Source organism: Plectropomus leopardus, chromosome 11 (assembly GCF_008729295.1).
Source record: "Plectropomus leopardus isolate mb chromosome 11, YSFRI_Pleo_2.0, whole genome shotgun sequence".
In the NCBI taxonomy this organism is placed as follows: domain Eukaryota; kingdom Metazoa; phylum Chordata; class Actinopteri; order Perciformes; family Serranidae; genus Plectropomus; species Plectropomus leopardus.
The window spans coordinates 1,858,118-2,072,147 of NC_056473.1; the positions used below are offsets into that span (position 1 = coordinate 1,858,118).

The 214,030-nt window shown below is 40.3% G+C and overlaps 6 protein-coding genes and 2 long non-coding RNA genes across 10 annotated transcripts; 6 read left to right on the forward strand and 2 right to left on the reverse strand.

Annotated features, from left to right (window-relative positions):
• The first annotated feature begins 1,859 nt into the window (after nt 1-1,859).
• On the forward strand, nt 1,860-8,458 carry cfap161 (cilia and flagella associated protein 161). Its single transcript, XM_042496599.1, has 8 exons — nt 1,860-2,013; nt 2,880-2,969; nt 3,065-3,282; nt 3,379-3,460; nt 4,756-4,791; nt 4,992-5,114; nt 5,291-5,364; nt 8,213-8,458. Exons 1-8 carry the CDS (start codon nt 1,942-1,944, stop codon nt 8,397-8,399), a joined length of 882 nt encoding a protein of 293 aa, XP_042352533.1. The 5' UTR covers nt 1,860-1,941; the 3' UTR covers nt 8,400-8,458.
• Nucleotides 8,459-10,724: 2,266 nt separating this feature from the next.
• LOC121950385 (high affinity choline transporter 1-like) lies at nt 10,725-22,803 on the forward strand. The gene is made up of 9 exons (XM_042496368.1): nt 10,725-11,036; nt 14,881-15,070; nt 15,187-15,300; nt 18,548-18,703; nt 18,806-18,954; nt 19,134-19,280; nt 20,442-20,595; nt 21,324-21,541; nt 21,642-22,803. Exons 2-9 carry the CDS (start codon nt 14,887-14,889, stop codon nt 22,155-22,157), a joined length of 1,638 nt encoding a protein of 545 aa, XP_042352302.1. The 5' UTR covers nt 10,725-11,036; nt 14,881-14,886; the 3' UTR covers nt 22,158-22,803.
• Nucleotides 22,804-29,339: 6,536 nt separating this feature from the next.
• igf1ra (insulin-like growth factor 1a receptor) lies at nt 29,340-133,502 on the forward strand. Of its 2 annotated transcripts, none has more exons than XM_042495402.1 (21): nt 29,340-30,445; nt 41,817-42,380; nt 99,878-100,178; nt 101,171-101,307; nt 102,967-103,111; nt 103,856-104,064; nt 105,192-105,318; nt 107,011-107,246; nt 107,392-107,559; nt 108,662-108,869; nt 113,217-113,503; nt 113,616-113,758; nt 115,429-115,594; nt 115,713-115,815; nt 116,029-116,099; nt 116,181-116,410; nt 119,427-119,531; nt 119,733-119,892; nt 120,136-120,265; nt 123,229-123,363; nt 130,474-133,502. In XM_042495402.1, exons 1-21 carry the CDS (start codon nt 30,340-30,342, stop codon nt 131,000-131,002), a joined length of 4,260 nt encoding a protein of 1,419 aa, XP_042351336.1. In that variant the 5' UTR covers nt 29,340-30,339; the 3' UTR covers nt 131,003-133,502. The 2 variants fall into 2 exon arrangements, with proteins under 2 accessions (XP_042351336.1, XP_042351337.1); XM_042495403.1 differs by lacking the exon at nt 130,474-133,502 and adding an exon at nt 123,998-124,155.
• A 4,571-nt stretch (nt 133,503-138,073) lies between these two features.
• Nucleotides 138,074-146,513, reverse strand: pgpep1l (pyroglutamyl-peptidase I like). The gene is given in 6 exon segments (XM_042495987.1): nt 138,074-138,326; nt 138,904-139,130; nt 146,137-146,253; nt 146,336-146,370; nt 146,373-146,387; nt 146,483-146,513. Coding segments are annotated over 6 exon segments (678 nt in total).
• A 2,699-nt stretch (nt 146,514-149,212) lies between these two features.
• On the forward strand, nt 149,213-159,086 carry LOC121950792 (synemin-like). Its single transcript, XM_042496901.1, is given in 6 exon segments — nt 149,213-149,746; nt 149,749-150,051; nt 150,054-150,097; nt 151,505-151,629; nt 153,776-153,855; nt 154,762-159,086. Coding segments are annotated over 6 exon segments (2,985 nt in total). The 5' UTR covers nt 149,213-149,301; the 3' UTR covers nt 156,750-159,086.
• Nucleotides 158,665-182,254, reverse strand: ttc23 (tetratricopeptide repeat domain 23). 2 transcript variants are annotated; one of them, XM_042496910.1, is made up of 11 exons: nt 181,955-182,254; nt 181,585-181,741; nt 179,757-179,880; nt 178,640-178,796; nt 178,421-178,546; nt 165,572-165,743; nt 165,295-165,403; nt 163,251-163,378; nt 162,850-162,999; nt 159,586-159,668; nt 158,665-159,451 (listed from the first exon to the last, which is right to left on the reverse strand). In XM_042496910.1, the coding sequence occupies exons 1-11, from the start codon at nt 182,011-182,013 to the stop codon at nt 159,340-159,342; spliced, it is 1,377 nt and encodes a 458-aa protein (XP_042352844.1). In that variant the 5' UTR covers nt 182,014-182,254; the 3' UTR covers nt 158,665-159,339. The 2 variants fall into 2 exon arrangements, with proteins under 2 accessions (XP_042352844.1, XP_042352845.1); XM_042496911.1 differs by having other exon boundaries at nt 181,951-182,033.
• On the forward strand, nt 181,678-195,146 carry LOC121950795. Its single transcript, XR_006106342.1, has 3 exons — nt 181,678-181,762; nt 189,223-189,299; nt 194,992-195,146. It is a non-coding gene; the product is annotated as an uncharacterized LOC121950795 (long non-coding RNA).
• A 13,329-nt stretch (nt 195,147-208,475) lies between these two features.
• LOC121950796 lies at nt 208,476-209,766 on the forward strand. Its single transcript, XR_006106343.1, has 2 exons — nt 208,476-208,510; nt 208,895-209,766. It is a non-coding gene; the product is annotated as an uncharacterized LOC121950796 (long non-coding RNA).
• Nucleotides 209,767-214,030: the final 4,264 nt, after the last annotated feature.

Genomic DNA, 214,030 nt, shown 5'->3' on the forward strand with positions numbered 1-214,030 from the left:
AACCAGTGAAGGTTCCTATACTTAGCTATACCAGATCCTCTCCAGCTTCCTCCGACACCCCTCCTTGCCCTGCTTCAGGCAGAGTTTCAATTCTGTCTGCACCCGCCTCATCTCCTCCTGGTCGTTGTTCTTAAAGGCCCTCCTCTTAGTGTTCAGGATGGCCTTCACCTCACTGGCCACCCAGGGTTTGTTATTGGCGAAGCAGCACACAGTCCTGACAGGGACCACAATGCCAGTGCAGATGTTCAAATACGCCACCGGGCAGTGTGTCGCTACCTCGATGTCCTCACCTTGTGAACCCACAACCCAGCAGTACACTCCAGTCAGTGGTGTCAAAGCAGTCTGTAATGAAGTCTTCTGTTCCAGAAGACCACCTCCTGAAGGATCGTGTGGTAGTGGGCTGTCTCCTCTCAAGTTGAGGGTATTGAGGTCGCAGGTGCACCAGGCTGTGGTCGGACTTGCCCAGGGGAGGGAGGGGAATGGCCAAATATGCATCCCTCACACTGGCATACAGCAGATCTATAGTTCTGTTATTTCTGTACAGGCAGTCCACATACTGATGCAGAACAGCAAGAATGGAGTCCCCTGAGATGCCAATAAACGCCTCAGGATGCTGGGTTTGTAGCCCTGCCGTGGCGGTGTGGATCGTCTCACACGCTGTCTCTGCAGCAGCCTTTGGGGGAATGTAAACACAGATGGCGATGAGGTGTGTAAACTCCTTCGGAAGGTAGTAGGGTCGGATGCTAACAGCTAGCAGCTCAACATCACGGCAGCATGTCATTGCTTTCACAGTCACATGCTTTTGGTTACACCATCTGTTGTTAATGTCAACAATAAGACTCCCACCTTTGCTTTTACCGCAAGCTTTAGTGTCCCTGTCGGGCCTCACAGTGGTGAAACCCGGTAGGTCCACGTTAGCATCCGGTGTGTAGCTGGTTAGCCATGTCTCCGTGAGGGTGGGAGTATATACTTCCTTATAATACATCCATGGGGTGAGCAAGCTGCTCTCCCGGTAGCTCCGCTTGATTTTGATCAACGCCATCAGCTCGTCCACCTTGTTCGTTCACATTCCCCATCAGAACAGAGGGACTGGACGGCTTGTAGCCACAATTTTTCACACACATGCATATCCATTGTAGACAATATGGGACAGAGGAAACAGGCAACAAAAGAACAGGGTAAGCATGGCAGAAAAGTTCGATAATCTTTTTAATTAATAGTCACAGGTTAAATTATTATTTATTGAAATAATGAACCATTAAATAGATTTAATCATTCTATAAAACAACAAACATGACTGGCCAATTTTACTCTCCTAGCTGTTTCACATTCTCTGAACATTTCGTCAGAATGAGGTTGGGATTTTCCATGTTTGAAGGTCCAAAGTTTCAAAATTATTTTACTTAACATATTTTCTTCATTAAAACATACCAGAGAACCATAGCAGGTTATAAGAGTAATACTTAAGGTAGTATGCAAGTGGTTTTGTTGATAATCTACAAAAAATGTCCCATATTACCTGACTTCACCTTTAACACGTAAATCCCACATGTCAGAGTATGTGCGTCTTTGTGGCACATCAGTGCAAAGCCAAAGCACTACAAGAGAGGTTTTTAAGACTGTGACTTACTGCATGTGTGTTTTATACTTTCAAAATTTTGTATTCTTTATGGGCTCGTTCTGCTGCTGTGCGAAGGAGAAACCTACACCTTCATAATAAGGAAACGGAGAACTGACTAGCTGTGGACTTTATTGGCTGTCCCAGCACGCCCTCTCGCGGCACTCAACGAGAACTGACACTTGGTCAGGCACCATGAGTTACTATAGAAACCACCACCACCACACTTAAGCAAGGTTTAACAGGTCAAACACCAAAATTAGGTCGACGTATTGTAGTTTTAGTTAGTTAGTTCACAAATAGTTGTCGGCATTGTTTTAAGAATGGCTTATGTGACCAAATATCGTGCAAATGTGAAAGTCGGAAACTGGATTGAAGACTTGCGTTTACAAGAGGTTTGTTTTAAAGTAAAGCTCTCAACTTTCAGCTAGCTTAGCCGCTAAGCTAGCTAAATTAATGCAATTCGGACACATAAACAGCTAACGTCGACTCATTCGTCTTTGCTAATATAACATTTTGGGTCTTCATCAAGTTATCAACACGAGTTTACACGTTAGATTATCACGTTGCCAGTCTGTGGTAAGCACGCCAGCCTGAACAGAAAATACTCTTACTGTTAAAAAAGTAGGCTAACTACTGGCCATTAAGGTTATCTTTCTTTAGCTATCAGGCTTTCAATACAAATAATTGAAGGAGAGATAGTAATGAACTGAAAATTGTTTTTACTTTGTTTGGCAGCTGCATTGTGATGGAGTTTGTGAGGAATAAAAGGGATGACAATATAAAGGCTAACTAGAGAAAAATACTGATTTGGTCTAGGGCCAGATATAGTCTGGTCTGTGTTTATAAATTGCAAAATCCTGTTTAGCCAGACAATAAACAGATAAACAATTAAAGAGCACTGCCTTAGGGGCCATACATTTAAAAAGGACAAAATAAAACAGGAAGGCAGAATGCAAAAGATAGCTTTACAGCCAATATATCAAGTATCAAGATCAATTGAGAGTTGATCTAATGATCTTAAAATAATACTGTTAATTTCCCTTAAAAGATCAGTTTTAATCTTATATGTCTTAAGGTTGAAAGCATAACTACATTCGTTGCCTGAGAGTCCCATATATCTCTTCTGCATCAGTTTGTTCTAACTCTTTATTTTGAGATAAATTATGTTCTTTTTTTACACTATATAGGCTAAACAGCAGTAGTGGGGTCATGGGAAGATGCTTAAGAATAAACATTGTTTCTGTTTATGTTTTCCCAGGATCTAAAGAAGGTATATCTGGAGAAAACAGAGAGGGGTGAGCTCACTGCCCAGAGAGTAGACTTCCTCAAGCAGAACATTTTGAGACCGGTAAAAAAAAAATTTAAGCCAACTAAAAAAAACATAAATAATGTATATCAGTGTAGATGACGATGGTGATGATAATGATGATGGTTTTTGTTCAGGTGAATCTCACTGTGACAAATGATGGACGTTTGCACTTTGGGGATGTTGTGATGTTGGTGAACATGGGAGGAGAAAAGAGGCAGTGCAGCTCAGTTGGCATTAACGCAGACATTAACAGTTTGACCAAGACTCCTTTACCTGGCATTCAAGCCCCGTGTGGAGTCAGCGCAGGAAGAGGTATTGAGGCTTGCACGCGCACTGCCTTCATCATAACCAGGTACACACACATACGCACGTTAAGCTACGTCAGCATACATCTTAACATGGTAACACTCTTAGATGGAAACCTGTGTTGCTTCTTGTGTGACTACAGTGTAGATGGCAGTCCTGAAGGATCCATTCTGCACTATGGGCAAAGTTTTGCTCTGAGAACAACAAGTGGCTTTGCGGGGGGAGTAAGTAAACTAACACACATACACACACACACACACACACACACTTCAACACACCGGCCACTTTATTAGGTACACTTTGCTAGCCTTAATTCTTTGTGGCATCCAACATGAACTTGAAACATTTCACTAAGATTTTGCACATCCATGAAGTGAATCTCCTATTCCACCACATCCCAAAGCTGCTCTATTTGATTGAGAGCTGGTGACTGTGGAGGTCATTTGAGTAAAGTGAACTCAAACCAGTTTAAGATGATTTGAGCTCTGTGACGTGGCACATTGTCCTGCTGGAGGTAGCCATCAGAAGATGAATACACTGTGGTTTTAAAGGGATGGACATGGTCAGCAACAATAGGCTGTGGTGCTTAAATAATGCTCAGTTGGTACTAAGGGGCCCAAAGTGTGCCAAAAAATATCCCCCACACCATTATACCACGAGCAGCAGTCTGAACCGTTGATACAATGCAGGATGGATCCATGCTGTCATGTCGTTGATGCCAAATTCTGACCCTACCATCCAAATGTTGCAGCAGAAATCGAGACATATCAGACCAGGAAACATCTTTCCAATCTTCTGTTTGAATTGTAGCCTCAGTTTCCTGTTCTCAGCTGACAGCAGTGGTGGTTCTTCTCTGACCTCTGGCATCAAGAAGGCATTTTTTCTCCCGGAGAACTGCTACTCACCGGATAGTTTATCTTTTTCAGACCATTCTCTGTAAACTCTCGAGATGGTTGTGTGTGAGAATCCCTGTAGATCAGCAGCCGTCTGTCACCAACAACCATGCCATGCTCAAAGTAATTTAAATCACCTTTCTTGAGTTGCTGCCATGTGATTAGCTGGTTAGATATTTGTTTTGACTAGCAGTTGAACAGGTGGACAGAATAAAGTGGCCGGGGAGTGTATATGTGTGTGAAAGGGGCACCCCACTGATTTTACAGTGGTGTTTCACATGGAGTTCAGTTTGTACGTACATCACAAGAAGTACCACGCAGCCAGTGTCAACAGTTGTGCAACATCCTGTGGCCCTGAGGGGAGCTTATCAAAGTTTAAGAAAATAACCCTGGTCATGAACCTTGTTTTTACAGATCAAGGTTATCTCAGTGTGCCTTGTAAGCCGTGTTTTAATGATTTATTTGACTGTACACATGCTCTCTTTTTTTGATATAGTGGCATTTTGCATTTAGCTAAATACAACAAGGTGTCAGGATTTTGTTACTTCTGAAAAACATACAGAAATCCCATCTTTTGAGTGTCACTTTGTGTGTTCATGTATTTTCTCTTCCTTTTTTTCCCTCAGCTTTACTTGACGAGTGACCTGCGAAGTTTTCAAAAGGTATGTTCATTTTTAACATAAAGTGAAGACCATCAAGGAGAATACATTTACTAAACAACCAACAACAGTGATGAGATGTTTAACAAAGAGTTGCAGGAATCTCGTGCATATTGAAATAAAATGCCATCTATAGTTGTGTTTGTCCTCTTCACTGGATTCCTTGTACTGTCAGTCTCGTATTATTGTGACTTCATTTAAAGTGTGCAAAAAAGTCCCGGCTACAAGAGGTCAATTTGGATCACGGCGGTTCTTTTTTGTCATGGTGGAAAACAGTCCACTTTGCCCCCCAGGAGAGGCTCGAATATGAGGGTCAGCCAGTTCCTGTGAGTCTTAACTGTATCTTTATTGTTAACTATTACACCTTCCACCTCTGCATTTGCTGTTCTGTTAAATCTGTTACAAAAGTGTAACTTTCCCTCACCTTTGTTGCACTGGGAAGATTTCCTTGCAATCATCATTAGGCCTCTTTTTTTTCTTTCTTTTCCTTTTTTTTTAACAGGCTAATGCGCGTGTGCTGATCATGCACTGCAAGACAAACCAGGCTCTCGCTGTTCTGGGTGATCACATCCTTTGGTATTTTCCATTTTCTTTTCAAAAATAACCATATGTTTGGGTGTTAAATGCAATACAAAGGCTTCTGATTGTGTTGCTCTCTTGTCTGATGTCAACTTGGAGGTCCATTTAAGGATTGCTACAAATAATAGCCAAATATGTGTTTTATACAAAAAGAGAGATTTCAGAAGAAGAAAACTTAAGTAGGTCAGTTCACCTATGAATGAACTGAACAGGCCTACTGGGCATAGGACTAGGGGCCCAAAGTGTCAAGGGCCTCCGGCCTTCCCCTGCAAAATGTCACTCAGAGACATGTACCAACCTGGAAGAGACTTAAAATGAATGACATTGAAGAGACAAAAACAACTACAAAGAGATACAAGCTGCAAAGAGACTTACAAACAAATTGAAAAGGAGCAAAACAACCCCAAAGAGGCACAGAATAACTACAAAGAGACATAAACAACTACAAAGACATTCAAAATGACTACAACAAGACATAAACAACTACATAGAGATTCAAAATAACTACAAAAAGAGAAAACAACTGCAAAGACAGGCAAAGCAACTGCAGAGACTCAAAATGATCAGAAAGAGAGGCAAAGTAACTACTAAGAAACACAAAACAACAACAAAAAAGACACAAACAGCTATTAAGTCTGCGTGTCTTTGTCCTATGAAGGAAAGGTGGTGCAGCCCTCTACATGTCTGTGCTCAGACACAATGGGCCTCAAGCAGCAACATTCTCTTCAATTTCTCTGATATTTTCTCATAATTTTCTGATAATAGAAAAAACATACAAGAAGTCAACTCCAGATGCTCCAAATGTTCTTAATCACCCAAATCTTCTCTGACCAGGTGTGCTCAATGATGAATCCCACTGATCATAAATCACTTGTTAGCACAGGTAACGCCCCCTAAACACTATATAAGAGCAGGTTGCTCTGTGCAAAGACACATGAACAAGACTAGACACATGACACAAACAAGGCTGTAAGAAGAACTTCTGCAGTAGTAAGTAAATGTGATTTTAGGGAAATGTAATGAAGTATGAAAAGTAAAAGTACACATGCAGAAAAGTTTTAGCAACTTAAATAAATCAAAATAAGTAAAAGGAAAAGTAGCAGTTCCTCATACATACAGTATATACGAGAAACTGGAACCACAAAATGTTTTTTGCATGAAAAATGACTTGCATGATTATAAAAATAGTTGCAAATGTATTTTCTAATTAATCGACTAATTGTTTCAGATGCACGTGTATGTTTTCATATGGTTTGTGCTGAAAAATCTGAATTTTTAAAGATGTTATCTAATAATAGTAATGGAGTAAAAAGCACAGTAATTTCCTCTGAAGTTTAATGAAGTAAAAGTGAAAAGTGGCATGAGATTAAAATACTCAAGTAATGTTAAAGTTCCTCAGATAGGTAGTTAAGTACAATACTTGAGTAAATGTACTTAAGTAAATTCCAGCATTGGTCAATAGATGCACAGTAACTGAAATTAAAGTCACTGGGATCCATGGGCCAAGTATAGTAGTATTTTGTTTGTGCTGAAATTTAATAACCCAGTCATAATTATTCTAAAATATTTACTAAGTTTCATCATATCATATTCATGCACTTTTTAAATGTTCCTCAAATATGAAACTTATTTTTCCATGTGCTGGGCAACAATATGTAGCCTGTGAAAACGAGAGGTTTTTCTCCTATCTTGATAAGAGTGCCTCGACCACTCGTAAAGTTTCTCTTACCTAAGAGAAGAGCAAAAATAAGAAAATGCAGGTGAATCCCAAAAATCAATCGATGCTAACAAAACAAGAACAAATCATGTATTGTTTATTGCATTATGCCTTTCGTCTCATAATCCACCAATGAGTCAGATAACACTTAAAAGCAAAAACCTGATAAGGCTTTTGTTTTTATCAGTTAGGTCACAGTGACATGAAAAACCTGTCTCTGCTCCCAGTAGACTCCAAGACAGCTATGAGTTGTAGCTTGAGATGTGTCAGCATTCTTATCCCAAACAATCTGATGTCTCTTGATAAGAAAATGAACAGTGTATTGTAAAAATGTCACAGAAATACAGCATGTAGATTAGATTCAGCTGACACGATCATGGTTTGTTTTGTTTGTTTGTTTTTTTGTTTTGTTTTTGTCATTGAAATTTTCAGAAAAGGATAATGACACTTACAGGCAGCCACACAAGCCACCCCAGCACCACGATCCCTCTTCGACATACATATACATACATGCACATACAAAATATTCACTATACAGTATACACACACATACATAAGCATCTCATTCCCTTATACTCTCCACCACCTCTTAGGTGTTACTCCTCTAATGTGAGCCACAAAGATTTGCCATGTTCGGGGCATTATTCACGCTGCCTATCATAGTTTCAAAGGCAGCTATCGCTGTCAGGTGTTTTCAGACTCTCAGTAAACTCCGACCTATGTTGACTCTTCCAGTTGTGTATAATGAGCCAAGCATCTACAATAAAACCTGTTACTGTCGATCCAAACTCTGCTTTGGTAAGACCTGGTGGTACAGCAGATCTGTCTCCTACTAGACATAGTTGTGGGAATTCTGGTAAAAGTCATTCAAGATTTTTCAGTCCCATCTTCCAAAAAGGTAATACCAAAGGACAATCCCATAGTTCGTGAAGAAAAGTACCCACTTCTTTATGACATTTCCAACATTTATTGCCCTGGGTTAAGCCCATTTTGAAGAAATGGTCATGTTGCAGTCAGGTCTTCACAGCCACTCACAAGATGAGGACCTCCAGTATGGCAGCTAAAAGTCATGTTACAGTGCCTGTACACCTGCTTTTGTTCCGTAATTCAAAGTCGTGTCCTCTGCAGGACCACATACGACAAAGAGTATGAGATAACGGCGCACACCTTCCTGGACTCCCACAAAGCCGAGCAGGACATCAACCACTGGATACTGTGCACCTCTGACCTTGCAGGAAACGGGCTCTTACCTCTCAGCCAACCACAGTCAACGGCCAACAGCAAGGAGCTCACACAGGCAGACCCTGTCATCTAAATCCAGTACACTCTCACGCTGTAACATGTAGGCTATATAGATACCATAGCATTAATAACACCACCTTTTTTTAAATAAAGGTAGTTTCTTGTTCTGTTTGGGTCACTTATCTTTTTTTCTTCTTATACAAAGAGATTCCAGGATGGACTCCAACCAGGACGTTAAAGTCATATGATACACATCAGCCAGCCAAGCCACCAGGAGGTTCTGTAGAAAGAAGCATTTGATATGTTTCTCACACAACACTTCCTTTGTTTGAGTTGGGCAATAGTGTAAGAAACCAGCTGTGATACTGGACAGTAGGATGATTTGAACCAAATTCCCATGAATTTAGAATTAAGCATTAATGAGAAAAGGGGATGAAGTATAGGCTCTGACATGAAAGGAGCAATGAATTTAAAAAAAAGAGGTATCTGAACAGTCCTCATCAGCTGACTTAATGCAGAATTTTAAAGTTTTAGTCTAAAAAGGATGAAAGATCAAAAGTTTCTCTATTTGTACTTCAGTATGTCAGATGTACACACGTTCCATTATTCAACATGTAAATGTATTTAACATTCTATAGCTTTTTTAAAGCTACTAACTTGGGCAACTAACTAACTTTTACCATGACTTACTGATAAAATAAAGGTGAAATAAAACACAATTATATGGTTTGATCGAAAAAAGTAAAACAGGAGGGAAATGTTACACATCACTACAGAACGTATTTGTGTCCTGCTTGTGGTTTGGGGACTGTTCATTATTAATGAGAGTGGAGGGGCTGTTGCAAAAAGGGGGAGGTGTGTCAAATGATATGTAGAGCACTTTTTATTTAGGCCTAGAGGAGGGGCATACTACTTTAAATGGCTGTATTTTGTATTTTACCACATTTTATTTTTTTTATATAATTTAATTTTGGAAGTTTTTTTTGCAATAAAAAAGACACAAAGACACAGGAAGACATACAGAAAGGAGGGCTGGGTACAGGTTAATTTCATGTAGTAAATCAAAGTAGGGAGACTAACTGTAATTTTGCATGGACAAGGAATGATTACTGTAGGGAAGCTGCTCTGTGGAGATAATTTGGGCAAAAAAGTTTATACCACAGACATTTAAAGAAAGTGGCAAAATAGCCAAAATAACGCCATTTATCAATGTCAGAAACTGTAAAAACTGAATTATTATTATTGTTGGATTTCAAACGGTCCTTCAACACATGTGGAGCAACCGTTTCTGTCAGACAACAAACATCAAAATCTAAGATTAAAATCGTGAAATTTAATCAAATCACTTTATTCCACGAACAAGCATGCACAACAAGAGTGAAAAAGCGAGGCCTTTTCAACTCCAGGATTTCATCTTCAACTTTCAAACATCTAAAGGTATAGCTATACAGTTGTTGTTTTTTTTTTTGTTTTGTTTTGTTTTGTTTTTAAATATCTAATGACTAATTTATGGTCAGGAGGGAGGGTTGTGTATTTTCCTCAAGTCGCTCAGGGAGGCTTTAGGAAAAATATCAGTAGCTCCAGGGAGGGGGGAAAAAAAAAGCTAAATGAAGTCACACTCCAGCTCCCCTTCTCTGATAAATAAAGAGCAGTCCCTAACTGCTGTCTTAAACATGACCTTTTTAACATTCTTGTGCTGTAAGTGTACAGCCTGCTTGGTCACAGCACTCTGTGCTGGTCATGTCACATCTCTGGCATTATGTTTCTGTATGCCGTCAAACAAAGTTAAAAAAAATATCCAAGGCATAAACGTGACACTATTTTCATGTGGTGGTGAAGACCACGTGTGGTCATTCACAGGTCAATCCTTTGAAACCTGAGCAAATTGGTTTGATTAGTGTAAAAAAAAAACATGGGGAGAAGGCAACAAGCAGCTTAGCAAGACATGACAATAAAATTAGCAAAAAAGAACACAAAATTACCTTAAAATAAGCAATTTAAAATGGGGAAAAAATACATGCATTTATTTGATATTTTCTTATATTGTTTCTGTAACATTTTAATATAAATAATTATAATTAGAAATACATTTTTTGATAATTTTCTAATTATCCTCCCCTCCTTTTCATAAGAAATCTTTTTTAGATACCTTTTGCTAATTTCTTGCAATTTGTGGGATATTTCTTGCTAAGATGAGCATTGCCTTTCCCCCCTTATTTCTGAAATCAGTCTGTACCAGAAGTTGATGTCGAACCAGGCTTTAAAGGGTTAAGATATGTCTATGAAGCTACTGTAGGCATCGTCAAGATAACGCTACGCTTTATTACGAGCTCTCATCCGGGCTGCGTTCAAGTAAAAAACGTTGCAACTACGCAAGTTTGCAACCCTTTCGAACCAGCTGTGCGCGCAACGTTGTACTACAAATCTATAGTGACCTTTATACTTTAGAGCTGGTGTCAGATGAAAATTCGGATTTATGAAGGGGATAGCGCAGCCACGAGCAGGTGTCTAAAACAGCACATCCAATACACATCCGTGTCTGATTTGAAACGTTTCTCTACGTCTCGACAGGGCTGCGCGCGACCCCCAGGTGTCACGTTTCAGAGGGAGACAACAATAGAGGAGAAGTGACCAGCCGGGGCTTTAACGGGACTGAACCTCACCGGAGGCAGCAGATGCTCGGCAGAGAGGACGGCGGCTCAACAGAAAGGTAACGACAGCAGCACATGGGAGCACCACAATAGGACAATTTCTAATCATGTTTCATTCATTGAGCTTAAAAAACACATCATGGTCATTGTATGATTAATATAGATCGGACATGTCCCGGCGGTGTTAATATTTGCCTTTTATTTCTCGTGTGCGGCTTAAAAGGGTTGCAGTTGTCAGTGACTGGTGAACTAGCTAAATGTGGACTAACAGCGGTCCAGTGTGAAGCTGCGTTCTCCTTTCAACCCGTCCGGCCTGTTCTCTAATGTCATGCAATTTCTGCGATAGCAACACGCATTTTTTAACCTGTCACGAAAAATTAAAATCCTGCCAAATACCCACGCATGATGGCCTTTATAAATGCAGATGATGGAGATATTATCAGTGGAGGCCTTTCTCGAGGCTCGCGGTTGCCTGAGGTTCGTTTTGTGGTATTTAAAACGTTCATGTGTCCGTGTTCCCAAAGAGGATATTTTAAGCTGGACACTGACTTTGCGTGTTGACGGGGAAAAACTGCTCTGACATATATATTTCACACAGAAATATTGTTCTTCATACTCCACTGCATTCATTTAACAGCCGTTGCAAATGTGACATTCAAACCAGAGATAAAATGTAGAGATAAAACAGCTCCACCTGTGTTACATTACAACAGTAATCCTCCAACATTATACTCAAGGGGACACTTCGTTTTATGCAATGATTTGATGCTCAAATTACAGTGCTATTGCAGTTCCAAAAATTCGTCAAGTTTCCAGTCATGTATTTGAAAATTTAAAAATACAAAGATATCCAAAAACAAAAGAAAGTTAACAAAAAAGACACTATTCCACACACACACACACACACACACACATATATATATATATATATATACATACATACACACAGAGAAGATGTTTTAGTAATACGAAACCTAAGAGACATCTGGAGGTCCTAACATATGTGTATAAACTCACTACATGGGAACAGTTCTGTCTGCATTATGAGTACTGTGTGTGCTTTAGTGCTTGTGCTTTGGTGAATGAATGATGATTTTGCTTCAACGGGAAATCTGTGACATCAATCTAACAAGCAATATAAGCACAGTTTACAATGGCAAACCTTTGAGGTCTAAGGCACTGTTCTTAATTTATCAGAGAAGGGGGGTGGCAAAGCTGCGACGTTTTTCTCCTAACCGTTCCCGAAGCTACAAATATTTTTCCCTGAGTGACTTGGGAGAAAGGCATGGCCCGCTGCCCCACCATAAATCAATTGTTGGATTAAAAACTATTTTTGTGAAGTTTCACTCTAATATCCGACGTTTTTTTAGGTCAATGAATGCAACTCAGACAGAGTTCTTTTTTTCTGTCCTGCAGTTGAATGTGACTCGTGAGGATAGATAATTGATCTGTTGATACGTTCACAATTGATCAGATCAATGGATGAGAGAGACGTATTTGCAGATTTTTGTAAGACGTGTAAGCGGTTTTAGGTCCAGCAGAATGAACGGTTCAGTTTCACTTTTACCGTGCCTGACGTTCTGCTGCTCCTCTCTTCCGCCACTGCGCTATAAATAACCCAACATATATATATTAATATCAGTATATATTTTAATACAGTCAAGCTCCATCACTGAGACTATGGCTGGACAAATTAGACTATGGCGGCCCGTTATAGTCTTGGTTATAAATGGGAAACACTGATATAATTTATGATCGCTATCAGCCATGACCTACTGTTGGCAACAATAAAGTATATTGTATGTATCAAACTGGCTATCATTATCAAACTTCAAAGCATAAAATACACGACTGGCTAACACTAACCTATTGAACAGTGGGGGATACAATGTGAATTAAAAAAACATTTATTTATGCCTCTCATTGTTAAATGCTCACCTGTATTTTCTGCAAGCTTTATTTAACTGGAATAGTTCTTTTAAGTAAATTCTTCAAAGAAAACTACTGGAAAACTCCGATTAAAATAACTGTATCTACATTTAGATTACATTGCGCCCTCCAGGACACGGCCAGTGAATTTACAAGCAAAGTACGTACCTTTAGTTTAAAGAAAAGCAATGTAAATGCTGTGAATGAAATGTGTCTATTTCCCAACTTGAACGCAAACATACTGATTTCCCGCAAAGACAAAAGTTCACGTGGAGAAAGACTGAATCCTGGTTGTAAAATACTTGATCAAATTCCTTGGAAAATTACAGCAGACATAGTATCAGGGTCCTCAGTGTTCCCCTGGCCCAGGCTGCACAGTTGTTATCTATATTGCTGGGCGATACCCACCTTTAATCACTTATTTATTTTTTGTGGGCTTATATGGTTCCAGGCAAAGTAGCACCTTGGACCACCCTACACCCCCCTTGTGAGCCCCCTTGAGGGTTTACAGCCTTGCTATTGCTCGTTCAGTCAGGATTACTTCCAGAGGGGAAGTGCTCATTATGGTAATGCCATGGCTCTGTATCACTTTCAAGTAGCATCCTATCAGGTGAGCTACTGCACAAGTGTTTTAAAAATTGCTCACATTGGGCTTGCATAAGTCATTCAATAACTACCCTGTAATGATGGGCTTGCTTACATACTTATGTAAGTAGTACAAAATTTGACAATACTGAAGGTTTTTTCCCACTGCACAAAAAACCCCACTAACACCCGCAAACTACTGGCTTTTTAATGTAATGGAAAAGTTCCTAATTGGCGTTCACACCCGGGTCAAATAACTCTGCAGCAGTCACAGGTATGTATCGGCTCCAGCTACGATCAGCGCTGATAGAAATGCAACACACGGGTGAACATGCTTTTTTTTTAGCCGCTTTGCCAGCGAGATGCATTGAGAAGCTGCCATAAATTACCGTCCGTCTCCACTCAGACAGCGCTCGAACATCAGTCAAAATTTTGGTTGCAGTGAATTTGAGAGAGCGACTGAGTAAGTAATACCCCTTTCCCACCAAAATTAACGTGTGAAAGCGGGTTTTTCAAAGACAGGTAAACCTGCTAAAAACAGGCGATAGACTGCATTCCCACAGAATGTAAACACACCACCGCAGCAGAGTCTGCCTTGCTGACAGCTTTTGTGTGTGTCTTTGAGATCACTGTCTTTGAAATCACAAGTCTCTGCTGATGCCTGCTTTGAAAACTTTTCAGTGTTTTCTTCTTTTTATATATCTCTTACTTATTCAGTCTCTTTCAAACTTGATGCAGAGGTTTTTGGATTGGTGTTTTAGCTGCTTAGAAGGATATGGAGGGTAATTAGTGCCGGCACATCATTTCATCTCGCTAGTTAAGGAGCTGAAATTAGTGTGTACACCTCGGTGTTGTGTTCCTATTAATACAGACTGGAGCCGGAGGTGATAAAAACCTGTGTCTACTACACAGTCATTTCACCCAGGTGTGAATGCCGATCATACTCATTCTCATTGCATTAAAAGGACAGATGTTAGCAGGTGTTAGCCGTTTTTTTGTGCAGTGGGTATATGGCTTAAGAGAAATAAAAAAGAAGTAATCACCATAACATTTTCACTGGCCACCATGCTGCTTTCTGATGTCGTTGAATGACTCACCAGAAAGAAAAACACACAGAAAGGTATACTTGTCTGCTGTAGAGTGCACAGCTCTGCTCTCCTTGCAATGGGAAAGCAGTCTATTGCCTATTTTTTCTGTGTTTAAAAAATGTGCGTTACTTTTGGAATAAAGGTGTGTTAACTGTCACTGGGGGTTGTAGCATAGCCCCAGATTTTTGCAGTTAAACTAATGATTAATGACATGCTTTGTTTGTCTGCTTTAGTGTGCTTATTGTGTTATATGAAGTGTTGTATGTCAGTGTAACTGATGGACTGTGCATTGTGTAACCAGACAATCATGGCAGTGAATGTTCCCGGACTGGTGGCCGTGGTGGTTTTTTACATTGTCATCCTGGTCATGGGGATCTGGGCCTCTCGAAAAACCAAGAAAGTGGAGAAGACATGTGCTGGCACTAAGAGCGAAGTTACCATTGTCGGTGGCCGCAACATCAGTGTCCTGGTCGGGGTTTTCACCATGACAGGTGGAACTTTGAGTTTTATGCTTTATGATTTAGTAATACTGAATGTACGTGTTACTGTGTTTGCTCTCTGCCCCTTTCACTGTGTGTTGTTGCTGCACTCTTTGCTTTGCTTTTAGCAACATGGGTTGGAGGAGGTTACATTATGGGAACTGCTGAGGCTGTTTATTCTCCTTCTCAAGGTCTCATCTGGGCTATGGGGCCTCCTGCATATCTTATCAATTTTCTTCTGGGTGAGTAACAAATAAATTGAGCTTCTGTTTGATAACACACTGCACTGGAAGAAGTTATGGCTACAAACTTAACCCTTTCAAACCTGGATGGACATAAGTTCTAAGCTATCTTGTGCTTTATTGAGATGTCTTCCATGAGTATTTAAACCTTTGAAACTTAAACAAAAAAGTTTAATTCTCTTCAAAAACGCCAGAAAAGGGGATGAGCAAATTGCGAGAAATTGGTGAAAGGTAACAAGAAAACAACCTGAAAATTAATGGAAGACAAGGAGAGAGACAGAGAGAGAGAAAGATTAATCAAAAAAGTCCTGAGACTGTATTAATGATTATTAGAATTATATATTTAAAAAATGTTGATAAATATATAATATTTTTCTTTTTTTTAAACCTATTTTGAAATAATTTTCTTGTAATTTTTTAGGAATTTGTTGCTAATTTTCGGGTCATTTCCTATTATGTTGCTCATTGCCTTCCTGCCTTCATGTTTTTTGAAAGAAATCAAGCCAATTTGCTCCACTTTCAAAGGGTTAAACAAGATTATAGCACCACTCCAAAGCTAATATTTTAATAAGGCAATGCTCTTGTTTCAGGTAAATTTTGGCATACTCAAGTATCCCAGGATGGGTTACCTCTTGTGTCATACTTTTTGCTGATACTCTTTAACAATAGTTTAGTCAAGAAGACACCAGAAGTCATGCAGATCAATTTACAGGGCATTGCTTGCTGGAAATGAATGTTGTTTAGCTGACAGTCTCAACACTGGCTGCACTGACATGTTTGAGGGCCACAGTGCCACAAACTGAATCCTGGAAATAAAGATTCCTTACAGACTGAAAGCCTGTGCAGGAATATTCAGAATCGAGTCTGGTTAGCACTGTGTACAGTCCAGTCTACACATACTTATACACAAATATATATATATATATATATATATATATATGTAACAGGCTCATTTATACAGCAGTAATATGTGTAAAGAGCCAGATGTACAGTTGTAATATTAAGTATTGTAATTACACAAAATTGTTTCTGTTGTTATTACCTGACATGCTTAGACCTCCATAGTCATTATGTGGAACGTTTAATACTCAGTTTCTGTTCCCCTACGTTCACCTTTGGGGGTACCCTCCTATAGAGCGGTGTCTCTCGCCTTACCTCTCCCCTTTTGCTGTTGTACTTCATGGGAGAGGTAAGCATCATTACTCTCACTGTAACGTTGATGTTTTAGCACTGTTAAGCTATGTTTATAAGTTCATTTTTCAGCCTAAACTTGTTGTACAATATTCTAACATATTCCTGTGTCGCTTAATTTGTGTAGGGGCTCGAGTTGTGCTAACATAATTGACAGAGGATTTTGTTTTTTACCTGTTGCTGTCAGGTATGTTTTCCGTGTTTTACTGCACTACATTGAATATGGCAGGCCCCCTTTTTGCTGTTGTACTCCATGGGAGAGGGGCTCAAGTTGTGGTAACGTAATTGACAGAGGATTTTGTTTTTTACCTCTTGCTGTCAGAAATAAATGGAGATCGCCTCCAAAGATACCCATGGTTTGGGCTTTTTTTCATCACAACATAACAAAGACAACACTAGAGTCCACCAGTTACATGTATATATATATACATATATATATATATATATATAATATATGTATTGCAGTCGTGTGTATTTGTGTATATTTCTGTATACAGTGCTAACCAGACCACAGACTCATCCGAAGACTGATGCATCACTCACAAAACAGGGTCACATTGTTTACAGTCATACAGAAACCTTCATAACTCCGCCTTCAGCAGAAGTGCATCTAAAGAGAAACACAGTATTTCATCCTTTCATTCTATTTATCTGCTCATTTTTGCTTATTGTTGTTGTGGGCTTATATGTAATCAAACATGCATTGTGTTACACTGTGGGTAGACCCAAAGATGGATGTCTGCTAAGCAAAGAAGTAATATTCCATGGCAATCCTTCCGGTGTTCAAAAAGGAAAAAAACAGATAATTTTCACCTTTCAAAGAGTCCTTTATAAAGCTTTCTCAGTGTGGGAATGTAATGTTGTTATTTCACCCTGCTGTTCTGTATAAAACATACATCGTTTTTCTGCTGATGAGCTGGCAGTGGAGGTAATAGCAGAATCTACATCTGTGTAAAATGACACTGGATGCTGCTGCTGTTGGGTTTCATGCCATATTGTTTAAAAGAGCTAAAATAAGGGAAAGGACAGGGTCAGTTGATTTTTTTTTAAACATAGTTATATTGTTTTCTTGACATAAAAAAACTGCCACACAGCATGGCAAAGGAAAACAGTCAAATAAAATGAACACATACACATATTTGTGTAAACATATGTGTACATGAACACATATACAGACACTCACGAATCTAAAGAAACTTTAAAGGAACATGCAGTTGCACACAATAAAGGCTCATCTAGGGCTTATCCCACTGTGATTGGCTACAAAAACATGCAAGAAGGTAGATAAAAGTAACTTACTTCATTTGGAGTTATATTCAGTAGTGTGGGGGGTTAGAGTTTAGCTAATGTAGCTAATGTATTCCATGAAAAGATTCCAGATGCTCACAAATTTATCAGAAGAGCAATTTAATGTAAATCTCAGTTTCTCAAGTGTGAGATGCTGCATCACCTCGCTCAGTCACTGAGTCCAGCTCGGTGGGTGCGGGTTCTTCCAGTCTCCATGCTAATAAAGAAACAAATTTCATTGTTTTGAATTTGGTTCCTGACAGACTGTTAATTTCCTCCCCTGCTAAGTCCAAAGTAGGGTCAGTTAATTATATACCTAAAAGCATTAACACATTAACCAACATGGCCAATGAGTAATCCATACATTTACTGTGCCCTTTGTATTGTCAGTGTAAGCCTTGTTAAAGAGGTAAATGTTTCTTGAGTAGTAGTAAATCAGGGGTTGGTTTTCACTTTAGCTGCTGATACTGTTTAAAAGCAGGAAACAACTATTCCTGCAAAGTATAGCTTTAAACTAGGGCTGCAGCTGACCTGATGATTACTTTTAGAATTGCTTAAACTACTGATTTTCTTGGTCAATCATTTGGACAATGAAATGGCAGCAAGTAGTGTAAAGGGTTTCCAGAAGCCATGGAGAAAACAAAAATGTCATCTTTTGTCTGGTTGATGGAAAGAAATTTGAATATTTTTAATGACAAAAAGGCATTTCAAGTTTTTTTTGTCTTCAACTGTTGTTTTGTTTTCTTTGTTTTACGTTCTGCTTCTTAAGGAGGATTGTTTTTCGCAAAACCAATGAGGTCAAAGCGCTACGTGACAATGTTGGACCCCTTTCAGCATCGCTATGGCAACATGTTCACTGCAACACTGCTGATGCCTGCTTTAATCAGTGATATTTTGTGGGTTGCCTGCATCCTCGCTGCTCTAGGTGAGTAACTTTGTGCACACTCAACGCAGTGATTCTGCCATCATCCATCACGGCACGTTTTTGTTTACCACCTCTGATTTAACACTCTTGTGTTATTTCCAGGAGGAACAATGAGCATAATTCTCGGGCTGTCGTCTGCCCTCTCCATCATTATCTCGGCAGCTGTCTCCATCATCTACACATTTTTAGGGGGTCTCTACTCTGTGGCTTATACTGATATCATCCAGCTGTCCTTCATCTTCATCAGCTTGGTGAGAAACATAGAGATTTTAATAAAGCGACAGATATGACTAATAGGAGGAGGAGGATGGAGGGACAGCAACAGAAATAATGACACTTTAATGAGATAAATACGTGTTAAGAAATGTGTGTGATGAAATGGATGACTTGTCCACAGTTTTGCTTTAACAGCTGTTTCTTTCTGTTTCAGTGGCTCTGTATTCCTTTTTTGGTGCTCAGTCCTGCAGTTACTGACATCTCACAGAACGTCCACCTCAACCAAACAATTGGAAGCTCGTGGATGGGAGAGTTGAAGCTGGCAGATGCAGGAAAATGGGCGGATGAGATGCTGCTATTGGTTAGATTTTAATTTTAATTTTGTATTGTGGAGTTTGGGGATTGAAACAATACATACTTAGCTGCATCACTGCACACCAGCAGAGATTATTCTGTATCTCTAGTAAAGGCATGTGGGCAAACTGTTCATTACTGGAGCTTTTCAGTGATGGAAAACGGACTAAATTTGCCAAAATGTCTCATTGTTGTCTGTTAGAGTTATTTATATGAACAAAATAGTCATCAGTTGACTGTTCGACCTGTCAGGATGAGTTTGTCTGATGTTATTGTATCTGCTGGCAGCTGATTATTTTCAGCTCTGGTCAGCTCCAAGGTAACGTTGAAACTGTTGACATGAAATGAATGCTTCACCCCCCAGATGACCATTTCGTAAGTCAGTGACTCACCCCGGTTAGGTTGAATTAGTTTTTTTAGTGTTGTAAAATCTCAAAGTAAAGGGTAACTTAAAAGAAATACAATAATTTTCTGAATGCGTGTCGTATAAACGTCACCAAAAAGTAATGTTTTATATTACAAAAAATATTTGAGAAGAATCCTCCCCAGCCTTAAGTAATTGATGTTTCATGTTTTTCCCTCCATTTTGGTTCATGTAATATTTGTCTTGAATTTAATTTTGAGTGCTATTAAAAAAGTCTTAAAATGACTTAAATCCCACTTGTTTTAATCTTCCAAAATATAAGAAAATTGGTTTGATTTCTTTAAAAAAAGATGCAAAAATTAGCCAACAGAAAAGAGTGGGCGATAATCAATTTTTAAAAAAATGTTAATGAGGAAGCAATGTAAAGAAATACATAATAACATATTTATAATTGTTTAAAAGTAGGCTACAGGATATTTACTTTATTGTAGTTTTAATTTTAATTTCCTGTTTTTGGTATTTTACTAATCTTTCTTTCAAATTTAAGGTTATTTTCTGATGTTTTTAAAAAAAAATATTTTCTTGCTATTTTGGGGTCATTTCTTGATTTCTAAAAAAAGATCATGCCGAATTGCTCAGGTTTCAAAGGGTTAAGCTGTAGGAACCCTGTCATAGTAGAAAAAGCAGAGAGATTAGACTTCGAGGATAGAATTGAAGTCCACAATCATCTGTCTGTGTGTCTTTGTGTGTTTTTTCTGCGTGTGTGTGTGCGTGCATGTGTTTGTGTGTGTGTGTGTGTTGTAGGCTTTAGGGGGACTGGCCTATCAAGCTCTGTACCAGAGGATCCTCTCTGCAGCGTCCTCTGCTCAGGCTCAGGTCACCTGCTTTGCTGCTGCCGGGACAGTTTTTGTTATGGGAATCCCCTCTGTTGTCATTGGAGCGGTGGCTGCCTCTGCAGGTACATATGCATGGAAACACTCAGCTGTGCACATACAATACACACACACTCCAAGTATTTGTGTATTTTTTTAAATTTGTTTTTTTATTAGCAGCCAGAGGATTTACAAAAAAGACAGTTACAAAAACTTGACCTCAAGCTTGTTTTGGCAATAATAAATCACAACAAAATCAAGTTGTTAAAAGGTAATAAATAAAAGCACAAGTCAAAAGACAAGTTAGCAGGTGAAAAAGCACACAAGGACAGATCCATTTTTTAAAAAGTACAATAATAAAATAAACAAATAAATAATAATGATAAAAGAAAAACATGGGAGAGAAAACATCATGTTTCAAGTTCATTTCCATTACATTCTGTTATGTGAAGGATATTTTAAATCAAAATCAAATTCCCACTTTGATCAATGCATTTGTGTATTTTCAATGAGACATGTTCTTACAGTTAAACGACACGATGTAAACACAGTTGCACTTGTATGTGTGTGTGGTAACATTCATTGTTATGGTCAGCATGTTGTGCTAATTATGATGAGACATTAGCCTGCTTTCAAACATTTTGCTTCCTCCCCAGTGCTTATTTTTACATTTTCTTTCCTTTCTTTTTTTTCAGTGCCATCACCATAATGTTAAAAGCTTCTTCCCCTCCCATTATTCTTTTCCTCTCGACCCTGACTATCTCTTTCTCTTCCTCTATTGCTCCTCCTCTCTCGTCCTCTCCTTTTCTCTAAGACTGGAACCAGACAGCGTATGGTCTCCCCCCTCCTTTTGAACGAGGGGAGGCAGGGAAGATCCTGCCGCTGGCCCTGCACTACCTCACACCCACCTGGTTGTCAGTGTTAGGCATTGGTTCTGTGGCGGCAGCAGTTATGTCCTCCATGGACTCTGTGCTGCTGTCCTCAGCATCCATGTTTACACAAAACATATACAAGACGACTTTCAGGAAGCAGGTGTGTGTGTGCGCGCGCGAGCGTGTGTTGTGTGTTGTTGGTTCAGCGTTAAGCAAAGCAGCTCAATTTTTATTGTCCCTCTCCCTTCCCGTTGTGGCAGGCCTCGGAGCGGGAGCTGCAGCGGGTGATCCGTGCTAGCGTGCTGCTGGTGGGCCTGGCCGGAACAGGCCTGGCCTTTGGTGATGACAGCGTGTTCAGCCTCTGGCTGATAAGCGGGGACCTCCTGTACTGCGTGGTGCTCCCGCAGCTCATCTGTGTGCTGCACTTCACCTGCGCTAATACCTACGGCGCCATCAGTGGCTACTTAGTGGGACTACTGCTGCGGGGGGTGAGCGGGGAGCCGCTGCTCGGGATCCCTGCTCTCCTTCTGTACCCTGGCTGGAGGGAAGAGGACGGAGTCATCACACAGTACTTTCCCTTCAGGACAGTGGCCATGCTCTCCTCTGTGATATGTGTCATTTCAGTGTCCTGGCTGGTGGAGTTAGGCTTCTGTCACCAGCTCATCCCTCAGTCTTGGGATTTACTGGCCGTGTTTGAAGAGAAAAAAGAGGCAGAGGGGGAGGAAGCACCTGCTCCTGAGGAGAAAAAGAACAGTATCCTTAATACAAAATTATAGGCTTAATTTAAGTACAACCTCAGCCAAAGTTTACCCAAACCTCTTTTTATGCAAATTCCTACCAACCTTCTTCTCTGCACAGAATATTTACGCACACTCTTACATGTACTGTATATTTCACATGTTTAATACTGAATTATTCGCTTTATATGCACCAAATTTTGACCAGCAGTGTGTGGAGAGTGGTTCAGGGAGGCAGCTGGGTGTCTCTTTTTAACAGAACAGGATTAAGGCCACATATAAAGACCTCAAAACTCTAAACGTCAGAAATCATTTTTTGCTGCATTGTCCTCAACCTCTTAAAATTAACCTCCTCCCCCAACTGTTAATCGCTGGTAGCACAAAAACATCAATAGTTTTTAATCTAGTCTCCTCCACTCTGACTTTTTCAACAAGTTACGCTCAACCCAGGTGGTGTTATTTTTTAATTGTGTGATCATTGTCGTATTTTCTTAGAAGTTTTTCCTCTTTGCATTTATAAAGCACTGAGGGGACAAAGCAATGCTTTTGGAGACGCAATACTTGAGACGCTGAGTTTGCCTCAAAGACAAAAAAAAAGCCTGGCAGGGTGCGCCTGCTGGTAGAAGTGTTTACCATTATTTGTGTTTAAAGGGATCATCACTGGAGTACCTTCTAGATATAAAATTATAACTGCTATTTTTTAGATGTTTTGTGATCAAGTGTTCATAAAAATGAAACCTTATCTGTTTATTATCTTTGCATCCTCAAATCTGTGAGTTTTTGTGTTTATCTTTGTGTGTGTGAATGAGTGAGAGAGAGTGAGAGAGAGAGAGAAGAAGAGAGGGAGGCAAACACAAGCTACTTGCTCAAACTATAAATTACTCTCCATAGGGTAGATTGCTACAACTTTTACTACATCACTTTTCATTGCTATTTCATCGCTATTGACACCTACATCATTGAATTACACCACCTAAAAGTATTTGCTTTCAGTGCGGGCTCTTCCTATAGGTGACATAGGCGCTCACCTTGGCCATTACTTAGAGGGGGCAAAAGGTTTTTTTGGCAATTAAAAAGAAATCAAACATAAATGAAAAACGATGGAAAACTTAAATGCCAACAGTCAGTCTGTAGTAGAAGTACCACCTCTAATCTGGCCATGCAGTACACTTTATTGTGTTCGTCATAGTCAAAATGTGCTGCAGTGAAGTGTAAGTGGAGAGCATTAAGCTGTGTTCACACTGCGAGTGACAACACAACAGCATGACCACCTGCAATACTGCCAAGTCATCGCCAAACTGCTGCTCAAGCTCTTGTCAACATAGTTATGTTGTCTTAGGCCTGCATGTGTCTGCTGCTTGCCACAAAACATCTCGACTTACTGAACAGCATCTAACGTTTGTATTCCATCATAAAAATATCTGTCCGTGCCTGTGCCCCATCTTGTGCCCCATTGTAAGTTAAATGACACAGTACCACAGCTACTCACAAAAACAAGTTGGTTGACACTTGCAGTGTGTCACTGTTGACACTGCAGCGCTGAAAAAGTTAAGACAGGTGTTGTGTCAAAATGTAAAGTGTAGTGCCCCCCGATGGTTAGGTCTGGGAGGGGCACAGGTGCACTCAGACTAGGTGAGGAAAAAAACTTCAAGTTTTCCCCTGACTTAAAAAAAATACAAAAAACTGTGTGTGTGTGTGGGGGGGGGGGTTGACTGTTTTCTTTTGTTTCCTTTACAACACTGATTTGACTTGATGTTCCAGTAGTGTGTCACATTAGCTGATTACAATATAAGTGTAAGGGCTCCTTTGCAGCAGCAGAGGGCGCTATACAAACACTGAAAGACATAAAGTACACTGAAGCTCACGACATGGTGCTTCCCCAAACAAGTCCTCCAAACTGGCGTTTGACTTCACTGTAATACGTCCATGGTTTGAAATGAGAAAAAGAAAGCCAGCTGGCTCAGTGTCGTTCATCAGTGGTGGCACGTGCTGCATAACGTCTTTCTTTCACAGTTAAGTGAGTCTCACGTTGCTTCTTGCTCTTGATTAACCACTAGCTTCATCTCAACAACATATCACAAGCACACGCTCCGATTTCGACGACTATTAACCATGAACAGATTTAAGTTTGATTTCTTTCCAGAATATTGGGGGGGGTTACAAACTTGAAAGTCGCACAAATTGCAAGAAAGAAGTTAAAGGTGACAAGAAAATTATCTAAAAATATTTTTTAAAAAAGACGTGAGGATTATTTCAAATTTATCCCAAAAAAGGGAAAATGTATATATTTATAATTCTAAATTTATATTTAAAATTATGCTACAGAAAAAAGTAAGCATATTTAGTAATTAGTAATTTTTCATGTAATTTTTAAACTTTTTTTTCTTTCTTTTTTTTTGGGGGGGGGCGCTTTTTTATGCCGTCTTGTTAAGTTGCTTGTTGCCTTCTCGTGTTTTGAAAAGAAATCAAGCTAATGTGCACAGGTTTCAACGGGTTAAGCAAATGTATTGCCTACTTTATTGTTGCCATATTAATTGGGTCTCAAAAAGCGCATATTCACTGCTTTCACGCGCCAATATCGTCTTTGCATAAAGTTTTTATGAGATTTAGTAATTAAGCTGAAGAACTTTATATGTCAATGCCTGTAAATAAAGTAGCTGTTAATGGTGTTATATAACCTATGTTCTTTTATGATAATATTTAGAACGAAAGTGATAACAAACCCCATTAAACATTTCTTTGATTGATTTAAAATGTATTAATATTAACTAATATAGAGGAAGTCGTGGTTATTCACCAAGTGATTCGTTTCATTTAAATGCTGGAGAATTAATTCTGATTATTTCATAATAGTTATAACAGCCACCTCTTAAATTCCCGTTTTAAATTTCGGTTATTAAAATCGGTTTCAAATAAAATGCTAAGCGGAAATCCACGCATTCAACAGGAATGAGACGAGATGTTGCAGTCTACCAGTCAAAAATAGTCAGCTACATGAAAATAAAGAAAATACTGAATTCCTCCTTGTGTCCAATTGCAGCTGCATGGCGGCTGATTGGTGACTGCCATCACAGACCTGCATTCAGGGTGAGACGTGCCTGAGAATGAGCGGCGGCGCGCGCTGCACACCGTGCTGTCACTGCTGCATGGACGGCATGACTGACAAGCGGACAGGCGGTGTGTGCACTCCTCTCCTGAGCGCGGGTTCCATGTCACGTTTTACTGCGGGCCTGTGACGATGCTGTGCAAGTGTAACCTATGGTACAGCTCCACTGCACGAAGCACACTTCACGGCACTGAGGCTGTGAACGTAGTCGTGTTCACTGCAGAGGCAAAAATAATAAAAAGATTAAAAAATACAAAAAAAAATCACTATAAAGACTCTTATCACTTTATTTGATAAAAGCAGTTATTCTCTATGGAATTAAAACAATACAGTGACATGAACTCACCAGGGAGGGAACAATGCATACAAATCTAGTAAGATCAATCATCAGATCAGCAATATTTCTATGAAGCACCATTATTTTAACACACTATAAAAGATCTCTGCTGAAACTCATATAGAATATTTTATATTTTGTGTCGATGCATAGTCAACTGAAAAAGTTTTAGATTATGTCAAAATTGTCTTCATAACTTTAGGTAGAGCTATTAATGATTTTTAACAAGACAGATTGCAATTTTAAGAGTTATTTACAATTAAAATTAATTATTCTAAATAAATTGTGTTTGAAGAACCAAAATAGATAGTAGCTGACCTGGCTACTGACCCTGAAAAGTACAGATGTGGTATGAGCTAAAAATTGTCTTCATCAGCTGAAATCAACTGTTTTTAGGGACATTTTTTTCAGGGTCATTTATGAGAGGGTTGGCTATAGCATTGGGGAGGGAGTTATATTGGGGTTTTTTATTTGGCTTCAGGATATTCAACTTTAAATGGTTTTATTTTGTGCATGCTTTCTTAAAAACAATCTCCAAATTCACACCATTCATCATAATCAGAAACCGTTAATTATGGTTGCTCATGGTGCAGGTAGGGTCATGTCTTTTACCACGTCACTCAGGGAGGCTCAGGAAAAAGGATTATTTGCTCTCAGAGGGTGATATTTAAAACAACAACAACAACAACAACAAACAAACCAACAGAAAACAACAAACTAAGTCACAACCCAGCCACCCCTAAACTGATAAATAAGTACAATCCTTTACAAAAGAAATTCAAAAGAAATTCCCCCTTTAACAGTAACACTATTTCACTCCCTGCTACAAAAAACATGCTGCAATTGTTTATCAGTTTGTTGCCTTTTCACTTCTAATATGATCAATGTTATCTGCATAAAGTCTCTGACGATATTTGCATAGAATGTGCCTCTTTTCAAATGTAACTCATTGCAAACTTTTTTGTTTCTTGTGGTGACTGTGCACTTTTTTTCCTACAAAAAGTTAACAAAAGTGAGCTTACTGAAAGGATGACAAATAACACTCTATGTTGACAACAAATCAAGCACAAAGTAAAACTCACGTCCTCTGTGTAATCATTTACCTCTCCCGACACAAAGTTATTCAGTCAGCAGTTAACATCCTTGGAGGAAATAAATCTCAGAAAGCATGGTAAGAATTTCCCAACGATGTGATATTTTACCTCAGTGAACTTTGGCTCTGCGGGACAGGATGTAACATATCATCATCTTTGACAGAGACAAAGACATCAGTCCTGTCAAGCAGAACATCGCAGTTTAAAATTTTGTAAAACCAGAGACAAATTAATTGGCTAGGGGGCACCACTGACCTCCCACCTTTCAGTCAACCAATCAGTTCTCCCGTGCTGGAATACTAACAATGACCAGGTTTGCTGAGTGTCAGTTAGTGGTAGATACTTCACTGAAAAACAAATCTGGTAAAGACTATGCACTGTGTAACCAAAATATTAATGATATTTGAATTAAATTTTGGACCAGTGTCTCTGTATAAGATTGTAATAATAGTTGAAAATAAATGAGCCACCTTAGCAAGTACACCCAAACACTGAAGTGCCAGTTATTGCAGCTGTCCAGTTTGTAATACACACAGCCACATCATTTCAGAATGTGCTTAACAACATTCTCTTTTGTTTTGACCCTTCACCACAAAGCAATGTCTGTCTGAAACCCCTCAGTATGGACTGCCCGTTTATGAGTTACGAAAATAACACCTAAATTTAGGAGTTATTTTCCCTTTCCAGACTGTTTAAATATGTAAAACTATCTAGTATTTCACAGAAAAATAACCCATGCTAAAAGTGTGGAAAAAAGAACATCTCTGACTGATAAATTGGGTTCTCTCTCCTATAGGGGGTTTCTATACACAGTATTTAAAGTAATTCAACTAATAAAAAAGCTAGACTAGCATCTGTTTTTTTAAAGAATGTCCTTACTGTTTTCAGTTATAACAGACATTACATATAAATAAAATAGTCTTGGCAACAAATATGGTATACCATAAAATGAAAAGGTAAAACAAAAACAAAAACCGCAACAATGAACTTGAAAATGAAAACAGAGGTGAAAAACAGATGTTGTTACAGTAATGTGTTTGAATGTACAGAAATATTGAAGATCACATGGGCTACAACACTTAATATTCATAATTCTGATTGCTGAACCCTACAGCTGTATTTGTTTTTATATTTTCAAAAACTGCCAACTTTCCTGTTGTAATATAAAGTAGTTTTTCCAAAGCAGCACATGTTAATTGTATATTGCTTTATACTTGGTTTGTTCACATCTTTCCATCCTATAGCCGTTGCTTTCTTATCTTGTCAGAGTGCTCGGTCACTCTATGGTGGGTGGATGGGTCACAAAACCATGGACTTTACTATGAAGACGCATGGTCAGAACCATGTGAACTCTGAGTCATTTTAAGGTACGTCTTCACCATATTTCTTTTCAGAAACCTAACCACAGTACCTTTATTTACCTAAACCATACCTTTATGCTTATTATGTAACTTTATGTTATTGTATGTTACGTCATTTGTGGGGCATTTATTCATAGGACATCATACGAACCGTAATGAGTATGTTGGCGAAGATTCTCCGTTATAGTAACTGTAGATGCTTTTTTCATAGACAACTGGACTTGCTTAATTCTACAATTCTAAGAGACTAGTCAGGATTCGCAGGTTTTAAATCCTGTGTGGGTGTGGACCCTCTCAGAGTTCTTAAGGTCACATGTGAGCTCTGAGTTACGGAGTTGCTAGAGTCACTTATGAATTGTTGACCCACCTGGCCATCCTGTGGGTCCACTCTGAAACTCAGAGCTCACATGACCTCAATGACTCTGTAAGGGTTCACACCGGTTTAAAGCCTGACTACAAGACTCCAGACTTGTCGGTTAGAACTGAAGAAGCCGTGGAAGCCAGTTTTATTGGAAAAAATGGTGGCTAGTGCTGTGGCTACAATAGAAATAAAGTTACTAATGTTTTGAACATCCATCTACATGCTTCTTAAATTGTTATCACCAAAGGAGAAGTTGCAGAACACCACTCAGTGGAAACGCAGCCGTCTCGCACTTGTGTTTTATCAATGAAAATATCGCTTAAGTTTTGTGCAGTTCTGTAATGGAAACCCACCCACTGTTGTTATTAACCAACCAAAGAACTGAGAGATCATTTTTATTTGGTATCTGCTGAATATTTGAAGGCAAACTACATTTAAGTTGACATATACTACTTGCTTTTATGCTCTTATTTTTTATGAATTTTAGATATGCTTTTATCGTGGTTGTTTTTATCTGTTTGTTTTTTAATGCTAACGCGTATCTTGTAGCTCTTTGAAATTTGTTCCAAAAGTAAAGTGCATTAAATATTAAATCTATGATGCTGTTGATGATGATGATGATGATGATTATTAGCATTTATTTTGTTGTAATTGTATTTTCTTAAATTAATAATGAAATATTCTCTGTTGTTTTTTTTTTTTTGTTTGTGTGTTTTTTTTCATAAAATCAAGCATATCATTACTGCAAAAATACCCTGAAATATCGTGATATTATTTTACGGCCATATCGCCCACCCCTGCTGCCCAGAGACGCCGAGTCGGGGTTGTGCGGTACCCCATTATCCCCGGCACTGTGCCTCTTGTTTTGGGTGTAGTGGGAATCTTTGGGTCCGAATCCACTCCGGTTTTTCCGGCGTGCTCCCGGCCACCTTCTCCACAGCACTATGTGTTTCTGTGTGAGAGAAGCCGACTCTTGTTTACAGCAGAGGAGCGGAGACCCACAGCCTGCGTTCACGAGGGCGAACCGTTGGATTTCAGCCTCTGGATACACACGCAACGGGAGTTTTGCTTTTCTCTCTTCTGCGAGGATAAACGGCAAAAACGCGAAACACTCGCAAAGCGCAACTCCTCGCGGACACGTTCTCCCTCCCACCCCGGCCGAGCTCGTCTAGCTGGATAGCTGGAGAGAGCCGTTCTCCTGCGTGGCACAAGTCTGGTATTTTCTTTCAGCTGCAAATCCCGACTGACGGCACGGACAAGCCGGAGTCGAGGAGCTGGAAAATCGGTTTAAAAAGCGACTTCTCACCGCGGGCCACGACTGTTTGCTGGGGATCGAGAGCCTGTGCTGGCTGAATGGCAAAATAATAAAAAAAGGGTTTTCATTCATTTTTCAACCTCGGAGCCACCACCCCTGTGGACCTGGACGTGTTTTCTGCCCCACTCCTCCTCCCCTCGTCCACAGTCATTCACACGAGCGACACCGCTGTTAATTCACCATGGAGGCAAAGGCTTCTCATTAGAACATCTCGTGTGATTTTTGTTGTGTCGCTGTTAGCAGGGCCTGATCGCACTGAACGCGCACTGCTGTTTTCAAGAGATGGAGACTGAAGATGGGGATTACCATCATTTATCCAGTCAAATCACTGGCTTGTGTGCCATACCAGCCGACGTCAACGTATCCTGTGATTGGCAAAAATAGCAGACTGTTTTAGTGTTTTTTTCACTTCTTCAAAGGAATTCACTCATTTAACGATTTTACACATTTATTTCTATTTTTTGGAGCAAATCGCGGAAGCCACGCATTCGCAGGCTACCTCAGAGTAGCCTTTTAAGGCTACAGACACATTTATTTGTCCTTTTTCATATTATTTTTTATAGGAGCTGGTTATTATTTTATTTCATTTTTCCCCCAGCCTTTTTTTTGGGTGGAGGTGGGGGTGGGGGGGATTTTGGAGGAGAATTATGTTAAGGAACATGAGATCTGACACACGGATGGGTAGCCCGACCTTGTTTTGGGGTCTGATGCTGTATGTCTCTACTCTCTGCATCTGGTCCACACATGGAGAGAGTAAGTATTTTTTTTAAATTTATATATATATATATACTTTTAAGTTTATTGGTTGGACAGTGATGGCATTAATAAATAATGTGCCTTTTTGGCGCAGTTAACTTCCTGTGGAGCATTCTGATGCCGATGGGTGGGATGAATAATGTGTAAAATATATAGAAGTTTCTATTAAAAAGAAAAAATATATATGTTTATAATATTAGGACTTAGTCATTCTACAGGACAAACCCAGTGAGCATGCAGCTCCCCGATGTGTGCGTTTTACTTAGATATTAGCTGAGGACCATGTGGTACAGCTGCCCATCTGATACGTGAACACATTGAAGCGAAATGTGCTTTTTTGTGCCCTGTATCACCTCATCTGATGAAGCGGGTCAGTTGATGGTAGAAACAAGCATAGAAACCGGCCGTAATCTGCCCGTCAGACACCCAGAGAGCAGAGGATGAACAGGGACCAGAGCTGAAGGTTACTACGACCATGTGGCCATTTTGCATTTCGGTGTGTGGCGTCACTGCGCATGAAAATCCCAAATCAGGCACAAACCTCTGCCTCCGGATAAAACACCCACCATCAAAATAATATACTTACTATTATGGTAAGTATATGGTGAATGTGACATGTAGTGTTAAAGCGCCTTGAGTGGTCAATAAGACTAGAAAAGCGCTATACAAGTACAGTCCATTTATAGTCAATTTATTATAAACAGTCATCAAAATAAAAAAAAATGTAAGTAAACATTTTAATCTCAATTATAAATGAACTATATAGCCACTGTGTATAAAGCTAGGCCTGTGCAGAGTTAATTAATGCAAGCCTGAACACAGAGGAGCACCTGAGTTCAGCTCCAGCAGCATGTCTTCACACTGATACACATGATGCTCACACATTATAGAAACATACTCAACACTGTAGCCTTTAAACAATTTACAATTCATAAACTCGGTGTAAAATACACTTAGAATGAGGTGCAGTTATAGTCTAAAGATATTTATAATTTGAAATTTCGTTTTGAGTGCTTTGTGTGTTTTATTGTCCAATAACTTTGACTTTTTCAAGTATTTCTCGTAGAATTCCCTTAAATCGATGCACTTTTCAAAAATACTTAGCCTACTTTTTAGTCAAATCAAATGTCTTGAACTTCCACTAATTTCAGGGCCATTGCTATTATTATTAATTTATTTTGTTAATTTCTAATACGCCATTAAATGCTTCAGTGAGCATATTTTGCATTCTCTCATTTACGCTAGAATACCATTATCTAATTTTCTGTGTAAAGCCGCTGGAATCAAGACTGTTTTTGCCAATGATATAATAGAACAACTGGGGATTAATGAGGGTCAATGAGGGTAGTTTCTCTTTCCATTGCTCATTATAAACTGTGAACAATATTGTGCCACTGCTTGGTGATGTTATTGTTGGGCCTTTTTGTAAAATCTTTAAATGCATGTTAGACAAAGGTAATGCCCAATCTGTCTTTAAAATCTTTAAACACAGACTAACTAGAACATAGACATGATTTAACAAATTTAGGTATTTTGTCTGTGAACTTAATATTTGTCATAGATAGTAAGAAAAGAAAGTTCTAAATTATATCAAGTTTCCAAGTTTATGTGGATACTAAAAAAAAACATTTTTCGATGTTTCTCTGGATGTATTTAACTATTTCAGACCTCTGCAACTGTAAAACTATGTGGAAGTCATGATCCTTTTGGAGTATGACCCATTTCATTTGTTCATTTCAATTTAAAGTCAAACATCAGAACTTAACCTTCTCAAGGTGCATCTTTCCACCGTGAGCACAGAGACTGTGTTTGTGCGTCTGTGCAACTTGGGTGGCATGGCATGATTTGTGCGTGTCTATGTGTGTGTTTAGCATATATGACGTCATTTGTGTACTAATTTGTCTGTTTCCTGAGAGGATACGTGGGATGTAAGAGGCAACTTGACATGGGAAGGAGACATTTAGGCTGACCTCTATTATCATTCAAATGGAGGAAAAACTTTTTTTTGAAATTCCTGTTGACCAGTGGTCCGATGAGCCGTGTGGGGGTGTGTTTCTGTGCACCCTCCTGAGCCAGAGAGACACCCATGAGCGCAGCAGGGGGCTGGGAGACAAGTGGTTTGCTCTCAGATCTTGGTGCTCTGTGGTGTATTATACATCAGGCCTTCCAGAAGAAAGCTGTAAGAGACAAAGACTGTAGAGTGAATATCAAGACAGAGATGGAGTCTCACAAATTAATCACTAGGAGATGATGTTTACTTCACTGGGCTGCAGAGGGCCAGAATTTCCAGTTTCTATCATCACTTTGTGGAAAATCCCAGATATCCAAAAGCTCCATTAGGGGTTGAACACTTTTTCTCTCTCTCTCTGTTCATTTTGATAATCTGTCCACACCAATAAAATGTAATTAAGATCCCTTTTAACTCTTACCACAGTAAACTTTCCATGGCTTTCAAGCAGCAAATAAGTCTCTGAAAAGGAGGGAGAGCGCGAGGGAGATAGACGCTTGGTGTTTGGAAATAGAACGTTCAAAAATACACTTGCAAGAGAAACAGACTTGGTTTTGTTGATTGGAAGAGTAGAGAGTTTGTGAACAGTTTTATTGGCTCTTTGCTGTTCACACGGAGCGCTCTCCTGTACAGACCGATGCACCTAACTTCATCACTTGGCACCACTGCTATTAGGGGTATAAATAGATATGTCACCAACAACATTGGTGGGTTGGTTGTGTGAGCACAGGCACCCTCTGTCCCCTTCCATGAGGGCACACCAGTGTTCTCGCTCAGTTATTTATGAACCGACATGTTGCTCCGGAAAACTTGAATGGCGGCATAAATAATCAAACGTCAGCAAGCATTGTGTTTGACAGGCACCCCTCCTACCGCTCCCTTTGGGGTATGGCATGTCGCAGTACAGCTCTCCTTGTCGTGATGGGGCAAGTGACTCAGATATGACTGCTGTCACTCGACTCCAAGGTGCCCCGCTCCATCTTGTGACCAGGGCTACACGACTACGCCCCCCCCCCATCCCCCCCCCAGGCGTTCCCCTCCCCCACTCCTGGCTTGCCTGGATGCAAGAATGCCTTGTCTCACCCCTGAGAAAGTGTAGTGAGTGTTCATAGCCCTGTAGTGTGCATACGAGTGTGCTCGTGAGTTCATTGTGCAGCACTGTGTGTGTGTACTGCAGCAGGACTCAGAGTGACAGCCTGAGTCAGTGGCGTGTCCCTGTGTAAGGATGTGAAAGTGTGTTACTGGGCTAGTTTGTGAGAGCGCAGTCAAACGCTGTCCTGCAGCTCCTCCAGGCTGCCAGCTGAGGTTTACAATGCTTAATTAAACACTTTATTTCAAGTGGCCCGTCATTGGAGTTGCTCAAACGCAGTCTATGGCCAGCCGCACATACATCATCGCAGGCCGCCGGTTTAATGGTCCGTAGAGTATTGTACAATTTGTGAGATGATTGCAAATGTTAGCTCTTCTAATGGATGGCGCTCGCAGTATCAGTTGAAAGCTGTTCATCAAGAACTGAATGTGGATCCGTCCCGAGTGGAGAATTCATCTGCCGGAGATTACTCTCAGAGGTGTTCTCAAAGTATCAGTGAGAAACCTTTTCATTGTTTCGTTTTAACTGTTCGGTCATCAATTGGTTATTTGTGATTGTCCTGATGAAGAATAAAGGCAGCTGGGTGTGTATATGTATGTGGTTTGAGAGCACAGGTGCATGAAATTTAACAGAGAACTGTCCTAAAAGACAGCATGCCTTTTAGTCTGTAGCATCAGATTAAAGCTCAAGTTCACAATCAATGTAGAACACCTGATAATATACATAATTGTTCACTTAACTTGGTTTTCTTTGATAAATTCATTAAGTGAACCAGCTTGTTTTCATGCTACCAGGAGCCATAAAAACATGAGTTATGCTATTGTGTGCCATTCTTTCTTATTACAAATAGTTTTACTATTTTTGTCACTTCAAAAATATTAAAGATTGTGCAGTGGGTTCATGTCAGCCACCACAGTCCTGATATAGCTATGAACATAACACACAAGCACACACACATGTTCATTGTAGACAATTAGACAGCAAAAAAAACAGGGAAAGCATGGCAGAAAGGTGGGACAGTCTATTTTTATGAATAGTTCGGTTACACTAATAATTAATGAATTAATGACTGAACTGATAGAAGATTTAACCATTTAATAAACAAACATACAGGTCCCATTTTACCTGTGCATGTAATCAGAATGAGGTCAAGCTTCTTGATGCATTTGAGTCTCCAAAGTTCCTCAGATATTTTACTTGGTAACACATTTTCTTTATACAATATATCAGTCAGATCCATATGTGCTGAGGCCTTTGCAGCTGCCTGGGTCTGATTCACTTGAAAAGTTATTCAGGGGACCTATCACCCCTGCCTCACTAAAGGCATCACTGCAGGATCAAAATTCTAATATATTAATCTTGATCAACCTTTTAAGTTGCAAATATAATATGATGAGTTGTGTTGACATATTAATGTTGATAATTACATCAACATAATATTGTGTGCAATTTAAACTCAAACTTATGTGTTAATTGGTTAAAAAAACGAAGTTGTAGTGAAGTAATGAAATTGGCTGTGACAGTGAAGACTGTGATAGGGACCTGCCTTTGAGTGTCTAAAAGTTGTTACAACTCAAAAAGACTGACGCAAACCATTGTGTTAATTTTTTTTGTTGAGCCAAATTATTTGTTATTTGTTTTTTTTTTGTTGTTTTGTTTTCGTCTTTAGAATCTGAGGTGGTTTTCTTGATAATCTACCAAAAAGTGTCCCAAGTGACCTGACTTCACCCCACACCAGAGAGTGAACCTGACAGAAACTTAAGTTTCTATTCACCAACAGCTGATTCTCAAGCAGTGGTAGAAAAAAATATTGGGGAGACTCCAGAAAAGGATTTTATGTTCATGTGTATGTGTGTGTATGTGTTATGTATCACCATTCAAATTTAACTACTACCAACGTCACTTAATTTTCTTTACGTTTCCCTGCAGGCTGCAGTATCTTTGCAGGCATTAACCTTTAATAAAAATCATTGTGAAGCATGTTTTACTGTAATCAAAGAGGAAGTGTGGTTGTTTATAGTGATCAGGTCATAATGTGCGTATAAACATAGAGAGTGCTACCTCCTGCCCCCTCCCCGCATTTTGGGAGAGGGGGAGTCTGTGTGTCTTTTTGTGTGTGAGTTGTTATGATCAAGAGTGTAGTGTTACTGTTTGGGGTTTTGGGGAAATCTGAGCCACAGTGTTTGAAGTAAGGTCCACTGAGGGGAAGTGGCCCACCAGACCGCTGGTCAGATGACTTCCAGTATGCCGGGGATTAGGGCCAGTTGATGTGGCAGGTGTGAGGGGATATGACCGCACAGTGACCAGCTCCCTCACTGCGGGAACTAAAACTGGATTTTAGTGGGAAAATGTTAACGCTTGATGTTGTGGCTCAGTGGAGTTAATGCTATGCTGTGTAACATTTGTTCATGCCATTGTGTGCATATACAGTATATGTTCTTCTGATAAGTAAAAACAATGCTTATATTTTCTGACACTTAAATTGTGCACATAATCACACTTTTTTAGTGTTTAGCACTAACATTGATATATTCTTTATGGAGGTACCAAACTCTAGATATGACATTTTAACACTTTCTTTTGTACAAAATGCATACTTGCAAGATTAATACAGTGTATTTAAAATATTCACTGAACCAGAAATTTTCTGGTCTCAGTTTTCGGTCAAGTGTTGTCACGATTTGTAGACAGTGGGCCATTTCCAAAACTGATAAAGGGATATTTGTTAGACATGTTTTTAATTGGATTTTTAAGAAATATAGCATATAGACTTTTAGCATATAGAAATTTTAAAACTGTCTTTTGCAAAAGATGCATACTTGCAAGATCCATATATTTAAAATATTTCACAAACCAGAAGTTCTTAATCTTGGGTCAGTTTTCATCAAGTGGACTCGCAGTATTTTCAGACAGTGAGACATCTCCAAAACTGATGAAAGGATATTTGTTAGACATGTTGTTAATGGTATTTAAAAATAGCCTGTTTTAATATATACATAAAATTAGGTGGAGCCCTCTCAGTGCTACAGCACACAATAACATACTCAAATTTATCGCTGAAAATATTGGAAATAATAGTGGTTTTTATTTTCTCCTCCAGTAGAAATGCAAAACATTTGCAGGATCCAGTGTCATAATTAATTTTTTAAAATTATATTTCAGTTATAATTGAAAATGAATATAGTTGCAGCCCTGCGTATTGTGGATTCACATAACATCTCTTGAACTCTTCAGAGGGATCTTCCTAATAGACTCCCTGGACGTCTGGGAAAGGACACAGTAATGTGCTTTTCCCACAATGCTTGTCTGTGGCCTTCTGATAAACAGCCCGACATGTGAAAGTCGTGTTTCTGTCAGCCAAAATGAAGATGACGTTAAGAAAACAACTGACCATTTTAGCCTCGATTTAATTTGACTGACTTCTGAGGGGTCCTGTGTGTGTATGTGTATGTGGCTGTGCGCAGGTGTGTGTGTGTGTGTGTGTGTGTGTGTGTGTGTGTGTGTGTGTGTGTGTGTGTGTGTGTGTGTGTGTGTGTGTGTGTGTGTGTGTGTTTGTGATGACATTTCCATGGACGGCCAGGGCAAGGTTTATCAATCATAAACATGAGCTGATGGATCCCATTACGCTGTGGAGATATGTGTGTTTACTCAGCAGTGTGAAGAGCAAAGAGAGACAGGAGGGAGACACACACACACACACACACACACACACACACACACACACACACACAGGCTTATTCATCTCTGTGGACGGTGGTGCTGACATATCCACATCACCTCGAGGTCATTATGATGTGTCCGTACTTTAATTTATTTCCCCACTTCTTCCTGTTTATGGAACAACGAATAAAGGTTTTGCTATTCAAATTTTATTTAGGCATTGTTATCTTTACAACACATGGATTGACTGGCAAGAATCAGAGAAGCCTGGAGGCTTAGTTTGAGGCAAGATCCTACTAAATCCTTTTGTAAGGAAATGATTGGAATTCCTGGTACTTAACATGCCTAATGAGTAGAACAAGAGAATATCAAAGAGGAGCCTTTTCTTTCATTCTGCATTCCTTCCTTTCTTTTTTCTTTCTAAAAGTATAATTTCAAGGTAATGATAAAAGTCGTGACACCCTGAAATACATTTAATGAATTTAGTGATTTCTGTTTTTGGTGTTTTTTATACAAGTGGGATGGCCTCAAATGTTACACATGGCAGAAACGTTATCTCTCCTATTCGTCAAAGTACACCCCCCTCCCCCTTCTGGCCAGATGCCCCCTGGTTTTATTAATGCCCTCATCAGGAAATGGGGCCTAGAGTTTCTCTTTACTAACAAACAAATTAGTCTTTGTATTTGAGTGGCTCCACCCCTCCTCCCTCTCGCTCCGGCTGCTGGAGAAGCTGGAAAGAAGAAAATTCTCAATGAAACAAAGAAGACATGCAGCTCGATGGCTCACAAGTGGAGCCCAGGGGCATTGGTGTTGATTGGAGAAAGCAAATACTATTTTCTTGTGGAGTAATCGTTTCCGTTCTAAATTTGGAAATTGAAAAACCCTGACAGGAGCAAATATAGCCCATTCATCCCCATAAACAATGCAGCTTCTATTTTTGGCAGGATAGTCTGAACAAAGAACATCAAGCGTTGCCTTTTTTATCTGACTGAAGTGAAGTTAATTTACTCACAGGGACATTCTGAGAGCACATACACATGGTTGAATATAAGCCAAGGAGTGATTCACTATATCATTTCTGAAAGATTTTTATATACATCTATGGTTTTGGACAGGCTATCTGGTGGCACAGTGTTTATTTTGGGACGAGAAACAGTTTAGCTCTCTGCTTTATCCCCAGTGTTTTGACAAGGATCAGGGACTCTTATTGAAAACATGCCTCTGTCCCTTTGGACAGGCGCTGTGACAGTGTTGCTCGCTACAACGGCGTCTTAAGCCTCTGTAAGAACATAACAGGTTTAACCAAGGAGCTCATATGTCAAGGCATTTCCTGTGCTGACTATTGAACCGTCTTTTAGACAGTTCAAAATTATATATAACGTTTAACTGTGTGCCACTCCTGAAATTATTGTACATAATTTATTGTTTCATAAATATTTAACACAGTGCATTGCATATAAGAATTTAATTTGTTTATTGTAATTGTACAGAAGAACTATTCAGCTTTTTGGCTGTGGCCTTAGAGCAATGATTCTTAGCAGTACTTCCGCCCCAGATGGTAGCCTACTTTTGCTGTTGCTTGGATGTACATGGAAAGACTGTTGAGTAGCTCAACTAAGAATTTAGAGAAGAAATTACAAACTAATTTGAAATCATGGATGAAATATGTCCACATATTGAGTTGCCATCTAAAATCTGAACACTTAGTGTTAAAATTCCTCTCACACAAGCAGTAAAGTTGAACAGTTAACATTTGCTAAAATTAGTGAATGAAATGGCTGAAATTGTTAGCTAATGCTAAAGATATTGCACTGTGAGAAAAACTAAGGTTAGGGTATAAATGGTTTTGATATCCACATTTTTGATGGATACATGTTTAAAATAGCCAACAAAGGGGGATATAAATGATTAAAAGACTTAGGTAACATTAATGTTACTTAAAAGTATATATAGGCTAACAGTAATAATTGTTAAAGTAATTAGCTAATGCTAAAGGCAATGGATGGTAAAAAAGCTAAAGGTAAGCTAGTGGATACATTTAAATAATGGTGGGCTAATAAAATAGCTAGAAGTTGTGGATATTAATAACACTAAGGCCAGCGAAAAGTGTTGTTAATGGTTAAGTGGTAAAAATAGTTAGCTGAAATCAGTGGATATATGGTTGAAATTGTTAGCCAATGCTAAAGGTACTAGGCTATATGGTGAAAATGCTCAGTTTAAGTAGTGGTTAGCTAAATTTTTGATTGATAAATCTTTAAAATAGCTAAAAGTCATGGATTTTAATAAGACTTAGGCCAGCTAAACATTAATAAATGGTTGAGATTAAAATAGTTAGATAAAAGTAAACAGTAATGTGATAGATAAATTGTTATCATAGTAATCTAAAATCAGTGTATATATAGTTGAAATTGTTAGCTAATGCTAAAGGTACTATATGGTAAAAATGCTCAGTTTAAATAGTGGTCAGCCAAATGTCTGATGGATAAATGTTTAAAATAGCTAAAGGCTGTGGATATTAATAAGCCTTAGGCCAGCTAAAAGTGATGTTAATGGTTTAATGGTTAAAATAGTAAATAATTAAAATAAAAATAATAATAGATACATTTTTATAGTAGTAATGTTATGATGTAATAGTTAGCAAAAGTCAGTGGACATATGGTACTAAATGATTTATGTAGTGGATATATGGCTTAGATAGTGAATAGCCAAATGTTTGATGGATAGATGTTTGAAATAGTTAAAAGTAGTGGGTGTAAGTGGTTAAAAAGACTTGGGCCCAGCTAAAAGTTATTTTATTGGTTACATTGTTTAAATAGTTAAAAGCATATAGTAAATTCAAAGTAGGCTAGTTAAAAAATGTTGAAAATAGCTGAAAGTAGTTGATAAATTGTTGAAGTTGATAGCCAAAAGTTCAGGGTAAATGGGTAACATAGTAAGTTAATAGAAATGTATCAAAATTTCAAATAGTTCACTAAAATTTTGGATACATTTTAAAATAGTTTGCTAAAATAATGGATAACTTGTTAAAATTGTTTGCTAAAAGTAATGGACAAACTGCTAAAACAAATGCTAAAAGTAAATGGATAAATGGTTTAAATAGTGGGAAAAAAGTAATATAAATAGTAAATAGCTGGCTAACATAAATGATAAACAGCTAAAATTGTTAGCAGAAAGAGAAATGATAAATGGTTTAAACTTCAAAATAGCATACAAAATTGTACAAATGCAAACTTGACTAAACTGAACTTAACACTGATATTTCAGTTACATTTAGAGTAATACAATACAATATTTTATACCATTAATTGTGTAAAATAAGCTACAGTCTGAAATGAATTTGCATAACAACATAAACATGACAGGTGGTGTTGATAAAGGGGTAGGTGAGCTCATTTCATTTGACGGGGCTGTGAAGGTTCAGCAGACAAAGAAGGTAATGGAACCACTGCATTGGAGCACAATAACATTATGAGAATATCATCTCCCATTAATTCCCAGGTGAAGTAATTGATAGGCACGATTAGAGGGTGAGTTGATTGTCATCAATAATAAATGCTGTCTTTGTTGTTAATGTTTGTGTGTATGCGTGTGGTGTTGGTGAACGCTCCAGGCGCTGGTTTCAAGTGTTGTTTTCCAAGCATAGAGGAATGGCTTATTCAGACGCTGGGGTTATATGAGGTGACGTTCAGAACATTTTATAGAGAAATGTTTGTATCTGAAATGAATACAGGAGTATCAATATGTGTGCTTGTAAACTGCATTGTGAAGCAAAATGAAAAGTCACCTCTATGTTAAAAATACCTTCACCTTAGCTGACCCTGGTGATAAAATCTTTCTTTTTTATCATAAAAAATGCCTGTCTGTGAGAACATCAACTTCTTTTAAACAATGTAGCTAGAAACAAAATGTTCTAGGACCACGCACAGTCTTTTTCAGAGCTCTGTATTATTTCTACGTATGACATGCTGCCAGCAAAGTACCAGCATTACCAGCTTGACTAACAAGATTATATGCTTCAAGAAGATTATATAATTAAAATTTTTTGGCAAAAGTGATCTGCGTGCTAATCTATACGAAGCATTGCTGTATTACCCACCAAACACTTCTGTAGCATTCATTACTCATACAAAAGAAAATCTGTAATTGTACAGCGTTTTACTCGGTTTGGAAAATAAGCATGCATCTTTTCACATTATAGAGTACAATTCCACTGTATATTCGACAGTCAGATTCGGTAAGCATAGTTTAAAAAAGGCCCAAAACATATATTTTTACCCTGGCCTTCCCTTAGATAAAAAACCTTATTGGATTGGTTTAGCCCTTTAGCTACACCCCTTTTATTTGTGACATGATGATGATTCTTTGGCCATTTCTTAATCTGTTGTCTCTGATGCTGGACCTGTTAGTATTGTAGTGTTTTTGTATGTTTTATCTTACTTTGTAGTTCTTATCTGTATACTTAATTGCTGTTTTCTTTTTTTATGCTGTCATGTATCTCTATCTATTTCTCTGCGAAGCACTTTGAGCTGCATTCCATGTATGAAAGGTGCTATATGAAAAAAAAAAAAAAAAATCTTTTTTATTATTTGCTGTCTCTCTGTGTCTTCCAGTCTGTGGTCCGAGTATTGACATCCGAAATGAGATCAGTGAGTTCAAGCGTCTGGAGAACTGCACAGTGGTGGAGGGCTACCTGCAGATCCTCCTCATCAACGACAAAACCAACAACATCCACCAGGAGGTCTTCCGCTCCCTCAGCTTCCCAAAGTTGACTGTCATTACTGATTATCTGCTGCTGTTTCGCGTCTCAGGCCTGGACAGCCTCAGCATGCTCTTCCCCAACCTGAGTGTCATCCGGGGGCGCAACCTCTTCTACAACTACGCCCTGGTGATCTATGAGATGACCAGCCTGAAGGACATTGGCCTGTACAACCTGAGAAACATCACCCGTGGGGCCATGCGGATTGAAAAGAACCCCGAGCTCTGCTACCTGGACTCGGTGGACTGGTCTCTTATTATGGATGCTGAGTTCAACAACGTTATCAATGGGAATAAGAAGGCAAAGGAATGTGACAACGTCTGCCCTGGCATCATGGAGGATAACCCCCTTTGTCAGAGGACGTCGTTCAATGAAAACTACGACTACCGCTGCTGGACCTCCAACCAGTGCCAGAAAGGTATAGTGTTTTTTATTTCATCCTCTGTCACAGCAGATAACGTGGAGAAAGCAGAAAGCGGCTTTAATTGCGATGATTGCTGAATGATAATGGAATTGTGTGCCATTTTGGTGTGCAAGAACAGTAAATGAGGACGTGACTTTGATCAGCGTAGGTGGTTTCCAGCCTTCTAAACATTCTGAAATTGTGCATTTTTTTCACAAGCGAACAAATCCCATGAATCTATGCAGTGTTTTTCCTTCATTTCCGTCAGGCTGCAGGATTGTCCACGGGCCAGTGCAAACATTTCCTTTCTGTTCATTACAGAGACCTTGTCTTTAGATCAGGCTATTTGTGGAGTGAAGGATGGCTGCAATATAGAGCAGCAGGTATTAGAAAGGCATACTCAGTTGAGGTTAAAGTTGCTCTGCCAAGAAATGAGCTAGTCTACCTGTCTGGACCATGTCAGTTAAATATTTGCCTTAGGGACTTTTTGCAATTTATGAAAAGGGGTATATTGAAGAATTTGGGGGAGGGTCGAGGAGGGTCATATCATATATTATATATATATATATATACAGTATATATATATAATGTATATCCTCTCAATCTAAGGGTTTGAATTAACTCAGTTATTTGTGTTGTTTGTCTTAGTAATTCGCATGGATGAGTTTAGCAGCTTATAGCGACGTTACATATCTTCACCGCCCGTTCTCTCTCAGATGTCGAGAGACAGTTTGTGCTTTTTGATAAGGATTTGGGACAAACAGATCAGCTGTCTCATTCCTCTGTAAAACTACTGTAGAAGGCAGTTCAAGCCTTTGTGATGCACTCCTACAGCCTGTTTTACACAGACAAAGCTGAGCTGTTGATGAAATGTTCCCTTCATTCTGACACAAAATCCAACTCCTTTTAGTAATATCATATTTTGTGCCTGTATCGCTTTTCATTTCATGAAGATATCAAGTTCCTCCTCAAGCTATCAACACTTTATTTTCTAATATTTATCCAAGAGCGCAGAGGGTTTGTTTTTTATCAGGGGTTCAAATTCCTTTACAGGCTGCACTTTAGAATAACACACAATGCCCCTTTTCAACATTAGAAAAAGCTGTAAACATATCTTTAAGTACAAAAACACTTTAGGTTAATTGACATATCCTCAAGAGAATTAAAGCACATTAATGAAGCTTTAATTTCTTTATGTGTCTGCATCAACAACATCATAAAAATGTGCCAAAACTCATATTTTAGATGTTGTGCATAGACTCTGGTGATAAGAAATAATAGCACATGTTATGGCCCTTTCTGCTGCTTTGTTGTTAATATGCAGTTGATGTCAATGCTGCAGCTCTGGTGTTGTGCAGGATTTCCCTTTATTTGTGTATTTTGCATAGACTATAAACACTTTGGGACTTAAGAGGGACTGTCTTCTCTCTGGAGTCTGAAAATGCATACTGTACCATAACTGGAATACGTAAATAATATACGTATTGTTTTTAGCTTGGTAAAAAGGTTGATGTCAAATTTGACTTTTGTTTCACCATAGAACACTTGTTTCAGACTTCTGCTCTCTCTTAACATATCTTTAAAGGCATTAAAGGCACATTAATTGTGCTTTAATTTTATTATGCTTCTGAATCGAAGGCGTCACAAAATGTTGAAAACTAACACTTAAGATGTGTGTGTAGAAATAGTTATGAAACACCCTGTTCATTATAATTTCTAATAAGAAATTATAATGAACAAGTTATGGCTTTAGATTTTTGTGCTGCTTTGCTTTAATATGTTGTTTATGTGGGCTTTATAAGGTGATATCAATACCACAGCTTTGGCTTGTATACTATTGTCCTTTATTTATTCATTGATTTTGCATAGACGGTCAACCTGTTGGTACTTGAGAGACTACCCTTTTGTGTTTCCCTCTCTGAATATCCACACATTACCATAACCAAGATCAATAGCGGATATACAGATAATTTTTTTCTTGGTAAAAGAATTATGTCAAACTTGACTTTTGTTATGGTGTGGAAAACTTTCAGACTCCCGCTCTGTGCCATTTTCTCTGTCCTCTCATCTGAGCAAAATAATGGTGGGAAAATGTTCCTGCAGCCCTTCTCTATTGAGGACCTGTGTACAGCTCCCGTGGTCAGTTGGGAGTCGCAAACACCACCCGCCTTCACCCCTGGGGACCCTCAGAACAAATAGTGGAAATCAAGCTTGCCTCCTTTCCCTAGTGACCACGTCTGTCTCTGTATAAAGCTATAGTGTTTATTGCTGTGCCTCTGTTAATTCTGGGATGCACTGACCTGCCAGAGTTCCCTGCACGCTTCTTATCCATCCCTTGATTCATATACAGGTGACTATGGGAATTTAAAAAAAATGTTTTTGGTTTTATACAGATTTGCTTTATTTACAAAATGCTACATTGTAAAGGACCTTCACGTCCTGTGTGCTACTGTGTAATATATTGTGGTGGAACTCTGTTGTTTTCACATGTCCGACCTGAGAGGCAGAGCAGGAGTATTGTTTGAACCAGTCCACTTCTCTGTGAGGCCCAGGCAGAGGTCAGGGTAAATGCATTCATGTAGAGGGCCCTGAGGTCTCAAGGCTGCAGATAAAGGCTCGGGGGCGCTCCACAGTGGGAAAAAAAGGAGGAGTTAGTGAAGCAATAATAGGACAAAATGAAGCCAGGGCAGCTTTGTGAGATCTGTTGATATTCCAGGCTTCATGCACAGATAACATTTCTCTTTTTAAAGGCTTGATATGTCTACCTCTCTCCTTCCTGCTTGAGATTCCTCTCTCCTCCCTCCACCCCTCTGCATAATTGTCTTGTTTTTCTCCAGTACAGATGTTCCTTCAAGGGCATTCAGTGGTTTTGTAGTCAATACGGCCCGGTCTCCTCTTTAATTACACTACATGAGGAGGGAGTGCTGTCTGCATAGCACACTACTTTACCCTCTGGGCTCTCTGGTGCTCCACAGAGCAACAACAAAACTCCTCTTTCTACATGTTTGTCCACCTACCAGATGCTGTTTCCCACAATAGTTTTCAGTGCATTGAATGAGAGGTGTATGTAAATATGAAGTAAGCCAGGTTAATGCTGTACTTGTGGCTGGATGGAAGTGAGTGGGAGTGACCGTGTAGGGATGTGCAGATTGGTTCTGGGTGCTTTTTAGTGGCAAGCAGCGATGCGTGGAGAGGCCCTGACTGAGGAGCTGTACGCAGGAGGAGGGGCACCGAGGGGAAATGTCAGACAAATGTCAAGTATACAAGCTCAACGGCAAGCTCTGGCTAAAGCGCAGCGCTTGGAGGGGTGAAAAATGCCCGTGACTCCCCTTGTTTTTTGTCCCTCCTCCTCCTCTTTTTTCAACCCCCCATGCTTTCTCGTAAATCCTCCCTGCCTTCCCCGCTGCTGCTCTCCCCTCCTTGTACATGCTGTCTTCCTCACAAGCCTTCTCCACTTTGCTTAGCCTCAGCCTGGATCTCATCTCTGATTGTCCTTGTCAGTGTTTCTGCTGGTGTTTCCTCCTTTATTTTCACCTCCCTCTTTTCTACAGGGCTTATCAGGCGCTGTTAACAGCTCTGGCTGTCAGATATCTCTCTGCTGTTTACTTGTCAGGAGACATTCTCTCATCACTGCAGTGGTCACAGCCAACCAGCTTGTTTGGCCGGGCTCTGGATCCTTTGACACCGCACGCTGTTTGCTTTGAGTTTTCGGGGATCCCGTGACTAAAAACTGTCTGGCCCGCTTCAAATAGCCTCCTCAGGTCTCTGTGTTTGCTGCAGACAGGCCTCCCTTCTGCCCCTGAACCCAGGCCAAAGCCAGATAGACAAGAGGGTTTTAAAATTAGGCAGACGAGCAGGAAAGCATGCTGCTGTGCCCATGCCCAGACTCAGGGCAGGTTAGTCTTCATAGCTCCACAGGGAGACACACACTCACACTCACTAGTCCTCACATAGCTCCCATACCTCCTTCAAATGATAGAATATTATCTTACCAGTGGCTGTCTGATTTTAAGGAACATGGTGTCCTGAATGATGTATTTTGACATTGACAGACAAATGTCAAAAGTCATATCTGCCTGTTAATGTTAAATGAATCAAAATGTCCACATGCTGAAGCTGCCTTTGCTTTTTGAGAAAGCAAAGCTGAGCTTTGCTCGCTTGAAAGTGGTGCAGTGTCAGTTTGCATTTGAGCTATGTGGTGTAAGGTGAAATTTGACGTAAGGAGACCTGCTGTCCTGTCATGCTACAGACAGTTTGTGCTCTGTGTGTCCTTGTACTGAACCCAGAAGAAACGCAGCAGAGCGAAAGCATTTTGGAGCCCTGGCAGTGGGGAGAGCTCTCCACTGGCCTGAGAGACTTCTGCATTTGATAATATGTTTACTCCGTCCTTGCCAGAGACCCACTTGATATCTCTGGTCTGAGTGCTCTGACCTAAGGCCACTTCACAGCAAGGAAAACAGTTTCTCTTAGAGTATGTAGGGTAAGCAGGTTCAGATGGACAGACAAAATCTTTTTTTCCTCTCTTTCTATTTTCTTTTGCAATTTCAACAGCTTAATATCTTTTGATAGAGATGAATAAGGCTGGCAATATTTCTTTTTTTTTTCTTATTGTCAACAAATCCCATTAAAGAACCAAAACCAACAATTTTTCTCTCAACGCTTTCTGTGGCACTCAACCCCAAGCCCACCGGTCCCTACTGAAGATTTTTTTCCATTAATCTCTTTATTGAATTTTCAGTGATAAGGGCAAAATACAATGAATTATGAACACCAAATAGAATGTACTCCCAGCTTCCTACCCAACCACCAACCCATCCACCCTCAACATCTGGCACATAAACTAAAACACAGACAAGAAATAATAATAACTAAATAAATAAAAGGCAGGAAAAAACAGTAAGAAGATAATACTAATCACAGAAAAAAAGGTGGAGTAGGTCAATCCACAGAATATGAAATAAATATCAAGCATGGGGTGGGTGTATAAGCTCCTTATGGTTACCTCAAGCCTAACATGCATTCAAGAAACCACATAACTAATATAGTATTAGGTAAGAACTCACTAGCTCTCAAAGTAATCAAATGGGACCAGAAAGGTTCCCAAATTTTGACAAACTATTCTTGGTTATTCCTCCTTGTGTATGGCATTTTCTCCAGGTGCAAAAAGTTCATCAGGTCTCTCATACATTGAATAAAGGAAGGGGGAATTCTGTTGTGCCCACTTCTGAAGAATTAGATGCCTTGCCTGTAATGCTGAAAAGGCAATAGCATTGCTTAATTTTTGGGGTATTGAGGAGCTTCGAGGGACTATACTGGAAAGTGGGTCCCTACTGAAGATTTGAGTCTTTAAAAACAGGCCGCAAAAAATAGCGACAATTCTAAAAAGTTAATTCATTTCATTTTTCAAGCTGGGCACTGTAGGTTTTAGCAAATGTTACTCAAACGAAAGGAAATTGAGAATTTGTTATTTTCAGCCTTGGATTTAGCGCAATAGCAAGTATTTACGGCACCAGAATGTGTGATGGACCCTAAATAAACTCCAGTGCCGAGTAAGAAAAGAAAGCCAGTGCAGCAGTGTGGCTCATTGATGTGTTTTTAATAGTTTTTGTATGCTTTGCCATTCATGAATAAGCTGTGTTAGGCTCTTGCCACAAAGACAGTACTAGGGTCAATTCATTGTTGGTTTTGGTTTTTACTTGAGATTTGTTATTATAACAAAAATATATCTCAAGGTTTATCAAGGTTAAATCTTTGTTACCTCAGACTCATTTCCACCAGATATTTTTCTTTCTTTCTGTTTTCACTGTTGTTTTTCTGGCTCTTTGCGCTAATTGATTTAATCAAAATACTATTGACAATTAAGTATGAATTTTCCCTCAGAGGCTTTTGTAAACCACATAGCTCATACTTCTTGATGTCAAGATAGGCTGCAGAAGATCGAACTGAGCAGAAATTATGCTCTGTTTGTGCCGGCTAAGAACTGGATTTATGGATACTTTATGTATAAGGCATGTATGTTAAGTTGGCTGGAATGAGTCTGCCCCTTTAAGTATATAAGGTAGAAATTCCTGCTGGCTTACTCATTGCAGTTGTGAGGGGATAAAAAGGGGGAAACAACACAGGCAGTATGTGCAGACTACACACACAGGGACATACGGAGACTATTTGTTGGCAATAGGATAGAGCTGATGGCGGTAATGATATTGATATAGGTTTATTTTGTGTTGTGGGCCAAGTTCTGATGATCATCTGTCAGTCATCTTTGTTTAACCAACATCCAGCAGGAGATATGAGGACGCTTTTAAATATTTAATGGCTTTTCTGAAGCTTATCGAAGTTATAGGGACAGGATGCAGAAAAGGGCTCAAATTCCAGTCTTGACAGCCCAGTGCTTTCCTGGGGGCACACTCAGCACTGTGACGCAGTGCCCATACATCTGATGTTTCCACCCAGCATGAGCTACTCGCCTGCACTCTGCTCCATTTTGTACAAAGCTCAGGCAGTGTGTCAGCGTTAGTGCCAGAGAGATGGCACTCATGTCCATCAGACTCATTCATTCCTGCCCTCCCACAACCACCGCGCTAAAGACGGAACAATCAGATCCATCATGCTCTCCACTACCATGCTTAGCTTTTCTTTCCGTTCACCGGGTCACTACAGCGTCCAGGGGAAGGAGAAACTGGGCCTGTGCTCACTGTGCTAACTGCCCTGCATTTCAACACATTGCTGAAGACGACCATTGTAGATAACTTCAGAATTCAACATATGAAACACAAAGTTAACTCTGGCCCTGCTAGCACTGTTTGTCTGTGCGCATGCCCTCGTCTCTATTATTTCCCAGGAGAACTGGGGACTATTGATTCATAGTGTTACAACTCCATGGTGTCATTGACAATAAATACATCAGAGAAAGCAGACAAAGCTCCCTTCACAGCAGCCTTTCGTTCTCTTTGTGTTCTTAGACGCTTATGCCTTTTTAAACAGTGGTCCAAGGGCAAGAGAAGCAACAACAGGCTGTAAATAGGGTTCTCTGTATGTTTTTGTGTGTGTGTGTGTGTGTGTGTGTGTGTGTGTGTGTGTGTGTGTGTGTGTGTGCCCGATTGTGAGAGAACGTGGACACAACAGTTTCTGTTATTGTTCCTTTACTTCTGCTCCTTCTGATGTGGCATTTACTGTATTTCAATGGAAGAATCTCTGACTTGAAACATGAATTATCTTTTCATCAATTATTGATTGACATGATGTTGCTTATGCCACATGTTGATATCCAGATTTAAGCAGGTCAAGTCTATCATTGAATTAATACGTTCAAACTACTGCAGCTATATTAGCAAACAAGCTGTAGACAGGCTTCCATTAACCCCTAATTGAATTAAAATTGTGAACATAAAACACGTCAAATGGAAACGCATCAATTTTGAAAAAGCTCCAATTTATTGTAAAAAGGGTTTTTACACTGGCATGAGGTGGTATTTCATGAGATTCAAAAAATCCATATTTCACTAAACTGCAGTGGAAACACTTTTTTGGCTTTTCTAGGTCACATGATGCTATGGCAACGTGCTTGTCAGTAGGAGCTGGCTCCCTCAGGATGCAGCAGGAGCTACAAGAGCTGTTATTACATCACATAACTTCAAAAGTTGAGCCGATCATCCAAAAGTTTTGAACCCAATATTCCTTTGTGAAATCGTGGACTATCACCTTCCACGTATAAGGGGCTCGACTTTCCATTATGGCTCCATAACACGCCTATGTGGCCTTGGATAGTAAATAATGGTGGCTAGTGTGGTGGCTGTAATGGAAATAAAGCTGCTAATGTTTAAACATCCATCACCATGCTTTTTAAAATGTTATCACCAGAGGAGAAGTCACAGAACATCACTCAATGGAAACGCAGTCATCTCGCACTTGTGTTTTATCAACATTTTGAAAATATTGCTTAAGTTTTGGGCACATCTGTAATGGAAACCTGCCATATATTGATAGTCAAGTCAGCAAATTTTTGTGGTACTTTTTGGGGGAATTTTTGGGGGATTTTTCCCTTTATTGATAGGACAGCTGTAGAATGACAGGAAATATGGGAGAGAGAGGGGGAATGACACGCAGCAAAGGGCCACAGGCTGGAATTGAACCGGGGCCGCTGCAAAGGCCTCGGCATATGGGGCGCACACTCTAGCACGTGAGCTAGGGCCGCCCCTGATTCTCTTTTTCTGTCCATCTATCAAAGATCTAATAGTGCAATAATTACAATCATTTGTGGTCAATCTTGATGTGAAGAGAAAATGCTAAGAATATACATTTATGTTGGGTTTGTGTGTGTGTGTGTGTGTGTGTGTGTGTGTGTGTGTTTGTTTTCTGTCTCAATAAATTCCGTCAGCATCCCTGCACCTCCCTCCCTCCGTCTCCTTCCCTCTCCTGGCCTTTGCCACATTTTCTCCCATCTAGTTCACATTCATAAATGTCATTCCTGGGAAGTGTTACCAGCTGATGTTAGTTCATTTGCCCAAAAACAGAGACCCTCTTCACTGAGTACGCAGAACCTGAGCCCTCTTAAAGCAAAGGGAAAACTCTGTTTGGTTACAAATAGTTTTTCTGCTCAATTGGTTTTATTGGTTGCCCTTGGACTTTTCAGAGGCCTGGGGCACGAGTGGCGACTGTGATTGGTCAAAATGGAATTTTCTCTGCCTTACACTTCAATTTGTTTTGAGTTCCTCCCAAACACAAAATTGTAACATATTATACACTGCTTGAGCAGAGTGTGGTGAAGCTCATGAAAAGCCACAGACGCGTGTCGACTGCCATTGCTAACTTTTAATGTCAACAACAGCGTCTTTCTCCACATTATTTCAATATGATTATTGCAAGTTAGCAAAGTTCATTCATGATGACATGGTTATACAGTGTGTTATTGTCCATGTATGAACAGCAGGGCTTATTGTCCATTGATGGCCAGTGCCGTGAGTTTATCCGACTCCTGTCCTCTGTGGTCTACAAAGGACTCCTCTCAAAGCTCTGACAGATTGGCCTCTTTTCCGAGGTTTCCTCTCATAGACTTGATTGACCAAACAGGACCCGTGTGTTATGCTGCTAGCTAGAGACTGACTGACACACTTGCATACAAACACAGGTACTTGCACACATACACTCTGTCTCCTCTCTCACGAGTCGTCACTCTTCGTTTACAAATTTTCCTCAACTTGTGCCCAGGCTGTGTGTGCCCGCTGTGACTGCCTGCTGTGACTGCGCCTGCTGTGTTCGTCTCTGTGTGTGTTTGTGAATGTATGTGTCAGCCCAGTGTGTGTAGTGTGTTTCCAGCCTGCTTGATGCCTATTTGAGCCACCCAGCGCCTCTGGTGATAGGCTGCCTGCTGCCTTCTGGCTGTACAGCTCGGAAGCTGTGACTCATCCTTTGCTCTCACCACTCATTCATAAATCTGCATGAATAGTATAACTTCCTCTCACAGAGCCGTGCCCCCCCCCCACCTCCGCCCCCCTCGACTCTGTGGTAGGTTCCCTTCACTCATGCTCCAAATGGCAGGAAGGATGAGGGCTATCTCTGTCTCTTAGTGACGCCTCTCAGAGAGGTGAGAGAGACGAGTGCCCACGCCTGCTGCCTGTGCCTGCCCTTGGTGCCTGAGCCGTGCCTCTGTCTGCCTGCCTGCCTGCATGTCCCGGCTCTATCCCTTCATATAGTGCAGGCCAGACAAGCCATTTACCCGTTTGCTGGGCTGGCTTGGCAGTGTTTCCTGGGAGATAATGTGCCATGCCTGCAAGTAAGCTCCGAGAGCACGGGTTAATTCCACAGTGGAAAAAAAAGAAATCTCCTGCTGACAAATCTCTCCTGCAGAGGTGAGGATGTACGCTGGCAAACCGCAGAGAGAGGAGAGGATCCTGCTTTGCCAGAATAGTTAGCTAGGTTCACTGAGGTCACAGAAACAGTGCTCCTCTATTTTCTTCCCCTGTTGTGTGTGTGTATGTGTGTGTGCGTTACGCAGCAAGGGGGTGTGGTGGGGGATTTGATCTACTCCCTCTACCTTTCCCTCCACACATGGCTGAAATGTGTTTCTTTGAAAACAGATCCACTTCCTAAGGGCAATATGTGTGGATGTGTCTCATTTTAAAGCTTTGTGACCGAGTAGCTAAATAAGCTGAAAGAGACACAAGTTGAGTTTTGTGCAATAAGTAAAGAACAATTATTGTTTCCTGCAGCAGCTTCACTCAGGATGAGTCATGGATCTAATGGGTGTGTTGTGTGTGTGCACACATCTATAAAAGAGATATCAAGCAGGCCTCAGCGTGCCAGCAGTGTTTTGCCGTCTGTTCTTTTCAGAGCACAATGAGGAGATGAAAGAACATCATAAATTTACAAAAGGAGATCTCATGAACTACACAGCTAAATTAAATGCCCCAGACGACAACGCACTTACCCTGAAACCCCTTTCTTCAAGTTCCCAGTCAGCCAGCAGCATGCGGATTGATGTTATATTAGCTCCAAACAAAGTTTTGATCATGTCAGCTCTTTGCAAATCTTCTCCCATATATCTTTCAGTGTCAACAATCCATAAAGCAGCCTGGCTTGTCTAATGTCATCAGTCTGCTTTCTGTCAATGACTGAAAAAAGACTGAAAAAAATTACCTTGACCCTGTCTGGTGCCTCCCCCTTCCTTTCTCTCCTCAGCTTGTTTGGGTGGGATCCCCAGGGCCTAGTGCAGTTGTCAGCACGCAGCCTAATGGGCACAGGTGGCTGGGGCTCCTCTGCCTTCTCCAGCCCCCTTGGCATGGCTCTCTTGGCAGACCGGCAGCTCCTTGGCCAGCCGCCTCAATGGGCCACTCTAACACAGCAATCACCAGTTGGTGCTTTGTCAGCATCGGGGTGGCCCGGGATGAAATATGGCTCTCAACTTTGAAATATGGCTCCCCCTGTAGAGAAATCCAGCCGTGTGTGAAGCGCCGCCGATGAGCTGTACAGTGCCAGAATTTGGTGTATTTCATCTTCCCGTAGAAACAAAAATGCTGTTTTATTCATGATGACCCTCAAAAGTGATGACATGTTGCTGGGTCATCCCTGGTTCCCTCATCAGTGGTCACAGTGGCGCAGAGTCCAAGATGGGAAGGGGAGGGTGGGGGGTTTGAAGAGACATTGTACAGCTGTACTGCAGCACGCAGCAGTCAGACAGCGGCTTGTTACTGTGTCAGATAAATATAGAGGTCTCTGGAGCTCCCCGCTGCAGCTCTATCTCTGCCTGCTGCTTGGAGGGAGGGAAAGGCCGCGTCACCTGGGAGCCGCCACTATCCTCATTCATCCTCGCTAAATTGGCTTTCGACTCGCAGGACATTAAAGAGTGTTGTGACTCTATGGTGGCAGATAGGGGACGGAGAGGTGACTGGGCAGTTTTGTCACAGTTTTCCTGTAACCCCATAAGACACCTGCATGACAGCACAGTGCTGACCCATTATGAGATCATTAGAGAAATCCGTCATGTAGGCTGGGGATTGTGGTTAAAATCAATATGATGACAAAGATTTCTTTCCAGTATTTGTATATAACATAATATATCAACTCTTTACAAAGTGAAGCTCTAATCGGGCCCAAAAAATCTGGCTCGACTCTACATGAACCCACATAGTTTCTGTCCAAGCCCGACCTGAGCCTGAGCCCAATTAAAAACCTGAATTTGTACTGTAAAAATAGGCTTATAGTATATTACATTTTAGAAATCATGAAATAAATATTTTTGATTATTAAACATATATTACAAGCTAAGGGCTAGTGTGTTTCCTCGCACCACTCCTCGTTCTTCTCTTCCATCTGTTAGTCTATCATCTCTTGTATGTCGGGTTTGGCAGAGCAGGTTGCACCCCTCGGTGCGTCTAGTGCACACGGCTATAGTGATGCAGTGCATAGATGTTGATCACCACACTCTGCTGCATGTTATTTACATCTCCTTCACTGGAGGCAGAAGCAGAAACTGCCAACCTATTCTCCTTGCAGGCCTCCTTTCTCTTGTTTTCCTTCCCTCTCTCACCTGTGCGCTCTCTCTACCCCGATTCTTTACATGTTCCGTCGCATTCCCTCTCTCTTTACCCTCTTTCTCTCTCTTTCCCTCTTGATTCAGTCCATTAAAACTCCTGCCCAAGTGTTGTTAAAGCATGAGACAGTTCACAACAGTTTTATAAAAAAATTCAAGAAATGAACGTTAATCTGGCCAGGCCCAGTCAGGTTGGTGCAGAGAATCAAAGCTCTAATGCAAAGTGTCATGTAACTGTATCACAGAATGGTCAGATGGAGTGTGCTCTGTAGCTATGAATCTGTTGATAATAAGTAGTGGTGATGATTTTATCCATAACACCTGTTGGACTTCTTGTCCTTGTTAGCTTAAAAGTTAAGCGTTCCAATTTTTTTTGTCCTTGGAAATAGTATTTTAGCAACTCTGTTTCCACCCACTAGTTTTTTATAGGACTTTCAACCATTTTACATGATCTTTATCAGCTAGAAAAAGCTGGTATGTGTTTGTTGACGTCACAGTAACGGCATCCTGGAGTGTTAACAGCTGATGCAGAAGGATACCTAAAACATAATAAGTAAAGATGGAAGGTCACTGACACTGAGCGTTTACCAGAGAGTTTACCAACAGTAGCCTGCATAGTATACCTTTAACTCAAATTTGGACAATATCACTTTGTGAAATGATACCATCACACAATTATCATCATAATGCAGTCACAATTGAGAGTTATAAATGAAATATTGAATAATATCTCAACCCTAATTTAGCCTGCTGGGTCATGTGTGACATTCTGCAGTGAGGGACCCGCTGTTCAATGATGGACCTGCTTACCCACTTTAGGAACTCATTGACCCCACTGTTTGTCTGCGTGTGTGTTTGTGCATCCTCCTGTGGCGGCCTGGCTCCTCAGGTCTGCTGCTGATAGAGCAGAATGGATGCCTGGTGGGGGTGGAGGTGGAGGTGCATTAGCACTCCTTTCATCTGTTCTGATCCCTTGTGTCTGATGAGAGCGCATTTGTTGATAAGCGTCCAGCAGGCCTTTTGAAGTCCCAGTCTGGACTCGTCCCCCTTCAGTTTCAACGCCATCCCCCACCACCCACTCCCATTAGTGCATCAGTTACAGAGACAGGGCTTGCGGGGCTTGCTTGCACTTGAGCGTGCGTCAGGAATCGCTTCTCTCTCTCTGTGGCTGTCTGATAAACATGACAGACACTAGCCCACAGCCTGCATGTAATCACCCCCCATTTTCATTCATATTTTATTACTCACTCTCATTTACTCAGCGTGGCCTCTCGGCGCTATGATCATCAGCCCGCTTTAGCTTTATCTTCTACACCTTTCTGTTTAACTGTGATGTGGTCTGGAAATGCCATGACTTGCAGTTGATGAGTGAGTCAACATTCCTGTGTGTCACCATGATACAGTGAAAAATACAGTGATGTTTTTGCTGTTTGTGGTCTGTGTCTCAGCCCTTCCCAGCAGTGAGGCGCTGCTGGGTCCTATATGTAGTGTTGTGAGCACTTCTCCAGATCAGACATGTACTTGCATGTAAAAAGCTTGTTTTTGCATTCCTGCTACCTCCCTGCATAATATATGGTATTATCTTCCAACGCTTTTCTTTCCCTCTCCCTTCCTTCGCCTGTGTGTGGGGTAATGACACTGATGCTCCTGTTTAGGAAAACCCCTGGAACTTCATTCTGTTTTGACTTAGTTTGTTGTTTTCTCAGCCAATAATAGAGAGACTGCAAAACTTGCTGTTTACGCTCATAGCTACAGCATGGAGGTGCATCAAAAATATCAGTTTTCAGTGGAAAGGAATGATGCTGAGTGTGGTAGGGAGGCATAAAAAAAGGATACATGTTTCAATTTAAATACATCAGTGTGCTGTTCTTTTCTTTGCATGAAAATGGCCTATAGAGGAGAGACACATTCCTTTCCATATATCCAAATGCTACTTTAGTGTAAGTCTGGTTTTAGTTAACAAAACTAAAAAATCTTTTGTAACTTCTCTTTTGTTCTTCATGTTTCTATGTACATTCACATGTTTTATTACAGTACAGGGTGTACTGCTTCTTTTTCTTTTTCATTGTCTCCTTTTCAGTGCAGCAATAAAACCTTCTGTTTAGGAACAATAGGTTAGCTGAATTTGAATGGATGTTTTGAAACATTTACATTCCAGACATGCTTTTGACATTTTTCTGTCTATAAAGCTTTATCCAAATCGGATTGGAGGTCATAACTCAGTTTGAGACCTCAAGCACAAAAGACCGATTTTCACCATGTTGGCACGACAACTTTAGAACGCACTAGGATTAACTCCATAAACTCTGAGTATGTGTTTAAATTTACATGCATTTACAACCCAACTCCAGATGTGTGTCACCCTGAAAATGAATTAGGGGCAGTGGTGTGTGTGAGAAAAGATGTGTGTCACTGCTTCCCGGCATGCATATGGCATGTACTGTATGTACTGTATGTATGTGTCTGCATGCCTGTAACTTGCTCAAGCACAAAGTAGCCTTTGTTAAAGGAACTGTGGCATTATGACGCTAAGGTTTTCGCTGCACTGCACTGCAGAGTACAGTTTCCTCAGGCTTCAATTTATGCATGTAGGCATTTTTTTCACCTCTTTCTTCTGCTCCATGGCGTTTTTCAAATGAGTGGCTAATTTTGTTTACATCAGTGATTATGTTGTGTGATCATCATGCAAGTAAGCCAGTGGTCCAAGCCCAAAAAACATCTGCAGTGTGTCACACAAATTGACAACTGTAATACCTGGTTATCATTAGATAAAACACCCCACTTTCACCTGTTTCGTAATTTTATGTGAAGGTCATGTTCACTCATTCCATGCCTCTCTCTTCAATTAGTGTCTGTTCTGAAACAATGTTATCCCCACTGACCATGAACATCTCTTGAATTTATTATGAATCTTATATATAAGTGGTACTTTGCTGATTTTCAACCAACTTTGTGTCACTGCAGGGTGGGGAGTATGTGCAGATAAAATGTGTTAAATCACCCCCAATGGCGCCAGCTCCCAGAGAACCTCACCTGTCCACCAGCCAAAATCAACTCGATGACATGACGGGAAATAACGCGTTTCATGCAAACTTGGGTGGGGAGTTCACTTACTGTTGTCTCCATATGGGGGAACATTCCCCATATAAGGACACAGAACTGGTTGAAAATTAGTAAAATTTCCCTTTAAATAACCACACACACAAGTTCAAGCCTGTATAACATGTACACACATGCTTGGAGGCACTGACACGTGTATGTAAACACAGTTGACCTGTCTGCAGAGTAGTGTTTGAGAGTTTTGGATATGTGTGGCCCTTAAGTTTCCAGCATGGGTGGAAGTCAATGGAAGGTGATCCAGTGACAGTTGAGTAGACAGAGGGTTGAGGCTAAAACAGAGACATCCAAAGGCCTGATATTTTCTCCTTGTGGTGAAGGGCACAGGTGGTCCTGGCCTGCCAAAGTATTACATCACAACACATTTCATTCATAGCTGGAGTGAATTCATATTGCAGGCTTAAATTCTCCCTGTGGATACTACACAATCACTTTTGCAACACTGTGCTAAATTAATATGATTTATGTATTTTAGAGAGCAGTATCGTGTATCTGAACATTAGTTTATGTTCTATGTACTACTTCCTAATAACTCTTTGTGCATACAGCTCTATGGCAGCCATGCATTCACCTGGAGTCACATGTAGAGCAGGCTTATAGTAAGCTAAGTTTAAAAAAAAAAAAAAAAGGTTATATAAAATTAACCATAAAATTACATGAAAACACCACCTTCAGCCACTTATTTGACATTGTTGGGAAGTTTCAAGTTATGCTGTTTTGACACTTCTGACATTTTGTATACTCTCAACAACTGAAGCCAAATGTCTATATTCTTGGTCTCAATTCCGCCATTTCGTCTGTGACAACACGCCAAATTTGCTCTCATTCAAGGCATACTGCCAGGTTTACTCCATCAGCTGAACCTCAACTGGCCTTGGTCTGTGTCTCTGACACACCATGATTTTGTACGTGCATGAGAGCAATAGAAAGAGAGAGTGCAGGGAGTGAAGAGAGCGTGAGACAGACTTTATTTTATCGCTGAGGTGTGGAAAGGTCTGTGAATTGTGGCGTTTGCGCTGGAGAATCCATAAGTCATCTTCAAGTACAGCGATGAGAGCGGTGGGTTCAATGAGAGCACTTCGTTGGATCATTATGGATCATAGCGAAAAATGGCTGTCAGATTTATGTGATGTCAGAGGCAGGACTCCTCTGCATGTGCTTAAGGACAGTCCAGGGTGTACGGGCTCTGTGGATGAGTCAGATTGTGAGCCACTGGGCTGGCACCACTGACATGACTGGCACATAACGGAACAGTCAGATATGCTGGACTCTGGCCTACTCTCTGCAGCCAGGGTATTATTAGCATTCTGGGCCTCTGGAGGCCTCCTGCTCATAAAAACAACCCAGCTGCCTTCTCCAGCCTGGCGAGGGGCTGAAATACCATATAGAATCACAAACCTGGAAGATTTTACACCTTCTAGTATACTGGCAAATGTTTTAATTAAGTGAAAGCCCAAAGTGGCTGGCAACATTACACAAGCATGATGGCCTAAGTAGAGAAAACATTTCAGACCACCAAAGATGCTTTTGAGAGAGTGACTTTTTCTAGCCACTGCCTCCACTCCTTTTTGAGTTTAAGGATTATTAACAGTTTTTAAGCTCTTTGAATTTGTATTTTAACATTTTTATTTTGTTTTTAAAAGAATTATGTTGAGCTTGCATTGGAGCAATTTTTGTTTTTTTTTTCTTTTTCTTTTTTGCATATTTTGGGGAAAATCTACACAGTAAAAGGGCAGCAGCTGGCAGCCACACAGTGGGCTGCAATGTGAACATATGGGGCACTTCACTGTCACTGTATCCCCCTAAAAATTGGTCCCTAACCCTCCCGATGGTTTCGGATAGGGACTGTTTGTTACTTATGAGGGGGAAAGGGGCCTACAAAACGGGTCAGGTATTAAAAAAATATAAGCACTGAGGAGGGACTGTTTTTAATTTTGGCTCAGGTGAGGGACATACAACTTCAAAAGGTGTTTTTTTATATTTCTTTTAAATAAAAAAAGGTTCACCCCAGCCAAGCCCCCTCTGATAAATAAAGTACAGTCCTACAACACCAGCACAGAGGCTAAGCAATGTCCTGCTGTGGATGCAGCAAAACATACTTAAAATCAAAAATCAATATACTATATTTGAGTATATTCTTCTCTTAACCTTCCACAACAGCTGATGGAGGCAGCGGCAGAGCAGTAGCTCACTGGAGTAAAATGACTGTTTTTCTCAGTGGAGTCTTGATATAATGGCTTCAAATCCCCATCAGTAAGGGCAGTAAGGGCTGTCGTACAGCAAGGTAAAGTGGTGCGAATATTCTAAATATAGTGTACACTTCAACTAATACAGATTTTTTTTAAGATGGTTCAAAATAATCAATGAAGGAAAATTTGCTTAGTGCAATTTGATTATAAATTTATATACGTGACACAGCGGTTTTCTACCCTGAAGTTGTTGTAAATAAACAGTTATGAATGTGATTCAGTCTACTGGACCAATTTCAAAAATTGTAATTCACATCAGTATCTAAGACACATATACATTGGAAAATAAGGTCCAGGTTTAAAAATGCCAAAGTTTTCCTTTAACATTGTATGTTGAAGGAAGTTATGCCACTACAGTATTTGTTTTCCATTCAAACCACATAGCAGCACACACTAACCTTTTGTGAATTTTCATTGGAGTGTATGTAAATATCAGAGAAGGTTTACTACTTTCTATCATGTAAGTATGTGCTCTGCCCAGTGTGCTCTTTGGTACTGCCATGGAGACAGACACCTCTGCATTCGACGCGTCACTTTGTGCCTTTGGGTGTCAGAAAATGCTGCACACAAGCATGTTTTTAAACTCTTGGCTCCAGTGTAGTGGGAGGAAATAGCCTCGCGGGGCACAGCGAAGAAAGGCAGCGCCGCAGCTTCTTCTTCTTCTTTTTTTTTTTTTTTAAATGCAGCAACGGCAACGCAGCTCCTGATTTATGGAGTGAGTATGAGCTGGGCGGGTCATGTCCTGCCAGAGAGGTCGGCTACTGGAGGAAGAGAAGGAGTCAGGAGTGAAAAAGGATTGAGACTGAAAGAGAAAGGCGGAGGTTTCTCGTATTCCCACTCAGCAGTGAGGTCACATCCACTCTGACATCTATATAAGACAAAGTCAAGATCAAATAAGTCTGTCACCCCTACCCCCCACGGTACCAGAAATACCCCCACACCTTTGATGTATGACCAGGCTAAACAGTAAAACTTACCTTCAGCTACTCACCAACAGCCCAGGCTGCCAAAATAGTACAAAGAACCTGAAACTTAACTATAAAAAGACAATAATTACTAGCCAGAAAATGTGAATTTCTCCATCAGTTAGCTGTATTTGTTTTTTTTTTGTGTTTATATTTTTATTTTGACTGACTGAACTGTGAAATGGGGTTGAATGTGTGAGGGCTGACACATAGATGCACCAGTGAAAAGCATCTGTGTCTCTGTTGTCAACAGAGGCATTGTGCTGGGAAGCGTGTTTGTCTGTGACATTATTTTTTTCGCTCTCCTTTCATTTTTTTTTCCTGTCAACTAAGTGACACACCCATTGCAGGAATCTCTGGTGGTTTTACTGACTTTAACTTTGTCATGTAAATACTTACTCTCTGAATGGCCCAAATTAGGGTTATCGTTCTGTGGATTGATTGAGGATACTGGCGACAGGCCACTGTGGGGATGGTCGGCAGCGTGGCATTTTTCTGATATAGCTCAATGGAGGAGGTCTCGCATGTCTGCCTTTGTGGTGGAGAAGGCCGTGTTTGTGTGTGTGTGTGTGTGTGTTTGTGTGTGTGTGTGTGTGTGTTAGGAGGTGGAGTAGGGGGGTTGGGGAGGTGGGGCCTACAGAAACATCGGCGACTGCTCTTGGGTCTGTCGCCTGTTCCCTGCCTCTTGGCAGTAAACTTGATCAGCGAAGAAAAATACACGCTCTGCCTTTACAATGCAGGCCTTTGTCTCTGGTCGGCATCAGAGCCCTCAACCATTTTGGAAATAGTTTCCAGCTTATTAAAATGCTTCCAGACCGTGACTGTTGAACCAGTGAGTTTTCCAGTTAATTGCTTGGCATCCTTCCCCATCGTAGGTCTGTCGTGGGCATCCTCAGAGAGTAAAGGCTTTCTGATTGGAATTGCAATGCAGAGGCTGTTGCTGTCGACTCTTCACATCGAGCATCTCTGATCTCAGACAACAGAAACACATGTGCTTTATTGTTCCTCTCCCATTCAGTTTTTCCCCTGCCTTCCTCTCAGTCCTCTTGCCTCGATGACTTTGGCAAAGATCATAAGTTAGTTCAAGTGTGGCCTCATCCCCTCATCAGTGCCCAGTGTCATTGTGCTATCCAGCTAAGCTGCACTACTCAGCAGAAATGAATTAGCCCTTTTGTGCCAATCGCCTCTTAAAAATGGCCATTTATGGTCTGTTAGTTTACTTTGGACTCTTTTTTGAAGTCAGTTAAATCACGGACTCTATTAGGCAGTGGACAGTCATTACATTTAGTTAATATCAGACACTCAGCATCTGACACGGGCGACTCAGATTAACACTAAAGCCAGAATAGCTCCTCATTGTTTTCTAAATTGACGGTGGAATTGGGGTTACATTTAGAAAGTAATTAGATTTCTGTGTTAGAATATTGGCACAGTGGTGGTTTATTTAATCCCAGTATCTATTATCATGGCTTCTATCACTTCTGAATTGATCCTGTGTTATTGGATCCAGTGCCTTTCATTGCTCATCTGGGTAGCCTTAACTTGCCGTTAACTGCTCTTCTCTGGCCGAAATGTGTGCCTGTGACCGCGGGCTGAGGGACCGTAAATCTGCTAATCGAGTTTTCCAAAGTGTGCCACTTTGTTAAATCCCTGGCAGAAAATGTCTCGACCAGAAATAAACAAGAGCGTATGGATGTTATAGAAAAGGAAAGCCTCTACCTTGATTTCACTGAGTTAATTTCTTTCTGCTCAGAGCAAAATTCTGGAGTCTGGACTGGAGGGATCGACCAATATTGTTTTTTCAGGATCGATACCGATTATTGGTTGTTGATATGAGGGGTAACTGATATTTGGAACCGATATGCATTTACAATAAAAATGGAAATCTTTCTGTCAATCTTTAGAATATGGAAAATAACAAACTTCAACACAAACTTCAACACAAAACTTTGTTTAAATGTCTTAGGCACACGTTTAATACAAACTGAAACTTTCAGCATCATATATAGCAAGTCCAATGCAACTTTTTTTTATAAAGTCAAGTGAAAATTTAAATAAAAAATGAATAAATAAAAATAGCCCCCTTTTTGTTTTACAAAGTAAAAGTTCCTCCCATGCTGACACTTTCTTTGCATGTATTGCAGACTGCCTTCTCTGCTGTTAGGTGAGTGTAACATTCCCATACTGCACTTTTGGATCTTTACTTTAGTCCATCCATCTGCAGCGAGAATTTCAAGAGAAAGAGTGAGACAGTGAGCAGTTAAAGTGAGGCTGCAGTCATTTTATTTATTCACCACTAGCTTCATTTATTACATGCAAAACACTCTGGAAAGTCATGAGTGAGTTTCAGTTATTTAAATGTTAGATTTACAACATGTGTAGGATGTAAACCTGTCATTCAATACAAATAGGCTACTTTATTAGTAATATAGAGGAATATATACAACAGCAGTAAAGGTGAGTTTTTATATTTGAAAACAGTGCACCTTCTACAGTCCATGTATGTATTGTTAACCACTAGTACAAGTGCTCAAAGTATTGCCAAATATCGGCCCTGACAATTGCCCAGGCCGATAATCTGTCAATCCATGCTTGACTGGTCACCAGTGGCTTCTTATGGTGTAATCTGCAACCTTAGCAGTGTCTCTGATGTCTGAAGACTTTATAGCCCTTACAGAACCATTAATTGATACAGAAAATGCACAAATTAGTGCCTAAAAACATCATCAGAATGGATGAAGTGTCTGACAATAATTTTTTTGGCAGAAGACCCCTCAACCCCCAAAACAAACGGACCAGGTGATTAAAACGGATAAAAACACTGAATAAAGCAGTTTTATTCTAAAAAATCAGTGTATTTCAGATGTTCTCGTTGCAGAGGAACTGCTAACTATGGTGGGCGATGCGGAACGTGAATAACTCTATCTACAGCCAGTGACGGCTTTGTCTTTGTGGGCTCCTGTAAAACATGGCATTCACCGTGAACAAGGACCCACTCCCTATATAAATATAAACAACTCATTAGAAAGTAACAAAAACACAAAAATTCTTATTCAGGTGTTTATACACAAAGGAAAACATACTTATTATATTATATTCCATTTCTGCCAGTATATCCTCTTAAATCCCACACACTGGGCCGTTAAGTATACTGGTATTAAATTATTAACCAATACCCAGCCCTAGCATGAAACAACATGTTGGCAGGACTCTTGAGCTTCCCCATATCTGTGTTTTTGTCTGCCCTCTAACATTGTACCCCCTCAGCCAGGGTTACTTAAGTTCTGTCTAGTGGCGAGTCACCCTGCTGGCATTCTTGTTGCATACTGAGGATTCCTCTGTCTATGAGAGAGATAAGGAGAGGCCAAACAACAGTAATGAGGAATGGGGGGATGCCAAAGAGGGCAGACAATGTGCAGATTCTGTTAAACGAACCAATTGGTATTGACCCAGGCTTACTGTGTCTTACATATTGTCACAGTGTTGGTATTATTCCCCTGGTGATGTCATGTCTGCCTCGTGAAATTGTCTGTTGTTCTTAATGCCCGCAATACGCCTTAGTTAAAGCTTGTGTAACACACAGACGGTGCTTTGCTTTAAATGCTTTTGTAGGGCACAGCATGTGGGGGGTTGTTCTTTTCACTGTCTGACCCTCACAGGGAGAACTGGAAGAATGCCTATTGTTTCCTCATCACTTGCTTTGTCTGATAAACTCTCAACCAACTCTGTCAACACTCCATCACCAGCTCTCCTCCCCTTGTTCTCACCCAACTCCCATCCCATACACTCTCTCCTTCATTTGTCCTCCTCCTTCCTGGTCTCCTCCTCCTCCTCGTCCTCCTGCTGATCTTCACCAGAACAGCTGCTGAGACCTCCTCTCAGCCTGTGGGCACGGTTTGCCTGCTTACCCAGGATAAAAAAAAATGCCTCGGTCTGGACTGGGATTACATAAAAGACTACTGTCTTTGCTGTCAGTACAGTTCATTTCCACTGTTACAAAAGGATAACACCGGCGCCTTTATGTAATGTCACAGACAAAAAGAGGACGTAACCCCTTGTCCTCTAAAACTACTCAATCCACTACCTCTCAGCTTGTTCAGGCCTGTGGAGGCTCACTGCCTCGCTTTTCCCTGTTTAACCCCCATTCACTGGATCACTACGGTTAAACAATGTAAGCCTGCGTGCCTACTGGGTGACTCACTCCTTTTTCCTTGGGTCATTCTTCTCCAGTATAACATCAAGTGGAAAATATGGATGAGTCCTTGAAGGCTATCATGTTGAGTTTTCTTTGTAGACACCAGGGCTTTGTGAGGCTTTGGAACAGCGGATGTCTGGCATTTACTGCCAATGCACCAGACTGGCAAGTGAGTCAAAGGTAAAACAGCTTTTATTCAGGTCTAGCAAAGGGGTTCTCAAACTTAGTATTCAAAGGTCCGAATCTGATTTCTATTCAAGGCTAAAGGTCAAGAGTGATTGGTGATAAGGTGATTCGTTTTTGCCTACCACCCAGGCCACTCAGAGAGAGGCTTCAGTTGGTGTCTCTTTGGGTGTCGTAGATCTCACAAACAACTTCTTTGTTGATTCATAGGAAGATTTTAGCTGAAGTATTGTTGCCCTCAACTCTGTATTCTGAGGACATTGCTGTTGGAAATGTCTTTGCTTTCTGCCATAGTGGCATTTAACATATACACTTCACACCTCCAACTGTCTAAGTGCAAATCAAACACATGGGCTTCTTGCTGGATTTGGGCAAAATGAGCGCATTTCACTGTCCACTCGTCTTTGAAAACTGGTCATCGTTTTCTTGGTCAACTTTTCTTTTCTTTGCACATTCAGATAGTGACATACTCACCGCATTGGTGACATAATGTACACTGACAGAACACACCGAAGTCTTGGTTTCTCATGCCTGCAGGACAGATTGTGAACTCTCATTAGCCGTTTACTAACTTGCTAATTTTGAATGGATGCCTGTAGGCCGACCCTTGAACTCTGACCTGGGATGACTTAAATGTCAAACACTTGCCGGTTGTCGGCGTTTCCATGACAACAATATATAACAGGGAAACAATCGCATTTAAGGCTTTACCTCGGGCCAGGATCACCTTAACGATCTCCAAAAAGACTATTCTACAAAACAAGCAATTTATATACAATAAATAACAATAAATATAACCCTTTTTTTCAAAGTAGGAAACATACATTTTATTTCATTGTATAATTGCATTCCTAATACGAGGGGTGGGCTGGGTCCTGATTGACTAGCCATCTGAACTTTGAGAACATCTGGTCTAACACTTTAACCCCGTATTCCTCAGCATGCTTTTGTGAGGTTACCTAATCAAGAGGCACACAAATAACGAATGCCTGACGGTAAGTGATCCGCTGAAACTTCACTTGCACTCAGCTCAGCTTCTCCAGAATGCAGTGTTTAGCTTTTAAGACCTCAACAAATCAGGGTATTTTTAGAAAATTCCACTCCTTCTTACTCCTCTTAACAGTGATTAGCCAGTGACGACATATGTATTATTTTTCTCTGCTTGGGAAGTATTATTGAGCTGTATTGTAAAAGGCCATGTTAGTTTGCCACACAGGCGCTGCACAATCTGCGTGGGCATGCAGCTCAGTGGTATCGCTTTTCCTCTAAATGAAATGTTGTCTTTTCTAATATTCACCGCTGACATCGCATATCCCCAACTTTGGCCAGGGTCCAATTCAGCATGTCAGCCATAGTGTGTGTGGACTTGGCTTGGAGCTCCTGATGGTTTCTATATGAAGTCGAGCAGTGGGAATGGTCTAGCTGTATTGCTGTTGTTGCTCTTGGCATGGTCACCTACATTCTTTCCTTGCCCCAGAGATATACGATCATGTTCTTTGGATGTCATGCCACTGCGGCGTCCTCCTCTAGCCTGCTTACTGTCTCTTGCAGTCAGTGCCAGGTTGCCTGCCTTCCTGCTATTTTCTCCAGTGTAAATAAAAATGAATAGATGTGGATTTCTCAATCTCACATGCCTCACGCTCCAGGTTTAATTGTTGTGTCTGTTTCATCACAGGATTTGATTAATGGGCTGGAATTCAGGTCTACTCGCAGGTCAGGCGCAATTAAGTATGTTGAATTCCACACATTTCCACAAATGTTTAGACTGTTGAACCCTTTGAAGTCTCTGCAGGGTTGACAAGAAGCTTTTCTGTTCTCCTTGTGATTCGAGGATAAGTGGGATAGATGCCTTGGAACCATTTCCCTTGTTTAAAGCTGTAACTGGATTAGAGGTACCCTCTGGAGAAAGGTGCCATAATGATACAGCACTGCTGAACAACAACACATGCCTGCATAGCTCTCCCATACCGTCTGCAGGCTCATGTTTTGGGGAGACGGAGAATCTCCCAGATGTGTGGTAAACGCCATGTATCATAGCTGGACACCTGTAGCTGCTGTGACACAGGTGTTCATTGCAATGCACTCCTGCTGTGTGTTTGTGTCTCATAGTGTGGCCACTTCCTAGCCTTACCCCCCATGGAGAGAAGATGATAGGGGGGAGAGAAGATGACAGGGGGGAGAAATGTGCGTGTATGACCGAGAGAGAGAAAGACAGAGAGGTGTGTCTCTTCAGTGAGCTCAGAGTCCTTTGGGCCTCGGCTGACAGCTGCAGCAGTCTGAGAGCTGGAGGTAGAGTTGTGGTTTCCTAACAGGGGGCTCACCTCTGAGGAGAGGGGAGAGCACGAGACCAGACGCAGCCATTTGTCCATCTGACAAAGTGGGGTTAAGAGCCTGCTGCCATGTTCCATTATGAGCTTCATTTAGAGCAGGAGACAGTGGGAGCACAGGGATGAATCGCCCATCAAGCACGCTCCAAACTTAGCATTTTTTAAGTTGTTTCCGCAAACGTTCGCTGAAGCTCATTCATACACAGGCACAGACATTTACACAGTTGAACAAAATGACCCTGCCTGGCACACTTTGTTCCCTCCTGTGCACAAGGCAGATCCCTGAGCTATCAAAGACAATTTATGTAGTCATTCATCTCGCAGCACTATCTGGTTAACACCGGAGGAAATGTAGGCTGGGGGGGGGGCCACACTGATTAGGGAGGTCTGACAAACTCTATCCTACTGAGTGAACCTGCTCTTTGCCAACTGCAGATGACAAGAGTATGGAGGAAAATGCAGAGGCAGAGACGCACACACACAGCAGATGCACCCGCTCTTTGCTGATGGCTCCTGTCTATCACACCTCAGTGCTGAAGGGTAGAAAAAAACTGCCATATAATAGTAGGATGGTGTATCGGGCCCTCACACACCAAGCAAGATTGAAACGGACTTTTGTAATTGTTCTCTAGGGCACGGTAAATAGGTGAGTTGTGTTGTTTTAACATCAGGTTGGGTTGTCAATGTGTCTTCAGGTTTCCATTTTTGAATGACCAATACGGACTACTGCCGCCTGCGGGTATGGAGTTATTTCCTCTCACGCAGGCGCAGAGTGTACGTGCTCATTGACCATTTGGCTCAATTCTTAATGGTGTGTTTAAGTGTAACTCTTCCATTGAGAAATAGGCAATGTGAGGCAACGCACCAGTCAGCTGCCATTGTCACCAGTTCTTTGATGTTGGTTTGGTGTGTCTGGACCTTTATGGTTCAGTGAGTGCTTTTTGTTTATTTATATAGTTTATTTAATAGGGACAACAAATGAACATGTTTCAACCTCTGCCTGTTACAAACAAGCTGTAGTAACTGATGTTTCATATTTTGAGATTATAGCTATTAGTTTTCAACTCCTGTCCCTAGTTAGGCTTTTAGTAAAGAAAAAGAAGATATCAAGGTTCATACAATAATATGCTCACAATAACAGTTAAAATAAGACAAAAAGATAAATATTTACATCAAGATTACATAGAATTACAACATACAGTTACAGTAAAAAAAAAAGACAAATATCAAAGTTACATGCAGTTCCGACACTCATTTGTAGGTCGTTAAAAAATAATCAGAAATGCTCACATCTCTGATTTTGCTTCAGCCAACTTTTAACACTTCACAAGACAAGATCTTAATGTCTTGTGTTAGTTTTATTTCAGTCAGCAGTGTGCGCCACATTTTAGAGCCTTTTCTGGAAAGAGCTGACTGCCCCAAGGAGGTCTTATGATGTGCGATTTTACAACTGCCGCTTGCTGTGCCCCTTGTGTTCCTACCACTGTTTTGCCTCCAGTGCTAAATTTTGAAGGCATTTAAAAATTAGTTTGAGGGATGGGAATTTTAGAAAATTATCAAAACTAGCAAAATGTGCAGCCTCAGTATGTAACAGTGACACCATCTCGTGGGTTTGATTTTGTTTTCATTTGATTCACATAGTGATGTACAACGCTGCATCCAAAGTACAACATGCTAAAATAAAAACACTTACTTCAGTGTCCCCAAACTGTTAAAATCTAAACAGACAAAAACATCAAATAAAATCTTATTAGAAAAAACACAATATAAAACAGAACCTTTCTTGCAGCGCTGCCATGTGATGAGGATAAGTGTGTGTTTTGATCCCTGGAGGTTTTAATGAGGCAAGCCGAGCGCAGGATGGATGCTGTTGTTGTGATTTGATTTTGGCGGTTGGTGCAGCAGATGGGAGGAGTGACGGAGGTTGGAGTGAATTTGGTGCTCCCTCCCTCAAGTGTGTGTGTGCGTGTGCGTGTGTGTGTGTGTGTGTGTGTGTGTGTGTGTGTGTGTATGTGTGTATGAGTGTGTGTGCGCGCGCAAGGTGCTCTCTAGTCTGTCTGTAGTCTAGTCTGTTCAGACAGCTGGTCAAACAGGCTTAGAAGAGCAGTGGGTAGTCTGGGCTGACTTAAGCCCATTAGGCCCTCTTTACTCCTGACTGGTCAACAGCCCCAAGTTCAAAATTATTTTGATAGTATTGTTCCGGGGATGCCACGTTCCATGCTTATTTATCCCAAATGCTGGTCTGAAATCATCTGTGATGCGTGAAGGCAACAGCTATTCTCAAGAGATCAGAGAGTGTTCATGTTCTGCCCTGTGCCCAAGTGTTCTCCAGTGTGTGTGTGTGTGTGTGTGTGTGTGTTGTGATTGAGTGTGATGGGCTGAGCTGTGAGGGTAGGGGCCCCTTGTTGTCCCTCTGTGTGTGAGGTTGTGTCATGTAGCACGTAGGCTTGTGGAATGCCGGACCAGTCCCTCGTGGCGGGTGGCCTGGGCGGGTGGAGTTAGCCGAATGGGTACCAGGCGGGTGCAGTAGTGAGTGTTTGTGTGTCTGTGTTTGTGAGATTGAAGGAGAGAGATTTAATTTCAGAGGCAAACCTGTTTTTTTCCCCTTTGAGACATTCCTCCTAGCACATTTTAGTCCAACCAAACAGACAACTCAGTTAGCTCAGCATCAGGATGTCATTTATTATTAGCTAATGTAATCCAGCAGCGACCATGGCTGTCTTTGTTACCCTGCACCGGGCAGATAAAACATTGTATTACACAAGGAGCAGAGGAGAATATTGACTTGCACAAAGCTCTGATTTTATTTCAAGAAACCTGTTTATCCATTCTGACATGACACTGATGTACCTGGCCGCTGAAATGATTTCCTCTTATTCATCTGTAGGACTTCTCTTTAAAAATAAGCCAGCAGCCGCTGGTCAACCAGATAGTGCTGTTTTATTTGAACACTGGCCCTTCTGTGGGCACCAGGAATGCCTCAAGAGTTATTTGAGAGCAGACACATAATTATACCATTACACTGACAGTGATGCTTTCTGTGAAATACTGGTGTTTAATTTTGCTTGCTCTAATCAAAGCTGATCCCAATTTCTGTTTCGGGGGCCACAAACGGCAGCGACATCCGGATCATGCTCCCCCTTCTTCCCCTCCTCACTTCCTCCCCCTCTGTGTGAGACCGACTCATTCAGGCGCCTGGTCAAAGCACACATTTGCTGACGTCACGCGGGCTGCTTGTGGGCTGACGTCGGTGTTCAGGCTCGAGCCATATCAGAGGGGCAAATGGGCCCCTGTCAGTGCGGCTGCCTGGTAGCGCAGTTCACAATGGCTCCTGTTCAGACCTCACGTCCCACAACCGCAAACAGCACTTGTGTGTGTGTGTGTGTGTGTGTGTGTGTGTGTGTGTGCGCATTTGTGCGTGCATGTGTGTGTCTGTGCTTGCATCAACTACCTCATGCCAGACATATCTGATGCAACAGCGGATCAAGGGATCAGTATGTCATTTCTGAGAATGCTCTCCTCTATCCGTATCCATTCACTGTGAAAGAGACATAAGTGTGGGATGATAGAGCCAGATGTGACTAGATTAGCAGCTGTGCACAGCCTCTATTGTCTGCCGCATCATGTCCAGTGACTGCAAGAGCCTGACTGAGACAGAGGGACAACAGGCAGTCATAATGCAGGTTTCCTGGACATGTTTGCACAAAACGTAAGCAATATATATATTACATATATATACACACATATACTCTAGCATATATCTATTTTTGAAATGTGGATAAAACACAATTGCGAGATGACTGCATTTCCACTGAGTGATTTTATATGACTTCTCTTGCAATGTTTTTTAAAAATATAATTACCTTTTTATTGAGTGAGAATGATTTGAGTACAGTGGATTTCATTTTCAGTATATCACATAATCATTGTTTCTTCAAGAAGCCAAGTTTCATGACCTAATTAAGTATAAGGTACTATACATAAATACACTGCAGTCATAAACAGTTCATCACACAAGATATTGTATCCCAACCCACACAAACTTATACATACTTATTAGGCACATACACACAGACACACACACAAGACACAAATACACACTCCTACATGATCCCTACCTATAGACAAGTACATACATAACACACACAGATGTACAGAAACACAGATACATAATCAACAAGACAGAATGAATTTGCTACATGGGTTCCTCAGAGTTTATGGGTTCTGGGTGATTTGTGACTCAAATCTATAGAGATTCATAGATTGAGCTACAGATCTTGTCAAATTGTCCCTCTTTGTTGCTGTCATTGTCCTTTCAATGCAAAGGTAATATATTTCATCTCTCACGATGCTCTGTGACTTCTCCTCTGGTGATAACATTCCAAGAAGCATGGTGATGGATGTTCAAAACATTAGCAGCTTTATTTCTATTGCAGCCACCACACTAGCTGTCATTATTTCCAGTCCAAGGCCCCATAGGCGCGCTATGGAGCGATAATAGGAAGGCGAGCCCCTTATACGTGGGAGAGGCCACGTATAAGGGATTTCTGGGAGGTGATAGTCCAAGATTTCGCAGAGGAATTGTGATTCAAAACTTCCTGATGATGCGCTCAATTTCTGAAGAGCTGTTTTAAAGATGTTTTTTTTGGCATTTTTGCCTTTATTGGATAGGACAGAGTGACAGCGTGAAAGAGGGGGAGAGAGAGGGGACGACATGCAGCTAAGGGTCATAAGCCGGAATTTAACCCACGGCCACTGCAGCAAGGACTCTGCCTTCATACGTGTTTTCATTAGGCACATTTTATATTCTCAATTTCAATTTGAGCAGTTTAAGTTTTAATGGAAACCTGCCTATAGTGAGAGAAGCAAAGGGCCTACAACCTGACGTAAAGACTGACAAGTTCCTCCGTCATTTGGACTTACTCAGGAAAATTACAAGGGCCTTCTTCCCTTTCTTCCCTCCCCTAATCTCCACCTTTACATCTGCGGGAGCTCAACCGAGGGATTGATGATGTGTCATTGAATCCTCTAGTGGATCAATGGGCTTGCAGCCCACTGGGGGCCGCCAACTGGCAATCCATCATCAGGGGTCACAACACATTTAGCCCTGTCTCACAAGCATTCATTGTCATTCAAGTGCCATGGTCAAGCAGGGGGAGGAGGAGAGCGCTGTGAAGTTATGTTAGTTGGCTAAGAGCTGCATGATTTAATCTTTGAAGCCTCTGATGGGGCTTCGACCTCAACTTGTCAGAAGAATGCTTTCTACCTTAACTGCTCCATCACATGACGCACCCACGCATCTTGACCTGCGTCAATGAAATATGTATATCCAAAGATAGATAGATTCAGTCACACTTATTTTATATGACCTAGATTTGCGCATAATGTGTGATTGTGCATTTATTTACATGTAGTTGCTGTTTTTTCTTGCTTTTTTTAATATAAAGACACAAAATTTTTCTTCACAATAATTCACTCCACATTAACATGCTCCACTTCAGGGTGAAAGTAATCTTGTCCTTGTCTTGGTGGACTAAAGTAGCTGTCTCCCTAAATAGCTGCACAGTAGCTCTGCAGCAGCCGAACCTCCGCTGGCTGCCACCTTTCAGTCGGGCTGCTGTCTGTCCTTCCTCTCACATCTGGATCCAATAGGAGCGGCTTCCTTCTCTGAAGGAGGGACACATATAAATAGCCAGGCAGCCGTAACCACACTATGCAGCGCAGCCTGGATGTTGGTTCATTCGTTTGCTGCTGCCCCTTTTTTGCACTGCCAGCTCAGATATGGCGTATGATGCTGCCATCCCCCCTGCACATACCCTACCCCCGCGTCCCTAAACTCCACCTCTGATCCAGCGCTCCTCGGGCTGTGGTGTGACTGACGCACGTACGCTGAATGCTTAACGTACATCCACACAGCTCTGTGCCCATCTGTGGAAAGTTTGAGTGGAGTGGGGCCAGGATTGAAGCACAGGCAGGCAGAGGGTGGGTGGTGGGTGGGCTGAAGGTGGCCTGCGTGGGCTGAAGTCTGTGGGATGAGGAGGGGAAATGCAATATCCTGGTTATAGCAGAACAACTAAATGTGCTGCATTTATGAGATGTGAACTAACAGTTCCATTGCTACTGTAGAGATTATATAAGTAGATCATACCTTTTCTTCTACAGATATATATAGTTGAGTCCGATGTCCTCATTTAGATGTATGATGCAGAAACAAGAGACATGTCATTTGAGAGGAGCTGTTTGCAGCAAAGAGTAAACTGTGGTCAAGTCTTTCTCTCTTATCCCGAGACTGACCCTTGTCACTGTGTCTGCCGTGTGTGTGCTTGTGTGTGTGCATGCCATTGACTAAACACATGCTGCTTTTGTGTGGCACATGTGCATGTCCTACCACAGAAGCCCAGCACCGCCCTCCCAAATTAAAACTCATTCCAGCAAGAGGTGGGTCTGCCGGGCTCTGCTGCAGCCCCTCGATCCTTCCTCTCTTCCTTGTCTTCCTTGTCGTCTGCTTGGGGCTGCAGCAGCAGGAGAGGAGAGGGGAGGAGAAGGGGAGAGGAAGAGCAGAGGGATGGTTGGAGAGGGGGGGGCAGCCAAGGCTCTTGCTTGAGTGAGTTTTAATTTGTGTGCTTACAGCAAAAGACGCTGCAGAGTGGCGTAGTGGGGGGAACAGATGCATTAGCGCCCGTGCACTCATTCACCTCAGACTAGATACACACACCTCCTCCACACATACAAATACACACACATACACAGTGACACTTATTATTGCACCCTGTGGTGTTGTGTGAATGGCTCTGGCACTGTAGTCTTTGTTTTCTCTCCTGAGCCACAGCCTGGTGTGCAGTCACTGTCTGATTGATCAGTTTATAAAACTCTGTGGCAGACTGGAATGAGCTGCTCAGGGACACAATCTATTTGCTCTGCCTCTTTTTGTCGCTCCTTTAACACAGATCGCCCATCCTGAACAAATACTACCTTGCAAAATGTTTGGGCATAAAAAGACAAAAAAAATCTCCTCCTATTTCTGGACTACAAAGAGTGTGTGTGTGAGAGAGAGAGACAGAGAGAGAGAGAGAGAGGGGAAAAAGGGAAATGTTATAGCTATGACTCTCATGTTGCTTTCAAAGCCTCGATAGTCTGCATGTGTGTGCGTGTGATGTGGTAAAACTGCAGAAACATGGAGGATGTGTTCCAAGGATGGAACTTGAGAATGTCCCTGTTCCCCTCTCTCTGGCCTCTGAGGAGGAGCCACCAGTGCTTGCTCCTGCCCCCGCTCTGCTCTGTGCCCGCCTCCCCCTGCCAGACGCATAGCTTCAGTTTCCCTCCCAGGCCATGAGGGTATCAGGTTTGTTTTGGAGGGGAGGGGAGGGGGCTGGAGGAGGAAGGGGACAGGGATGAGAAAGGCTGGCATATGTGAGGGGGAGAATTAGGAGGACAAATCTCTGCGTTGGTGTGAGATGGAAACGGTCAGGCATACAGGGAAGGGCGCATGAAGAGATGCAAGGAAGGGGGGAAAAATAGAACAAACAAGTCCCTCCTGGCCCGTTGCTGCCCCTGACCCCTCTTCCTTAAATTCCGTGCCAGCAGCTGGAGTTGTGAAGCGGCCATTTTATGAATGAGGGTGGGTAGGAGAGAGCAGGAGACAGAGAGGGAGCTAGAGGGGAGGCGGGTCAGGTTGTGTGTTGTGTATGTGTGTGGGTGGGTGAGACGCGGCTCAGAGGCGCTTGTGGTGGAGTTGGTTATGTGTATGCTATGCGTGTGTGTATATGTGTGTGTGTGTGTGTGTGTGTGCGTATGTGAGAGAGAGTGTGTTCAGGCTGAGGAGGAGCCTGGGGTAGGCCCACACACATACACTCTTGCCTCTTCACAGGCTTTGTGTGTTTGTGTTTTGTTCATGCCTCTGCTGAGACACTGTGCAGTCTGGAACAAAGGCCTAATTTGGGCTTTGCTTCCGCCTGAGGCTGCTCGCTTAGCAGCCACAGCAGATCAGTCGTCAGCATGAGGAATAACAGGCACACCTCAACACTTCCATAAAGTCTTCAGTAGCTTCAGCTTCCTGCTTTTTGAGTCGCATTTCTTTATCTTTGAGTTGTGAATTGTCTGTAAACATCTTTTGTTATGCTCCCCCTGTTGTCCTGCCGTAAAATCTCCCCCACTGTTATTTTCCCAGGAGCTCACCAGGCAAGTGCACACAAGTTTATTTGCACTATTATATCATTTAAGTCTTCCAGTAAATACAAACAACATTTTTTTTCTCCTCCCAATTGGAATGTTCAGGTTGTTTCCTTCCCTTGCAGGGCAGTGTTGGCGAATGCACATTTATTCACATATTTATTTCCACAACAGTTTGTGAGACCTTCATCCTGCTGGTAGCAGAGAGTGTTAACTGTGTGATGAAGCAATCTTGAGTGGGTTTTCTTCCAGTTTCTGGATTTCTGTTCTTTCATTTTTCAAAATCTTAAAAAAAAACAAAAAAAAAACAGACTGGACTGTTGTGCCCACACAGCACCCCGGTAAGAAATTTTGGGATCTAAAAATGTCCTAAGAATGTTACAATGCAATGTTCCCGTCATGTTTTCAGCAGCAAGTTTTCTTGTTTCCCAGAATGTTCTTTCTAATGGAAGGGCAACATTCTCTAAAAACATCCTAAAAAGGTTTGGTGATAACCTGCTTAAAATGTTGTCGATAACAATGCTCTAGCCATACATGGTTCTAAAAACATTTTTCTAGAATGTTACAACACAGCTTTATTTCAGTCAAAGTTTGCTTTGAGTTCCCAGAATATTCTTTCTAAAAGTAGGGTAACGTTCTCTGAAGACATCCTAAAAATGTTTGTAGATAACCTTTTTAAAAAAGGTTCTCAATTGTAAGAACATTATACCCTCCCATTCTTAAAATGTTTAGGGTGGCAAGGCATTTTAGTGTTCCCAGAATGACATTATATACAAGATTCAATTCAGTTCAATTTTATTTCTAAAGCCCATTATCACAAAACACAGTTTGCCTCAGAGGGCTTTACAGCATACGACATCCCTCTGCCCTTACCCTTACATCGTCTAAGGAAAAACTCTCCCCCAAAAAACCTGTCACATAAGAGTAGGCTAATGTGCTTTACAAACATTATACAAATGCTTTGTGTTTACATTCCATTCAATAATTATCTCAATAATGTCACCACGACATCCTTAGACGGTCCCTGCAAAATGTTTTACCTTTGTTAACATATTTCATTCCAGGAACGGTTCATAAAAAATATCCTGTAATCTGAGGCCTCAATAACATTCTGAAAACACACAGAATGTTGCTTAGAAAATGTTCTTTCTTTGTTATCATGTAACGCTGTGGATATGTTTTATAAAAGAACATTCTATGATCTGTTACCTCAACAATATCATCGAAACATCCTCAGAATGTTGCAGTTAAAACGTAGTTAGCATTTAACCTTGTAGGAACATTATTTAAAATGATAAACATCCTTCAAAGTTTCTTTGAACTTTAGATTATTTTCTTTGAAACATTATTAGAACTTATAGGTAACATGAGCATATGTTGTGGGAATGGTCAGTGCCTGCTGGGATGGAAAGGTATGGAATTAGATTTAAGTCATTTTCAGGTCTTGATAAGAGGACACAGTACATACGGTATGGAATAATTTGTGTGTTTCCAGGTTATTGCTCCTATTCTGTTTTTTTTTTTTTTTTTTTTTTTTTACAATTCAGACCTTCTAGAAATAAGATGATCATACAAACAGTGTTCCTCATGGAATTTGGAGCACTTGCATCTTTTCTGCGTTTGGGGGAGTTTGGTTTAGCTTGTCCCCATTTGGCAGTAATTCTGCTTATTTTTTGGTTTGGCAGCTATACAAAACATATTTCTGCTCTATAAATTATACATATTTAAAACATCAATAAACAAGGCTAAAACTGACTGTATTTGCGCTGAGCAATGTTCTGCATTGCATCTGGCAATAACATTCCAAGAAGCATGGTGATGGATGTTCAAAACTTTAGCAGCTTTATGTCTATTGCAGCCACCATACTAATCATCATTATTTCCAATCCAAGGCCACGTAGGCATATTATGGAGCCATAATTGAAAGGTAAGCCCCTTATACATGGGAGCGGTTCAGTGTGAGGGATTTCTGGGAAGTGATAGTCCACGATTTCACAGAGGAAATGTAAATTCAAAACTTCTTGATGATCTGCTCAACTTTTAAAGAGTTATGTGATGCAATAACAGCTCTTGTAGCTCCTGCTGCATCATGAGGGAGCCATTTCCGACTGACAAGCACACAGCCATAGCATCACGTTTTGGAATCACCTGACACACCACCTCATGTGAGTGTAAAATCCTTTTTTGCGGTAAATGGGGGCTTTTTCAAAATTCCATTAGGCAGATTTTGTATTGTAATTTCAATTTGCACAACTTGAGGGTTAATGGAAACCCGCCTGCAGGTTTCTTATGTATTATCAGTGAATAATCCATGGCTAATGTTCATAAGAGCCAGTCAGCTTACGTAATTGAGGTCAGGGATAGTGCAATCTCTGCGTTGTCACGGTGATCCCCCCCACTGTCATCCATACAGCAGAAGGTAGCGGGTGCCATTAGCCAGTGTGGTGTAGCACTGTAGGTAATGAGAGCTGACACAGAGTGCCAATGCAGACAGGAGGACATGCTGTCACTGCAGCTCAGGGGACACGAGGACGTCCTTTGGTGTTGTTTACTCCTCACAGTGTACATTAATTCTGCTGATCCATGCCTTCTTCTTCTTCTTCTGCGTCTTCTTCTTGTTCCGCTTCTTCTTCTCCCCCCAACTGAGGTTAGACTGGAGACGACTTAAAACTCTGATTATGCGTTGGACGTGTTTTGCGTCCAAGACACATTGGGAACACAGTGTAAGAGCCGGGTGAGCTCACTTGCTCTCGGGACAACTCGGTGAACCTGTGTTTTTTCCCCTGGAGGACAGGTGATGCAGTAATAACATGCTTCAGGTGTGCCTGGTGTTGCCAACATGCAGCAGGAATGTGCTCCTGCAGGCAGAATGAGGCTGGGAAGAAAAGGTGAAATGCGCCTTTTAACCTGGAGGGCTGTCTGGTTCTGCCACTGACTCTCTGATGTAGTGCTGATTGCATTGGTCAATTCTTTGTTTTTATTTGACAAGAAGTGAAATATCAACAATTTTGATAATCAATTAATCATATATAAAGCATTTGGAATAGGCATGTCAAATTTTTACACAGCCTCTTGCCTGTTTAGGTCTGTGTTTTGTACACAAACCAATGGCTAATAGTTTTGAAATGAAAAGCCCACATTTCTGGTTGGGAGGAGAAACAAACCTACTTTTAAACATTATGTCAGACTGGGATATTATCAGGTTTTTGGATTTGCATAAAGACTCCAGAGCTGATCATTTCAAGAAGGTGGTTGAAGGAATGAAGGAGGGAGACTTTGCCACCGGTGGAAAAAAAAAAAAAAAACTTGGCACAAATGACAGCTGTTCCACTTCTCTGAATTTTTACATAATAAACAAATTGTTAATGCACAGTAATTGGAGTATGCATTGCTTCATGTAAACAGGAATATTAGTCAAATATCTATTTTCTTTGGTCATGTGAACAGTTTAGTATTATTCTTTTCTTTTTTAGTACAGGGAAAAATGTGCAAGGATAGGCAGTCATTGCTAAACATTTACTATTTTTTTTTTTTTTTTTAAGCTTTTTTACTTTTACTTTTTTTAATTGCATATGTTTGGGTTTTGGATTGTTGATGAAAAACAAAACATGCAATTTAAAGATCTTTTTTAGAACTTGTGATGGACCTTTTTAATTTCTTGACCATCTATAGATGATATAAATGATTCATCATTTAAATGGCACAAGAAAAAATGTCAACACTTTATCTTATGGGGTTAAATTCCCTGATAGTAATTTCCAAGGAAGTGTTCAGGAATGAACTGGGTAGTTCAGTACTATTATAAGGAAATAGTAATGCCCTCAAAATAGCATGAATTGAGTATTAATGTATGATTGGAAACTTTATTTTGTTTTTTATTCTGATATGTTGAATTGTAGGCTTGCACTTATGTAGATTTCATTTTGCATGTTCAGTTGAACTTCTGTACTCTGACCAAAAGCCTCTCTAGGTTATACTCCTAATTAATATATAAAATGACTATATTTGGAGCATCGAGTAGCATATAAGTTGTCACGTCATTTTTGTAAGCCACTGTTGTTTAGGTTCTCTCGCTCTCTTCTACGGGTCTCTACCTCCCACAGACACACACACACACACACACACACACACAGCGGGGCTTTTGCAGCGCTCCAGACTGTGACTATTCAGTCACATTTTGCAACCATTAAGCACTACTGCGATTTGCATATACTACTAATATTTGAACTGGAGAGCTGTTAGTTTGTTTCCAGCTTACAGAGAATCAATCATCATCACAGGTGAGGCATGTGTTTGCGCCCTGATCGTGACTATTTGGCCTTAAAATATCATAATATTATTTTAAAGCCATATCACCCAGCCCTAGTTGAATCCCTTCTCTGATGTGTTGCGTTCACAGGCTCACAATCCCCATCCTTCAGGCAGCAAAATGACAACAGAGGTGAGCTACTTCATAATGGTTACCACCTCCCTGCCAGCCTCTTCACAAACCCTTGCTATTGTCTAAGAGCTCCACAGAGTATAGTTAGGCCCCGCAGCAGTGGGTTAGTTAAGATATCAACAGACAGTACAGGATACACACACACACACACACACAACTCCTGTGAGAGGGGTCAGGGTGGAGTAATAGTAGCTCTAATCAAACCACCACAAGACAAAGCAATGCTTACAAATTTGGCCATGGAAAAAGCCCTGGAGCCAGAGTCAGCACTTTGATGGCTTTCTTTTGAGTGGTAGCTAAAGGATATGGTCTCCTGGTTCCTATGTCTGCTCCATCTCACTGTGTGTGTGTGTGTGTGCGTGTGTGCGTGTGTGTGTGTCTGTGTCTGTGTCTGTGTGTGTGTGTGTGTGTGTGTGTGTGTGTGATTGATTGCTCATTGATTGAGCAGCGTGCTCCCATTCTCTCTTTCAGCCAGCTATCCGTCCCCTTGCTGTCTGTAGCCAGCCGGCCCAGCACCGGTTGGTCCAAAGTATGTGGGTGTGTGCACATTCATGTTTGTCTAAGTGCATTTTGGAGGAAATCCCTGATCTCGCAGGTGTGGATCCTCCTCTCACTCTGGCCACTTGTCTGGGACTCGTTGTTCAAACTAGATAATGTATAACTTGCACATTCCGGCTCAGGCAATATTTAACACCAGTTTATTATGCAGTTAAGATAATAATTCATTAAGAATTAAAATGTTACATAGGGATCTTTGTATCATCATCCCTGTGGCTTTTGGTTTAATCACTAGAATCACAAGTATCTTGTGTTTCTAGGCGCAGTGATTTTTTTTCTGAACCAGTTCCAGAGCTGCAGTATTGCTACCGTGGAACAGTAAATATAGCCTCAGGCCCTCCATTTGTAACAGTTTATGATGTGCAATTTGGCGGCTTTCAGACCAATAATGGTTAACAAGACATTTATGAAATAACTGTAACAAATTACTGCATCTGGGTATACAGTAGTTCTCAAGTAAATATAGAATTGGCTCTTCCTGGGGATGCAGTGTGCGCGCTTGGTGCAGTGACCTCTTTCCGCAGGTTCCCACACGTATGTCAGAGGAACAGAGTGATCTCTTCAAAAAGGTGTAAAACTGATGTGAAGAGATTTATTTGGAGAAAACCCTCAGGCTGATGAAACTGAGCTGGAGGAATGATAATGAGGCTGAGGCATTTTTATGAGTAAAAGATGAGACTGTGAGAAAAGATGAACATTGTTTGCACTATTTTGTGACACATTCACTTTATTTTAGTTTTATGAGTATGTTGAACAAATTTAGTTGTGTTTTTAAAGAAGCACAATATGTATTGCTGCATTAATCCATTTTAAGACTGACTTTACTTACACTGATAATTCATCAACTATAATTAACTAGACGCAACAGATTTTGGGTCATAACAAGGAAAAAAAGGCTCCTCAGACTTGTGTTTACGTCCTCAGTCGATGTGTGTAACATGTCTGCAGTGCAGTGTGCCTGTTCCCCATGGCTCAGGCCCCCTGTTGGTGCTCTAATGGTGTTGCAGCCCGGTCCGTTAAGCTGTGTGAGGTCTGTACGACAGGAAGACAAAGGCATATTTTTCTGAGCGGGGGGCTCTAAAGTGGTCCGCAGTGTTGGGTTGCCCCCCGTCTCTGTCCCAACTGAAGGAGAAAGTTGTCTGTGGCCTTGAGAGGAGATAAAGCGAGGGGTGGGGTGCGGCCCACTGTTTTTCAAACTGTGTCTTTATGTCTCCACTGACGGTGAGTATGCCACTGCATTTCACAATGGAGGCCATTGTTTGTTTGGGGGAGAAAGCGTGGGTATTTTGTTTCAATCATTTCTTGAAGTCTTGCGTTTGACACGGTGGGGGCTTAGCACTTCCTGCGGTGGGAGGCAGGCTTGTTCTCTGTGCCCATTTCCCTGCCTCTGACTGGCATCTGTCCTCTGTGACCTCTGTGTCATCCTTTGAACGCTCCGGTTTTACTGTATCTTTACGCTTATGGAGTTTTTTAATGATGAGGCTGCAGATTTTTTCAGATTATCTTCATTGTGGGACATGGCAGATGGGAGGGAGTTTAGCTCCGTCATGCTAGCCTGGACTGAAGGCGGTCTAGTCTTTGTAGAGTCAACGCGGAGAGGAGCAGATCCCTCTCCATCTGCCTCAGTAGGTGGGTTTCCATTACAGACTTATGCAAAACTTAAGTGATATTTCGAAATGTTGATAAAACACAATGTCTAGATGACTGCGTTTCCCTTGAGCGATGTTCTGCGACATGCTAAGAAGCATGGTGATGCATGTTCAAAACATTAGCAGCATTATTTCTGTTGTAGTCACCACACTAGCCGTCATTATTTCCAATCCAAGGCCACATAGGCGTGTTATACGAGCGATAATGGAAAGACGAGCTCCTTACATGTTGGAGCGGCCATGTATGAGGGATTTCTTGGAGGTGATAGTCCACGATTTCACAGAGGAATTGTGGATTCAAAACTTCTGGATGATCCACCCAACTTTTGAGGATTTATGCAATCCAGTAACATCTCTTGCAGCTCCTGCTGCATCATGAGGGAGCCAGTTCCTACTGACAAGCACATATCCATAGCATCATGTGACCTGAAAAAGTGAAAAAAGTGGGGCTCCCTGTAGTTCAGTTGGTAGAACAAGTGCCCAATGTACAGAGGCTACATCTCCGCTGCAGCAGCTGCTGGTTCAATTTCAACCTCAGCCCTTTGCTGCATGTCATCCTTCTTCCCCTTTCATGCTTAAGCTACCCTTTCAATGAAAGGCAAAAAGCCCCAAAAATAATCTTAAAAAAAGGGAGGGAATAAAAAGTTTCTATTGCAGTGCTGCAAAATATGGCTTTTTCAAACTGCCTGAAATACCACCTTATGCGAGCACTGAATGAGATAAGATAAGATAAGATAAGATAAGATAAGATAAGATAAGATAAATAAGATAAGATAAGATAAGATACGATAATCCTTTGTTAGTCCTACAGCAGGGAAATTTGCAGTGTTATCGTAGCTATGAGGTACAGGAAAAAAAGAATAATTTAATACTACAAAAAAATATTGAGTAATAAAAGAAAATAGTTACATAAAGTTACAAGGTGCCAACAACTCACAGTCTATATATATATATATAATATGTACAAAATGCACATGTACATGTACAGAATGCAATAAATGGGAGCTTTTTTTAATTTAATTTGCACAATTTTAGGTTTAGCGGATATCCACCTATTGCCAGCAAACCCCTCTAGTAATTGCCGATGCCCGCCCCCACCCCCACCCCACCACCCGCAGCCCCCTTCATTCCTCATGTGGTGCTATGATGATATTTCACCTCTCCTACGTGCACTGACTCCTCCTTAATCCGACTAAGAGCTAATCTTTGGTGGAGGGATGTGATCCTCCTGGACTGAACACTGTGTCTGGTTGTAGCAGAGCCAAGGAAGGTCAGCTGCCTGGCTACCTACACACACTTACGTCACCCTCCCTCCATCCTTCGCCTCCACCCCCATCAGACATGGAGCACCTGTCTAGCACAAGGATCGATCCCTGTGATAAAGACCTCCCCAAACAGCCACATCCCTCTGCTTCATGTTGGATAAATAAATGGTTTGATTTCTCTTTGTCTTCCAGCACATCTTTTATATATTAAGTAATTATTTCTCAACAAGCCTCTTCCTTGGGTCTCTTTTTTTGCTCTGTCTGTGTATCTTTCTCTCCCTCCCCGTGAGCATCCTTTTGTGTCATTACTGGAGCCATATCACAGTGCAACCCAGCTGGTAATTTAGTGAGCTATCTGCTTGTGAAAATGTCAAACCTAGACTTTCACAATAAAAGCATGTTGCACCAACCCAAATTTTATTTATGTTAACTAGGAAAGGCCCACCTGAGTCTTAGAGCCTGAAAAAAACTATAGCATATGTGTTTATACGATTATACGTGTTTATATTTGCAACTGTGTTAGAGCACATGGCTGTCTAATAGTTTCTTCATTCCTCTTTTATTTTCTTGCTCCTTCCTTCGCTCTCTCTTCCCTCCTCCTGAACACGAGTGGCCATGTAAGCTGCTGAGGTCCCTAAAAGGGGCACATGAGGCTGAGCGTTTGTGTGTGAAGGAGAGAAACGGCCTGGTTGAGTAGAGGAAGGAGAGGAGGAGGAAGAACTGAATTCTCCACCCACCCTGAAAAGAGGAGGTAAAACATGGGATAGAGCCATGATGTCACTGGCAGCCAATAGGAGGTGTGGGCTGGGGACTGTTTAAGGCCTGTCAGCTGTCCTGCTCTATCCACATTGTCTACCCTCCTCTGCTGTTGGTACAGTAAGGGCAGCCATGGCTTTATCTATAGTCTGCCCCATCTTTGACCTTTGGCCTCTGGCCTCTGACCTTTGCCCCATGTGCCTATCCTGGGCCCACATCACCAAAGCCACTACTCCCAGACCCCTCATGCTCCCAAGCCCAGCTCTTTATTGTTCAAACTGTTGCTGATTTCCCACCGAAACCCTGTCCCTAAACTAAATATGGTAGAGATTAGATAGGAGACTGCAGTCCGTCATTCCTATGGTTTCCACTCCTCATGATTGTGCTGTTTGTGTTTGAGATCAAAATTGAGTGTTAGACTTGCGTCATAGTATAATCTGATTAACACCCAAATTTAGGTCGAAACTGAGGAGCTGTGTCTGTGAGCGAAACTTACTGAAAGTGACGTAACCCCTCCAATTTGTTCAGAGACTTGTAAACAGTGACTTTTTTTTATTGCACAGGCATTGTGCAACTGCCATATTCGGTGCTGTTGCTAATGAGGATTTCACTGTTTACTGCACTGTAATGGCCTTTTTTAGTGTAACTGGTGCCTTTACATTTATGTAGTAACCCACACCGGCTGTTTGTCACCTTCAATCACTTGGAACAAAGGACGTGTTTAAGGACACACAGCCCTTACTTTTGGGATTCAGGTGCGCTCTTTGATGTTGAAGGATCAAGTGAAAAGCAGCAGATTCTTAAATGCTGCCAAGCCAGCATCATTGGTCCTCTTTGGTCTTATCAGTGTGCAAACATGACACAAAGTCAGCAGTAAGTACCTTTATTCTTCTGTGCTGTTCAGCTGACCATGAAGTACCTGCAAGCTTTTAACTACCTGGGCAGGTAGCAAAGCGGCAAAACAAGAAGGAGATTGTATGTGATAAGATGGTATGGTATGAGATAATTATTGTTTGGATTTGCAGTGAATGAATTGAATCGAGTATACTTCATTCATCTAACAATAAGCAACTTAAATGAATATTTTATGTCTGAAATGGAGTAGGAAGAAGTAACATGCTTAACTACGCCTAACCTACACTAATCCATCAATACTCTACCACATGAACCAACTTTAAAAATGAAAGTGACTTGACTTGTATTCTTAAGATCAAACTAACCCCTTGACAGACATCTGTCATGTGAAATCCAGCTTTGGATTGGACAGATTCTGGATCGATACAGTGCAGATTTACTGTGATAGCATCTGGGACTGTGGTATCTTATCAGGCCATTACACTTGGAAGGATGAGCCTAAAGTCCCAGCACAAGGCTCTCCAGTTGGACAGAATAGTCTCAGTGTCCCCTTGTAACAGATGTTAACTCTGGGCACAACTGTCCCTGCTGAACCCGCAGCTTGTCCTTTTTAAAGAACGAGTGCAGCCTCACAAAAAGGATACTGTGTGTACCCTCAAGAAACTCACTGTGAAAATGAAATTAAGTGGAGGAAAAAGGAAACCCTAAATCCAGATGTCATATTTGAAGTGGCTAATAGGGCTGTACAGAACGTCAGGCTCCACTGAGGTGGCAGACACTGAGGCATATATCCCAAAGAGAGGAGGGAGATGCACTGGAGAGGCAGGCTGAGCAGCAGCATTTCACCGCAGTCTGTCTGCATGTGCCAGCAACCAGCCACTGTCAGCTCAAAGACAAGACTGCAGTCACACACACACACACACACACACACACACATGCACACACACACAGACTGCAATCTACCCTATATATACAATTTGATTGCATGGTCCTAAATATGACCCCCCATGTGCACACTCATATGCAAACAAACACCAATCCCTTCACACACTCACACACACACACACACACACACACACACACACACACACACACACACACACACACACCTACGCACACACACAAACACACACATAAAATGAACGGTAATTTCAGGATTTACAGTCCACTGGCTATCAGCTCAGTAATCGACTAATGGCCTTCTCAGTGTTTGCATAGCACTCCATTTTAACCTGGTAGGAATGTTCGCAATGAACACAAACTTATCCCCATCAGCTTTTTTAGCTCAAGGCAAATGCTGCTATGCTTAATCAGGATTAGAGCCCCCTTGAAGTCGATGTGAAATGAAGATGTGTCATTTTGAATCTAGACGGCATGCCAGCGGGGAGAATGTATGCTGGACAGCGTGCCAGGATGAAGTCTGGGCACCGTGTGCCGTAAAAGCTGCAGATGGTCATCTACAGAAATAGGCCTTGGCATTGGAACCACTACTATTCTGATGTTCTGATGATAATAGACTGAACCAAGTTTGGGTATAGAGTAAGAATGTACCACAAAGTCCTGCACATAGTTGCTTGTGACATATCAGTCACCGTTTTTTTTTTTTTTGGTTGTTTTTTGGTTGTTTTTTTTGTATAAACCAAGGTGTTTCTGAAAGTGCTGTGGAGTTTGAAGGTTTTGAGAGTCAGCATTGGTCCATATGGCTTGAGGTTCTCTCAGGGTAGCTGCCTGTCTGTGGATAGACGGGTACATAGCCAGGTGTTAGACAGAGCCTGCAAACATCCAGCAGCTGAGCTGAATGATGCAGTTAGTTGTTCATTGTGTTTGTCATGTTTCTCTCATGTATTGCATAGTAAAGCTGGTGTCTGATAGATTATACAAGTAACCAAGCATTCATCTATTGTGATTGTCTTCATGGGTGTCTCCTTTACATTCATAACAGGGATTAGAGCAGGCAGTTTTGTGCAAAATTTGAGTGATATTTTTAAAATGTTGATAAAACACAATTGCGAGATGACTGAGTTTCCACTGTGTGATGTTCTGCGACTTCTCCCCTCACGATAACATTCCAAAAAGCTTGGATGTTCAAAACATTAGCAGCTTTATTTGTATTGCAGCCACCACACTAGCCTTCATTATTTCTAATCCAAGGCCATGTAGGCGTGTTATGGAGCGATAATGGAAAGGTAAGCCCCTCATACGTGGGAGCGGCCACGTATAAGGGATTTCTGGGAGGAGATAGTCCACGATTTTACAGAGGAATTCTAGATTCAAAACTTCTGGATGATCCGCTCAACTTTTAAAGAGTTATGCGATGCAATAACAGCTCTTGTAGCTCCTGCTGCATCATGAGGGAGCCAGTTCCCACTGACAAGCACACAGCCATAGCATCATGTGACCTAGAAAAGACAAAAAAGTGTTTCCATTGCAGTTTTGCTAAATATTTATTTTTTGAATAGCCTGAAACACCACCTTTTTTGCGACAAATAGGAGTTTTTTCCCGAATTACGTGTTTCGGTAAGGTGTATTTTACATTCTCAATTTCAATTTGCACAATTTTAGGGTTAATAGAAACCTGCTTAGTGCTGTGCTATAAATTAAATGTTTTGGGTTTTTTCTTTTCGAATATGCCAGTCTATCTTTGCTAATAATATGTTGGATTCGTGTTTATATGTATTTTAAGACATGTTTTAATTTGAAAAAAGAAAAAAATGAAATTACCAAACAATAATTTGGCAGCCCCCCTGCAGTATCACTGAGAATACCCTAGACATATTTTATATTAGCAGGATCAGTTTGTGCAATTAAAGGGGTTAATGGAAACCTGCTGAGCGTGATGTGTACAAGACTGAAGGGATGTTAGGGCCTGACATGCTCTTAATAACCCCAAACAGTCACCCAGCAAGCAAAACAGTCAGCCAACACATCTCTGCAGCCAGCCAGCCAGCACTGCCAGGAAACACACTGTATTTAATGAAGCAGATCTGGGAAGTCAGGTATTTTTAGAAGCCACTTTTAGTGAGAGGAAACACCTCAGAATCTGAGGAAAAAAAACAAAAATCATTGCCTGAGTTCTCCCCGAAGTTGCTTTCCCATACCATGCCTTTCTTAGCATCTTGCTTATGCAGCTTGTCACCTTCAGTGTTTGCAACTTATTTCTGACTGTCATGATTGAGCTCAACCAAAGGGCTGAAAACAGCAAACATTAAAGTTGTATGTATTTTGATTTGCCTGTGCTGAACAGAGTGGCAGTCAGTGTGGCAGGTGATGCTCCTTCTTGCTGTTCATTGGAGAGCAGACACTTGTAATAATGCTTAGATGTATTGTTGAGAGTGGATCGAAAAAGATCCCATGCAGTAAATTTGTCTGACTGCTCAGTGGGTTTGTTTTTTAAAACCTGCCGAGTCATGACAACCACTGTGAGTCCTCAGAGAAAGTTGGAGAGTTGCCTGATTTATTGAAGAAGATTGCTGCAGCGGCTCGTCTTTATGCTACTAATGTGACTCCAGGGGTGCTACTGTGGAGGGATGAACTGGGACTCTGGGACTTTGGGCCTACTAGAAGTCCGGCCTTCAGAGATATAGAAGTTGAGCTTGGGGCTGGAGACTCAGCTCACTGTAGCTGTGGGGTTTGACCCCACTGATCGCTTCTACACACCAACAATTGGATTCCCTGTGAAACAGCTCTTCTTTTTCGAGGGATTTGAGTATTTATTTGCACTTTGTTACTAACCTTCATGTCAAATTTCAGCCTCTGTTTTTCCAGACATGAATTTAAGAATAATTGTTTTTGTCACTGATTAGCCCTTAGGGCGCCGCTTTAATATTACACACACTCATATCACTGCACACAAAAATTCGCTTTTCAAAATCAAGCTTTAAAAAATATTGTACATTAATATAATTTCTACTTTCATTGAGTTATCATTTAACCAACAGCAGTCCTAATTATAAATATTAAATATTCATTAATTTTCTGAAATGTAACCCTTTAAATTCCAGGTTTTTGTTATGATGCCGCTATGTTTTTTTTTTTAAATGTTCAATATACTACATGCAAAGTAGATTTTTTTTTGTTTTTGTTTTTGTTTTTTGATGATCACAGCCTGGGATATGTCAATGATTAGCAGCAACATTGATTGTGACAGTGCACCTAGTGGAAATAACATGTATTTTCTCCATGTGCCAAATATGGTAAAAATTATGTCATCAGGTGTAAAATAGTAGAACTGAAAAATTCCACGTCAGAAGTCCAGAATGACACCCAGAAATAATATAATGCACGTCTTTATGCTTTGATGGCTGTGGGATCAAAAATTTCAGGTTGAATGGATTTTCAATGGAGCATTTTTTGACCTTAACAGTCTGAATGTAACAATTTATTTTACACAGTGTATTTTAGACTTATTGTAGGAGCTGAGCTTGAAATCCCCAGATTAAACAAAATACACAGTCTTGTCAAAATTTATGCCATATGCATGTACACAAAATTATCAAACAATTAAGAACAAACAGTACGTAAAAAATTGCTAAACAGTCCTTCAGGGTTTGTTATTTTCTCAACTGCTTTGTCTACAACATTTCACAAAACAGCAAGAAATGCCCACTGCCGTTTCTCAGAGACTAAGACAACATCTTTAAGTTTGTTTTTTTTCTGACCAGGATCAGTAATTTACTCTGTGAAACATGGCAAAGGAAAGCATTAAATCATCAAAGTTTGAGAAGTTGGTGCAAGCAAATATTAGCCATTTAAAGGATTTAAAAAAGGATTTGAAGTGTCAACTGCAGAAGTATTTATTTAACATTATAAATTAAAATGAAATGTAAGATAAGATATTCCTCTATTAGTTCTACAATGAGGAAATTTGCATTATTATAGCAGCAAAGGAATATTATAGCAAGGTATGTACAAGATAAATAAATCAAAAACAACAATATAAATAGCACAAACGAAACACAAAACTTAACAGTTGAAAAATATTTACACCAACTGCACATGAATAATTGCACATTGTGATAAACTGCATATTATGATATAAAATCGCAAGCTGTGATAATGAAATTGAAATAGTTTTTTTTTTTTTTTAATTTTTTAATCAAGATTATTTTTTGGCTTTTTTTGCCTTTATTGATAATAGGAAAGCTAGAGCATGAAGGGGAGAGAGTGGTGGGACAACATGCAGCAAAGGGCCAAGGCTGGAATCAAACTGCTGTGGAAAGGACATAGCCTCTGTACATGGGATGCCCCCTCTACCAACTAAGCCACCAGGCACACCGAAATTGCCCAAGTTTAAGTCCATTTTGGTGTGAGTGGTTTACTGGGAGCAGTGCTGGTTGTACATGAAATGCATTTATTTATTTAATATTTTTGGGGCTTTTTTTGACCTTTGATGGATAGGACAGAGAGCAAGTGTGAAAGGGAAAGAAAGAGGGGATGACATGCAGCAAAGGCCATCAGCCTGAAACGAACCCACGACCGCTGCGGCGAAGACCCAGCCTCTGTATATGGGGCACCTGCTCTATCTACTGAGCCACCGATGCCCCATGAAATGCATTTATAACAAACACAGACAGCAAACTATGCACCTTTAGAAGGGGAATGGACAAATGGTGGGACACACACACACACACACACACACACACACCATTCTCAAATAATAGTAGGATATGGTGTGTTGATATCTCTGTAATTTTGTCAATATAAATGCATTCTTTTCTACCACAATGCAGAATTTGAGCTCATGACTGCTAATACCTAATTACTAGCAATGAATTATGCCAAATAATTGCAGATTATTCACGTACATGGTATTCATCATTGTTTTGGTAAAATAGTGCCTTTCCCACTGTTTAAACGTGTGTTTAATAGCTTTCAGACCATCCTCTGACTCCTCAGTGATAAAAGCATAAAGTGTTTTCACATGTGACGGTGCTGCATACCTGCGTCCTGTTAGTAAGTGTAATCAACAACAAAACAACAACAACAGCAGCAGCTGCAGAGTGGGCCGAGGCCTGAGGGTAGAAGGAAGCGGTGTGTATGTGTGTGTGTGTGTGTGTGTGTGTGTGTGTGTGTGTGTGTGTGTGTGTGTGTGTGTGTGTGTGTGTGTGTTGTTGTGACTGAATGCGAGTGAGGGGAAATGCCACGCATGCCTGAACACACAGACCAGCACATAGTTGTGTGAAAAACACATTGCTGGTCTTTAGTGGGCATGGGAGTGGAAGAGACCCAGAAACACTGGGACAGGGAGGAGTGGGCTCACACACACCTTTGTGCGCAGGACTGAACAGAGATTTAGCCAAGCTCTCCTGAGCCAGCTGTCTGCATGAGAAAATCACATCATGACGCCGTGCACTAGTGTTCCCCTCCTGAAAAAAAACCCAAAAAAACCCTCTGATCAGCAGAAAAGTGAATCTTGCCGAACATGCACAGCCAGATACACTCTCTCTGAAAAGGTGAAAAACAGCACTTTAGATTAGATCAGTCCATCCTGGCACTTGAGACTCTGCTATAGCGGCAAGACAGCACTGGAATCTGTGATGCGGTTTGCCTTTGGCTGTGAGCGGAGGAAGCATCATCTCTCTGGCCGTCTGGGCTGATGTGGTTTAAACAAGTGTCTGTAGTGATCCACTGGGGGCTCCCAGGGAGGATCGGGTTGCCGGATGAGGATGTGGCCTGATGGAGCTCAGGGAGCTGGGGGTCGGCCTGCGATCCGGGCTGCAGCAGCTCCTGATAGGCCTTCTGTCTGCTACTGTGCTCCTGTTGGGCTACCTTACAGTCTTCTCTGAGCTCCGGTAACCTGAGCTCAGCGGCCTTGACTCTGCACAGAGTGGGAGGCTTTGCATCCCCACAGTGCACTGGATTACTGTAGTGTGCAGCAGAGTGAATACTTCAGTAAATGGAGGTGATGTTGAGATACATTTAATCATGTCCTAATAGAGCTATGGGCCCATTTACACTGTGGAGCAGGGACAGGCGCTGTGATTGACACTTAACTACAGCTACTGCAGTGACCTCCTTTAACCCTTTGAAACTTGTATCCGCATCACTTTTCTTGTGCTGCATTCGGACGCCTTTCACAAGTATTGAATATTTTTAACCCTCATTTTGATGTCTATCAAAAACATGGGGAAAAAGACAGCAACTTAGCAAGAAATCTCCCACAAATTGCAAGAAAATAGTAGATTTGGGAAATCTTTTTTTTTTTTTAAAGCTAGTAACAATGTCCAGAAAGCTATATTATAATTATCATAATGATTTATTTTAAATTATTTTACAGAAATATTTAAACTTTTAAGTAGTTTTGTTAAGGTATTTATTTATTTTTTTAATAAAAACTTTTCTGTTTTTGTTTTTTCAGTTTTTAACTTCCACTATGATGCTGTGAGAAATAAAGTTGGAAAAAAACCCAATATATATGCATAATATGAATAAATATGTAAATAAGACTGACATATAACTGAACAGCTTTAAAAGTCAGCTGATATGTATCACTTCCTGCAGAAGACCTTTTTGTCCCAGCTTCCCAGTCATGTTTTGTTATTTAGCTGAGGTTCCAGTTAAGGGTCAGCACTATTTACAGAAATAATCGTGCTAAGGCTCGCTGTTGAATAAGCTGCGTCTGTTCAGGTTCTCTCTTAAACTTATGGTTTCTCCGAAATCTGTGGAAAAGCCATGCTTAATCACCATGGTTACGACTCCCCCACCAAATGCCTGCTCAAGAGAGGACTTGTTTACCATCCCTGCTCCAGACTCAATAACATGTCAATCATCAGGATAAGATCCTCCCCTGCTCGCCTGCTATTGGTCTAGCTGATGGCTCCCAGTTTAACCCCCGCCCTCCTCCTCGCAGACACCCTCCTCCCTGTTGTCCCTCCCCTCGAGCCCCACTGTGAATAATGAATGATTTCCCAACTGTCTGTCACGCTTCCTACTTATCTTCAATGACGCAGGGAAAACACAGTGTGCTTTGATATGTGGTGAAGTATTTAATCTTTTATTAGACAGTTTATATGTTTTACTATAGCTGAAACAAGTCATTGGATCAGAGAATTACACCAGTTTACCAAATTTCTTTTATTTTTCACACCACACTTCATCTTGAGACGGGGCAGTGTCCTGCTGGCAGTAAACATGTCGCCAGCCTCCCAATGTAAACAGTGTAGTAGTCACTTCTGCCACAGGGTGCACTCTAGCAAACGGGACATGACTCGCATTCAGATGAGGAGCATTGCTGCACTGCAATCTTCTTCCTCTCAACCACTGGTGTCCTTATTCAAAATAGAAATGCTTTTTTTTTTTAAATCCAACTTTAAACCCTTGAACCCATCCTCCTAACACACACACACACACACACACACACACACACACACACACATGCACACACACCGTTCTCCAGTGTTGAAATCTAGCCATCTTGTTATCAGATTGAATCACCTTTTTTGGTGATTCAGACTGTGGGGGAAAGAGGAGGGGTATGCATGACTGACAGGCTCTGGGTCACATGACCCTGAATCCCCCCTTGCATACTGTGCCTTAAGAAAGCAAGGCCAGCCTGATGGAGGAATGAATTTGATGCTTGCCGCCTTCTTTCCTTTCCTACAGTCTCATATATATATATAAATTTATATATTTTTCTTTCCCAAACCTGCATCCTTGCTGGATATTTCTTTTTATTCCCCACTATATGTTCTTCATTTCTTATCTCAAATTGAACCTCCATGGTCATGTTTGTTGCCAAAATAGCCTCCCCATCTCAGGTTTCCATAGCAATTCCTCAAATTGTTATTGTGTTGTTGCAGCGGAACAAGGGATTAACATTCCCTCCCTTGGGTCCTCTGCAGCCTGAAACATTCTGCAGATTCTTCACATAGTCCAGTGACTGGAGGATACCTTCAGAACAAAAAACAAACAGCGCACTGTACTTGTCTGTCTCTCGGCCTGGCGGTGATGCCTCTCCTTCACACCGCTGCTGTATTTGATGGCGGTTGTAGGGAGCTGCTCAGAAGGAGGCTCCTCAGTGCTGACTGTAGCCTGGCTTACTATTATGAAATGGACCCAGCCACTCCACATGTCGCAGTGCTCTGGTGAACAGCAGGGGCCGGCCGGTGGTTGGCTATGGTGTCTGACCTGACTGCTCAGGGAGAGAGCAGGAGGGAGGGGGGTTGTGTAACTACTGTATGAGAGGAACAACATCATAAACCTCCTTCCCCCACCCCCAGCACTTTGACTTATCTGACTCTGTGGCCTTAGAACACTGTCAGTTTTTCCTTCGACACTTTGCTCTCTGCAACAGTAATTGTGTGCATATATCTATATCAGAGGCCAAATTTATTTAATATCAAATAATGCACAGATATTACAACACTCCAGCAAGACTTGAATCGGCCTAATTATTAACCCTTTGAAACCTGGACTGACAACACTTTTCTTGTACTTGAACCCTGAGTAAATTGGTTTGATTTATTTAAAAAAATATGGGAAAAAGACAATAAGCAACTTGGCAGGAAACACCCTGGAATTTGTAATTAGTAGAAATGAGTACATTTAGAAATTTACATTTAAAAAAAAGATTAGCATTATTATATATTTTGAATTATTTTTCCATTCAATTATTATATTTTTTTAAGCCGGGGTTTTTTCTTGTTTTTTTTTTTTTTTTGCTAATGTTAATTTTCTTGCAATTTTTGATATTTTCTGGGTCATTTATTCTTAAATTGCTTCCTATGTTTTTGAAAGAAATCAAGCCAAGATGATTTTTGTTGGAAATGCATAAGAGAACGTGGCACATATAGGTGTGTAATTATGTGAATGCCCTAAGGTTTCTCCATTTTGGAGGAACATTGTGGACTATATTGATAAATGTTTAGAATTTGAACTGACCAGTTCACCAAGACTCCTTGGTGAGAAAACTGTGGAGCCAAATTGAAATAACTTAGCATGTAGAATATTTAAAACTGACCCAATAACCTGTGCTGGAATGATTGTAAGGTGTTGGAAGGAGCCTCAAACTCCTACACTGAATGTGTAGATGTTGGGAAAGATGTTGGGAAGGCTGAACTGGAAAACTGACATGGTTAAGGAACAGTGGGACAGTTTCAGCAGATGTATGTCTGGAGGAAACGATCTGACCATGTAAAGACACTGAGGATGTGGTTCAGTACACTTGTGAGTGGCACATTGCACTAATGCCTGCAAATTACTGTGACTAAATAATTGCCTTTTGTATCACTGACGGTAAGTCCCTGTTAGTTTGCTTGACTGTTTGTTATTGTTTTTATATGTCTTTGAGTTGTCGTTGTTTCATTCTGTTTCTAATTTTCTTGCTAAAAACATCTAATAAGAATTTAATTATAAAAAAAATAATTAAATCGGGTCAAATCCCATCCAGCTGATGCTTCTAATTTATTCCTGCTCATATGAAACAGCCCCTCAGGGGACCACAAGGATGATGACGATTTATCTGAAGAGGAGCCCCTTGTTAGGTAGTCCCTTTCCTTTGAAGTAGTGGAAACCCACAATGCCCTGCATAGCTATGTGTAGAGAGCAGCAGCGTGGAAATAGGGCCACATTAGGAGCATCTATAAATAGAGGATTGTATCCTTGATACCAGGGGTTGTTTGGTCACACAGTGAAACCGGGTCGACTTATATGGATTTAAGGCAGCGGCTCCCCCTCCCTTTGCTTTCTTCTGGCGGAAAGTATGCATGTTTGGAATTTCTCTCCATTGAGGAATCTGTTAAAATGATGCAGAGGTAGGACCTCCTCCAATAAGGCTCATTAGAGTTTGCCTTGGCTGCCCCCTTTTGGTCGGATTCCAAGAAAATGAAGCCTCCCTGATGTTTCTTCCTCCCTGATTTTTTTTTCTCACCCTGCAAATATGCAACAGTGATCTGCCCTGCTATAAACACACTAATGTGAGCATCATATTTCCAATCAAATCACAGCTGTCATGTGAGAAGCTGTGTGTGTTGGTCTTTGAAGCTGACGTTTTAAAAAAAGATCTCTGCCATTTATTTTGGACCGGGTCCAGAATAGTTAGATACACTATTCATGAGGTACCACAGAGCCGGTCAGCTCCTGGTGTGGCAGAGCATAGACGTAGTGAGAAGCTATACATAGCACAGGAAAGGCCATAAAGCTAAATACTCTACCTACTCCTGTCATCATGAAAATACTCTTACTGCAGTAACTGCTGTGTAATCTCATTTATTAGTATTTCCTGAGGTACTGTAGTGTATTGAACAATAAAGATATTTAAACATACTTTGTCAGGTCTGGTGAATGAGATAGGGATTTTTTTTTTTTTTTTTTTAGGAAATACAGATGTTTCTTCTGGTCATGGAATCCTGAAGATTTTTTTTCCAAACAGGCCATTTCACATCTTTTGCACTATAAGATTTGACTGAACGTGTGAAACAAAGTATTTGAGACACTGTCAGGAGTGGGAATGATCATTTCTTTTCTCTCGTGGAACGAAAGCAGAGTTGGCACTGTGGGAGTGTGTGTTTGCTCTGCAGCATTACTGTAGTGCACCGTCACATTCTTAACCTACACAGATGTTTTTGTAAATCAACATGAAATATTCATCAAGAGATTAGCTCGGCAGCCGGCTTCATTTTCTTGACTGATTCACAAAGCGAAACCACTGATGCTCCGACACCCGTGTTTAATTTAAAAGCAAATAAACAAGGAGAGCTCCTTTTCCTTTCCGCTGTCTGGCACACACAACTTGCATGTGCACACATGTCTCACACATGCATGCACACTTGTTTTTCATCATGTGTACTCCTGTAGAAGTATCTGTCACAGGGACAGTGGAATTAATACCACTCATGACAATGAAGAAATGTATATAGTGTGACAGTCTTGCAAATCATAGTAACACACGTGCAAGAGAGTGGTGAAATGTGTGTTTTAGTGTACTTTGTGTGTGATTGTGTGCGTGTGCACATTTCCTTCCAGCTCTGGCTTTGCACCAGGAGGTGGTTGCTAAGGAACCAGTAGTGCTGTGCCTCTTATTTCAGTTCAGTTCAACGTAGTTCAGTTCAGCCTTATTGCCCCTGTGTGGAAATTTGTCTTGCAGGAAAAACAAAGAGCATAACAATAAATAGCAAACACTTATGGCCCTGATATGCAAACAAGACAGGCGTGTTGGGAGGCAGGTCTATGCTGCCTGCACAATTTCTAATATGCAAAAGGGACAAAAGAAAAACAGCACAAAAAACAAACAAACAGTGAATTATTATGGACTTGTTATCTGTTATCCATTTCCTCAAAGACACTTGAACCTCTGACTCGGTCTTTCCCAGAGCAGCTCTTTTCTAAAAAGAGACTCCTCAAGCAGTGAACAATCATTAGCAGAAAGCACCATGTCACCAGGCCTTTCACAATCACACGCACACACACACACACACACACACACATACAAACACACACACACACACACTCCAGGTGCTTTTTTCTATGGACTGGACTCACCTGAAAGTAGGACAATCCCGCCTGCAGTGTCTCAAGATTAGTTAGCAGTGGGAAATCATCTGCTTTCTACCCTTTACATCTGCTTTTCCAGAAGTGCCTCTCTATAAATAGGCTACAGTAAAAAAGCTTTTGAACATTGAAAACAGACGACGCCTTCCATTTGCCGTTTTCATCTCCGTCACTGTTAATTTAAGTGTAAAGCCAATGAGATGATGAGTGGTTGGTAAATCCACAAACAAGCACTGACCTCATTTTTGTCTGATTACCTGAGTGAGTTACTTTTTCTGTCTTTTCTGTATCAAAGTTTGGAAGGACTTTCTCTCTCGAGCCGCAGGCTGATGTATGAATGGTCATTTTGTAAGTTGGGCTCAATAAATCTGACAAACTGGAAGGATGCACAATCTGTCAAATGTCTGTCCCAAGCAACGAGAGAATGCTGCGTGTTATTGATAACATATTGTTGTAGGTTTCGGTTTCTCGGTGATGCACAGTAAACAGCGAGGAGCTTCTATTATTCATGTTGCTCAAGCTTAATTTGAAACACCCCGCACAATCATTTTTCTGTCGATTTTTCTCACAGCATGGGGGGATGTACAGTAGTTCTTTCTTAGGAACTGTAGCGATAGTGGGAGTGAGAGTTGTTGAAACTTCAATTGTCTTTTTTTCCATTATAGAAGAATGTTAATGAAAGATAAAATTTTTTATAAATTTTTTTTTTGTCTAAACACTGTTAAACTTTGATTACAAAGATCATCTTAAATAGTTCTGTTTTTCATTGGTCTTTGGTTGCAGATTTGGTCTATAAACAGGAGTATATAACAGTTTTATCAGATTGTGCATGCACACCTATAGTTGCACATTTCAGGGGAGACACGGGGGATACATCCCACTCAGTGTTTAAAATATTTGCATGTGTCTCCACCAGAAAACAGCTCTCAGGATAATACATAAAGCTGGCTATCAAGATTCTATGAATATTTATTTAGAGGATCCTACACCTTAAAATTTGTAGAAGTTGTGTATGTAAAAACACTGGAAATGCTTTTTTTGACTTGTAAACAAAAGCTCTCTGTATAAAATTTTTGAATGAAAAAATATAGATGTATTTAAGTTCAGTTTTTAAAAAAGTGCAAATGTAAATTGATTACAAATTATAATGTAAAATGATAATAGTGTAAAAACAATCAGCATCTATTGTAGTGTGAAATAATAAGTATTACAGTTTAGAGTATAATTTGTTTTTAATTTTTAATTCTGGGTTATGCTATGCTTGATTTAGGATAGGCAAAAATAAGCCTTGGGCTTCAGCCTATCCTTCTTTGTTATTGATTGAAAAGAATTTTGCTTCTCATGACACATGAACCCAACAAGAAAAAAAAAGTCATTCATTCATTCACTTAGTCATTTAGTCATTCAACATAAACATAAAAGTAGAAGAGGACTTTTATTTTTGACAAAATTTAAGACATTTACACCCTAAAATGGTGCAGTAATGCACAAATTGGTGTTTAAAATTCACCAGAATAGAGGAAATTAAGTGTGCAACGCTCCAAATTTCTTGGTTGAGGACTCTCAAACCCCCAGTGTCATGTGTGTCCCTCCAAATGTTGAAACAAAGCCTACACCCTTATGCACACTAACTCCAAACTCCTCATTACCTATTTATGTATTTGCTTGCTCGCCTATTATTTAAGAGGTAATTTGGAACACATCTTAATATCATTTCAGTCATTTTCTGTTTTTCATTATTTACAAATTCCTGAAGCTATTCGATATTTGTACTTGATTTTTAAAACAGTCTGTGCTTTGTAAGCATTAGTTTTGTTTCTTTACGTTCATCATCTTAAAAAATGCTATAGTGCCCATAAGTAACTGTTAAATCCTTTGAAAGCAAATTTAACTCAGTTCTTTCAAAAGCATGGGAAGAAAGCAATGAGCAATTTAAAAATAAATAGCCAAAAATGTATCAATACAGCAGTAAAAAATTACAAGAAAATTACCTTAAAATGAGAATCAAGAGAAAGAAAAGGAAAAGACAAAACAAAAACACTATTTTTGTTCTGTAACATGGTTTTAGATATATAATTCTAAGATTTATAAACATAGGTTTCTGGACATTTTCCCTATTTTTTAAATAATATTTCATATTCCTCCCCAGCTATTTTTCAGGGCGTTTTCTTGTTGCCATGAGAGTAAATGCAGCACATGCAAACTGATGTTGATGTTGAGGTCTTAATACCCTCTCATAACTCTTCCCATCTTTCTCTGTCTCTTGTAGTTTGTCCACAACACTGCAAGCTTGCCTGCACAGACAAGGGGGAGTGCTGCCACAGCCAGTGCCTGGGCAGCTGTACCGAGCCCAACAACGACATGGCCTGCTCCGCCTGCCTCCACTACTACCACGAGGGTCGCTGCGTGCAGGACTGTCCCCCAGACACATACAAGTTTGAGGGCTGGCGCTGCATCACCATGGACCTATGTTCTCAAGTGCACCTGCCTGGCGACACTCACTTTGTCATCCACGGGGGAGAGTGCATGCCCGACTGCCCCTCTGGCTTTACACGCAACGAAACTAATCGGTAAAGACATACCCCTCGCTTCTACTTTAGCTCCCGGTGTTTTGGAAATGTCATGTCAGGTGACACACAGAATGTGCAGAATATTTAGAGGAGCTCCTTAAAATATTTCACATTACGTGTAAGATTTCTCAAGCGTTTGTATTTAATGTTGTATATTTGGATTTGTGGGTGATCTTTTTCACACACAGAGCCAGAGGTCTTTTATGTATTTCCTGGCTAATTTCTCTGTGAAGAGCAGTGTGATTTCTCCTCAGTATTCACAGACACCAAAGCCATATGTGTTCACTGTGTACTTCTGCACAATGAATTTATTTGCATAAAATATCCTTGAGCTGAACTTCACCTGACCTGGCCCTTCACAGGTTCCTTTCTTAAAGTAGGACCGAAAAAGCTGGAAGTGCAAGAGGTGAAGAGCATGTTGGACTGTTAATGATTCAAGTTTAGACTTCCCAGACTGTTTAGAAAGAGTGAAAGCTTCTCAGTGCAATGCCTTGTTTTCATCACTTTCCAGATTCATACTCAGAGTTAATCAGAGGAGAGACTCCGCTCACAAGTCCACTTCACAGTTCCTTAGTTTGCAAACAACCCAGAGCAAGAAAACTTCTTTTTGTGCAACTTTCCTCCCTGTTGTGTCTCGTCAATTCCCAAACTTTTCGCGCTGACTCTCTGCAGCCGTATACTTTTTGGCCATACCACTGCTCTTTTGTCTCTGAGGTTAATACAGTGAGTCACTCTCTCACAAAACAGAGTTCAGACGAGGGCCCATAAAAGATTAAACTCTGTGTAAGAGGTGACCTTGTAGCATGCACTGAATTTATTTGCCTGAATCCTCTGGAATGCTTGGGAGCTGGGGAGTGGACGAATGATTTCAGGGTGAGGTAGAAAAGTTCACAGAAGATTTTGCTCATTCTCTGACGGTTCAAACTTTTTTTTTCATCTCTCTCTCCTTCCCTCCCCCCCTCCCCCCTCCCTCTTGCTTGTGCTGTATACAGTATGTTATGCAATGCCTGCAATGGCCCGTGTGATAAGCCCTGCACATCCCCTGTCATCGACTCTGTGGATGCTGCTCAGTCTCTGAAAGACTGCACCGTCATCGAAGGCAATCTGGACATCAACATCCGCCGTGGAAGTGAGTTCAGCTACGCAAAACCACAGTACTTTTAAAGGATAACCGCAGTACTTTCCAAGCTTGGCTGGATTTTCTCTGCTTTTGTGTATGATTAAGTAACTAATGGGAACAACACTTTTTGAAACTGGTCCGGTATTGAGTGAGAGCAGCGGCAAAAAAGGCTGCGATGTAACCATTTTGGGCAATTGTCCACCGTCAATTTATGTCCTTTAAAAGTGGTTGTTTTTGCCACTGACAGTTTCATATTATTATTACAGATGACTTGTCAGATAACACAATGGAAAAAAAACTCTACAGAGACAGACCTTTAGTTAAACAGTAGTTTTGCTGCATTCAAAAAGTCGTCGTTTCAGAGTTGGAAGTCGTTCTTCCAACTTCATTGTGTTCATGTGCTTGCAGGTCGTAAACTGGAAACAACATGGAAGCTACAAAGAAGATGGGTTGCATTTCAGTGCTAAGAGCATTTAAACAAGAGGTTGATAGCTATTTCCAGTTTATTTTTATTTTGACATTTTTTTTATATTTCTGTATTTAATCTTGGTCACTCTGCATGGACAGCAGTTAATATTAATACCATATTACACTTAAAGTGATCAAAAATTGATATTTAAGAGGTGTATTGATTAGAATAACAACCTGAGCTTGTCAGTGACAAAAGCCAGAAATTTTGGAGGACTTAATTGACAGTGCTTTCTTTCCCAGAGTAGTTACATTGCAACCTGTTTTATCTTGCTTGATACTGGAACAATTTCAAAAAAATGTTGTTCCCATTTGTCACTTAGACACAAAGACATGGGGGAAAAAAGGGGTTGAGGTTATGGAAAATATCCAGGTTTCCCTTTAACACCACATACACTGTAAATGTTGCAGTGTAAAAAAGCATTGTAGACCACACATATAATAATAATAATAATAGTAGTTACATTGCAACCTGTTTTATCTTGAATAATAATAATAATAATAATAATAATAATAATAATAATTATTATTATTATTATTATTATTATTATTATTATTAAATAAAGACATAAGTATGACAAAAATGAATGACTATGATAAATAAAGAAACTATATATAAATATTGATTTATTTTTATTTTAATTTTTTTTTTTTTTTTTTAATTATACAACTCAGACATCACAGTTGAAGTAAGTTTCTAAACCATCTAAGCCAGAACTGAAACATACAGACACATATTGATGACATGCGGCTAGGTATATATGATTAATTATTATACTCTGCACAAAACTTAATAAAAAATTGATCCCAAGAAAATTCACCCTTCAGTATCCTAACCTTACTGCACTTGACTGCCCAGCTAATATTTTGATTACTGAGACAGATAAAGATGAATGTGCGTGTGGTCTAAGCTGTGGGATTTACAGTGACGGCCACAAAATCAACATTACATTTGCTTCCTGCACTCTAACCCAATTATCACATTATGTGCTATAGTCCTGTTTATTTGCTCAGTTGACAGGGTGGTTCACACGCTAATCTCCACATATGATAAAGCTTATACAATTGAGTGCTGATTTGGATATTTGCTTAAAGAACTTGTCTGAGTGTTATAGCAGCAGGGATCCCCGTGGCTTTTTTTTAAAAATGTGGCTTTCACATGCTGCTTTGTATCTGTGTGTGTTCATCCCCTGTCCCCAGATAACATAGCGTCTGAGCTGGAGAGCTTCATGGGATTGATTCAGAAAGTGACGGGCTATGTGAAGATTCGACACTCCCACGCACTTGGCTCGTTGTCCTTCCTCAAGAGCCTGCGTTACATCAATGGGCAGGAACTCATCGACAAGTATGTCTGTGCTGTTTGTCTGCGCTTTGTGTCTGTGAATGTGTGCATGCCTGTATGCGTGGTGGCAGCGTAGCAGGGAGGCTGCCACCAACATATCATTGAAGTTACATAAATGTCAGAGTGGCTTCTTGTTGAGAGAGTGTCTGCCCTGGATGCTGGATACGTGCATTAATGCGAGTTTATACATCTAAATATAACAGCGTCTGGTGTTCTGCAGTGTCATTTTTAAAATGATTCACTAAGTCGTGCAGACAGGCCAGATAAGTGATTGTGCCTGCAAATGGAAAGTCTCTGCTCCATCAAACTGTGATATCAGCAGTGGTCTTATTTATGAGGGAAAGTTTTTTTGGTAATGGCCAAAGGGGTCATGGGAAATCCTGTCGCCCTTCTTGTTGTCGTTTCTCCCAGGGTAAAGTTTCACTCAGAGGAATGCTGTTGAGGATGGCAGACATTCCTCTCGCTCTGGAGGTGTTCTGCTGCCTTACCGACTACAGCTCAGAGCGTTAGCACGGCGCTGTTCATGTCCTCTTCTGTGCCAACTCAGGCTCATTGTCAGTCATTGTCAGCCTCATGTGACGCCCTCCTATTTTAATGCTTAACGCTGCCACCAGGTGGCAAAAACAACTCTTTTAACCACATTTCTGATCACTTCCATCATGAAACATGTTCACATACAGTAAAATATGGTTTGGTGGATCTCCATGAGATGGCTGTAACCTCCTCTTCATCACCTTTCATTACCAGCATGTATGCATTCTCCGCCATCAACAACCAGCATCTGCAGCATCTGTGGGACTGGAGTCAGCACAACCTGACTATTGGGAATGGGCGTCTCTTCTTCCGTCTGAACCCCAAACTGTGCATGTCTGAGATCCACAAGATGTGGGAGAAGACGGGCATAACTGTGAAGCCAGAGGAGGGAGATTTCCGGAACAACGGGGAAAGAGCCAGCTGTGAGTATACTTAGTATATTTTGATAAGTTTTCTTACAGTTTTGTTGTGAGTGATTTGACCCCTTAGGGCCTGCTTCAATATCACGCACACTCATATCGCTCTCAGACAAAATGCCCTTTTCAAAATCAAGCCTTAAGAAATAATATACATAATTCACACAATAACACAATATAATTTTCCACTTTCATTTAGTTCATTTTTTAACCAACATCGGTTCTAATCATAAATATCAAATATTCAATATTTGTCAGAATTTCAACCCTTAAAATGCCAGGTTTTTGTCATGATGCTGCTGTCTTTTTAAGGTAATAATAAGAAAACACAAAAATGAATTCTTTTCAATATACTACGTACTAAGTAGATTTGTTTTTGCTGCTGACAGCCTGGGATATGTCAATGATTTGCAGGAACACTGATTGTGACAGTGCACCTAGTGGAAATAGCATGTATTTTCTTCATATGCCAAATATGGTAAAACATTAAGTCATCAGGTGTAAAATAGTAAAAATGACAAATTCTAAGTCAAAAGCCCAGAATGATACCAGAAATAATACAATGCATGTTTTTATGCTTTGATGGCTGTGGGATCGAAAATGTCAGTTTGAATGGGTTTCAATGGAGCATTTTTTGCAATTCACAGTAAGAATGAAACAATCTAGTTTAAACATTGTATTTTAGACTTATTGTAGGAGCTGAGCTGGAAATTCCAAGATTAAACAAAAACACACAATCTTGCCAAAATGTATGCCTCATGCATAAACACAGCCAAAATTATCAAAAAATGAAGTGTGTAAAATGCGTCAAACAGTTCGGAAGGGTTATAGGGAGCCCAGTGGCTTAGTGGACAAAGCAGGCGCCCCATATATGAAGGCAGTGGCCGGGGGTTCCATTCCAGCTCACGGCTCTTTGCTGCATGTCATCCCCTCTCTCTCCCTCTTTCACACTACCACTCTGTCCCATCTAATAAAGGCAAAAATGCAAAAAAAAACAGTTCAGAAGGGTTAAAAGAAGACACAATCTGTCATGTTTTTTGTACCCATTTAGTGTATGGGAACAATAAAAAACCTATGACATGTCGTTTTAATAATGTATGTGTTTTACTGAGGGTTCTACTTTATCACAACAGGTGAAAGTCACATCTTGAAGTTCAAGTCTAACATCACATCGAGCCATTCGATCAAGCTGACGTGGGAGCGCTACCGGCCGCCGCACTACAGAGACCTTATCAGCTTCATCGTCTACTACAAGGAATCGTGAGTACTCAGAAAACAGTCAACTCATTATCCTCGATAGCACACTATACTTTTATAAAAGTACTCCCCAGCCATCAATTTTTGGTTCTAAAAACGTTCTGAGAATGTTACAATGTAATGTTTTAGTAATGTTGTCAGCTGCAAGTTTTCTTTTGGTTCGCAGAATGTTCTTCTTAAAGTTAGGGTAACATTCTCTATAAACATCATCAAAATGTTATTTTATTTATTTTTTCCTAACATATTACATTACAGGAATGTTTCATATGTTTCATTCAACTGTTGTGTAATCTCAGGCCTCAATAACATCCTGACAACATGTTCCAAATGTTGCTTTGAAAACCTTTGTTCTCATGTGACACTGTGGAAACGTTTATAAAAGAACATACACACCTCTCAACATCACCAAAACAAACTGAGTGTTGCAGTTAAAACATTATGTCATAGTTAGCATTACATAAGCATAACCTTATAGGGACATTATTTGAAGTGATACACATCTTAAAATTTTATTTCTAAATTAGATTAAAATGTTTTCTTTAAAGCATTATTACAACTTGTATGTAACCTCAGCCAGTGTTGTGAAACGTTCCCTGCTAGTTGGGTCTCTTGGCAGTCAGAACTGAGTCCAGTTCCGGTGTTTTTGATTTAGGGGCATCTAATGGCAGATATGAAATATAATACTCATAGCTATGTTGTTTCTTACTTTACTGTCACCTGAAAATAATCCATGTTATTTTCTTACTTTAGAATGACGGGGTCCTCTTAGCCCAGATAGGATGAATCAAACTGGGACTTTTCTAATTTTTGCGTTGCGCGCCATAGTTCTCCTACACGTGGGTAAAGTTTCAGTTCTGCAGCCTCACCTTAAGATGCCACGATATCCTAAATCTTATTTGTCTGCTTTTGCATATTATACCACAGTCAGTGCAAACTATGTGCACTTGACATTAATGACAACCATTTTACCAAAGAGAATGTTTGAGTGCTTGGACTGATTTTCTGCCTTGCAGCCACTCAGATGACAACAGACGAATTCCTCTAATGCAACACAAATATCCAAATATACAACATCATATTCACAACATTCATGTCTGCTTATTGTTCAGATCTGGGTTTTATCAGATTTTGCCATTGAACTTGTACAAAGTGAAACAAATGGCTGCCTTGCAGGTGGGTAATCACCCAGTGGTTGAATGGTATGCTTTGGATTTTTTTTTCTTTTCAAAATACACAAACTACACAATCACAAATTGACAGGACAAAAACACCAACATACATCACAAATAACTTCAGAATAAATCAACAGACAATAAAATAAATACACATGAAACAATTCACATAAAAATGTAACTAATAAAGTTAAGTACAACAATACATAAGAGGAAAACTGCCATGAGACAACTATGAGAGACAGGATATCATTAACCATAATAACATGGTCTATTATTACACTAGTGTAGTGAAAATAGGGAGATCATGCAGGCCATTATTCAATGAAATGGGAGATTCTCCATGCAGTTTATAAAGGTTACCATAATTATATATATCTTGAAATTTGAAATTGAATGTAATTGACTGTCAGTTTTGTCAGGAGTAGAAAGACTGGGAATGGGAAACATGTTATGTTTTCTTATGTTTGTTTTCATTACGTTAAGTTCTTTTTGTCAACACATAGTTTTTTGTCTTCTTCAGCCCTTTCCAGAACATCACAGAGTTTGACGGGCAGGATGGCTGCGGTTCAAACAGCTGGCACATGGTGGACGTGGATCTCCCTCAGGATAAAATCATTGACCCTAAAGTCACTCTTCAACACCTCAAGCCCTGGACCCAGTATGCTATTTTTGTGAAGGCCATTACCCTGCAGGTGGAGGACAAACACATCACAGGAGCAAAGAGTGATATCATCTACATCCGCACACGTCCCTCATGTAAGCCTGGCTGTCAGTCTGTTGGCACCAATTATTGATTATTAGGATTATTATTATATGATCACTCAAGCTGCTTGTAAATTATTGGTGATTGTCATGCAGCCTTTTCAGTGATTAATGTACCATGACTTTGTCCCCGTTGCAGTGCCATCTATGCCCAAAGATGCACGTGCATATGCCAACTCCTCAACCAAGCTAATGGTGAAGTGGTCACCTCCGGTCTTTCCCAACGGCAACCTGACCTACTACCTGGTCCGCTGGCAGCAGCAGCCTGAGGACAGGGAGCTCTACCATCATAACTACTGCTCTAAAGGTATGCATAATGCATGCTACAAAACCATAACCATCTTTTTATTGTCTGAGCTTTTCTACCGACGAGTCCTTCCTTTGTCACAAAAAAAAGTCAGACTTTCTGGGAAAAACATTATTTGCTTTCTTGATGAGATTTTATTGAGAAGATTGATTCCACTCTCATGTGTATGTTAAATCTGCAGATGCAGCCTGCAGCTATTTAGCTTAGAGTTAAGATAGGAAACTGGAGACCTGTCATTTTAACATTTTGATTTTGTACAGATGAAAAAAAAATATAATGCTGAGTGGAGAGATTTAGATGTGCTGGTTGGGAGATTTCTTTTTATTTATTTATTCATTTATTTTTTTTATCTTGGGACAGAGTCTGGCTAGATGTTTCCACATAGATATAGAAATGGAGATAGCTCATTGGCTGCTGCTCTAGGCTCTCCACGATGTGTCTGTGCAGGCACCATATTGGGGAAGTTGAGGTCTGCTAGTAAACAAATACATGTGTATAGAGAGACACAATTTTGACGTCAAAATTGTCTGAAACTCGCTTAATTCGGAACTGATTTTCATGAAATCTATTTTGTTATAAACATCAGAAAGTGAATATTTTAGTGGTTACTTCTTTGAATTAATTTCATTTACTGGAGGCAATCTAATCAGTTCTATGACAAAACAGTAATCTTCTGAATAGTCACAACACTGGGACATGCAGGCTCAAATTTCTGAGCAACATCCAGTGATGGAGTGCAAGAAAGTACATTTATTCAAGCACAGTACTTAAGTACAAATTTGAGGTACTGGCACCCCACTTGTGTACTACTTTCTTTTTCTGGTACTTAAAATTTCGTGCAATTTAGTTTCTATATCTGTGTGTTTCCAGGGTTAAAATAAGCTAACTAGCTGCTGGCTGAAGTTTCATATTTATGCACAGACAGAGTGAAATCAATATTATAATCGCACTCGCAGCAAAAAAGTGAATATGTTTCCTGATATGTTCAACAATATTTATAATACTGACACATAACTTTGTGCAGGAAACATATATTATAAACAGCTGCCTTGATAACATAGAATGCTTCTCATTTCTAAATACTTGGTTGCTATTAAAACAGAACTGAAAATTCCAATCCGTATCCCGGCAACCGGCTTCACCGACATGGAAGACAACACCAAGCCCACCAAGTCCGACCTGGCAGGGGCAGAGAAGGGCCCATGCTGTGTGTGCCAGAAGACGCCCGAGGAAAAAGACCGGGAGAAGGAAAACCGCGTCTTCTTTAAAATTTTCGAGAACTTCCTTCACAATGCCATCTTTCTGCCAAGGTACAGTAAGCCACAGATGTAATATCAGTGACCTCCTTGAACTGTTTACACCTCCTGCTCTTATTCTGTGGAGAAGGCCATCAAAGGGCTCAGCTTCTTTGCCTTGATTGGTCAAAATAAGGGATGAGGTGGCGGCCCAGGCGCAGTGTCTTCTCTGTGGAGCTGACAGGATCCGAGCCTGGGGGCGTAGATGGACCTGACGGGGGCTGAATCTGCCCCCTGCGCTCGGCCCTTTTGTCGGGCGGTGCAGATGAGGGGACATGCTGAGTAGGATCCAAGGCCTTCTAAGCGCTCTTGTGGCTTCATGTTGCTGTGGTGACGGTGGCACGGGGGATGTTAGGACCTAGCAGGCAGCAATTTAGGCAACACAAACAAACCCAGGAGAGAGATGTGATTAAGGAGTCTGAAAGGCCTCGTTTGGCTGCACACTCGTAGCTGCTCAGGCTTTTGTTCCCCACAATAGAGACTGACATCTGTGTTGTGTTATCATTTAACTTGCTCGTGGCGAAGGATGTTTCACTGTTTCAAAGACTTTCGCTCCGCTCTCCTCCCACACGCCTTTTATTCTCATATAGACAGACACACACAATCTGTGCATTCTGTGAATTGGTTGCCCTTAACACTCCATCAGCGACATCCATCACAGTGAAAAAATGGAGACCTTTGATAAGCTCGTTGCTTCCTGCTAAGAACACTCAGCAGGTATCTTATAAATCCATAGCTTTAAACAATGCCCCTTGAACCTCCAAAGTTCATTCATTCAAACAGTGCCCTTCTCTTTTCCTTCGCAACACTCTTGTGGAATTGGATCGATATGTATTTGGAGGAAGAATAATAAACCAGCTTTGTGTTGTAATTGAACTCATATCTGCCCCCCCTCCTCTCCTTCTGTCTCTGGCTCTGTTGATTTGTTTTAGTATAGCTGTCTAGGAAAGAAGCGGATGGCAGGTCCTCTGCCTGCAGCGAGGGGCTCAGCCTGTGTATGCACACCCTCTCCACTGTAACAGAGCCAGCATTATTACAAACCACTCCAGGGAGAGTGCTCCAAAATCGGGGAGGTTTTTTCAAAAGTTCAGGGCTTAGACCCGGGGTGAGGGGAAAGAGGGCGGGTGAAAACAGAAACAGAAAGAAGAGGAAATGTTTTCCATTCTGTCCCCCTCCACTCGGCACTCCACTCTCCTCCTCCCCTCGCACGCTCTCTTTGTGCTTTTTTTTCTTTCTGGAGCAAGACAGCTGCCAGGAAATGTACAGTGAATCCATCTGGAATTTAAATGAATGAGGGAAGAGCCCCATCAGCGATAGAAGACAAACACAAAGGAAGGCAGACTGATGTAGGTGGGGTGGGGGGGTGGGGAGGTGGGGCGCTGTCAGTGTCTGTTTAGGACACCTTGTGATACGATCCAAAAATTGTTAGAAGCTGACTGAAGCATTTATTTATTGTAATCACCTGCTGTTGAAACTCATCATGAATACATATGAGACAAAATAATAAGGACTCCCTGGAAGTTACCTGTTCTTGTGTCAGATCCAGAGTTTTTTTCTAAGATTATTTTTTGGACGTTTCACCTTTATTTGATAGGACAGTGTAAAAATGATGAAAATTGGAGAGAGAGGGGATGACATGCAGCAAAGGGCCATGGTTTCAATCAAACCTGCAGCGGCTGCAGTGAGGGAGTGGCCTCTGTACATGCTTCCTCTACCAACTGAGCTACTGGGTGCCCAGATCCAGAGATCTTTTGCTCCTTTTTGTGAGCCTGCAGTGTTGCTGTAGTTAAGGCCAGGAGCTAATAATGTGCCCTGCTCGTCACATACTGAATTTGTAGTCACAGCTTTCCTCCCTGGATTCCATTGCGTAAAGGTAGATCTTTTTTTAGTGGGCGAGGTCAGGACACTAACTGTAGTAACTCACTAGTTATAAGGTCATGCTTCAGTCAGCTCAAGAGCTTTCTCACAGTGTTCACACTGCCCTGCATAACCCTAACACTCTCACATACAGAAATTGGATCCCTCAAGTTTTCTTTCATTTGGCCACTCCATGGGGTCCATCCATCTATCTTCCTCTTGTTCTATCACTTCTGACAAAGGACAACCCGAGATTTACTAGAGCAAATCTGCGTCTCTCAGACCATAACTCTCCTGTCAGCTTTTTAAATATATTTTTTTGTATTTTCCAGTAGTAACAGAAGCAGTTTTTGAGTGCTGGACTTTGGAGTGTACCGCACCACTAAGAACTGTCAGAGATGAATGTTGACATGTCAGTGCAACTGGTCTTTCCCACGGATCTCTCTGTATATTCTGTATTTTTCGTGTCGGTGTATATCTGTTTAGACACAAAGGATGCTTTGCATAGTCTGAGCTGAGCATTTTATTGCTCCTAGTAGAACTGAAATGATCAGTCTATTTATAGAAAAATAATCAGCAGCTGTTTTAATAATCAAACTAGTATTTCAGGCATTTAAGAAAAAATGAAAATTTGATAGTAAATTAAATATTTTGGAACTTTGGAGTGTTGGTTGGACAAACGAAGTACCTTTTAGGCCTCACTCCAGGTAGCAGGGAACATTCCAACAACATTGTCTAATGTTACCTACAAGTTGCAATAATGTTTTGAAGAAAACATGTAAATCTAATGTTCAAAGAACATTTTAAGGATGTTTATCATTTAAAATAATTTTCCTGTAAGGTTAAATGCTGACTTATGACTTGATGTAACGTGATAACTGCAACATTCTGAGGATTTTTTGGTGATGTTGAAAGGTGACAGATCAGAATGTTTTTTTCAAAAACATTACCACAATGTTACATGAGAGCAAAGGAAAAACATTTTCAGTGCAACATTCAGAACATGTTATTGAGGCCTGAGATAACAGAACGTTTTTTTTTTTTTAAAATGAAAATGTAATTCAATGATATTTAACCCCCCCCCCCAAAAAAAAATGTTTAATGTTTATAGAGAATGTTACCCTAACGTTCTGAAAACTAAAAGAAAACTTACCTCTGAAAGCGTTACTAAAACATTGCATTGGCTGCATTGTACTATTCTCAGAACATTTTCAGAACCAAAATATGCTAGGGACCCAGGGTTTAAAGGGCGTTTTTTTTTATTCAATCTGCCTCAGAACCGAACTAACATGATGTCCACAGTAGTACAGAGGTTTATGTGTGGCAATGGCATCTTGCAGAAACCTCTGTCAGGTCACTCAGGAAAGTTTTTGGAAGGGCTTGAGAAAATAGCATTTTGACGCTGAAACATACTTAGATCAAAATTAGAATTTTTGGATTTAATAACTAAGGAACACAACAAAAAATCTGTAGAACTATAAAAAAAAAAATCAAAACTTCATAAAACAGAAAATCATGGAGCTAACCTTTAGGGGCTTATGATGGATATTATTCACGTCACGGACTAAACGATGAATCAGATAACTGAGGACAAGGAAAACCGTCAGATTGGTCGATAATAAAAATAGTCAGTTGCAGTTCTAATCCCTATCTTACAGTTTGAATCATATCTGAGCTGTTTTATGCACTGCAATAAAAACCTCACCACCTATTCAGGCTGTCCTCATTACATTGCCAAAGAACCCCTCAACATTTATCACCTTGTAAGAACTCCATAAAGGCTTCATGTACTGTTTATCACCTTTTGTCACCTGCTGTCGATACAGCTTTCATTTCCAACTCAATCAGAGTCAGTCTTTTCTTTGTGACCGTCTCAGCTGACTGCCCTGTGTGTTTCACTGTTAACTACTTAAGGCAAGGTGCCCTGTGGCATCTGTAGTGCTTCTGCTGCATTAACAGCCACAGCTGTCAGCACCTGCTTGCCCTCAGTTATGACCATGGTCCAGCTCCAGGTTGCTCCACAGCTTATCATACACAGCTATATTCTCAGTTTGACCGCAGAAAATTAGTCATTATGAATAAACAGTGTGGTCATGTCATGTCATGCCCTTTTTTTTTTTTTTTTTTACCCTTTTAGACTTTTTCATTGTTGATAGGGAGATGTTGGGGGAGAAAGGTTTATTTTGTCTTATTCTGGGAAACTTCTCTTTCTCTGTCTGTCCACCTCGCTGTGATCTGTCTGATCTCATCCTTCCACACAGCTCCACAGGGAGTAGTCTGCAGCATCTGGACACATGGCACACAAACACACATTCAGACACACACACACACACACCCACTCACTTGCCCGGTTCAGCGAGATGCTTCAGCTGTGTGTAAAAAGCCTTTGGGAGTTATAAACCTACAGTTATTTGTGACAGTGGGATTTCCAGGACATACTGTATACCTGTAATAACAGTACTCATTCTACTTAAATCAACTTTCTTTTTGTCCTTTGTGTTTCAGACCTCCCGATCGTCGACGTCGAGATGTTTTCGGTGTGGCTAACAACACGCTGCTGCCTGATGGTGTTGGTAGGGGGAACACCTCCCTTGGCCCAGGGGATAACAGTACAGATGGCATTCCTCCTATCAGGGAGTATCCTTTCTCAGAGGACAGGAGCACAGTGGAATATTTAGAGATCCCAACCCTGCGGCCCTTTACTGTCTACCGCATTGACATCCATGCGTGCAATGAGGAGGTGGGGCGCTGCAGCGCTGGAGCCTTCGTCTTTTCCAGGACCAAACCTGCAGGTTAGAAAGTGACTTGGATGCAATCTATGATGGCGATGTGGCACAGTAATGCCCTCTTTTACAGCACATTGCAGACACATGATTGTTGTAATATTGTGTGTGTGTTTCGCAGTTAAAGCCGATGACATCCCTGGAAAGGTGATCTTTGAGATGAGTGATAAGGTTGAAGGGTGTGTGGTGCTGCACTGGCCAGAGCCCGCCATGCCTAACGGACTCATCCTGATGTATGAGATCAAGTTCCGTCTGGGGACTGAGGTGAGCAACGCTCTGTATTATAAAAAATCTCTTCAGCCATGTTCTAAAGGAACAGAGTATAAAGCCTCATTCCCACTGCACTAAAAACCTGTTAACACCTGCTAACATCAGGCTTTTTAATGCTACGGGAATGTATACAATTGGCATTCACACCCGGGTCAAATGACTCTGCAGTAGACATGAGTTTTTCTGATCGGCATTGATGGGAACACAGCACCTGGGTGACGTGGTAATTTCAGCTCCTTAACCAGCAAGATGCAATGATGCACCATCGCTAATTACTGTCCATCTCCTCCTAAGCAGCGAAAACACTGATCCAAATACGTCTGCACCAAGTTTGAAATGGGGACAAATAAAAGATAAATAAAGAGAGGAAACCACTCAAAAGTTTTCAAAGACCTCTGATCTTACTGCTGTCTACTGTTTACCTGTTCTCCTGCCTGTCCGTGACGTCACACAGACACAACATCAAGACAACCCACACACACAGAGACACACACACGCCAGCTGATGAAAGCCCAACTCTCTCTCCAGCGGTTAGTTCAGTGGATTTGGTAATACAGCCAATCGCCCATATTTAGTGGTTTACCCATGTTTGAAAACCTGCATGCACATGCTAATTTTGGTGGGAAAGGGGTATAAGAAATAGGAGTATTTGGTCACATCTAGTGGTGAGGATAGCAGATTGCAAGAAACTACCCCCCATTAAAATTCCTTTAGTGTTTATAGTTAAGAGGAATTATCCACAGAGGTCCTTTCCTCTCCAAAACAAACAGGGCAGGTGATTTCAACTGTTAGGAATACAGAATAAAGCAATTTTAAGTTGCAAATCTTTTCATCCAACACTTTTTGTTGTATGTTGGAATGTATGCTCACTTTTTTTCTCAAATAGAGCAACAAACGAAAAGAGCAACCAAACAAACCTATCAAGCTGAACAGAACTAATAAAGAAAAACAGAAAAAAAGTATTAAAGAGAAACAGAACCAAGTTAAAGTAGCAGTGTGTAGGATTTAGTGCCATCTAGTGGTGAGGATCGCAGATGGCAACCAGCTGAAACTTCCATGTGCCAAGCGCGAAATCCTGTAGTTTTCATTGCTCGGGAGGTTTTTACAGGTAGCCAGATTATCTGCAGAGGTTTCTTCCTCTCCCAAACAAATGGACCTGGTTATTAAAGCAGATAAAAACACTGAATGAAGCAATTTCAAGTTAAACACTGCTCACCACAGAGCTGCTAACTACAATGGCAGACACATGAAAACAATTGCCCATATCTGGAGCCAGTGTTTGGTTTGTCCGCTCTGGCCTACTGTAGAAACATGGCAGTGCAACATGGCGATCTCTATAGACAAGGACCCACTCCATATGGATGTACTGACACAAATCATACTACAAACATGTCTTAAACATATTCCCTCATCAGCAACTAAATGTGAAAACAGCCTTTGAGTGTGAAACTCTTCACAGACAGTATTCTGCACAGTGAAGCTCCAACAAACAAGTAAAGCAACTAAAAAAATACATTTTTGACTGTAGCAGGACTTTAAAGGTGGTAGATCTGATAGTCCGGCTTTATCTTTTAAAACAGAACACACAATAATCAGTTTTACGCTCCATCCCTGACCCTGACTGTTGACTGTCTTCCAAACAGCATGTGTTTGTTTCCTTTCAGCCTGAGAAACACGAGTGTGTGTCGCGACAGCAGTACCGCGAGCATAGAGGAGCTCGGCTGACCAACCTGGGTTCGGGGAATTACTCTGCTCGTGTGCGCGCCACCTCACTAGCAGGGAATGGCTCCTGGACGGAGAGTGTGTCCTTCTATGTGCCTCAGCCCAAAAGTAATGCAGCATTTCCCACACACTCAGTACTACATATTGACCAATGACTAATATAAAAAAAGATAAAAACTGACTCCTTAAGTGCTGATCACTTTTATTTTGCTGTTCCTTCTGGCAGGAGACGATGGTGTTACGTTCTACTTGCTCATCATAATTCCCATTATAGTTACACTTTTCATTGCCAGCCTCACCACCATTCTCTTCTTTGTGAACAAAAAGAGGCAAGTATTTTTATGAACATGTTTTCCAAAAAGTCTCTCAACAGTGTAGTTCTACCTCATGAAACTTAATGACCAGTGTAATGTTAATTAGAGTTAATAGATGCTGTTTTCATGAACATTCCCCGTGTGGTAAAGAGAAACGTTCTTATAGAGAATTACACATTCATGATCAGAGCTGCCTGCTGACTAACTCGGCTGTCTTTGTCTCAACAGGAACAGTGACAGATTGGGGAACGGAGTCCTTTATGCGTCTGTCAACCCTGAGTACTTCAGTGCAGCCGATAGTAAGAAGATGCAATATGTTGTTTTGACTGTTTTGTTTCACTGAGTGTGATGTTGACCTGCTGCCTGTCGTGTTATGCCAGTGTATGTCCCGGATGAGTGGGAGGTGGCCAGGGAGAAGATCACAATGCACAAGGAGCTGGGCCAGGGCTCCTTTGGTATGGTGTACGAAGGCATTGCTAAGGGAGTGGTTAAAGACGAACCCGAGACAAGAGTGGCCATCAAGACAGTCAATGAGTCGGCCAGCATGAGGGAGCGCATTGAGTTCTTGAACGAAGCCTCTGTCATGAAGGAGTTCAACTGTCATCACGTGGTAAGAGAGACTGAAATGTTTCCCATTGGGCACCTGAGGGAGAAAGGCCTGGAATCAGAATCAAAAATACTTTATTGATATCCAGGGGAAATCGTGGTTCGTTACAGTCATTCTGATGTCAGCATAAAGAATTATTGCTAGTAGAAGTTAGTACCAGCACAAGTATATAAAAATATAAATATATAGAGAATTATTGCTAGTAGTAAAAAGTACCAGCACAAGTGTATAAAAATATAAATATAGAGAGAATTATTGCTAGTAGTAAAAAGTACCAGCACAAGTGTATAAAAATATAAATATAGAGAGAATTATTGCTAGTAGTAAAAAGTACCAGCCAAGTATATAAAAATATAAATATATAGAGAATTATTGCTAGTAGAAATAAGTACCACCACAAGTATACAAAAATATAAATATATAGAGAATTATTGCTAGTAGTAAAAAGTACCAGCACAATTGTATAAAAATATAAATATAGAGAGAATTATTGCTAGTAGTAAAAAGTACCAGCACAAGTATATAAAAATATAAATATAGAGAGAATTATTGCTAGTAGTAAAAAGTACCAGCACAAGTATATAAAAATATAAATATAAAGAGAATTATTGCTAGTAGAAATTAGTACCAGCACAAGTATATAAAAATATAAAATATATAGAGAATTATTGCTAGTAGAAATAAGTACCACCACAAGTATACAAAAATATTAATATATAGAGAATTATTGCTAGTAGTAGAAAGTACCAGCACAAGTGTATAAAAATATAAATATAGAGAGAATTATTGCTAGTAGAAATAAGTACCAGCACAAGTATATAAAAATATAAATATATAGAGAATTATTGCTAGTAGAAATAAGTACCAGCATAAGTCTATAAAATATAAATATAAAAATAGAATACAAGTAGCAAAGAAACAATAAGCACTAGAATGTAAATGTTTAACTATTTAAAAAATGAAGTATGTATAATATGCTGAGTATGTAAGTGTGTAAAACTATTCATGTGAAGAAATAAACTAATAGACAATTAGCACTAATATGAGAATATTTGAATTATGATATGGGTAATATGATGAGTGTGTGAAGTGTGTGAAATATAAAACTGTGCTACAATGCAATGTATAAAATTAGTATGTAAAAATGCGAATATGTGTACAATGCTACAATCTCAAAACAGAAATAGACATAAGCAATAATAACAATAAGAACATATACAATATGTGGCACATATTAAATATAGCCTAAGAAGCAGATATGTCATCAAAGCACAGCTTAAAATAAACCAGCACATCGTTAGATTGTGAGAGAGCGCTCTCAAATCTCATCATTTCCTGGTTAATCTGCAGAGATGCAGAGAGAAAGGTGTCAGCAGGTCACAGGAGCTGACTGCACTGTGCTTGTCTTTACTCCGACAGCTTCAGCCCGAGGCAGGGTTTAGCCTCCTGGAGATTGTGTAGATTCTCTCATCAGCATGATCACAACGTGTTGTAGGATGTGTTGAAGATTCCTCTTTGGAAAGCTACTGTTACAACCTTAAAAAAAAAAAAAAAAAAAAAAAGTCTGGCTTTCTACAATCTTCAAATCAATTTAAGAGAAACTTTTTTTTCGAATATGAATATAAGATGTGAAATTTGAACAATTTATGCTTGTAAGCTGGAGTGCTGCTGAGGGACAGGAAAGTAAAACACCTGCTCTATTATCTGCTTATTTTAGTCTTTAAACTATATACCAATCTTTGCAATTTGTTGCTTTTGCAGTTTTTACACAAGAATCTACTGTTTTTCACTAACAGGAGCTGCTACCATATATGCAACATTGGACATCAGTTAAATTGACTGTAGACAGCCACTGTCAGTTGAAGGAACAGTGGACCTCATTCACAAACAGTGCTTAAAGATATTCATAGACATTTTATCACCTGAATTTTTTCGTTCTCTGAGAGCAAATTTAGAAGTGCCTCACACCATGCGTACACACAAATTTTGTCTTCGTCTTTTGTAAACATACCTTTTAACTTACTGCAGTGCATACTAAAACCACATTTGTTTAGCATGTTGCAAACAGGCCACTAGCCCAGCACGTGCTCATCACCTGCTCTCTCTGTTAGCTTATGATCCAGATGTTCAGGGGCCCAGCTATCTCCTGAGGTCTTCTCCTCTTTCAAACACACAGACCCAGCAACATGCTGCTTGTCGCAGAGGGGCTGCTAACTATAGAAGCCAATGTAAAAATATTGGGCTACTGTAGAAACATGGTGGTTCAACATAGTGTACCCCGTGGATAAGGAACTGCTCCTTATAGCGATAGAAACAGATCATTCTAAGGTCATAAGAATAAAATGATTATCATGTACAGGTGATTATACACTTAAGAAAACATAGTTATTATATATATTTTTTTGTCAATATATCCCCTAAATCCTACATGCTGAACCTTTGATATTCATAGAAAGAAATTTAGAGGGTTTTTTTCCACAAGTTTTTATTTGTAATTTGTTGTTTATTTATTTAAGAAGAGACGATGTTAGCTGGAGAGCTAGTTTTCATCAATAGTCTCTTGCCGGATGTTAAAAGGTGTCCGGAAATAATAAAATAATATATAATTTGAAGATACAATATGTGCAATGGTTAAGACAAACAACATTAAGATAAAAAGGCTCACAATATAGTGAAACATGTACAAGTTAAGAATAAACAACACAGTTTGACAACAGAGGCAGATAAAATCTAAATAGCAGATGATGCAGTCACAGTATGAGTATAGTCATTTTAAAATAAGACAAAATTGTCCTAAAATAATTTTTGTTTTCTGCTGTTTTGCTGGAGCTGTTTGACCATCTGTAGTTATTTTTTTTCCCAGCTGCTCCAACATTTACTTTATGAATTGCATTGTGAGAAAAATTCTGTCCATCAAACCACATACAAAGGAAGGGGTTTTTTGGTGTGATTACTGACTGCTTTGAGATTACGTCATCTTTTCCTCTTGAACATATTGGAAACCTTGTGATTGGTTCAGGTGCGGCTGTTGGGCGTGGTCTCACAGGGACAGCCAACACTGGTGATTATGGAGCTGATGACCCGTGGCGATCTCAAGAGCTACCTGCGCTCTCTGCGCAAAGAAGTAAGCAGCTTTTCCTCCCACACACACAGAAAAAGGGGATGAATACATACACATGTCTCACCCCCCTTTTTTCTCACTTTCTCTCTCACCCACATCTCCACACACAGCATCCATCGATCATGTTGTAAAGCTGAAATGTAACCAGCGTCCAGTGTTGTGGCTGACTTAACAGTGCTTTTTCATGCTCTCTGCTATCCCCAGAATGCCACAAGCCAGGTCCTACCCCCGCTCAAAAAGATGATCCAGATGGCAGGGGAAATAGCCGACGGCATGTCGTACCTAAATGCCAACAAATTTGTCCACAGAGATCTGGCTGCCAGGAACTGCATGGTAGCCGAGGACTTCACTGTGAAGATTGGAGGTAAGTCAAGTTAATATGCTGCCTTCAGCCTCCCCTCGTTGCTCAGGGCTGAAGCCGCTCTACCAGCCTGGAAAAAATAAGTGTTTGGATTTCAGCGAGTGCCTGAGGCAGTGGAGTCTTAATGTAGATGGACATAGGGAGGGGAGGAGGTGAGGGAATGGATGAGCTCTCAGGAGCTCCCTCTCCCACACAGAATGATATTTAGTGGCTTCCCCAACCTCTGTTTTCATTCTTTTTCTTCAGATTTTGGCATGACCAGAGATATTTATGAGACGGATTACTACAGAAAAGGAGGGAAGGGCCTGCTGCCTGTCCGCTGGATGTCTCCAGAGTCGCTTAAAGATGGCGTGTTCACTACAATGTCTGATGTCTGGTATGAGAACACACTCACAAGTCTGCATTATGCATGTACAAACCTGCCCTAATCCAGGGGGCTCCCTAACTATTCCAGAAATGTTGACATATTTGTGTGTGTGGATACGCTAAAAAAGTTCATGCTGTGGAGTCAAAACCATAAAAACATATAGTATTTCACTTTACGGCCGGTATTCTCAACATTCTTTACTTAACAGTTTGAACATGCATTTCCTGTCCTCCATCCCCTCCGTGCATGCTATGACAGCTACTTCCAAAACCATCACAATCTTTTGTTTCCCAGCTGGCTCTCTGGAAATTCCTCTCTCTCCCTGACAGAGGAGTATAAAACAAGATAAATCTTTATTTTTTTTTATTTTTATTGTTTACCGATGCCTTATTTTATGCCAGCTTGCAGCAAAATCTCAGTTTACAGTTATGCCACATTTTTTTATCAGGAGGAATACCGTTGTGGAGAAATACAAGTGTTTACTAGCTTCCTTCCAAGTTTTTGTTTCCCAACTCAAAATGTCCCACGGGTCAGTCTCCTCAGAGTGGGCTTAAACTGCTCCAGATGTTTTTAAATGAGAGGTTGCAGTGCCAGCACAAACCCACCTCCACATTTGCGTTCTATATCTTCCTCTTTGATGTTGCACAGATGAAGTTCAACCCATTATGGGCTCCTCAGGAATCTGCAAGGAGGTGACTTTTAATTTGTTGATGGAGAAAAGATGTCTGAACGTGGCTTTGTCTGTCAGCAGGAAGCTGTTTCAGCCACTTATGTGCAGTGTTGTAATAAGACTGTTTAAAAGACTGCTCAATGGACCCTCTGAACCCGTGCCAGTTGTGAAATTATGACTAGCAAGAGTGCACAAATCTTGTGGTTTTTGTAAGTCAAGTTAAGACTTTGCTCCATGAATAGTTTGATAGTAATTTCAGTGCGAGGTAGCTTGAGGTTAAACTGAGGTGACGTTAGCCGTACTGTAAATACTTTATACTGAGGCTGCTTCCTGCAGCGGTGACATCATTGTGATTCACTGACACACTGATACACAGCTTACATTTCTCTTAACACTTGGGCTGCCTGGTTTTAGCTTTAACATGAAGGAGATAACATGAGGAGAAGTGTGCTGCTTTTTTTGTATCATTCTCCATCAGTAAATGTTATCGGGTTGCTTTTGTTCTGGCCATTAAATTTCAGTTTATACATTACGTATTGTCTAGATAATGTAGGGAATTAAAGTTGCAGTATTTTAAGCAGTTTTTTTTGGCTGTTTAAGGGCAGAAATCCAATGTATTCTGAATTATGGTTACAGTTGACAGTCGATAAGTTAAAAACACAGCATGTGTATGATGATGCTGCTTTTGCCATCAGGGCCCCCAGGCTTCAGCACAGCTTATCTGAGGAGAGAAGGTTTGCAGAATCAGTTTTACATCACTGCTTAAGATCTTTATAGACTTGCTTTTGTCTGATGACATCTTTAAATTTATTTTTTATATTGTCTTTTTATCCTTTCTGTTTTTATTTATTTATGTCAACATTTTGCATCTTGCATTCATCTTGTTTTAACTTAAAACCTTACCCTTGTTTTGTCTGATTTATGTTTGGTGGGGATATTTGCCTCTCTGTTGCTGTTTTGCCTTTTTTGTCTAATTCATATATTTTTGGCCACTTTTGGGCGACATAGCAAGCTATAAATACAGCATAGCCATAATATTCCCTGAAAAAGTTGTGAATCGTGGTGACCTGCAGTTGGTTAATTTTCTGTGTTTTTGTCGTCTGAAGCACCATCTCTCACAATACACATAAGGTGGGTTTCCATTTACCCTCAAAATGCGCAAACTGAAATTGCAAATATAAAATATGCCTAATGAAATCACATCAATTTAAGAAAAAACTCATATTTATCACAAGAAAGTTTTTACCCTTGCATAAAGTGGTATTTCAGGAGCACAAAACTGCAATGGAAACTCTTTTTTGGCTTTTTTAGGTCACATGATGCTATGTCTGTGTGCTTGTCAGTAGGAACTGGCTCCCTCATGATGCAGCAGGAGCTACAAGAGCTGTCATTGCATCACATAACTCCTCAAAAGTAGAGTATAAGGGGCTTGCCTTTCCATTATGGTTCCATAACACGCCTGTGTGGCCTTGGATTGGAAATAATGACAGCTAGTGCGGTGGCTGCAATAGAAATAAAGCTGCTAATGTTTTGAACATCCATTAACATGCTTCTTGGAATGTTATCAGCACAGGAGAAGTCACAGAACATCACTTAGTGGGAACACAGTCATCTCACAATTGTGTTTTATCGACATTTTTAAAAAATATCATTTAAGTTTTGCGCAAATCTTTAATGGAAACATGGCTACTGTCATTTGACCCAGTGTGGAAAGAAAAGATTAGGTAGTGCAGTTTTAAAGTAGTATTCCCATGGTTCTTTGCTGGCTCCAGCAAATATAATCTGCTTGTTTTTTGCTTTTCATTAGCTAATCACTTCATATACTACAAATTCAGTCTTCACTCAGTTGCAGTACTGCACTACAGCCATAATGTAGAATTTACACTGATAAAAGAAGACATATTCACTGTAATGGATTACCAAACTCAAGCAAGTAAACAGATTTTTAGCGAAGCAAAAAGAAACCTCTGGCTGAAAGGTGAGAAAAATATGATTTAAACATGTGCTTTGAAAGCTGTAGCATTAATGGAAGGTGTACTGTACACACTTTGTAATAAGATTGAAAGCATAATTAGGAATACAATTGATTTCTCACAAAATTATGTTATGGCAACTTATTTTTTCCACATTATTTTCAAGGAATTTTTAAGTGTTAATAGTAAGATTTATTTTGAACTTATAAACTGCTGTGCCTTAAACCTTTCTGCTGTTGCCCTCAATGTAAGCAGCACAGAGTTAGCATCAGATAAAAAGTAAAATGTAAATATATTTGTATAAGATGTGGTTTCATTTCTTACTGCAGGTCATTTGGTGTCGTGCTGTGGGAGATCGCCACCTTAGCAGAGCAGCCTTACCAAGGCATGTCCAACGAACAAGTGCTGCGCTTCGTCATGGAGGGAGGACTCTTGGACAAACCTGACAACTGCCCCGATATGCTGTGAGTCCCCTTGTAACTGTGCAGCATCAAACATCTGAGGCCTGTCAGGTTTATTTTCAATCACCCTTTAACCCTTTGAAACCTGGAGTGACATCACTTTTCTTATGCTGTTTTCAGACGCCTCTCATAAGGATTTAAACCCTTAGAGCCCTTAGCAAATTGGTGCAACTTCTTTTAAAAACACGAGGGAAAAGGCAATGAGCAACTTGTCAATAAATCTTTCACAATTTGCAAGGAATTAGTAGGTTTAGGATTTTTTTTGAAAACGCTTGGGAAAAATGCTTATGGAAAAATGAGAAAAAATAGAAAAAAGGGGATAAACTATATTTATGACTATCATTATTACATAAAATTATGTTACAAACTTATTATAATGTTTAAAGCACCTTTTTTACTGATTTAAAAAAAACGTTTTGCTTTTTTTGCTTCTGTCGCTGCTCATTGCCTTCCTCCCATGTTTTTGACAGAAATCAAGCCAATTTGCACATTTCAAAGGGTTAAGGGTGTATTGTTTTTTTGTCCTCTGCTGCCTACTACCGTCTCACACGGCCTTCTGTCCCATAATACTTTGCCCAACATCTATTTAAAGTTGTGGTTTGAAGTGTGTAGGATATCATGTGGTGTGTATGCTTAGGTAGAGCCAAGATGAGGGCTGACATTAACGTCACAGGTTAAATGTGGTCCGCTGACGACATGGCCCCGGTAGTCAGCTGGCAGCATGAAGCCTCCTCACCCGTCAGCCTCAGCCCATAGAAGGGATGCCACGACACGCGTGTGAAAGATGCCCCTCATTCCAGCCTCCAAGAACGGGCATAAGGAGGGAGATGGAGTCTATTCGTCAGCGAAAGGGAGTTGGAGAGAAAGAATTCATTAACTTATTTATAATGAATGAATGAATCACCCTGGCTGTAAGTGAAGAGAAATCACAGCACAGCCTGCTTGTCAGCATGCAGCGCTGCATATATGCATTTCTGCCCTCCCACTCTGACCTCAATAAGAAGGCATTCCGCTCTCTCCCCTCCCACTCTCCACGGCTGACCTCACCTTAGAAAGAGAGTGCGAGTAGCAAAAAAAGAAGCAGGCCAAGTGTTGTGCAGACACAAACCTCTTGTTTCTATGGCAGCCTGACTGTTTTGTCCTGATTACAGGAGTGTGTGGATTGTGTTACAGAGGTGGTGGTGGTAGTGGTGTTGCTGGTGGGTGGGGGGTTAGCGTCCTGCTCTGTGAGCAACACACAGGGAAGCCAGGCCTTTTGCTGCTGGTCGCCTCTGCTGTAGTGACTTAATGGAGATTTCCAGAAGACTGCTGAAGTGCGCTGAAGCCAGAAGTCCATACAAAGACTGAATAGAAAGATACAAGAGAAAGCAGGCTGAGTCATATTTGGAAAGCCTTGAATGTGTCCTCATTGTGCTGTCTTTCCCATGGTCAGGTAGCTGTGGGTCACTGATTGGATTTCCCATGTTTCTGTCTCGAGTTTCCTATAGACAAAAGTGCATGCTCTCTCGCAGGGTTGGGCCAAAATGAAAGCAGACAGAAATTATATTAAACAACATGATTTATTGTGGAATGTGCAGTACCACTCGCACTGCTATTATACATCAAGGTTTCACCACACTGGGGATGTTGCATGTGTGCAAGTTCTTCTGCCAGAGAATCCCGTTCAGCTTTATTAAACATTTACCATAGATGTTTGAAGACTGTTCTACACTTGGCCTGTGTCTGTTTCTGATTTTATCAGAGTGATTCAAGGTTCTCTTTGTCTATTTTTTTCAGTCTGGTGAAATTCTTGCTGTGTCTAGACTGCAGATTCTTTTCTAAAAGACTGACTGCAGCATCATTTCCTTATGAAAGCATCATTACACTACCTACATCACACAATCACAGCAGATATTTGTAACACTCAGCGTTCATTGATGTGACTCAAAAGTTGTTTTTTTTAAGATTTTTTGGGGGGCTTTTTGCCTTTATTAGATAGGACAGCTTAAGTGTGGAAGAGGGAGAGAGAGGGGATGACATACAGTCATGAGCCAAGGTTGGAATTCAACCTGCAGCCACTGCAGCAAAGACGCAGCCTACGTACATGGGACGCCCGCTTTACCAGGTGAGCTACTGGGCGCCCCAGTTTGACTCAGTAGTTTAGAGTCAGACAGCTTAACAAACATATCAAGCTGAACACAACAAATAATGAAAAACAGAAACAAGTATTAGAGAGCACAGAACCAAGTTAAAGCAGCAGTATGTGCGATTTAGTGGCATCTAGTGGTGAGGACTGCAGATTGCGACCAGCTTAAACTTCTCCCATGTGCCAGTCGGAAACTCCTGGTTAAGATTTCTGTAGTGTTTATTTTTTAGGACGTTTTTACTAGGAGCTGAATTGTCTTCAAAGGTCTCTTCCTCTCAAAAACAAACTGCCTCTGTGATTTAAACTGGTAAAAATAAAGAATAAAGCAGTTTCATGTTACAAATGAGTGGTTCACCAACACTGCAACACTGCAACAGCACCTGCAAATGTGCACTCACCTTTTTTCTCTGGTAACTTAAGATCCAGATGTTCAGGAGGTTTTTACTGGTAGCTGAATTATCTGCAGAGGTCCCTTGCTTTACAAAACTGACCCAGTGATTAAAATGGGTAAAAACACTGAATAAAGCAGTTTCACGTTAAAAATCAGTATTTTCCTGGTGCAGGTCAGCTTGTAGCGGAAGGGCTGCTTATTATATTGGTCAATGCAAAAAAACACATGGCCCTATTTAGAGCCAGTGTTTGGTTTGTCCACTCTGGGCTACTGTAAAAACGAGGCAAACTGCTCTATTTGTAGACATCAACAGCTCATTCTAAGGTAATGAAAATACAATGATTCTTATCTTCAGGTAATACTAAATAAAAAAAAACAAAAACATTTGTGATATTATATTTCATATCTGTCAGTAGATCCCCCTACACACTGGACCTTGAAAGCAGAGTCAGTAAACTTTATTCATACAGCACATTTAATTTGTTGAAATGAACTTCAATGTACCAAATGTGCATGAACAAGTAAAACAAACATACACAAGAGATGTAACACAAAAAAGAAAAAATCTATGTATAATACACAATTTAAAAGTAAAATAGATGTTATTGCTTGACCTTGAGGAGCTCTTCTATGCCAGCTGAAGAACATGTTAGTATACTGCACATGTGCTCCTGTTAGCTTTAACATGTTGCCATGTTGCATCACAGTGACAGGTCAAATGTAAGTCCATTTAGCTTAATGGCAATAGCATGTGTTGTGACTGGCAGGATGCTGACAACTTGTCAGGATTTACTGCAGTGTTTGTTTTCTACATTTGCATCCAGCCTTGTGTGTAGCAACAGATGGTGGGGACAGAGTTTTCAGCAGGCAGGACTGTGCCGACAGGTTTCCCCGGAGTGCCAGCCTGCCCCCAAGCACTACTCGTCTTTTCATGGGAGGTCTTTGCCGCCTGGGTTTGGACATCTTAACATCAACTTAAAGACACTTGCTTTGCTGCTGAATAACAAGTCAGAGCTGCCCTCCCCTGCTGCTTCAGAGCATAAAGCAAGTCGCGTGCTTCGGAAAAGATTTACCCATAATACCTCTGTGCAGAGTGGAGCTGGCACCCAGCTGCAGAGGCTGTTGTAGACAGAGGAGAGACCACTGAGAGAGAGGGAGAGAAAGAAAACAAGAGAAAGGGAACAGCAAGAATGGAGGAAAGAGGTCTGAGGTGTTTATGTCAGCGAGCCTTGGAGAGTATTCTTAGCTTGTTTGTGTATAATTGAAGTTGTGGTGTGTGGTGTAGCACCACACAAAACTGTAATAATTCTCCCTTTTATGATGTTGTTTTGACATTCCCAAAGCTCGGCTGCTGGCCTGGCACAGTAACCTAACATATGATTTACTGTGCTGCTGAGTACATGCTACATTACTGAGCTTACTGTACGAGCTGTAATGTAGCAATCAATATAAGGTATCCAAATTTCACTAGAACTGGCATGTTGACCCCGAGTGCCGCTCAACAACAAACCTGTATGACAACAGGGGCCCGCTTTGATATTACACACACTCGTATCGCTCTTCACACAAAATGTTCTTTTCAAAATCAAGCTTTAAAGAGCTTTATTTTTTTAAATTTTTTTTTACCAGCATCAGTCCTAATCATAAATATCATGTATTCATAAATTCTCAGAATTTGAACGCTTTAAATGTCAGGTTTATACATATACAGTACTGTGCAAAAGTCTTAGGCCACTTTGAACTTTGTTTTAGCAAGGTTATAATGACCATAGATATTTATGTCTCAGTAGTCTCTTTACTAAAATACAACCAGTATACACTATTAAAAATGCAAATATTCCAGAATAAAACAACCTCATCAGGCTTAAGTTGCAAATATTTACTGTGACCTCCATTTCCACCTAGCGTGACTTGAACTCTCTTAAGCAGGCACTATGAGATTTACAGTACTATTCTTCTGGTGCAGGCACACCAGGTAGCATTCAAGACATGTCCAAAGCTCAATATTGATTGTTTCATACAATCATGACCTTTTGTCATGATTGTATGATTCCATGTTTCACACTAAATATTGACTTCAGTCAGAAGACATTTTATTTTGACTTTTTTGCTGTTTTAAAACACCGTACATGTTCTCTGTATTCTTTGTATCTTCATGAAGAGACCAGGCAATAAATGTATATATTATGTCCTTATTACAACAAGATTTTTGCACAGCACTGTATATATATATATATATATATGTATACACATACATACATTGTCACAGCATGGGATATTTCATTGATTTGTAGCAACATTGATTGTGACAGTGCACCTAGTGGAAATAGCATGTGTTTTCTCCATATGCCAAATATGGTAAAAATGATGTCATCAGTTGGAAAATAGTAGAAATAGAAATTAGAAAGAAATTTCAAGGCAAAAGCCCAGAACTAATACTATGCATGTTTTTATGCTTTGATGGTTGTGTAATCAAAAGTTGCAGTTTGAATGGGTTTCAATGGAGCATTTTTTGACCTTAACAGTCTGAATGTAACAATTTAGTTTCCACAGTGTATTTTAGACTTATTGTAGCAGCTATGCTGGAAATTCCAATATTAAATAAAATTACACAAACATTTAAAAATGCTCCAAACAGTCTCTAAGGGTTAAAGGTCAGCTCCAGGAGATAAGAGCAGGTATAAGTTACTTCACACATCCTTTTTGGTGTATATGAGCTGTTGCCACCAGACTTAAGGGATGTGCAGTACACTATATTTACACCCAGTAGTACAAGAACACTGAACACTAAGCGCAGGGGCAGTTTATCTGGATGCAACACTTTTTGATTATAATTTGTCTTTTTTACTGGTCACAGAATGAATTACAAAAAGTAAAAAAAAAAAAAAAAAAAAAAGAAAGAAAGCATCTGTCCTATTTGGCATTTACTGTTGTAGTATTCCAGTGAGTATAAGTATCACCATAAATTTGTGTCGTTTACAGTACTATATCAGTGTACTGTCTACATAGTTGGTTTTTTTTTCAAGATCAATACAGTGTTAGAGTTATAGTGCCAGAGTATTAAAATGAGCTTCAGTTTCAGTGTCTCCTGCCACCTGCTGGTAAGAGTCTTCCCACTAATTTTTTAAAGGAAAAGGCTGTCTTAACACAATACTCACATCCCTGTATGTACAATGAAAGAGTTTTAGGCTGCTGCAAGAGTGTAAAATTATTTTTTCGTATTGAGGAGGACACATGAAACATGTGGTTTGGGGTTCTTCCACCTGACATTTGTAAGCATCAAACACTTGCAGGTGTACTCTGCAGGACTGTCTGTTATTGTTAAAAACTCGCTCACCAGCCAGAGTGAAAGTAAAAGCCAACTCCTAACTCTCTCTCGTCTGCCATTTTGCCTTGCTACATTTCATTTTATTTTTTTGCTCATTTATTTATTTATTTTTATATATATATTTTTTTGGCACCGTGTCTCTTGGATGCCTGCTGCATACGGTCTGGCACCTGACTTGACTGGCTTCCTTTTTCTAAAGCCTGAGCTGACCTCACCCACAAACAAACCTGAACACAGAAATGAAGTAAATCCAAGCAGAGGGCAGAATCTGCAGAAAAGCACGCTTACAGGGGTCACGAGTTATGGTTGTGAGGGATTACTTCTGTATGAAGCCATATGTTGTTGTTTTTTTGTTTGTGTTTTATCTTTTTGGGAAATCCTACATAGTTTACCATTAATTTCCTCCATTTTGGTGATTTTTATACACACATTTTGTGCCTTTTCTGTATTAACCCTTTGAAACCCAAGTAAATTGGCTTGATTTTTTTTTAAATGGAAGGTGACAAGCCTCTTAACATAATGAAAAATAACACATAAAAAAAATAAAAAAATAAAAATAAAAAGTAGAATAAAAGGCACATAAAGGGAAAATTACCTCAAGACAGTGCTAAAAAATCTAATGATTTGTTTTCCCCATTATTTTAAATAAGTAATTAAGAGAATCATCAATGGTGTTTTCTGCACAATTTACCGTAGTTTTTGATATATCAAATAATCCATCTCAGCTAATTTACAGAGAATTTCCTTTTACTACTTTTTTTTGCAATTTGTGGGACATTTCTTGCCAAGTTGCTCATTATGTTTTTCCTGTGTTTTAAACCAATTTTCTAACATTTCAAAGGTTAAAATGATTGTAAAAGACAACTGAATGCAGCACAAGAAAACTGATGTCAATCTCAGTTTAAAAGGGTTAATTTATGATTTAAATGTATTTAATTTTGTTCGCAGTCCTCTGCTGTTTTCATCTTTTATTTGGGGGACAAATACACATTTTCTAAATATTGGGCTCCTGTGATCATAACTCATGTCCTCCTGCCTGTGAGGTAGCACTATTACACTCTGAGACCGGGGACAAAATCCATAGTCTTCATATTGTTCAGACAAAGCTAATATGTGGCTTATACAGAGCAGCAGTCAAAGTTAGTCAAATAAAGCTGGTATCTTTGAAAATGATGGTCTTTTTAGCGCAAGATTTTCTCACATCCACAGTACAAAAAAATCACACAAACATCTACTGTCCATCACTAATTTGTTGTCCGTCACTTGCAGGTTTGAGCTGATGAGGATGTGCTGGCAGTATAATCCCAAGATGCGTCCATCCTTCCTGGAGATCATCAGCAGCATAAAAGATGAACTGGATCCTCCCTTCAGGGAAATGAGCTTCTTCTACAGCGAGGAGAACAAACCGCCAGACACCGAGGAGCTGGACATGGAGGTAGAAAACATGGAGAACATTCCACTGGACCCTGCATCCACCAGGCAGCCCTCTGCTGCCGGCGCCCCCTTGTCGTCGGGGTGTACGGGAGGAACGCCGCCTCCTTCTACCCAGCAGTTATCCCCCATGCAAGGCCCGAGTACTCCATTACTGGGACCTGTGTCTCCCTCCTCCCCGGGCCCGGTTGCCTCAGCCTTGGCGTCTTCAGGCCAAGCCTTGGACAAGCACTCAGGACAAGTTTCGGCAAATGGGCCTGTGGTGGTACTGCGGCCCAACTTTGACGAGATGCAACCCTATGCACACATGAACGGGGGCAGAAAGAACGAACGGGCGTTACCACTGCCCCAGTCGTCGGCCTGCTGATATCAGACCACCCCCCCCTCCTTGTCCTCCTCCTCCTCCTCTTACAGGGTAACACAAACCTCTCCTCCGTCTCTTCAGGAGGGATGGATGAGGTAAGAAACAACTTTCTTCTACTGTGTGCCAGTAGATGTCTCTCCACTCCTTTAAGGTCAAACAGAAACTGTAAAAACTGAGAGAAAGTACAGAAACCTGCTAAAGCATTCAGAGTTTGGTGGCGCAGACTCGACACTGGGGAACTCCTTCCTGTGCCGCCAGGATTTCAGTTCTTGTTACATAAGTCCTTTGAGAAGGAAAACAATAAAGGCATGTATCCTGACTTACAGATTTAGACATGAACTTCAAGAAAACTTTTTTTTTAGCATATCTGCCAGCAAATCCAACAGAAGAGCACTTTTTTCCTGATGATTTCAGAGAGGATGTTGTGGATATCTGAGTGTGTATTTATACGAAACATGGGATTCTCTCTATAAAATGGTATAGCTCCATTACTAAATGACTTTCCATCACAATGACTTTGTTTGCATGAGCAGACCGGCTCGTGTCACATGAGGATGCCTCCATTAGAAAGTTTGGACTACGATCAGTGTTTCATTTTCCAGTCAAAATGGAAGAGGAGGCCTATTGTGTATCTGCCAAACTATTGCCAAATCAAGTTTTTTTCCTCAGTTTAATACAGTTCTCCCTTCTTGTAGAAGGCTGTGATTCAGAGTTCAGATAAGTCTGTCTGGGAAATGATACCAAAACTGTTGTGGTGGTGGTATTCAGACTTTCTCTAGTAGCTGCTGGTGGAGCAACTGTGTGTGGGGGGTTATCACAGGACAGGGTACCATGTTACTGTTGAGAAGGCTGCATTCACACCTGCAGTCAATGTTTTCTCAGAATCTACAGCGTCTGCATTGTGGGTGGAAGAAATCTAGCAAGCCTTGTGATACTCAGAGGAGGGATACGACACAAAATATCTGTGCAAGTAGACAAGCCAGCATACAAACAGGAGGGTTTTGTTCAGGATCTGAAATGTAAGCAAATAAATTTAAGGATCTTTTTTTTTTTCAAATCAGTTGGCACAATCACTAAGAATTCATCTTTTATTACTGAAATGTCAGTTAGAATTTAATTAAGGGTCCAGTGTTCAGGATTTAGTAGCATTTAGTGTTGTGTTTGAAGAGCTTAAACTTCTCCTATGTGCTAAGCACGTCAGAGGACTACGGTGGCCGACACAAAAATGTGAAAATGTGAATGTCAGACTCTTGTGGAAGAGGAGCCGCTTTGTATGTAGACTAAAGCCACGCTAAGATGAGAACAGCCCTACAAAAACAGGAAAAATCTTTTCCATGTAATGACACACCATTATAGAACACCATGTGCAGCCGTGATTCACCGCTCTCACAGGACCCACGCATTGCCTATTTACACGGTGACAGTAGGGGTGGCATTTCGAAAATATTACACTTTGGAACCAGGTTACAAAAGTTTCGTTTTCAGGTCCCCAAAACACTTTTGTCATGTGGCAAAAGTGCAGCAAAAGTTTTCAGTTTCATGCAAGAACTTTTGCTGTGTAAACAGCCCCTTAAACAACTTAATCTCTTGTGACAAAAGCAGGATTCTTATTTTCAGGTGATTATACATCAATAAAAACACAGTTCTGAATATTATACACCTTTTCTACCAATAGATGCCCCTAAATGCTGGACACTGGACCTTGAAGTTGAAACAATTAGTCAGTTAACAGAAAATATGCAATCAATTTGGTAACTGCTTTAAGTTTTTTAAAAAAAAAAAACAAAACCCAAATTTAATTATTTACTAAGCTCCTCATGCACAGAGATTTGCTGCTTTTTTCGTCTTATGAGTTTTTCACAAACCAACCCTTTATTTTCATGTAACTATTTGAAAAACCAGCATGCCTGTTGCTGGTGATGGGCTGACCAAAGCCTTCTGCTGCTCCACAACAGATGAACAAATACTTTCTCCCTCATCACCTGAACATCCAATGGAAGCACACAAGTGACTGAACTCTAGATCACAGCCTCAGTCTGTCCTTGTTTCAATAAATTAAAGCATCATGAGTCTCACACTGCAAATCACTGAACTTCACAATCAAGGATACGACTCTTCCTCCACTTTCATTTATTTAAACCTTGTCCGACATTTTTTTAGTGTGCATTTCATGGGGGCGGTCAACATGGTTCTCTGTGATACTGCTGTTCAAATTAAAAAGCACCAAATACGCCACAACAGACAGACAGAGTCAAAGACCTGAGACAGAAAACGAGAAGGAGTTCGACCGGATTTTAGTAGCCTAGAGACAACTTTTAAATCACAGCAGGTCTCTTTTAGAATAGCTATTAGTTTCTCTACATTTAAAACACATATAAAGGTCTTACAGTTGTATTTTAGACTGCAGGATCATTTTTATACACATCATTGGTTTTGTCACTTTTTAAAAAAAAAAAAACTTTTTACGATTCAAAATGTTTGCCTCTATGTCTGTACAGAACAAAGCTGCTATTTTTTTCTTTTTCTCTTTTGGATGTTATATAAAGTATATATATATATGTATATATATATATATATATATATATATATATATATATATATATATATATATATATATATATATATATATATATATATATATATATATATATATATGTGTGTGTGTGTGTGTATATATATATATATATATAAAGAAATCCTTCAGGCTTCAGGTTTGGTATATTATGGTCTCCACTACAGTCCATTTCTTATATCTTCAAACTCTGTTTAAAAAAACAACATAAAACAAAACAAAAAAAAAACAAAAACCGTAAGATGATTTAGATATAAAAGCATTTTCTTTTGTTACCCCAAAAGGTTTTCTGTAACACTATATTTCGTCATTGCCTTTTATTTTTATGAAATCTCTCTCCTGTATTTGTTTTGTGGATGTCTATATTATTATTATTATTATTATTATTATTATTATTATTATTATTATTAATATTATTATAATTATTATTTGGAATGGACACCTTAGCTCGACGTGTGAGTGTGTACTTTCTGCACCCTTTTTGTACTTGTTGTTTAGCACTGCGCCTAGCGTTGCCCTCTAGGTGCGACTCAATCTCAGGTCAAAGTAAAGGCTTTGCTTTCTCCACACATTCTCATCATCGTCCTCTACTTCTCTCAGCTTGTCCCCACCCCCCCACTCCTGTTCCTCCCCACATCCTGTTTGAAGTCCAGTCCTGCCCTCTGTCCTCCCCACTGGCCCCTCACTGACAACATGCTGTACCTGTTTCCTCCCCGGTGCCTCCTTTTGAAGTCAGTGTACGAGATATTTACTTTACACCAGATCTGGCATTTTAACCCATCCATTTCTTGCCTCTTATATCAATAGGGCTAATTGGGTTGCATTGTTTGCCTTAATTATGCCAACCATCTCTCAACCATTTAAAATCCGATTTTGTTTTTTCTTCATGACTTTATTGAAACACTCTCAAACGCAATATAACTCCACGTCTGCTTACTTCCCCAAAGGGGAGAACAGGTCTTATTGTTTGTCTTCATAATCACTGCTTCTGAAAACCAAATACAGGATGGGTTAAAGTCCAGGGAAGGGAACACTATTCAATGTCATGAGTGGGAAAAAAAGGTCTTAAAATGGAGGCTGAATAGCAAAAGTGTTTTTGAAGGATTTCTCCTCATCTTTTTTTTTTTTTTTTTTTAAATGTTGCCTGGTGACTTTTTTTCTCCCCTCTCTGAAGTTTTTTTTTCTGTAGGAGTGTTATTTATTTATTTTTTTTATTTTTCTTTTGTGATATCAGTTTAAATCACTGTATAAATGCCCCATGATTCAGTATAAAGTTGGAGTTTTTTGTATGTATTTTCTTTGGTGTCATGAATGGGGGACTTCAAAGGTTTTTTTTTCCTTCAAGTATATATCTACCTCACTCTTTTTAAATATATGTATGCGTATGGAAAACAAGTACATCTCACTCTTTCTCATCAGTTTGTAAAGAAACCTCATCATCTGGATAAAACCCACAGGGATCTAGATAAACCTCACAAAGCGGACTAGGACAGGAGATGGAATATCTGTGTTGGAAGTTCAGCCAATCAATTTCAGGCACAGTGACTTTCGAAAAGTAAATTTATACCTTTGAGAATACAAAAGGAGAGAACTTGACTACATTCTGGTTTAGTTGTTTGCAGAATAAACAAAAACTGTTCAGTATTTCAGTATTTCCCACCAAATTAGAGTTTACGTGTGGAAGTAGCTGACTAGGGGCATGTTTTTTTTAAAATGCATTTGTATCTCTTTTCATCATTCTGCCCCCTCACTAAGGCCATGTTTAGACAAGAACGGCCCTACTAATAACAGAAAAGCCTTTCCTTTGCCTTTTAAAAAAATATGCATTCATGTGATAACATTGTGGAAATGATCCTTGTGTACATGGATCCACAAAAACAACCAAAAACACTGTAGTATGCATGCCAGGCCGGTAGTTATTGGTGTAACTCTGTAATGACACACCATATATGAACACCACGTAAAGCGCGGCCGTGATGTCACTGTTCTCACAGGATTGGCGCATAGCCAGTTTACGCAGTGACACAAGGGGTGATGTTTTGAAAAGGTTATATTTTAGAACCCATGTTAAAAATTTGTGTTTTTAGGTTCACAAACAACAAATGAAAGGCTTAACCGAAACAAAAGTTTAACGTTTCATCAGGAACCTTTGTCGTGTAAATAGACCCTAAATTCAGAGGTTTTGCAAGTCCGTGAACACAGTGCAGGTGGAGCTTTCCATGAGTTTTTCTTTTCCTCAGCAGCAGTTTGTTACTCGCGGGGTGGATAATTTCCATCTGTTTAGAACTGATCAGATCAGATCGATGGATAAGATGAGCAGCTGCTGCAAGTGAATGCAAAAATGTAGAACCAGCAGAACGAATTGTTAAGTTTCACTTTCAATGCGCCTGAAGTTCTGCTGCATCGTCTGTGCCCAGAGTACACCCTGCGCTACCAGACTGGTGCAATCAATAACTGAATTATTGATGAATTGATTAATGAACGGTCCAGCTCCAAAAATAGACAATGTATTTGTAGCAGCAGATTTTTAATTGTGGTGGGCCACCACGAGTAAACTAATGTGTGGGAAACCCTGCATTTATATGACAAAATATGACATAATGATGTCATCCTATGCTTTAATTAGACTGTATACAGTGTGAAAAGGCTTAGAACGGGTGCCTTATATAGGAAAAGGCAACATCAGCATCAGATATCCCATCTCCACTGACTCCCAACATTATTATTACAATGTCAAATCCTCAAAAGACAGAAACCGTCATTTCCTCATCTAAAATGCATTTATATAGAAGCCCAAACAGTACACCTGGAGAATATTTAAAAAGGGAAAAATGTTTTATTGACATCCAAGGAAAAAAAATATACTTGCTGTTTGCCTGCAGCCTGTAATGCTGCAAGGTTACAGCACAACCCAAACATCCAGATGTCACTCACACACAGAATATACACTCAGTTATACTAGATCACTGCTGCGAATGTAACAATTCTTTACACAAAAACTTTGTCGAGAAGCAGCAACATGTTTCTACCTTCAGTCCATAAAATGGACAATTTCAATCATTTGTCAGTATTGGAGTAGATTTCATCTTTTTTTTAACCCTGTAAACGCTTTGTGATTACATAAACGCCATCACTTCCCCTGTCCAAATCTACCTGCTGAACACTATGATGTTTCAGCTCTAGTAATGGCTAATTTCCACCATATTCTGGCTTTTAAGTCATTTGTAAGTAAAGTCAATACGCCTTTTCTGCCCTGTTTGTACTGCTACTTACACTAATGCTGCTGGTTCAAACCGTCACCTCAGTGGATCTTATATTGTCATCAAAAATGTTGAGCCTGAAGGTGGCAAAAAGGAGCTTTTACATCTCAAAACTTCTCATTAAAAACCTCACTTCTACTCACAGCAGCTGCTTGGAGAGTGCTGTCTCAGTGCAAGGGCTTCTGGGCCAGTGGCGTCAAACAGTTTCAACAGTCATGCTCAAATTAAAACCCAAAAGCAATAGAAAAAAGTATCAATAGGCCAATGGGTAACTTCTATTGTAAAACCTGGGTGCTCAATGTAGGTTCTACTGAAGCATTTTATGTGTGCAGGATTTAAGAGAATCAAAGAGCATTTTTCTGACTGCTGCTGAATATCACGTTGGTACAGAAATCACCACTGACAAGCCAACAGCTTGTGTTCTTACTTAACATATCTGTGCATTTATTTTTCATCGGTTTGGATGTATGTAAGGATTACATGCAAACTTTTCACTTCTGGGAGTAGACATTACATTGAGCTGTGGTGAGGTGAATTACTGTTGAATGAATAGTTACCATTAAATCACACACCTGTTACAACTACAGCATTTAAAGAAACACGTGGACATGTAGAGGACAGGGATGTTGCATAGATTACGGGTAGTCATGGTGAGGAGTAAACAACATGATTAGAAAAAGATGATAGGACTAAGTTTACAGCTTCACAGTAGTTGCTTTGTTTGCATTACCGAATTTAAATATACAGTAATTAAGTGGAAAAACAACAACATTCAACTTAGTCATCTTGATCATTTTCATTCTTCTGAATGTTCTTCATGCAAACCTCAGGTTTATGGAGGATGTGTCAGTGCATTCAAACTGCAATAATAAATTTGAGGTTTCTCATTATCATGCCTCTGTTTTTATGATTTGCATTCCTATAGCTTGTGAGGGGGCCTTGGTCTACTGCGTTTCTTTTACGACTTTCACAAAATCTCTGTGTTCATTACCTGACTGGGGAAAAGAAAGAACTGAAACACCTTCACTAGACTCTGTCTTTTTTCAAGCTCTGTATCTGAGGCCTCAAAGTTTTTTCACACCTAGAGCTGAGATGGTGTATTTTTGACATGCCATCTCCAAAATGTGTATCTGAGAAATTCTTGTATTTTCTTTTTTTCCTGAAATTTTGAATAAATAAATGAATGAGAAATTTGACTGTTTGCTATATTTCTTTCTCTCTGAGGCCACAGTTACTGGTCATTCACTGATATGATGTCTGTTTTCTGCGGTGTGAAAGATCTGCTTCGCTGTGACCACTGGCTGCAGAAAGGCCAGTCATCATCATCTCGTCACATGATTTCTCCAGCTTTTTCAGCAGGGTGCATATGATGGTCTGCAGCAGAGGAAGCAGTCTGTCAGCTGAGCTCAGGCTGCCACATGAAGGCACATGGATAAGGGCTGCTCTCCTCTGACCGTGATACAGAGAGCAGTAATACGCAAAATCACACAGGTACCTGAGAGGAGCACAGAAAGTGTTACATCGTATTACTGAGTGTCTGTAATCACAGCCCAGGAACAGAAGCTTACCCAGCTAGCAATTTTTGGTTCTAAAAATGTTCTGAGAATGGTACAAAGCAACCAATGCAATGCTGTAATAATGTTTGCAGCTGTAGTTTTCTGTTAGTTCCCAGAATGTTCTTAGAGTTCAGGTAACATTTTCTATAAACATTTAAAAAAGTTACTTTTATTTTTGTTAACACATTAATAAAAGAACATCTGTAATCTCAGGCCTCAATAACATGTTCTGAATGTTGCTTTGAAAATGTTCTTCCTTTGTTCTCATATAAGACTGTAGGAACGTTTTATAAAAAAAGAACATTCTATGATCTGTCACCTCTCAACATAACCAAAACATCCTCAGAATGTTGCAGTCATAACGACACATCTTAGTCAGCATTTAACCTTTCTGGATCATAATTTAAATGATCAACTTCTTTGAACATTAGATTGAAGTGTTTTCTCTAAAACATTACTGCATCTTTTAGGTAATGTTGGCCAATGTTGTGGGAACGTTTCCTGCTAGCTAAGTACCTGCCAGCATCTCGTGAATAAATCACATCCAACCCTGCTCGTCTGAGCTCTTTGGCGACGGCCCTCATATTAATGGCTGAGTCCAGTGTCTCTGGTCCTCCGTCTACACAGCAGTGACTTTGAGGACAGAAGCCGCACACGTCCTTGTCTCTGTATCCGCTGTTTTTCCCTGTTTGCTCCAAAATAATGACACTGGAACCTCTGGCTACGCCCAGATGTACAGCAAACTAGGACACACACACACACACACACACACACACAGAGTGCAAAATGAGATATTCACCTCCTCAGATAGTGTAATCAGTTATATGTTTCAACACTGAATCCCCATCAGGGCCAGAGATACCAGACAAGATACTGAGGTCATGACCTCTAAAGTTTATCAGGGAGTTTGAAGGATTTTAGCAACTGTTTTTGTTTTCACTCTACAAACTAAAACTAACAGGTGGTGGATATTTATGGTTTCAGTTCATGATTGTGTGAATTGAATTCAAGTTATCTGAACTGTTTTGCGATAAGGCCACCATAGATTTGTTGTTTTAGCAAAGTTGAAAGTTGAATGAGGATATATTTACTTATTTATTTCTCAGTCTCTTTATTAAGATACAAACAAAGAATACAGAGAACATGTACGATACATTAGTATGCATGTAGTATTTTTGGATCAGGCTAACGCGTTTGGTTTGGTGCCACATAGCCTTATTTGGAGTGTAGAGTGAAAACATATTATCAGGACATTAGATTATGTACAGCAGATTTCACAACAGACTGGCAGAGGCTAGAGATAGGTATTATGGCAGGATGCACAATTTCGCCATTGGTATTTACAATGGTGAAGGAAGTAATTATCAGGGCATTCAAGTGGGTTGTAGGTGGAGAGAGACGTCAAAATGTGATGTGTCTTCACCAATTAGGGCTTACATGGATGACATGACACTAGAACGGTGCCATGTACAAAGAGGCTATTAGAGAAGGTAAATAAGAACCTCAAATGGGCCAGCATGAAAATCAAGCCAAGTAAATCTGGAAGTATCTCATTATGTCAAGGGAAATTAAATGATAGGAAATTTATCATAGATGATGAGGAAATTCCAACAATTAGGGAAAGGTCAGTGAAGAGCCTTGGTAGGTGGTACAATGTGGATTTGAATGATGTTCAGCAGGTTGTGAAATTTAGAAAAGATGAAGGACTGGATAGAAGAGATGAGTCAGGGCTCCCAGGAAAGTTGAAGTTGTGGTGTTTGCAGTTTGGGTTATTTCCTAGGTTAATGTGGCCACTGTCAATCTATGAAGTCCCAGTATCTGTTGTGGATAGAATGGAAAGGGTGGTTAGCTCATATATTAGGAAGTGGTTAGGCGCTCCCAGGTGTCTAAGTAGTGTGGCATTGTATGAGAAAGGGACACTTCAGCTGCCAGTATCTAGCTTAACAGAGGAATTTAAGTGCACCAAGGTTAGGGGAGAGTTGTTGTTAGCCGGGAGTAAGGATGTAATAGTAAGGAGTGTGGTTCCAAATCCATCCAAGGGGAGAAAATGGAATCCAAGAGTGGCAGTTCAGGACGCAGAGGCTGCTCTTAGGCATGCAGAGATAGTAGGTGATGTTCAATTTGGTGTGGAATACAGTAGGCCCCAAGGATAGAAGAAAACTGGTAGTGGAACAGGTACATAGACAGGAGGAGACTGTAAGGGGTGCTAAGGCAGTGGTTTAGGCTAAGCAGGGTCAGTGGTTGAATTGCGAAAGTGTAGAGAGGAGGAAGCTTAGTTGGAGGGACCTGTGGAGTTTGGATTTATATTAGATTTCTGTTAAGGTTTACATATGATGTGTTGCCAACCCCCCAGAACTTGAAACTCTGGGTAAATGGCAACCCATCATGCCCATTGTGTTCAGGTACTGCAACTTTAAGACATATTTTGTCAAACTGTAAAGTTAGTTTATCACAGGGCCGGTATACGTAGCGACATAATCAGGTGCTGAGAAGCTTAGCTGCAGGTATTGAGGAGAGAAGACACGTGAATTCAGGAGGTTTTAAAAAAGAGAGTCTAGATATCCAGTGTGTTTGTGAGGGGGAGAAACAAAGAGGCAGTAAGTTAGGGAGGAGGCAGGGGTGTGGTCCCCTGGAGGGAGCTTGTGATTGGGAAATGCAGGTAGATTTAGGAGGAAAGCTCGTTATTCCTCAGGAAATAGTCTGTACTAATTTGAGGCCTGACATAGTGCTGTGGTCGGTGAGTCAACGGACCGTTTATTTCATTGAGCTAACAGTCCCTTGGGAAGCTTCAGTGGAAGAAGCCTATGAAAGGAAGAAACTGAGGTACACAGACTTACAGGCAGAAGCTGAGCAGAAAGGATGGAAAGCTAAGGTTTGCTCAGTTGAATTGGGATGTAGGGGATATGTAGGTGGATCAGCTACCTCTCTCCTGCAAGTGTGAGGGTATTTAGGAGTGGGAGTGGCCTGTTTGAGTCTTTTTTTGTGTGAGACCATGCTGCCATCCAAGAAAGTGTGTTTGTTGATCCAATTCACCCTTATTTCCCTTAGCTTGAGTCTTGTATGTGAGTTGTAGTATATTGACAATTGTGGTGCTCAGGAAGGTAGCATCAGCACAGTCACTACCTGGAGTCTGCATAAATAGAGCCTGGGTCTGTTGAAGGTGGTATTGCTGTTTGGGCTGTGATAGCCAACCTAGCTAGCTTAGTTAGCTCAGTTTAGCCCCCTGGAGAATAGCCATGTGTTAGCTTAGCTTAGCTTTGTATATGTGGTAGCCTGTGGTATCTGTCTGTAGGCTGTGATAGCCATGTGATAACTGGCCTAGCTAGCATGGCTAGCGTAGCTTAGCCTTAGCCTTAGCCTTGTATCTGTGATAGCCATGTTTTAGTGTAGCTTAGCCTTGTAACTGTGATAGCTTTGTAGTAGTTTAGCTTGTATCTGTGAGAACTTTGTAGTAGTTTAGCTTAGCCTTGTATCTGTGATAGCCAGGTGGTACTGCCACTACCTGGAGCTTGCATAAACTGAGCCTGGCTCTGTTTAACCCTTGTGCCCTCCTTAAATTTACTACCCTCTGGACACCTTCGTGGCAAAAATGGACACGCACAGAAAAAATGCTATTAAATCATCATACATCAATATTTTTTTCTGCTTTTTTTTCCAGAAATCACTTAAACAGCTTAAGACTTGCTTAAAACTACCAAACATTCAATCATTTTCAGGATTTTTACCCTTTAAATGCCAGTTTAATTGTTTGAATTACTAATGATTTATTACAAAAAAATCACAGAAAATTATTTTTTTTCCATATAATAAATAGTAGGGGGATGGGACTTTGGTGGTGATTAGAGTCTTGGATGTGTCAAAGATTAGCAACAAAATTGATTTGATTGCATTAGTATTTTTTCTGTAGCACCAGATACTCCCTCTGGACACCTTCGTGGCCAAAAATGGCTCATTGACTTCCATTATAAACACATTTTTTAATCTCACTGCCATTACAGTATAAAATCATGCATTCTGTAATGTCAGCATTTCATTTTGAAGAAAAGTAGTGATATTTGACATTTTTACTGTATTCCACCAGATTCAGCTGTTTTCCCATTGTAGGCTGATGCATGAAATTCTTGTATTTTTGCCATTAGATTACATTATATTATGGAGCCATGTGACTACCAGGTGGCCCCAAGAGTGATTTGTGTGTGTGTGTTTGTGAAATAAGTTGAAGTTGAAGTTAAATCATCATCTGATTCATCAGTGTGAACATTTATTGTGCAAACTACAACAACTTTGTAAACTTAAACAACAAAAGAGAACACAACAGAACATATGAAATATGAACATAAATTTGAAACAGAAACATCCAGGATCCAGAACATATGATGTATGTGTGTGTGTGTGACAGAAACAGATAAATGGATTGAGAGAGTGTGTGTGTGTGTGTTTTTAGTTTAGTTCATTTTCAGCAGGAGACCAGCAAGTGCTACAGCATGTCACTTGGTGCTCTCTGCAAATGTACTTGTTACATTTGGCGCAGGGTGGTTTTTGCACCTGGCTGCTTTCACAGCCAGGTGCATATACACACTAACAGTTATTTTTGTTTTTGTTTACGGTACAGTACAGTACAGTACAGTACAGTACAGTACAGTACAGCAAAGGCAGGAGCACCTCTTCAAAGACACATGACACACATCCCTCAAAAGATGCCCTTTTGTCACCCCTGGAATGATCAGTGTGTGTTTACAGATCCACACACACACACACACACACACACACACACACACACACACACACACACACACACACACACCCCACCCCACTCTTGGGGCCACCTGGTAGTCACATGGCTCCATAATATAATGTAATCTAATGGCAAAAATACAAGAATTTCATGCATCGGCCTACAATGGGAAAACAGCTGAATCTGTGGAATACGGTAAAAATGTCAAATATCACTACTTTTCTTCAAAATGAAATGCTGACATTACAGAATGCATGATTTTATACTGTAATGGCAGTGAGATTAAAAAATGTGTTTATAATGGAAGTCAATGAGCCATTTTTGGCCACGAAAGTGTCCAGAGGGAGTATCTGGTGCTACAGAAAAAATACTAATGCAATCAAATCAATTTTGTTGCTAATCTTTGACACATCCAAGACTCTAATCACCACCAAAGTCCCATCCCCCTACTATTTATTATATAGAAAAAAAATATTTTTTTTGTAATAAATCATTAGTAATTCAAATAATTAAACTGGCATTTAAAGGGTTAAAATCCTAAAAATGATTGAATGTTTGGTAGTTTTGAGCAAGTCTTAAGTTGTTTAAGTGATTTCTGAAAAAAAAAAAGCAGAAAAAAATATTGATGTATGACGATTTAATAGCATTTTTTCTGTGCGTGTCCATTTTTGCCACGAAGGTGTCCAGAGGGTGCAAAATGCATCAAGGGCGAATGAAGGACAGAGTAAAAGACACTGGATTTCAAAAATTTTACACAAAAGAAAAGTTCTTACAAAAATTCAGCCACAAGCTGTAACACAGCCAAAATGATCACCAAATGAAAAAAAAAAGTTGAGAAAAATGTACAAAAATGCCCGGAGGGCATAAGGGTTAAGGTAGCAGGACTGTTTGGGCTGCATAGGAGCAGCGAGAGCTGGCACTAGGGGAGTGACTTTGGGACGCCAGAGTTCACTGCCTAGCCTCCTGGAGGTGTTGTGGGACCAACTAGGTGAAACACTGATGAAAGGAGGTTCCCACCTGATGACCCCAAAGATGTGTTAGTTACTGCTCTCTGGCTCTCTCTGACCTCTCTCTGGCATTCATATTTAAGTCATAATTGCTGATCAGTGACCCTCGGATCCTCATTGAGCGCTTTTTTTTTCTGGAGCTCAAGTTTCTTGTGTTTTAGTGAAATTGAAACACCAAAAAGTCCGAACAAAATGGCTTTTTCAGACTGAAGTCAATATTTAGTGTGAAACATGGAATCATACAACTATCTCACTCAAACAATCAATGTGTTGTGAAAATATTTGTGTTTTTAATACTATATTTATAAATACAAATATGTAAACATATTTCCTGTATGTTCTGGATGTATTTTGGCAAAGAGACAACTGTGAAATAAATATGTATGATGGTTATATGATTATAATCTTGCTAAAATAACGACGTTTAAGGTGAGACTTTTGTACAATACTTTAAATGAATGGAATTGAACAATAAAAGAAATGATAAAATGTCATTTTTAGGTATTTATTTCTTTTCAATTAAGCTAGAAATACTTTGATTGCAGGGCGACCTCTCGCTCACCAGGTAGAGTTGTGTCCCATATTTCTCAGGCTTCTGCAGCAGCCGAGTTCAAGCCTGGCCTGTGGCCCTTTGCTGCATGTCATCCCCCCCTCTCTATCCCACCTTTCCTGTCTCTCTTCAGCTGTCCTATGAATAAAGGGAAAATGCTCTGGAAAAAATAATCTTTTAAAAAAAGAAATAGATTGCATCAAAGATTCCCTTTTCCTTTATCTTGACACCTCTTTTCCTCACTTCCTTTCCTCCCCTTTCCTCAGCACTGATTGGTTCCGTTCACTCTGTGTTCACTGCTGATGAACCTGATTGAGCTCATCTGTTCACTTCCTGTTTACACCTACACACCCTGTCAGGATCATCACATGGAGCAGCAGTGCTTGTAAGAACAGTTTCTTTCTCTGTTTAATTGCAGTTCTTGAGTTTTGGAAAATAAACCTTTGCATAAAAAGTAAAGTTCATAAACTGATGCATTCTGACCACTGCACATGATCGTACACCTCTCCTTCCAAACCTCCTCCCTCACAGTGAGGCTTAAATTTTGGTAACTGCTGAAAATTCCCTGGATGAGAGGAACTTCCTATTTATCAGTATTTCTAAAATCAAATGGCTGTCTTGACTTTAATATATTTTCAATAGTGGAGAAAGTATACAGTTCTTTTCAAGTAAAAGTACCTCTATTACACTAAAAACACTCTGCAAGAGTCCTGCATTAAAAATGTTACTCAAGTAAAAGGAAGTAAGTATAATTGGGAATATTACCTTTATGTATAACCCCCCCCCCCAAAAAATATTAAAAAATAAATTAGTTGCCCATTAATTTTCTGTCAATCGGCTAATCGATCAACCTATTGAAACCAGAACAAATTGGCTGGATTTCCTCCAAATGCATGGAAAGAAAGCAATGACCAATGAAAGAATGACCCAAAAATCAGCAAGAAATTAGAAAGTATAAGAAAAGAAATATATAAGTATATATAGTATAAGAAATTAAAAATTTATATATACTTTTTTTTCAATTTGTGGAACATTTCTCACCAAGTTATTGGTTGTTTATTTTTCCCATATTTTTGAAGGTTATCAGGGCTCAGAGGTTTCAGTATTTGTGAGGAGAGGTGTTTTAAAGCAGCACAAGAAAAGTGATGTTGCTCCAGGTGTCAAAGGGTTTATCAACTAACCGTTTCAGGTGTACTTGTTTAAACTACTGGGTAGTTCAATGAATAACAAAACATCATATTTTATAGATTCTTATGTTTTTATGCAAAAATTTAATTTGTAATAAAAGCTGTCAGATAAATGTAGTGAAGTAAAACCAGTATTTCCCTCTGAGATGTAATGGAGTGTGAAGTATGAAGTGGCATGAAGAGAATGGACTCAAGTAAAGTAGCCTACAAGTACCTCAAAGTCGCACTTAAGTACAGTACTTGAGTAACTGTACTTTCCACCACTTTTACCTTTGGGTGAAGTGTTTGCCAAATCTCCGCAATGATTTGCTGAGTCTTGATGTAACTGACTGGCACCTCCCTGATGAGAACATCGATCCCCTCTCCCAGTCCGACCAGCTTCAAGCCCTTAGGGACAGAATTCCCCATATAGTCTGTCTGTCCCACGATGGACATTTAACACTGACCGCTAGTTTCCCCCAAACATCACCTGTGCGGCAGTCCAGCTGGGGTTTACCAAGAACTTCGGAAAGGTCCGAAGCCTAGCAGACGGGATTAAATATCAAAAGATGCCGGTTTTTGCAGTTTGTATTGAGCTAACTTGTAGTATTTAGCTCAAAACAAGTAAGTATTTCACCTGTAACCAGCACGAGCTCAGATCCGCTCATAACGCAGTCAGGTTCCACAGTCAGTCAGCAGCGCTTCATACCAGGACACTGCAAAACAACCAGGGTTTCATAAAGCTAGTTCCTGCAGCTCCGCTGTGTCCTCCTGGGGGAGCTGCTCCTCGAGAAATTAAAGCTTCAATGCAGCCTGCGTGGAAGTGATGCGTTCAGGTGCCCCCAGTAAGGCATGTAATTTGTAGATTTCAAACAAGCCATACATTTAATTAGCCCGATAATAAGACTCAGCTGACTGACGTTTTCACGCCATTTAAAAGGAAAAAAAGACATGTACTCATATTTACTCAAATCAGTAGAATTTTTACACTCAATTGTTATATTAGAATTACTTAAATATAGTTTTATTTCTCTATTTATTTTTTGCTTTTATTTTTTAAAGTGAAAAAGAAATACTCATATTTATTAAAAATCACTAGAATTTTAACACTATTGTTAAGGTAAAATTACTGTAAATAATTTTATTTTTAAAAAGGAAAAAGATGTGCTCCTATTTACTCAGATTAGCAGACTTTTTAATCATCAGCTTTTATATTAGAATTATAGATTTTTTTAATTTACTTTTTTTGAAAAGAAAAAAGACATATACTCATATTTAATGGTAATTTTTAACATCCAGTTGCTAGTATTACTGAAATAATATTACTGAAATAACTTCTTCTTTTATTTGTTTTTTTTTTTTTTTTTACAGAAAATAAATTATTACAGAGTAACAGGGCCATTTTGAAGACAAAACATGAATGCAACACGGTAAGAATGGATATACAAAATATAAGTTATGTATGTGAAATTTCATTAAACCTGTCTTGCCAACGATACAAGATAATCATTTGACCAACTTTTTAAATTCATTTGTTCATATTGTTTATTCAGTGATTTTTGAGAGACACCAGCACAACAAAATAAGGTATACAAAAACGTATGGAAACCTGCACAACAGCTGCACACAGATGTGTGCATACTGGTCTTACATTTTGTATACATAACCTCACTTTTGCTGTTACACATTAATTGATTAGCTATAAATGAGGTAGCCTGTGTATTGAAGATAACTAGAAAGTAAAACACACCTCACCTCACTAAAATTCCAGAACTGGAGTTTCAGCACAGCCCCCTCACTCATCAATCTTCCTGGGCCCTTTAAGGTCACAGAGACAATGTGTGCAAACTTCAGAAAACAAACCCAAACAACAAGAGTTTGTTCTAAAAAAAATCATTACAGTGTAACAAAGGGCAGTTTGCAAGAAAAAAAGATGAATTTAACAAGATAAATATAGTTATAAAAAATATATCTATATGAAATTTCATTAACTCTAAGGGCCCACTCAAAAATTGCAGACACTCCTATTGCTCTGTGATCAAAAATGTGCTTTTCAAAATCAAGCTTTAAAAAATGATCTTCACTGTTATTATTTTCTACTTTCATTGAATTCATTTTAACCAACATCTCTTCTAATCATGAATATCAATTATTCATTAATTTTCAGAAGCTTAACTCTTTAAATGCTAGTTTTTTTGTCGTGATGCCACTATGTCTTTAGATTAAAAAAGTAAAAAAACAAGATTAAAAAATAAATAAATAAATTACATGCTAAGAAGGTTTTTTTTTAAAAAATATGACTGTGATCATTTTCAATTAGCACCAACATTGATTTTTGTACATTATTATTTTTTGTGTAGTGTTAAACACTGGTACTGCTCTGCACACAGAAAGCACTTTCCATAGTCTGACATTAATATGATTTTATACTTTCATTTAGTTAATTTTTCAATCATCATCAGTCCTTATCATAAATATCAAATATTAATAAATTTTCATAATTTTAACCCTTTAAATGCCAGGTTTTTCTCATAATGCCACTATGTTTTAGGATGATGCAAAGTCAATTGTTTTTACTATCACAGTCTGGGATATGTCAATGATTAGCAGCAACATTGATTGTGACAGTGCACCTAGTGGAAATAGCATGTATTTTCTCTATATGTCAAATATGGAATAAATAAAAATAAATAAATAATTGATGTCATCAGGTGGAACATTGTAAAAATGACAACTTACAAGAAAAGCCCAATATGACACCCAGAAATATTAGAATGCACGTGTTTATGCTTTGATGGCTGTGGAATTTTGCAGTTTGAATGGGTTTCAGTGGCACATGTTTTGCACTTAACAGTCTGAAAATAACAATTCAGTTCCCACTGTGTATTTTAGATTTATTGTAGGAGCTGAGCTGGAAATACCAAGATTAAACAAAAATACACAATCTCTCCAAAATTACACAGCATGAACACAGCCAAAATTATCAAAAATGAAGTGAATGACAGTAAAAAGGGTTAAACATAGCAACTACAATAATTTGACCTACTGTTGTTTTAATTTGTTTCCTTATTTACGCATTTTCTCCCCTAATCTTTTGATTTCATTTTGATGCACAACACATTTTCAGCATCTGTTAATTTTTTAGTTTACAGTCTCAAATTTTTTTTCGCCTCACCCTTGGTTAATATAATGACATCAGATGTTTAATATTCCAGACAGCAACTAAACGCAGCGTCACATCTGCCAGGGACGCGGACGCGCATGGGGCGATCCTGTGAGGCAGGACCCGCCCTCCTCTTCCTCCTCCTCCTCCTCCTGCACTTGTCAAAGGGCAGTGATTGCAAACATCACAGTCCACAGACGCACACGCCAATGACAGCAGGACAAACTGTCTCCTTAAGTAAAACATAGGCAGGGCATTTTTTAAAAACTCACTTTTTCTAATTCGATGCCACGATGTTATCTTTCAAGAGAACTTTTGAGAGCGAGAAGCAGCAGCTGCAGCAGCTCAACAGCAGACTGGCCCAGTATCTGTCCAGGACCAAGCAGCTGGAGCAGGAAAACGCGCAGCTAATCGCTCAGATAAACAAACTCAGACAAGCGAGGACGGCGGGATGGGAGCCCAAGTACCTGGGTGAGATGCGGGACCTGAGGAGGATGATCGGGCAGCTGTCGTTTGAGAAGTCCCAGGCTGAGATGGAGAGGGAGAAGCTATGGCGGGAGTTGCAGATGGTCCGGTCTCTGTGCAGCGAGCAGACGGAGGTGTGCCGGGACATCAGCGGCGACATCAAGAGCTACGAGAAGGAGCTCCACGTCGCGCACAAGACCAACGAGGAGCTCCAGCAGCGATTTATCCAACTGGAAAACGAGTACAAATGTATGGTAGATGCGCACAGGCAAGAAAGGAGCGCCTCCTGCGTCAGGTGGAGTCCCGGGTGGTGCCCATAATCACGCAAACTTACCGCGGGCCTCCGGTGGCCACTATGGAGGAGGTGCAGGAGTACGCCCGCGGAGTTTCCGAAGGATGGATCGAGACTCTTGAAATGTACCAGGTGAAGGTGGAGGAAATGGAGCAGGCGATCAAAGCGGACCAGGCGAGACTGAGCGATCTGCAGAGGGAGAAGATGCTGTACGCGTCAGAGTTGGACAAATTACACACAGAGGCGGAAAAACAAGGACAGATTCAGTTCCGTCTGGAAAAAGAGCTGTGCACATGCAGGAGAAATTCCGGGTGGACTTCAGTGAATATCAGGTGAGGATAAGACCATTAACCCTTTGTAACCTCAGCAAGTTGGTTTGATTTCTTTGTAAAACACAGTGATAAAAGGAAATGGACAACTGGGCAAGTAATGTCCCGCAAACTGCAAGAGATAAGTCAAAAGAGACAAAAATATACATAAAAATTGGTTTGAAAAAAGAGGGGAGGTGTATTTGAAAATTAGAAAAAAAATATCAAATTTTTAATTGTTTTAATTATAAATTTTTTAAATTGAATTATTATTTTATTTATTTATTTTTACTAAATTCTTGCTAATTTTTGGCCCTTAAAAAAATCTCATGTTTATGAAAGGAATGATACAATTTTTTCAGGTTTTAAAGGGTTAAAGGACACCTCAGATTTATATTTCAGAGAGGCTGGTGTGAAGCCAGATATAAGGAGATTTATTTCTACTTCTAAGAGTCCCAAAATACATGCTATAAATATGATGTAATTTTCAGAATAAACTGTCTGAATAACCTCTCCTCTATCACACTGAGCCATGAGAGAGGGGGAGGCTACTCCCTCTTGTCCCTGCCACACCCACTGTGTTTAAAGGCGCTGATGCAGCTGCAGCTCTCAACTGGCTGGTGCTGATCAAACTGACTATAACGCCTAAGCAGTTGTCTCAGTATTTCTTACATCATCTCTGTCTACGCTGAAATTTCAAACAGTAACAAATATAATGACTTGAGCTTCAGCCTGTCTCAAAAATATACACATGCAGTGGATACGGGCTCTGACATTAATGTAATGACACGATGACCAACACTGAGTTGTTCCTGACAAGATTGTGTTCCCTTAATTTTTAAAGGCGTGGGATCTTGCGTGCAACATTTGACCAAAGTGTAAAAGGATTGAATAGCTTGAGTATTCTACTTCCTCAGTACTCCGTAGCTGCTCAAGTACACCAGCCACTTAAACCAATTAGCTGTCAGACTGACAAATCCTTATTAGCCTCCTAAAGATGGAGCCCTAAGCAGGTCAGTCTGTTACAGATGACTACATACTGACTGCAGGGATATCTGTAACGTTGGGACACAAACACATTTCTTACGGTTTAGGTTTGAGAATGGCATCTGTTAAAAGGATCACAGATATTATTGGAAAAGGCACAAATTACAAAAGTCATCACCAGATAAAGTGGTCCAAAATGATTAGTGCACTCTGCAGTGGGATCACATATGATGTTGACAAATTTACAAAGTTAACGACACTGCAGGCTGCAGTAAAATAAAATGTGGTCACACACTTTGCCAGTTAATGTTTAACAAGGGAGCAGAATTGTTACAGATTTTTTTGTTAAATTGCAGGAATACACAAATAATACAATACCCAAATGGACACACTTATAAAATTAAACTATGTGCAAAGTGAAATCTATTTTTTTTTCTCCTCCAGATGATTATTGAGCAGCTGGAGCACGAGAGGAACATGATGGCTGACGCTGTTGCAGAAAAGATGCGGGAGCATCAGCACCTTCTCCAGGTTAAGATGGATCTGGGCATGGAGGTGGCTGGCTACAGGTGAGGACCTTATTCATTTTGGCAGTTGCTCAACCAAAACACATTTTTTTAAACCATCAATTTGAGTAGAATAGACCTTTTCACAGTAGACACTTTAACTTGTCATAGTATGAATAGCACAAGTGTTAACTAGGTCACAATTAAAAGTAATATTAAACTGCAACATGGCCAAGTACAATATCCAAATAGCAGGGGCTGCAAGGTTTTGATAAAGATAATCTTGCCATTAAAATGAAGTATTGTGGTAATACAGAGATGTCCTGGCCTTCAGATCTTAAGCCAGATGTAAGGGAACATGTTTGTTTGGTACAGGCCCTATCACTCAATCAATCAATGTTTTTTTTTTTACAGTGCAAAATTAAATGCAAATGATACCATTCCCACTATAATCATGACTTCTGCATTTTGTGCAGCCCTTATGTAAACTAATAATGGTAACAATGAGTCCATTCCATTCAAGTGTCCCTGTAAAGCATGATGGTGCAACAGGATCTTGAAACCTGAGCAGTTAAATGGAATCCAGCCCCTTTTTATTTGATCATTTACACCTGTGCTTTTCCTACTGTGACATGTCAAAATATCTCCAGTGAAATAAGGCCTACACATGGTTTTTTGGTACCACAAAAGGCTTTTTTTCCTCTACACTTTTTGTAAGCGTGATCTAAAGCTGTAGTTGGTAACCTTTATAAATGAAGAATTTTTGTCATAGATGCCGAAACTGTCACTGTATTCACACAGCTTTTTATGAGACAGATAATGTGAGAAAAAATATCATATTCCTCTCTCTGCCTACTCTATTGCCTTGTAGTGCTTCCAAAGGCCTTACTGCATGTAAATGAAATCAACCAATCAGAGCTGAGGAGTCTCAGCTATCAATCATGCCTGAGCCAACTAAAGCCTGCACACTCAGGAATGTCTGGCTTTCAGAAATAAGCTTTTTTTGTGAATGAAGAAAGAGAAATTTGATAAGCTACATTCTCTCTTTTCAGTGATATTTTCATGCTTTCAAGAAGAGATTAGTTGTCAAGCCAGCATTTCACTGATTGAAGTTATTCTTTATTAGCTTGATTAGTGATTTTATTTAAGACAAAATAAATCAGCTGCTGGTCTTTGCACTAATTCATCTGAACTTCACTTCGATAAACAAAAAGTAGTAGCTCACATTAACTATCTTAGAAATGTTACACACCCTGCACATGTATTTTAGTTTAAACTTTTTTAAGTGTTTATGATCATTTTATCTGGTATTTCACATCCAGTGACAGCATGGCATGTCTGGTCTTCATGCTCCCAACATAACCAGATCATCACGGTCACAGACTAACAGACTATTTTTACTGGAAGGCAAAGTTATTTATAAAGCAGTTTATAAACATACTGCATTCTCATGTTTGAAGACACAATGTCCATTTTCTGGGGGGATAACATTATAACATCTCACCTCATCACAGGAAATCTTTACAGTCTTCATTAGTTGTTGAAGATTTTTTGAAGGATACTGAACTTTTATTGATACTAAGCCAATTCCCTGGAAGTTCTTGAGAAGACTGTCTACTCCAGTGTGCCTCTATATGGCAGGTTCTCTGCTGGCACATCTGGCTTGTTTTGAAGTTTTGGAATAGACAAAATATTTTCTGGCAGACGCGGCAGCAACATGTTTTTGTGTGTGTCATGAGTCAGCTTTTGCCTTGTGATGTGTGAGGACGTGTAGACAGCCCTGCTTTGTAACTTATTTTTAGGTCAGTCTTTCAGGAGGCACTCTTCAGAGAGGTTGTTCCTTTATGAGACACGTTGGTTTGCTGTTGGGTGTTTGTTGAAGCATGGCCAAGGAGAGGTGAGCTGCTAAAGCTAATTATTACAAGGTCTTTATTACATTACCGTGGCTTGTTATGTTTTTGATGATTGCCACCTTATATGGCCAGGTCCTGGGTTCATACTGTCTTGTAAGCCTGTTGCGTTTAGTTTGAGCGGGTTGAGATGGCAGAGCTGAATGATGTCCACTGTCTTGTCAGGTATTTGTCTTTGTTCTTTTTTTCTATTTATGGTAAAAAGAATTATATTTAATTGGGAAAATAACCAGGAATTTATAATGACTTCTTTGGCCATGTCTTCATTTTGTATTTTGTCCTGTGTTTCGTTTGTTCAGGGCTCTCCTGGAAGGTGAGAAACTGGATCTCCAAAGTGCTCATAGGAGGGGGACTCCACATCAAAGAGAGAGAATAATAGGTACTGTATTTACAAAGGTTTAATATTGTTAGTGTGCTGATCACATGAGAAATTTGTAAGATCAATACCGCTCCCATTTTTGTGTGTAAAAACAATAATTTGTGGTTTTAAAGGAGGTTATGTGCCAAACTATATCTTGTCCTAGAGCAGTGACTTCCTGGATTCTTCACTGGTTGCCTGGCACATTACCACCTGTAAAATCACAACATGTTATTTTTACTTTTTTTTTTTCTTTTAAACAATGAACGAACTTAAGGTGATGCTTGTCGATGGCTGGCCAAAGTGATCTCATCCCTACTTATATATATTTTGACGCTTGGACATAATGATGTCAGAGGCAGCCTTTTGCACTGTATCTATCTTATCTTGAAGCAGGGGTCAGTGGTTAGATTCAGAAAGCAAAACTACTTGATTGGGATTAGGAAAAATCGTGGATGACGTTAGCTACATTGTGCGACTCGACCGACAAGACAGAATAGGTAAAAGTTGACTTTTAGTTTCACACTGGACACAAACATGGGTCTCCTGGGTCAAAGTCCTGTGCTTATTGGACCCATGTGCCTCCCCATCTACCCACCCTAAGAAGACGCTCTTGCTCTTTATATGACGTCTGTTGCTCTGATCTAATAATAATGTCGATGGGTTTACATTGGAGCTGGTTGAAAGCTCGCAGTATCTCAGTAGTGAGACCAGGCTGGGCTGGCAGTTACTCCCCATTCCAATCTACATGCTAAGATATGCTAAACATCTACTGGCTCAGGGTTCATATTATCTGAACAGATATGAGTGGTATTGATCTTTTTTTTCTCTACCTTTCTCCAAGAAAGTGTACAAGCATATTTGAAAATGTGTAACTTCCTTTAAGCATCTTTCTAAATATTAATGCTAATTAATTATCTGACTCAGACATCAGGATGCCCGCCCAGCCTTACACTCCAAGAGCTTCTACCTTAACCACCAGACAACATGTGGGTATCAGGTACACACCATCGACTTCAAACCTGAGAAGATCCCCTGTGCCTCCCTCCGGTTCCATAAGTCCCTCTAGGGTCATCCCTATTTCAGTTGCTCGGCATCAGAGTCCTGCAGCCAGAAGGGACATGATCTCATTTACCAAAGCTCGGGCCGCCGCCTCTGCCCCGGCTACCACCCCCACCAAAGATCAACCAACAGGCCAGAGTGAAGACCAAATGAGACAACATGCACAGAAAACTGCATCTGAGGAGAAAATTGTGAAAATCAAACAGGTCTCTCAGGTAGAGAAGCAAGCCAGTCCCATCAAGTCCACCACAACTGAGACCAAATCAGTGAGAGTGGTGTCACCACCAATGATGAGCCTGAGCACCAAAACCGAGACAGAAAGCAAAAAGCAAGTGTCAGATGATAAAGGTGATTATGGAGGCGAGTTGAAAGATAAAGGGAAAACAGAGTCTATGCTAAGCCGAAGTGAGAAAAATATATTAGATTCTGTGTCTGTAGAGGAGATCATTGAGAAGGTGATGAAACCAGCTGGTTTGGAAGCGAAGGTTTGCTCCTCTGGAGATTCGAAGGTAAGGTATCATGTGGAGAAAAGTGAGCAAGAGGATGGAACGACTAAGACACAGATTGTGTTGGAGTCCAAAGTGGAGGAACAGCTGGATGTTTCTGAGGACTTTGCACTGGATGAACTGTTGAGCCAAGGGGTTAAGACGGTGTCCCTGGAAGACATCAAGGACACAGCAACAGCAAGCATGATCAAGAACCTGCTAAGTGGCCTGCAGGGAAGCGAAAACTTGCAAAATAAATCTGTCAATGTGGAAATCATTGCGGAACCTGTAGAGTCTTACAGTGATGAGGAGCTTGAGGTTGAGCAGAAGTCTAGATCCAGTTTTTATGAGCCCTCCACAACATATTTCCAAATTGAGGAGCTAGAAAATGTCCCTCAAAGCTCTCCAGTTCAGAGTGGTGATGGTGATGCCATGAAACCCTCCATGACAGATGCAGATGGTGACAAAGGCAGATCTGTGCAAGTTCAAGAGGTTTCTAGAGAGAGTGAATCTTCCTATTTCTCCCATGACCAAGAGACCGAGGAGTATTTTGTCTCCACACCAGATGGTAATCTCTCTGAATCCGAGGAGGGCGGCGGCATCACTTCATACGGTCATTATGGTATCGTAGATGACCTGTCAGATGAGCGGTATTATCAAGATGAAAGTCCTCTCCCAAAAGGAGTGATTGTAGAGGAAGGTGATGAATACAAGTTCACGCCAGGTGATAGCTCATTTGTCAAGGAGAGTTTCCCAGAGTGCATCATTGAAGAAGAGGTTCGTGTTTCCCCTGTAGTGCAGGAGTCAGTGCTGGAGTTCCTGAGAGAGGACTCTCTGGAGCCCCAAGAGCAGCTGAAGGGAGCTCTGGAGAAGCTGCAGAGCTCAGTGTCGGGTCCGCTGAAGGAAGAATTGGCTTTCCTCACAAAAATAAGCAGTGAAAGTCCTCAGAATGTGGCTGTCAAAAAGGTGCAACAGTCAAGTGACAATGGTACCATGACTATAGTGGCAGAGCTGAACGTCTCTCAAAGCCTGGAAGACTCGGGGCTGCTGGAAGCAGATGATGATCTATCTGAGGAGCAGATCATGGCAGCTCTCAGATCATCTAATCTAGGGAAGGCCTTCCAGGGTGGGGCAGGAGGGGAATACAGCATCTCCAAAGAAGAGGATGTGGCGTATGGTGAAGAGTTCGAAGGACAGCCTGCATCTGAAATCACAGAGAAACACATAAAACTGGGGCCGTCAGAAAAGTCTTTCACCTTCCAGATGGGCGTGCAGGGCAGCCATGGTGAGGCGACCTCAGAGCAAGAGAAGATTCCTCAAGAGAAAAGAGTTGCAACAATTTACCTTGAAAGCCTGACGGACGATTAGGAAAGAATTCTGTCTGAAATATTTTCAGAGTGTTTGCCAATGTTACTTGTTGAGGTGCACATTACAGAGGTTGTTCTAACGCAGCTGCACACATGGCATTAATGCTGTTTGCAGACAATGTAATAACACTGCAAGCTTTGCAAAAATATACCTAATAGATTTTGCAGAATGTGCCACCCAATTGACCGAATTAACACATATTTTTCTGGTATTAACTGTGGCAGTGCTACTATTACAATACTAACTAATATCGGCTAGTTTAAGTTGAGATTGTAACATGTACGTATTGTAGCAAATTTCGATGCTGGTTGATACAGATGGAGTGTTGCGCTGCTATGTGTTAACCTTTTTACAGCTTGCTGTTTATCTTCAAAGAGGCTTCTTTATTCTCTCTAGATTTTTCTATTTTTGTACTAACTTGTGCTGTGCATCTCAAACAGCCCATTCTGCAGCTTACACCACCCCATCACACCAACCATCACATCAAGTGTCTGCCATATTGTTGATTCTATTGCAAGCCTACTTATGCCAGCTGGAGTTATGAGGTGCTGTGGACTGTTTGCAGATTGGGGCTTTCATTTTTCTTTTGACTTGGGCACGGCCAAATGGAATTATTTTAGTATATACTGCATCCTGGAACACAGTAGTTGATTTAAAGCAGATGTGTACAGAATGTAGTGAAGCTTGTAGCTGAGGATAGTACAGTGGGAGTGGGCAAAGATGGTAATTGTCTTAAGAAACTTTGCAAGTTTTGAATGCTGAAAGCAAAGTGTAGTGAAAGTAAATGTGGCACTTATAAGTGGTTGTTAAGTAACTTACAAGTTCAGTTATTTTCAGATTATTTAACTTTACTCAAAACTAGTGGCACATTACACATAGTTTGAACTAAAAAAAGACTTGCCAATTATACAACCAAAACCGAGTTACACGATATGTCAGAACCATCCATCCATCCATGGATGGATGGATGTTAAGGGAGCTGAAAATAAAAAATAGTAAAGAATAGTGTTTGTGTGGAGTGCATTTCCAGTGAAGTGAAAGCTAACTGCTTGCCATTTCGCCATGCTGTATTTGTGCTCTCTTGGCGCTATGTGCCCAGTTTTTGTAGCTTTTTTATGAAGGCACCTGGTTGCAACTGTTTAATTAAGTCTCAGTCTCACCAGGAACTTCCAGAAAACGGCAAAATAAGAAGAAAATACAGGCAGAGGAATTACTTTAATATGAGTCTATGCATTTTTAAAATATTATTTAGGAAAATCCTGCACAGTATACCTTACATTGAATTACAAAGATTCAGTTGTAGAGTTGGTAAAGAAAATATAATCATGTGGTTTTGATGTACCTTAAGTCTTTTCTGGACGCCTTTTTGCTTAGAAATGTTTGTTCGTTATCACAGCGTTGGCTTGAGGGAATCACCTTTGCTCGCACATACAAGTATGTCCATGACCGTGACTATTTTTGGATCATCAGCTTAGTGGAATTGACTGTTCATTAGGGTTTGTTGTGTTGTGTACTAGTTGCAGAAGCAGACACGGTCCATTATGATTACAGTCTGGCTACATGCCTTTCACATTTTTTTAAATGGCTGCAAAATATACACTTTGTTGCTATTGAGTATTGTCTTCACAGATTGGCTTCTTGGCACTAACATGTTGAATTAATGTGCAGAAATGCAATGTTTAGCATGAATGCCATGCTTTTATAAGTATGCTCCTGTTAGAAATCTTCCAAATGAAACCTAATCAAAAACACTTGTGCTTTCAAGTGCCCCAATACAACATATTTCCATAAATTCTCACCTGCAAATTAAAGTAATCTAAAGAAAACACTATTACATCAGTGCACTTAAATTGTGGCTTAAAGGGACAGTTCACCCCAAAATCCAAAATACATTTCCTCTTACCTTTAGTTATCAATAGATTGTTCTTTAGTTGTTTTTTTGGCGTTTTGAGCACTACAAGCCGAGTGCCATAGAGTTCCATCATATTGGATCTCCAACACCCAGCAGCTCAAATCGACACAATCTAGACTGATTAATAGCACTACAGGAGAGAGAAAAAAAATTGTATTTTTGATTTGGGCGTGAACTGTCTCTTTTAAAAAGGAATCTCTGTTATGTAACTGTCAGTAAACAATATGTACACAGTGTAATCTGGATATAATGTGCCATTTCATAGCATTAAAAATGTGCATGACAGCATACAGGACATGCATTGATGTATGAAGACTGTTTAATGAGTCAAATGTTCAGTAAGTGTTTGTCACCATGGATAGTCCAACAACATTGCTTTAACTGACAAAATGATATCAATTAAACATTAATGCTTTGGTGAAAAAGGTTTCAGCCCTTCTTTGTAAATAGATTAATATCGTAACATGATTTAAACCAACTGGGAGTATGTTTTCTGAGTATCTCTTCAAAGCTTAGCCAGTATATTTCATTCAGTATAACATGACGTGGACATGATTAGTGCAATTGGAGCTAATTTTCAGCAGTAGTAGCAGCCTTTTTTATATAAACTTCATTAAAAATAGTTATTGATAAAAACCTGTAAGATTATTGTACTGACAAACAAAAAAAAAGAACATGTCAAGAGTCAGACATTGAGTTTCCATCATTGCCACTGGATGGTAGAGCTGAAAGCGTGAGATTTTTTGTTTTCCTTGTACCTTGCCTCTGTCTCTCAGCCACCTCTGGTGCCCTGCAAAACATATTTAAAATATTTAACTATACTATTACTTAAAAAAAAAAAGATTTAACGTATCAACAGAAGAATCAAGATAAAGAAAATATAAAGTACATATTAATTATTGGCAAACATAAGTCAACATTTACCGGGCCAGCATGTCCACAGCTTTTTGTGTAGCTTTTGTCTTCTTGTGCTGAGGACCGTACAACAAACTCTGGATCTCCAGGCACTAAAATTCAAAATCAAAAGAAAGACAGCATAAGTATATAAAAGCAAAATGGGAATCAGAGTTTAACGTGAAAATTTCAGGTGAGGATTGGCAAGATATGTGGAAAAATCATCAGACATCCACCAATTCACGGATATGGAGGAAATTTTCCTGGAAAAATTTGATCCGTTTTTTTATTACACCTAAGGTCAAGAACAAGTTTAAGGGCACAGACTCATCATGTTGGAGGAAATGTGGAGCAGTAGATACAGACCACTCACACATATTTTGGAAATGTCATAAAGTACAGAAGTTTTGGGAAATCGTACACAAAACTATACAAAAGATTCTGGAGTATGATATTCCTATGAGCTACATGGTGCTATATTTCTGTAATTTTAATTCTATTAAAGAGACTATAAGAGTAAGGGATAAGTATTTGATCAAAATACTGTTGATAGCAAGTAAGAAAGCTATTACGAGGAATTGGGGTAAAGTGGACCCTCCCAGTCAGGACCAGTGGATTGAGATTGTAGAAGAAATCCACACAATGGAAAGACTGACATATCGCCTGAGACTACAACAAGCACAGATGGAAGAAAAGTGGGAGAAATGGACACTATTCAAAGCCAAAAACAGCGACAAAGACGACAGACAGAAACAACAGATATAGATTAAGGCACTAAGACAAAAGATGAACTGCTGGTGATGTGACTCCCAAACATGTATTTCATATTTTTGTATTGTTTTGAATGTGGGTTGTACATGTAAGGTTTGTATATGCAAATATATGGATGTAGAAATCAACAATAAAAAACTAAGTGAAAAAAAAAAAGAAAGACAGCATAGTGAGTGGTCAATGAAAGCTGAGAGGTGCAACGCAGAGGGGAATAAACACTTCCTAGCAACACGTGAATGCACTAAACATCCCAAAATAACCTCTGTTGCAACCCAAGGTTTAGATAACACCTGTGCTCACCACTCAGTGTCGGGTCAACAAGGGGAATCTTGCTAGATTTAAATGAGGACAAAATCAACAACCCAGGAATCTGAGTTAATTAACTCAACATATTTAAGATGCAGCCTGAGTAGTTTTCCACTCTACATTAAGTTTGGTCCAATCAAATGAGAGAATTAAGCAGTGACTGCTTAATTCTATGACATCAGAGAACATTGCTTAATTTAATAAAATCCAGAAAGTTTTAACCAGAAACATGTGTATATGATAACACAGCACGTGCACACATACAGTTATGCAACAGACATGATAAAAGCCTGCCTCTAATTCTGATAATGTCATAAATAAAACATGTAGAGAACTTTGTTGAAGGAGGGAAAGAGGGAGCTAAAACTTTCCCTGCTCACCAGGGAGAGTAAAAACACTCTGTAACCTGGAACAGATCCATCTGGCCTCATGGATGTTTTCACTGTTGCTAAGGTTGATGTAATGGAAGGCCTTTTTTTCAGCAGCACCACAGAAGAAGGAGGAAATGTAGAGTGTATGTCTGTGTGTGTGTGCCATTGTTCTTTGTGTTTTTTTTAGTAGATTGTATGTTGTGTGTGTTCTGTGTGAGCCAGGTTTCCTTTGGAAAAACAAAAGTCACTCAGTCAGAGTGCAGATGGTGTCATGATGACAGGAAAAAAAATGTCCTGACATATCTGCTCTGTGTCAGGGAGCTTCTGAAAGGTTACATGGTGTAGAGAGAGTGAGCCCTGATGTGCCCTGACAGTGCAGAGGGAGACCTGCACCCCCTCTGCCCCTTAGATGTCAAAACAAAACAACATAGCAACCGCGCTCCTTTACTTACAGCCATGTTATTACTAGTATGAAGAAACCCCCTTTTACTGGTATATTTTAGTATGTTTGATGGGCGGCAGAGCTGAGCTCATGCGGCAAACGTGCAGTCACTGTATGTGAACAACATTACATAAGGAATAATATTAAAACAGCTATAGAGGATGATTGAATTCACTAAAATGATTGGGTTTATTTCATGCATTTGTGTTGAAAAACAGAAATGTCACTTTTGTTTTAAAGGACGTAATGACATGCTTCACTGATTAGAGTCAGCAGGCGGGTTTCCATTAAAGATTTGCGCAAAACTTTAGTGAAGTTTCAAAATGGCGAGATGACTGCGTTTCCACTGAGTGATGTCATGTGACTTCTTCTCTGGTGATAACATTCCAAGGAGCATGACGATTGATGTTCAAAACAGTAGCAGCTTTATTTCTATTGCAGCAGCCGAACTAGCCTTCATTATTTCTAATCTAAGGACATGTAGACGTGTTATGGAGCCATAATGGAAAGGCAAGCCTCTTTTATGTGGGAGCGACCACATGAGAAGGCTTTCTGGGAGGTGATAGTCCACGATTTCACAGAGGAATTGTGGATTCAAAACTTCCGGATGATCCAGTAACAGCTCTTGTAGCTCCTGCTGCATCATGGGGAGACAGTTCCTACTGACAAGCACACAGCCATAGCATCATGTGACCTAGACAAGCCAAAAAAGTGTTTCCATTGCAGTTTTGCAAAATACCACCTGAAATACCACCTCATGATGTAGCAGGATTTCAGGACAAACTGTAATTACATTTTTTAAAACATAGTTTTTAAACATGGTTTAAAAATGACTAATAATCTACCCTGTACCTTATGTGAGCATAAAAACTTTTTAGCCATTATTTTTCTAAATTGATGTTTCCATTAGGCTAATTTTATAGTCACAACTTCTATTTGCGCAGTTTGAGGTTTAATGGAAACCCACCTAGTGTCCCTTTAATTGAGCAGTTAGCAAACTGCCATTCTCCCTCCTAAAGTTGTGTTGCCCATCTGTCAGGCTCCATCTAGACTGAGGAAATACAAAGTCACTGTGTGTGATATTTTACACCAGGGAGGGCTGCTCTGAACACTGCACCCTTCCAAGATTAGCATGTGCCTCTGATAGTGCTGAGCTTTAGGGAGGATGGTGGAAATAGCTGGTCTCAATATGACAGGGACTCTTTGTGTGTATATTTTGATCTCTCCTTTCACTGGTGTAGATGGACACGCCTGCTGACTCCTGGCCTTTTATTAAACCCACCCAAATACTTTGGCAGGGTCGGTATCACGTTCTCCCCTGTCCAGCATTTCTAGTATGCACTTAAAGGTTGTAGCCAAGAGATACATGAGTTGTCATGTTTGTGTTGTGTAGCTTCTGATCACCTTTGTCATGGTCCTGTGTGCCTGCTTCATCCTGCCCTCACTCATGTCCACACTTCCGATCAGCTGGAGGGTGTCTGAGACCTCAGCGCTCAGGTCACCAAAAGCAGACCTCTTTGGAGCGAGAGAAGCTCTCTGGATCTCCACACATCTCTGCAGCAGCACAAAACAGGTAAATAATCTCTGGTGGTGAGAGCCACACCCTGTTTAGCAGGTGGAATAAATCCCCTGACAACAACAAACTCTGAAGGTGTTTCCATGGTGCTGCTCTCTTCACAAAAAGTGTGTGGATAATGAAAATCTGCTGCGGGTTTCAAAACTGTCTATGATACTCTTTGCCTGAAGGAAATCACTGTAGTGGCACTGTCTGTCTGTTCTTTCAAGTGTAAGTGTATGTGTTTAACCTCTTGCTGGCCATTGAGGAGGAGGAAATGACAGAAATCATCCTGGGCTGCAAGAAAGGCCGGATCCTGTGGACCTGCAGAGCTTTTGTATACACTCAGACTCTGCTCAAAGTAGTGACCTGCAGATTCTGCACGAGCATGGAGAAACAACACACATATAATGCAGATTAATATAAATTAGGACAATGACTGGAAAAAATCACAGAAACATATGGTGTTTTACAGAGCTACTTGTGGTGGGAATCACCCACAATACAACGTTTTCACAATACACAAGACAGGATACAGTATTATTGCGAAGTATAGCAATTACATGACTTGAGTTTTCAGTCTGTTCATCTCACTTCAGTAATATTTAATGCAACAAACTGTATCAAGGAGAGTGGAGTGATTATTATTCTAGTAGGCGACCAAAAGTTTATAATTTATTTTAATGTTAACAGTTTTGAAATTATTTACTTGTTTTTAAAGCACTGCATAGTTTAGCACCCTCTTGCCTATATGACTGCTTGTCTGAATATGTTCCAAACCAATCTCTCAGGTCCTCTGGCCTGATTTATGTACCGAAAATTAATAACAAAAAGCAGTGTTCTGTTTTAATGCACCAATGGCCTCCAACATACTGCCCATACAAATAAGAGAATCAGCTTCTGTAGATAGTTTTAAGAAGCAGCTCAAGACCCATTTCTGTGCTCTTGTTTTTAATTAATTCCACCTTCTTTTTTTTTTTTAATTGCATACTGTTGCTGTTATTTCTTTAATGTGCTTTTACTGTCTTTACCTTTGTTGTCTAATATTTCTCTAATATTCATATTTCTTTTATTTGTTTTCCACCTCTGGCATGTTTGAAACTTTTTTCCACTGTTCATCCAAACACATAACTCATCATTTCCTCAATTACCTGAGCATTCAAACTTAGACTTCATACTTCAGACCTCTTTAACTTTGAAGGGTCTGACTTATATAATTCAATTATGTCATTATTATGTCATTTAACAATATATCATTAGACAACATCAGGACAAAATGGGAAGAAGAATTAGAGGCAGATATATCAGACGTTAAATGGGACAGAGCTCTGAGACTGGTGAATGGTTCCTCTTTGTGTGCATGCCTAAATTTGATTCCGGTTTAAAGTTTTACACTGCGTTCACTATAATAAGATTAGGCTGGCCAAAATATACCCAGAATTAGATGAGATGTGAGATCGTTGTGGAGCTGCTAGAACAGATTTGGTTTACATGTTTTGGTCATGTTCCAAATTGAGAGAGTTCAGGACATCAATATTTAAAATTTTAAATGAGGCTTTTGGTGTGGTGCTACAACCTAACCCTATAATTTTCCGTATTTGGAGCACAAGTGAACAACAATATAGTAATATCCAGCAACAAGGGAAATGTAATTGCTTTTGCAAACTTGATAGCTTGAAGGAGATTTCTTTTAGAATGAAGAACATCGAAAAAATTCTACAAAGTCTGGGGCCCTCTACTGGTTAATTTTGATCAACTTGCAATTCTCCCCTGTTTTTTTTTTTATATATATATTTTTATATCTACTTTTATTTTTTCCCTTGGCACAAGGGTGTGTTTGGGGTGGAATAGGTTTTATACAAATGTAACTATTGTTAAATTCCCACAATGAATTCTACAATGTGTATGCCTGGTCTAATAAGAAATGTAGACATTGAAAGATGCTTCCATCTGTGTGACACTGTATATACCTTGTCAAAAAACAATAAAATACATGTCACCTTGGTGTCTGTGTATTGACACAATATCACCACAGAAAAAATATTGCGATACTATTCTGTATCGATTTTTTCTCCACCTGTATGGCTACCATGGAACCTTGCGATAATTGACGTGTGTGGATCATACTAACATGACTGAACTTGGACATTTCTTCAATGAGGCTATTAAATGCCTGGTTTCCATAACACCATCTTAAAGAATTCCAAATACAGAAAGACAGTGGAAGATTCAAGTCCTAATTAACCCTTGTTGCATGTCGCTCAGGCCTCGCCTGTGTTTGAGAATAAACTCACCATTGTGATGGGGCTCTGTGGCGGCAGCAGAGAGCATGAGGGCAAGGCTGTGGGAGATCTGTGCCTCTTCCAGCTCCCCTGAACTGTGACTCACAGCAATGGCATGAGCCTGGCAGAAACCCCCCCAAGAAATAAGACAGATATCATATCACCAAATAAGAGGTGTGGGAACATTACCTAACAACAAAGTCTGGCAGTAACTCAACAAGTCCTTGTGTGTTTATATATGTTGTGTTTAAGAGATGTGTAGGGTGTGTGAGTGATGTGCCATGCTTGCCTTGGAGAGATGCTCTATGGCTCGATCTAAATGACCTTTGCCCTGCTCTATGGCAGCCATGTCCCTATAGACAGAGCATGTCTTTTCTGGCTTTCCACAGTCCTCCAGCCGCTGCAGGGACTTCTCACACTGGCTTAAGGCCTCCTTGTGTCTGCTCTGTCTCCTATAGACCCTATAGAGCAGAAACGACAAATGGTGACACTGTCAGAGGTGGAAACATAAAGACAGTGCCCAGTTCAGCCTGCTATATAAGGCAGCAGGGCAGAGTAATGATTAGAGAACATACGCTGTGTTTAATCATTCTGCTGTGTACTTGAGCAAGATCACTAAAACACAATTACAGATGTTTTAATTCAAAAATCCTCTCTAATAACACTTTTTATTTAGAGTATGATGAGTGCACAGTATATACCCATAAGCCTGCTTCTTCATGACAATAAGCCTGTTTTACATTACAGAAGTAACTGCTTGGTCTGGAGCCAAACTCAAACAGAGTGGTGGGGACTTTTGGCTGATGCCTCCAGCTGGAGCCTTGTTCAATGCAGACTATATTAAGGAAAGCTTTCACATTGCCCCTTTAATTGTTTTCAGTCGCATCCTTTTAAGTCTCTTAATCGTCTCCTCTAGGACTGAGGGTTACTCTGCGCATAACCCCCTCACTGTGTGGACATAATTTTAGTTTAAAACATTAAAAAAATGAACTAACCCTATCATCAGAGTGTGAAGAAGTCACACCTTTGACATTATGTCCAAGCAGCCAGGGACAGGCTGTCCCTTCTGTAATAAAACATCCTGACCTGAGAGGCTATAGTGAGTCTCTGTAGCTTCTAGTGAGCTGCAGGAGAGGAGGAAGAAGCTAAGCTAGCTGGAGTCAATGGATACAGCGTACAAGTTACAGTCTCAGTAAATTACTTAGTGTATGAGAAACACAATGAAGGCAGAAGCTCCAGAAAAATGACCGTTATCTCCATCACAAGCAGCTCCTGGAGAGAAGCAACATTCCGCAGCAAGATCAGAAGGGATGTATGAAGAAGCAAAACTAGATTTAATATTGGTGTGGCTTTCCATTGCTGGAGACAGCTCCTGGAGAGTAAAAAGATGCAGTTTGATACTTAACTCCCAACGTTTCTTTTAGAATGTTAAGTAACATTTCAGTCAATAGCAACATTTGCTATTGACTGAAACATATCTTCAGTGTAACTAATGACAACACAAACTGTGGGCTTACAGTTCATGATAAACTTCTCAGATGACGTGATGTGACTGTTTTCTTGTTACTGTGGCTCTGCTAAAACTGAGCTCAGTAAGCTATAAATTCTACACAAACGCCACATGTGAAAATCTTAAGACAGCACCCTTATTTTGACCAGCTGTATGGTTGCTCTGCTGTCAGTTACAAATTCCGTTATTTATGACTGATGACTATAAATTATGGTTGTATTAACACAGTAGCAGACCAACATTTAAAGGTTGAAAAACTGCCCCCATTTGGTTGAACTGGGTGGCTGGAAATTACATAAGGTGCATTATGTAATTAAACGCTGACAAATAACTCTTACAGTGTGTTCTCTCATTTTAAAGTGTCCAAATAAGGGGATGCTCTTGCAGTATCCACCAAAATTCAACATCTTTAAAAATTGGTCAGTCATCTGTACATGTGTTGTTGCTACCAAGTCACTCAGACCAAAGTCACTTCCTGTCACACTTAACTGCACTATGGGTTTGCACGGGCTTCCATAGAGCAACATGGTGGGGAGAGAAGATGAGATGACAGCTGCATTAACCATTGTAAGGACTCTGGATCCCATCAGGCTGTTCTGCAAACAGCTTCAAAACATCTAATGGACTTATAATTTAATTCAGCTCTGCAGTCAATCTCTGGCTACATTGTTTTCTACACAGCAGAACAGGAAATCCCTTCTGCAGACATCCACGCTGTGCAGAGTGGCCGTCTGAACAACAATTCACCTATGTAAAAAACGGATGAAGGCAATTTGTAACAGCGTACCATTTGATTTAAAGGTATAGTTTGGACCTTTTGAAGTGAGGCTGTAATTATCCTTGTCTTGCATGGAGAACATGTCAGTAAGCACGCCCCAGATTTGGAGAAGCAGACTGGAGTCTGATACAGAAGCTAAGCAATGTGCTGCTGTGGATGTGGGTCAGCAACAAAATGTATTTTAGCCACCCAAAAAAGTATTGAGAATATTTTTACCACATTACCTTTTCGTCATACAGCCTGTTTGGGCTTTTAACAGCTTAATTTCCCCATCTATGCTTTCATCAAAGCCAACAGACTCCGTTGATAAAACCAGACATTTTAAATTTGCGGTTAGTGTGACTATTAACACCAATAACACAAACAAGCTAACTAATGGAGGCAGCCGTGGACTGGCAGCTCCTGTGTTCAGCGATACTAAATCACTCAGTACATTTACATGCACAGCTACAGGAGGAGATATGCCCCCTTTCAGCTTGCTGCAATAAATTTACATTATTTAAAGAGTCTTTGATAGAGATTGAATCACAATCATAACTGTTTATTTACAATAACTTCTGGGAAAAAACCACAGTGTCACGTACATATAATAAAACAATGTTGAGCAAACTGCCTTCATTGATTAGTTTTAAGCCACCTTAAAAATATTTACATCAGTTAAGTGTAGCCTGCGCTATATTTAGAATATTATAACACTTTACCTTGCTGTAGCAACCCTTACAGCTTTTCTATCAAAAACACCAGACTCAAAAAAAAAAGAAAAAGGGGGGGTGGGGCATGATTTTTTTTTTAAATAAAAAGAAAATACCATCATTTTAGAGTGCATGTCCTTCCCTATGCCAAAATTCAAAACACAAGTCTCTCCTCAGTGCTTAACTTTTTTTAAACACGTTTTTTTAGGCTTGACCCATTTTGCAGCACCCCTCATAAGTAACAAACAGTCCATAACCCTAACCACTAAGGGAGGCCGACGAGGTTACTAGGAGCACATGCAGAACACCAAGTCCAGTTAAAATCCGAATGAGGTATTTACATGACGGAATAACTTGACCTTCAATCAAATTATCTGGGTGTGTTAGTCCGATTTCAAGAAATCTGATTTAATCTGATTCCAGACTAACATGTTTACATGTATTTTAAAAGTCCAGTTTTAGATGGACTAACAATAATTTGACTTTTTTTAAACATCATGTAAATGTACTGAGTGTTTTTCTAAATGGAGTCTGGCTTTGAAGGGAGCCACAAACTGCTTCATTTTTCTGTTGGACATCACTGTCTGACATTAAGGTGAAGCAGAGGAAATATTATACATGTTATATATTCTAAACTTAAACAGATATTGAGTTTTTTAGGTTGGACCTTTTTTGGCTAAAGTATGTTTTGTTGCCGACCCTGGTCCACAGCAGAGGATTGCTTAGATTCCATGTCGGACTCCAGTCTGCTTCTCTGAACTGGGGGCCCGCTGACTGACATCTTCTGTATGTAATATACTGACTATAGAGTACCTTTTACAACCCCACTATAAAAAAACTGAACTATCCCTTTAAGGTTTCATGCAGTGTGCCTTCAGTCTAAGCTTGACAGTATTATGTCACATCTCAGGACCTCATGAATCTGAGTATTCATGGCTCTGTGGTTAAATGCCAGCAGCAAAGGTTACAAAAACACTATGATGGCTCATTACTTTGAATTTTCCCTCAAATCCAAGATTATCCTAACATGCTGTGATGGATGGTGGGAGTGCCCCGCCCCTAAGTGTTCATGAGGCAGGCACTTCACGTCCTTTTAGGGCAGTGGCGATGGTTGTTGCAGAGCTACATTCCAGCATGGCTTGAGTCCTGCCATTCTGCCTGCATGGACAAACCGAGACAATACCCCTCTATCCTCTCATTCACTCTGCATCCTTATGCACTTCCAGAACGGTAATATGCCACAGCCCACTGAAATCTACCAAGAGTCCACCAGGCAGGGAATTTATATAATTAAGGATTTGTAGATGTGTTGCCAAGCAAGCCACACAGCCCTCTTTTGTAAACGTTTCCAGAACATAGTTGACGTAAGTTTGCTCTGGGCTCTCACTCGGAAAAAGATACAGTGAGTAAGGCCGAGCCAAAGTGAAAACAGTGGGCCAGAAACACAACAGCTCGCTGCAGCAAATTGGTGCGGAGCTTTAAACTGATGGCAGTCTGACTGATGAGGCTTTTTATTGTGTGCCTCAGGTAGATGTGGGTAAAGAATACTAAACTACTCAGTATGGGTAGTGATTCTCAATCAGGGCTGTTTATGAGTAAATCCCTGCTGGTTTTATTTCACCCAACTAATTAGAGACAATTTTACATTTGGAATAAGAGCTACCTTTTTGGAAGGAGTACAAGCAGACTTTGGATGGCAAGCATGCGAATTCCACTGGAGTTAGGCTAATAGCATCTCCACTGTGTGTTTTCACTGTGTCTATACATCCAATCAGTACATATACACAAGAACAGGGCCACCTATTACTTCGGCAGCACAAACTCTCAAGACTATTTGCACAAACTTGGTGTAAATTTAATTTAATATGTATTTAAAAGAGACATGGCATAGTAATGAATATCAATATAAAAAAGGAAGCAACTGAAATAAGTTTTTCAGCGCCAATACTGATACCGATTATTAGTAGTTAATGAGACCAATAACCGATACTTGGATTTGATATGCATTTACTATAAAAATCAAAATCTTATCTTTAATATTTAGAATTTGTAGTATAACAAACTCCAGCACAAAACTTTGTTAAAATGCCTTTAGCAAATGTTCAATCAAAGCTGAAATGTTCAACATCATATACAACAAGTTCCCTGCAACTTTTTTTTTTAAATTAAGTCAAGTGAAAATTTTAAATAAAAAATGAATAAATAAAATTACCTCCCTTAGGTTTTACAAAGTAAATTAATTAGTTTTATTGGTGATCATTAAAATAAAGTGCCGATACAGATAATCTGCAAAATGCCAAATATCGGCCCCAGTAATTGACCTGGACAATAATCTGTCAACTCCTAATATAAAAGCCAAATGAAAATATGCTGGAGTTCTTAGGACTGCTAATTTAAATCTGTAGTCCCTTGGCAGGTAAAAGACAACAGAAATGTCAAGAAGGAAAGAAAAAGGAAAAAATAAGAAATAAAACAAACCAACAACTCTTAGAGAGGACAAAGTTGCAGAAACCACAGCAATATAAACTGTGTGGCATAAAGTGCATGGTGCAAAGTGCCTTATCTATGTGCAAGGTGCCAACTTCAACATGTGTTGGTTGCATGCATGTATCATGAATCACTGGATAACAGGACAGATTTCCGTTCATATGATGCATGATTGTGCTAATTAAGGGTGGAGAGAATATGAAGAAATTCCCACAATCAGCCAACTAAGATGTAGATTTATGAAAGCAGTTATAAATCCTGTTGCCTCTCGGGAGCATTCCTGCTCCCTTGTTTCCTAGTTTTCCTTGATCCTGGCCGTAACCTTGACTGTGCCTGACCGTGGTGATAGCTGTGCTGATGCTGCGACCCTGCCTTTGGTTGTGCTCGTGCTGTGGCTGTACTGATACTGTGCCCCCTGCTCGCCCTGATTTTGGTCTGGTCCTGGTTGCGCCGATGTTGTGATCTTGACTTTGATGATGTTGAGGTTGATGATAACAGTCTCATGCATATGCTGATAGGGAGGTGTCCATAGAGTGCAATTAATAATTTCACAACTACCGTTATTGTAATATGACATGCATCTGTTTCTATTATTGCTGTGCCCCCCCCCCCCCCCCCCCCCCTCTCTTTCTCTTTCCTTTTTTGCCATGTATTTCATTTGTTATTTACGACATCTATTGCTTGTCTGTCCGTCCTGGAAGAGGGATCCCTCATCATCCTCTACCGCTCTTCCTGAGGTTTCTTCCCTTTTGTCCCCCGTTACAGGGGTTCTTTTTTGGGAGTTTTTCCTTCGGTGATGTGAGGGTCTAAGGGCAGAGGGATGTCGTACACTGTAAGGCCCTCTGAGGCAAACCATGTTTTGTGATAATGGGCTCTATAAATAAAATTGACTTGACTTGACTTGACTTAAAGTGCAAACTAAAAAAAATCCAGCTTAAGCCAGTCAGATGAGAAAACACAACCGATTTGAGCCTAAATCTCCCATCTGGCTGCTCATGAGTGCACACCTTGAGTGTGAATCTGAAAGCAGGCAGAATGTTTGGATCTACAAGAGAGCTGAGCGTACTTTATTGTTGCAGGCTTTGGTGGGAACATTCCCCTCCATCACAACAGTGTTGACTGACAGAGCTTTAGGAGCATGCCAAATTCTTAGTCATCACCTAACAAAAGAGATTTAGCAAGCTTACACACCAGCCAGAGTCTGCACATTTTTTCAATTACACACATCATGTCAACAAACTCTGACTCTGACACAGACCAAGATGGCATCATTTACACATTCCTATGAGTGTAGCTAACCTCAGCTGCTGATAAGGCCTATTTACTATAAAGGCTGCAAGAGTGTGCTGCTTTATACTTTTTAACAGGACTTTACATACATTGGGCATTACGTACAAAGCTAACCTGTGGTCCCCTGTTAAAACACTGTCACCCTACTCCTGTCCGTGATTATATACCTCTTTATAAGACTGAAAATGTTGCTCTTCTAAGTATGCGTCACTGTCAAGGCTTAATAATGCAGACACTGTCAGGTTGTCAAATGTTTTGATATGCAAGACCTGTAACGTAAGACCTGTATTCTGAGTTTAGATCGGTTTTGCAATTCCACAAAGTGTATAGCATGGATGATACATGTGCTACTGTGGAAATGAAACTTCTCACATACAGGGATTAAGCTTTTCAAACACTTTTCTTGTGCTGCTTTCAGGCGCCTTCACAAGAGTTTTAACCTTTGAACCCTAAGAATTTGCTTTTATTTATTTTGAAAACATGGGGGGAAAATGGCAATGAGCAACTTAGTAAAAGTGTTCCACAAACTGCAGGAAAAAGGTAAATTTAGAAAATTATTTTTTTAAAAAGCTAGGGAAAAATGTCTAAGGAAAAAAGAGAGGAGCTACGGAAAAAAGATTAATAATGTTCATAATTACAAATTTAAAATGATGTTGTGGACTTTTTATATATTTATTTTTTCCTAACTTTATTTTCTTCTTCATCTATGTATTTATTTATTACTAATTTAATTTCATTTTCTTGTACTTTTACTAACTTTTTGTCATTTTCCTTTGATCGCCCATTGCCTCCTTCCCATGTTTTTAATAAAATCAAGCCAATTTGCTGAGTTTCAAGGGGTTAAAGGGACAGTAACCCCAATAAAAAAACAACAACATATTTTTTCTTTCACCTACAGCGCTATTTGTCAATCTATTTTGTTTTGGTGTAAGTTGCAGAGTGTTGGAGATATTGGCTGTAGAGATATCTGCCTTCTCTCCAATATAATGGAACTCGATTGCACACGGATTTTGATGCTCAAAGTGCCAAACAATATATTGAAAAACTACATTGAAAAATCCACGGTACTTACTGAAAGCAGTTTCATTTAGGAACTATTTTCTTTCCACTGTACTATACCCGCCAACCGTATCACTGCGCATAAGGAAGCATGTATCCACTGTTAGCTAACATTAGCGCTCAGCAAAGGGGGACATTAGTGTTTAAATATCCTGCTGTAATGAGCACAAGCTCTTGTCCATGAGTCGATCCACGCTTCCTACTGCACTGTGATACTGTTGTGTATTTCTGTAGAAAAGAAAAAAAATAGTTCCTACATCAAACTGCTCACACCAAGGTCTGTGGATTATCATGAGAACCCTGGTCATGGTTTCTGCAGAGAGACACTGCTGTTAAGTTTTTCAATTTTTTTATTTTATTTCTTTTTCTGCGTTTTTAGCACCACAAGCTGTGTGTCAACTAGTTCCATAATATTGAAGAGAGACCAGTGATTGATAGCATACATCTCTTGGATGCTCCTGAACACATCATCAGTGATGTAACCTGGGGTCCTGGGGTGTTTCGGGTCTTTCAACATCAGACACCCTCGCCCAGGCGACCCAGCCCTGGGTGATCAAACCTGGCTTGTGTTCAGGTGGCATTTACTACCCCCATGGATCTCCTCTCCTAATCCAGAGCCATCTCGAGGCTTTCTCTGCTTCCTCTGTGATGTTCTTAATGACTCTTCTCCTTTTGTAGAGTGACTGCCCCGCAAACTCTCTGCAGCCAACCTCGATGGGCATACACTTCGCCTTCCAGCCCTGCTTGCAGCAGTCGATGACCAGCTCTTTATATTTGGTCCTCTTTCTCTCGTGGGCCTCTTCCAGACGGTCCTCCCACGGCACTGTCAGCTCCATCAGGATGATGTTCTTCATCTCCTCTGAAACCAGGAGGATGGCCTCAGGGTGGTTGCAACAATGTGCTGGGGGAACTTAAGCTGTTTCTCCAGATCGACAGACAGCTGCCAGTCCTGTGCAGTTGCCAGGAGTCCAGGTGGGTTCCTGGCCCCTGTGGTTCTTCGCAGCTGTTCTCCAGCCTTCACGAAGGCGATCACCTGGTTGGTGGGGTGGGACCGTCTGTTGCTGCTGCTGATTCCCAAGCTGATGGCTTCTGCGATGCGTTTCAGAACCTGGTTGTGGCGCCAGGTGTACCGACCCTGCCCAAGAGCTACTGGACAGCAACTCAGGATGTACTCCAACGTGCCCCTGCCTGGGCATTGCGGGCAATTTGGAGACTCTGTTTTGCCACAGATGGAGAGGTTTGATGGGCTGGGCAGAATGTCATATGCTGCCTGGACATGGAACTTTATGCGCTGTGGTTCTGCCCGCCAGAGATCAGTCCATGTGACTTTCCGGTCGATGGCCTACTCCCACCTTGTCCAAACACCCTGCTGCCACAGGCTGACAGCTCTGCTGGTCCTCTGCTCCTGCATCTCTGCCCTCACTTCCTCCTGGACGAGTCTCCGTCTCTCCTTCCCCTTGGCCTTCTCGTACTGTGGCGTTGGAAAGGTCCCTAGACCAGCTCTGCCTCGGGTCACTGCTCCAACCAGGACTCTGTGGCTTATCTGCGAGTCTGCTTGTGATACAGCTTCGTCGGCTCTCCACTTCCTCACGGTTTTCACCCTGACCCCTGCCTGGGCCACCTTGGGGTTGCTGGAGTCCCTATATAACATCACTTCTCTTGCCCTTGTCACCTTAAACTCTTCCTCTAGTGACTTCAGGGGCAGCTGAAGCTTGGTGTGGCATCCATAAAGGGCAATGCTGCTGAGGCTCCTAGGCAGTCCCAGCCACCCACTGAGTAAGCTGCTGACTTTTCTTTCCAAGCCCTCTATAACAGAGATGGGAACTTTGTAGATGAGCAAAGGCCAAAGTATCCTATGCAGGATACCGTGTTGGTAGATCCAAGCCTTGAACTTTCCGGGAAGCCCTGACTGGTTCACTGCTCTCAACCAGCTCTCTAGCTGGTTTCCTGAACAGATGCTGAATCCTTCAGGCTGCTGTTAAACACCTTGCCAAGGCTCTTCACTGGCTTTTCGGAGACAGTTGGGATTGATATCCCTCCGATGCTGAAATGGAACCTGTCCACAATTTTGCCCTTCTTCAGCACCAGTGACCTTGATTTTGGAGGCTTGAACCTCATCCTTGCCAATCCAATCAGCTCCTCCAGCCCTTGCAGAATGCACCTACTCCCTGGTACTGACTCAGTGGTAACAGTCAAGTCGTCCATGAAGGCCCTGATTGGCGGTTGGTGCACTCCTGTTCCGGTCGTTGGGCCCCGGCACTGAGTTTAAGCAGACTTCACTATCATGCTATTGCCAAAGCAAAAAGGATCACAGAGATGGTGCAGCCTGTGATGATTGCCATCTCAACTCTGTGCCACTCCGATGTTATTGACCCTGATGAGACTCTCATGCCGAACTGTTTGTAATAGTCCGTGACGAGCTCTGCCACTTGGCCCGGCACATAATGTTTCTCTATGGTTGTTTGGGCCAGTTGTTCTCCCGGGCTTCTCTGATGAGCTGGGTCACAACTCCTGTATGCTCCAGGCAACCCGGCACTCCAGATATGCCTCCCTTTTGCACTGAGGTGTCGTATGTCGATGTAGCCGCTGCTGGAGAGAAAGTCGGTCAGCTGTCTAGCTACTATGTTGAAGAAAATCTTCCCTTTGACACACAGCAAGGAGATGATCCTGAACTGGTCGATGTTCTTGGAATCTTCTTCCTTTGGGATCCAGACTCCTTCAGCAAATCGCCACTGCTGCGCTACTTGCCTTCTCCTCCAGATGACCTTCAGGATCTTCCACAACGTGACAGGGGACAGTTCTTATCGACCTTGTAAGGCACTCCACTCGGGCCAGGAGCCGAACTGGATCGTGCTCTCCTCACAACATCCTGTACCTCTCAGGGGTGGCTCCCTGCTGTCAAACTCCTTGGTGGATGTAGGTGGTTGTATCAGAGTGTTGCAATGGCACAGCCCCTGCTGCCTGTCAGGGTCACTGTAGGTGGTCTGGATGTGCAGATTGATCTCTTCCTTGGAGCAAGCCAATCTCCCACTGCGCTTCTGTCCCAGGAGTTGCTTGGTGAAGCCAAAGGGGTTGGCTTTGAAGGATGCTCACTTACTGGTCCTTTCCTTCCGCCGCCTTTGGTGCCACTCAGCTCTGCGGAGAGTCAGCAGCCTCTTCCTCAGGATGGCTCGCAGCTCTGCCAAGGGGGGGCCTTGCTCCTCGCTGGCCTCTTTGAACTGCGTCTTGAGAGACTTTAGCTCCTGCCGGATCTGGTGGATTTTTGCTGCTCTCTGGTTACTGGTGAAGGGTGTTCTTTCAGCCCTCTTCTCCACTGTCCCAAATCTTTCCACAGCTAGACTGACGATGATTGTCGTCATCGTTTTCGGTCTTTGGTCCACGTCTCCCTTCACTGTTCCCTCTAGCACCAAGTTGGCATCCTTGTCAAACTGTTGCCAGACTGTCGTCTTGCAGGCCTGTGGCCATTTGACTCGAACCCTCTCTGGAGGTCTGTTCTAAGGGGTTGGAGGTTCCTGGCTCTATGGGGTATCTCCAGGCCCGGCTGCTCCTCCATCTCACCAGGTTGTGTATCTGTGCGTTGTGGCGCTCGCTCTCCCTCTAAACACTTCATCCGAGTTTGATGATTCTTAAGGCCTCGGCTGTTCTTACAGACCTTCCCGCACCTGCACTTCATATTCGTCGTCGATTGTCCGTTGCCATTGTTCGTTAACCTTTGGTCCATCAGATCGGGGTGCTCATTCTCCCCTCCTCTCAGGCACCCCAGGGATATTTCTCCATATGTCGTTCTGTAGCTTTATGATGGGATTCCTCCTCTAAGAGGAAGCGGTTTGGGCTGCCGACCTGCCCAGCCTCAGTTGCTGTCTCTCTACGCTGTCCACTGTCTCTCCAGTCGTCACTACTCTTTTCTTGGTTATCAACCAGTCTGTCCCTGGTCGCCACTGGTTTCGAAGTGATTGATTGAAATCTTTATAGGCAATGTCTCAAACTGCGACTCACACCAAAACTATCTACACTGATGTACTGTCACCTTAGAATTAAAAGATTCTATTTGCCATTTTTGTCAAAATTGAGTTATTCTTACGCTTGGACAACTTATTAACATTCTGTGAGGTGTTTTTTGTGTGATATATGCATTTTGGACTTTTTTATTTAGAAACCAAAAAGGTTCACATACATTTTGCTATTTGGAATGCAAAAAATTTAGAAGCTTAATTTAATTTAACATTTAACATTTCAAAACTGTTCAGAATACAGAGAGAACCTTATAATTCTAAAGTGGTAATACAGCACTACAGGTAAGAGGAAATACATGAATTTTTGAATCTAGGGGTGAACTGTCCCTTTAAACAGGATCCACATTAACATTAAGACATTAGTAGGGTGATCTCAGCCCAGGTAAGACTATACTTTATTTCCTGGTCATGCTTCTAATTTCACTCCCGGTGATTTAAACTAAGACACATGGCTGCTATTTTTATGTTGCCAGACCACAACGTTCTCTTAACAGACTATCAGTCTCTCTTACATTTGATGACTTGTGCTTGGTGTCTTCACCATGATTCACTAAACCTCTTCCTGAGCATGTAGTTCTGCCCTCGGGACCTCTGCTGTCCACCCAGTTACAAATGCATATTTTAAAAAGGAGGACACAGATCAATAATATGGAAATGGGAGTGGGTGTGAAGTAAACAAAGCAGCTGACATTAAACAGAGAATTAAAAGGCTTCACAATATCTCAAGGAGTCAAGCAGACTGTAAATATCTAAGTGTGGTATGTAGTGAGGGGAATGAATAATGAAGTAGGGAGTGAAACAAGGAGAATGCTTTTTAAAAAGAGGTGAAATGCTTATCTCCAAACTATGCCTGTGCTTGAGCAGTGACTGGATGAGTGGACACACACAAACCCCACCCAGCAGCTCTGTGAGCATCATTACAACACACCCACACTGACTGCTGAGTGGACTCGACAACAACATGGAGAAATTCAGATTTGTTAAATCTTTGTAAGAAAACATGAAATAATGGTGCTTTTACTTGCATGCCTAAGACAATATAAAAATGAACCTGCTCCAAAATTAAAAATGTATAAAGTAGATATTGTTTTAGCAAATTTTCAGGAATCTAATGCCACCTTGTGGCCAAACTTAAACATAACATACTGCACTTGAATTGGGGGGAGCACTAAGTTGTAATAACAACTGCAACAAATGAAAATCATCCAGGCTGTACTCTCTACTCAGTAAATCTGCTCTGAAAGGACCTGACCTGTTGGTTTTTTATATTAAAAACAGCACCAAGCTATTTTTTTTTTGCCTACTGAACCTGGATAGAGCAGAGGAGATTTCCAGCTCTGTCTTCATCTTCTCCTCCTGGTTGATGGCACCCTGTAGATGGAGCTGCTCGAGGACTTGTTCAGCCTCCAGGAAAGAGGATTCTGCCTCCTCAAGAGTTGAAGAGAGTCAAGGACTTATTAAGCTTTTTATTTGAATTGATACTTCTTTTCAGCCCCACATGTTATTGTGAAACACATTGTAAGGATATTTGGCTGTCAGCAGTGAGGCACCTCCCTGTGTGAGGTGTATGTCCAGGAGACACATGAGAGCCTGGAGCTTTTCACCTCTGCGGGGGGAGACGGAGGAGCAGAAAGGCAGCAGCTCTCTGGCCAGAGCCGAGTGCTCCTGAGCCTGTGGGGCCCATCCTGAGGGAACAGAGGGCCATCATTTAGTGTAAACTGAACTGAATGTTAACTTTGAATCTGAACCACTAATCCCTTCATCAGCTGGCTGTTGCTGGAGCAAAGAGCAAAGAAATACCACATGAAAATAAAATGAGGGAGTAGATAAATTACCATAAAATATGGGTATCTACGTGAATTGATCAATGGTTCATTCATTCAAACTTGCTCGGCATCATTTTTTAATGATGGCAAAAAAGCAGTTAAAACAGAAATAAAAACAACAAACAATAACAGCAATGTAAACAGATAAAATAAAAACACAGAAAAACAAACATGTTATAGTGTAGAAGTATAATTAAGAACATTTACACTCAAAACGAGATCTGAAACAAGGCATTTGAGCAGCGAAGGACACTTTTCCTAGTTCAGTTCTGCTTTGGGGAATGTGGAGCAACAAGCTATTCTGTGACCGAGTACCAAGATTATGTGAGTTTAGAGGTAATAGGGATGAAGCGTGTTTCAAAGCTTTATAGATGAATAAAAACTAACGCTGGTTGTGTCTCACAGCCAAATGTGGCCCACTGACCTTTTGGCAAAGATGGAAGTGATGAGTGCTGCAAGGATCAGCAGTTATGAACCTTGGAGCTGAATGGTATACAGCATCCAGTGACTTTAATGTAGAGGTGGCAGCTTTTCTATATATGATATCCCCATAATCTAAATTAAATAAATACATTTTAAAAATGTCAAAGAAATGGTATTAAATTTACAACACTATTTTATTTTCAAATGCAAGATGTGGCATCTGCCATGGGTAAAAAGAGTTTTTAAAAAAAAGTAGCTGTGGGAACTGTATGTGCATCATTCAAAGACCACCTTATGTGTTATTGCCTGTTTGAAGTGATAATGCTTCGAAAATCAATTCATTAATATGTCGTTTAGAATTACACTGTACCCCTAATATCATCTTTTTAACTTTACCTTTGAACTGCAAATATGCTTTAGCCAGTCTGGCATGGGCCTGGGCCAGTTTCAGATGTCCGTCCCCGTAAACCAGCCGAGTCAGAGCCACGCAGCGGACCAGGTCCTGGATGCAAGCATCAAACTGAGGATATAAAGGAAAGAACTGTCGGTGTCACTACCCCTCTATCACTTTTTTTTTAATTCAGCCTTTGTTTAACCTGAAAATAAACCTCTTGAGATAAAAATCTTTTTCAACAGTGTCTGAGCTGAGACAGGCAGCAACATGAGCTACAGACAGACAACATGGAACAAAAAATACAAATCAAAACATACAACTTCAAAGCAACAATATAAAACACAAAAACAGCACAAAATGAAGTTGCTACAAGGAAGGACTAAAAAGTATGTTAGTATATGCTGTAAGTCAACCATAAAAACAAGAAAAATTAAAACACCAACTAAGATACGACCTGATTTTGGCATGTAAAAGATGACATACAAAATTCCTGCAGCAGTGATTTGAAATGTTTTCGGGGGACCAGTGAGTGCAGCTTTAAGTCCTCCTGAGGAAGAGTCCACATATATGGAGCTATTTATTTATTTATTTTAATAATTTCCTGCTAATTTTGGGGCCATGTCTTGTTAAATTGCTCATAGCCTTCGCCCCATGTTTATGCAAGAAATTCAGTGAATTTGCTCAGGTTTCAAAGGGTTAATTGCAATTCTTGAATTTTGGAAAATAAACCTTTTGTGTGAAAAGTGAAGTCCTTTGGCTGATGCATTCTGAGTGACACCCATGTTAGTGCCTTGGTTTCAAGAACCAGGATAACATGTTTAAACCTGATCCACCTTTCTGATTATTTGCTGCTTGTGAAGGAATCAGTGGCAGAGACATTAAGTAAAACACAACAGCACACACAGAAACATCTGGACGCTTTTATGATCAAATGGGTAGAAAGATCAGGTTGGTTGTTAAATGTATCGTCATCTCCCAAATATGATCAATACCAGAAAAAGACTCAAAACCAGGGTGAAAAAAATTACATGTAAATGTTGTCAGTGATAATTATTGGTTGCCTGTGCATTCAGCTTAAACTCGAGCAAGTTGGTTTGATTTCTTCCTAAAACGTGGCGATAAAAGGCAAAGGCCAACTGGGAAAAACATGGCCCTCAAACTGCAAGAGATTAGTAAAAGGTTACAAGAAAATTATCCAAAAAATAAGGAAAGATCTTAGATTTATAACAATTTTTATATGGTTACAGATTATATATCACAGCTGATCAATAGATCAATCAGAGCAGACTGAGAGCAGTGCAGTGACACACCTCTCATCCAGCTGCTCTCTGCTGCGCTCCTTGTTATCGGGGTGGGGGAGGGGTTTAGTGATTTGGGGGCCTGGTGCCCCAGCCCAACTGCCTTGCTTTGATTTCAGCCATTCTCATGTTTATGAAAGAAATGGGCAAGTAGGTCCAACAAACTGCCAGACATTAATCAATGGTGCCAAAATTACAATTATATAGGTGCCAAAATTACAATTATATATATATATATATATATAATTGTATTTTTTTCATGTGATTTTTTAAAACTTTTTTTAAAAACTCAATTCTTGCTAATTTTCATGCCATTTCTTTTCATGAGTTGCTCACTACCCTTTCCTCGTGTTTATCGAAGAAATTTCACAAACAATTTTCTCAGGCTTTAATGGGTTAAATATATTCATGGACGCATCTGCCCTGTTAAAAAAGACCCAATTCTGCAGGGCAAGCTTCTAAGCACAGCTGCTTGCAAAAATGCAAACTTGATGCAGTGTAGATGTGTTGGTGCAGGCTCCTCTGAACCCACCTCTCGGTTGTGGTCACGGGCCTGAGCTCGGTTGTCGAAGTGTTTGAGCTTTTCTTCAGGTGCCATCATGATAAACTCTCTCTTTGTATATCCGGTTTGTGAACAGGGAGGAGATGCATACATGCCCCTGTCGGTGCTTCCCATGCTGTTAGGAGATCTACAAGTTTGGTCAAACAAGGTATGTGATACATTCTGAAAAGCTAGAGGGATTTTTAATGTCTAAATTGATTAGGACACAAATAATACCGGAGTCGATACAGTTAAGACTCTAATTGACTTTTTTGGTATTTGTGTCTTGTATTCGGTGGATATTCACCCTTCCATTAGCAGCATCTGCGAACAAAACTGCTAAAAAGAAGAAATTACCTACTCTGCTGGAGACTCGCGGGACTTGGCTCGTGTTTTTGTCATCGCCAGATCATCAGTCATGTTTACAAAGAATCAGTAACAGTCTGTGGATGTAACGCTGAGCGCCAGCAGCTGTTTGTGCTCTTTGTGTCTTCCTTGGTTACTCTGCGCGTGCTATCAACACGAGCTAGCGTGCAGCTGCTGCTGCTCGTCTTTAATGTTTCATTGAGACAATTTAACGGCTTTGCTTAAAATAGCCCAAAAAAGCCCTACCCAGCCTTTACAGTGTGTTTATAAAATGCAGCTCTAAAAGCCAGTTACTGCAGGAGCCAGTTTCCTTAAAACAGAGACTAACATCTCAGCAAAAGGCTTTCTTGAAGGTACCCTGGCACAGCGTAAAGGAAATTGGGTGCATTCAAGAACCGTGCTGTTGCTAAAAAAAAAAAAGCTGTCTTAACAGTGTAATAAGGGCCCGCTTTGATATTACACACACTCGCATAGCTCTGCACACAAAATCCGCTTTTCAAAATCAAGCTTTAGATAGCCTAATATTAATATTTCCTACTTTAATCAAGTTAACTTTTTAAACAACATCAATCCTAATCATTAATTCATTTTCTGTAACCGCTTGCCCTCGCAAGGGTCGCGGGGAGGCTGGAGCCAATCCCAGCTGTCATCGGGCGGAAGGCGGTGTACACCCTGGACAGGTCGCCAGACTATCGCAGGGCCAACACGTATAGACAGACAACCTTTCACGCTCACAGTCACACCTAAGGGCAATTTAGAGTCACCAATCAATCTGAGCTGCATGTCTTTGGACTGTGGGAGGAAGCCAGAGACCCAGAGAGAGAACCCACGCAGACACGGGGAGAACATGCATCCCGTTCCAGTCCGGGTGCGGACCAGGCATCCTCTTGCAGTGAGGCAACAGTGTTAACCACGACGCCACCATGCCGCCCAGTCCTTATCATAAATATCAAATATTGATAAATTTTCATAATTTTCACCCTTTAAATGTCAGGTTTTTATCATGATGCCGCAATTTTTCATTATACTAAATGCTAAGTAGATTTTTTTAGAATCACAGCCATTACGTCCTGATCAGCAGCAACACTGATTTTTATACATTATTATTTTTTATGCAGTGTCAAATACATTCATACCGCTCTGCACACAAAATAAGGCTAGAAAAAAAAATTACACTTTTTTTTCTCAAACTATGTTTAAAAAAAAGATTTAAAAGATTAATTTTTTCATAATTTTAACACTTTAAATGCTGGGATTTTGTTATGATGCCACTACGTGTTTAGATGAAAACAAGACACACAAATGAATTAGTTTCAATATACTACATGCAATATAGATTTTTTTTATGGTCTCAGTCTAGGATATGTCAATTATTCGCAGCAACATTGATTGTGAAAGTGCACCTAGTGAAAATAGAATATGTATTTCTCCATATGCCAAATATGGTTTAAAAAAAATTAAAAATTGTGTAATCAGGTGGAAAATAGTAAAAAAAATTACAAATTCAAGTCAAAAGCCCAGAGTGGTACCCAGAAATAATACAATGCATGTTTTTATGGCTGTGGGATCAAAAGTTGCAGTTTGAATGGGTTTCAATGGAGCATTTTTTGACCTTAACAGTCTGAATGTAACAATTTAGTTTCAGTGTATTATAGACTTATTGTAGTAACTGAGCTTGAAATTCCAAGATTAAACAAAAATACAAAATCTTTCCAAAATTTATGCCGTATACAAACACAGCCAAAATTATCAAAAAATGAACAGTAAAAATGTGTAAAATGCAACAAACCCTTTGTCCGTAAGGATTAAAATATATATATATAAATAAATAAAAAAAACTCCAGCGAAAAAGAAGTAATGCATTTTGTGTTGGGAAGGTAACCTTAAAAATGTAATAGATTACTGATTAGTAGCTTATTAAAAATGTGATAAGTATTGTATATGTTTGTAATGTTCTTATTAGGCTACATTAGATTACTTTTGCATACTTTTGATGTTATGAAGTGGGTGTTCTTGGAAAAATGTCCAGCAATAGGGCATGCCAAAAGAAGACCTTCCTGCATGGTGAGAAAATGCAAAGCAACAGAATATTTTATTTTGCATTTAAACTCTTTACCAAAAAGAATATATTCAGATGTTACCCCTTTGTAATCACTGGCATTTTGATTAGTAACTAAGATTTTTATCCTTAGTAGCTTTAACTGATACAATTAGACCTACATATATTTTGTCGTGTGACTCAAACACTGACAGTCAAGCAGTAGCAGGAGTGGCAGTAGCTCATTTCATAGGAACTTGACTTGGGTCACTAGTTCTAGTCCCCATACGGACCAAATATGGAGTGTGGACAGATAAATGGAGAGGTGCCAGTTTGCCTCCTGGATACTGCCAAGATGCTCTTGAGCAAGGCAGCAAACTCCCAACAAACTGCTTGAGGCACCTGTGCTTTTGCAGTACTGTCTGTCATATGTGTATACAGTATTTCCAGCCTGTGTATGTAACATGTAAATGAGAAGAGTGAAAAATCTGAATAGCATTTTCCTCCTGGGGTCAAGAAAGTAGAACGTATGTCTTGTTCTTCAGTAAATGATTTGTTTTGGGTCCATGTTGCTGGCCGTTGTCTGATGTTCAGGCCTTGTCTTGAAAAGTGCCCCTTTATCAAAATCTAGTTTCAAAAGCTTCAATTTTAATAGTTTGTTCCCATTTGTTGCAAATTCCTCAATGTTGTGTTAATCAATTTATCGTGCAGTATTTCTGGAGCCAGGTAGTATTCCGGAAAAAAAAAAAGCTCAAAATGCACAGATGGGATATATAAGGGAGGTTACATGGCTTATCATCTTATTATTGCCCAATGGCCATGGATGGATTACAGAACAGAATGTGTGCCTCCTGACCACAAGACCCCAGATGACCACAAAGGGATGCAAAGGAACTGGAAAAAGACACAACATCTAAAGGGGCAAAGCAACCCAAGAAAAGGCATAAAATGACTACAAAGTGACACAACACAGCCACGAGGTGATGACACAAAGTAAGAACACTGAAAATTACCACAAGAGAAATAAAACACAATGCACACAAAAACAATGCATAATGAGGCAAAACAAGTGTGTCTTGCTCCTGTGTAGGAGAAGTGGTGGGGCCTTTTGCATATCTGTGTCCAGGGGCCCCCACCAGGTTGACCTTCAGCTTTGAAAAGAACCCAACTTTGCAAATCCATGTCAGACCTCTCAACATGTTTTGAACGTATGAGTTGTAGTATTGTAATCTCTCCACACGATGTCAGTATAGTAACACAGGAGTAACTCTCCCCGATGCACTGTAGGTTTTACAGTTGAGCTCATGGGAGTTTTATAATGTTGTTGTGCTCTTTAAAGAAGTGATGGCTGAGATGTTGCCCTCTCCTTAGGGCATGCACACTTCAAAGTGTTAAAGTGGCACTATGTAAACCCCAGGGCCATTACACTTTTTTTTCAGCATTAAACAAACTGCTTCCTCTGCATTTATTAGACCACGAATCTCATGTTTTCTCAGACCTCTGAGGACATTACTTATTTTTAGTTAAGATAATTTTGTCACCTACACATGCCAACAGTCTGAAAAATAGTATAACATGAACATCATTTTTTCTGTCAAGTAGCTGTTTTATGATGTGACGCAATCAAAAGCACAAAACGTTGTCAGTCAATCAAAACCATCTTATAGAAAGTATGGCTATATGTTCTGTGTATCATTATTGGTTAATATAGTGTATGGGAGTGGCAACAATGACCTTAAAGTTGTTCAAAGTCAGCTGCTAATAGCTCATTAGTTTTAATGGATGGCTGCTAAATGGACTGAAGTTACGGTGGTGCTCAGGTTGAGAGGTGCCACTCAGACGAAAATGGTAAACAATGAACCTGAAAGATCTTCCTCTACGGTTTTGTAACCTTTTGTAAAACAGCACATTCTCCAACAGTGTTTTGTAATTGTTTATGGCTCTCTGAAACTGCACTGCCATAAATAATAATAATAATAATAATAATAATAATAATACGCAGGCTTTATCTTCCGTCCATATCTTCTGCAAATAAAACAGATTAAATCATCCACAAAGCAACATGCTGTCCCCACTGTTTCGTTAATTTATTTTATTTCTGCACAGTGTTGTAAATGTGAGGTGTAAGGGAATTTAGAATTGTAAGGCTTTCAGAATTGAACTAAAAATGCTGTTTTAAAGCTACAGATAAGAAATCCCTGTGTTCCACATCATTCCGTACTTTCATTCTAAATGCTGTATGCCAATAGCGTCAAGAGGAAATGTACATTTCCTTGTGAAAATATCCTTTCTTACATCAGCGCCCAAAATTCATGCCAAATAAACAAGAAGTAACGTCTCTGTGGCTGCTTTGAGAAATTGGTCTCCAGAGGGAGCTTTCTAGGTTAATTTATTCTGTATTGGGCTGGCAGTGTGTGTACTGTCACCACTTTTAAACTCGGGGCAGGGCACATTTTGTGTGCAAGACTGCCTAAGATAACTTCTTCTGGCTCCTTGAGATGGCTGCTGCCGGTTGATTCTGGCAGGCCATGAGACAACCCGTTTATTTGTTTGTTTGTCCCGTGAGTTTTTGGCTGGCCGTTTAGGGCTCTGTTTGGCCCTGGTCCCTGTTGGGCTTCTATTTCTGAAACCCAAGTGGCTCTTAATGAAGCTGGTAGGGTTGGCATGGGCCCTCAGCAAACCCAGGCCTGATCAGACCCTTCTTCTTCTGCCTTGGCAGCCACACTCCATTTGCTCCCTCTGGCTTCCTAATTTAGTAACGGTGGGTAAAAATATGTGCTAACGAACAAGGTCTGGTATGTCAGGCTGGCGTCCAGAGAAGAGGGAGACAGGGGAGGGGGGGTGAGGAGAGGAGGAGTGTGTGTGTGTGTGTGTGTGTGTGTGTGTGTGTGTGTGTGTGTGTGTGTGTGTGTGTGTGTGTGTGTGTGTGTTGTGTGTGTGTGTGTGTGTGTGTGTGTGTGTGTGTGTGTGTGTGTGTGTGTGCTGTTTTCACAGCAGGCACCCAGTGACAGGGGTAGAGTCGCTCAGACCTCTCTGACATCTGTGTGTTTGCGTGTATGTGTAGACAGTCAGTGGAGCTTGTGGGGGGGTGGATGATGTGAGGTGTGTGGGGGGTGAACACTTAAAATTTCTCACCCTTGCCAAACTCCATTCAAACACTTCTAATCATTCTCCTGTTTTGTTCCGAGCACACTGTGAGGCTGCAGGGTAAACCCACTGTGCAAATTAGCAAATTGCATTTTCCTCTAAAAGGAGCAGTCAGCTGGATTTATTTATCGGTGAGGATTGCAGACTGCAACCAGCTGAAACTTCTCCAATGTGCCAAGAGTGAACTCCCAGTTCGGATTCCTTTAGTTTTCACCATTCAGGAGGTTTTTACCTGAATTATCTGCAGAGATCTCTTTCTCTCCAAAACAAACAGCCTGGCTGATTAGAGCAGTTTCAAGTATTGAAAAAAAAAAGTTTTTTCAATGCTGTTTGGTTTGCTGCAAAGAGCCTGCTAACTACAGTGCCCGACGCGAAAAGGAAATAACGTGAATGGCCCTGTCTACAGCCAGTGATTGGTTTGTTCATTCTAGGTTACTGTAGAACAACATACCGAACTTTGTGGACGAAAAACCATAGTTCTATAATAAAAACTGCATAGCCAGCCGTTAGGGGGGTCAAAGGGCACAGATGACCCAGGGCATGAAAAGGTCAGTGGTTACCCATTAAATGGGCCCAAGTACAACAGTTTATTTCCTGAAATATCAATGAAAATATAATTGATGTATTAACACACTAAATAAATAAACGGATTTCATTAAAAACGCATTTCAACTTCCAATACCTCACCCCTTGCATTAACTGTGAAATGGTGCAGCCCATCTGGCAACGTGGGTCAGAGACGCACCAAAGACACATGTTGCTAATGTAAAGATGGGAGCTTAATAATGCTCCAGTTAGGCAAAATTTTATTGTGGTTCGAAAGCAGCTTTAGGGACTGTTTATTATTCATGAAAGGGCAAAGGGTGGTGTAAAACATGAGGTGATTCAGATAATTTTTTAAACAGTAGAGATGGAGATATGTTGTTTGATTTGGGTCAGGGGAGGGACAGTCAACTTTGTGTGGTTTTCTTTAACTCACAACTGGGTTTTTTAAGGCATGTTTTCTTTAAAAGTTTTCAAAATCACACCATTTATCATAACCCAAAACTGTGAAATGTGGTAAGTTATGGTAAGTTATGGTGAAGGGAGGGTCAAGCATTTTGCCCCAACTACCTCCTACTCTGATAAATAAAGCACAGTTCCTTAGCATTTTTTAAAACAGTGTATGAAATATTTCTGTGTACGAGAGTCCCTAAACAGTCTTTAAATAGTATAAATTGTTGGATTTTACTTTTCTCTAATCATTCATTGATGGATGAGGGGTACACTTTGAAAAACTTTGTCCCCCTGCCCAAAAGTCCTAATCTGTAAATACTGGATGACAAGATATGGCACCTTGTTGTTCGTCTGGCACATGAGCCAAAAAGTTTCTAGCTTTCTCACTTGGTTTACTGAATATGCACAGTAGTGTTTCTGCCACTGGCCAAGTCTGTGAGTTCCAACTCAGCTTATAGACTTTACATCTTGATGACGTTTAACATTTTAAAAAAAAATACATTGTTTGTCTAAGCTCAAAGAAGGTTTTACAAATATTCAACCTAAAAAAAAGGAAAATATACTTATGATATTCTACTTCTGCCAGTATAATCACCTAAATCCTTCATACTAGAATGTTTAAGTCACTGTTTAATTTACACATTGTCTGCAGAGTCTGTCTGAGCACCTGTAAGTGATGACATGCTCTTAAAGTTGACTTGTAGGCATCATAGCAGCAATGTGTTTGGTTATACTAGACTTAAATGTTAAGTTCTCTCAATGAAACATTAAAATGGGAGAGCAGCAGCAGTTGGTCACGCTAGCCTCTGTAGCATGCACAGTGTTCACAAACCTGCAGCCACCTCTGCAATGTTTGGTGCAGTTTTCTTATAAGGCTTGCTTATAAAAGGCGAATTAGTTAATACATTTGACATCTGTTATATGCCATGTGAGAGGAACTTTTGCATTGCTGTGTTGTTGCATCTTTGGCATTTTCACATTGTGTGGAACAGGGAGACACACAGAATGATTTATGGCTCGTGTATGATTCTCCCCCAGCTGAACTTGCTTTGTCTTTTTTATCTCGCTTTTTAATTCATCAGGATGGACCCCCCAAATTATGACCCTCCACCACCTACTTTCTGCAAAAGAACATCGGCGAATCCACCACATAATCCAGGTATTACTCGACCCTTTGAAATTATTTTAAAAAAGGAAATGACCTGGAAAAGGTGCTTCAAAATTTACAGGAATTCTGTAAATAACTAAATAAATATGTAATTATGATTATAACTAGAAATGTAGCTTTTCCCTTGTTTTTTTCCCCTAGATATTTTATCCGACTTTAAAAAAAAAAAAAAATCTAAATCTAATAACGTCACTTTTCTTGGGCTGCGCACCAAGAGCGTTTCACAAGTATTTAAACCGTTGAACTCTGAATGAATTGGGGCAATGTCTTTCAAAAACATGTGAGTGAAGGCAAGGAGCAAATGTTTCACAAAATTGTAAGAAATTATTAGATTTAGAAAATTATGGTGGATAAAATATCTTAGTCGGATAAAATATCTAGGGGAAAAAAACAAGGGAAAAGCTACATTTCTAGTTCTAATCATAATTACATATTCATTTAGTTATTTACAGAATTTCTGTAAATTTTGAAGCACCTTTTCCAGGTCATTTCCTTTTTTAAAATCATTATTTAAAATTTTTATTTATTTAATTATTTTAACTAATTTTCAAGTAACTTTCTTGTACTTTTTATTAGTTTCTTGCTAAATCTTGTGTCATTTCTTCTTTTGTTGCTCATTGCCCTCTTATATGTTTGAAGGATATTGAGCCAACTTGTTCAAGTTTCAAAGGGTTAAAAAACCAAAGGTTTCAAGTTTCAAAGGGTTTAAACCATGGCACCTCAGTGAATATCTTTGGGATTTATACATATGGTTTTGCACTGATGTATGGCTCGCTGCAAATGATTTCTGTTGCGTTTTATGTCTGTAAAGGCTTACTGGATGTATAGTGGTAACCCTTTAACATGTGAGCTTCCTGGTTCAGCTTTCTCTGTGTATACTGTGGGCTTAGCTACAAGCCATGCAGGCAGCAGTAGAAAAACATGTTATTTAATGTATGTTTACCCTATGCACCTCAGACTTCCAAAGTTCTCCATTTTCCATGGACTTGTTCCAACAAACATTAACAGTGAATAACTTTATTGAGGCCATGTCAGTAAAACACACAGGTGAAGTGGTAACAGGAATCTTTCCTGTAATCATACAATGGCTCTAAATATTTTATTCTGAGAAAATGTTTGGAAACACTTTCTATAAAGACCACATCTATGATGCACTATGAGGACATTCATAGATAATTATAATGCATTCATAATGCTTTATGACTACACTCATGAACACACATAATGCTTACTGATGCACTTGTAATGAATTATAAGTGTCTTATGGATGCTCATGACTAGTTATAAACTAGAGGTTGATTGATGGGGCTGATAATGCATTATAAATACCTACATTCACCTATACACACACATCAACAATCAGCCGTAGTAAGGACTCATAGTGTGTCAAACTTCAGTCTTTTAAATGCATTTTTAAAAATATTGTAGTGTAGGATAGGCATTTATCACTTTATGATGCAGCATAGATTCTTAATAATGCATTGTACATGTGATACACTTTACTTAACATCAACAATAAAACATGATGAACAATACACGATTACAAATTCATCATTATGTACCTCACTTTACTTAACACATACAGTGATAACTTATAATTCTGCATCGACCGTTTTAGCATACTGAGTCCTTACTACATTTGATTGTTGATGTGTGTGTATAGGTGAGTGTAGGTATTTATAATGCATTATATGCATCATCAGTCAGCCTCTGATTTGTAACTCGTCAAGAGCATCCACAAGACCCTTGACATTTATAATTCATTATAAGTCACATTTATAATGTAACATTTATTTATAATGTCTTGATACAGTGCATCAGTAAGCATTATGTGTGTTTGTGAATGTAGTCATAAAGCATTATGAATACATTATAATTATCTATGAATGTGCTCATAATGTATTACAGATGTGTTCATCATAGAAAGCGTTACCAAATGGGGGCTTCCTAAAATGCCAGGCTTGCTTCTAGATGATATCAAGCCCTTAAAAGCAATGCAATATGATGTTAATAAGTGTGTTTACTTCATTGCTTTGTAGCTTAGAGCGCCCCCTGGCCGAGCTGAGTCCTGTGTTTGCAATTACTCCATTTTCATCCATCAAGACACTTGACCATAGAAATCTGCCCTCAAGCACTTTAACACTTGCCCTTCCTGCTCTCAGTTCAAGAGGCTCGTGGCAACCTTGACAACTTCACTTTCAGAGCCAAAGCTTCAGATGAAAACAGAAAACCTCCTTGTCTGTTGAAAGGCGGCAGCAGCACAAACTCTAAATTTACAGGCAGGAGAACAGCTGCTACTCCAACTGCACCTTGTCATCGATTAAACACAAAAACAGACACATGATTAGTGAGGAAAACTGTGTCTTGAAACTCATTGCACAGAGAGTTTGGGTGAAATCCCTCAAGCTGTGAGCTGAACTTTTGCCACACAACTGTGGTCACAGACAGGCTAGGTAACAAACCGCATTGTCCCCAGCTTGTGCAGGAACATGCTGCATGATTCACATAACTAGTGGCTAGATTGGCCTTACTGAGCTGAACCAGAGATAAAAAGATCTGCACAACACTAATACCATTTTTATTCTTTGATCTAGTCGTCAGGCATCATTAGGAGTTTATGTGTATTTCATATTGTTTTAGTTTGATATGAGTCTCATGATATAATAGAAAATATCATAAACATTTGCATAACTATCTCTTTGGAACTATTACAGCAGTTTCATAAAGAGATAATTTGTTTGTTGGATTGTTCCCACCTAGTAGAGGGCTAACAAGGCAATTGAGAACAGATATTATTATGTCTTAATAACCATCTCTGAGTGCTTTACCTGTCAACACAGGAAAGCTCCAGTCTTGCATGACAAGAAAACAATTTATGGATCCACTTCTCATAAAAACAAACAAATGCTTGCCTTTTTGGGTGTAGTTTTTGCTTGTCAGATGTGTCACAGTTATTTGTTGAAACCACAAACTAGCACCTAACTTTCATACAGCTGTCCCCACTTCCTGTGTTAGTTACCCCACAGACACCCACCCCTCAACAGCAAACATTAGCCCCTGTCATAACAAAACGTGTTTAGTGTAGGAACTGATGTTCTTTAATGTGTATTTTTGTATAATCTCTTAAATAAAAAAAAGTGAAACATCCTTTTCTGCCAGTTACCGGAACACTTCTGGAGCAAATAAAGAGTAGAATTACCTGAATGACCTGAATTATTTTATCTTGGGGCCAACACAGTGCAGCTAAAAAAAGTCCAAAATTTGGTGAAAAAAATGCAAATTCTATAGCTTTTAAATGACATGAGAGGTTCGCCACTTACACAGAGTTATCCTTTTTTCATTCAGATATGCCAGTGTCTTCACAGCTGCTGCACTTCAGATAAAGCATGTTATTTGAAAAATTGACTAACAAATGTGTTTCAATGCGGTAATCAAAGTATTTGTGAGAGTAATTCCGCTGTAAAGAAGTCGAAACAAAGCCAGGCACTTAAGCCAGGCACCCCTCCCTTTGAACCGACTGAAGCTGTCCACAGCAAAGACATGATAGTCACAGTGCGATAAGATAAGCTCTCTTTCCATGCAGCAGCCTTGCTCCATGCCAGTGCTTTGTTTAACAATAGTTCAACTGGAATTGTTCTCTGCTATGGTGGAGACTTATAGGATGGCTTAAACTTGTGTTTATCCTTACCCAAACCTTGGCCTAATTTGAAGCATATGCAGAAAACAAACCTACTATTGTTTCACCACTAAATCTTCTTCTCTTCTTTCTATTCAATGTCAAAATCAAAGATTACAGAGAGCTTTGGAGGTGATATTGCCATTCTTTGTTTAGACAATGGAGCACTAAACCAATAACTGTGTTTTGTGTGCTGACAGCGTGTACGTTCCCTCATAATTGCAGTTTTAGCAGCGCTGCGACAGGGAGATATGTGTATATGGGGGAGTTTCATCTGCTTCCAATGGCCCCGCAATCAAGCTTTAGCTGCTAAAACATGGATCAGCAACTGTTTGCCAGACATTTTTCGAAATAATACAGAGGGGTTTGTCTGTATCTCTGCCTCCTAGGAAACCAAAAAACACCCACACACACAAGGACATCCTCCAAATGATGAGAGGATGGTGCATCTCCTTGTCCTTGGTACACTGTGGTCCAGCCTTGTAGCCCCTGTTACCTTGTTGGTAACCAGGGGAAACATCTTCAGGCTGCCCATTCACTGACTCAGAGTGCTGCAGTTCACAATCAAGTGTGCCACAGAGGGGCTCAGCATAAACACACTTCACCTGCTTCTCTAACAACATGTACACTGTAAAGTCTGACAAGTTGATCGCACTTAAAATACTCTGCCATGAAATAGAAAAGTAAATATAACTATTATTCTTAATTTATGTTTGCTTCATATCTAATTAAGTTTACTTAAAATTTGGCTGTATTTACTTAAAATATTTAAAGTTGTTGTAACTTAAAAGTGATAGCAGCTTCATTAAACCAAGTTAGTCTGACTTAACTTGATCATGACAGAGAGGATTTAGCCAATGATGAAGTTAGGACCTAGACTTAGACTTAGATTGACTTTATTGTCATTCCAACACAACAGATAGACACATAGATAGAAATTTCCTTGCAACTGGCTCAGAAATAGTAAAACTACAGTAGCATAAAAACAGAGATGGAGATAGAGATCTGCCAGTTATATACTGAAGTTGCTAAAACTTAGAAAGATTGATTGAATGAAACTTGGCTTGTTTCATTCAGCAACTTTGAAAAAAAAAAAGTATCTAAAAATAGTATATATAACCAAATTTCATGTAAACTTAACAATTAAATAAAAAGTAAACATTAATACTGAGTAAAATTCATTTGTTAAATTTTTCAGTTTAACATGTAAAGCATGTTTCAAGGAAAAAAGACAACCTCCTTGTCCGAAAGAACATCATGAACTTTTTTCCATTTGGCTTTACATAACATATAATCTGTGATGCACTTTTAATGTCCAGTGAGTCAGCCAGTAATATTTCTAAGGACTTTTTCTGTCATCATAATGAGAAAACTTTGTGAATATGGCACTTCTGTACAGTCACTTTGAGCAGGATGCTGACTGCAAAAGATGCCTTCTGCTTAAAGCCGAAATGAATCACTCACACTTAAGACTTGACCAAACCACACACTTAACCCCCACCCCCATGAATATGCTTCCAAAATGAATACAATTGGAAAAAATTGGAATAGGGATATCAAATATGAGGTTTTCTGGCCGAGCTTCGAGTATGGATGTGAATGAGAGGCTAAATGTCTGCCTGTGGTGCTCTGACCTTTGTGGCTCCTCTGCTGACTCGGTTCAGGTGAGTGCAGGTTGTGTGATGCAGTGGTATCAATAATAAAAGAAAGGTAACCCCCTCCCCCTGGCTGCTATGTGGGTCAGAGGAGGCTCTCGGTGGATGGGAGACATTGATGAAGAGCACCAGGGAGAGCGTTGGAGCGCCTACCCCACAGTGGTGCAACCCAAGCCGCTCCCCCTGCACTTGTTCCGATGCCCCCCTCCTGAGCTGCACCGCCCGGTGCTCTTTAAATGACCTTCAAATTAGCCTTATTTTTCAGGGCTCCAAAACCCCTTCAGGGTTCTTCCTGGAAGTATGGCTGGCCCTGTTCTCACTCTCTGCATTTTTCTTTTATTACTCTCCACAGATGGAGTGGAAAACAACAGAGGAGTGGAGCCTGTGTAGCAAAGGTGACTGATTTTCACTCCTGTTGTGTCTCTGATGTAATCAGACAAGTGAGCTGTTATGTGTTCCCGATTATGCAAGTAAAAAAAACCAAAAAAAAAAACCACACACACACGCACGCACGCGCACACACACACACACACACACACACACACACACACACACACACACACACACACACACACACACGCAGTTTTTTTACCCTTTCATTCCACCTACTCTTTCAAACATATTCCTTTGTCACACATCCTCATTTCGGCATCTGCAGACAGTGATGCATGTGGTGTTTTGAGAGGTTTGTGTTTGCGATGGTGGATGGGAGTCACAGTAGGATCCGTCTTCCACTACATCACAGAACAACACTCTGTCAAGCCGGCCATCCATCACTACATCTGTAGTTTATGTGCACACAGCAGGTCACACTGGTCCTGTGTCCAGAACTGATGCAGAGCTCTTGATTATGCATTTGCATTAAGAGAAACACCCCTCTCTAATGGAACCAAATGACTCAGAAGGCTGTAATTTGTGAGGTTATGCTTTGCTCTTGATGGAATTGCTATTTGCAAGGCTTTAACTAATGAACTTTTGGCGCAATTTTCAGGATGGTCTGCTCACAATTTAGGTTTAATGTAAGACAGAGTCCATAATCTCCTTTTTTTTTACACCTGTGACAAAGTGTGAAGGGTGAATTTCCAAAATTGCTTCGTCAATTGACAACAACCTACAGCAAATGATAGGCTGATAAACTGTTTGTTAATGTTGTAAATGCACCTATTAGCAGTGTGCACACTGTAGCACAGCAGCCCTAAAGGTGACCTCATACAGCACAGGCATATGTTGCACCCTGTTGGGAAAAGCTTTGACTTTTGTTTCATTTTTGTGAAGCCTTACCCCAAAGAAGACAATACAGCTCCGCACAGTACTGGCATTATAAATGTTATTTGCACAAGTGGCAATTTGTCATGAGAGCTTTTTAACATCCTTTTTTAAACTGACCTTGTGCTGTATAGTGCATGGAAACTTTTAACTCACCAAGTGGAGATAATGTAGCAATTGCTGAACAATTCATCAGAAGCTGCTCTGGAGGTATTAAAGAGGAACAGATATTTCTTTTCATGATAAATATTACTGATAAAGGTGTATAGCCACAAAATTAAGATCAAAATTCAAAGCAACTTCTTTCTTTCTCCAGGTTCCACCCCTGCTCGCTTTTGATACTTGGCCAAACATTTGGAGTTAACTCTCCAGCTATCATGATGGAAAATTGACAGACGGGATAGTAACTCACAGGCAGCAAGAGAGTTAGAGAGCAAACATCAAGGGGAATCAAGTTGGAAAACATAATAAGTCATCGTGTTAGCTGTGTGAAGTGAAAGAGATGGTGTGAAAATAGGCAAGAGGACAGCCAGAGGTGGGGCATGATGACTGATGGCTGGGTGGGATGGGGGCTTGTTGCTCCAGAAGGGCAAACCTGGCCTGATTGATTGGCTAGTGTTTCAGAGAGCCTCCCATGCCCATTTGCTTATGATGCTGGAATGCTTTGGTAGCATTTTGTTAAAGGAGTAAAGACAAATGATGAAAGGCAGCTGATGTAAGATGTAGGATTGTTAGGTATGAATTACTTAAAATGGGGCAATCAGGCCATTAGGGGAGAATACAGTATTTATATTGTTTAAGCTGAATGAGTGGTGTTTAACTGCTGAACCCTGTTATGTTAGTCTTTCATTCCACTGGAAAATGGTGCAAATGTTTAATGTGTACATTCAGTCACTCTTTGAGTTAGTTTTGGTACATTCAGGGATATAAATCACATATGGCAACTGAAAAATTCATCACAGAAAGGGCAATAATGTCATGAAAATAATTTTCAAATCTGGAAGCATCTATAACAGGCCAGCAATTTTTAAACACTACACATAGAGAAACAAGACTACTGTTATGTTAGCAGCTCTGTGAGGCTGTAATAAGACACAGTGACACTTAAAGTTGAAGTGCTGAACTTTTGTCTTCCCCTTCTGGCAGTAAGAGTAACTATACAAACAAAGCCAATGCATGCTAACGACACATGCCTGCTGCTGAACTCTTTACATAATAACGTCATTAAGGAAATAACTAACAACTAGTCTTCCTGGGGTCCACACAAAAAAAAGACAAGAAATTAAAAAATCCCATAACGGACAATCCACAAACACCTCTTTGTTTCTTTTTTTCTGTATCCCTACAGCAACTTTTCTTGATGTTTCTTAGGATTTTCCATCATAGCTTCCACCATACTCCTAGTTGCTGCTCTCACCATTGTCGCCCCTTTGAGCTCTGATTGATGTTAAAGTCTACTGTGTAAGATTTAGTGGCATCTAATGGTGAAGTTTGAGTTTGGAACTCACTGAACTTCTTCCGTGTGCCAAGCATGGAGAACTATTGTGGCAGACGGCAAAGTCCAAACACATGAAAACACAAAAGAGCCTATCTAGAGCCATTGTTTCAGTATACTGCAAAATACAAATATAACAGATGTTCATTTATTTGTAAAAGTCCCACATTGAGCATGCTAACATGTGTCCAATCATGCTATGCTGCTGTTTAATTTTTACCATATTTATCATCTTAGGGGCCGTTTCCACGGCAATGGTTCTTGCATGAAACGTTAACGTGATGTCACAGCCACACTTCTGTCATGCGCATGGTGTTCTTTTATGGTCTGTCATTATAAAGTTGCGAATCCGCCTACACAAGAATCATTAAACAATGTTATCATATTAACGTGCATTTTTTTAAGACGCAAAAGAAAGACTTTTCTGTTTTTAGTGAAGCCATTCTAATCTAAAATGTGGCCTTGGTTTAGCTAATTTGATAAGCAACGCTAATTTTAAAGAACAGCTGAGACTGATGGTATTGGACAAATTTAAACTTGACCTGAAGATGGATGTGTTAAGGGAAACAAAAATAATCTCGAGGGGGACAAAACCCAAGTTAATAGCATTCATCCTCAGGGGACCGTAAATGTCTGCACAGGCAATCCATGTGATAGTTGAGACATTTCAGCCTGGACCAAATTTTTGGATGGAGTAGCCAACAGACAGACAGACAGGCCGACATTTCCATCCTTAAAGCCATGCTGCTAACATGGCTAAAAACATGACTTTTGATTTCTTAGGTTTACACTTCCCTTGTCTGCTTAATTTTCTCTGGCAGCACTCCTTCATTACAGTACTCTAATGAGAAGCTCATGTACTTGGAGGATTTTATTGCATTAAACTTCATATCTAATCTCCCTAGTCTCTCTTAAATAGTGTATGGCTTTGTTCCATGAACTACAACAGAAAGAAACACTTACTTTTGGAATGTGCTTCACTGAAGAGCTTTTCTCCATCTGGATGGTGGGATTGCTTTTTCCTGACTATCTAATATCTATCCAGAGAGCTTATTACAGAGAGAGGGATATCATGGTGCATTATCCACAGACATGGTATAAAAACAATCATGGAAATGTACTGAGTATTTTGCAAGAACATGGCCAGCTGTTTGGCTGTTTAAGATGAGGAAAGAGGATACATGCTGCCTCCACGTTGCACTTTTCTTCTGCTTTTGCCTCTTTGAACTTACTTCAAACATTAGTCAGTGTGTGTTTAGTTCCATGCCAGCCATGTGGATGGCATATGCTAACACTGCGATCGGGCTTGCTGGTTAAAGGTGTGTGTGGTGACCAGTAGCTCTCGCTTGTGTCCCTGAGGAGTAACTTTGATGTGAGGTGGTGGATGCCAGTGGTTGAAAGGTGATGACTGAGGTAAACGTGTGTGTGGAAACAATTCAGACGCAAGCAGTGTACAACAGTAGCCACATGAAAGGCCCCTTTGTGGGGCTCTGCTACCTTAAGGATGGTCAGCTTCCCTCGTCCATTAAATAATAACAGTGCTCCGACCTCTCCATGGGCCAGATGTGCTGAATCCATGATGCTAAATGGAAACAAATGAGCCAGGCTTTACTCTTTAATTGAACACTGGAGTGTTTATTTTCTTGAGACTGTCATTATAGACTCCAAAATTCCCATAAAACTCGACAGTGAGGGCAGATTAGCCCATTTAGCACCTCTAGACAGTATTTTCCACATGAGACAAGACTTAAGTGCAGTTCTGCTGGTGGCAAGACTTCCACACGGGACTGGCCACATCTTTAGTCACTCCTTATTTCTGCTCTGTGATCTTGCACTTAGAGGCACCCCGTGTAAAAGCAGCAGTCACAGGGAGGTCGCCCTGACATCTTTATCATAATTGCCCTAAATACCCCCATTAGAGAAGCTAGCCAGTATCCTCAATAACACTAGTCATCCCTGGTAGCACTGGTGCATCTAATTGCCTGGGCCTTCTTTTGAAAGATTGCCTGACATCAGCACGGCTCCCTGTGGGCTGGCCCTCTTCATTCTGTGCCCAGCAAAGCATATCGTTATCGCAGCCAGCAAAGAGACCCGGCCTCCCTGCTCCTGGATAATTAACTGTCTGGCTTAACTGCAAAATGGAAAAAAGGAACATCGGAGGTATGGTAGTTATTCAAGCAGGCCTTGGAGAGGAGAAGTATAAGACAATACCGGGGTCATCCATGCTCACCATTTTTCAGTGGGATGGGTGATAATGTAGAAGGATAGGAAGTCATATTGTGGGCTGGTTATGGAGGATTGGTTTCATATGATAATTAGGCCCATATGCTAATTGCTGAGGAGGCTTGATGAATTCCTTCAGCGCTGCTCTCCACTCCAGTGCCAGCTCTCCTATCAGCTGTCCCCAACGTTGTGCACTTCAAAGGCTCCAACCATCTTTACACATTCACTGTGTCTTTCTGTTTCGCAACAACAGTCCCCATCAGAGCGCACCCCTCCTTCCAAAAATTAAAAAAAGACAAGAGTAGCAGCAGCAGGAGGGGGAAGCAAAGGGGCGTCTGCCGTTGTTTGACATTTACAAGTCTCTTAGTAAAATGCATGATGCACATCCCTGCCAGTGTGTGCGTGCAAGTGTAATTAGAACACGGCAGGCATGTGTTTGTCTTTGTGTTGTTGTACGGTGGAGGTATCAAGGACAAGTGCATTAATGAGCACCTGGAGAGGAACAGCTTGTGTCTCCTGGTTAGTGTGACCGCGAGCAGGGCGCAGACTCCTTCACTGACTCAGATGATGTGACTGATGGAGGGGGAGGTTTCTGTCAGATCTGGGGCACTCCCAGGAGCTGCAGTTTGTCTCAGCTGACAACAGCGCTCACCAAAGGGGCCCCTGTCCCACACATTAGCTGGAGAGGCAAAAGAAGATGTTGTCCTTTCCTCTGTACTTAGAGTCCTACAGCTCCTCCTTTACCAAATATTTATATTGTCTTTGAAATGTGCGTCTTCTCTCAATATCCTTTTATTCCTTGGAAGTATCAAATGTGTAGATAAGAGTAAAATGTCTGACATAAATATAACATGCTGTGTTTTTGTGACCAGGCTTTTATCACACACTGTTTGTATATTTGATTCCTTCGAAAAGTAATTCACTAAAAGTCAAACATATTTCCATCATGAGCCAGGAGTTTGTGTAAAATCCCGTATTTTTGAAGGCTGTAATCACGTGACCAAAGGACTGGCAGGAGTAAAGAAGAAAGAGGTCCTGAACGGTCTGGTTACAACAACACATTCTCATCCCATCTCATCACATGGTGCCGCTCTGTCAGTGACCTTCTGCATCTACTTATGACGTTTTAGGTAACTTTCTGCGTCAGCTGTTTATGCTCTGGAATGCCGTTACTGTGATGTCAGCAGATGCACATGGTGGGATGATGCAGCATGGTCCCTTACACAATGCAATGGTTAGGGTTAGGCAACAAAATCACAGATGGTTAGGTTTAGGCAAAAGAGGCACATGGTAACATGTAGAAATGTTTTTTAACTCCACACACAGCTCCACTCTACCACACTTAAGTCAGTTTGTGGGACACATCCACTTCTCCACCAGCCCGCTCTATAAGCATGCTCGCGCTCCTTATATCACATGGTTACCAGCAGCGTTATTACCTGACAGTGTCCTTCATACGCATGCAACAAGTTCTGTCTGGCTGCATTTTCAAGTAACACCGCTCATGAACGTTGCATGTGGACACAGCCAGTGCCATCTGGCTTTTGGCGTCACACTTGTATGCTATAAGCACCGACAGAGCGGATGTATACAACAAGTTTGGAATGACAACAGGCTGATCCTGAGGTAGGCTGTGGTGGTTGATGGGTCACAATATAAAGGACTTTGGTCTCCTGGGGAAAGTCAAGGGGTAGTGTATGGAACCATGTGAGCTATGAGTGAACTTAGTCATCTTAACGTCTGTCCTTTCCACAGTAATTTACTTGCCTAAATCTAACCTTCATAACATAATAATTACATAAATTTACATTCAGGACATAACTTTACTCATAGGGTGGGTTATCATATGAACTGTCCTGCGTGCATTTTTATACACTTTAAAAAGTAATTGAGGGGACGTATCACCATGCACTGCCTAATTAAATGCATAGTTGCAGGATAAAAACTCTAATTTATTGATCTAGATAAACCTTTTAAGTTGCAAACATAGTTTTTGAAGAGTTGTGATGACATTATGTTGATAATTACATCAACTACTTACTGCATGCAGTTTAAACCTAAATTTAAGTGTTGATTGATTTAAAAAAATTCAAGTTGTAGTGAGGTAATGAAATTGGCCTGGCAATTTAATTTTTCTCCACCTTCAGTTCAGGATTTTATGTCTCCTTCCATGAACACTTAAATTGCCTGGACAAATTCAGACAGTGAAGACTGTTAAGGACCTGCAGGCCAAACAACTATAGCACAAAAGACATTTCTTACTTAAAAACTTGTGTTTTGCTATCAGTTATTAAGTGAGCACAACTTTAAAAATGTCTTTATTTGCAAAAGAGAGGCTTTTCCCCCTAACTCAATTTAGTGCGCTTGTTAGACATGAATTCATGAGAAGTTGTCATAACTCAAAAAGATTTATGCAAACCGTTGTTTTTTGTTGTTGTTGTTGTTGTTTTTTAACCAGATCATTTGTTTTCATAGTGTAGTTGTGTTGTTTCATGTTACATATCAGTGTTTCTTGTCAAATGAGCCACTGCTAGCCTATTTTCCCTGATAAAATAGTGTGTGCTCACTTGCTTTCTGATCCAGATGTTTAGAAGATTTTTACCAGCAGCCACATAATCCACAGAGGTCTCTTCCTCCTCAAAACAAATAGTTTGGTGATTAAAGTGGTAAAAACACTGAATAAAAAAAATCTGTGTTTTTCCAGCATTCTCACCACAGAGATTCTGCAAAATACAGTGGCCAAAGCAAGACAGCTAATGGCCCTATCTGGAGCCAGTGTATAGTTTGTCCAATCTGGGCTGCTGCAGAAACATGTAGATATAAAGAGCTCATTCTTACATAATGAAACAACAACAAATCTTCCAGTAATACAACACTAAACAAAACATAACTATTAAATTATCTTCTATTTCTGCCAATATATCTCCCTAAATCCTACATACTGAACCTTTAAATTAATACATCTTCTACCAAAATCTTAGCTGACATGACACAATTTGGTTTCTGCCAGACAGATGGATGGTGATCATAAATCGCTCTAATAACACACAGATACATAGATTAGATGTTTGTTTAGTATTTAAAATCATCAGTATTTGAAATAAAACTTTTGTTAGTCTCCAGCAGTATCAGTCAAACCATATCATCAGGATAAGTTTGTTCTTTTGCCATTCACAAAATATCAATGGGCCATTTGGGAGATATTTATTTCGTCCTTATTTGACCAAAGACACAGAGTCATATCCTCAGTTACATATGGATTGAACAGGATACATATGGAACCATAGATATGAGAAAGCAGCTGGATTTTGGAGTTTGGCATTGCTTGAAAGTGTGCAGAGATACTGAGTTTAGCCCATAATGAAAAAGAATAGCACATCCAGAGTCGTCCATGCCACTTAACAATCATAACACTGTGTATGTGCTGTGACATTGATAATAACTTATATTTGCTCTGTGGTATTACATTGCACTTCTAATATAATTACATTTGTACTGCTAATAGCATTACATTCACTCAAGTATCTCACATCCTCATCAATGCACAACACAACAATGCCTTTCCCTGACATAAAATACTAAGATGTACAAGCATGTGGAGCAGTGTGGCAGATGGCTTTAGCCTGGGTTTGTTACAATGCATGTCTCATTTCGAGCCCCCACTAGTGCCAAAGCCTTCTCTCATTTAACTATGATGTTTCATGCAGCCTAAAGTTTCATTATTGCCCTGAGAACAGCAGCTGACAAAATAAAGCTGTTCTATAGCTTTTGATCATATCACATGATCTTTATCAGGAGGTAAAATTTTTTGATCAGTTCTTCTTTTTGGCAACTTCTTATCAACGTTGGCCTTAAAGGGCTTGGGAAAAATTTACAACTCAGTGACCCCAAGATAATTGAACTCCTTTACTTGGGACAGTAACTCTCTCCTAATGGTGGCAATCCAACATTTTCTAACTGAAAACCATGGTCTAAGACTTGGAAGTGCTGACTCATCATCTGCAAAGAACGGAAATGCAATTCTGAGGTCCCCAAGCCAAAATAGAAAGAAGAGATCTTGGCCTAAATTATTTTCCTCTGTAGGGTGTCTGGGCTTATTTTCCTCTGTAGGGTGTCTGGGCTCACCCTTAGAGATGGGGTGAGGAGCTCAGGCATCAGGCAGGAGCTTGGATTAGAGACGTTGCTCCTTCGGGGTCAAAAGGGGCCAGTCCAACCATCTGATCAGGATGCCTCCTGGGAGACTCCCATTAGATGTTTTCATGTGCAACTGGTGGAGGACCTTGTAATTAGACCCAGAACAGGTGATGTGTTTGCAGATCTTTCATGAGGCTTTGGAAAACATTACTGGGAGAGGGATTTCTGGAATACCCAATCCATTCTCATCCCAACTTGTCACATGGTGCCGCTTTGTCAGTGACCTTTCACGTCTACTTATCATGTTTTAGGTATCCCTCTGCGTTAGCTGTTTGTGCTCTGGGATGCCATTAATGTGATGTCACCATGCCCGCCCGCTCCTTATATTATGTGGTTATTGTCATCGTTATTACCTAATGCTGTTTTTCAGTGTTCCATGGGCAGCCAACCAGTTCCATCCAGCTACGTTCTCAAGTGACGCTGGCTGCACACCCTTCTGGTGCCGTCCAGCCGCTAGTCAGCATAAAATAACTACAGAACTTGTTCTGTCTTTGTGCTAATTCAAATACTTATTGATATTAATCTAATGAATAATTCTAATTTAATTCTGATGCCGTCCAGCCGAGTTCCAGATGCACAGAAGATGGCTTTTGGTGTCATGCTTGTATGCCGAAAGCACTGACAGAGCGCTGCTATTTGACGAGTTCCAAGTTAAAACGGCTGTAATTCTATGCTTAGCTTGCTGCCCCTGCAACCCAATAAGTGGATTGATGGATTGACGGACAGACAGATGGAGAACTCCATGACACCTGCACAAACTCTTGACAACTTGTTCCCAACAAGACAAAAGGCAAAAACATAAAGACAGACGTGTCAAACACTTTAGTGCACTTACACTGAGGTTTTATAAGTTCTACTCAGTGATGGGTTTCCCAGGTTCCATTGTGCTGGTGACAGAGCTGCTGGTTTTATAGGTGCTATGGCCCGTCTACAATAGCTTTAAACACATGATACTCATTAAAGTAGAGCATCTCTTTAACTGCTGAGGGAAAAATGAAGCTTGGAAAATTGGAGCCGTATACCACACAGTTCTCCTCTTCTCTGTGACTTCTTATTTCCTGCTTTGATTCTGCACACTTTGTCTTTGTTAAACTAAACACTAGAACAGGAAGAAAAGGCTCAAGGTGTTGAGATTGCGTTCGGTTTTAACCTGAGACAGGTCTTTGAAGTAAGTTTTCCATCCAGTCAGAGTTACTTAAAGGTCGCATCTACTTTGCCTGCATGTTGTTGGTGGTAAGATGTTTGAAATGTGCAGAACCGAATCTGTAAGCAGTATCCTGAATGCTAAGAATGTCCACAGACTTGATAAGGTTATCGATACATTGCTTCCTCCTCGCGGTTTCTCTATTGAAAATCCCCAGCTGAGCCCACGGGGACATTTTTGTCTATGTTACAGCTGCCCATGTTTACCATCCTCCACCTCAGGCTCTTTCCACTGAAAGAAAGATGCTGGCTAGGGTGCAGCTCTGCAAATCCCACCTGGATGTGGCATTTGTGACAAACAACCTAGGGGCACGGCTGCCACCCTTTCTCTTTTCACTCCCAGCGCTCCTCCTAAAGCCCCTTCAACACTGTTCATAAGCTCCCCAAACAACCTCTAATTTGTGTCTTGATTAGTGCCATAAAAAATTGTGGTGTGTTGTTTCCCAAGTAACTCTTAACATGTGACATGACTGTTTCACCACATGCTCTCCTTTTCTCTCTCTCTTTTCACACACATGCACGCTCTTCATCACTGTGATAGCACATGAGGGGGAAGATATAGTTATTCAGGGAATTATCTGCCTCATTGGTGCCATATCTCATCCCATGCTTTTCTGCCAAATGGCCGTGTTTCCATGGAGCCTGCCTGTGTTTACTGTGACGTGCCATGGCAGAGCCCTTTTCTGGTACAGAGGGACTTAGCACACAGCAGTGGAGGGTATTTCAGTCCCTGTTTGGAGTTTTGGGGCTTACTTCTCCAGCTCTCCCCTCTCCTCCCACCTGCTCTCCTTGCTGTTCCTTCACTGGGTGCCTGTGTGGTTGTGTGCTGGTGCTCCTGGCCCTGTTCTTAGACAGACAAGGCTAATTGAAAGGGAAGGCTGCTCTCTGCTGATCAGCTCTGACAGCAGTGTCTTGCCAGAGGTGGGTGTGCCACCCCATGCTGCGAGTTTTCACAGCAAAATAACAGTGCTGTCGTGAAAAACACAGACCGTGCCACGATTACCCGGGCAGCTTGCCAAAGGAGCCAGATGAATTTTGCGGACAGAAGAAAGAGGGGAAACCCACTTTGTCTGCTTTACAACTTCAGGGAGGAGAGCTGTGCCAGCATTTAGTGAAAAATCTAACAGGCATTCTCCCTTTTCATTCAGGGTTAGAATTAAATGAAAAAAAACACATCTTTTTTAAAGAATGCAACAATTAATGATCTTGTTTGATCACAGATGTACAGTCTGTCATTTTGTGTTCCTTTCCAACGTCACAGAATAAAAGGAATTGTTCACCGGAAATTTAATATTCAGCAGTTAACAGCTCGCCCCCTTGTCATCAAAACTCCACCAAAGTTAAAACAAAAGATAAACACAGGAAGTGTCATCTGAGCTTTCTCTTCAACTATTAAGGAGAAAAAGTAGTTTTCCATGGGTCAGAAGTCCCATATGTACTTTTTATTTGCATGTATTTTTAGCTGTGACCAGCAGCTCTATAGGCTGCTCTGTTGGTTGGTCGGTCAGTTTACAAAAATTTCCCCACCCTTTAGCGGCCACAGTTTTTGCCCCAGGAGGCTGACGTTTGGCATGGAGGTCAAGTTTGTGTGTGTCTGTGAGAGGCCTATAACAAAATTGAGCACACACACACATACACACACACACACACACGCACACACACACACACACACACACACACACACACACACATACACACACACACACACCATTGAGGCCACATTTAGACATGAAGCCCTGTCTGAAAACAGGTAAGTCTTTCCTTTGCATGTTTAAAAAAATTTGCGTTCATATGATAACATTGTTAGAATGATCCTCGTGTACACAGATGTGCAAAGACAACCGAAAACACTGTAGCATGCATGCCAGGCCAGTAGTTGGGGGTGTAACTTTGTAATAGAAGAAGACCATGTGTGGATGTGATGTCACTGTTCACACAGGATAGGCGCATTGCCAGTTTACACGGCGACAGAAGGGGTTGCATTTTCAAAAGATCACACTCTGGAACCTGGTTTCAAAAGTTTGCATTTTCAGGCCAAAGGAAAGGCCAACCTGCAACAAAAGTTTAATGTTTCAAACAAAAACCGCTGCCGTGTTAATTGTCCTTTAGTGATGCCCCCTTTCAGAACTCATGAACCGGTTGTCCAGCCCATTCTGACGCTTAACTCATCAAATAGGCTACCACAGCTATGTCAGTGATGGCAGCATCAGAGTCCAATGCACAGAGGCACCTTTAGTGAGGGTACAATACGCACAGGGTAGCAGCTATTTCTGACACCGCAGGCAACAACCTAACTCGTCAAATACCACCACTTTGTCAGTGGATCTCAGTATCAGACATCAATGAATAAAAGCACGCTTTGTGATGGTATGATATGTTCTGAGCAGTGGCAGTTTGTGATGCTACTGGCAACTACCATAGTTGGTGGTCAATGGGCTGAACAAACACTGGACTTCCCCGGAAGCCCACTGTTTGTTTCCTGTATGAAACAAAAAGTCAATGGTGTGATTTTAACCCCTTGAAACCCGGATTGACATCGTTTGCTGTATTCAGATGCCTTTCACAAGCATTTATACCCTTGAAACATGCGCAAAATGGTTTGATTTCTTTCAAAAAATATGGGGAAAAAGGCAATCAGCAACCTGCCAAGAAATGTCCTGCCTATTGCAAAAACATCAGTAAAAGATGACAAAAAAAAAAAAAAAACATCGGCAAATGAGCTTAAAAAGAGAGAGGGAGGGAAGGAGAAAATCATTATAAATACCAAGAAATCTATATTTCTATATTTGAAAATAATGAAAATAGAAAAAAATAAATAAATAAATATATATCTTTATTAATTTCTTGCAAATTTTTGGGTAATTTCTTGTTAAGTTGCTCATTGCCTTCTTTCCATGTTTTTGGAAGAGATCAAGAAACTTAGCTCAGGTTTCAAAGGGTTAATATCATAGTGTGCTAACATGGGTAGCATGCTATGCTAGTGACATATATCACATGACACATGTCAAGTAAATTGACACATTGTCTTTGAAGGTCCAAAAATGATGACGAAGCGTACATAGCATGTCATATTTTGACATGTATTTTCATTGATAAAGCATTGGTATTTAATGAGATGGAATGAGAGCAGGTAGGGTTGTTGTCAGGAGGCATACTTGTTTATATATATTGTAAAATGACAAGGTGCATAATTTAGGGGTCGATGAAAGAAGCAGGCTGATTAAGGCTGATAGCAAGCTCTGATTAGTGTCTACAGACACTTGGTAGGATTGACCCTTAAATTGTGCAAATTGAAATTACAATTATAAAGTATGCCCATTGGAGACAATTCCAAAAGCCCATTTCACAACACTTTTTTGACTTTTCCAGGTCACATGATGCTGTGGCTATGTGCTTGTCAGTAGGAACTGGCTCATGATGCAGCAGGAGCTACAAGAGCTGTTATTGCATCACATAACTCAACTCAACTCAACTCAACTCAACTCAAAAGGTGAGCAGATCATCTGGAAGTTTTGAATCCACAATTCCCCAGTGAAATCGTGGACTATCACCTCCCAGAAATCCCTCATAAGTGGCTGCTCTCATGTATAAGGGGCTTGCCTTTCCATTATCGCTCCATAACACGCCTACATGGTTATCTTGCAATTGTGTTTTATCAACAATTTGAAAATATTGCTTAAGTTTTGCACAAATTTATAATGGAAACCTGCCTATTGATAATAATGTATTATAAGTAGATTGTCATTTTTAGTTGAACTATTCTTTTAAATCAGACTTTAATCCCCTCATCCAGCAGATCATTTTCTTTAGCTTCAGGTTCTTGGATAAACAGAACCTCATTTAAACTTTCGTGTTGTGTCTTACTGGCTTGCAGGGTCTTCTCACTGCCCATATCAGAGGTGCCATGATCCAGTGTGACTTGATGCACCCAGACAGGCTGGGACCCCTCAGCAGGCCCGCAGTGGACAGCTGTGATTACTGCTGACAATAATTTATGGTCCCCTCTGATTGAAAACATGAGAGATGGAGATAGAAAGGCTGGTGCCGAGTCAAGGCACCACCTTAAGATATAAAACTGAGGCCACAGCTGCTGTCAGAGGCAGAACTCCTGCCAAGCTCTACGGGCCTTCTGCCCATCCAGACAAACACCAGCTCTCATTTTGCTCTCTTTTTTCTTTCTTTATATTTGCCATCCTCCTTTGCTTTCCCTTTTACAGACCTCCTCTGCATTGTCTCTCACATATATTTTATCTTGCTCATACTTCACTTACACTCTGTTCTTTATTTTCAACTTTTATATGCAATATAAACATCCATCATAATATGGAGCTACACCATGTGTAATAATTGTCTGAAATGAAAAAGGAACAAACAGTTATCCACTCGGGGCTGATCAGGTGTCTCTGCAGTGAGCTTTTCCAGCCCTGAGATTACCATGCTAATCCTAACAATAGCAATGTGCGGCTGGTTTGAACAACTATCTGCGCCATTGTTTATGTTGTCATCCCTGCTGGATCACACTCATGAGGAGTAACCATTTGAGTGGATTTGCATTTACTATTTCAATGCCATATCCAGGGATGAAGATCTCTTCCTCTGAAAGGATGCGTGTTCTGGGTTTTATGTTCTCTGTCTAAAAAAGGCCCTGAACCAAAGAGAAGGGGAGCAAAGCTCTTGTGGAAATGAGACTGAAATTAAACAATCCACTCAACTTGATTGAAAAAGATTTAAATGGAATCAGATGGATACACTTGAGTTAAAAGTATTGTTTTTTTAAACGGGTTATCTCAAATTCTCTCCCCTATTATTTGTATTTATGATAAATAAAAAAACATATTTTATGTTTAATACATAATAATATGTATGCAACTCTATTTAGTAGTAGAATCAAAACTACTTTATACTTGAATTATGCATATCACAATGATAACAATATCAGATTTTTCTTCTATAACTTGCCATGACTTAGTATGACAACTTCAGTAATTGCATATTTTCATTATTTTAATTAAATCACCATACGAATTTAGGCAGAATACTCTGGAAAGATATATATTTTAAGAGGAATACTTCCACATTTTGGAGATACATAATATAGTTGTATTGTTACATACAGTAATTATTCCATTATCATTCATGACAATTTAAGTATTACTTTATTTACATATTTTTTGTGTACCTTCAAGTTGTAATTTTATGTCCCCTTAGCCTCAAGTGAGAGTTAAAGTAACTATAGCTCCTATCTGCCATTGCTTTGGGAGGGACAGACGTGAGTGTAACATACTCAGGTTAGCATGAGTATGTTACCCTTTGAAACATACAGTTAACCCTTTGAAACCTGGGCAAATTGGACTGATTTCTTTCAAAAACGTGGCAATATGGCAATGAGCAACTTAAAAGCAAACAACAACTACAATAAAAGTAAAAAAAAAAAAGGCAGGGAAAGGAATTTATAGAACAAGAACAACAAAAGTAAAAAAGGAGAAAAAATGAGTTAACAGAAAAACACCAACAGGAAGAGTAAAATGGGGGGAAAAAGAAAATATAATAATTCTGTAAAAACTATGTAAAATGTATAATTATGATAACTATAAGTAGATAGTTTTTCAGACATTTTTCCATAGCTTTTTAAAAATGATTTTCTAGTTCTACAAATTTTTTGCAATTTGGGGGACATTTCCTGCCAAATTATTTCTTGTGAAGAACTCAATCCAATTTGCTCAGAGTTCAAAGGTTCAAATACCTGTGAAAGGCGTCTGAATGCAGCACAAAAGTGATGTAGCACCAGGTTTCAAAGGGTTAATGCCCACGTTCTCACCATATATTATTATTATTATTTAAAAAGATTAAACAAGAGAAATTGTAGCCCACATATTACACACAAGCCATAGTGACTTGAGAATGCTAACTTTTTTTCACAAAGCCGTGCAAATCGTCAATTTTCCTAAATAGTTAAAATTCAGCTTATTCAACGTATTCCAATGAGTCTCTCTACAAGTCTGCTGGTTACCTGTTAAAAAAAAAGCACCTCAGTCTAAGGACGGAATATGTTTCCTCTCCGAGTACAATGGTTTGCAACAGCCTCAGAGTTATGTCAACAAGAGAGGGAATGGAATCCCCCCAAAATTCAAAACTCAAAACCCCCCTCTTTATTCACATGGCTACATGATTAAAGAAAACAATGTGTATTTAATGCAGAAATAATGAAAAATAAGCTATATCCTCTCAATCAATACAAAAAAATGAAGAATTCAAAAGGACAAACCAAGTACAGGAGCCCTGTTGTTGGCAATCTGTCCAGTATATACTCTCCCTTTCATTCAGTTTGTGCTGGGACAGGCTCCAACCTCCCACCACCATGAGTCGGATTAGCAGGTATTGGAAATGGATGCGCAATGGAGAGGGACACACAGAAACAGCATCATAATATCATCAAAATCATTAATAAATAGTGGAAAATCAACTGCATGATATGGAACAGATATATGGCATCCGGCTTCCAAACCCAGGTTGTTTAGGTTATGTATGCTCCCATTCGGTGGGTATGCTGAGATGAAAACCAATGCATGTATCTTAACAGTAGGTAGGTTTCCATTACAGATTTATGCAGATTTGTGCAATATTTTAGAAATGTTGCGAGATGACTGCGTTTCCACTGAGTGATTTTATGCAAATTCTCTTGCGATAACATTCAAAGAAGCATGGTGATCAAAACATTAGCAGCTTTATTTCTATTGCAGTTCCTACTGACAAGCACATATCCATAGCATCATGTGACCTAGAAAAGCCAAAAAAGTGTTTCCATTGCAGTTTTGCAAAGTATGGCTTTTTTGAAATACCTGAAATACTAACTTTTTGCAATTTTCTTTTCAATATTGACGTGTTTCTATTAGACGTATTTTATATTTGCAATTTCAATTTGTGCAATTTGAGGGTTGATTAAAACCTGCTTTGTAGCTACATCCATTATTTTGTACAGTCTTTGCTCACTTGACTTCTTCTATGTGTTTGTGGTCCTGCCCCTTCACTATGTAGGCAACATGGTGACCACTGAGGGTGGGACGTGTCCAATGTTTGTTACAAGAGCACCATTTGGGTACTAATTCTGCACTGCATTTTGCTATAGTTGTGAGCGTGATGCATTTATGCACTCAGACCAGCAAGTATAAGTACGGAAGTATCCGATTTGAGACACAACACGTCCTGCTATGGTTTGGCAACACTGAATGAGACCTGGAATGATCTCTGGAGAGTGGGAGGAAACCAAATTAACTCAGATCAACACAGCAACTTCAGGGGTTCAAATTACAACTCAGTGAACTTGTTGGTAGTGTCACTGCCAGTTTGTGACCTCAGACAAATAAGACATCATCAAAAATCATTGAAGCGCAAACTTAATAACAAAGTTTGCATTGAGTCATGTGTTTGGCTCATTCACAGGAAACTCTGGAGAGTTCCGATTAAGTGAGTAATGGTTGTGCATCACCAAAAAAGAGACAACATTTTATAAGTTTGACAACATATTCCTTATAATGGAAGGCATAGTACACAAAAGAACAAAATACTGATAATTATGATAAGTATATTATATATGATTATTTTTCTACCTATCAAGCATGTGTAGGCTATTTTCAAAGGGGTACACTTGAATTTTGAGTCATTTTAAGGCTGTTTACACCTTCTTTGCTAAATTAATATTCAGTGTTATGAAGCTCTACATTTTCTCAGCGTTTTATCGAGACATAATCCCTACCAGAATGGCTGCTGATATGTAAGTTTTATCCCCGTGCACATGATTACAGGGTCAAACGTTGCACCTTCTATGCTTGAAGATATCTTTCTTTCTTCTTAATCTTATGTGATTACCCTTTGCCACTAGGTAGTGGTCATTAATTCCTCCCCCTATAGTGACTGACAATAATTCCTGCACTTTGTCCCAAGACAGCACAACCATTCATCACAATGTCACCTCTCACAAGGGATTGGGAAAAAAAATCTGACTATTCTGTATGTACATACCAGCATCCATGTATGATAAACTCAGGGGAAAAAGCAGCAACAGAGAAAGCAATGTGTTAATTTTGACCTGTTAAAATGCTGCCAGATAACTTATTAGTGATATTTATAATATATTATAATATACATAATGCTATTAGAGAAGAAAGGAAGATGCAGAAAGTGGCGGCAGGGCTTGCAGTTTTTTTTTTTTCGTGGTGGTTGTTACCGGTTGCTCGATGTTTTTTAGCTCACAGAGGGCTGATACGATCAGACTTGCTATCTCTCTTTCTCTCTCATCTCTCTCTCTCTGCCCCTCTGCCTTCCTTGCTCACATTCACTCTGTGCCACCTGCACACACTCACGCACACATCGATGACATAAAAAGACTGCTTTCTGATGAATAAATTTGTATATTTTAGAACCTATCCCTGTTTCAGCAAGTATTCTCCAGAGGCCCTGCCTTCTCCTCTCCTGAGTTCCCCTGCAACCCAGTGGAGTCATTAGTCTGCTTGCTGTGTTGAACTCTTTAATCATCTGTGTGTTACATAAAAAGAGGACTATTCCTCAGTGACACACAACGGCATGCTCAGCTTGGTTGGGGCTTGCTTTGATGTGTAGAGGCTGTTGTGTTGTGTCTGCATTATAGGCTTCTTCAGGCTCCGTTTTTTCCATTTCTCTGTGGAGGTGAGATAAGATGTCAGTCTTCCTCTTGTTGCAGTTAAGATGTGACTGCAACTGTATAGTTTGCTACTAAACAGGAGCATCGGACCTATGTAGACATACATCCTATTCCAGTGTGGTCCCAGGCAGTGGCAGAAGACGCATTAAGATCTTTCAGTTAAGTAAAAGTAGTAATATTACAGTGCGGAAATACTCAAGTCCTGCATTCAAATCTTTACTAACATTTTGAAATCTGATCCAATTGGCTTGATATCTACCAAAATTCATGGGAAGAGGGTGACGAGAAACTTCAAAAGAAATGGTCAAAAATGTACAAGAAATTAGTAAAAAG

Coding starts and splice junctions, on each gene's coding strand:
- cfap161 (XM_042496599.1), top strand. CDS start 1,942: ATGGCTTATGTGACCAAATATCGTGCAAATGTGAAAGTCGGAAACTGG. Junction 2,014..2,879: donor AAGACTTGCGTTTACAAGAG/GTTTGTTTTAAA, acceptor ATGTTTTCCCAG/GATCTAAAGAAGGTATATCT. Junction 3,461..4,755: donor CAAGTGGCTTTGCGGGGGGA/GTAAGTAAACTA, acceptor TTTTTCCCTCAG/CTTTACTTGACGAGTGACCT.
- LOC121950385 (XM_042496368.1), top strand. CDS start 14,887: ATGGCAGTGAATGTTCCCGGACTGGTGGCCGTGGTGGTTTTTTACATT. Junction 18,704..18,805: donor CTGCATCCTCGCTGCTCTAG/GTGAGTAACTTT, acceptor TGTTATTTCCAG/GAGGAACAATGAGCATAATT. Junction 19,281..20,441: donor CGGATGAGATGCTGCTATTG/GTTAGATTTTAA, acceptor TGTGTGTTGTAG/GCTTTAGGGGGACTGGCCTA.
- igf1ra (XM_042495402.1), top strand. CDS start 30,340: ATGTTAAGGAACATGAGATCTGACACACGGATGGGTAGCCCGACCTTG. Junction 105,319..107,010: donor ATCGTCTACTACAAGGAATC/GTGAGTACTCAG, acceptor TGTCTTCTTCAG/CCCTTTCCAGAACATCACAG. Junction 115,816..116,028: donor TTCTTTGTGAACAAAAAGAG/GCAAGTATTTTT, acceptor TTGTCTCAACAG/GAACAGTGACAGATTGGGGA.
- ttc23 (XM_042496910.1), bottom strand. CDS start 182,013: ATGACTGATGATCTGGCGATGACAAAAACACGAGCCAAGTCCCGCGAG. Junction 181,742..181,954: donor TCCCGCGAGTCTCCAGCAGA/GTAGGTAATTTC, acceptor CCAAACTTGTAG/ATCTCCTAACAGCATGGGAA. Junction 159,452..159,585: donor GCTGTGGACATGCTGGCCCG/GTAAATGTTGAC, acceptor TATGTTTTGCAG/GGCACCAGAGGTGGCTGAGA.